The sequence below is a fragment of the Thamnophis elegans genome, chromosome 9 (genome assembly GCF_009769535.1).
Source record: "Thamnophis elegans isolate rThaEle1 chromosome 9, rThaEle1.pri, whole genome shotgun sequence".
Lineage (NCBI taxonomy): Eukaryota > Metazoa > Chordata > Lepidosauria > Squamata > Colubridae > Thamnophis > Thamnophis elegans.
Window position 1 is genome coordinate 47,843,211 of NC_045549.1, and position 287,788 is coordinate 48,130,998.

General features: G+C 38.9%; 4 protein-coding genes across 8 annotated transcripts; all 4 read right to left on the reverse strand.

The window, feature by feature from the left end:
- Positions 1-53,753: 53,753 nt before the first annotated feature.
- On the reverse strand, positions 53,754-83,919 carry KLKB1 (kallikrein B1). Of its 2 annotated transcripts, XM_032223703.1 has the most exons (15): positions 83,769-83,919; positions 82,960-83,018; positions 78,343-78,502; positions 77,976-78,079; positions 77,699-77,858; positions 75,460-75,569; positions 72,979-73,138; positions 70,337-70,446; positions 70,063-70,222; positions 69,853-69,968; positions 62,808-62,982; positions 62,164-62,339; positions 59,553-59,648; positions 56,148-56,287; positions 53,754-54,373 (listed from the first exon to the last, which is right to left on the reverse strand). In XM_032223703.1, the coding sequence occupies exons 2-15, from the start codon at positions 83,015-83,017 to the stop codon at positions 54,212-54,214; spliced, it is 1,887 nt and encodes a 628-aa protein (XP_032079594.1). In that variant the 5' UTR covers position 83,018; positions 83,769-83,919; the 3' UTR covers positions 53,754-54,211. The 2 variants fall into 2 exon arrangements, with proteins under 2 accessions (XP_032079594.1, XP_032079595.1); XM_032223704.1 differs by lacking the exon at positions 59,553-59,648.
- Positions 83,920-96,105: 12,186 nt separating this feature from the next.
- LOC116513410 (cytochrome P450 4V2) lies at positions 96,106-129,946 on the reverse strand. Its single transcript, XM_032224475.1, has 11 exons — positions 129,307-129,946; positions 123,790-123,902; positions 114,727-114,812; positions 113,103-113,293; positions 112,451-112,520; positions 111,804-111,930; positions 110,035-110,226; positions 105,013-105,115; positions 101,897-102,031; positions 101,388-101,567; positions 96,106-97,330 (listed from the first exon to the last, which is right to left on the reverse strand). The coding sequence occupies exons 1-11, from the start codon at positions 129,500-129,502 to the stop codon at positions 97,158-97,160; spliced, it is 1,566 nt and encodes a 521-aa protein (XP_032080366.1). The 5' UTR covers positions 129,503-129,946; the 3' UTR covers positions 96,106-97,157.
- Positions 129,947-141,801: 11,855 nt separating this feature from the next.
- On the reverse strand, positions 141,802-180,519 carry FAM149A (family with sequence similarity 149 member A). Of its 2 annotated transcripts, XM_032224701.1 has the most exons (14): positions 180,316-180,519; positions 177,844-177,954; positions 175,517-175,649; positions 172,572-172,714; positions 172,212-172,337; positions 170,637-170,801; positions 169,247-169,437; positions 167,495-167,643; positions 164,767-164,864; positions 163,737-163,961; positions 162,689-162,809; positions 151,057-151,185; positions 146,493-146,571; positions 141,802-142,368 (listed from the first exon to the last, which is right to left on the reverse strand). In XM_032224701.1, exons 1-14 carry the CDS (start codon positions 180,408-180,410, stop codon positions 142,298-142,300), a joined length of 1,836 nt encoding a protein of 611 aa, XP_032080592.1. In that variant the 5' UTR covers positions 180,411-180,519; the 3' UTR covers positions 141,802-142,297. The 2 variants fall into 2 exon arrangements, with proteins under 2 accessions (XP_032080592.1, XP_032080591.1); XM_032224700.1 differs by lacking the exon at positions 141,802-142,368 and having other exon boundaries at positions 144,930-146,571.
- Positions 180,520-207,504: 26,985 nt separating this feature from the next.
- On the reverse strand, positions 207,505-228,178 carry TLR3 (toll like receptor 3). Of its 3 annotated transcripts, none has more exons than XM_032223844.1 (5): positions 228,061-228,178; positions 217,642-218,086; positions 214,477-214,668; positions 211,468-213,278; positions 207,505-208,005 (listed from the first exon to the last, which is right to left on the reverse strand). In XM_032223844.1, exons 2-5 carry the CDS (start codon positions 218,080-218,082, stop codon positions 207,777-207,779), a joined length of 2,673 nt encoding a protein of 890 aa, XP_032079735.1. In that variant the 5' UTR covers positions 218,083-218,086; positions 228,061-228,178; the 3' UTR covers positions 207,505-207,776. The 3 variants fall into 3 exon arrangements, with proteins under 3 accessions (XP_032079735.1, XP_032079733.1, XP_032079734.1); XM_032223842.1 differs by lacking the exon at positions 228,061-228,178 and adding an exon at positions 227,847-228,054; XM_032223843.1 differs by lacking the exon at positions 228,061-228,178 and adding an exon at positions 227,373-228,054.
- Between the last annotated feature and the right edge of the window lie 59,610 nt (positions 228,179-287,788).

The window sequence follows — 287,788 nt, forward strand, 5'->3', positions numbered from 1 at the left end:
TAGATCTATACTAGTCTCCCTTTATTTATTTATCAGCACAAATTAAAAAAAACACACACAAATATAACAAAGGCAACAGTAAAAATATTGGGTTTCTGTTGTGATGGACTCTTGTGACGAGCCGATTGACAGATGATGGAAACAGTTAGCTTCCTCCCATAATTGGGGCTTACCAGGGGTTGTGACTATATATATATACACACACACACACACACATATACATACATACATACATACATACATATATATATATATACACATATACATACATACATACATACATATATATACACACATACATACATACATACATATATATAGATATACACACACACATACATATATACATACACACACACACACACACATATCCAAATATCCAATTTCTCCTATCCTAGAGTTGTACTTCCTTAATTACTAAACCACGCAAACTGGGACATGGTGGCTCAGGCTAAGATATTAAGCTTGTCGATCATAAAGCAATTCCCTAGAGCTGCATAACAGAGTGAGCAGAAAAATAGGAACCACCTTTGGTGGGAAGGTAACAGAATTCCATGTGTCTTCAGCATTTAGTCATGCTGGCCCTATGATTAAATGTTCCGAGATGACTTCGGACAGTATTAGCTCTTTGGATTTGAAACAGAGATGAGCACCGCCCCGTAGGGTCCGGAACGACTAGCATATATGTACAAAGGGAACTTTTACCTTACATTAGCTGTCTTCTATTTATTACTCATGTAATGTGCAATATATGTAAAAATGAATGGTACTTCAATCTCAATATCAAAGCCCATCATTATGTTTTTGATCCTATCTTTGAGACACCCCTGTAGTTATCTACACCCATTCCCTTGTATCCCCATTTACTAAGAACAGCACATTCCCCCCTGATTTATGCTCCCAAAGATAATAGTATAATTTGAGAAAAGAAAGTCATTAAACTTTACTACAGAAGTTGAGGTCACCGCTCATCCTAAACTTTTGGTTCTTTCAAGACCCTCAAGAAGATGTAAAACTTCCGGGGAGGGGCCTGCCGCCGCCGGCAGCTTATCTGAGCTGCCTCCAGAGTTCTGGTTCGTTATCTATTTAATACCTTAGATATCTCTTTTTTCAGGCTAGAAAAAAGCAGAGAGTAGTGGACTCAGTCGGTGAGAATCTTCTTTGAAGTTTGCAGTTGTTTTTTTTTGGCTGTGAACGGAGGAAGAGATTCTGCCAAGGCTGAGTCATTTAACTCCGGTCAGATCTTCTCAGCTGTATTTCACAGCTCAAGGCAAGTGACACCCCCCCCCCTCAGGACATTCTTTTGGAAACTAGGCTATTGAAAATTAATACGAGCAAAGACCTAACCTGGGAACTTTATTTGTTTTTTTTATCAAAAATACCAGCTTCAATGTTATAAAAAACTCCTTTGTTTAATGGTTTTCAAAATGGCGATTTTATAGCTTCCGCATTTGTTATAATGATATATCTCCAACTTCTTGGCACAGAATTATATCTCCAACTTCCTGGCACAGAATTAAAGGAATAACCTCATATAAATTAATTAGCTTCACTCCCTCGAAGATCCTTTCTTATCAACTTCTAAAAATTTACTGAAATTATTTTATTTGAAATAAGTGACCAGACTTGAAAACCTTGTTTGCTTTCTTTCTATAATGGCACCGAAATCAAGGTCTGGGAGACGTACTTTTAGCAATATATCTCAAGCATTTGTTACAAAGCCGCAGTCCTTACCTTCTACGCCCCCTACTGGAGATTTGTTAACGAAAGAATTTCTTTTTGAGACTCTTAAAGAATTCAGAGAGGCGATGAAGCAACTTATTTCAGATTTATGTGATAAGCTTGATGCCAGGATTGCTCAAACAAAGGATGATATGATTGGATTTGTAACAGTATTGACAGATTATGTTGGTGGAATGGAAGATAAACTGGAGTTTCTGGAGGAAGCCAACGCTAACCTGACATCCAAAATTGAAGTGCTGCAACAGAAAGTTGAAAACGCAGAAAAACAACTTGTTATGACAAATTATAAAAAAACAGAGCTTGCGTTAAGAGTTAGGGGATTGCGTGAAAACGATCAGGAGAACTTGAAACAGATTTTTTCAGAGGCTTTCAGTCGTTCGGTGGGAAATCCGGGAGAAAAGAAAGTTGGAGGGGGGAGAAAGAAAGGGTGTATGGAGGGTTGAAGCGCTATGTTGGTTTTGTATTTTGGAATATAAGAAGAGTTGTGTTTATTGCTTAATGTTATATGGCCTTAATCATGCACAGTATATATGTGATTGTATAAAATGAAAATGAAAATGAAATAAAACTTTTTAACACCAAAAAAAGAAGATGTAAAACATACAAAATGCGGCAAGCTGAAGAATATTCAATAACCTGGCATGTAGTATTGAATGCAAGTGTTTTGCTTTGTTTGGTTCAGGAACATGAAAAAAATAGCAATAAAAAGAATATATTATCAAAAGCAATGAAGAATGCCTTTTCAGATCTTTAGTCAAAGGATCTTTAATCCAAGAAGAAAAATAGAAACTTCTGTAAAAAGACAAATAACAGATGTCTCTGAGCCTACATTCATTTACACTGAATTTAAGCATTATTTATCATTTTGATACATTATTTGGGACTTTATTCTTTCATTCTTCCAGCAAACTTACAGAGATAATTACGGTACTACATGTGCTTCTACCAAAAGGCATTTTAAACCACTCTTTTAGGGTGGAGAAAAACCAGATGGCTGAGGGAGAAAAGGTATATCTCATCAAAGCTCTATCAGCACCTATCAGATAGGGCACTACAGACGTGGGCTCCTTCCGGTTTGCACCGGTTAGGTCGAGTAGGTAGTAACTCAGCCAGTCACACCCCCGAACTGGTTCTATCTTGTTTTTTGCTTCTGCACATGTACAGAACCAATTTTTTGACTACTGCACATGTGCATGTGCACATCAAGTGTGCATCCCCCAAACACGTCCCTGAGCGAACCGGCAGTAACCAAAGCCAGAAACCACCCCTGGGGCACTACCACAAAGTGATAATGTTTTTGTTCATTCATAACAATTCTCTTTACGTATGGAAGTCACTGACTAACATGGGGATCTACATTATTGAAATACCAGGAGGGGTGCCATTATAGATAATGATCATAATTGGGTCCCACAACTTGGTGATTAAGTCAAAAGATCACTAAATAAATCTAAAATGGTGGTTATTATCTTACTTCACCTTTCTTTTGCTTTACAGGTGGGGGGAATTGTAAATGCAAGGATTGGACAGAAAGTTATTTTTCATCATTGTTGTAACTGAGAACTGAACAAACTAAATGAGGACTACCTGAAGTGGCTTAATATCTACATTTTTATGTTTATTCCATGCTATCCTGTGCAAATGCTTGAGAAATGAGAAATAATAAATTATGTTTTTCCTCATTTCTGGGCATGTAAATATTTAAGGATCTAGAGTGGGTTGTTACTATCTGGACAGCTCTTGTATTGTAGGAAAGAAGAAACTGCTTCTACACGGACCTCTCCCTTCTTGGACAAGAAAAGAGAGCTATCACAATTTTTTACTGGAAACAGTTGCAGATTTTTTCACCTTTTTTTAAAAACTATACAAATAATGTAATGATGCAGAAAATTCCTTAACTACTAAAATGAAGAAATAATATGATATATTACTATATATATTACAGAAAAGCTATCAGCATTTCCTAGCAAAAGCATTTCCTACTAAAATATAAACCATCTTGTCAAAAAAGGGCACCAATGCCTTCTCTATTCAAACCTATTTTATCCACATCAGGCAGAAAAGCTAAACTTCCATTAACTTCCTTTGAAAATGCTGTCTTGACTAGAAGTTTCTATTCTATTTCAATTTTCATTTTTGGCAAAATGTAATGGCAATTTTTTATCTGCCAGCTTGAGATAATTATCTATAATTTAAATAAATTGCCAAAGGGGATTTTGCAATTAATTAATGGAATGGAATTAATGGAATGGTAGCTCAATTCTAAAAACAAATCTAATTCTGAAGTAAAAGGCTTAAATGAACAGATGGACATTTTTTTAAAAAAAATATATCCTGAAGTAAATGAACAAATAGGTAAAGTGAAAGTTTCTTTGTGCAGGCTTATTCCTTGAAGAGAGGACCAAAGATATATTGGATTTCTGGTCATGTCTTGTGATTTGTAATAATTTCCAAACGTAATTTTGCTGAAATAACAATAATACAGACACGATTTATATCACTTCAATGATAGCTGTGATGATGGTATAAGTCACTAATATGGAAATGGCAATTGACTCATGCTGATATATGTACATCAAATTATATGTGCATTGATTATGAACATTGATTTTACCATTTATGAGATCAGGTAAATTGACAATTTATGTTCCAAAAGATCCATTTTGTCAGTCCTCAAAGAAAACCAATCATTATTTACTTAATGAATCTCATGCAGGAATATCTTTCCATGTAATTTATGTAAGCATTTTCTATTAGAAGTTGAATTTATTGCAGAGTTTCAACATACTTTGATCATTTTAGAGCAGAGCTCTACAAAATTTTCAGCTTTGCAGACTGGAAGGTGTGGAGGGGATGGGTTGTGCAAGCTGCAAATGTAGTGTGTGCACACATGCTTGCTCACTACTCATGCAAGTGAAGATATGCATGTACTCACATACACTCGCCAGCCATTCCCACAGCCCAGTTGCAAACCCCTCAAAACCCACTAGTGGGCCACAGCTCACAGGTTTGGGATTCCTGATTTAGAGGTAATCTAATTATCCTTTTGAAGTTAAGCCTTCTATATACTCTGAAATTGTACTCCTACAATTTCTAATATTTTGTCTTTGTTTTTCATAATATATGAAAAGAACTATAGGGATGCTACCTGTAGTTTTCTCATCTGCTGCAGAATCCTTGTGCCAGTGGTAAAATATTTCAGAGGTCATGGCATAATATTGAGTTAAAAAGGTTAAGAGAAATTGAGAACAAGTATAAACATATCCTATATGTATAAAGGGGAAGCAGTGACAAAATAATTTTTAATTACAGAAGATACCTGGCTTTCATTCTAATGATTGCAGACATGTACCTCTAATTTGTTAGTGGACATATCTCAGGCAGGAACATCCTAGTTTATCTCACATGCTCAGATTACTTTGATATCAAATGCTGGCAGAATTAAAGCAGGAAAAAATGCTTGGGAAAATGTTCTTATTTATTTATCTGTCATATATTTATAGCATCTCAGTTGTCCATCAGATGTAGTGACTTTGTAAAGTTCATAAGAAAAGGGAATGCATTTATATGAGTTTTTGAGCTGGTTTAAGTATGTTCACATGTTTAAACATTTTCAATAGTAATTTATTAAAAATTAAAATTTCAAAGATAAAAACTAATACAAACTTTAAAAAAGAACAAAAAGATTAAGAACAAATGAAAAGTGCAGAAAAGAAAATCACAGACAAATTGAAAAAAGAAAAGGTAATAAAGCAATAAACAAGTTTAATAATTTATCACCTTCTTTTAAAATACAACACATGCCCTGTTCTTCCCATATCTCATTCTTAACTATACCAAAATCCAAAAGCCTTTTGATTCATTCCTTATCAGCAATAGTCTAATGCCTCTTTTAATATTGATCAAATAAATTGACTTTATATTGTTTCTATTTATTTTTAATAAATTTGATATCTAATCTATTTAAATAATGTCCTAGACTTGATATATTTTAATTTCTTTCCTTGTCTCTTCTCACAAAATTGTTCAAAGTTTAACAATTCTCTTTTGTAAATCCTTGAAAGTTATCCTGATCACTCACTTTGTATATCCCTTTAAATGATTATAGTGTTGGTGGGTTTATTTTGCATATCATAGCACCTTTTTCCATATCATTCTGAAGCATGTAATTTTTCAATCCACTTTCAGATCAATCTCAATATGGTCAGGTAAAATGTATTCCTTTTCATAACATCTTTTAAACACTGTGCATTAACAGAGCTAGACACTCTTAAAATTAACTTCTATTGCTCAAAGTATCCTTCAATATCCCAAAATTAAAATATTTTGCTTCATTCTGTGTTAGCAAGTCAAATGTAAGTATTCTTGTCCTTTAATTGTAATATTTAGTTCCTTGTTGTTCAACCTTCAAAGTTTCCTCTGATAATTTTTTTTAAGAATTCAAAACAAAAGCATTTTCTCATAGGAAGTATTGTAATACTTAATAATTAATTCTAATAATTAATTCCAAAATCTTACTCTCTACTATTCAGACTATTTGTAACTTTACAAATTCTTTAAAATGTTCTAATCACCTTTTACTGTTTCTTCAAAAAAATAAATATCATTCAATTGCTATTTAAAATTTCTACAAAAAATTGAAGGAAGCTCACTTGGTATTTTCAGACTTGTCAATCCAAAAGTTTGGATACAATAATAAAAAGAAGTTAGCAAGCAATTTATGAAAATGATGAGAAAATGAAGCATGCAAACTCTTTTTAAAAGTGCTGGCCTTGGTTTGAGCAAGAGGGCTATCCCCTCGTCTCCCCAAATGCTAAGCCCACCAGAGGTCACTGTCTTGCAGTCACTTCAACTTTCTGGAGCACTTGTGGATGTTCTCCCATCCTGTCTATGTCTGGAGAGGAATTACAAAGAGCTGGTCTAATTAGCAGCTCTTCATTCCACTGCAGTTGGCAGCAGCTCCACTTTTAGCAGAGCTGTTTTCAGTTCACCATTTCTTCAGCTGGTTTAAATGTTCAAAATGTTTCAGGGTAAGATGACTGCTGAGAATCCTTTAGATCCTTTCTGCCTATCATTCTTTCCTTTTCCACTCCCATGCAATCCTGAGCCATGCAATCCTGGGAGATTTTGTGTGAGAGACAAATATATATTGAAGAATCCTATAAGCCTTCTGATGTTATCATAGGAAGTGCAGGCTTTTTTTATAATCTGCAATGAAACTTCATATTTCTTTCTCTAGCTAGTTTTTTCTTCTAAAACTGACTATAAAGCTTGGATATTTTCATCTTTACCTTTACGTTGGTCTAAGTCTACCTTTACAAATTATATCTATCAAACTGATAGTCTTTCAGGGTCCAGTTTTGATTGATTAATTGAACAGAAAGTGAACAACCATTTTCCAGTCGTGGGTTTCCATTTTTTTTACTACTGGTTCATTTGTGTGTGTGCACGTGTGCATGCGTGACACTTCTGAACATGCACAGAAGCATCCGGGCGGGTGGACGGAGTGTCCCGTTGCCACCATTACCGGTTCACCTGATCCGGGCCGAACCGGGAGCAACCCACCTCTGCCCTCTTTCTCATAGAAACCATGCCTATAGAATTGCCTCTAGATCAGATGGGAGGGCATATAAATCTAATAAATAAAATAAATAGATACAAAAAATGTCTTTTATTGATACCTAATTCGCATAGTTATTTCTAGGTTGCATATTTATTTCCAGCACAAAAGATTGTAGGGTTTTTTCTCATATTCAGAAGAGAAACTTGGGGACAGTGCAATCAATTTGCCAGCTGTGATCCAGTATGTTCCACAATAAGAAATTAATTATATTAATCAAATGCAAATGAAATACTAATGTTGCTGCCCTCTAATTTATGATAATGATTCCAAGTGCCAGCTTCCGTATTGAAGATTCCAAGGAAAGCATCAGACTGCTAATTGAAATATGAACTTATTTTCTTCCACTATCACCAGTCTCCCTTTAAAAAAAAGATGCTATAGCTCAAGGCACCCTCCCCTTCACTCTGACTCCTGTCAGGCTTGGAAACCATCTTTTGCATTTGGCCCTTCAGGCCTGCCGCATTTATTGCTGTGGGGAAACGGGAAGGGGGATTATATGGAGTATGGGAGATATATAGTCATAATAACATTCCTTTCTCACAGAGTCAAGGGCATGCACCTAGGGGTGTGTGACTGGGAGGCATCTCCAGTTGGGATGGTGTCTGATTTAGCCATGTGATGGACATATAGGTGCTGGGTAGGGACTTGGACTTTCATTTGGGTGGGGAAAACCTGGAAGCTTTCAGATTTGGATTTTCCAGATGTGCCAATATGACATCTCTAATAAAGTGGAATTTTGAGCCTTGGAGTCTTATTTCATTGTTGGTGTTACTTGGAACCCTGACACATTCCTTGTTTCTAAGTAGTGGGATCAGTCTACAATTGCTCAAAATTGGGAGGAATGCACTTTGCCATGTTGCTTTTCAATTCACAATGTTGTTGAAATTTGTATTAACTATGAAAGCATAGTAATAATATTTAATAATTTTCAGGTCTAACTGCATCTTACAATGCAAGCCTTTGTAATTCTTAAGTGGTATTGTATTAAATAGTACTTAATCTCAGCAAAACCCAATCAAATTCACCTTCAACAAACCAATCATACTAATAATATCATGCAATAATTGAAACAACTCAGTATATATTCATCTTCCTTTTGAAAGGAAAGTCCAGTTTCATGAGATGTATTCTTACTGGTGAAGATCTACAATCTTTATCAATAACTTGAAATTATTTGCCATCCATTGTGACCTGTGTACTTTTTATTTACTTTTTTTTATCAAGAAAAATGTATGCCTCTTCCTCAAAATCAATAAGACACATATATTTGTTGGTTTTTTAATTACAAATCCTATTGCATTGAAATGTCTAATTTGATCCTCCACCAGATTAAAAACTATATTCTCTTTGTATACAAGGGTGCTAATTTGAATTCATCTTTGAAATCTTGATGTATCAAATGCTAGAAACATACTGTATATACTCAAGTATAAGCCTAGTTTTTCAGCCCACTTTTTGAGCTGAAAAAAGCCGCCTCGGCTTATACTCGAGTCAGTGAAAAATTTGCCTGAAATGCAGGAGAAAAAGGGGCGGGGCCATGCTGCTGGGTGACGCTCGTGAATGGCCCAGCGCCCCTGAGTTTCCCCTCCCTCTGTGTCAGTTTGCCGCGCAGCGTGCACCGCACCATCCCCCCTCCTCACGTTCTAATGTAATGCAGGGCTATCTTACGATTCCCCTTCCTCCCCCTCCTGCCGCTCTGCAACGATGTCCCACCTCCTCCTTGTTATGGCAAGCAGCCACATAGCGATGTCCCACCTCCTCTGGTACAGTGATCCAAAGATAGGAATCACTGTGCCGTGTGTCATAGGAGGCGGGACATCATCATCACAGCGGGACATCAGCATCATGAGGTGAGTGAAATATTTCATTGAATACACCAGTATTGTGTGATAATAATTTGTTATGCAGAGCAAATTTTTACAATGGCTACTGTATATTTAATGGGCACAGGCAGGCTGTATATGTTATTCAATGGGCAATGGCATTATTGGTATCTATTTTTATTTTTTAAATTTACCGGTAGCTGCTGCATTTCCCACCCTAGGCTTATACTCGAGTCAATAACTTTTCCAGTTTTTTGTGGTAAAATTAGGTGCCTCGGCTTATATTCGGGTCGGCCTATACTCGAGTATATACGGTATGGAAAATAAAAGGTTTTTTTCTAGTATCATGGCAGAGGAGGGGTTGGGAATGCATATTTATTGTTAAAAAAAACTGTAAATATATATGTGTTGTGTTTTTTTTTAATTAAAATAAAAAAGAAATGTGTTGTCTTTCAATTATTATACCAATACTCAGAGAAACTCACAATATAAAATCTATCAACAGTGGAACTGTACAATGTCTTAAAACAGATTAATATGGAATTGAGTTCTATGACAAATTGATTGTCTGTCAAGAGATCATCCAGTTGGTTAGTGATTTTCAATAAATTGAATGACCTGCAGAAAGAATTGTAACTAGCTATCAGAAAGGGGCAAAAATAATTTTCTATAGAAAATGCTATTAAACTTGGTGGGACCAAGAGAAAAACCCCTTGTCAATTCTTTGGAGTTTGGGCACTGTAACCTATGAGAGAATCAGGAACATGATGAATAATACTAGGGATGTACAATAGTTATCACAAATAATAAAACATGTTTTAGATTTAAAATTCAGTTACTTTCGAGGCAATTACAACACAAATCACTGGGAAATAGCACTAGAAATGTGTTTTAGGGGTCTGGGGCAATAATTATGCCTAGGGAAAAGCACGGACACAGAAATGAAAGTTTCAGTTTAGATTAAGATAGAAGATCTCTTCTTCTTTTGAAGATGAGGGAACAAATGCCCACCTCCTCTTAAAGCAAATTAGGCAAAGCAGAGTGGATCAAAAGTCAAATTCCATGTAATTTGTGATTAGTCAGGGTAGATTCTTGTGTCCTTTGTGGTAGAGAGGGTGGATGTAAACCACTGCATTCAGAACCCTCTACCAATGTTCAGCCCAAATTTGTCATTCTGAAGCTATTTGTGTACAGTCAGTGCTACAGCAGCTGGATCAATAAAGAACTTCTGTGTATGTATGTGTGTGTAGGAGGAGAGAGGGAGAGATAAATAAAGATAGACAGAGTGTGCATTAAAGCCTTGGTAAAGAAGAGAATTGTTTTTAATTTTTCTCTCAAATTTAAAGTCAGTTTGACCTTTCCTCTCCTTGAGTGCTTTTTCAGGTCAATCTCAGCAGGATAATATTTCTTTTATTAACTAAGCTGAGCTAGCTAATCCAATGGAAGTGTCTTTTGAGGGCTGAATGATTCTTCTAAATAAGCTAAAGTCCTTTTTATAACTTTTATAATTAGCTGTTGAGAGAGAGTGTGCGTGTGTGAGAGAGAGGAGCTATATTTAGAAAGTCCCTTTTGCTATGTTTTTTGACTTGCAAGCTTGTTTTTTCATAGATTTCATAGCTATTGGTACACGCTAAGCTCACCATTTCAGTTCTTTGTTACCTAATTAGAAACATTCTGGTTCTGACATTATAAGGTGGACCCTTCCCCAGCTTGACCAGCCAACTAGATATTGAACTTGAATCTTGCCTAGCAAGGAGTTAGTTTAGCCTCATTCTTCCCAACTCCAACCATACTAGACATATTTTTAAAATCCACAGAATAAAAAAAGGTATAAAATGGATAACAATGGTTTATGTAAGTTCTGTGGAGATGCCCGGGAGCAGACTTATCCAGTTATCTGGGAACAGTTTGATTCTTTGGGCCTAAAGAAGGGACAAGATCCTAAAGAATGCAAACACCACCACCTGTGCATTAGATCCATGCCCCTTCTGGCTGATTAATAGCAATAGCACATGCATAAATACTGCTTACAGTGCTTCACAGCTTTCTCTAAACAGTTTACAGTTTAAGGGATCAGCATATTGCTCCAGCAATCTGTGTCCCCATTTTACCTTGGAAGGATGGAAGCCTGAGTCCACCTTGAGCCGGTGATATTCGAACTGCCAAACTGCAGTCAGCTGGCAGTCAGCAGATGTAGCTTGCAGTACTGCATTCTAATCACTGTGCCACCATGGTTCTTAAGGTTGTCTAGCAGGTGTCATATGGATTAATTCAAGCGATGGTGAATATATCATTGTTGGAATAGTGTTTCCAGCTCCTTTTAAGAGGCATTGGTGTACTGCTACTCAAGAAGCTATTGTTGGATCCTACCATTCTGGACAACTTTCATCCAATCTCCCACCTCCCCTTTTGGGGAAAGGTGGTTGAGCAAGTTTTCTGCTCAGTCACCCATGCCTATTTAGACTATTGCAACATGCTCTACCTGGGATTACCCTTAAAAAGTATTCAGAATCTTCCTCTGGTACAGAATGCAGCCACATAAGCTACATTGGGTGAGCAAAGAAGGGCACATGTAATACCTCTGCTCCATGATCTGCATTGGATGCTAGTTTGCTTCTATGTTTAATTCAAGGTGTTAGTTGTGAACCAGACTATCTATGGAAGGACCTCCATCCCATTATATCAGTCAATTCCACCCAGTCAAGTATGGAAGGTATGCTGTGGACCCCATCAGTTAAAAAATTCTAACTGGTGGGGTTTCTCTACCATTGTCCCTACTCTGTGGAATATTCTCCCCAATGAGGTGAGAGAGGCCCTCACTCTCCTGGCCCTCCTAAAAGGATTCAAAACATGGTTCTAGATGTGGAGCCCATGCAAGCATGGAGTTGGTTGATGCCCTTAGGCCCTCACTTCACATTTTTAATTGATATTTAACAGGCTTTAATTATTCTTGCCTTCTTCTAAAAACTTTAAATTTTTAATCCTAACATTTTAATTTTATACACTGATTTTATATTCTGACATTTTATTGTACAGAGTAACTACCCATAGGGAGATGGCTGATTCAGAAATCATAAAAATAAACAAAGAAATAAATAAGCATATACACATGATAGGACAGTTTTTTTGTCATTTGAATACTGGTATTTAATTGTGGGAAAGGTGAAGGAAACCTCTATCTTGGGGTCCCTCAAATTATGACCAGTGGGCCACATACCGCCCACTGAAGCCTTAATCCAGCCCACATGGGGCCATGAGGTTGCCCCGCCCACATCACCCCACCTACCCATCAACCCCCACCTGCCTTTTGGAAGCCAGAGAAGTCAAAAATGGGATGCGCGGAGGCCTCTGGAGTCCAAAACCAGGCTCGGTTTTTTGCCTCTCTGGCTTCCAGACAGAGAGGGGCCAGGGAGGTAGGGGACACACATGCACAAACAAACAAATTGAAGTCCCTCATAGATACCCCAAGGCAGCCACATCCTTTCACTAACCTGCTTCCCACCTCCAGGAATATAACAAATTAAAGTTTAATTTGTATGTATTGTTTGGACTGCTAAATTGGCCATGCCCACCCAGTCACATGACCACTTAGCAATGCCCACCCAGCTTGTCCAGCCCCCCAACAGTCTGAGGGACTGTGAATTGGCCCTCTGTTTAAAAAGTTTGAGGATCCCTGCTCTATCTGATGCTCGTCTATTTATTAGATAGCATTCTGATATTTATATAGCTAATAAATGATTGATCCTCTATTTATATACTGCCAAAAGATAAGGAACATTGAAATGTAAGTAAGCAAAGTGACCTTTGCTTAGTTCATTCTTTAACAATAAATCCCTGACAAGAAGGATGACTGAAACTAAGTTTGAATTATCAATCTTGGAGATATGATTATAGTGTGGTCAGAATACTAGAATGACAGAGTTGGAAGGGACCTTTGAGATCTTCTAGTCCAACCCCTTGATCAAGCAGGAGACCCTATTTCAGATAAATGGTAGTCCAAATAGTTCAAGTGCAAGAGGACCTCAGGTTATGCACAAGATCTGTCTGGGGTACTGCAACCCTGTATATCTTATACAAATAAATAAACAGTGTGAGAGAAGATATGTTTTACAATTTTCTATCTTTCTGTGAGCTGGTGACTAGAAAAAAGACTTCCTGTTAAGACCTCTAAATAATTCTAGGTGAGCCTACTAAATGCCAGCCATTACGTTTTATTTTTATCCTGTGTCAGTCTTCCAAATTTTACTGCTGAGATATTTTAGATCAATAAAGTATCCAATAATAAAGTGGGCACATTTTCAAAAATTTTCAATCTATAAAATTTGCTTTTCTTTTCCATTGATTATTTATTTAATGGGGAATTGAATGGTGTCATCGTAGAGACTACCATTTATTTTTAATCATCTTCTTATGTCAAGAAAGTTCGCTGAAGCAGTTTTCTTCAATTTGATTATCTCCAGATGTTTTGGATTTCTATTCTCAAGAACCCCAACCAAATTAGAGCAAATTGAAGAATGACAGCAGGTATAAAAATCATAGATTTCCTTTAGGAGGAACATCCAAACCTTTGAGGAAGGAAAAATATGAAGGAAGAAGGGAGCAGAAAGGGGGGGGGGGAGAATCAAGCAGCTTCACAAAGTTAGAGTAAATTGAATTTAATGATCCAATAACCCAGTCAATGTTTTCTTTGTGATTTAATACTAATTGACTTTCTGAAAATGTATCCATCCCTCTCTTAATGAAAAAGTTTCTCACAAGGAACTTCTTGTGGAACAATAGATTCTTTATTCAATATGTTTTAGCACTTGACTTCAGAAACATAAGCTTTTATCTGTAAAGCCTGATAAATATTTTATAGAAGAAAACTGTAGATGTCTGCAGTTTTGCTTCACAACATCCAGCCAAGGAAGTAGTATAGGTCTGTTTTTACAGTGCATTCACAATAGCTTTTTTGGCCCAAATATATTCAACACTTAAATGAATACAAACAGATTCAGGTTCCTAATTTTGAATCTTCTTGATTTGAAGGGGTCCTGGATTAAATCTCCTTTAGTAGCTGTTTTCCAAATTACGAGCATAGTAATGTTAAGAAGTTTGTTGTTAGGTGCGAAGTCGTGTCTGACCTATCGTGCTCCAATGGACAACATTCCTCCAGACCTTCCTGTCGTCTACCATCTTCTGGAGTCCATTTAATCTCACACTGACTGCTTCAGTGAGTCCATCTAGCCACCTAGTTTTCATACAACACAAAAATATTATTGTAATATTTTTTTATTTCAACGTAACTACAATTTATATTTGTAACTGTTGCCAAACATCAAAATTTTGATCACGTGACCATGAGGATGCTGCAATGGTCGCTAAGTGTGAAAATGGTCGCTAAGTGTGAAAATGGTCATCAGTCACTTTTTTCAATGCCATTGTAACTTTGGTCACTAAGCCCATTATACCACCTTTCTTGCCACAGTTCTTAAGTGAATAACTGCAGCTGATAAGTTAGTAACATAAGTGAATCTGGTTTCCCCATTTGACTTTGTCAAAAAGTGATTATATGACCCCAGGACACTGAAACCATCATAAATACGAATCTGTTGCCAAACATCAAAATTTTGATCACGTGACCATGAGGATGCTGCAATGGTTGCTAAGTGTGAAAATGGTCGCTAAGTGTGAAAAATGGTCATCAGTCACTTTTTTCAATGCCATTGTAACTTTGGTCACTAAGCCCATTATACCACCTTTCTTGCCACAGTTCTTAAGTGAATAACTGCAGCTGGTATTTTGTATTTTGGATAGAATCTTTTTTTAAATAGCCTAAGACAATTTAAAAAAAGAATCCACACAGAATAAATTGAAGTAAAACATTTCAAACTATTCTTTCTATGCACAATATATTTCAAAGTATTGTGCATAGAATTTTTAAACATGGTTTCACTTCAATTTATTTTGGATACAATCTTTTTTTAAATAGTCTAAGACAATTTAGAAAAAGAATCCACACAGAATTTTAAAAAATCCTATGCACAATAAATAAAATATTATTTTAAAATACATTAAAAAAAATAAAAGAAAAAAACCCAGCTCACTTACCAGCAGGCTTGCATTCCAAGTCAACCCAGAATGATGTAGATGTTAATACAAAGAATTGAGCAAATTGAAATGGTGAAATTAGTCAAGGAAATATTTTTCAAAGAAACTTTGCCACCATTTTTTGTACACGAGGAGAACTCCAATCTCTGTGCCCCTCCCCTCCGGAAAATCCAGGAAGTAACACTGGCGATCTCTCTAGCAAATGTGTTTCCTGCAGCTCTATGGTACTTGGTCATTTTTTCTTATAAAATGAGGTAAAAGGGGCGCAGGGGGGGCGTTTTGTTGCTTTAACGTTTTAATATCTTCAATGAAAGTATTGAGACAGAGAGAGGGATTAGACAGGGTGTCTTTTGTTTTGCCCCGGTTAGGATTTCTTAACCAAATCCACTGGGCTTTCAACATGAAGCCAGAAAATTGGGACTTTTTTAAAATGGCCCGGGACACGGGACAAATTGTTATAAAGCGTGACTGTCCCGCTGAAATCGGGAGTCTGGTCACCTTAACATACATATACATTTTTCTGCCTATTTTTATGTTTGAGAGACACTTTTTGGGGGGAATTATTTTCTCTCTCAGAATAATTTAATATTTCAGAGAATGATTTTTTGTTACAACTTTATTAAGGAAAGTAAATTTGAAGTTTAAAAAAACAGAAAAAGAAATCTGATCTTTGAATCTGTGTTGCCAAGACTGATAAATTGTGCAATTGGAGAAAGCAGCTTCTGAAGGATTGCAATAATGGAGCACACTCCCACAATGGCATGAGATCACCTTGATAAGGAGCCCTGGCACAGGCAGCCAGGAACAAATAGGAGCAATCTTAAATAGGCTCTTGGGCCTATCAACAGTTGTAGAACAATTACTGAAAGTGAGTGTTATGTGGCAGATCCTGGAGAGAACTCGACAGTGGAGCCAATTGTGGCTGGGAAGAATGGTGCTGGAATGGCTTGCTGTGGTCTGAGGAGTTTCTGAATTCCAACAGTGATGCTAGGAATAAAGTTGAGGGGTGGAAGTGGTAGCAGGTGGCTCCCTCTGGAACGAGCTCCCTGTGGAGATTCGAACCCTCACCACCCTCCAGGCCTTCCGCAAAGCCCTTAAAACCTGGCTGTTCCGACAGGCCTGGGGCTAATGAGCTTTTGTTCCCCCTCGAATGGTATGGTTGTTGTGTGTTTTTAAATTGTGGTATTGTTTTGTTCGTGTTTTTTTCCTTATTTGTAACCCCCCCCCCCCCCCCGACTTGGGTTGTGAGCCGCCCTGAGTCCCCTTCGGGGAAAAGGGCGGCATAGAAATATAATAAATTCAATTCAATTCAATTTACTAAAAAACCTGGGCCTCTATTTCAGCCCCAGGCCAGGCATTCCTGCCACTTCAGTGTGCTGCTTTACAAGGTGGCCAAAAAAGCATAGCTATAAGGAAGTTGGTTGGTGGGCAGTCTCCCTGTGGTCATACATGTGGGCAGGTTGCTCAGGTTGCTTTTCATCTGGTCATCACCGTCTAATCACTGAATAAATGCTCGTAAGTCAAGGATTCTTTCTTGTCTTTTTTCTTCTTTCTTTCTTTTCCCTTTTTCCATTCTTTTTCTCTAAGTTTAGTTTGCATTAGCTTTTGTACTACTGCAACTCCCAGTAAACATTTTTGTAAAAATTATATTTTAAAAATCTTATTTCACAAAAGGGAGAAAAGGATTCGATAAGCTTAGAATCAAAATCAAAAGATATTTTGTTTAAGCATTCTGAAGGCTTATTCGTGGATTATTATTCTTATATAATATCACATTATTCTGCTAGCAGAGAACAGTTGGCATGCTTCAAAAAACATTGAGGTTTATAAAATAGAGAAGTAAAATCTACAACTTTCCTTTTCACAACTGAAATGTCAAAATAAGCCTTCTTTCTAACCCATGGCCTTTTAAAATATTGAGAAGCCAGAGAGCAGAATCTATGGTTGAATTTTTCCCTTCATACAAAATATTGTATATATTTTCTTCATTATTTTTGCCTATTGAATGTGGGGGGAACTGGTTCATTGAAATAACTGTTGCTATTATATTTCAATTGATTAGCTTTCCTGCCATAAATTTTAAAAAAATAATCCATCCACAAATTGAAAATTCAGTGAATTATTCCTGGAAGGGGGGGGGATTGCCTATTACTCTTCAATTTTTCACAAATTATACCATTCATCACAATTTATGTAATTTGAATCATCCAAATTATACAAGCTAGATCATTTTCATAAAATTTCAACCTTTCATTATTACGCAAACTATGCTGTTGTGCATATAAATTGCTCTATATGACCTAAAACCAATGCAAATTTAACTGCTATCATTGAATGAACTTGTTGTTACATTGGGCTTTCAGGACAGAAATGTCACTTACATTCGACATCTGTTAAATGTTAGTTTGTTAATTGTGCTACATTTTTCTGTGGATAGAGCAATTCCACGTTTTAAGCTGTGGCCTATTTTATTCTTTGTCCCATCTTTTAAAAAGCTTTGCAAGAGTCATAGAAATTGCAATGAATCTTTAATGGTGAGTTATAACACCATCTCACTTTTTTGTTGTTTTAAGTTGTTTTAAGATGGGCAGCCATACTTTTAAAATAAAATAAAAGTAAATATGTATTATGCATATTATTATGTAGTAGTAATTCAGATGTACCATATGTTGCTGGATAATTCCCACATAATTTCCCTGCACAAATTCACATATTTTGTTGTTTAGAGCCCTATTCCTTGACATTAAGGGAACTGTAATTCTCAAAATAGTGTGACAGCGTTTACGCAGAAGAGTGTTATCTTAAAGTTTTATTTGGGACAGAAGTATAACAGGCTCCAAGGAGACTTCACTTAAATGCCCCATAAAATACAAATGTCCTTATTACTTTAATGGAGCCTGACCATCACAACTTAGGATGGTCATAAAGTGACTCAGTCAAGTGACTGACCAGACTTTATTATCTTTTTTGCAGTGGTTGTTAAGTAAATCACTGCATTCATTAAGAAAACCAAAAGTTTCCTATGAGTGTAGTTTTGCTAAAAAGAACAGAAGTAAATGCCAAAGTTTGGCAGAAACCATGATAAAATGCAGTCACATGACCGTGGGGGAAATGACCATCAGAATTTCAAATCCCGGTTGTAAAGACCCCCAAGGTACGTCTGTCAGAACATTAAACAGTTGCTAAATGACTGGTCATAAGTTGAAGACTATCTGTACAGTTTGCTCTCTTCTTAGTAAAATTATATCAGAGCCTAGAACAAAGATACCATTTAAAGAAATCTTTCTACCGTATACATCCAACATTCCGAGACAGGACTAGTTACACTTACACTATATGAATAATTTCATTACATATTTAATCACATGTACTAATGTCCTTTTTTCGGCTTCAAGTAAGGCACAAAATAGAACTCAAGCAATTGTAACTGAAAGCTAAAAAGATAACTCTTCCTTAAGAGAGAAAAATTGTTTTGAAAATCTCATATTAGTGTTTTCTGATACTAGGTGCGCTTGGCATAGTTTTCATTGTCAAGATCATCCTACTGTTCTCTGGACCTGAGCAAATAGGAAAGAAAAACCAAGGAGAATGCAATATTTGACATATATCTAAGGAGAAATAGATCAAATACCCATTTAGAACAGTGTCATATACTATGTTTAAAATAAAAAACCTACACCCCCTTGAAATGTGACCTCTAGCTACAAAAAGGCTGATTACTTTTAGTCCAGCATGAAAAGGACACATTGAGTGTACTGAGAATTTGTTCATTCAAAATGACTCCAAGTTTATTTTACTGAAAACTATACTGCTAGATATATAAGCTTCATGAAACTTGGCTCTAAAAATTCCTAGTTTAAAAAGTCATAGTTGATATTAGTCAACCCATGTTGGGTCATTATTTCAGATGTATTTCCTTATCTAAAGAAATAAACAGAGTCAACATGACTGGGCAAAAAAAAAACAGTCAGAGTGGGAGTAACATCTGACTTTCTGCGGCTTTCCCATTGATTTTGCTTATTGGAAGCTGGCAGGGAGCATGGGAAATAATGATCATGTGACTGCAGATAACCACAAAAGCATGGCATTGCTGCAGCAGCTACAACTTTGCCAATACAACAGGCCTGAAGATCCCTGAATTCAATCCCACAGGAAGAATGGATCTCAGATTTTGGTTGCATTATTTAAGTTAGCCCATTTGAGATAGCCTGATTCAAGAATTGTTGCCCTGCAATGCCTTATTTTGTCCAATTGAAGATTATAAAAAAACTGGATAGTTTTAATAGTATATAGATTTTCTGACATTATTCCTTCCTTACTGTTACATAAATTCATGTAATTTGGAAAGAGTGGCATTCTTTTCATTTAATAAGAATGGCTTTTTTTAAAGCCCCCACTTTTTCTGGAACATGAGAAGACCGAGTGGCTGTTGTGTTTTCCTCCCAATAATTCGGCTAATGTTCCATCACTCAGGCTGGGGGGTCAAACTCTATACCCCTCAGACAGGGTTCGCAACTTGGGAGTCCTCCTGGACCCACAGCTGACCTTTGACCATCATTTGACGGCTGTGACCAGGGGGGCATTTGCCCAGGTTCACCTGGTGCGCCAGTTGCGACCCTACCTGAACCGGGAGGCCCTCACAACAGTCACTCGGGTCCTTGTGACCTCTAGGCTGGAATACTGCAATGTGCTCTACATGGGGCTGCCCTTGAAGAGCATCCGACGACTTCAGCTAGTCCAGAATGCAGCCGCGCGAGTGATTGTGGGCGCACCTCGGTTCGCCCACATAACACCTATCCTCCGCGAGCTGCGCTGGCTACCTGTTGATCTCCGGGTGCGCTTCAAGGTGCTACTTACCACCTTTAAAGCCCTCCATGGTAGTGGATCTGGGTACTTGAGAGACCGCCTCCTGCCAATTACCTCCCTGCGACCTATCAGATCGCATAGATTAGGCCTCCTCCGAATTCCATCCGCCAGTCAGTGTCGACTGGCAACTACACGGAGGAGAGCCTTTTCAGTAGCAGCTCCGACCCTTTGGAACGATCTCCCCATGGAGATTCGTACCCTCACCACCGTCCAGACCTTCCGCACAGCCCTTAAGACCTGGCTATCCCGTCAGGCCTGGGGATGAAGATCGTAATCTGTCCCCACCCGAATGATGAATGAATGGTGTGTACTATTTTATACTCATGTAATGTTTATGTTCATCGTTCTTGTGTCCCCCCCCCCCTAATACTTTGTAAGCCGCCCTGAGTCCCCTCAGGGAAAAGGGCGGCCTATAAATATTAATAAAAAATTCAAAAATTCAAAATTCAAAAATTCTTTAGAAAATATTTTTGAGCGAGATGCTTAACCAACAACTGAGGTTCAACCAAAGTTTGACTATCTATCCATATATTTTACAATTATAGACAAATATATTGTTTATTTCATAATTAACTTGATAAAGCACACACACACACACACACACACACACACACAATGTGTTTGCATTGCATTCAAAACCAATTTTTTTTGTTTAGAATTACATATCATACTTTGTCTATTTAAAAATAAACTGTAGGATCATCTTTTGAAAAGAGTGAATCAGGCTAAAAGTTCTGGCACAGAAGGCACTACTACCTGCAGTGTTTGTCCTTATAGGAATTGTCTATAATGGGTGGATGGATGGATAGATAGATGGATGCATAAATGAGGAGGGAGAAATGGTACTTTCTTTTCAATATGGCAATTCCACCTTGATAGTTAAACATTTGCACAATCAAGAAGATTATCTCTGATCATTTTTCCCTGCTCAGATTGCATTGAAATGGATTCCATTATAGTACCATCGTTATAGGGTATATTTTCTATAGGCTTGGGATTGGCATGCCAAGAGACTGTGAAAGCTGTGGATCCTATGAATTTCATAGGTTCCTATTATGATCTATGCTTTTATATCTATGATGGCACTTAAGTTCATAACACAAGCATTCTACTGAACTTGTGAGGAGTAATCAAAACAAAATTGCCCCTCTGACACCAGAACATTCCCTTTTGGGACTAACAATTGCAGTGAGGTAAAGCCTGGGTGGGAACCTGCATACACATTTCTTTGTAGGCATAAGTTGTGTATGAATAGATGTGATAGATAAATCTCTGTATTTTTTCCTCCAATTTTGCCAGACCATTAAAAATGTGTTGTAAAACTTACCTTGATATCTGAAATGCATCCATTGACATAATCACTATTGAGGGCTCCTTGGTAATCTTTAACCCTGTTTGTTTTCTTGCAGACTAGCACTGATGACATTACCTAGTTTGGCTAATGAAACATCTGCAAGAAAACAACCAAGCTCAGAAAGACCCCACATTTCAATCATGTACTATTCTCCTTTATCAATAATCTCTATTCCTGACCATAAAACCCTGAATATTTCCTAAGGTTTTGAACCTTGTTTCATTTCAATCCACTGAAACGTGCCTAGATTGCTGACTTTCCAATACTTCCTTCAGTTCACTTCCGTCTCCATGGCTTTGTTGTTGCCTTTGAAGTTATTTTTATCTCAAAGACTTCCAGCTCTTACTCCTGTTACTTTATCTTTCACTCCAATGCATATACATCAAAAAAAAGCTTTCATATCCTCAGTTCAACTAATGCTATTCCATCTGCTGGGCATGTAATTGGAGAAAATCAGAGCTGCACAAAAAGTTTTGTCTTTCTGAGCCTATACACTGTCTAAGAGGAGGAGGGATCTGTGGCTCATAAGCCACATACATTTCCTTTGCTCCTTCTCTCCCTCCCCTTAGCTTTGTGTTGCTGAAATTGTGTAGTAAACATCATCATTCTTAGCGCTTACGAAAAGCTGATTTTAAAAATCTGGCTTTTCCAGAAAAGGGCAAACTGTGAACCCATTGATGTCTATATTTACTAGTTATGATTAATCTAATTATTCTTTTTATTATGTATTTTTTATTATCTGTCAACTGCCTAGGGTTGAAGAAGTAGATCAAACTGTATGTATAAACACATAAAATTACAACAATATTTTATTCTAAAATATAAAGTTTCCACCAGGCTTCCTGTATTTATTTATGACCCTAGTGGTTTTAAATTTTTTTTTATAAAATGCCAGCTTTTCGCGGGGATGGCAGTGTATTATAAGAAATGTTGACAGGGCAGCCACAACATTGCAAACAAAACTTTGTCCATTTTATATCTGCACTGATGGCCTAAAAAAATAGGCCAGAGCATTGATCATATTGTGGGTGCCTCTGATTCCAGCTTTACCTCCTTCAGTGATGTTATCTCACCAGCACCATATTTCCAGGACCTGCAACAAAATCAGGTTTGTTTTCTACCCTTATGTACAGATCAGAGGGGGCACAACAGCTCAGCCATTAAAGATGCTGAACATGTCAGTTGACAGCCCGGCTTTGAAACCTTAGTGCCATGTGATGGGTTATCCCTCATTACTTATTGTAGCTTCTACCAACTTAGCAGTTCGATAGCTTGCAAATGCGAGTAGATAAATAGATGATCACTTCAGTGGGAAGGTAACAGCATTACCTCAGAACATACTCATGCCGGCCCCATGACTATACTGGTAGAAGTTTCTTTGGACAATGCTGGTTCCCTCAGATAAGAGATGAGTAATAGTAATAGCACTTTACTTTATACTGCTCCACAGTGTTTTACAGAACTCTTTGGGCAGTTTACAACATCAGCATATTATCCCCAACAATCCGGGACCTCATTTTACTGACTTTGGAAAGATGGAAGGCTAAGTCAACTTTGAGCCAGTCAGGATTGAACTCCTGGAGTGGGCAGAGTTACTGAATTTTAACCACTACACCATCATGGCTCCTAAAGACAGACATGATTGGAAAAGGAAACTTTTACCTTATTTTTATGTACAAATTTAAATAGAATTATAGGACAATGTTAAGAGAGACCCTTAAAAGACAAATGGTCCATCATCACAGTTTTGGTACTCACTCCCCAAGTGAGTACCAAGTATAGGCAGCACTGAATCATCTGACATTTTGCATTGGAGATGATAGGAGGCAAAAGCACACCATTTTGTCTCTACTACAAAAAAAAATCCTCCCTAAATGGTACAATTTCACTTTTGCTTTCAAGCAGCAAACAGTATTTTCCATCAAAAATCTTCTGTCATTACTAATAGATAAGTAATACTGTAAGTATCTTTAGTATCACTATTTTGTTTCTCTGTTCCTTTTCTACTTGCTCTTCTGTCTATCAGAAGAGAGAGTTGATTGCAGGATTTCATCCTTATCTGTGAAGAGAGCAGTAACACTGGGACCAAAAGTGTCCATGTCATTCTGTTCTCTACTGTTAATGGAAAATTGGTGGTTAGTTTTTGAAAAGGGAGATTTTGTTGCTATCAACATCCACACCAGGAACGTGCAGGGGGAGCAAGGGGAGGCAAAGCCTTACTAATGTCATCATGAAAAGAAAAAAAATGTAAAAGGAAAAAGGCTGAGCTAGTTGTTGCCAGAGTCACAGTGGATGACTCTGCTTAGTTCTTAACTGTTTAAAAAGTGCCCTCTACAGGAAGAAGCAGAAGAATCACGTGCCTCATCTAGTATGACTTTATGATTACTCGAGCAGAGCTAAGCAAGGGTTAAAAGCCGAAAAATTCCTGAAGTAGATGAGGCACGTGGTTCTCTTGCCTCCTCCTGTAAAGGGTGTTTTTTTTAGAGTCTTTTTTAAACAGTTAATCAGAGTCATCCATGGCGACTCTGGCAGCAACTAGCCCAACCTGACCTCAGCTCTTGCCTTTTTCCTTTTGCATTTTTACATTTTCATGATGGCAGGCAAGAGCAGAGTTGAAATCCTCTGTGAAACAGCTGGAAAAGAAAAGGTACGTGTACGTGCGGGTTGGAGGGAGGGGGAGGAATTCAAACTTAATCCTCCTGGTGCAACTTTGTGTGTGTGTGTGTGTTTGTTTGTTTGTTTGAGATGAGTAAAGAGAGGGAAGGGGGTAGGAGAGGCAGGGAGGGCAGCCCGCCAGTTCAGGCGGGTGAAAGAGACTTTCTTTCACCCACCTCTGTGTCCTGCCGCTTTCTTTCTCCCGCCTGCCAGAGCTCAGGCAGCCAAAAGAAAGAAAATGCTTTAGACAGTGGGATGTCGGGGGAGAGGACTGCCTCACCAGCCATAAACCTCACCGCATGTCACTGATGCACACAAAAGTAATCAAATAAATGTTGAAATAAATTAAATTAAAAAACAAAATACAATTAAAATAAATACTAAAATGCAACTTGGAAATAAAAAATTAAAGCTTCTTTTTATTTTCAAACCATCAGAATATTTTATGAGCTGATGTAAATGATGCATGAGGGTCAACCTGAATATGGCATTATTCAAACTTGTGAGTTGAGTTGAGTTTCTACTAAAATATTTTGTTTCCAAAGCAATTCCTTCTGGCTTACTGAATGTTTAAATAGCAGCATGTTAGGTGATTTCCACCAGAAAATTAATCTGTGACCTCAGTCCCACTTGGGACTGGGTTCTGGATCATGAGTATTTTTTTTTTCTTACAAAATCAGTTTTATTAGGCACTTAAGAAGCAAGAATAAATATCATATCACTATGGTTTCACATAAATACATTAAGTAAAGTACATATATAAGATAAAATGTGTCTTCTTTACAATCACAGAAGAAAAAAATATATAACAGCTTCTCACCTATACAAAGGAATAACTATGGAAGAAAGAAGAATAATTGGTAAGATTGATCAGATTTAGAGATGCAATTGGGAAATTATATCTTTGAATTTTTGGTAATTTTAATCTGTTCTTGATATTTATATATTTCATCATATTGTAAACTGCTCAAAGTTGCCTTGAACTGCAATATGAGCGGAAAATAAATTTAACAATAATAATAAGGCTTACTGAGTATTGGAGAGACAAACTGGCCTACTAGAAAAAACAAATGAAGAACAGAAAAAAAAGACATAGGAAGACAAAGCATTACATGGCCAGTGCATTAAAAAAAATAGCAGACAAAGCAGATAACAATAAGATATGGCAATAGTTATGAAGAAAAAAGTTGAAGAAAGAGAGAGCAGGTCTAATTCTGGCTTCACAAGACCAAAACTTCAAGAACAAATGTATACAACACCACAATTGAGAAGATAGCAACACACAGCAGTTGCCACCTCTACAAAAAAAGCTGAAGATGCAGTGCCCCCCACCCCATCCTGGTTAGCTGCTGCAAGAAGATCGCACAAACTGACTGCAAATAATGGCATGACAAAATAGCAAGAATGGTACATTGAAGATCTTCGAGAAATACCATTTGCCTGCAAGCAAAAATTGGTGGAACCATAAATTAGAAGAAGCTAAAATGCTTTGGGGCTTTAGAATTCAGACAGATGGGCACTTGCTATATAACAACCCAGACTTAACAATTGTCAATAAAAAAGATAAAAAAAGTCTGGATAGTCAATATGGCAGTATCTAGTGAAAGCTGAATAGAAGAAAAGAAAATAGAGAAGATAACAAAATACAAAGATCTGCAAATAGAATGACTGTGGCAAAACAAAGCAGAGATAGTACCAACCATAATAATGCTTAATTAATATTTAATTTATGTCTATATGTAATTCTGGAGAAATTTTTTTCCTTCCCTTCTGTTCCCTTAGCTTGCTACCTGAACAAAAGAAAAAGATTATGTCTCATCTAGCCCATACACAATATTTAATAGTTCTTCAATGAACAATGGAATAGTATAACCTGCATTCGGAAGAAAGAGGCCAATTACAGAACTGCACAGCACAACTTTCCGCCCTACTACCTACTGCCATTTCCCATTTTCACCAGACTTTGCTTAATGGAACAAAGCCCAGATGTTTTGTGGCTTGATTTTCACTAGCTGTTCTCAATGAAACAAAATTCATATTTTCAAATCTTGTTTTTTTCCAATCTAGGTCTTCCCCTCTGCATCCCAAGTTCCCTGAGTCACCCAAAATGCTTTAGTAAAACAACATGGTTGGTCACACCAATCTCTCAGGGAGATCTTGTAGGATCAGAGGGGAAAAGTAGAAAGCTATTAATCAGAGTGAACAGAAGTCACGGGACAAGTTGAACTTTTCAGATCATTTTGCTAGCCGGAAAACAGTGAATAGCCTTTAAAAACCAACAAATATATAAATGAGATTGCCACTTCTCAATTTGTCATCTTCTATAAGGAATCAGCTAACTCTCTCAGAAACACATGTAATAGCTAAAAGTAGCAGCTTGAAAAGTCTGGTTCTTTAATGTGCATTAGTTGGTTAGATCAGAAAGGACCTCAACACAGATGGACCAGAAGTAAAAATACATGAAAATTAACTATGTAAAACCAGTCTTACCAAATGAAACAAATGCTATGCCATCAATCAGGGGAATGAAAAAACTTGGCATATCCATAAACCTTAAAGAGGAAATAGAGAACAACCTGTTCAAATAAAATTATTTTGGGGGGAAATATCAAGAACAAAAATAGGGCAGTTGTTGTGCAAAAATTATAAGGTGTAAATTAAACTTCTATATAAATCCTATTTCCAAACAAACTTTTCTATATAACTTTTAGAAGTTATAAAAAATACAGGAAAAATTAATATATCTTACAATAACAAAAATATTCAAACAGGAAGAAAAATTATACACATCACCATTTTAAATTTGTTTTTCTATACTTCTTGAGCTATTCATTGAGTCATTACCGTATTTTTCAGAGTATAAAACGCACCTTTTAGAGGCTGAAAATCTGAATGCGTCTTATACACTGAATACAGCATTTTCTGCCTCCTGAAACTCAGCCCCCTTCACCAAAATGGCCATGCATAGCCTTTAGGAGCTTGCAGAGTGCTTCTGGGGGCTGTGGAGGACAGAAATGAGTGAAAAACAGGCCGTTTTTTGCTCAATTTTGCCCTCCAGCCACCAGGAGCACTCTATAAGCCTCCTAAACTAAACACTATGCACACCCCTTTTTTGACACAAAAGGCCTCATTTTTGCAAAAAAAAAAAAAACAGGCCGTTTTTGGGAGGTCTGCAGAGTGCAAAAACTTTTTTTTTTAAATTTGCTTCTTCAAAACTTTGGTGCATCTTATACTCTGGTGCATTTTATGTTCCAAAAAATATGGTAATATTACTTTCACTGGAATTTAATTGGAAAAAAATGTTGTCTATAGAAAATTGGCAAGTATCCACATTTCACCCTGTTCATCATGAAGATGAAGATACATAAGCTGAAGGAAGGCCACCAATAGAAACAGGGAGTGACTGTGGTGGGCTGATTAAAAAGGTGAATAGAGACAGGTACAATATATATATCCCTAACTTCTGAAACAAAGTATACTTTTTTCACTCTGACAATAGATAATGGCAAATACTCCAAGCCAGCATAAATATTATAACTATTTCTTTGCCTGTTTAATCTTTCTATGCAATTGTTACCAAAGGTGTAATATTATAATGCATTTGAAAACTTATTATCTTTGCATCACATTACTCTTAAAACCAATCATTTTCACCAGAGGTGGTATTCAGCAGGTTCTGATCAGTTCTGGAGAACCAGTAGCAGAAATTTTGAGTAGTTCGAAGAACCGGTAAATACCACCTCTGACTGGCCCCATCCCCATCTATTCTTTGCCTCCTGAATCCCAGCTGATCGGGAGGGAATGGAGATTTTACAGCATGTCCATTTTACAGTATCTTGGATACTGGAGTGGGGTGGGAATAGCGATTTTACAGTATCCTTCCCCTGCCATGCCCACCAAGCCATGCCCACCAAGCCATGCCATGCCCACCAAGCCAGTAATAAAAACCAATAATAAAAAAATTGAATCCCACCACTAATTTTTCACCACCTAGTAGATGTACATTCTAAGACCTATTAAGCAAGGAATTATTCATTGTATTTTTCATTTGACATATATTGGAAAAGAATCTCAAAACTATTAGCCGTAACTGTAGAGCCAATCTTTGGGTCAGATACTCAAGATTGATCTACTGGGTTTTTAAGTGGTTTTTTCCTCTCCCTCTTTTTATTTTATTCTCTGAGCCATTGGGCTAATATATGCACTGACATGTCTTAATAAATCTTTTGTGGCAGGCACTGATGTTCTCTTAATGCAAGAACTAGCACTGCCCTTGGGAGTCCTCACATAGAGTTGACTTTAATAAATCCTGTCCCTTCCCCCATACCCCTCTTGTTTTCTCAGAGCATCAGATCTCACTTGATAATCAAATTAGTGGCTATATTTGCACTAGATATTGCACTAGCTCAGAATACTGATTACTCCTACTGACCTTTTCAGCTTTAAGTTATTTGAATACCAGAAAAGTTAAAAGGCAGAACAGCTGTGATGTAAATATGAGTGGGTAGTTTTAATAATGCTGTGCTCAAGATTGCTTTCGAAAGGGAAAATAAATTCCTGAAGAGGAGAATAAGGGAATGGTTTTTATAAAACTTGTTTTTCCCCTCAAACATTAAGACTAGTCCGTGATATGCATGGTTGTTCTGTGTGAAGTGTCATCATACATACATACATACATACATACATACATACATACATACATATGACTATTTTAATTGCATTTTATAATATTTTTCAAGTTGGGTTTTTTATTCTTGTTAGCTACCTAGAGCTACTCATTTAAGATGGTAGGCACATTTATTTTCTAAATAAATATGCAAGAAAAATTTTAGGGAGAATATTTCAGTGATGAATGGCTGGAGGAAAAATCTGATACTAAATTCTCTAAAAGCTGTGCTATTTATAGCACAATTCTACACATTCTATTCAGAAATTCACCCCATTGAATTTACTAGAGTTTATATTCAAGAAAATATCCCAACCCGATACTGCCCTCCCTCCCATCATCCCCATAATACATCTGAAGCAAAATAAGAAATTCAATTCTGCATTTTTAGTGAACAAACCATAAGTCTAAATATGACCTAACTGAAATTTGTGGACTCCCAGAAATATGTGAACAATTGAACAAAGGAACCCAATTTAAAATTACAGTTTCAGTAATCTCAGTTATTTTTCTTATGAGGTAGAGTCACTGTTCCCAAGAACAGGGAGTTTGCTAGCATATTGTTTCCAAGTTGTTAACATAGTCTTTCCTAAAGCTGCATTCTAAGGATCTAAGCCTACAGTGCCTACTTCTCATGCTCCAGCACTCTGGAGGTCACATAAACCTATTTATATAAACTGTCTCTGACAACTTCACACAATTTAATGGAGAAGCCAGCAGGAATTCTGGACTGTTATGAGGTAACAAGGGCAATGTACAACATTGTGGTTGTTTTTTTTAAAAAAAGAATAAATTAAATTAGATTAAAATATTGCCAACGTAATTATGCTTTGTGGAAAAAGGGGGGGGGACATACCATGGTCAAGAGATGACACTAAATGTTGGGATATGGCAAGGGAGAGGAGAGATAAAAGAACAGAGGATGAAAGGGCTGTGCATCTCCAGATTGACAAGTAAAGAACAGAATGGGAAGACAAGAAAAGCTGCAGAAGGAAAGGAAAATCAACTTGAGAATATGTGACAAACACTAATTATTGAGAGAGTTCCTCAACATGACAATACCTGATTTCAGCAGAAAAAAACAACCTTCACAGAGAAAGATTGAAACAAAATCCATAACTTGCACAATCTAATATTTCTGCTAATGTTGGTCCCACAGCCAGTCTAGTCTCACTGTCATACATTCCTATTTGCTGAGGAAATTTCAAACAGTTTGTGCTGTATAGGATAGGCAAGCTGCAACCTTTAGCTAAAGTACTCCTCAATTTCTGTAGCAATGATGAATCTACTGCAAATGACATCAAGAAGAACATCAGACAGTACAATTGCATCTTCCATAACCTTTGATGCCAAAGAAATCCTTCCAACAAGAAATGGATAATTTCTGATAATTATTCAAAGATAAATTCATCATTATGTTGGACACAACCAACAAGTCAAATTTATACAAGTTTACTTCATGGATCCTCAAGACAGTGTAGAATTAAGAATGGGTATACTCCACAATGATGAAATTTAATGTGAGACTGTTCAATTATTGTAAATATTGCTATAACAACAAAACCCCTACATTGCAGCCCTTCAACTTACAAAAGAACAAATTCAAAGTAGGCCAAAAGTTTTCATTGTCATTTGGTCCTGACCAGAGACCAGCATTTAAACATGAGATAAGATTTAGCGCATAAATGTCAATGATGTTGCCATAATTACACCAAACAACACCAAAATTGAACCAACATCATGGCACATTATGTTGAAAGAACAAGGAGGTGGTTTGCAAATTATTTCAGAGATCCATAGTTTCTATGAAAGATTTCAATATACCTAGATCTTGACTTACAACCATTTGTTAGTGACTGTCTGAAGTTACAACTGAAAAAGTGACCTATGACTGTTTTTCATATTTACAACTATTGCAATTTACCTTGCATTCAAAACAGGCTGCATGGAGACTCCTGGGAGGGGAGGGGACAGGTGGGAGGGGCCAGCAAGGGGTGGGATTTGAGGTTCTCCAAACCAGCCATAACGTTAGCTACAAATCTGGGCAAACCTGTAGCAGTCCACCTGTGTTCTGTATGTGTATCTGTGTCTGTGTGTCAGTGTGTGTGTGTGTGTGTATGTGTTTTTCACATTTCTGAACACAATCAAATTTTGGTCACATGATCAAAATTCAGACGCTTGGCAACTGGTTCATATTTATGATGGTTGCAGTGTTCTAACCCTAACCCTAACCTTCTCACCTGCAAAGTCAATCGGGAAAACAGATTCACTTTATACCTGTATTACTAACATAACAACTGCAGTGTGTCACTTAACAACTATGGCAATAAAAGTCAAAAAGTGGAGAAAAGTCACTTATCAATTGTCTGGTTAGCAACAGAAATTTTGAGATGAATTGTGTCATAAATCGAAGACTGTCTGCACATATTTTTCTTTTCTATTGGAGGGGATAGTTAGTATGATCAGCTCCAAATGACAAACAAGAAACTAATGGCAATGTGTTACTATGTATATTGCATAATGAACCATGAGAATTTAATAACCTTATAAGAGGAACAATATGTAGTTGACACGGCTGGCAAGATTGAAGTAAAGAAGCTATGTTTCACCCAAATGAATCAAGCAACCTTGAGAACAGCAGCATACAGAGACCTGACATTGAAGGTGCACATATGTACTATTGCAGATGAGCTGTCCATTGGTGTGTAGACAATTTCTTTCTTGCTCTGCAGGAAAAAGTAGTCTGAAAATTGGCAATTGGTTGAGGAGGCAGACGAAAAGAATTCATACCTTTCTGATTTACTTGAACAAATCTGGAAGGTAAATCACACAAAGATAAAGAAAAAGCTTGGTTCCTTTGAACACTTTTTATGAGTATATCCATGCATAGACTGCTGCAAAATTGTAGATTTAGAGCTCTTCGACAGATCATTATTTCTGAATGTGTCATCATATAATTTCCCCAATGATAAGTCTTACAGGGATGACAGCATGCATCAATGGCATAAAAATAGCTCGCTGGGAGGCAGAATCATTGAATATCTATCACACGGAAAGAAGCTGCAAAGAATTCTAGAAAGAAGCTGTTTAGCAATGAATAGACCAGGTGATTGTAACAAACAAAATATTACAGAAGCAAATTAAACACCTCCTGAAGACTTCAAGCTGGAAGTAATAAGATTCCAATAGTAAAACCATTTTAGTTGAGATGTACGTTGAGATAACAGAATGCACTGATTGAAAACATTTTTAAAATAAAATATATTTTCAAATAATGTTGTTAGAATGAGCCTGAAATAACTATATGCTGTGCAAAATGGATAAGTGGAGAAGGAGTGTCACAGTTCTCAAACGGCTGACGGGATTAGCTTGGAACGGCCACGGAAAACTCCACCTCTGGAGACTGGCTATCAGCTGGAGCCGGCGAGAACGATTCGGGCTGTGGAGTAGGCATAGTTGGTGACATTGGAGTGTGTGGCTGGTAGGCAGCGTCTAGAGGCGGGTCGGCATTCTCTCGGAGCAGTAATTCGTGGTCGTCCTTGGGAATTCGCCAGCATAATTGGTTTATATGGTGCCACTATTGTCTCCCATCCTCGTCGCCAATGCTTTGTTTGCAAGCTGAGGTAAAACAGATGCCAGGTTGCTATAGAACCATTTATTAACAAGTCAACGTTTGAAAGAACAAGCAACAAGCAACAATAGCTATTTATATGACAACTGTCAGATGGGTAGCCAATCCGAAAGCAGCAGTTTCCACACCCGCTGACAGGCGTGCTGGAACCAATCAGGGAAGACCGGGCTGGTTCGGCCCGATTCCGGTCGTACGTCCGAGGACTTAACAACACCCACCATGGTCACACCCACACAGCAACCGGGCAGAAAATCCGTTGCTGAAATTTTTGAAGCCCACCTCTGCATACATAAATAGAAGCAGTCGCTATCAGAGACAATAAATTAGACTGAAAAAGGTACAAATTATAAATAATCTGGTATTTTTTCTAGTTCAATTCTTTTTTTACCCATGCTTATAAACAAGGCTGTCTCTTATGAAACAGGTTTCCCTCACTTTAAATTCCTTCTTCCTCCCAGATTCCTGGAGTTCAAGTTGAGCTTCTGGAGAGATGGAAGATGTCCTATTTCTTTTCTTAGCCTGGCTTCCGACTTGTCCCTTTGTTTGAAAGATGTTATTTTTACTTTCACAGTAAGGGCAATATGGATAGTTTTGTATATGACACAAGGCCTGTAACATCCTACAATTGTGGGCTCTCTGTAGGAATTGAGTGAATATACAGTGAAACATGAGCACTTCTACTGTATCTGTCAATGAATGCTCATTTACTATAGGTGGGAACAGGGAATTATATCCTCCTGAACAGCAGCACAGGAGATCAATAGAAGGCAGTTAAAAGGCAAATCCCCACTGGCAAAAACATTGCAGCTTCTTTTCATCTCTCTTTTATTGTGTTTTCCTTTTTATTAAATGAAATGTGAATCTCACCTTATCAGTTCCGTAGGAATTTCAGGCAGAGGACACAAGCTCAGATTGTTCCTTGCTTGAACCATAAATGCACTATCACTTTAGAAATACCCCCTTTTTCCCCACCTCAAGGCTGCCTGATAATTCTACAGACAGAGGGATTAATTAAAATAATTATAGACTTCATTCTTTCTGTAACTTCAATACACACTGTCCTTCATTCTAGGATTCTAAATTTGGTTGAAAGCTGTTAGAAATTAATAATGCTCTCATTTACATTTCAATAAGTTTTTTATCATTTCAGTTTATGCTAGTTTGTAGTTCACACCACGGTTTTGTCGGCGCGCTTTTGTCGTTCGTGCATTTGTCAGGTCACGCTTCTTTCCATCTGGCTTGGGGCATGTGGAAACATTCATTCAATAAGTCTAACTTATTTCAGGCAAAAAACTGATCAGAATTTTCAATGGTTATAAGAAATTTTTTTTTCCAAAGCTTGTTTAAAAGAAAAAGGCTATTAATAGTCAATTAAAAGAAATTCATTATTATGTTTTGTGAGGCTAGATTTTTTTTGTGAAGCTAGATTATTTTTTGTGAGGCTAGATTATTATTCAGCAATGAATGAAGTCTTCTCCAGTAAAAAAAAATGCACACGGAAACAGCATTTCTTACATTCTGAAGAGGGGAAAAAATACCTTCTGTCTGTTCATTTTATGCACTTGGCTGTTTATAATTTGCTAGCTGGGGAATGACTGGGTAATTCTGAGTTGAAGTCCACATATCTTAAAGCTTTCAAGATTGAAAAACATTATAATATGCACAGCAAGAATTTCTTTTCGGCTTGCTGCTTGCCTTAGATACAAGTAGCATATCTTATATAACCTCAATACTTTGTATGTGTGAGTGCCTCCAAATCCATATTACCGTATATACTCGAGTATAAGCCGACCCGAATATAAGCCGAGGCACCTAATTTTACCCCAAAAAGCTGGAAAAGTTATTGACTCGAGTATAAGCCTAGGGTGGGAAATGCAGCAGCTACGGTAAATTTCAAAAATAAAAAATCAGTGTTATTTGAAACTCAAAGTTATGTTTATTCAAGGGACCCGCTTAATTAAAGTGTTCTATAATATCAGTATGACTTATAATACTGCAAGTCTGCAATATTAAAATACTTGTATAGGGGATCCCCGGGATCCCACGAAGAGATCAAATCACAACCAGTATGCCACCTTCTTGGTATATTGTTTTTATTTTCACTGAGTTTTTAAAAATGAGCATTATTTCACCCTTTTTTTCTTTATGTTTGATTGGTATCTGCAATTTGTGTTAATTCTGTTCATACATATAATATAAATGAAAAACCCAGCTCTCTTAAAAAATATTTTAAGTTCTTTCTGGTGCTCCCTTTTAGAATTGGCCAACTAATATTTCTGTTCGCCCAACTAATGTCAGGCAGAGTTAACTGAAAAAGTAATTTTTCATGAAAGGACATTTTCCTAGGATTTTAATTGTTCTTACAGATTTCTCCTTATTTCCAGCTTGAGTCTCCTTCTGACAAGTTTCCATTGCTTCTTGTCCTGTCCTCAGGTGCTATTGCTGCCGCCGCCTCCTCCTCCTCCTCCAACAGCACCAGCACATTTGCTGCCCAGCGCTGCGGCTGAGGTGAAGCCGCCAAAGCTCCCGCTGGCGCCCCCGCAGCGTTGGGCGGATATCCGGCAGTGCTGTTGGAGGAGGAGGAGGCGAACCAGCCTGCCATCGCCGGCCACCGCTAGCCCTGCCGCTCTTCCCACCCCCTTCCAAGCCCCACAGGTCGTCCCATTCAAGTTATTGGGCGTCAACACCGCCACGTTTCCCCCAAGCCATCGCATTCGAATTAATGGACTTCTAATCCCCTCTCTGGGAGTCGCTTTCCCCGGGTTTACCCTATTTCGACTACCGAGGAGTCTTGCGGCCGCTGAGCCTCCCATTTCCTCTGCCCCGCCATTTCCCCTTCGCTCAAGAAGGCGCTAAGCAGAGACGCCCGCGACGGCGAGAACAGCTTGTTTATTTCCAGCCGCTGAGAAGACTTGCTTGCACTCAAACGCGCCTTTAAGCCGCGTCCATAAATACAAGCCGAGCCTTCTCGCTGCGTTCCCAGCTTCGGGCCGACCCGAGAGAAAAACAAAGCAACCGAAGTACATTTTCTCTTAGCAGAGGCTTCCCCTCAAGGGGCGGCGCGGGAAAAGCCTTCCTAAGCGCCCCAAGAATTCTCGGAGGGGGGAAGGTTGGGAGGAATGGAAGCGCCCCAATGGCGGGGTGACTGAGGAAAAAGCCGCCTCTCCACTCCTCTCCCCCTTGCCCCTCTTCTTAGTTCTCACCGGAGAGGCGGCTTTATTTCTCCCCAAACTCCCCCACCCACATGAAAGCCCCCATCTCCACTAATGCCTTGAAAATTCAGCCGCGTAGGGAAAGCACATTCCATCGCATGCTTTCTCCGCGGCGCACCCCGCAGTCGCCAATCCAGCGGAACCACCGCTCGCCTGCTGCCTCCCCACAATTATCAGCGAGGCGTCGCTGGAATTCACACACACACACAAACACCAGAAAAGCCTCGAGAAAAGGGGGGGGTACAACCTCCCCTTTTCGCTCCCGTTAAAACAGCCGGGTTAGGCTGGCGGAGGGGCACGAAGATGGGGGTGTGGTGGAGGCGCCCGTCCTCCTGCCGTGAAGCAGCCGTAGACAGGCTCGCGCCGGCTGCGCAATCTTAACAACCTTTCCCTGGAAAACCAGCTGTTTCCCCCGACCTGATTCCTGCGTGCGTTGCATCAAACTAAGGCTAGGGATCCGACGGATTCCCACCTTGGACAAACAACAGCAATTGTTATTGTTGTTGTTATTATTATTATCATTATTTATCTCGAATGTCATCTTTCCTTGATCCCAACGACCAGGTGTCTCGTTTTAGCCGTCCGCTCATACCCCACCCCACCCCGCCTTCCCAAGCCGCTTGATGCTGGTAAGCACAGGAAGAATGGGGAGAAAACTTAAAACTAGCTACCGTATGGCGATGGCAGGCTGGAATCCCCTCTCCAAGGGATCCCTGTGCAGAAAATGCGGGGAGCAGCAGCGAAGCCCCGGGGCTTCGCTGCTCCATCCGCTGGACTGTGGGGCTTGGAAGGGGGTGGGAAGAGCGGCAGGGCTAGCGGTGGCCGGCGATGGCAGGCTGGTTCGCCTACTCCTCCTCCAACAGGCAACAGCACTGCCGGATCCAGTTGTAGACTCGAGTATAAGCCGAGGCGGCTTTTTTCAGCCCAAAAAGTGGGCTGAAAAACTCTGCTTATACTCGAGTATATACGGTAATATGTTTTTGTAGTTTTCCTGGCAAGATTTCAGAAGTTGTTTGCCATACTTATACTCCCAGTTTCTAGACAGGTACCAACCACTAGACTAGACCAAATACTGTAGGTTCTAACATCTCAATGCACAAGAAGCTTGATATGGAAACAATATTTTTAGTTATCTGACAACTCCACATCAGTTCATTGGAGGTTATCGTAGTTGCCACTAGTAGTAATTGTAACTAAGCTCCTTTGTTTAGTTTAAACATGTCACCCTAATTGAAGGAAAGATGTTCATTTTCACAGATTAGTTGGACCTCAATTGATAAAGCTGGATCTAAATAGCAACCAGTCTATAAATAGAGGTGGCGCAGTGGTTAGTGTGCAGTTCTGCAGGCCACTTCAGCTGACTGTTATCTGTAGTTCAGCGGTTGACTCAGCCTTCCATCCTTCCAAGGTGGGTGAAATGAGGACCCAGACTGTGGGGGCAATATGCTGACTCTGTAAACCGCTTAGAGAGGGCTGAAAGCCCTATGAAGCGGTATATAAGTCTAACTGCTATTGCTATTGCTAAATATATTTTATGGATAGTATTTATATCTAAACTCATACCTTAAAAATATTTTATAGTTTGGGCCCTGAAAGACCCCATCTTTTTTTAAAAAAACTACTGCCATTCTCGAAATGAATTTCTATTATTTCTATTATTAATGATTCAGTAATGGTACCACTATTGCCTTCTTAAATGTATGATAAGAAAGAGCATATCACTAACTTCTCCTTTATTCAAAACAACAGGGTATGTGTAAAAGATTGAAGGATGAACAAGACGTGAGGCGGCTGATGTGAGTTGAACAGCAATTTATTGTAAACAGAACTAATAACTATGTACAGGCAGAATTCAGCATCTCGCCCTGCTTGACAGCTATTTATACGGGAGCTGTCAAGCAGGGCGGCCAATGGGAGTGCTTCTGATAGCCTGCGCTCAGCCAGCCATGCTTTAGCCAATCAGACACGGCTAGGCTGTTGCCGGCTGTCAGTCGTAAGTCGAGGACTTGCAGCCGGTCATAAGTCAAAGACTTTAGGACCGATCACAAGTTGAGGACTTAGCACTCCTTCCCCCCTAGTGAGGGTGCATGCGTGAAGGTTGCACATGCATAATCGCTTAAGTAGGCGGGCCAGTGGCGGACCTGCCCAGAACGTGTCAGTTCCAGTGGCGTCGTCGATGGGGTAAGATGTCCCTGTAGAAGCTCCTCCCTGAAGGGAGTGTAGCTCTGGGCAACATCATCTGGGCCTACTCTGAAAGGCGGATCCAACGGCACAAGTAGGACGGGGCAAGGGGGCACATCCGATGGAGGCGGCTCAGAGCATGTCTGCTGGTAGGGGGTGGCCAGGTAGGCAAGGCCTGACTGGGGAAAGGCCTCAGGTTGGGGAAACCCAGGAGGAACATGTATGGAAGGAGTTGGCACTTGGAATGGCTGCAGGAAGGCGGTAGCAGGGCAGGAGAGGCCTGACTGGGGGAAGGCCTCAAATGGAGCCGCAATTGAAGGGATAATTGCAGGCCGTGGCGGTATGGAGGCCGGATGCTGGGCGACGGTGGCCAGGCTCAATGGGCCAGATTGAGAGTAGGCCTCAGGTGGAAGGCGGAGCCTCAATTGATCCACATGGCGCCTCCACTTGCTGCCATCTGGGAGGGCGACCCTGTAAGAACAGGGACCAGTTACTGCAGTGATGGTGACAGGCACCACTTCGGAGCCCCAGAAAAGCTCCTAGCCCAGACAAGATCCCCATCCCTGAAAGTGCGGGGAGGGGCCCCCAGGTTGCCAAGCTGTTTCCCAGAGTAGAGCGGATGCAATCTATCCAAGGTAGTTCGCAGTCAAGACCCACACCACGACTTGGGACAGGATAGGGTCAGCTCTGGTGTGGACAGCCACATCAGTGGCTGTCAGTGGTAGGTCGAGGGAAGCTATAGACAGAATCGGCAAGCAAGGTACCAGCTGTGGGTCAGTAATGGGGAGGGGGCAGTGGCTGAGGGATCAGCATGCCCCAGCTGCTTGCCTGGACTGTACCTCAGTGTATACGAATACGCTGCCAGGAACTCCATCCTGCGGGTCATCCCAAGAGAGAGAATGGGAGGGGTAGGACAGTCACCGGTCAGAAGTCCAAGGAGAGGCTTGTGGTCAATGAGGAGGTGAAATGCCGTCTGTATGTCACTATATTGCAGTAAGACAGCTGCTGACGTGAGCATGGTTTTGACAGCCGCGAATGCATGCGTTTTGTGGCTGCCCCAGCACCAGGCTGCGGATTGGTCGAGCAACCAATGCAGTGGGTCAGCTAGCGGTTGCCGGCTGTCAGTCGTAAGTCGAAGACTTGCGGCCGGTCATAAGTCGAGGACTTTAGGACCGGTCGCAAGTTGAGGACTTAGCAGGGTGCTTCAAATGTACTAGTGGAGGTGGTGGAAGAAGTGTTCATTTCCTTACTGTGTGCATTTATTTCACAATTACTCTTTCTGTCCCAGTGGATTTGCTCCTTTCAGATTGTACAGCCTGGAGTGATGCAGCAATTTATTCACTAAACTAACATTTGATCCACCACCTTCTAGTTCCCTTCACCAACCAAGTTAAATAATCAGGTGGAAATGACACCAAAAAAGGACTTTCTGCTGAGAAATACAGGACTCCAGCATCTTAGGGCTTGCCCTGCAAAAATCTGGACAAACACTCACTGACAGCAAACAGAACAGAGAAAACTTTACTTTTCCTGGCATTAATGGTTGCCTGCATTTTTACAGCCCGAATATCTTGAGAAGTCTCTTGGCCAGTGATGGATGGCAGACTTTTTCAGTGATGGCAAAATGAGTGTGCGCACATGCCAGGGACGCAACCCGGAAGAGGAGCGGCCCAGGGGGAATGTGCTTGCCGGGAATGAAATTCTGGTTTCCAGTGCATGTATGAGCACTGGCCAGCTGATCTTCCAGTTTCTGCCATGCATGAACATGTGATGATCAGCTGTCCAGCACACCAGAAAACAGAAGGCGAGATCTTCAAGTTTCTGGAACTGCTGCATGCACGAAGGCCAGCTGATCATTGTGCGTGCATGCACGCCAGAAATCCAGAAGAGGAACAGGCAACACCGTGCATGCCAGGTGACATGGCTCCATGTGCCACTTCGGGCACATGTGCTATAGGTTCGCCATCATGGTTCTAGGCCATTCAAGACATACTACTGTATTACTTCTCTAAGGTATATGTTTTCACAAAAATGATTAAAGCAATGTAATTACTGTATTTTTAGGACTATAAGACGCACTTCCTCCCCTCCCAAAAAAAGTGGGTGGAAATGTCTGTGATATCCCCACCACCTGTAATGGACCTAAACCAGAATGCGCAGAGGACAAAAATAGGGGGGGGGGGGAGACAGCAATAGGTGCCAGTGGTGATGGGCACTGCTGCCACTGATGGGCGTTGGAGATCCCTGCAACCTGGAACAGCTGATCGGTGGTATTCCAGGAGGAAGATCCAACCACCAATCAGCTGCTCATGCTAAATCAGGCTGTGCTGAAACTGACCGGGCTGTTTGCTGTTTGCTGCAAGGAGAAAAATTGCTGGGAGGCAGAGGCAGATTTTTTTTCTTGTTTTCCTCCCCAAAAACTAGGTATGTCTTATAGTCTGGAGTGTCTTTCTTATAGTCTGAAAAATACGGTATTATTATGGATTTATAACAGCAACCCAAAGTTGAGTGAGGCTTAGAGAAAAGGATTAGTAACCAGTCTTCTGCAGAACCACAAGGAGAGAAGGAAATAACTCCTATCTACTGTACTGTTCAGCAATACAACTTTCTAGGATTTTTTTGAGTCACAGGCAACAACATTCAATAGCTTTCTTGTGGTACTTCATTTTCCCTTCCTTCTACAAATATAACAGACAATGGCTAGATTGCCATTGCCATTTAGCACATTTAATATTATCAATATTTTTTTTAAAAAAATGAGGAGGCAATTTCAGGATCCTGTAGTTCTTCAAAGGTTTCCTTTCAATCTGTCTCTTTCAAAAATATAAATTTTCTCTGTGGGTATGGAATCTTAGTAGCCTGTTGACAAGAATAATCTTTTTATTATCTAGGTTCCTTTCATTGAAGATTTCCTGTTGGATTTCTCCCAAGTCTTGAAATAGTGCTAGATTATCTCTGTCCAAAGGAATACAAGGAGAACTATGAACAGTGAATCAGCTGCCTTTGTATATTTCCATTCTGTGGTTTCCAGCAGTAATGCTTTATTCAAATTATTTTGTTCATTCTTGTTAACTAGATGATAGGATTTGATGTTATGGTACAGTATTTCATTCTAGAAAGCATTCATTCAGTATGGTTGTCTGGCTCCCTCTAGTGTTGAGAAATCTATATAAGCCCTAGGAAACTACTGTAGTATCAAAAGTGAATAAATAAATCAACCCTTAAAATTAAATGTTTGCTTAGTTCCTAAGAATACGCCTCATTGCTTTGCAAAATTTACTTCAATTAACTCTGGTGTTATGTGAAAGGTTCTCAAAGGTTTTTCAGTTAGTAAGTTAGTAATGAATTTGGTAATGCTTTTTTATGAATTTCCTCTCTTCTAGGGGTGAAATTCAACAGGTTCTGACAGGATCTGAATAACTAGTAGCAGAAATTATGAGTAATTTGGAGAACCAGCAAATACTCTGGTCTGGCTCCAGAGTGGGATGGGAATGGAGATGTTGCAGTATCCTTCCCCTGGAATGAGGAGGGAATGGAGATTTTGCAGTATCCTTCCCCTGGAGTGGGGACGGAATGGAGATTTTTGCAGTATCCTTCCCCTACCATACACACCAAGCCACGCCCACAGAACTGGTAGTAAAAAAAATGAATTTCACCACTGCTCTCTTCCACCATGCAAATAATTGGAAGTTTCAACTGTGTTCCAGGTATAAGAATGAAACTTAGGTTTTGCAAGAAATCTGAAACTAATTGCTGAGGTTAATGCTCAGTTATCTGATTAACATTCTTCATTTGACAAATAGAATAAAGAATCAGACAAAACACAGGGAATATGTCTTTTGAAATCTGCAGTTTCTTAAAATGCTTAGCAAGTAACGTTGACCAATCATTATTATTCTGTCCAATCTCCCTTTCTTTCTTTGATCACAAATTTTGTACTGGAAAAGCCACATTAATCTTTCTTCCAGCTAAAATATTGGGGATAAATATCCAAAATCAATTTGCATAATATAATAGGGTTACAAAAAATCAGGACAATCCTCTAACATTTTGTCCTCTGAGTAAATGGGCTTTATAAAACATCTTCTTACCAAAAGAATGCAGTGTGGGAGCCAAACCCTTTCCAGTCTCCTGTCATTAATACATTTTTTAAAAAGATGTTGATGGAAGATCTAATGCACGCATAAATGCACAGTGAACCACTGATTTAAAGCAGGGAAAAACCATGGAAAATATCTGGAGGGTTTGGTTGGGGAGGGGGTTGTGTTCTGACCTAGGCTTCGTTAAAAAGCATAAAGTAGAGTCTTGGTCCCGGAAAAATCTCTTTTATTTACACGACTGTGAATGCCTTTCCTTCACAGTCAGCAAGGCTTGGTAAACAATTTTTCAGAGGAATATTTATCAGCACAAACCTTATCTCACTTGGAGAGCTGTCAGATAACTAGTTTCCAAATGCAGAGCAAGGCAACACTTGGCAGAGAGTCTCTTATAGTCACAAACAGAACTTTCTATTCTTGAAACGACCAAAGAAACAAATTGTTTCCTGCAAAAGCCCACTCCCTGTTCACTCCTCTTTTGTTTCCTATGGAAGGGGACAATCACCTCCAAGGTGTGGCTTTACTCCCAAGTCGATCCTGCTGTCTTAGTTGTTCTTGTCTTAGCAAGACTTGGCAGCTCTGCACACGTGCACATTGGGAACAGGCTCCAGCTATTCATCTGCTTCATTGCTGTCTAGCTCCCTCTCTGCCTCTGACACAGAGCCCTCATTTGAGCCCCCTAGGACTGGCCCATGTTCTTCCCCAACCTCCTCACTGTCTGACGCTGCTGCCAGGTCCACTGCTGCTGGAGAGCCACAAGAGATTTTTTGTTTGGTTTTCATTTTCTACTTTGTTTTAAAACTATTTTTTTCTCCCTTTAAACATGTTCTTATATATCTTTTAGAATGTGCACTATTTGAATTGATCTTATTAAACATTTTTTTTTAAAAAACCTTGCATATAAAACAATATAGTGATGAAAGTGAAATTGAGAAAATTACTCCATCATTTATGTGTTATCACTGCTGAAGAGACAGCACAGGCAAAAAAAAAACCCTTAATAAGGCACAAAGAAAGCCAACTGGCAGATGATTTTTTTAACCAATTGTGGTATTGTTTTTTTAAGCATGGCCACAACTTTGCTGCTAGTCAAGCACATTGGTTAGATAGAATCACTGAAATGAGAAAAAGGCGCTTGTTTCCTTTCAGCAGTTCTCCTGGTAGTTTTGAAATTCAGAGCATTAAAAAAGTGAAATGAAAGCACTGACTTCCGATTCACTCTGTTACAGTAAAATAAGGCATTCACATCAAATCACAACTTTTTGTTTTTTCATAATAATACAAACTAACCATTTCTATAAGGATCTATCAGTCTAATCCAGGGGTTTTAAACTCAAGACTTAGGGGCCGGACCAGGACCGTGGGATTTGGCCCATGGGACGCCCTGGAAACAGCGAAGGACCAGCCCACAGTGCCTCTGCCAGCAAAAACGGAGCTCTGGAAGACTGGCAGAGAGTTGCAGGAGGCCATCGCAGAGAGTTTCACTGGCAGAGAGTTGCAGGAGGCCATCGCAGCTGAAAACAGAGGTTGGGAGCCATTTTTACTGTCAGAGTGCTTGGGCCGCCACATGCACCCCTGACACAAGTGATGTTGAGCTGGCCATGCCCACCTGGCCCTCAATAGTCAAACACAACCCAATGCGGCCTTCAATGAAATCGAGCTTGACACCCCTGGTGTAATCAATAAAATCCAAAATCAAAATTTCATTCTTTTCCACTTCAAGCACAAAGTTTATATGTAACTTTCAGTTTCCATGTGGAAACAAAAATATTTACCATATTTTTCGCACTATAAGATGCATTCCCCCGCCCAAAGTGGGTGGAAATATCTGTGCACCTTATAGAGTGAGTATTGCAGTGGAGGGGAAGGGGATTGGTTCCCCGCCACCAAGGAATGCTGGAACCTTCGCTGCTGAGCAACTGATTGGCAGTTGGTTTGGCCTCCCAGAATACTGCCAATCAGCTGTTCTAGGCGGCAGGGATCGATGCCACTTATCGCCGCCATTGCCATTCACTGCCACCACCAAGAATACTGAACTTCATAATTTTACTTTTCTGTTTGAATTAGTCATAGTTCTTTCCATTCATGAACAAAATGGATATTTATGTGACTTCTAAGCCTAAAATATAAATTATTTCCCTTTTTGATCTAGAATGATAGAGGGGATACATATTCATATGTGGACTGTGATCAGGATATCCTGTACATTACTATATCAAGCATAAAGAGCCAAAGTGGCGCAGTGGTTAAATGCAGCACTGCAGGCTACTTCAGCTGACTGCAGTTCTGCAGTTTGGCTGTTCAAATCTCACCAGCTCAGGGTTGACTCAGCCTTCCATCCTTCCGAAGTGGGTAAAATGAGGACCCGGATTGTTGTTGGGGGCAATATGCTGACTCTGTAAACTGCTTAGAGAGGGCTGAAAGCCCTATGAAGTGGTATATAAGTCTAACTGCTATTGCTATTGCTATAAAGTGTGTGAAGTTCCTGGTCCGCACACAGAAACCTGCTCTAATGTATTCATTATGTTCACTGCTGGATCCATTTGAAATCCAGTGGATATTTTTAAGCATTTCTGAGAATTTTTTAAAGGATTTTCATTCCAGTGAACTCATTCATAACAGCCTTATATGGCACATCAATAATTCTTATGTCAAAATCCTAATTCTATTTCATCTGACTTGGTTAGACGCTTAATTAATGGAAGTCCCGAGAGTTGCTATTTGTGCACTGAAGAACTGTTTTTCCAACATTCATTCATTCATTCATCTATCTGCTGTTTATAAAAGGTTTGACATCTGCTATTATACTGAAATTACATACTTCATTTGGGAGTCAGTGAACTGTTTTTCTCCTTTCATTGCCTGCTATAGTTCTGATTCATTGCCTCGTTTGCTTCCACAGGCACAGCGCACGAGGGAGATTTTTGTTAATCAAGGAGAAAGAAAGCACCTGATGAAACACGGCAGATGAGTGGCAATTCTTGAGGCCACATGTATAATTCATATAATTTCATCCTTGGTCCTTGAGTGCTAGCAACATTGGACTAATTTGAAGTTTTCAGATGAGGCGCATAGACGCATTCTGTATCACAGAGGCAGTTGAAATTAAGCACTTTGAAAGACTCAAGATATCTATGGCATCTTTGACAAATTTACAATTTCCATTTACACTATGGATTTTAGTTATTGGGGCATTGTATTTTTGTTTCTCAATTTATTTTGTACCATTTATTTCTGCAAATGGATAAATGGATAGATATGGAAATAGCAAATAAGAGATCAATTCAACTCTGCCAAAAAAAGCAGAGATGTTTTCTGGAGGACTCCAGCTTAGACAGTACGTATAAAATTGGCCACAACAAAGGTTTCTAAGAAGGATGGTCTCAAAACAGGAAATTGTTTTCACAACAAAAGATGGTCCCAAAAACTGCCTGGTCAAAAATAAGCTTGTCAAGATGGGACAATCAACTTGGTGCCCCTGTTGTTTGGATCTTGAGTTTCCACATGGCAGGTGGGCCTGGTGAGATTAAAACTACAAGATCTGAAAACTTTAGATTTCTAAGGACAGGATGGCTAGTAGGAGGAATGAAACTAATTGTTGAGCTATAACTCTCAGCAACCCTAGCCAGCAATAAGGATTGAGCTGCGGTGGCGCAATGGTTAGAGTGCAGTACTGCAGGCTACTTCTGCTGCTTGCCAGCTGCCAGCAGTTTGGCAGATTGAATCTCACCAAGCTCAAGGTTGACTCAGCCTTCTATCTTTCCGAGATCAGTAAAATGAGCATCCAGATTGTTGGGGAAAATATGCTGACTCTGTAAACTGCTTAGAGAAGGCTGTAAAGCACTATGAAGTGGTATATAAGTCTAAGTGCTATTGCTATTTCTATTGCTAAATATAGTTCAATAATATCTAAGTCTCCACAATTTGTCTTTTAGAAGATGGTGCTTTCCCAGTGCAGATTGTTGAATGTCTCAGCACTAATTTCTTTCGTGGCATGACAAAACCGCGCTCGACTAAAGCGTGCCCGATTAAACCGCGTCGCTGACATCATCAGCAGGGCAACAACAGCGAGCACGGAGAAAGAAGGGCGCTTTAAATAGCGCTTTGAAAGCAAGCCGATTCAAGTTAAGGTAAGGGTTAGGTTTAGGGTTAGGTTTAGGGTTAGGTTTAGGGTTAGGTTAAGGGTTAGGGTTAGGGTTAGGGTTAGGGTTAGGGTTAGGGTTAGGGTTAGGGTTAGGGTTAGGGTTAGGGTTAGGTTAAGGGTTAAGGTTAGGTTTAGGGTTAGGGTTAGGGTTAGGGTTAGGTTAAGGGTTAGGATTAGGTTTAGGGTTAGGTTAAGGGTTAGGGTTAGGGTTAGGTTTAGGGTTAGGTTTAGGTTTAGGGGTTAATTTTAGGTTTAGCGTTTACAGCATGCTTTTTTCTCCGCACTGTTGTCGCGCTGTGATGACATCAGCTACGCGGTTTCGTCGAGCGCGCTTTAGTCGAACGCGGTTTTGTGGTGGAACCATTTCTTTTGCACATAATAAACAAATGTGAATATTCTTGGCTTTGAACCAGAAAATTTGAGGCTAGATAGTTTCATTGCTTAGTAAATCAAACTATTGCCAGAATGTCATATTCTGAATGGACATTTTGCCAGTTTTTTTCAATAAAGAGGACACTCTAGAATCGATTTTCTGAAGCTTCAAAGCTATTTTACCTACTAAAGGATATGAGTTATAAAGGATTGGGGAAATTATGTGTATCTGCATTCAGCCACACAAGGAATAACTCAACTGAGATAATCCTTCTTAAAATATAGCATATACCATCTTTCTTAAACTAGGTTTGTTCCATTATTCATCACATTCATTCAACTGACTGGCAGCTTAAAATCTATCTTTAAATAGATTCCCATTAAATTCATCTCAAAGAGAAAAACAGCTCCGCTTATTTCTACAGTACTTATATACCATATTCATATTCATAATAAACTTTTGCTAAATATATACACATTGTAACAATGAATTATATTACCATGAAATTAAGCATACAAAATTAAATGTCTTTAATTTATGGCTGTATCTTCAACAGTGAAGAAATTAAATTATTGATAGTTCTTTAGTTTTCCAAAATGGACCTTTTTCTAACCAAACATTTTTTGGTTCAAAGCCAAGAATATTCACATTTGTTTATTATGTGCAAAAGTAATGAATGCCGAGACATTCAACAATCTGACCTGGGAAAGCACTATCTTCTAAGTAATCATTGAGGAAGACTATAACCACCTTCTCTTCCTCATTTCATTTTTTTCTTTGTCGCAACACTCTCCTGCCTAATCCTTTACTCAGTCTTTCTTGTAGGCCAGTTTCCAGTTATTGAAGTTTCGTTTTCTTATTAAGTCATTTTTCATTACTTCTCTTTGTATCTTTGTCCCAGTGGATACAATCACCATAGAAAACAATTGTGTACATTTATTGAATCACAGTTTGAGTACAGTTGTCCTTTCAGTATCTTTTCAGTCAACTAATTAGAGGAGCATGTTCATGGCCAATATTCTTAAAGTAGTAGTCAAATAGTTGTTTCAAAAGTTGCCGTGTAGCCCCTTGATTCCAGAAAAATGTCCATGCGTGGAAAACAATAATGAGAAAAATATCAAACAGAATAACAGAGTTGGAAGGGACCTTGAAGGTCTTTTAGTCCTACCCACTGCTCAAGCAGGAGATCCTATATCATTTCAGACAAAGGGCTGTCAAGTCTCTTTTTAAAAGCCTCCAGTGATAGAACAACCACAATTTCTGAAGACAAGCTGGACTGGAAACCGGAAGAGCAGCCATCTGGTGCACATGCATGTGCTGGGAAGATGACCTTCTGGTTTCAGGCACATGCATGTGCACCGGCCAGTTGGTCTTCACCACATACCGGTAGACCAGGTGGCCGATGTGCACGCACACCAAAAACGAGAAGATCATCTTCCTGGTGCACGGATGTGCACTGGGCAGCTGTTCTTCCAGTTTCCAGCATTCCCACACTCGTGAAGACCAGCTGACCAGTGTGTCAGAACCTGGAAGAGCAATGGGCACTGGTTTGTGTGCCCAGAGAGATGGCTCTGCATGCCAAAGGTTCACCATCATGGTTATAGCCTGTCTCTCTGTGATTCAGCTGGCTCTTGGTTTCTGTATGAACAAATAATTCTTCTAACATCACCTAGATTGCCTTCCAAAGAATGCATGTGCTTTCTTAATATATGGTCAGGTTAACCAAGTGGCATCCAATGCTGAATCTGGGCCAATGCATTTTAGTACATCTATGTCCACTTCTGAACAAGGTAATTTTATATTAGAGCAGAATTTTGGGATCCCAGCTAACATTGTTAATAAAAAGGGGCAATGCCCAACAATCCTAGCTTTGTACGTTAAATGTAGTGCATCTGTGCTTAAGGAACAAGCTCTGTGTAAGACTATCAGACACAGAATCTAAAATTATCAAATCATATTATTACTCCTTTAAGGAGAAAATGAGTTAAAGGGAACAGATAAAATAAGATCATACAGAAAATACAACCTGGAGGGCATCCAAGAGAGAATAATTACAGTGGTGGGGAATATTAATGTCTGGCACTGCAGGCATGCCTGTCTAGCGGGTGACGAGTAGATATCACGAATACTTTGTAGGAATATACCATCTTCTCACAATGGCAAGTTCCCTAAAATTCCCTTCTCAATTGAAAGAGCTAAAAGCACTTTTTTTTTCATCCAACTGAATAAGAACCATTAGAAGAAAAAAGAGGAGAAGTTTTCTGCATGCCATTATCCTAGACTAAGTTTATTATAAAAGCAATCAATCATATTAAAGAGAATATCTATGCTTTAAGATCACATCTGCCATATGCTTTCATAGTGTAAGGTTTCCTCTGTAATTTATTTGTTCTTTTCAAGCACGGCATGCATGAGGAATTTATTAATAGCCCTTTAAGCAGATGAAAATATGTGGACTAAATGCTTCATCTAACAGCATTTTTCTATCACAAATGCACTGTGAATAGAACTACTTTTGCTGCAGCTGTGAGCAAAATCTTAAGCAATTAACATTAATCACAGCTCTGAAGAAAAAAGTTACTTCTTTCATGTGTGCTTGATTCTTAACGATATGCAGGTCCTAGTTTCAATTGTTTCTGAAAAAAATGTTGTATATTACCTTGAAAAAAAAACTATTCAGCCTAAAACATTACCCGTCTAGCATCCTATTAAACTTTGTATTTATTTATTTATTTATTTATTTATTTATTTATTTATTTATTTATTTATTTATTTATTTATTTATTTATTTATTTATTTGTCTTATATGCCGCCCACTCCCGGAGGACTCTGGGCGGCTCACAAAAGACAAGGGAAAGGGGGGAACGAGACAAAGACAACATATTAAAAACAAAACCAACATTCACAATTTCCGTGGAGGTAGATGCTTCTCAGCTCCCCCCAGCCTGCTGGAACAGCCAGGACTTGGTGGCTTTGCGGAAGGCCGGGAGGGTAGTAAGGGTCCAGATCTCAACAGGGAGCCCGTTCCAGAGGGCCGGAGCTGCAACAGAGAAGGCCCTCCCCCGGGGAGTCGCCAGCCGACATTGGCTGGCAGATGGAATCCGGAGGAAACCCAACCTGTGCGATCTAATTGGTCTGAGAGAGGTAATCGGCAGGAGGCGGTCTCTCAGATACCCAGGTCCGATGCCATGTAGGGCTTTATAGGTAACGACCAGCACCTTGAAGCAGATTCAGAGACTAATAGGTATCCAGTGCAGCTCGCGGACGATAGGTGTAACATGGGTGTACCTTGGTGCACCCACAATCACTCGTGCGGCTGCATTCTGGACTAATTGGAGTCTTCAAACACTCTTCAAGGGCAGCCCCATGTAGAGCGCATTACAATAATCCAGTCTTCAGGTCACAAGGGCGTGAGTGACTGTCTGAAGGGCCTCCCGATCCAGGTAGGGTCGCAATTGGTGCACCAGGCGGACCTGGGCAAAGGTCCCCCTGGTCACAGCCGACAGATGGTGTTCTAGAGTCAGCTGTGGGTCCAGGAGGACTCCCAAATTGCGAACCCTCTCTGAGGGGCGTATAATTTTGCCCCCCAGCCTGAGAGATGGAACAGTTGGACAATCTTTGGGAGGGAACATCAGAAGCCACTCGGTCTTGTCTGGATTGAGTGCCAACTTGTTTGCTCCCATCCAGACTCTAACAGCCTCCAGGCACTGGCACATCACTTCTAATGCTTCGCTGAGTTGGCACAGGGCAGACAGATACAGCTGCGTATCGTCTGCATATTGGTGATACTTAATCCCGTGCTGGCGTATGATCTCACCCAGCAGCTTCATGTAGATGTTAAATAGGAAGGGGGACAGAACCGAACCCTGCGGCACCCCATACTTGAGGGGCCTTGGGGTCGATCTCTGCCCTCCGACCAACACCGACTGCGACCTGTCCAAGAGGTAGGAGGAGAACCACCACAAAACGGTGCCTCCCACCCCCACTTCTCGCAACCATCGCAGAAGGATACCATGGTCGATGGTATCGAAGGCCGCTGAGAGGTCAAGAAGCACAAGGATAGAGGGGTGACCCCTATCCCTGGCACACCAGAGATCATCGATCAGCGCGACCAAAGCAGTTTCCATGCTGTAACCAGGCCTGAAACCCGACTGAAAAGAGTCTAGATAATCGGCTTCATCCAAGGACCGTCGGAGTTGCGAGGCCACCACTTTCTCAACAACCTTCCTTACAAAGGGAAGGTTGGAGACTGGCCAATAGTTGCTCAAAATGGCTGGGTCCAGAGACGATTTCTTCAGGAGGGGTCTCACCACCGCATCCTTTAGGAGGGGTGGGAAGATTCCCTCCTGGAGAGAGGTGTTCACAATCATCTGGATCCAGCCGCGTGTCACTTCCCTGCTGGTCGAGACCAGCCAGGAGGGACACGGGTCCAGTATACAAGTGGAGGCACTCACCGCTCCCATGGCCTTGTCCACTTCATCAGGAGAAGCCCATTGAAACTCAATCCATAAAGCATGCTCAACACCCTCCCCCAGTACCTCGGCTGGTATCGTGCAATTGGAGTCCAGCTCTGTCCGAATCTGAGCGACATTATCCGTCAAATACTGAACAAATTCCTCAGCTCTACCCTGTAGAGGGTCACCCGCATCCCTCCCTTTCAAGAGGGAGCGGGTTATTCTAAACAAGGCGTCTGGGCGCGATTCGGTGGATGCAATAAGGGCGGCAAAATGCGAACATTTCGCCGCCCGTATTGCCACGAGATAGGCTCTAATAAAGGCTCTCATCAGTGCTCAGTCTGACTCAGATTTACTGGCCCTCCAGCGGTGCTCTAGGCATCTCTTGTAATCAGTTCAACCTCAGATACAGAGAAAATTAAAATTGCACAGTTCTGTGATGACTTGCAATGCATTGTTAATTCAATACCCCTCCTCCTGATAAGTCATCAAATTCAGAAACAACTGAAATGCTATATTAGAAATAAGATATTATCTTGAATGATACCAAAAAAATGGTCTTATGGTATAAAATGAAGCAGAGACAGATTACCAGGATTTTGCCAAGAAAACTCAATGTCTACAGAAAATATATCTTTCCAACAAATTGAAGATGACTGGACACACAGACTTCACTGACATTTCGAATGCTAGCCAGACAACAAAAGAAGCAAATCGACTATATGTTGCACAAGCAGACTGAGATGTTCTATGCATTCATTAACATATATTGATGGGGCTCATTGTATGGGTTAATGACCACAATAAACACTTCATTTCACTTCACTGAGGCTTATTTATATGCAGATCAGTGTTGACATACTTTGTGGATGAAACTACAATCTTAAAGTATCCAGAAGTATTGGATACCCTCCGAAATGGAGCGTTGGAGGCCAGGCTGGTCCTGGCCACTTGCTCGCCACTTTCCCAGCTGGCTGCCCACCTGATCAGGCGGGGCCTGCAGCTGGCAGGGACAGGGATGAAACACACAGGAGGCTCCCTGCAGTTTCTCGGCTTATCCAGGCTGCAGCTGAGCCCACTACCCTCTCCTCCTGCTGTCCTCTCCTCCCACCACAGCCTTCTACAGCATGCGAAACTTGCCGGGCTGCGACGGCGGCAGCTTCAAGAGATGCTGTTGGTGGGGACGTGGCCTAGGCTAGCGCGAATGTTGCTTACCTGTGTGTAGGCAGGAGAAGGTAGTAGTGGGGATGTACATGATGAAGGTGAGGCAGGGGGAGTGTCCAAAGCGAGCCAGTTCGGGGACGTGGCCAGCCAGCTGTCACTACCGGTTCGACGACCCATGCCCAATTACCACTACTAGTTCTCCCGTACTGGTCCAAACCGAGAGCAACCCACCTCTGATCTCTCTCCACTCCATATGTTCACCTGCACCAGGACCAAGTGTTTAATGATGTTTCCAGTATCTTTCTCCCCACTTGGAACTGATCCCAGATGGACATTTCTTCCAACATCACCTTATGACCACAATTGAATCCAAAATTTATCTTGCTAAGTGAGAAAGTGGTTAAGTGAGTTTTGCCCCATTTTTCAACCTTCAACCATTCAATACATGAATGTATTTTTGCATACTAAAACGCAAACAAAATAATTGTATACAATCTCATCCATAGTTCAAGTGATAATTTGGTAAAAATCAGAAATATATTTCATGGATTTTATTTGACAAATGTAGTGCCTGAGGACTTCCAGACTTGCACAATTCTGTCATCATAACATTGCATATAGGTAGTATTAATACTCATGGTTGGTGTTTCTTCTCATAGGACTAACATCCTCTTCCTTACTTTTATTCTCCCCAAAACTGGAAGGGTAACCCTTCCAGTGGGATTCAAATTTTTGACTACCGGTTCTGTGGGTGTGGCTTTGTGGGCATGGCAAGGGAGGGATACTGCAAAATCCCCATTCCCTCCCCACCCCACTAACCTGCTTTCCAGCTCCATTCTCCTGTTCAGGGCAACAAAAGAAGATCAGCTGGGAGGCAGGGAGGCAGTGGGGGCGAGGCCAACCTATTAGCTGGTTCTCTGAACTACCCAAAATTTCTGCTACCGGTTCTCCAAAACCTGTCAGAACTGGCTGAATACCACCTCTGGTCCCTTCTGAGATGCTTTACACACACACACACACACACACACACACACACACCACTCTTCCTTCAGGCTCAGATTTTATCAGATCATTGTCTAGGATGCTACTCTTCCTCTTGTTTCCCAAACTTATTCCCATTCATATAATTCAGTTAAAGCCATCTCCCTTTGAGGCAGTGGTTGGATTCAATTTTTTTTACTACTGGTTCTGCGGGTGTGGCTTTGTGGGAGTGGCAGGGGAAGGATGCTGTAAAATCTCCATTCCCACCCCACTCCAGGGGAAGCTTACTACAAAATCCCCATTTCCTTCTGATCAGCTGGGACTCGGGAGAAAGAGAATAGATGGGAGCAGGGCCAGTCAGAGGTGGTATTTACCAATTCTCTGAATTACTCAAAATTTCCATTACCAGTTCTCTAGAACTGGTCAGAACCTGCTGAATACCATATCTGCTTTCAGGGCTGATTTCAAAATGTTGTTCCAGATGTTTACTCACAAAAATATCTATATGCATTTAGGGGAACAAATGCATAACTCTACTCTGGATCAATATGGGCATATAACTATAACCAGATGTATAGCATTCAGGTGTCACCAACTACTGTGATTTAAACATACTTTCTTTCTATTAGGCCTACAATTAATACAGTCATTGATCAGATAAAATATATTCACATTAAAGAAAAATACATTTGTGAGTTCAAAAAATATAATACATTATTTTTATTGTGTCATTGGATAAGTATGTGAGACTCTTCAAAATTAATATATTGACTACATTTCTAAGATTTTTCTTTAAGAACTTTATATCTGTTGGTCAAAAATAGTCTGTGTGTGTGTGTGTGCGTGCGTGCGTGCGTGCACACACACACACATCATACAAACCAAAACCCTTTTTTTAAACCATCTTTGTAAACTCCACTGTGAATTAACGTATTCCATACACTCAGAAATAAAAACTGAAATAGAATCTCAAATTCATCTTAATTTCTATGGTATGAAATGGTCGGATAAAGGTAATTTTAAAATTACACATTTAAATATGATTTTCGTGCAGTTTTTCCTAAAATTTTAAAATGATGCAGAAACAGAATAAAATGGGCATTTGAATAAACCCACATGAAAGTAGTAGCACGCAGGATTAATTTAACCCTGTTTTAATCTTCTAAAGTTTGTTCCAGAATCCAGTCTACAAACTTAGCTACATTGGTGTAAACACCTGGTTGTCCTGGACGAGCGCATCCTTCACCCCAACTGGTGATGCCAACCATATACCATCTGTTCTCAAATTTACATGAAAAGGGACCCCCTGAGTCTCCCTGCAAAGAAAGAAAAATCCACATAAGCTTAATAAGAGAAGATTGGTGAAAAAAGATACCCAGGTAAATAAAAACCCAAACAAATTCTTAAAATAAATCATTATTATTCAAAAGTATATTCCTTAACCAAAAAGGCTTTCACAAATGCCAAGGTGATCAATATTCCAACTATACCAGTGAGTTCCAGCTTAAAACAAGACACACAAACAAAATAACAAAAGACAAAGAGTGAGTAGAGAGAGAAAAAAACAGTTTTAGGAACTTGTTCTTGAGGTGTCAATTCTTATCCTAACCTGTTCTCAGTGGGCCCCAAAATAAACATTTTTCCCATGTACAGGAAGCCCACTTCTTCTGCTTGCTTCTGATGGGGCAGGAGAACACACCAGTACTGCTGCTATGAGGCAGGGGGGTGTAATTGCCCCATGTGCCCCACACCAGCTTACCTCAGGCCCCCAACACCTGCCTCACCTCATGGCCGCAGTACTGGCACACTGCTCGGTCTCCTACTCTGTTGCAGCTGCAAGCAAGCAGAAAAAGTGGATTGGCAGCCACATGGATTCCTACTGCACATGACTGCAAATGGCCTGCTGAAGCTGCTTCTGTGAGGCAAGTGTAGGTTGGGAATGGCCTAGCTGTGGGGGCCCTGAGGTAACCTGGTGTGAGGCATGTGGGGCAGCTCCACCACCACCCTGCCTCGCTTCATGGCTGCAGCACCATGAGCAACCAGATGGGATGGGTGGATGGCCAGCTGTTCAGGTGCTTAAGTAGGGTTTATTTTGGGGATTAGACCTTATATTAGGTGCACACGTAAAATGTGCTAGCGCTTATTTTTGGGATAGGTCTTATTTTTGGGGTAAACTCAAGCTATTGTTTTTATTGCCTGTATTGAGTGCTGTGTGTACTTGTTCTCATCTGGAGATAGGGGTTGCCTGATACTTTATTTATTTATCCCATCTTTTATTATTTTTATAAATAACTCAAGATGGCAAACATACCTAATGCACTTTATTCTTCCTATTTTCCTCACAATAACACTGTGATGTGCATTGCACTGAGACAGAATAAATGGCACAAAGTCATGCAGCTTTCTTGCCTAAAGTGGGATTAGAACTCACATTATCCTGGTTTCTAGCCTCTAGACCAAACTGCCTATTTATTTTTCCAGGTACAATTTAACCTGGAAATTTTTACACAAATTTTCCAGCACTAATTCCACTTCCATGCATCCACTTGTCCCACCAATTGATTTCCATTGCAATTTTCACCTCCCCCAAATTATTAAGTAGGACCATTGTCCATCTGGTAGCAGGGTTCTCCCCCCCCTCCCTTTTATCTATCACTTGACAAATGTCAATGGAACGTAATTACAGGGCTTAAAAGGACAAAAGCGAAAAAAGAAATGATATCAGTAGAAGTTGTGTTTTACACCTTTAAAAAAAGGTATAAAACAGGAATGGGCAGTATATACTTTTACTAGCAGCAACATCAAAAGGTCATCTGCATGTTATATGATGAGCATTTTGTATAATTTAATATTTATATTGCTACTTGAAAAGTAAAAATAAAAAAAGAGGTTCTTTTATAAACCAACCAAACCCATCAATAACCTCTTATTTATTCTCAGGGAATCTTGGGTTTAATAGCGTCGGAAGGAAATACCATACAGTTTTTAATTAAAGTCATGTTGTCTGCATCAAACTCAGGTTTTTCAGATCTCTCGGAGAGGGTGATATTACAAAGAGTCCAAATGAAATACAAGATACTATTAATTTACCTGGCAAGCATCTTTGCCTCCTCCTGAGTAGCCAGCGCACAACATCTTATCAATTATTCTGTGCTCTGGATATTGAGACTGACATTCTGAATTTGGTATCATGGGAAGTTTGACTTTTTGTAGCATATCTTCAATTGAGCCTAAAATTACAAAGGAGAGAAATGGAGAGAAGGTTGCTAGTGCATTGAAAGGTCAAGAATAATGCAAGCTTCAGGCATCACCAACTGTATGTGAATGTGACCTAAGAATCAATTAGAGTCTCCTGGACATCATCCCAGCCCTGAATTAACTATGAAGTCAAATAAACATCTGATTAGGGCAACAAACAAAAGGGGGGAAACCATATTTCCCTCCCTAGCTATCATGTCTTTCACTCCACTGCCACACTTGACTAAATGTCAAGGCTGACTTGTAACATACTGCTACTTGCAACCTGACAACAGAGACTAAGAGAGGGGAAAGGGGGGATGATTGGAATGTATGAGGAGCTGGGAGGGAAGTAAGGAATTTATGTGAGCCGTTTGCAGCCTGAGAAAGTTCCGATACTTCAAGGTCACCTGATAGGAATCTTAGAGCAGTGCAAACTGTTTCCCAAAACATTATGATTGAACGGGATTGGTGGACAATGAGTAGCCTGGGGAAGAAAAATGTTTTTTTTTTAAGTATTCTATCTTTCACACCAAAACTTCAGAACCAGTTTTGCTTCTTCTGTACCTATATGGAACTATCAGTAAAGTTATATTCCTGGTTGGAAAAAAAAATGTTACAGGAGTTTCTTTTGCTGCATTTGGATCTAACAGAGCAACATACAAAATGTCTCAGAAAGATAGAAACCGCTTATCTGTAGACTTCAGAAAAAATATAATACCTGTGCAAATATGTACTATGAGGATGTCTGCATAACACTGGAAGTCACTTTATTTAGTTATTGAGCATATCCTCATGCCACCTAACTTCCACTTCCATTATGTCATCCCCATGGTTTATCTAAGTTTAACCTGTTACCTGCGTTTTTCTCTTAGCAAGGGCCTTTGGCTGACAAAGCTAATTTTGAGCAAGCCCAATGTGATTGTTAAAAAGCTGCATGAATAAAGGGGTGATAAAATGGCAGTCCAATTTACTGAATGGTCCTGCTTGTTGGTTGTTTTCAGGTATAATGCTAAATTATAGTTTCAAATTAACTGTTCTAGCCAGAAACATCCACATTCCCTTCTCTTCCACTGTTTCATTCATAAGAAAATTGTGTATCTATTTCTTCATTAAACTAACCAGAATTGTCCAAAACATTTCAGTTCAGGAAACAGCGTAAGTTTAAATGAGGATTTAGTTCAAACCAGAATCAAACATAATCATGAAACTTGTTTGTTCTTTAGCCATTACTTAACAATTCATAGAAGGTTTTTTTTTTCAAGATAGTACTGTGTAGGCAATGGCACAATTTCACTGACATTTTCTCCTGCAATCCCCTGATTTATTTTGTATTGTGCTTATTCACTTCAATTAACATCTCAGTTGATGCATTTGATCAACTATAAGTTTAAGGGACAGAAGATTATGATCAGCTTCCATTATTATTTTTGTTTGTGGGACAATGGAAGCTGCATAAGTCATTCAAACGCAAAGTCATTCAAACTTTTCTTCTTGATTTGGTATCTATAATAGAAGGAAATAAAGGATATAGAATATGCTCTAGAAGTAATAAATACATCAAAGATAGCAAAGCAGCTGAAAACTGACAAGACAATCTTGGCCAAAGATCAAGTGAATTATCAAAGTTCGTTCTTATAATAGCTTCAAAGTGCTGGCCTGCTGTAGACACACTCCATATGGCAGACATCCAATTTTGTCTGTCTCAATTTCTTCTGTCTGATAAACCAGAACAGCTTTTCATTTTCCCTTCAAAAATCTGAGTGATAGGAAGTCAGAAGAAGCATCAATCCCCCAGGGCATTTCAGTTGAAAATACAGGGCTGAGAAATGATTACTGACAATCCCAACTGTAACACTGTTTTTGAAAAATTGAAAGCATCAAGTAAAATAGTCTATGCATTGAAAAGATTATTTGCCTCCTTCCTTACATTTTACCTGGACAAGTTAAACTATGTAAATAATGCCATCACTTACATGCCACAGGAGTTGGAGGAGGTAGCCCAAATGGTAAACAGATTATCATAATTTGTGCTACTAAAATGATATATAACTTAACATTGTAGCCCACAGATATTCTAATTCTGTGGGCTACAATGTTAAGTTATATGAAATGACTAAAGGAAGGTGGTCTTCTAAGAAAGGTTGTAAGCAAACTGCAATGGGCTTAAATCTACAGAAGATTATGTGGATATTTAAGGAGATGGCTTCATTTTTCAATGGTCTTATAATGTCCTTTAGTTAAATAAGAAAACATTTGTCTACATTCCCATTTTTAAAAAACAATTTTATTGCTTTTGAGATGAGATCTATTTATTTTCATTTAAAGATTCTATCATATCAGATAGGGAGAACATAGGGAGATGGTAAGAACAGCCAGGATCAACAAATAACACAACTAAAACCTCACTACGTAGCACCAGAAATTAATGCTCTGTCCTCAATATTCTTACTTTTAATGGGGATAATCAGCAGATAATGGCTAACTCATCTAATACTTTGCTAAAGAGTACAACTAGAAATGTTATGTAGACTGAAAAAAATTAAAATGTTCTCTCTTCTGTTTAGTTCAAGATCCACTGAATATCATTTTGCAACTAATTGTTAGGAATTACTGTGCTGATTCTGATCCTGATTACACCAATTTTTTAAAAGATAAAGTCTTTGAAAATTGACAAGCCATCCTATACAAATGCAAATAGCAGATCCTTTCTATAGGCAGTCCTTGACAAATGTGGCTAAAATGTCTGTTATTAGGCAATGTTGTTAAGTGAATCATCCCCAATTTTGTTACTTTTTGCTGCCCTCATTAATCAAATTTGGCTTCCCCCCATCGACTTTGCGTGTCAGGAACCCTTACTAAGGTTGCAAATGGTGAGAGACAATGCAGGCAACTCAATTTTGATCACCTGACTTTGGGACATGATGGTTCTAAGTGCTGTCATAACTTTAAATGGTCACTAAATGGACAGTTTTAAGATTAGGACTTCCTGCATAATATTGTCAGATGTGCATATATGACACATGGTTCTCAGGAACACGGGACAATTTTAAGGCATCTTTACTTGTATTGCTCCTTGATAATAAGTGCATTACTCTAGTATGAAATCTAGAAAGGCTTTCAGTTATATAATTCAACTTATTAATGAAACCCTTTCCTAGGGTTCCCATGTAAGTAGCAATAATAATAACAACCTAACATCACGTCATATTCTGTCAAGAAAAGTATTCAGTGTTTCTTAAAGTTATTGTTCAGTACCTCTCTCTTTTGTGTAACCCCATCCAGTTACCCAGCATTCAGTGTATTCCGTATTAATTTTTTCCTGGGAGGGCAGGCATGCTGGTTGCTGTAAAGCTAAATATCAGATAAATAGAATGCTGAAAGCTTTGGTTGAAAAATAAATGGCATCTTTAAGAATAGAGGAGCAGCTTTGTTCCTAACCCAGTAACTCAGTCCTAACCCACTTAGCCCAGTATTTTGTTTCTCACAACAGCCAAAAAGATGCTAAAGGATAGTTGTAGTTCAAAGTTGGAGTCACCATTATGCTACCATTGTTACCCCTGAACTGGTATTTGAAAACTGGCACTCCTCAGTCCAGAGTCTAGTGGCTGAGGCACCAAGATAGAAAGCAAGAGACCATGAGTGCAAGTCTTGCCTTAGCCATGAAAGCCAGCTGGGTGACTTTGGGCAGGTCACACTCTCTCTCAACCCAACACACCTCACAGGGGTGTTGTTGTGGAGAAACTAGGAGCAGGAAATTTTGCTGGATATGTTTCTCATCTTGAATTATTTGTAAACATAGTTCTCCATGACGTTTTTCATTGGATGCAACTTGGTTGGTTCTAATACTTTTAAAGATGGAGAAAAATCCTTCCCAACCTACTTTGTCCATGCTGTGCAGAATTCCATATGCCTTAATCACCTTCTGCTTTTCTTCCTGAAGATAGAGCTTGAACATTTCTAGCTGTGTGAACATCTTGTTTTTATTTCCCTTTTGTACATTTTTTCCATCCCTTTTCAGAACTGTACACAGTATTTAAGATGCAGGAGTACAATAGATTGATGTTGGGACAGAATTTCTGACTTTGCAGATTGGCGGGGGAGGGTGAGAGAGGGGATGGTTCTACGCGACATCCAGAAAGCACACATACACACACGCAGCTTCACTTGTGTGAATGCTGTGCACACACGCCTGTCACTTACGCAAATGGAGCACACATGCAAGCTTGCCCATCATTTTCACAACCCGGTTGTCAACAGCTCACAGCCCACTAGTGGAATATGACTCAGAGATTGGGGAACCCTGTTGTAGGACATTACAATGTTAGTTACTTCATTTTCAGTCCTTTTCCTAATGAACCCTGAATGAAATTTCCCTTTTTTGCTGCTGTAAAGTGAATACACTGAGCCTATCTATAATATGGATCCCAAAATCTTTAGTTCGGTATAGAGACTCAGTGTTCTTCTGAAGTTATTGTAGCAGATTTTCCCTAACTGCATTACTTTAAATTAATACAATTTAAAGAAATATTTTTTTGTAAATCTTGCAAAACACTATCACATTGAATATCTTGGGTACTTGGTCATCTCACTGTATTCAAATCAAGATCATTTATGAATAAGATGAAAAACTCCCATCTTTGTACAAACTCTTGAGGATTCCACTTGTCACTTCACTCGTCTGAGAAGATTGCCTAAAATTGCTTCAGTTTTTCATCTAGTTAACCATTCATAAAAAATAGGCTCCTCTTACCCTATGATTGCTAAGCTTCTTCGAGAGCTTTTATCAAAGACCTTTTTACAAATTTAAGTCATCCTTGTAGAAACCATTTTGATTTTTGCTTAATTTTGCCATAGGTTTATTTTTAATCTAATTACTTTTCTACCAATTTGCCCAAGTAAATTTTAAGCTGACCAGCTGTTCCCAGTTTCTTTTAAAATGCCACTTTCATATTGATCACCTTTCTGTCTGCTATAATTGAGTTGATTTGTAAGATAGGTTGTTTGTTGAATTTCTTTTTGTTCTCAGTGTGATAGGCCTCTTTTTCTGAAACAAAATCTTCTTAGCATGCTACTAGAGTGCCAATGCTACTTGTGTTTTCCTGATTTTGGTTCACATTTTCTTACATTGTGGAATGTGTTTTAAGTTTCAATTACTATGGCTTAAAGGGGACATGGTGGCTCAGTAGCTAAGATGCTGAGCTTGTCGATCAGAGAGTCGGCAGTTCAGTGGTTCAAATCCCTAGTACCGTGTAATGGAATGAACTCCCATTACTAGTCCCAGTTTCTGCTAACCTAGCAGTTGAAAGCATGTAAAAATTCAAGTAGAAAAATAGGGATCACCTTTGATGGGAAGGTAACAGCGGTCTATTAGCCTTTGGCGTTTAGCCATGCCAGCTACATGGCCATGAAAAAGTCTTTGGACAGTGCTGGCTCTTCAGCTTTGAAAAGGAGATGAGCACTGTCCCCTAGAGTCAGGAACGACTAGCACGCATGTGCAGGGGAACTTTACTTTTACTATGGCTTATCTAAACAAATTTGACCTTCTTGCTTTGTTCTTTCAATCTTTTTTGTCATCTTATTTTTAAGATGTTTCCACTTTTCTTATTCTTATATAAAATTAACTGTCTCTTCTTGGATTTTTTTCCCCTTCTTGGACCATATTTCATATAATATAGTCACTTTATTTAGACTTGGAGAACATCATCTTATTTAGGTTCATTTTTCATGGTAATTTATTAGACTTGGATTTAATACAATGATTCCAATGATGGCATATTCAACTGACCATTATTAAACAAACTAGGACACTGCAATGTATGAAATACTAAGATAATATTAAAGGTTTTGTAAATAAATGTATACATACCACTGAAATTCAAAGGTCTGTCAAGCTTTACTAAAGCAATGTCATATCCTGACTCTGAAAATTCATATCTGGGATGAACAATCATTTTTTGGATTTTGAAGAAAGTAGTTTCATTTGTTATTTCAGACTGTCTCAAAATGCTACTGTAAACACGCCAAAGTTCAGTTAATGGAAAGCTAAAGGGAAAATAAAAACAAGGAAAATTAAGATTAAATATGTAGAAATAAGACTGTTTTTCATGCCTTTGGAGGATAGCCAAAATGCTGATCTAGCTTTCAATAAATTGAGTTTGGCACCCCTGGATCAAAGGATTATTTTATCCACATTTTTAATCCAAATGCCGTCCAAATGTGTGACTGCGGTTCCCATCATTTTGAATCTGTGAAAGGGCTATGAGAACCTCCCAGATATTTTGAACTTTCATTTTATATGATGCCCAATCAGCGAAGCTAATTGCATGATATAAAACATGGGAACAATACATTTCATGATATAGTACACCACATAATTATTTCATGCAATTGTTTCAATCATATACTTTAAATCATATATAGACAATACTTGTATATATCAGTTCTGGATAGTAACAAAAGCTATCCTATTACATGATTTCTCTGTTTCTACTGTGAACACAATTTACTCACATGTCGAAGCAATGGGCAGCTGTCAAAATCCATTGGTCACTGATGATTGAACCACCACACTGATGGGTCTGAACAGGGAGTATTGTGTGTAAACTGACATGCCAAGGCCATTCACCAACAGAAGAGTTTGATCCTCCAACAACTCTTGACCGTTTCTCTGGTTTCTGCACACAGACTAAAACAACTTTTAATCACCACATCAGGTTTCATTCAGTGCTTTTGATACGAGATCATAAGAATTCAAATCCAACATACTGGATGGTACACAAAAGGAAAAGCTGATTTGGAACTCCATTAACATTGATAACTTTGCTAATATAGAGACATTCAAAACAGAGGTGAATATGCTGAACTGTTTCGTTACAATACTTATTTTTTGAAACCTTCTGCAAACCTTCTGCAAAGTCCTACGAAGTTTATAAAAAAAAAAAAGTACCTCATTCCACAACTGTATAGCGGGCCAGTAGAGTTTTCCTAATTGCTTGAAGATAAAGTTTGGAATGGCATCAAAATCAAATCCTAATCTGAAACCGCCCTCTTCCTCAGCCCCCAGAAGCACATCGCCAATACTTGGTACAAAGTCACAGCCACCGCCCTCTATGCTCCCTACTGAAGAGTTACTAACGACAGAACTCTTTCTGAGAGAACTGAGCGAAGCTCATAACAAGCTGACTAACAAACTGACAAACAAAGTGGAAAACAAACTGAAAGAGTTCAAAGAGGAAATAAAAGGGGAGATAAAAGACGAGATAAAAGAACTTAAGGCTGACTTGTATGAAAAAATTGATACCAGGGTTGCTAAAATGAAAGATGATATGCTGGGACTTGTAACTGTACTGACAGAACATGTTTCTGGAATCGAAGATAGTCTAGAGGATCTTAATGAAGCTAATACCAATTTGACATCCAAAACTGAGGTGGTGCAACAAAAAGTTGAAAACGCTGAAAAAGAAATTATTATGATACAGTACAGGCAGATGGAGCTGGCATTAAGAGTAAGGGGGTTGCATGAGGATAAACAGGAGAACTTGAAACAGATTTTTTCAGAAGCTTTTGATTGTCTGGCGGGAAGACCAGGTAGCCACTAGTTTATTATATGCAGAACACAATACTTTCTGTAACGCAAACAAACCTGGCAGATGGTTAGTATATCAGATTAGGAAAAAAAGGAAAACTCGAAATATAACCAAACTGATTTATAGAGGGAAGGAGGTGTTTCAACAGGAGGAGATTCAAAAGGCATTTCGGGAATTTTTTACAGAATTGTATAAAGGGGATAAAATTAATGGTGTAGATATAGACAAATACTTAGATAAAGAGAAAATACCCTCAGTTAGAGAAGAGCACAGGCAAAAATTGAACCAACCAATAACCTCGGGGAAAATTTTGCAAGGTAATTAAGCAACTAAAGTTAGGGAAAGCACCAGGTACAGATGGTTTGACAGCGGTTTACTATAAAAATTTACAGTTAGAAATGGTAGAACCTCTTAGAGAATTATTTAATAAGATTCAAATGGAAGGTAAGGTGCCTCCATCTTGGAAGACAACGTTTATATCTTTGATACCCAAAAAAGATCAAGATACTACCCAACCAAAAGATTATAAACCTATCTCATTACATAATGTAGATTATAAAAATTTTACTAAAATACTAGCAAATAGGTTAATGCTGGTTATTCAGCAATTGATACACATTGACCAAACAGGTTTTATACAGGGGAGACAGATGAAAAGTAATGTTAGATTAATTATTAATGCATTAGAATATTTGGGAAAGAACAATCAAATTCCTGCTGCGTTCATATTTTTGGATGCTGAGAAGGCCTTTGATCGAGTTAACTGGCAATTTCTGTTGAAGATATTGCAAAAAATGCAGACAGGAGATAGCTTTTTACAGTCAATTAAAGCAATATACCAACAGCAAACAGCACAAATCATAGTTAATGGAAGTTTAACGGACTCTTTTCAAATTGGAAAAGGTACAAGACAGGGCTATCCTTTGTCCCCACTATTGTTTATTATAACTTTGGAAGTATTGTTGAATAAAATACGGGGCTTGGATGGCCTAAAAGGGATCAAGATTAGGCAGCAAGAATACAGAGTCCGCGCTTTTGTGGATGACTGGGTCATAATATTGGAACAACCGCAGGAATCCAGTATGGTTTTAATGAATATGATTAATCAATATGGTCAAGTGTCTGGTTTTAAAATAAATTTAGGAAAAACAAAAATATTAGCTATAAATATGAATACTAAACAAAAGGAAGAACTTGGAGGGATGCTAGGATGTGAGGTAGTCAAAAAAGTCAAATATCTTGGGATTAATATTTTAACCTCAAATGTGAAATTATACAAGCATAATTATGAACCACTTTGGCATAGTATACAGAAAGAGATGAAAAAATGGGAGAAATTGCACTTATCTTTGTTGGGTAGGATACTGGCAGTGAAAATGAACATCCTACCAAAATTTTTATTTCTCTTCCAAATGTTACCTATACTTAAAAAAGATGCGAATCTTTTAGAATGGCAGAAGGGTATCAACAAATTTGTATGGGCAGGAAAGAAGCCGAGGGTAAAGATGAAAATAATGCAAGATGTATGCGAGAGAGGAGGCTTGAAATTACCTAATCTAAAACTATATTATGATGCACTAATCTGTAATTAGTGATTGGACTCATTTAACTAATGATAGAATACTGAATATCGAGGGACACGATCTGGTATATGGTTGGCATGCTTATCTGTTATTCAACAAAAAATTGGACAAGAATTTTAAAAGTCATATTTTAAGAAATGCTTTACTGCGGGTCTGGAAAAAATACCAATATAAATTAAATGACAAGATACCCATGTGGGCAATTCCTAGACATGCGATTGAAAATATGAATATAGCACAAAAACAGAATAGAACTACCTATAGACAGCTTCTCATTTTGGAAAGGGGGGTTCTACAACTAAAATCTTTAGAGGTATTAAAAGAGGAGAAGATAGTTCAAACATGGTTCCAGTATGGGCAATTACAGGCCAGGTGGAAAATAGATCAAAAAATTGGTTTTATCCAAGTTAAGGATAATTTGTTTAAACAAATAAGAGATCAAAGCTTAATGCATATAAAGAGGATATATAATGTACTAATACAGATGGATTCGGAAACAGAATTAGTCAAAGATTGTATGATAAAGTGGGCTCAAAATATTGAAGAACCAATAATGTTGGATACATGGGAAAGAATATGGGTAAGAAATGTGAAATTTACACAAGCTCAAAACCTGAGAGAAAATTTTTATAAGATGTTCTATAGATGGCATTTAGATCCTAAAAAGCTGGCTTCTATGTATCCGAATGTACAGCCTAAATGTTGGAGGTGTGGTTCTCTCGATGCTACCTATTTTCATATATGGTGGACCTGTCAAAAGGTTAAGGCATTTTGGATAAAAATATGGTGGATTATGCAAAATATCTTTAAAAGAAGGATAAAGTTTACTCCTCAGTTATTTTTACTAGGTATATGTACTGACTTTACAGTGGTAGAGACTAACTTGGTTCTGCACCTAATAATGGCAGCAAGACTGTTGGTGGCGCAATACTGGAAGAAGGAAGACTTGCCTACAACTCAAGAATGGACATTGAAAGTTACAAACTTAGCCGAGATGGCTAAAATATCGGCATATCTTAAAGATCATTCAAATGAGAGATATAAACGAGACTGGAAAAAATGGATTGACTATATACAAAACAAATACGGGACTAAGAAATTCCAGATAGTCTACGTTTAGGATCAGGAATGAGTTAAACTGTTCAAAGTTAGTGTAACAGGAAGAAGCTAAGATCAATGTAGAGATGTTATTAACCTCTTTTTTTTATTTCTTTTGCCTCAATATATTTTAGACTGTGTTTGTTAAAAATCTATACCATGTACGGGCTCTGGGAAGTCGGGGGGAGGGAGGTGGGGTGTTAGGGGGGAGGGGAGGGGGGACATATACTATGAGTTAGATTTCAACGTAATGCGATTTCACATGTATACTGTTTCTCTTTAATTTCTCCATAAAAATAGGACAAGCTGAATACATTGACATATAGTAGAAATACACCAAGGGGTGGAGGAGTGGGATAGAAGAAAGAGGGGTAGAGAGGGCAGGAGAGAGGATGGGAGGGAGGGTGAGAAGGGAGGGAGGGAGTGGACTGGGAGAGAGGAGTGGTAGAGGGGGGGAAGTAGGGTAGAGGGGAATGATGGAGGGAAGATAGTAAGTTGGAGGGGGGCGGAAGAAAGAGGTGTATGGAGAGCGGAAGAGGTATATTGGGTTTCTATTTGAGTTTGAGTTTTACCGTATATACTCGAGTATAGGCCGACCCGAATATAAGCCGAGGCACCTAATTTTACCACAAAAAACTGGAAAAGTTATTGACTCGAGTATAAGCCTAGGGTGGGAAATGCAGCAGCTACCGGTAAATTTCAAAAATAAAAATAGATAGATACCAATAATGTTTTTGAATATTTATTTCAAAGAAAAACAGTAAACTAGCGGTGTATTCAATGAAATACTTCACTCACCTCATGATGCTGATGTCCCGCTGTGATGATGATGTCCTGTGCAGCCGCGGGAGCGATGTCCCGCCTCCTATGACACACGGCACAGTGATTCCTATCATTGGATCACTGTACCAGAGGAGGTGGGACATCGCTATGTGGCTGCTTGCCATAACAAGGAGGAGGTGGGACATCGTTGCAGAGCGGCAGGAAAGGGAGGAAGGGGAATCGTAAGACAGCCCTGCATTACATTAGAACGTGAGGAGGGGGGATGGTGCGGTGCGCGCTGCGCGGCAAACTGACACAGAGGGAGGGGAAACTCACAGGGGCACTGGGCCATTCACGAGCCTCACCCAGCGGCATGGCCCCGCCCCTTTTTCTCCTCCATTTCGGGCAAATTTTTCACTGACTCGAGTATAAGCCGAGGCGGCTTTTTTCAGCCCAAAAAGTGGGCTGAAAAACTAGGCTTATACTCGAGTATATACAGTATTTTATTTATATTTCTGGGGGTATTGCTGACAAGAGGAACTGCTGTGATTATTGTTTAATGTTGTATGGCCCCGGTTATGCACAGTATATATGTGACTGTATGAAAATGAAAAATGGAAAATAAAAACATTTTAACAATGAAAAAAAAATATTGATACTAAAAGTTACATTGATGGGTTAGTCAAGTTTATTAGTAAGTATCAGACACAAAGAGTCCAATCCTTTTCATTGGGGTTCAAAGCCTCTACCAGGAAGTGAATTCATGGAATTCATTTGGAGGACTGTATAGAGTGCATTTGCTTTAGGAGCTATACAAGGTCTAATGATCAACAGTGTTCCAGAAAAGGATATATACAGGGGTGGGTTCCACTTGCTGCTACTTCTGGTTCACTCAGGGACATGCTACAGGCATGCACACGTTATGCGCACATGCACAGTACTATAAAAAAACAAGATGGTGGCGACTACAGTGCCGGCAATAGAACCAGTTCAGGAGCATGACCAGCTGAGTTACTACTACTCAGCCGAACTGGTCCGAACCGGTAGGCACCCATATCTGGATATATAGAACTTTTGATGCTTGGTTGTTTGCTTGCACATGTTTCATTATCCAATTAAGTAACATCAATGCTACTATAATCATGTTATTTAGTGATATAATGAAATGTCTGCAAGCAAATAACCAAGCTCAGAGATCAACAAGAACTCTAGCTCTCCCTCTCTCTCCCACTCTCTCTCTCCCTCTCTCTCTCTTTCTCTCTCTCTTTCTCTCTCTCTCTCTCTCACACACACACAAATTCAAAGTATATGTCAATAGTCTAAATCAGAGATTTATCTTAACATTTGAGATTGATTAGGAGCCCGAGTCCTCAAAAGTTTCAACCTAAATCAAGTTCAAAGAAGTTGCTTCATGTCAAATGTATTAAGAGGAACAAAAACCTACCAGTAAATAGCAGTGTGATGTGCCAATCAATAGGTACTTTGACCTACTGATATAACTATTTGCTCAGATTTATTTGCTGTAAGTTTAGGAACAGGAATAAGAATTTTAAACAGCTAGATTCTAGTTTATAAAATACTGGCATTAACAAAGGTAGAAAAAATATCAAGAAACCAAAAGCTAGCATATTTAAGATTAAATGCATTTTTCTTCCTTTTTGAAATGCTGCATAAATGAAAAGAATCAAAATCCAGCCACACTAATGTGCAGCAGAAAAGGGCAAGACAAAGTCATTGACACTGAAGGCAGATGGCATGTGTTTTATCATGAGACAGAGAGCTGATCTCTCTATCTTGCAGAAGACCTCCACAATTTATTCCTTCTCATTTTCAGCTAAAACCTGAACAAAAAACAGGTCTTGAGAAAAACTGGAGATTTATTGTCAGCTGAAGTTAACAAATGCCTTCATATACTATTCATATAAACAGGCAACACAGAATGTTTAAAAAAAAACAGGTTGAATTCTGCCTTAATGGCCATGAATCTATTGCAGAAGAATCTGCTGGGTGCTGTCATCTCTACATTATCTTAGATATCAACAATGAACATATAGTTTCTATGTATAGAATCCACAATTTGTGTAACTTTCCTTGATCCTGGAATTCTGAATAAACATGGATTTGGCAACTGTTCTGATTAAATTTCCTTCCCCAAGAGCCCCACACTAAACCAGTGTTGGGTTCCTACTGGTTCGGACCAGTTCATCCGAACTGGTAGTAGCTTGATGGGAATAATTTTCTTTAGTCTCTTGTGGTGTCACTAAATATTTTAAATTAAACAGTTATGAAACATTGATAAAATGATAATTTCCATCCTTGAGTACAATTTTTCAAGTTGGAGGATTGCATTTCCCCATAATCCCAACTGCGGGGCTCAGGGACATGCTAGTAAAGGACTGGGAAAATATTACTCCAACATTTCTGGAAATTATCGGGTTAGGGATGATACAAGTCTTACCAAAGTGAATGAACATCTCCTGTTCTACCCTATAAAGGCAACAGAAGAGGAAGGAATTGGATACTCACCAGGGCTTTTGCTAGTTTGGCACAGTCTTAAAGAATAGCCTGAAACTGTTTCATTCTCAGCCTCGATATTATCTGGGGACCCATTGGCTGACATTTTTAAGTAGCATTTACATTTGCTATACAGGAAATAAAAGAAGCAATATCATTCTAAAAGGGAGCATGGAAAAAATCACATTATGGTTATTTTGTAAATGAAACAAAAGCACGTACCCTTGATGGTTGCATTGCATTTTACGGAAAACATAAGTAAAAAATTGACAACGGAGGGTCATTGTACAAAGTTCCTGGCAAGCTATGTGCCCATTGACATATTCCACATTCAGTTCTGTCCCACGGAAGATTAATTCAGGATAGGTCTGGGAATGGCATGCTGCAATCATTTTGGAAATATTGTGAAAGTATATGTCAAAGGCAGATTACAGGTCAAAAACTAGTCATGCAATTTTATTTTAATTAGGAGCATTTTGAATCATATTTTCATTACCAGGTTCGGCTCTACGGCAGTTCAAGAGACTGAATCCTGATATAACATTTGCTCTTTCTGTAAATTTCTCTGGTTTTTGACTTCTTGAAGTCATCATCAGACAGATATATCTAAAGCAAAAACACCAAATAATCATGGCTAATATTTGACTGTTTCAAGTCCCACACAGCTGAACAAGAACAAGGAAGCAAAAACTACTAACAGCCTGACTAGGTGGCTCAGTGGCTAAGACACTGAGCTTGTTGATCAGAAAAGTCAGAAGTTTGGTGGTTCGAATCCCTAGTACAGGTCTCCTGGTTGAGCAGGGGATTAGACTATATGACCTCCAAGGTCCCTTCCAACTCTGTTACTGTTACTATTCTGACCCAGCCTTAGCAGAAATAAGAAACAGACTCCTGGTCACAAAAAAACCCCTCTTTATTTATCTCCTGTGAATTAATGGCATTCGCACACCGAAAAGTCCAGGAAATAGTCCTTCAAAGAGTTAACTTCAGTAGGAGACCTAATCAGTTCCTTGTGATAATTGCCAGGCCTTGAGTTCCCAGCCACAAAACTACAATTTTTTCTGGCAAGCAGTCTCTGAGGCACAAAACACAATGAGCCAAATTTTCAGAAATCTGAACTGTTGTCTCCTACGACCACCACTCCCCTTTCTTTCTATTTATTCTCCAGTCAGGGAGGGGCCATTCAGCATTCATGTGTGCCTTGCTTCTCAAGTCGACTCCTTGTCCTCAGTTGTTCTCCTCTCCTAACAGCTCTGTGCAGACGCACATCTGGAACAGGCCCCAGCTGTTCTTCCTCCCCACTTATCTCAGCCTCCAAAGGCAGCTGCCTCTCCAGTGACTGGGAAATGTCAGAGGGCCCTGGCTCTATCTCTGCATCTGATGCAGAGCTTCTATCAGAGCCTTCCCCAGAGTTGAGAGGTGGGCCACGTTCCTCCCCAACCTCCTCATTGTCCATGTCTGGCGGGCCACAACAACTACACAGATTTCAGGGAGGTGTCTTTAATGGAAATTTGATATAAATACAGAATCTTGGAAAGTGTAATAGACATTTTTTGGCCTCATCTATTATAAGTCAATGAAAGTGAGTTTTATCGAGTTATATAAAATGCTTCTTCCCAGATCTCTCTCCATCTAAGCTTACATGCCATTTATGAGTTAACCTGCCAATTGACTTGGCTGCTATTACGTTGTTTTTTTTTTTTACTGTTTAAGTCTATGTTCTCTTCCATTCCTTTCTTATCTCTCCACAACTTTTCATAGATTGCTAATGTCTCTGAGTCTCTTTGTATTCATTTTTCCCCCTAATCCTACAAGTCAGGGTTTGGACTGGATTCAGGAGAAATCCTGTTAAGAACAGAATAATAAACACAGTATTTAAGTTCTGTATCTTTTACCTATATACTTATTATTAGCAAGGATGAATCTGTCACCAGCAGATAACATTCCTGCAGGCCTAACTGAATACGAACCAGCAGAACTGAATCCTATTTGGGTAAACTGTTTTGGCGCTGAATGCAGTACCTCTAAACAAAGTTCTGGAATTGCACTTAATGGGTTAGGGTGAATGTCGAAGTCTGTTCATATTGGGTGTACCGAGATACACCCATATTACACCTATCCTCTGCGAGCTGCACTGGCTGCCAATTGGTCTCTGAACATAATTCAAGGTGTTGGTCATTACCTTTAAAGCCCTATATGGCTCAGGACCAGCGTATTTGCAAGACCGCCTACTGCCACATACGGCCGATAAGATCCCACAGGGTGGGCCTCCTTAGGACGCCGTCAGCCGGACAGTGTCAGCTGGCGGGGCCTCGGAGGAGGGCCTTCTCTGTGGCTGCTCCGACCCTGTGGAATCAGCTGCCCCCAGAGGTCCGAACCTCACCCACCCTCATGGCCTTCAGAAAAGCTGTTAAAACCTGGCTGTTCCGGCAGGCCTGGGGCTGTTGACCTTATTATGTAGGGTCCAGCCCCAATCTGAACGTATGCGTGTTGGAGAATTTTTTAAATTTTTTATTTTTATTTTTTGTTTGTTTTTCTTTTCTTGTTCTGTGTAAGCCGCCCAGAGTCCTCCGGGATTGGGCGGCCTATAAATCTAATAAATTAAATTAAATTAATTCATGACTTTTTCCAGATGTTGCAATTGACTTAAGCTGCTAAAAAGTTGAGGACATGGCTACAGGGGGAACCATCTATTTTCCTTCAGCTTACCCTGCCCTCATGTCCTCAAAGAACTGTCCTCTTACCAGCCTGTTGATATTCATATAATTCTATAGGAAGACTTTTTGTTATGACACCACCAAAATGGGTGCTGTTTTCCCCGGATTTCTTTAATTTTCCTTTTTTTTTCATTTTCATATGTGTTTGTGTATATATGGGTACATTCGTTTTTTTTCCCAAGTGAACATCTTAATTTTTTTCTTGTATATTTAGCTATATATAATGTAAGTTGAGAGCCAGACAGCTTTGCAATATTCATTTCTGCAAAAAGAAATCTGTGTGACGTGGACAAATGTTGATCAGATGGGCAGAAATACCTGCTTCAAGGTATCTCCTGTCTCAAAACCATGGAAAGTAATGGAATGAATACTGAATCTTCTAAAAATTGTTATGACATCAGTTTATCGAACTTATACTCACCTTTGGCTTTTTACTTCCCATTCACTGCTGAAAAATGTAAAGAATAAGCAGTTTGGACGATAGGTACAAACTGTTCTACATATAAATTTGTCAGGGGTCAAAACCTTCGCAACAGTAATTCCAGAAAATTCAAAATGTTGAAAAAAGTCCATTTGACAATCTGCACCGAAAATAAATTGGCAAAGTTATAGTAGTCCATGTGGTCATCATATTATCAAAAAAAACATATGGATTGAGAGAGAAAAAGTCTACATTTCAGATTCTGACAGAATGTATGACATTCATGACAGAAAATGTTTGAATGCATAGAATAGTCTATTCCAACTTGGTGTCCCCAGATGTGTGGAGACTTTGGAAGAGCTACAGTCCTAGTACTGTATATACTCGAGTATAAGCCTAGTTTTTCAGCCCACTTTTTGGGCTGAAAAAAGCCGCCTCGGCTTATACTCGAGTCAGTGAAAAATTTGCCCGAAATGGAGGAGAAAAAGGGGCGGGGCCATGCCGCTGGGTGAGGCTCGTGAATGGCCCAGTGCCCCTGTGAGTTTCCCCTCCCTCTGTGTCAGTTTGCCGCGCAGCGCGCACCGCACCATCCCCCCTCCTCACGTTCTAATGTAATGCAGGGCTGTCTTACGATTCCCCTTCCTCCCTTTCCTGCCGCTCTGCAACGATGTCCCACCTCCTCCTTGTTATGGCAAGCAGCCACATAGCGATGTCCCACCTCCTCTGGTACAGTGATCCAATGATAGGAATCACTGTGCCGTGTGTCATAGGAGGCGGGACATCGCTCCCGCGGCTGCACAGGACATCATCATCACAGCGGGACATCAGCATCATGAGGTGAGTGAAGTATTTCATTGAATACACCGCTAGTTTACTGTTTTTCTTTGAAATAAATATTCAAAAACATTATTGGTATCTATCTATTTTTATTTTTGAAATTTACCGGTAGCTGCTGCATTTCCCACCCTAGGCTTATACTCGAGTCAATAACTTTTCCAGTTTTTTGTGGTAAAATTAGGTGCCTCGGCTTATATTCGGGTCGGCCTATACTCGAGTATATACGGTATATCTAAGGGATGCCATACTAGGAAAGCTACAATCTAGTGTTTCTCTACTGGATTAATATCACCATAAATGAATAACCTATGTAAAATGGTGACATTTATAAAATGCTCTATCCCTTCTCCTGCTTCCCAGAAAAGAGGCATGTGGGTTAGTACAATCTTCACTCAGAAGATCTATCTTAGATGACAGTCTGATGGAGGAGAAGCATAGGGCCATACAGATGGCCTTTGAAAATATATGTTAGACAGGGACTGAAGGAAAGGCATTAGGATGGGTTAGGAATGATTTTTGCTTGACTCAAATCTTAAGTGTAAATATTAGATTGCATAGCCTATATTACGAAAATAATTTAGAAGAATGTGCTTAAATATGCCAAGAACATTATGAATCCAGATAGATTATAATATTATTCATAATAAAATTTGAAACAAGGACAATTGGAATTCTATAGAATTATCTTGTAATTGCCTATAGCAGTGAACCTTTTGTGGCTCGCATGCCAAAAGCGGGGGGAGCGCAGGGGGTCGTGCACAGGCATGCCACATCCATAATGCTATGTGCATAACCCCAGCATGCGTGTGCTGATGACCAGTGCTGCCACCCATTTTTGGTGTGCTTTTTTCACCCTCCCCAGGCTCCAGAGGCTTTATGGGAGCTGGAAAGGGCGAAAACAGCCTCCTCCCCTCGTAGGCCCTCCAGAAGCTTCATGAGCTTCCCTGAAACCTCCGGATGGCAAAGAACAACCCTATAAGCAAACCAGTTTGTCTGTAGGGCTGTTTTTCATCCTCCAGAGCCTTCAGGGGTCTTCAGGAGGCTTCCCTGAAGGCTCTGGAGGGCAAAAAATGACCCTATAAGTTGCTCATAGAGTCATTTTTTGCCCTCCAGAGCCTTCAGGGAAGCCTACTGAAGGCCCCTGAAGACTCCAGAGGGCTAAAACTGGCCCTACAAGCAAACCAGAAGTACATTCCTGAACTTCCAGTTTGCCCTTAGGGCTGGTTTTTCGCGTTCTGGAGGCTTCAGGGAAGCTCCTGAAGCCTCCGGAGGGCAAAAAAGAAGGCTGAACTCAGCTAGCCAGTGAGCACATGCGGGCTGGCCAGCTGTCAGGGCAACACTTTGCATGCCTTGACAAATGGCTCTGCATGCCACCTGTGGCACATGTGCCATAGGTTCACCATCACGGGCCTATGAGGTCTTGCTATAGACCTTTTAGGGTTGGGAACTCGCTCTATAAGGCAAGTTCCCAATATGGTCCCATAGACATCCTGGAATTGCAACTGCTAAAATGTTCAGCCAGTTCCAACAATCTGGAGGATGCCAAATTGGAAAAGTGTCTGGTATGACACATATTTACATACCATGTCTTAAAACAGGCTATGATAATATCCATACTATTTTCTTTAAGATAAAGGAACTTACCTGTTTGGGCAAGTTGGCATGGTTTCAATGAAAATCCAGAGACAACATCCCTAATCTGCTTTATATTAGTTGGGGTTCCTGTGTTGCTATATTTCAGGTAGCATTTATTACTGGATAAGAAAAGAAAACAGATACTATTTAATGCAAACTTCAGCTCAATTATTTCAAGCTTAGCTTGAAGACTCATGTGTTTTATTATAAGCATATCATGACCTGCATACTATATGACACACAATTTGCTTGAATTTGCTTAGTGTCTGTGTGAATTCTAGCCATGTGATTTATAGCTCAGTGCAATGGGTAACCACAGTCATTGTGGCTTATATCAATGCGGTTAAAGCTAAACCACAGTTTTTGGTAAAATATGACTCCAATATCCAATGTCTTTCTTAATCTTTCATGGTGCTACACATTAGAAAGTACTATGCTATAACCTATTGTTAAAATTTATAAGTTATATATTATAATTTAGAACAAAGTATGACAATTAGAAGAGTTTAAAAGAGTTTCTATATAGAACTATACATAGACAATTACCTAAAGCAATAGTGCTTAAATTCTAGATGTATATTGTAACGGCAGATTCTGGTAGAAAAAAAATGGGATGGAGTGAAAAAATAGGGATGACGAGTAGAAGACAACAAATAAAGTTTCTATGTTTCTTTGCTGCCACAGAATATTTACTCAAGTTTTTTCAACCTAAATCAGTGGTTCCCAAGTGCTTTTTTGGCCCACCTAAGCATCTCTAAAATCCTGCTCCCCCCTCCGTCACATATAAATCTTACTTTACTCAAAAAGTGAACTCTACTCATGCGGAGGAAGCCTAAAAGGCCATTAGCTTAATAAAAAAAGATTCAAATTGCCCCCACTAAAAATCAATTTCCCCCCCTTTGGGGTGTGGGCCCCAAGTTGGGAACTATTGACCCAGATGTAGTTGTTACGGTCCATTGAGTTAATTCTAACTTCTGGTGATTACAGGACAGTATTCCTGGAAATATTTCCATAATGTTTTGCTGTATTTTCTTCTTACGGCAGAGAAAGGTTGACTGGCTCAAACCTATCCAGCTAGCTTCCATTCTAAGGGCAAAACTAGAATTCATGGTCTCCTAATTTCTAGTTCAGCAACTTAACTATTATAACCTAGATCAGAGTTCTCCAATCTTTCCAGCTTTGTGAACCATTGATGGTGGGAAGGGATGGTTGCCTGCACAAGCATCAGGCAAGTGTGTGCATGTGCACACAGCTCCATTTGTGTGAGAAGAGGGAATACTCGCCTACCGCTTGCGTAAATGGAGTGTGCATGTACTTCCCCACTGCTTGCGTAACTGGGAATGCACCATCTAAAATTGTCCACAATTTCTGCAGGCTGGTTCTGAACAGTTCAAGGCCCAGTAGTGGGTAACGGTCCAGGGGTTGGGTCCCCTGACCTACATATAATCACCCTGCATTTATTCCAGTATTGTGTTCAACAATAATATGATACATTTAAGTATTTGATTAACTCGTGGCTCCTAGAATGAAAGATTTTTGGTGCACCATAGGGGCAACCAATGAGCAGTGGATCACAAGTGCATCTGAACCTGCCATTTTATGAACTTAATCTCAACTCCAGTTCTGAACATGCAACTGAAATGGGGGCACAGTTTGCATTTGATAGCTAGAAAACCTTGCATGTCCCTGCCTTTCTTGATGAAGAATGCTTTAGATCCAGGTTTCACAAGTTCATTTTCCTAGGGTGTACATTGTGTTGATGCCCGCAAGCAGGTAGTACAGGTAGTCCTTGACTTATAACAGTTTATTCAGTGACCATTTGAAGTTACAATGGCTTTGGAAAGTGACTTATGACCATAATAACTTACAATTATTACAGCATTCCCATGGTCATGTGATCAAATTTCAGATCTTGGCAACTGACTCATATTTATGACAGTTGCAGTGTCCTGGGGTCATAAGCTTTTGTGATCTTCTGACAAACAAAGTCAATGGGGAAACCAGATTCACTTAACAACCATTTACTAACTTAACAACTGCAATGATTCACTTAACAACTATGGTCAGATATGAAATGGGGCAAAATTCACTTAATAAATGTCTCGCTTAGCAACAGAATTTTTTGGCTCAATTGTGGTCATAAGTCAAGGACTGCCTGCATATCAAAGTACTTCTTTAGTATTAAGCTATCTGTACTCTTTCTTTAGTCCAATGACACAAATCCTGAATATTATTTATTATTATTTACCGTAGTGGTGCACTGTGAAATGATTCTAAGGTATATGTAAAGAAGTAGCAGTGCTTATCATTGGTGCATCTCTGTTGGCAGTGATTATAATTGTCAGCAGTAGTTATATTGTAATTTTCCCCTTGCATATCCAGTCCTTCATACACTTTTTTACTGCAAGCTAGAAAAAAGACAGGAAGAAATAAATGACCAATTATTAGATTTGCTATAAGGTCATTTTTAGCACCATATGATCTTTTCATTGCTTTGTAAAGTCTCATAAACAATTAGATCTTACCAGTAATTTGAGTGCATTGCTTCCGAGAATGACCAGAGATTATTCCTTCCCTGTGAATCTTTGGCAATTCTTGAGTATCAATTTCTTTCAGGAAGCAAGAAAACCTGATAGTTGGAAGTGGGATACATTATTCATATAACAGATATTTCTTACATTCACTTGTTTTCTTACTTACTGGATTTATATGACCGCCCAACTCAAAAGATGTAACTTCCATTGCCACCCACTCTTGTCTTCTTCTTGTCATAATTTATTTAGAAGTACCTTCCATTTCCTTATTTTCTCTTTTGTCTTAGAAAGGCCTTTTCACACCACTGTCATGCCCGCAGGAATGTACACATAATCCATCAAATAATCTTAGCATTACCTGGCAGTAGTTTTTACCCAGCTTCCTGGTATATAGGAGAACACAAGACATCTTGGGTGATAAGTGCATACCATCTGACAATAATCTGCTGTTGGAGTATAAATCCTAGATATGTCTCCTCCTTCGATATATGTGTTTCTGTATATCTCAGACATACATTCTGAGGTTTAAAAAAAGATGCCAGAGTTTTAGCTGTGCTGCAAAGTCAGAAGATCTAAATTTAGACAACACTGAAAGGCACTAGAATGCTATGCAGGAATTTAAATATCTTGTCCATGAAAGGAAACAGAGTACATTTTCTACTTATAACTCATATTGTTGTATGTCAGCCAGAGTCACTTTCTGTGAGACGGGTGGCCATATAAATTTGATTAGTTAATGAATACAATAAAAATATTGATGAGTGTCTTGGCTTAACTGTAGACTTAAAGGAAGCTGGCTATGGATGTGCTTGCCCCACATTAATTTAACCATGGTTTTGCTTAAACCAAATCATTTGAGCTTCCACAATTTAGAGAACCATAAACTAACCTTATCACAAACCATGTAAGCTAAAATGTGGTTAACAAGTTTGTGATTCAGTATGTAATACAAGAACTGTCACCAAAGGGCATGGACAGATTTAGAGATTATCCATATTTTCAAATAGAAATAATTCAAGTTATTTGAAGACTTAATATGTTATTCATACCCAGGTTTTGAAAAAAAATTCAATGTCCCAAAATTCTATGCCAGGATTCTATGCTAATTCAGAATGTGAGAACAATTCTTCTTTACTTTTTAAAAGCTCTTCCCCCTATATTAAACAAAATTTCTTGTTTCTTGCTTGCAAAATTTTACTGGAAAATGATACAATCATGGTTGGAACAGAGGGTGGGAGATTTTGTTTAAACCAGAAAATTTTCTCCTAGGCATAATACCGGAGGAGTATAAGAAAGATGTCCTTTACCTAATTATATATGTACTAACTGTGGCACGTATAACTTATGTGCAATATTGGAAAAAAGAAAAGACACCATCAGAGTTAGATATACTTAGAAAATTTTTGGCCTATGCGGAAGCAGATATGCTCACTCTTGAACTAAAAAATAAAGGGGAATTGGAATATTTTGAAGTCTAGAACAGATTTTATTATTGGTATAAGACAAGGTGACAAGTCTGGAACAAACTGTAAATAATGTGATTGGATGGAAGGATAGATGATGTATTAAGTAGGCTAACAGTTACTGGAATAAACTAGTTGTATATAATGTGATTGTATGGTCACTTCGACTTCACGGTGCTACACTGTTTTAAATGTAAAAACAATAAAAATATATATTAAAAATTAAAAAAACGATCCTGTCTCTAAGGATATTTTCACTTGAATAAAATAGAAATGCTAATGAAAGATGCCCCTGGCCCCAGTCCTTGGTCCGGTCTTGTATGTAGCCGGTACCCTTATTATTTCTAGTATATTATAGATAAATTTAAGGCAAACCAAGAATGAAATAATAAGCAAGTGTTAATTTTCTCCCCTATAGAGGGAAAGATTTTGCAATCTATGAGTAAGATTATCAATAAAATAATGTGGAATGCTACAATTTAGGATTAAAATCAGTCAATCATGCCTTTTTATGGTAGGTCTTTTGTTACCCTTCAACTCTCATTCTATTTGTTTAAAAAAATCTCTAATGGAATAAGGTATTGAAAAGGTGATAGGGAGACATGGCAAAGGCCATTTGGTTCTTTGCAGGACTCTGAATTCAGAATGTCCCCCCCTCCCTCCGTGACATAAAATTCTTACTTTACTCAAAAAGTGAATCTACTCATGCGGAAGGAGCCTAAAAGGACATTAACTTGATTTAAACAAGGTTCAAATTGCCCTCATTAAAAATTAAATTGCCCCCCTGTGTAAGGTGACCAGATTTTCAGATTGGTAAAGAGGGACACCGGGGGGGGGGGGGGGGCTTGATTAAAAATTTTATTTTTTGTCAAAAGGTCACCCCAGGACACTGAACCCAGCATAAATACGAATCTGTTGCCAAACAAAATTTTGATCACGTGACCATGAGGATGCTGCAACGGTCGCTAAGTGTGAAAAATGGTCATCAGTCACTTTTTTCAATGCCATTGTAACTTTGGTCACTAAATGTTTTCCCCCTCCTCGAGACTCCTCACTTCTTCCTTCATTCCTCTTGCTTATCTACCTTCACCTTATCCGTCTTCTGCTCTTTCCCTCTCTTCCTTCCTTTCTCCTTCCATCCTCTCTTCTTTCCTCACTCACTCCCTTCCTCCTTTTCTCTTCCTTCCTCCTTCCATTCTTTCAGCTTCATTTCTTTTGCCTATCTACCTTCTCTGTCTTTCTGCTCTTTCCATTTCTCTCTTCCTCTTCGCTTCTGTTCCTTCCTCCTTCCCTCCTTTCCTATTTCTTCCTTCTTCCTTCCTTCTGCCTATCTACCTTCACCTTCTCTGTCTTTCTGCTCTTTCCCTGTCTTCCCCTTTCCTCCCTCCCTCCCTTCTTTCCTTTCTAGTTCCATCTTTTCTTCTTTCCTCTCTCCCTCCCTTTTTCTTTTTTCCTTCCTTCCTCCTTCCTCTTGCCCATCAACTTCATCCTCATTGTCTTTCTGCTCTTTCCCTCTCTTCCCCTTTTCTTCCAACCTCCTTCCCTCTTTTCTCCCTCCCTTCTTCTTTTTCTTCCTTTCTTCTTCCATCTTCCTCCTTCTCCTTCCATTATTTCTCCTTCCATCCATCTTTTCTCCTTCCATCTTCTCCCCCCCTCCCTTCTTCTTTTCCTTCCCCCCTACCTCCTTCCTTCCCTTTCTCGCACACAGGAAGGGGAGGGGGGCTTTCTAGTCGCTTTCACAGCATAATTTCTTTATCTAACTTTTAAAAAACAGTGTGCAAATCAAACTTGAGATTTTCGTAACCTGCGAAGCACCAAGTTATTATCTTCTGTTGTTGTTACAAATTCGCAGCTACTCCATTCTTTCCGATAGGGAACTGCATTTCCCAAGATGCCTCAGGTCCTCAAAGTGCTGAACGCGGTTTTGCAATTGACTCCAGCGAGGCCCGGTAGCTGCTAACTGGGGTGGCTGTCAGGGCACTGAAGGCGGAGCGGACGCGCCATTTGTTACTGCTTCCAGCAATCGAGACGGACGAGGGAAGTGACTGAAACGGATGCTGCTGCAGGAGAGCGAGGCGGCGGCCAGCCGTTTCACCTTGCGCAGAGAACTTCCACTCGGTTCTGGGGCTTCTGCCGGGTGGCGGCAGCCCCGGAACTGAGTGGAAGTTCTCTGCGCGACTGAAACGGATGCCGCTGCAGGAGAGCAAGGCGGCAGCCAGCCGTTTCAGTCGCGCAGAGAACTTCCACTCGGTTCCGGGGCTTCTGCCGGGCGGCGGCAGCACCGGAACCAAGTGGAAGTTCTCTGCGTGACTGAAATGGCCGCCGCCGCAGGAGAGCCGCAGGGGAGGGCGGCGGGACGCGACCATGCCTCGCGGACTCACGCCGTGGTCGCTGGGAACCGCGCAGCACAGACGCCGCCACACCGGCAGAAGCTCCGTGAGTCCGTGACCGAGTGGAAGTTCTCTGCGCGAGCGGTGGCAGCTGTTTCACTCGCGCAGAGAACTTCCACTTGGTTCCGGAGCTTCTGCCGCCTGTGGCGGCGCAGCACAGGGGCTGGCTATGACGCGAGGAGGTGAAATAAACTCCGCAAAGGGGGAGAAGGAGGAGAGGAGGGCTGTCTCCTCCCCCCAGCGCCTCCCGATTCCCACCGGTACCAATCCATTCCATGATTACTCACCAGTGAGTAAGCGCAGCTGCAACCAAAACAAAAGACGAAATGAAATGGAGACTCGCGCAGGCGTGCTAAGCTAAGTGGAGTCCAGCCAATCAGTGAGCTGGCTGGGATGGAAAATTTTCAGCACACGGCGTGCTGAAAATTTTCCATCCCAGCCAGCTCACTGATTGGCTGGAGTCCAGGCCAATCCAATCAGTGAGCGGCAGCCTGGGCTGGCTTAAATTTGTAGGATAGAACAGAATGATGAGCCAGCCCAGCAAGCTAGCAACTGATGGGCGGGGGAGCAAGGGAGCTGCGAGCGCCAAAAAAAGCATGTTTCTTTAAGAACGGCGCGGGACGCGGGAAAATTTATGAAAAGGCGTGCCTGTCCCACCAAATGCGGGACGTCTGGTCACCCTACCCCTGTGGGGCATGGGCCCACATTGGAAACCACTGGTCTGCACGCTCAGTAATTCATCTACATAGAAACTATCTACCATAGATGCATCTGAAGTGAGCTTCATGTTACAAAAACTTATGCCTTTTCATAAAAAAATTTAATGGAAAATGATGCTACTTCTGAAAATTCCTTCTGAAGACAAAACTCTGTATACATTTAAGATACAGTTCTTTGAAGTATCCTATTCTTTATGGTAACTTATATCAGCGGTCCCCAACCTTTACAGTTTGGTGGCCTGGGAGAGGGGGGAGAGGGGAACTGGCCTACATGTGTGCTGGCCAGCCTCTCATGTGGTCCATTTCCAAACAGGCCATGGACCAGTATTGGCCTGGGTCTTGGGGTCCCCTGACTTATAATTATAAATAAGTGCATATTGATGGTCCTGTGTATGGTACTTACCACTATGTACAGAAGAAAACAGTGCGATGAAATAAAAAGTTTGAAAGATCCAAAACATCCTAAAAGAAAAAAAATGCAACAATATATTTTAATTCCATTTTTTTGTGTATCTGTCAATTTTTGAATGATTTTACATCTTTTTAGTTTTACGTGTACTCCATTTGGTTTCATTTATCCTGCAGCCACTTATTTTAAATAACCCTTTCTAAATATTATACAGTACATGTCTATGAATTATAATATACATGAACCAAGAACTGCATTGTATTATAATCTATGGGAATGTTGTATATCAAGAAGTTACTACTCAAATTAACAAACATTTAATTTCTCAAGAGGCCCTATTTGCTACAGTTTATAAGGCATTTGTTTTTAGTAAAAAAAAAAGAGTGTTTTATTGTCATTTGAAAAAAGGTTTTGCCATTGTTTTTAATTCTGTAAGATCTATACTAAACCTACAATTTTCAGAGTTGTTTATATTTAGGAACTTGTACATAAGATTATTAGAAACATTTTCTATAAGAGAAAAAAGATGATTTTCTGCATCTTTTTAAAAAATGTTTTCTAATTATTCCAGATCATCTTTGCAATAATTTAGAAAAAAATTAACTTATTAATATGTTAGAATAATGATGTTAAAGATGCAGATATTTTTAAACAATTCTGATGTTTTTAATTATTATTACATTGCTAAAAGATATTATTGTTAAATGGTTGGCTGCAAACAATCTCAAATTTAGCTCCTGCCGTAGAATCAGTTTTCTCTAATATTAGAAAGCCATCCCTTTTGAATAGAAGAATTCCATTACCTGGAGCAGTGGCTCTACTGGTTGTAACTTTTCTCTGTAAACAAGTGGTTATATTCTTTGCCAAAAAATATATATATAAGCAAAACAAGGGGGGAACTGTATTGAAAAGAAAGGAGAAGAAACAGACTGGTTTGAATTGTGCACCGTAACACCAGCCCCTCTGTCAATGTTTAGCCTAATACGTTTACTTTAAAAAAAACCTTGCACAGTAAACATTGTTTCACCTTTTGAGAAAAAAAAAGTATATACAGTATAGTTAGATCCAATAAATGCCAGCACTGACAGAGATTTGCTGCATGAGAATTGTGGAAAGGGAGAGAGGGCAATCGGCATTGAGACTGCATCATAGAAGCTATGCATCACAATGCATATTAAAAAAAATGGGGCTTTGCATAGCTATGGGCACCATCTTTGTTTGTTTGACCCTCTGGACACTCATGAATGGTTGGCAGAAAAGAGAAAAGGAGAACAGAAAGGCAAATAGATAGTTTGCTTTCTAATTATATATGTATATGCCAATATATTTCTTTCCACTAATCACAGGTCTGCAAAACAATTTTTTTTTTTGAGAGCTGTTTTGGGTATTCCATGTAATCTTTATCTTTTTTGGTGCACAGAATCCGAAAATGACCTCCATTTTGTCATAGGACATCACATTTCCTGACAATTTAGATAACTATGTTAAATAAGGCAATACCTCAAAATAAATGGAAATAGACTTATAAAATTAAAGTTTTATTATAATATTTTCATGAAAATCCTTTTTTGAACTGAAATGAGCTCACCTACACACACTAAACTCAATTCTTCTTCCTTGTGAGGCTCCTCTTGGTGCATTTAAGCTTGTGAGTAGCATCTGGAATGTCTCTCTGAAGCATCCAACATTAGTCTGCCATCATTGTAAATGCTCCATTTTCCCTGGTATCTTCTTTTCATCTCTTTAATGTCTTGGTGGAATCGTTCACCTTGTTCCTCACTCACAGCTCCCAAATTTTCAGGAAAGTAGTCAAGGTGGGACTGGAGGAAATGCACTTTCAAACTCATCAGGCAACCTAAAGCTTGAAATGCTTTCAGTATTCTTCCAACAATCTTTTTGTAGTGAGGATCTTTGTTATTGCCTAAAAATTTCTGTATGACTTCTTTAAATGCAATCCACCCTTCTTTTTGAGGATCTGTCATGGTATTGACAAATTCTTAATCAACTATAATCCTTCTAATGTCTGGTCTGATGAACACACCTTCTTTCAATTTTGTCTCTGACAGGCATGGAAACTTAGTGACCAAGTATTTGAAGCATTCTCCATTTCTTGGAAGTGATTTTACGAATTGCTTCATCAATTCCAATTTTATGTGGAAAGGGGGTAGAAGAACTTTATGGGAAGATACCAAAGTTTCTCGGAGGACTTTTTTTTTTCATTGACTGTTAGCACCCTCGGCTGCCAATTCTTCTTGGTCCAATGATTTTGTCGGTCTTGACTGTCCCATAGACACAGAAAACAAGGGTATTTGGTATACCCAGCTTGTTGCCCAAGCAGCATGCACAAGACCTTCAAGTCCCCACACACTTGCCAACCATGGTGTTCATATTGAAGTTTACAAAGAACCAATTCCAAGTTCTCGTAGGTTTCCTTCAAGTGTACAGAATGACCTACAGGTATGTAAGTGTAAAAAACATTGTGGAGTAAAACTGCTTTGAGACTTCTTTTTAAAGAATCTATAAAAAGACGCCATTGCTCTGAATCATATTGGAATTTAAATTGACCCATCAGACCTTCGACATCGATGTAATAAACCAACTTGTCTTCCTGGGTGAAGTAAGGAATGACTCCTTTTCATGATGTCTGAACCATGAAGATGACACTCCTGGCAACAATAAATTCCTGCTTTTCAGCCTTGATCCGAGTAACTCAGCTGTATCTTTGGGAAGATTCAAGTTTCTTACCAAATCACTCATCTCCTCCTAAGAAAATTTTTTTGCTCTTGTATCATCTTCAAAGTCAGAACTTGATTCGTCATCTGGTTCAGGTATGACTTCACCTTCATCAGAGCTAGGTATTTCTTCCAAGGTAGCAGGGGGCTTGGGTACTGGTATATCTGTGCCATGGGGGATGGGACGAATTGTTGAGTGAAGATTGGGGTATGAAATGGAATGCTTCCATTTGGAATTAAACCCTTTCACATCGCATGAACAAATGTAATAGTCATCACTATGGTTCTTTTCCTCTGGACATACCATAGGAATCCCATAACGGAAAGATTTTTTCTTACCCTTGAACACTGTATATTCACCACAAACAGAAACTTTCAGGTGAATTAATATACTTTTGCGGAGCCATAACATAATGGTCTAAGAATGACAAGCTAACATGAATTGTGATGAAAAAGTGTGAACAGCCTAGAACCAAGAACCTGATGATGATTTGTGCACAAGTGTGACATGCAGGAGACAGCAGCTCTGTGTCTGTACACGAGACCTCACAGTGCTGGCCATGCCCCCTGCACTGGCCGGAGGTGCTGCTATCTGCCCTGTGTCTCCCTCCCACTGGATTCTTCAGGAAAGATTAACCGCTTCTACCATTAAAAGCACAGACTTAAAACTTGTTTAGCTTATGTATATATTGCTGACCATCAAATTTACAGTGCTATATTTTTTTTTGCATAATTCGCACAAACCCTTTAAGGTTGTTTGGCATTTTATATCTTAAATGCACATGTGAATTAATTAATAGTAATTTGGACTTTAAATTTGGTTAAAAACCCATAATATAAAAAAATACAATTTTTTTAAAAAAATGATAAATTTGAAGACAACTTTGCATGTTGTGGCAAATCATGATGTCGAGGAGTTTTTTTCAATATTTTATTTATTTTCAGCACAACAAAATACATGGAAATTAGATGAAAATAATCAAACAGCTTTTTAGTCGCAGACCCGTTGTCAGCTTCTGCCTTGCTGTTGCTTCAGCTGTCATGAAACGGGGAGGGAGGGTTGGTATTTGGGAGGGGTTATTCGATGTGCTGGAGGAATGTTCTAGTATTTACCAGATGGTTGGATTACGCATGCGTGAGTGCTTCCCGCCTGGACCAATGGCTTCGACATTCCATCTTCGTGATGTCTTTTGAAGTTATCTCACACCTGACACTTGAAGGACTTATGATTGGCCTGAGGCTATGATCCCAAGGGTTGGGGAATGGACTATTCTATATATCAATTGCTTTCGCGCCTAATTAAACAGACTTCGCTTCGCAACTGCTCGCTAACCATTTGTAATTAGTAAAAGTACTTTTGATTTCCAATACATGGAATCTCTTGGTCTTTCTTTCCTAATTATATAATGGAGGGATGCTGGCAAGAAGCGAAGTCTGTTTAAAACCCTTTCCAGGAGACCTACGTCTACCGTGAAGGGAGGAAATGTCTTCACCGGTCAGGGAAGAAGAGGAGGCCACTTGTGATGTGGATACCAGCGGGGCCGGCCCTCCCGAACTTTCGCTTCATGAGGCCGGACCTCCTGACCTCTCGCTTCATGAAGATTTGTTTCAACTACAAATATCAAGCCAGCCTGATCCACCACCACCCCACGATGGTCCACTTCGGTAGGACAAAGAGAGGAAGAGGCAAGCTGGGATGCAGGGGTCACCCAAAGGCAACCCCGACAATGAACGCTGGAGACGGGAGACGTAAGAAAACCCCAGAGGAGTGATTTACCTGATTACTGGGGACAAAGGTATTTTGGGGAAAGAGGTGGGGAAGATGAGAAAGACTGAAGGGGCTGGGAGCGACAGTACCCACGTGCGGCTTCACCCCCCTCGACCTGCTTCACCCCCTGCGGCTAGGAGTTTTGCCGGACCGGGGGCCCCACCTCCCCGAAGACACAGGATGGCCAAAATCCCTCCCCTGCCTGTGAGATACAATGGAGATTCTGCCAGCCTGGCCTCTTTTATTATGCAAGTTTTCAATTACATGGAGATTTATGGCCGTGATTTTGAGACGGGTAGTATGAGGGTGAGAATGGTTCTCCTATCCTTAGACGGCGAAGCGGCTACCTGGTCCACAGCTTTACATATGTCTGCCTCCCCCCTCCTGGGGGATTTCAATTGATTTATGGAGGCTTTCCGACGACGCTTTGATGACCCCTTGACTGAGAAGCGAAGCAAATTGAAATTTATAACCCTCGAGCAGGATGATAGGCCTGTAGCCCAATATATCCAGGACTTTCAGTGCCTATCCCAATTCATGAGAGGGTGGGGCGAGGACGCCCTTTTGGACAAATTTGCTTTGGGCTTATATGAAGACATTTATCAGCAGTGTGTCAATCGCAATCTGCCCAGATGTTTGACCACTTGGTTTGAACACGCAGCTGACGCTGAACTCGACTTAAACAGACTCCATTGTGCCAAAGAGGAAAGAAAGAAGAAGAAGGAGAAAGCTTCAAAGAGCACCCCCCCTCCAGGCGGCAAATCGCAGTTCAGACGGAGGGGCGAGGGGAGAGGGGCCCCTTCAGTGATCTCCAGACCCATAACATGCTTCCGTTGCGGGAAATTGGGGCACACCGCCCACGACTGTCGTGCTAAATTACCCATCACCGCCCAACCCCCGCCCAAGCGGGAAGAGAAGTCTGGCAGACCCTCCGACAAAAGGAAGAAAGAAGCTGCCTTCGCTGTGCACTCCACGCCCCCCTGTTTCAGCCAGGCTTTGGAGGGAGACGCAGCCGCCCACTCCTCCTCTTCTGAGGACTCCGATGACGAAACTTCGCCTCACTGGGTGAGTTCAAATAAAGGGCCCCTGCTAATCCCCATAGAGTTAAAAGTTCCCCCTGAGGGGCAACCAGCAACCTTTCACGCCTTGCTCGATTCAGGTTGCTCCCGATCCATGATCAATCCGGCTATGGTGGAAAAATTGGGTCTCAAATTGCGTACTTTGAAAACCCCCATTGTATTTTGCCAAATAGATGGATCCATTGCGGGGGGGCGCCCATTTTTTTACGGAGCCCTTGGAGATGAAGATGGGTTCCCACACTGAACTAATTTCTTTTGTCGTTGCACCTGGCATGGACAGGCCACTGATTCTAGGCCTCCCTTGGCTCCGGAAGTGGAACCCTCACATAAATTGGCGAACAGGCCGTTTGCGCATTCGCACAAAGGAGCCTCCGGAGGGGGAGGGCACTACTGACCAAACTGTGACTCACACTCCTGAAGTGGCCGCTAGAGGGCAGGAGAGGATTGATGGAGAGGAAAAAATTCCTAAAGAGTATTGGGACCTTAAGGAGGTTTTCAGCGAGAAATCTTCCGATAAACTGCCACCCCACAGGCCTACTGACTGCTCCATAGACATCTTACCCGGGGTTAAATTACCAAAACCCCAAATTTATTCCATGTCACCCAGGGAGATGGAGGAAATGCAGAATTTCATTGATAAAAATTTGAAACGCGGATTCATTGAACCGGCTCGCCCCAAAGTGGCTGCCCCTGTACTTTTCCGTGAAAAGAAAGATGGCTCTCTTAGATTATGTTGTAATTTTAAAAACTTGAACGCGATATCAACTCAGAATGTCTACCCACTCACGTTGATGAAGGACATGTTGGCCCAGCTGGGGAAGGGCCGCATTTTTACTAAATTGGACCTCAGGGAAGCTTATTATAGAGTCCGCATAAAAGAAGGAGACGAATGGAAGACTGCTTTCAACTGCCCTCTTGGTTGTTTCCAGTTCCGGGTCATGCCTTTTGGCCTGCAGGGGGCCCCTGCAGTCTTCATGCAATTAATCAATGAGATCTTGCATGACCATCTCTACAAAGGAGTTATCGTATATTTGGACGATATCCTTATCTATACTCGCACTTATGACCAACATGTCGCTCTTGTGCGCACTGTTTTGAAAAAACTCCGAGCCACTGATCTTTATGCCAAATTATCTAAGTGTGAATTTCACCAAACTAAAATTGACTACCTTGGATATCGCATCTCCCCTGCCGGCATTGAGATGGACCCTGAGAAGGTGAGGGCGGTCACTGAATGGGACGCGCCCAAAACTCGTAAACAGTTACAAAAATTTTTGGGTTTTGCTAACTTCTACCGTCAGTTCATTCCTTCTTTTGCTAAAATTGCGCTTCCTATAACTAATTTGCTCAAATCCAAAGGGGAGCCTCAACCTAAGCCTAACAAGCCTCTGGACTGGACCATGGAATGCCAGGCGGCTTTCGAAAAGCTTAAACATCTTTTTGCCGCTGAGCCAGTGCTAAAGCATCCTGACCTGGACAGGCCTTTCGTCGTCCAGGCTGACGCCAGTGCCGTCACTGTTGGGGCCATCTTGTTGCAAGCCAACGACCAAGGTAACCTACAACCTTGCGCGTGCACCTCCCGGAAGCTCACAGACACAGAGAGACGTTGGGCGGTTTGGGAGAAAGAGGCTTTCGCGGTCCGTTGGGCCCTGACCACATGGCGGCATTTCCTGGAGGGCGCTAAGCACCCGTTTGAGGTGTGGACTGACCACAAGAACTTAGAAGCTTTAAGAACGCCACACCGTCTCTCCCCCAAACAAATGCGGTGGGCCCAATATTTCAACCGTTTCAATTTCACACTTAAGTATATCCCGGGGGGAAAAAATTTCATGGCAGATGCCTTGTCCAGACTGCCTCAATATAATTGTTCTAAACTGAGCATTGTCCAATCACTCCTAGCGGCTCCGGTGGTCACGCGCCAACAGGCCCGCGGGGAAAAGGATGTTCCTCACGATCTTCTTTCTGACCTCAAGCTAGCGCTTCCTCACGACGACTGGTTTCTGAACCATCGAGACGAGTGTACTATGAGGGATGATCTGCCGTGGATCGGCGCCAAATTGTACATCCCCGCCTCCCTACGCCTCGTGGTCCTTCGTCGCGCACATGACTTCAGATTGGCGGGTCATTTTGGATTCGTGAAAACTTTGCATCTAGTGAAGAGGCAATTCTGGTGGCCCTCTTTAAAGAAGGACATTGAACTTTATGTGGCCAGTTGCCCAGTTTGTGCAACCGCTAAAAGACCGCCGGGGAAACCACAAGGGCTGCTCCAGTCTGTCGCTCGCCCGGTTGCCCCTTGGAAGGAGATTTCTATGGACTTTATTGTTGAGCTCCCCGAAAGCCAGGGGCATATGGTCATATGGGTGGTCACCGACTTGTTTTCCAAGCAAGTTCATTTCGTGCCTTGCCACAAAATTCCTTCCGCTAAGGCGCTGGCTAAACTCTTCATTTCCCACATTTACCGCTTGCATGGAGTGCCCGATCGCATCATCTCCAATCGTGGTGTCCAATTCACATCTAATTTCTGGAAGGAATTTCTCAAACGTATTGGCTCCGCCCAGGGCCTTAGCTCCGCCTACCATCCTCAGACTAATGGCGGCTGTGAACGAACTAATTCCGTTCTTGAGCAATATTTACGTTGTTTCATCAATTATCAACAGGATGATTGGGTGGACTTGTTACCACATGCTGAGGTGGCCTACAACAATTCTGTTCATTCCAGCACGGGTTTCACCCCTTTCCGTGTCGTCTACGGTCAGGATTTTGTTCCTATTCCTGAATTACCTCAGGACCAACCGCAGGTTCCCTCAGTTGCGGACTGGAGTGAGCGTCTCAGTCGTGTTTGGCCATTGACCCTCTCCACTTTGGACGCTGCACATAGGGCCCATAAGAAACAGGCGGATAAGAAACACTCTCAGCCCTATGAATATCGGACTGGTGATTTGGTTTATTTGTCAACAAAGTTCCTGCACACTACGCAGAAATCAAAGAAGTTGGGGCCCAAATATGTGGGGCCGTTCCCCATTGTAAAGGTCATCAATCCTGTCTCTGTTCGTTTACAATTACCCAAACACCTCAACCGGATCCACCCGGTGTTCCACATTAACCTCATCAAGCCTGTTTGTGTTTCCCACTTGCGTCCCCCTGATGACCCTCCGCCTGCTCCGTTGCTAGTCGATGGGGAACGTCACTTCGAAGTTCGTGAAATTCTTGATTCCCGCAAGCACCATAATCGCATCCAATACCTGGTGGCTTGGAAGCATTTTCCTCCCTCCCACACGGAATGGGTTGATAAATCCCATGTTCGTGCTCCCCGACTGCTTCGGAAATTTTATGATGCATACCCTGACAAGCCTTAATTTTCTTTCCCCCCCCCCTTCTTCTTTTTCTGTTTTGTTGTTTGTCTGTTCGTTTGTTTTTTTTTCTAGGCCTGACAGCCTTTTTCCGGGGGACGGCCGGATGTCAGCTTCTGCCTTGCTGTTGCTTCAGCTGTCCTGAAACGGGGAGGGAGGGTTGGTATTTGGGAGGGGTTATTCGATGTGCTGGAGGAATGTTCTAGTATTTACCAGATGGTTGGATTACGCATGCGTGAGTGCTTCCCGCCTGGACCAATGGCCTCGACATTCCATCTTCGTGATGTCTTTTGAAGTTATCTCACACCTGACACTTGAAGGACTTATGATTGGCCTGAGGCTATGATCCCAAGGGGTGGGGAATGGACTATTCTATATATCAATTGCTTTCGCGCCTAATTAAACAGACTTCGCTTCGCAACTGCTCGCTAACCATTTGTAATTAGTAAAAGTACTTTTGATTTCCAATACATGGAATCTCTTGGTCTTTCTTTCCTAATTATATAATGGAGGGATGCTGACACCCGTGTTATATATGTATATGCCAATATACTTCTTTTCACTGTGCTTAAAAAACTCAGATACTTGTGTGTGTGTGTGTGTGTGTGAGTGTGTGTGCGTGTGTGTGTGTGTTTAATTTTTCACATTTTGAACTGCTCATCTCCCTAGGGAAGGCACTCTGGGTGGTGGAATGGGACAACTCTCCATGGCTACCTTGCCATGGCCAAGTTGTCAGTCAACTTGCCACAGCCAACTCACTGTGTCCAATTCACCAAGGGACAATTCAACAAACACAAAACTTAAATTCATTTTGATGGAACCATGGCCAATAATAAACTAAAGAAAGTCAAACCTGAAATACAAGAGTTAACAATAATTTTGATGAAAATGTGGTCACCAATAAAAGTATATAAATGAAATGATTAATACAGTATTGAAGTGTCCTGTGGTGAGTTGTCCTGTGAATAGTTGGTTGTCCCATGACAAGTTGGCTGTGGTAAGTTGGCTGCAGCGAGTTGTCCTAGACCCCATTAACTGTCCCTTTAGTACATTTCTCAATTCCACTACAACTAATTAGAGATATACATCACAGATCCACATGCTATTCCCAACTAAGTGTAAGTGAAGAGTTTCTCTAACTTACTTAGCTATCAAAGTTTTCTTGTAATATCTTGATTTCAAAAAAAATTCCAGGTATAGAAAAAATAGTGAGAGAAGTTGTAGATGAAAAACATCAATTACAAACATGTCCATGTTTTTTGCCTGTTTAATTTTATCATCTAAAGCTCTTTTTCATAAATCTTGTAAAATATTGATACAAATGTTGAAAATAATTTGGAGAAGTATGTAACTCTTCTTGGGCAGTTTTTAATCATTAATGTTTATGTATTGACTCTTGTTTCTTTTATCCATCCACCGTGCTCTAATTTTCTCTTGGTCTTTGGTACATCATAATTGCTTTGGTCTACCTTAGGTGTTGTTGCATGTCAATGTTCTTGTGTACTCAGATGGACTTATATACAGTAGTTTGTAAGACCGAATATTCATCCTGTAGTTCATTAAGCTAATAACCCATTATGATCACTAGAAAATTTGCTGGGCAAGCCTGATAGAAGATTACATCCACTCAAACCTGACTTCTACCCAGTTCAACTAGTCCATGGTTTCTTATTTGTAAAATACCTTCCAATACTAAGGCTGAATTTTATATGGACAACACAGCCATAACATTTGACAAATTGCACTAATTGGTCTCATTACGATCTTTGTCAAGGCCCTTCCCTTGTAATTCTGCCAAATGCAGTCGGGGAAGGGAAGGAGACTTTTTCCACAGTGCTACTAAGGCTATAAAATGAGGATTCCTTTGAAGGCTCACTTACCATCCAAATTATATATATAATTTCCCCAGAAAATATAGAATGAAACAATATGGTGTCAACCAATATAGCTGAATACGTCAACAAAACAGCTGAAAAATAGTTAAGACTATATAATTCATTGTCCCTTGGTCTGCTGATGTCCATCAACCTAGGTGGTTTTAAAGATTAGATAAGTAGACAGCAAGGTAAGACTGATCAGAAACGTTCCATGTGGTCTGAGGAACTGTGTGCGTAGTAGTCAGAACTGAAAGTTGCAAGTGATGTGTCCATTGTCAGTAAATGAGTGACTATCACTTCCTGAGTCAGCGCTGATTAAAAAGCAAATAAAAATGCATACTGATATCAGGAAGCATCACTCATGAGTGAGTCAATTAAATTAGCAGGGATTTGCCTGACAAATTTAGAAGGATGTTTAAGGAAAATGTAAAATTAATATCCCTTTGAGTTAAGAGTTTATACTTGTTTAGCCTGAAATTGTGAAAAAGGGACAAGAAAAAATAAAGCTATCCTACAACTCTTGCTCTAAGAACAAAAATTAATCAAACGGATGGGTGGGGTTTTTTTTATTGCAGAGTTGCAATATGTTTATCTTTGATTGCAAGGTTGAAATATGTTTGTCTTTCTGCCTGAAAAGAATCTGGCATATTTTAACAGCAAATGCATGTTCACAGTATTTCTAGAAGGAAAAGGCAAGAATTGCAACAATGACTACAATTGATGAGAAAGGACAGGATCTATCAGTTTGGGAACTACCCAAAGGAAGGTGCAATGAACGGGATAATCTCACCAATTGAGTTTCTTTTGGAAGTGGAACTTAACAAGCAGTGTTGGTTAATTGAATAAAAGTATATGTTGAATTCTAGACTAAAGACTTCAGTAATACTAATGTCAGGGTTCCAAGTAACACTCCCAGGATCTTCAGGGCTGCCAATTATACAGAAAGGTGGTCTTTTCAGCCTTCCAGCCCAAACCCTTTTGAATAGGAAAATGTTTATTTTGTATAGAAAGTAACAATTAAGGCTGTTAGATAGATGTGTTCAGGATTGAGGCACATAATAATAAAGAATTCAAAACTACCTTAAAAAAAACAAATGACTTTATTGCAGCACTTTTATTAGTTTTTCTAGAGCACAATTATATTTTTGGGTTGGAAACTGTTTTGCATAATTGTTTATGAATCAGATGCTATACATTAGTCCTGTAATATAGTATACAACTTTTCCAAAGGCTCTATCAAAGCAGTGCATAAATTTTACTATATGAAGACAAGGTTCCTACAGTGCTTAATATATCCAAATTCACTAAAAGTAGAAAATAAAGACATACTGTACACCAGCAGCCCCTACCTTTGCGGCTTGGTGGCCCAGCTGGAGGCGGATGAAGAGGAGAAGTGGGCTGCACAAGTGGTGGGTCAGCATGTGCATACACATGCAGCCCTTACACGAGTGGCAAGTCAGCATACATCTGTGTAGCTCAACTTACACAAATGGTGGGCCAGCATATGAGTGTCTGCCAGCCCACCAGTCATGCAAGTTGAGATGCACACACTCCAGCTTGACACTCACATGGCCCAATTCCAAATAGGCCATGACCCGGCAGTGGGCTGTGTCCCAGGTTGGGGACTCCTGCTGTACACTGTTCCTTTGCAAATGGTATCTAGAGCATGCTGTCCCACAATCAAGAGAAAATATTGAGACTCAATATTCTTTGGTAGATCTGTTTTCAAATATTATACAATAAATTGCTTTTAATGTCATCCAGATTAGTGATCATGTTTTATGACTGGTGGTGCAGTGGTTAGAATGCAGTGTTGCAGGCTGACTCTACCCTTAGTCTGGAATTCAATCCTGAGGGACTCACAGTTGACTGAAGAACTCAATTGTTGGGGGCAATATGCTCACTTTGTAGACTGCGCAGAGTGGTATAAAGCAGGGGGTCTCCACTCCCAGTCCATGAACCAGCACTGGTCTGTGGCATGCCATCAACTAGGCTATACAAACAAGTGGAGCCCCATCCACAGGATGCAGGCAGCATGCAAAACCACCCAGTCCATAGAAAAACTTTTCTCCATGGAACCAGTCCCTGATGTCCAAAAGATTGGCAGCCACTGCTGTAAAGCACTGTGGACCAGTATATAAGTCTAAGTGCTGTTGCTATTGCAACAATGAAATCTGCAGATATATTACTTCTTGTGCAAACAAGGGGTTTTCTAACTCCTCTAAATATCAGTTTCATTAAATTACTTGTGGTCCTTGTGTGCTGACAGAAGGAGAAAAACCTTTTCCTGATTTTTAAAAATATTTCAGGTCCTTCAGTTGCCATTTTTGCATACAGGTTCCAAAAAATTCTCACCTTTTCTTGATCCAAAATATTTTTGAACTATGATCCAAAATATTTTTTCTCTCTAGTTCCAGACAGTGCAGACCCAATCAGCACACAAAATTAAAGTTTTTTAAAAAAGAAATTAAATCCAAGTTAATAACTTTATACTTAGACTTTAGTTACTGGCCACCAGGGCGCGCTACATTATTGTATTCACCCTTATTTATCCTTATTTGGAAATTGAGATTTGGAAAGCCAAATTTTCTGTATGGATACCAAATTTATGCACTTTTGCATAAATCACTATATACATTGCTTTAGTTTTATGAGTCATTCAGGTCCTGAAGCTTTTTTTTTGTTATTTCACTGAATTTAATGAGTTTAAAGACTTCAGGAACTCTTCAGAACTGATTTTGAATAATAGTATTATGCATATACTATTACTATTGATATATCTACTACATATATAGACTTACAACATATATTAGTTACTATCCGTGTGTATCTATGTGTGTACATACATAATGCTCAAATATATATTATTTGATTAACAGTATTTGATCAATAGTATTATTCTTTATTGGTAGTATTATACAGTTTGTAGATGATTAGCTCTTATCTCTAAGTCAAGATTACTTATTAACAATTAAAAAAAACATTGATTACAGCAGAAATCCTTGAGGAACTCCATTTCTTATTTCACAATGAAATTTCCATTTATTACTGCTCTTTGCTTTCTTCAGGACTCCTAACTTTCATCATGAACCTTTAATGAGAAACTTCATGACTGGAACCAATGACCTAACATAGCAGTAGCAGGTTTAACATATTATCCTTGACAATTGGTATATTACTATATTGTCATATAGCCCTACGTATATAGGGATGTATAGTGATTGATGTATTTTATTTTGTTTTGGTATAGTTAATTATTTGAGCATTGGTCCGCAACCATACAACTCTTTGATTGTAATTGTTATTCATCCTTATTGTCCATCCATCAAAATGCATAGTTTTTATTGATGAAATGATTGAATGTACTACTCCAGTAGCTTCTCATACTAAGAGCTGGGAGTTGGTCTCTTTTTTAGCTGAATCCAGATGCCTTTGCTTGGACGAAGAATCAGTTCTGCAACCATACCAAGTTCCTCATGTTTCTGCTTAGTTTCCAACCAAAAATGTCGCAATATGGTTGCTAGAATTGTCTTTCCTTCTAGCAGGGCAAAGCGTTGACCTATATATGAGTTTCAAAAGTAAAGGCATTAACTGAACTGTCATACTCAATATTTATTCTTTAGTGATAATAATTATCCAATGTAAGTCAACAACAGTCATTGACTAAGGCTGCACAGCACATGAAACTCCAATAATGACTCAGCCAAAACATCATTGAGTGATATTAGGATATGTATTCTAGACTTACTAAGCAGCTAGCATTATTATACAGATGTCAAATCAAAGCCACTCTATTGGTAAAACAGCGTAATAGGAAGTGGACTGTACTGTAGTCCACATTATAGTAAACACATTGAAAATAAATTTTATATCCTTCTAACATTCTCTTCATCTGCCAATATCTTGACTGTGGGACTTCTCAGAACATTAATATTCCATCATTTTACTGAGTCTGTGAATCTTTGGGGTTACGCTATCCATTGCTTTCCAACATAATTTTTTGTAATCACCAAACAGGTAAAACCTTTAATGAGAATAGTCCATGCACTTGGTTGTTCTCATTAACCATGGTTAAATTATAAGATTACCCATTTGTTAACATGATGGGCAATAAAATTTGTTTGATGATAAAGGCCTCTGCTCCATTTAAAGGTACAAAAAAGAAGAGCCTTTTTCAGCCTTTTTTGGCGCATTTTTGAGCCTTTTATTGGCCCATTTTCTAGGCTTTTTTCAGCTCATTTTTAAAGGGAAAAAAGCCCCCAAAATGAGCCAAAAAAGCTTCAAAAATGGCCATTTCATTGGCCGCTATTAGACAATCTACGGCAGGGAGGCCTAAGGGTGGTCTAGCTTGTTTGGTCTCTACTTCTTTGAAAGTGGAGACAGTGGAACCACCCCCGTGGCTCTTTAGCTATGGCGCTTTTAATTAAGAAAGGATGCAGCAAACTGTTAGTGTTCAATGTTTATCTTTCCCCGACGAGGAGGCAAGCCGATATCAAGGCTCAATGGGGCATGCTGGAGAACTATATTACTTGTATGGAAACTAATTCCCAGCGTTGTACATTCTTATAGGGGGCGAACTTTAACACCCATCTGGGAGCTCAAGTTCCCCCAGCGATAGAGGCACTCTACCCCCAAGAAACCCTCCAGGCCATAGGTCATCTGACTTCAGCCAGACATTCTAAGGACAAATTAACAAATTTTGCTGGCATTCAGTTAGCCCTTCTAGCAGCCCAACACAACAAGATAATTCTTAATGGGAGTGCCCTAGGTGATCTGGCTGGCAAATTTACTTTTAGTTCCTTACGTGGGAGTAGTGTTATTGATTTTGTGCTGGTATCTCAATCTTTAAGAGAGGCAGTCCGTGCTTTTTATGTGGACTGCCTTACAGAGAGCGACCACTACCCCCTGGTTACAATCATTGAGCTTTTTTCAAATATACATCTCCCTAGGGGCCCTCAGATATTAAATCTCTATGTGGTCTCGTACACAAGGAGGATCAAATGGTCTCCCAATACTGAAAGAAAGTTTCACTCCTTTTTATCATCTCCGGAGTGTCTCAACTTGTATAATCAGGTACCAGCAAGTAGTGGCTCGGAAATAGTCTTGGCCTTTGAATCACTAATTAACAGTGTCCAAAGGGAGCAATAGCAATAGCAATAGCAGTTAGACTTATATACTGTTTCATAGGGCTTTCAGTCCTCTCTAAGCGGTTTTACAGAATCAGCATATTGCCCCAAACAACAATCCGGGTCCTCATTTTACCCACCTCGGAAGGATGGAAGGCTGAGTCAACCTTTGAGCCGGTGAGATTTGAACAGCCTAACTGCAGAACTGCAGTCAGCTGAAGTAGCTTGCAGTGCTGCATTTAACCACTGAGCCACCTCGGCTCTTAAGCTTGGAGCCGTCTGTGGGCCAAGTGGTCTATATCAATCATGAAGTAATTCTTGGTTTGACAAAGATTGCCTGATGCTTAAGAACCAGATTAAATGGGTGTACTGCAAGCAAGGGGACAAATGTCCACCAGAGGACTACTACCGCCTGAAGCGGGAGTACAAAGGATTAATTGCTAAGAAAAAGAAAGCTAAAGAGAGAGAGAAGTGGGATCTACTTCTCCTCTCCATCCAGCAGATGGACACCCGATTATTTTGGCAAATTGCTGCCAGCTCTTTGCCAGGCCATCAGGAACTCCTTCTCTGCTCCATCTCTAACAGAGACTGGGAAAACCATTTCCTGGCAATTTACCAGGCGTCAGCAAGTTCGACTGTGCCTGACCCACAGCTGTCTCCTGTAGCCCCTGACTGGCAACCTGGGACCCATACTGAGATCACCAAGATTATCTCCAAACTCAAGTCAGGCAAAGCTCCTGGTCCTGAGGCTCTTCCCCCTGATCTGCTAAAATCCAATCCTGAATGATGGATTCTACTTTTGGCAAGACTCTTTATGTATATTAATTCCACTGGCAGGCTACCTATCTCCTGGAGCTTAGCAATTATTGCGCCAGTTTTTACACGAGGAAATAGAAACAACCCAGCTGACTATCGCCCCATAAGCCTGCTCTCCATTATTGGGAAATTGTATGCTAAATATCTCCATCGCAGATTCCTCACTTTGGTTGAGGAATCCAATATTATTGGTGTCAAACAAATTGGGTTTAAAGTGGGTTGTGTCACACTGGATCACTGCTTTGTCCTAGCGCACCTGGTCGACAAATATACTACTATACCAGGTGGCAAACTCTTCACTGCTTTCATCAACCTAAAGTCAGCATTTGACTCAGTCCCTAGGGGTGTTTTGTGGCCAAAACTGCTTAAAAGTTCCATTGACAGACGTTTGTTGTCCTTAATTAGGTCCTTGTACAATCAGACCTCCAGCCAGGTCAGGTGTGGTCTGCAGGGAGAACTCTCTAATCCTATCCCGATTAAGAATGGAGTAAGGTAGGGATGTGTTCTGGCTCCTCTTCTGTTTAATATGTTTATCTGACCTGGCTGGTTATATCGGACATATTGAGTCCCACGCCCCGAAGCTGACAAAGATCCCGTTTCTTCTTTATACTGATTATGCGGTTCTCCTTTCATTGTCAAGGCCAGGACTGAAAAGATTACTTTCTGCATTTGGGTCTCACTGTGCTGAAAACCATTTGGCTATTAATTATGATAAATCAAAAGTATTAGTGTTTACTAGAGCCCAGAAATTGTATAACTGGGATATCAGTGGCAATGCTGTTAAGCAGGTTTTCCATTTTAAGTCTTTAGGTGTTCAGTTTCAGAACACTGGTGCCTGGATTAGACACCAAACCCAGGTGCTGAACTTGGCCTCCTGTAGGGGTGGGCATGGCCAGTGAGTGATGCATCTGGCCTGTGGCTCACCAGTTTGACACCCCTGACCTAAACTAACTCTAGCTTAATTGTTTTAAAGTGTGATGCCTTGAGAGATCCTTCTTGATACTTTCTTCCAAGAAAGCAAGCAAGAATTGTGACACTTCTAGGAGTTACTCCAAATGTTTATACTGTCTGGTGAGACCGCATTTGGAATACTGCATCAATCCTGACCACCACAATAAAAAAAGATCTTGAGATCTCAGAAAAACTGCAGAAAAGTGAAATAAGATGATAAACAGTATGGAAGCTAATCATACCATGAATGATTGAGGAAACTAGATATATGTAATCTAACAAAGAGAAAGACTAGTGATAATGTGATAGCAACCTTCCAGTACTTGAACGAATGTCACAGAGAAGAAGGGGTGAATATATTCTTCAAAACACCTAAGGGGAGGAAAAGAACTACTGGGTGGAAAATCATTAAGGAGAGATCCAACCTAGAAGGAGAAATTTATTGACAGTAAGAACAATTAATCAGTAAGAACAATCAATACCTTTGAAGTTTTGAGTGTTCCAACACTTCCAAGAAGAGATTGGACAGGCATTTGTCTAGAATTATATAGGGACTCCTAATTGAGAAGTGGTTGGACTACTAGAGGACCTCCAAGCTCCCTTCCAACCCTATTATTCTATGTTATAATGTTTACCTCTTCTTTGAGAAAAAAATGTCATCATTACAAGACATATAATTCTTCAGAAAGCCAAGGGATATACTACTTTGTTCTGTGTACATACCAATGCAATTCCTGAGCCCAGCAGAAAAAGGGATATAAGAATAAGGGTGTCGTTCAGCGGAGTTCTCAGGAAAAAAACGCTCTGGTTTGAATTCCTGTGGCTCTGGGAAATTGTCAGGGTCTCTATGCAATGCATATGGCACAATTATGACATCAGTCCCTTTTGGTATCTTATACCCTCCTGCCAAAGAAGAACAAATGTTTGTCATTACAAAATAACAATAGCAATAGCACTTAGACTTATATACCACTTCCCAGCATTATAGACCACTCTCTAAGTGAATTACAGAGTCACCCTATTGCCCCCAACAATCTGGATCCCCATTTTACCAACTTTGGAAGGATGGAAGGCTGAATCAACCTTGATCTGGTGAGAATCAAACTACTGAAATGTTGACAATCAGCAGTCAGCACAATTAGCCTGCAATAGTGCATTCTAACCACTGCGCTTAAAGTAGATAAAGTCCAATAGCACAAAACTTCTCCTTACAACCTGTTTGGACTACCTACTGATATAGCATTCCTGATTCAGAATACGGGCAAAAAATGGAACAGAAGGGAAAAGACGAAGTGCTTCTTTAATGACACATTCCAGGTATCGCAGTTTTTTCAGATCTTCCATTGTGATGTGATGGTCAGAATCATCTGACAAAAGAGCAAAAGTAGGTTAGCTCAATAAGGTAATCACAACAGAAGAGTTATTAATTCAGATACAAAAACATTTGCATGGTTGTAGCAGAGCAGCTTTATTTACCAAAATGTGTTAGAACTGATTGGTAATGTCCTTCCCAGATAACACTATTTATGGCACAAGACTAATTTAGATATACTCTATATCTAATTTAAAAGAGATAAATTAAAGCCTTGTTTAACCAGAACTAGTTAAAGACTGATTGCTGAATATGACAAATCTATAAGGGTAAAAGCATGCAAGGAAATAAATATTATGTTTAATGAATGATTCAGCATTAATCAGAGAGTAATACAAGGATATATAATGTTCCAGTGACTGTTCAGTGTATTTATGACAAATAAATAATGAATGTGATGATATGGGAGATGTATTTGAAGTTGGGGATATGAATATTTGTGCATTTTTGTTGCAGATAATGCTACGTCGCTGGCCAATGTTTTGCAGCAAATTTTATATAGATTATGTGTTTTGACAAGGAATTTGTGTCTGAAAAATAGTGTATCAAAAGCCAAAGTGATTGTGTTTGATACAGAAAGTAGATGATTGAAACTTAGACCTAGAAAGTGGAAAAAAAATGGAAAATAATTTCTAAAGGTAGAGAAATGCGATCTGAAGAAAACGGTCTGTCAAAAAAATTTAAATGACTTCATACAAGTGTGTCCTTCCTCCTTCTTTAAAGAAGTTTAAAGAACAAAAGACAATATAGACGTGACATAGAAGTGGTTGAAGCAAGGATAATGTGCAAAGCTAGAAAGATATATAAAGGTGTTAGGTAATTAGCTATATTTCTTTTTCATCTTTTAAAATGTCTTACTATTTCTCACTCTTTTTCTATGCTTTATAATGCTGCTCATCCCAAAAACAAACACATGATACATGCACAGTGTTTTGGAGTATTCTTGATGTGGCCAGGTATAGAAATTTTGATTCCATATCTCAAAATATTTTCCAAACAAATGTTGACGGAAGTGTACCTTCAGATATCAGAACATGCTTAATAACATTTCTACCTGCATAAAAACCTAATAATAATAATAATAATAATTTACTATAATATAATATACTATACTATAATAATATTTACTATATATGGATGATTTGAAACTCTATGGAAAGTCAGAAATAGAAATCCAATCATTGGCAAACACAGTCCGAGTATTCAGCACCGATATTTCAATGCAGTTTGGCATGGAAAAATGTGCCACTGTATCCATAAAAAGGGGCAAAATCACTGCATGTGAGGGAATTGAAATGCCCAATGGCCAATTAATTAAATGCAAAGAAAATGAAGCCTACAAATACTTAGGCATTCTGCAGTTGGATAACATCAAGCATGGAGAAGTAAAAACTATTGTCAGGCGAGAGTACACCAACAGAGTTAGGAAAATTTTGAAATCTAAATTGAATGGTGGAAATACAATCAAGGCCATAAATACCTGGGCAATACCAGTTATAAGATACACAGCTGGTATAGTTAACTGGACACAAGCTGATTTGGACATTTTGGACCGAAAAACCAGGAAACTAATGACAATGCACTACAGTTTACATCCACGTGGTGATACTGATAGACTATATCTGCCCCGAAAATTAGGTGGCAGAGGATTATTACAAGTGAAGCAAACAGTTGAAGAAGAAAAACATGCACTGGCTGATTATTTAAAAGAAAGTCAAGAACATCTATTAATCGAAGTAAAGAACAAAAAACTACTGAAGGCCCAACAGACGAAACAAGAATACAGAAAAGATGTGATAAAATCAAGAATGGAGAGTTGGCAGAACAAAGCACTGCATGGCCAATTTCTGGAAAAAATAAAAGATAAAGTGGACAGTGAACAAACTTGGTTATGGTTAACAACAGGTACATTAAAGAAAGAAACAGAGTCACTAATCCTAGCTGCGCAAGAACAAGCTATCCGCACAAATGCCATTAAGGCCAAAATCGAAAACTCCTCTGATGATGCCAAATGCAGACTTTGCAAAGAAGCTGATGAAACTGTTGATCACATACTCAGCTGCTGTAAAAAAATCATGCAGACTGATTATAAATTGCGGCACAATTCAGTAGCACAAATGATCCATTGGAATTTGTGCAAAAATTTTAATATTAAAACAGCAACAAACTGGTGGGAACATCAGCCTGAAAAAGTCACCGAAAATCAGATGGTCAAGATCTTGTGGGATTTCCGTATACAAACCGACAAAATACTGGCGCATAATATACCAGACATCACACTGGTTGAGAAAAATAAGGTCACAATCATAGACATCGCAATACCAGGTAATAACAGGGTCAGCGAGAAGGAACATGAAAAAATTGCAAAATACCAGGACTTAAAAATCGAAATTCAACGACTATGGCACAAACCAGCAGTGATAATTCCAGTGGTAATTGGCACACTGGGTGCTATTCCAAAAGCACTGGAATTACATTTAAAACAGTTAAAAATTGACAAAATCACCATCAGTCAAATGCAAAAAGCCACACTGCTTGGATCTGCACGCATATTACGAAAATACGTTACGATGTCCTAGGCCCCTGGGTGGGGCCCGACTAGTAACCAATGCCAAATCCGGTGAAACAACTGGCCGCTGTGATACAATTGTATAATAATAATAAAGCCTCTGATTCTTCTGGCATTTTCTAAGGCCTCATGGGCTAGTAAATTGATATTTGGGTTTTTATCGTTATTGTTAATAAAGAAACTGGCTAACTTTCTACAGATGCTCTTCTTAAAGAAAAACACTGGAACTCACCATGATGGGGGAAATGCATAATATTTATGAATGATCAAGATTATTTCTCAAATGTCAGATTTCAGAATTTCTTATTCTTCTGGATATAACATTTCTGACTGTTTACACAGAATCTATGTGAATTCTGATCTACCCCAGAATTACACTAAAATGCTTAAGAGAAAGAAACACTTACCAAAAACCTCATCCAGTTCATTGTGAACTTTTCTTTGGATTTCTGGATGCCTTGCAAGTAAGTAAATAGCCCAATTCAAGGCAGCAGCAGTGGTATCATGACCCTAGGAGGAAAATTTCAATCAATAAAACTTTATTATATGTTTCTTAACTTGGCATCTTGTCAATGAGTTATGATACAATTGCCAACTGCAAACACTAACAGCCATGCTGCTTGGGAACTAAGGAAGTTGTCACCCTGATACATCTCAATATCATTAGGCATTTTGTTTTTAACCATTACGTGGGGATTGCTTGTGTGAGTGAATGAATATGTGTGACTCGGAGGGCCCGCTGGGGAAGGCGGGGGTCACCGGGGTGGTTGGGGGGACTACTGCCGCGGGAGTGGGTCGGAGCATTGCGGTCATAACAGGGAGGGGCAGACACGGCGGGGACTTTAGGGCTGGCCATTACCAGGGAAGGAGGGTTCGCTACATCACAGAGATCCCTCCTTCCGGCCCTATGAGTCCCACTCCAAGACCAGATGGCGCGAGTAGTCAGGACCCTGGTCTCAGGCTGCTGTTGCTAAATGCCAGGTCTGTTGTTCACAAAGCTCCCCTCGTCCGGGACTTAATTGTTGACGAGAGGGCAGACCTGGCATGTATTACTGAAACCTGGCTGGGCACAGAAGGAGGAGTCCCCCTTGTAGAGATGTGCCCAGAGGGATTTCAGGTGCTTCATCAGCCGAGAGCCCAGGGAAGGGGTGGCGGTGTGGCTATTATTATCCGGGAGTCTCTGTTACCTCGTAGGGTCCCTGCTCCGGAGCTTGCCGGGTGTGAGTCCCTGCTGATAAAGTTGGACCTCAAGGGTCAAGTGGGTTTGCTGCTAACGTACCTGCCTCCCAACTGCGTTGCAGCATCCCTCCCCTCGCTCCTCGAGTCAGTAGCCGAGCTGGCAGTTGAGCTTCCCAGGCTTATAGTTCTGGGGGACTTTAACTTGCCATCGCTCGGTGAACGCTCTGACGGGGCGCAGGAGTTCATGGCTTCCATGACAGCCATGGGCTTGACCCAGGTAATCCGGGGCCCAACTCATACAGCGGGTCACATGCTCGACCTCGTATTCCTCTCGGAGCAGTGGATGCGTGATCTTGGTCTGAGGGGTATTGAGATCATACCCCTGTCGTGGTCAGACCACTGCCTACTGAGGCTTGACTTCTGGAGGCCAAACCCCCACCGTAGGAAGGAGGAACCAACCAGGTGGTTCCGCCCCAGGCGACTTATGGATTCTTTGAGGTTCCAGACGGAGCTTGGGGTAATTCCCGACACTCTCGCCCACAGTTCGGCGGAGATTCTGGTTGCCGCCTGGCATTCGGCGGCATCGGAGTCTCTTGACCGGATTGCGCCACTACGGCCCCTCCGGGCCAGTGGATCCCAGAGACCTCCTTGGTTCACCGAGGAACTCCGGGAGAAGAAGCGCCGGAGGAGACGCCTAGAGCACCTGTGGAGGTCCAATAAGTCCGAGGCGAACCGAGCACTTCTGACCACCTGCACCAAGGATTACATCCGGGCACTAAGAGCTGCCAAAAGAACGCATATCTCCGCCTTGGTTGCGTCCGCCGAGTCATGCCCAGCCGCCCTGTTTAGGATCACCCGCTCCCTCCTTAATAAGAGGGATGTGGGAGATCCCTTGCAGGGTAGGGCTGAGGACTATGCCCAGTTCCTGGCGGACAAAGTTGCTCGGTTTCGGTCGGACTTGGACTCCACTGCAGTAGATCCAGCCGAGACACAGGGGGATTACTTGGCAAACCATCTCTGGGTTGAGTTCCAGGATGTTGCCTCCGGGGATGTGGACAAGGCCATTCGAGCTGTAAGTGCCTCCACCTGTATTCTGGACCCGTGTCCCTCCTGGCTGGTTGCCAACAGCAGGGAGGTGACACATGGCTGGATCCAGGCGGTCGTGACCGCCTCCCTTCGGGAGGGGCACTTCCCCGCCGCACTTAAAACGGCGGTGGTGAGACCCCTCCTGAAGAAACCATCCTTGGATCCAGCCATTTTAAACAACTATCGTCCTGTCTCCAACCTCCCCTTTATTGGGAAGGTTGTTGAGAAGGTGGTGGCCTTCCAGCTTCAACGGGCCTTGGAGGAAGCTAGTTATCTTAACCCCTTCCAGTCCGGCTTCAGACCTGGTTACAGCACAGAAACCGCTTTGGTCGCATTGACCGATGATCTCTGGAGGGCCAGAGATGGAGGCCATGCGTCCATCCTGGTTCTCCTTGACCTCTCAGCGGCTTTCGATACCATCGACCATGGTATCCTTCTGCGACGACTGCGGGAGGTGGGGGTGGGAGGCACTGTTTTGCAGTGGTTCTCCTCTTACCTCTCGGACAGGTCGCAGTCGGTGTTGGTCGTGGGGCAGAGATCGTCCCTGAGGCCCCTAACATATGGGGTGCCGCAGGGTTCGGTCTTATCCCCCCTACTATTTAACATATACATGAAACCGCTGGGCGAGATCATTCGGAGGCACGGGATAAAATACCACCAATACGCGGACGATACACAATTGTATCTGTCCGCCCCGTGCCAACTCAATGAAGCGGTGGACGTGATGAACCAGGGCCTTGAGGCCGTTAAGAGCTGGATGAGCGCTAACAAACTGGTACTCAACCCGGACAAGACCGAGTGGCTGTTGTGCTTCCCTCCCAATAATTTGGCCGACACTCCAACACTCAGGCTGGGGGGTCAAATTTTATACCCCTCAGACAGGGTCCGTAACTTAGGAGTCCTCCTGGATTCACAGCTGACTTTCGACCATCAGCTGTCGGCTGTGACCAGGGGGGCATTTGCCCAGGTTCGCCTGGTCCGTCAGTTGCGGCCCTACCTGAACCGGGAGGCTCTCGCAACAGTCACTCGAGCCCTTGTGATCTCTAGGCTGGAATACTGCAATGGGCTCTACATGGGGTTGCCCTTGAAGAGCATCCGGCGACTGCAGTTAGTCCAGAATGCAGCCGCGCGAGTGATAGTGGGCGCACCGTGGTTCGCCCACATTACACCCATCCTCCGCGAGCTGCACTGGCTACCTGTCGATCTCCAGGTGCGCTTCAGGGTACTGATGACCACCTTTAAAGCACTCCATGGTAGTGGATCTGGATACTTGAGAGACCGCCTTCTGCCGATTACCTCCCTCCGACCGATTAGATCGCACAGGCTGGGCCTCCTCCGGATTCCATCCGCCAGTCAATGTCGACTGGCGACTACACGGAGGAGAGCCTTTTCTGTTGCAGCTCCGACCCTGTGGAACGATCTCCCCGTTGAGATTCGTACCCTCACCACCATCCAGACCTTCCGCACAGCCCTCAAGACCTGGCTCTCCCAGCAGGCCTGGGGATAGGTTTCCAATTTACCCGCCCGAGTGTTGACTGTTGAATGCATGTTGTGGTTTACCATTTTATTTTTGGTCACTTATTGTTTGTCTCTTGTTACTGCACACCCTTCCCTTACGATTGTAAGCCGCCCTGAGTCCCCTAGGGAGAAGGCGGCCTATAAGTCTTAATAAAATGTCTCAAAAAAAAAAAAAAGGCTAAGGGAGTCTGCATAATTGTATGCCAGTTGATGCAGTTCAGCCAAAATCAGATACACAATTATCTCCCTGAAATCAATGGGTACCACAGTACTTAACTTTGGCAGGTTTACAGCAATACTTTTGCCTTTAAATAGCAATGTTGGAAGGTCAACATGAAATTACAATGCAAAAAGCAATCATGAAAGAACCCTTCATCAGTAGCCAAGTACCAAAATTTAAAAGGGGCAAGGAAAGGGCAGAGATCTTGCTTGAATTAAGTATTTTGACTGTGTAATATATATTTTCCCATTAATGGATAACTGAACATTAAGGCCAATCTTCTGAAAGACTTGCAGATAGCTGTTACATTTGCTTCCCAAGTTGCTGAAAGCATCCATCTACAATAGGGCTGTCAAACTCTTGGCTCACGTGCCAGATGCGTCACATGCGAGCCACACCCACGCCCAGTTTAGCAAAGGGGAAAAATACATCACATGATGCTGCTGTGACAACATGAGTTTGACACCCTTTATCTATAATATAATGTGAAACATTGCACAGCTCTATTAGGTATGGTGCAGCCTGGAACAAGACCTTGTTTTATTTTATTTTTATTTATTTTATTTTTGAAGTTTCTACTGGAAGGAGAAAGAAGGAAGCATGGGGGAGTTCCTGTGTTTGCATGTATCTGTCAAACACAGGAGCTCCTACATGCTTCATAAAATAACCAAACATCCAAAGAAGGAACAAACTTAAATGAAGGCACTGTTAAATTTAAAATTTTTGGAGAGATTGAAAGTGACGTTAAAAAAAAATAAAGAAGTGATTCTGAGTCTATTCTCAACAGGGATTCTGGAGTTTTGCCTGACATGGAAGAAATTAATCTTTGCTTTTTTTCAACTAAATAAAAAGACATGGGGGCATGGTATACTGACAATGGTACTAATTGCTGTTGGAAGAAATCTGGGACTGACAAAGTAGAAACTTGAGGTGGGGGTGAGGCACAGACACAACTCTAGGGCTCAAATTTTCACCTTTAAAATTATTTCTTCTCAGTCTTTATTATTGTCTTCAAAGCCCTCAATCATAATGGGTGTGCCAAGTGGTTATGATGGAAATAAGTGCCATATAATGAGTCTCCCTTCTGGGGGACTTCTTTTCTAAGAGAGCATAGTTAAAAGCCTAGTTAAAGCCTTATTCTTCCAGGGGATGTATAATCTGATACTTATTAATCTTAGTCACATAATATTATGTGGATTAAAAAAAACTTGGGTCTCTAAAACATTAGCTGCCATAAGGATGTTTGCCAATATGTCAGAACATAAAATAAACATAGTTAAGTGTTAGCATTTTACAACTGGTAGCCAAGAAAAAATAATTTATTATGATTTATAGTCTTACAGAGGAAAGACTATAGTGGCATTCAAAAGAGAAATGATCGGATTTCCAGTGGCCTCTTTGAAGTTATGTTCTGATCACGCTATACCTCAAACATAAATGTATCCACTTCCTCTCGTATACCGGAGTAACTCAACTTCCTCCCATCTTCATCTCTGGCATTCAGAAGCATATCGAGGAAAGCTTTCCTCTCTTTATTCTTTCTTAGGTGATTGCTGCTGGCAGCGCCATTTTGATATTGCTCTTGTTGCTTTATTTTGCGCACTTTTTCTTCAATAATCTTAGAGTATGGCGAGAAAATACCATTTATTATATATAATTCAAGATATACTATATGCAACACCATGCAAAAGTACAGGTAATCCTCAACTTACCACAACATTTATGTTGCCAAATGAGACAGTTGTTAAGTGAGTTTTGCTTCATTTTTATGACCTTTCCTGCCATTGTTAAATAAATTCACTTCAGTGAATCTAGCTTGCCCACTGACTTTGCTTCTGAAAAGTTTGCAAAAGGTTAACATATGACTCTGAGGCACTACAACCACCATAAACATGAATAAGTTGTCAAGCATCTGAATTTTGATCATGTAACAATGGAGTTGCTGCAACAGTCATAAGTTTGAAAAATTGTCATAAGTTACTTTTCTCAGTGCCACTGTAACTTTAAACCAGTCACTAAATGAACTGTTCTAAGTCAAGGACTACCTGTAATGAACAGTATCTCTTAAGAGAAGAATTATGTATTCTGATGGTAAATAAAGGGAAAATGCAGCCACCAGTATTAGACAGACCTAGTTGGGCATTTCCTTGTTCCCAAACATGTAGGATCGGGATCAAGCTACAAATCAAACAATTGTTCTGTGAAATCAATCTGAATAGAACAACACAGTGGAAACCGGATCTCAAAGAACAGAACCCCTTGTTCCATTCATCAGTATATTGAAAAACTCATCAAGTTGCTACTGTAAGTTTAAAAAGTTTAAAAGGATTGGGGAAAACCTTTGAAGTGCTCACCAACCTCAAGTTTGTATTCTATCTACCTAACTACCTAAAAAAATTACAGAGATATCTAAATCTCTGAAGATAGTTTGGAAATTTAGAGATTCCCCGAAATCTTACATCTGCTCGGGATTCAGACAAAATCAACACAAACATTGACCCTAAAATACTTAGTTGTAAATGGAAGGGTAGGCAAAGGGTTTTATGAGTACTAGGAAAATATCCCAAATCCTTATACAGAGACTTCTCTGGTGGTGTCAGAGCAGTAATAGTAGGTTTAGCTAGGATAAACTATTGGTCCAAGAAGTTCTAGATTCAAACAGACATTTGACGATTTGGTCAATATTTCTCAATCCTTTAGCCTCTATAAGTAGGAAATACATTTTAAAAAGCTGTTTTACTGAAGTAACTGGAAAAAATACAATGAATCAGATGAAAGGTTTTAAATACCGATCGGAGTTTCATTGATAAAGGTTCATACAAGGCATTCCTTCAAAGCTGTTCTCTCAAGCCAAACTCCTCATTCACTCATTGTTTTCTAAAGCAAATGTGCTGCTTTGCTTCGCTTTGCACAGCTGTTGGGATTTCTCTCAGTTACCTCAGAGAGCTGTTGGCATTGTTATTGGTGGAGCAGCAAGAGAAATCCCAGAAGTAACACAAATTAGGCTGCTGCCTCTCTCAGGGAGAAGAATCATATAAACTCCATCAAGCGTCTCATCAAGATGAAATGAGGCCACCTCCCACAGGCCTAATACTCAGATGAATGTCAAATACAAATCTAAAAGAGGCATGACTGCAAAAGTTGGATAGAAATAAGCCCACAAGCTGTGACAGGAAGAGTCATTCTGCAACTCACTTTATCTGTAAAGCTATGAAGTATCTTCAGGTTCATGTAATGTTGCCTTCCTTCTCCAAAAACATAGTACAAAAGGTTGGGCCAAAACCATGGTGATTTCTGTCTATGATGAATTAGATCACTCATACTAGAGTAACAAAGAACAAAGTTATAATACTTTTGTAGCATTTGCTGGCTATTTATATGCATTTTTGATATTACCCATTTCTGGTAATGAGACATCTTTAGAAGAGAAACAAAGTTGGGGAACACCAAAAACTTAGCATGTAGTAAGCATGCATAGTGCATGCATAGTGTACTTTTTAGCTAAATGTTAAAAGACTAGATAATTGACTTATTGACAGCTGTCTTGGTCTTCTGTCATAACATTGTTTTGTAACCACCAAATGTGCAATAAGTCATTTTACATATAGCTTGCTTATGATGTTCAACAGGCTACAAAATGCTGAAGCAGTTTGGTCTCATTTTTGCATAGTGTTGGAATAGGAATTGTGCAATCTATATATGTAAAACTAATTTGTCAGTTCTGGGACTCACTAACTGAACTTCATTAATTTCTAACTGTAGATTGGAATGTATGTATGTATGTATGTATGTATGTATGTATGTATGTATGTATGTATGTATGTCACCATCTATATACTCACTTTTGGACAGCTTTGACATAATCTGAATTTTTATTCTTTTGTGCACCAATATTTTTGCCCATAGCTGTTTCTACAAAGAAAAAAAAAAGGAAGATTGTGACCTGGTTCACATTGCACACAAACTCATAATACAGATTGTCTAGTTTTGACTTTGTATCTCTTGTGAGTTCAGGCAATGAGTTCATAATCCTTAGAATTTTGATTTAGCAAGTTTATGGACTCAAGAAATTGTGATTCATTCAGTAAGCCATGGTTAAGTAACCTGGATTTGGAGTAATGTATGGATCTGTTAATTAAATTCATGACATTCACAAGATTAGAGGATTGAGTTAATTTATTTCCAAACAAAGAATGCAATGTGAAACAGAATATTTGAGTTTGTTTTGCTGGTTTCTTTGAGGCATTGGAATTCTGCAAAGCTCCATTCAGAAGGAATTATTGCCCCAGTCTTCCTCCTGGTTTCTGAGATTAAGACCCTATAAAAGAAATACTAGATAGTATTTCTCTCTTAGGGTCAATAGATAAAGTTGCTATCTTGTTGTCATATATCACAATACATTTCTTTGTGTAATATAAACAGATGGATTTTTAGACTTCAATTATTTCAGCTTTTTATATACAGTACTGTTACTAGACAGTAATCAAAGCTTACCACAGATTACGTCAAGGGTGCATAATGCAATGTATAAACTGCAGTTGAATGGATCTTTGTCCAGATGTTTTTCAAGATTTTGAACAAGGATATTGGCTTGTTCAATCATCACTTCAAGGAAATCTACTAAGATTGTAAAATGGAAAGTTGGAGTTAACATTTTTCTTCTGGAATGCCATTTTTTCCCAGTGCTGCAAAACAAAGAATTAAAGAATTAAAAATAATAAGGCTGTCCCAACCAAATATTTATTCTACACTGCTAAGACAGATGGGGGGGAGCTACTGTAGATAGAGAAAGACATAAGATAACTATATATCTGGGATATCATCAGATGTGTTAATTTTAGGTCCCAGATTTCCTAGCAATGGCAATGTAACCTATGGACTTTTACACATCTGGGAGGGCTTCCAGATTGGAGAAAGCCGGTTTCAGGAGTCTTACAATATAGCAGCTTTCAGAACTCTGGTCTTATATTTGTATTCTTAAAGCTTCAACAAGGCGTTTAGAAAAGACTCACTTCCACTGTAGATTAACTGCAGTGCTGTGCTATGTAATCTCAACAAGTAGTAGTTATTAGCAACTAAAAGAGAAATCCACTTGGGTTCTGGTTAAAGTCCACCCATTCAATGAATCTTGATTCTGCTGTCATCTCCCCTTCAACATTTAATATCTTCAACTCTATTCTGATAACAATGATTTAATGCAATGTATAACATCAGCAGCAAATCACGATTTAGGACAATACATGAACCCCTCCACTTTATCCCTCTATCTTTTTTCTATTTAATTTTAAATTACCAATTTGAGGTCTTTCTCCCAGAAGAACAGAACTAGAACCATAAATTCAGTATATTAAAGTCTTATTTAGGACTCATAAAACCTAGGACTTCTATAAACAAAACTGTATCAAAATATTGATTTCTTTCATAAAACTCAACTGCACCAGATATTGAGTAAATGTAAAAAGGACTTGGTACCTGCCCACTGTCCCATACATTAAGACCACATATCTAGATAGCATCACATGCAACATGCCAAAAAAATAACTGTTCCACTAGCAATGGTTGCGGGGGAGGGGCATTTTGATACATTTGTATGGAGACTTGAGGTATAATTTCAGATATGGCAATCTCTTCTCCTCCTTTTGCTAGTGCAGGGCTTTCAAACTCAAGGGGTGCTTAGATCTAGCTGGTGTGGGCACTCTGATAACAGCAAAGGACTGGCCTGCAGTGCCTCTGCAAGCAAAAACGGAGCCTCCCGAGCTCTGTTTTCGCTGGCAGAAGGTTGCAGGAGGCTGTCCCAGTGAAAACGGAGGTTGGGAGCTTGTTTTCTCTGGCAGAACACTCAAGCGCCACAGGCACCCAACACGAGTGACGTCAAGGTGACCATGCACACTTAGGCCATACCCACCTCAGTCCCCTAAGGTCAAACACAACCCTGATACAGCCCTCAATGAAATCGGGTTGACATTCCTATGCTAGTGTATTCACATTTTCAGGAAGATTTAAGGAAAAGAGATAACAGCTCAGTCGGGTCTTAAGATTTCCACAAGAGTGGTCCACCATATGATTCAACAACATGCTTTAATTAACTGCAAAATAGTTGAGTTACATTTTGTCTCACCTTGTTAGAAGTCCTGTTCCTAGCCAAGGTTGAAGAAATTGATAGAGATAGGACTTGTCAATAAATGTTGAGCTACGTAAGATAACCTGGAAAACAAACTACAGTATTGTAATTTCAAAATAAACAGGAATGGATATTTTCTTTATCACTTTATATTTTGATGAAATGGAAGCAAAAATCAGAATTCTGCATTGATAGCCCAAAATCAGACAATTTCTAATCTGCATTCATTAGGCAAATCAAATAAATTTCATGTTGATTGTTTTAAGGTTAATCTCATACCAGAGCATTAGCATTAATCAGAGCATTAGTTACTCCACTTAATGTTGTGTTATAGGCAAATGTGAGATGCATTTCTTATTCCTACTCCACAAAACCATTAACAAAAATGTTGAACAATACAAGTAAGAATGAGTCTGCAATTTGATCAGAATTTTTTGAAGCATTATGTATTCATTAAGTTGTAATCAACTGCCTCATCACATCATTAAAAAGTATTTTGACAATTTCTCTGCTCATTAAAAGTATTTTCATAAACCTACTAAAGATTTAATCAAAAATTAAATAAGATTAGTCTGACAAGAATTCACACATTAACTTTATCATTATTAATCATTTATTTGACTATAGCTGTTATTACATTGTGCATTACACTCAAAATTTAACTATATTTAACTAAATTTATTGTGACACCATTCTATTATTTTACCATTGATAATATTATCTAGTAATTTTCAATTCCATGTTTTTCTCCCATTATTAGTATCATTGATCTAATATATTTGTATACATTGATATAATTATTAAACATCCATTAAGCCTAACTATTATTACATCCTTTCAACTTAAAGCATATTAAATTTAAAGTACATTTTATTACCCCTCAAATCATCCGATATTACATCTTTATATTCTATTCTATATAAAATTGTTTAACATTTATAAAAAGGCTTTTCAACATCATCTCCATATCTCACTTACAGTTTGTATAAGATTTTATATTATCAATCTAGTATATATAAATGCTTTGTTATCATTATTAATCATTTATTTGTCTATAGTTATTATTGTGTTGTACATAGCACTCAAAATTTAACTACATTTAACTAAAATTTATTGTGACATTTCATTTCATCATCCTGTATCCTTCCAAAGATAGTGTAGTCCAATATCTCTTGCCATTTGTAAAGTCTGTATTCTAAATGTTTTCTTGATAAGTCTTATGTGGACTTCTCTTAAGAACTTCTTGTTCATTATAAGAACTTGAAACCCTTTATCTGCTCTGTTTATCATTAGTGCTTTTGCCGAGATTACTCCCATTATTTCTGCCAAATTTTCTCTCCTTTCTTCATCTATTTTCTGATATCCGAAATGAAGATCCGGTTCATCAATTTCTCCTTTCTGTATTTCACACCTGTCATTTCCCTCCACTCTCAGTTTTCTGTCAGTGTCAACAATTTTCTTATCACTTTCATATGTCTCTGTTATTTTTTCAGCTCTGTCCTCAAACTTCATTTGTCCCCATACTTTTTGTATTTTGATCTATAATTTCAAATCTATTTTCAATTCTCTCTGTAATTATTAAACTTTTTGAATGTCTAAGAAAATTCTTTGCAAAGTTAGTGCCTTTTCTTCTTCATGTTGTGTCATTTTCCAGGTTATAAACAGTGCCAAAACATCCGAGACTTTTTAGGTCAAACAAATTCAGTGGAGTTTTTCAAATCAAAGCTTTCTCTTTCCTTCAAAAGAACACCTGTATCAACAAAACGTTTTCCACTGTGCCTTTCAGTAAACAAAGCTTATAGCTTTATCAGGTATTGCGAAGCCTCTAGCCACTAGTTGGCAGTGTTACCTCTTTTCCATCTGTTTCTGCCTGTCTGTCTGAGACAAAAAAAACCTGTAAAAATTACACTGCATCCCAGCCTTATGAGAGAAGAAGCTTTTAATCCACGAATACCAAATATGGAGAAAGTATAGAGGAAGAAGAAAGAAAAAGAGACCAGTCCAGTTTAAAAGTAAGAGGCATTTGAAAGAATCCATCCATAGAAAACAAATAATGTTAAAATAGAAAAGATAACATGATCATCTTAGACCAGAATTGATTAACCACTTGTTTTCATTCTGTCTTCAATTTTATTTTAAATTCCAATTCTTTTGGGTTTTCCCTTCTCCAATAATAAAAAATTTTCTCACCAATTTGACACACTCCTGCACAGCGTCTGTTTCAGAGGCTTATCCCAACCTTTGGCAACCATTTTGGTTGCTTCTCTTGTAGCTGGCAAAAACAGCTTTCTCCTGGATCAATCAGGGGCTTTGCAATGCCCCTGAGATTAGCAGGGCATGCTCTTCTCTATCACTGTTCCTTCAGAACAGCTTAGGTCCAAAAGGACCGTCCAGAAACAGAGATATCAACAGCAATCCTGAAGACCCAAAATTTCATGTCATGTCATTGCAATGTTAAGCCCCGCCCCTAAATTCTATTTCTTGTTGTAACATTTTCTCTAGCCATACTCTTATTTTAGTCCAAAATTTCCTTGCTTCTGCACATGTCCACCATATATGATAATAAGAACCTGTTGCTTGTTGACATTTCCAACATTTCATTGACTTGTCTTTAAACATCTTTGCTAATTTTTCTGGTGGCATGTATCATCTATGAAACATTTTGTATAAGTTTTCCTTGTAAGCTGTTGACATGGTTAATTTATAGTTCCTTTCCCATAATTGCTGCCACTTTTCTGGCTCAATCGTATAGCCAAAGTTCTTTGCCCAAGTTAACATTGTATCTTTAACCACTTCTTCTTCTAGTCTAGTTCTTACTAGGTGGCTATATAGTTTCTTTATTATTATTATTATTATTATTATTATTATTATTATTATTATTATTATTATTATTATTATTATACAATTGTATCACAGCGGCCAGTTGTTTTGCCGGATTTGGCATTGGTTACTAGTCGGGCCCCACCCAGGGGCCTAGGACGTTGTAACGTATTTTCGTAATATGTGTGTAGATCCAAGCAGTGCGGCTTTTTGCATTTGACTGATGGTGATTTTGTAAATTTTTAACTGTTTTAAATGTAATTCCAGTGCTTTTGGAATAGCACCCAGTGTGCCAATTACCACTGGAATTACCACTGCTGGTTTGTGCCATAGTCGTTGAATTTCGATTTTTAAGTCCTGGTATCTTGTGATTTTTTCATGTTCCTTCTCGGTGACCCTGCTATCACCTGGTATTGCGATGTCTATGATTGTGACATCATCATCATCATTATTATTATTATTATTATTATTATTATTATTATTATTATTATTATTGTACAATTGTATCACAGCGGCCAGTTGTTTCGCCGGATTTGGCATTGGTTACTAGTCGGGCCCCAGCCAGGGGCCTAGGACGTCGTAACATATTTTCGTAATATGCGTGCAGATCCAAGCAGTGCGGCTTTTTGCATTTGACTGATGGTGATTTTGTCAATTTTTAACTGTTTTAAATGTAATTCCAGTGCTTTTGGAATAGCACCCAGTGTGCCAATTACCACTGGAATTACCACTGCTGGTTTGTGCCATAGTCGTTGAATTTCGATTTTTAAGTCCTGGTATCTTGCGATTTTTTCATGTTCCTTCTCGGCGACCCTGCTATCACCTGGTATTGCGATGTCTATGATTGTGATCTTATTTTTCTCAACCAGTGTGATGTCTGGTATATTATGCGCCAGTATTTTGTCGGTTTGTATACGGAAATCCCACAAGATCTTGACCATCTGATTTTCGGTGACTTTTTCAGGCTGATGTTCCCACCAGTTTGTTGCTGTTTTAATATTAAAATTTTTGCACAAATTCCAATGGATCATTTGTGCTACTGAATTGTGCCGCAATTTATAATCAGTCTGCATGATTTTTTTACAGCAGCTGAGAATGTGATCAACAGTTTCGTCAGCTTCTTTGCAAAGTCTGCATTTGGCATCATCAGAGGATTTTTCGATTTTGGCCTTAATGGCATTTGTGCGGATAGCTTGTTCTTGCACAGCCAGGATTAGTGACTCTGTTTCTTTCTTTAATGTACCTGTTTTTAACCATAACCAAGTTTGTTCAGTGTCCACTTTATCTTTTATTTTTTCCAGAAATTGACCATGCAGTGCTTTGTTCTGCCAACTCTCCATTCTTGATTTTATCACATCTTTTCTGTATTCTTGTTTTGTCTGTTGGGCCTTCAGTAGATTTTTGTTCTTTACTTCGATTAATAGATGTTCTTGACTTTCTTTTAAATAATCAGCCAGTGCATGTTTTTCTTCTTCAACTGTTTGCTTCACTTGTAATAATCCTCTGCCACCTGATTTTCGGGGCAGATATAGTCTATCAGTATCACCACGTGGATGTAAACTGTAGTGCATTGTCATTAGTTTCCTGGTTTTTCGGTCCAAAAGGTCCAAATCAGTTTGTGTCCAGTTAACTATGCCAGCTGTGTATCTTATAACTGGTATTGCCCAGGTATTTATGGCCTTGATTGTATTTCCACCATTCAATTTAGATTTCAAAATTTTCCTAACTCTGTTGGTGTACTCTCGTCTGACAATAGTTTTTACTTCTCCATGCTTGATGTTATCCAACTGCAGAATGCCTAAGTATTTGTAGGCTTCATTTTCTTTGCATTTAATTAGTTGGCCATTGGGCATTTCAATTCCCTCAGATGCAGTGATTTTGCCCCTTTTTATGGATACAGTGGCGCATTTTTCCATGCCAAACTGCATTGAAATATCGGTGCTGAATACTCGGACTGTATTTGTCAATGATTGGATTTCTATTTCTGACTTTCCATAGAGTTTCAAATCATCCATATATAGTAAATGCGAAATTTTTTCAGCTTCTTTGGCTGTTTGGTAGCCTAATTTCATTTTTTTTTAAGATTACTGATAGTGGGATCATTGCGATGATGAAGAGAAGAGGTGAAAGTGAATCACCCTGGAAAATTCCTCGCTTGATATTAACCATTCCGTAGCTCTCATTCCCTACTGCCAACTCAGTTCTCCATTGTTTCATTGCCTTTTCAGTAAAGGATGTAATATTTTTGCTAATGCCAGTTGTTTCTAAGCATTTTATGATCCAACTATGTGGCAGTGAGTCAAATGCCTTTTTGTAATCAATCCAGACCATATTCAAGTTCGTTTTTCTGTTCTTACAATTTTCTAATATCATTTTATCAATTAGAAGCTGATCTTTTGTGCCCCTGCTCCTTCTTTTGTTGCCTTTTTGCTCTACTGGCAAGATGTTGTTTGTTTCCAAATAATCCATCATGTTATCTGCAATAATGCCTGTGAGTAATTTGAAGGTTGTTGGCAAGCATGTTATTGGTCTATAGTTTTCTGGTGTTGTTCCTTTAGTTGGATCTTTCTGAATCAAGTATGTTTTTCCAGTTGTCAACCATTCATCAATTTGGCCCTTTTGTAAAATTTCATTCAGTTGCCTGGCCAATATTGCATGTAAACTGGTCAGATATTTGAGCCAGAAACCATGTAATTGGTCACTTCCAGGTGATGTCCAATTCTTTACCTTTTTAACTCGATTTTTGACCATCTCAGTTGTTATTTCTAATACTTGCATTTGTTTGTTGCCAATGCTTTTCTCAAAGTCATGTATCCACTTTGCTTCCTTGTTGTAGTCCTTTGCATTTTCCCACAATTCTTTCCAGAATTCAACTGTGGCCTGTTTTTCTGGTTTTTCACTTTTGGTGTCACCATTTACATTAAGACTTTGATAAAAACGCCGTTGATCTGATCGAAATTGCTGATTTTGTTTATATTGGATGATTCGTGCCTCATATCTTTCAATTTTTCTAGCTGTTGCTGTTATCTGCTGTTTTACAATCTCTACAGCTTCATTGATGTTTCTTGTATCCAATCTATATCTCCTGATTAGCCGATCTATGATTTTGTTGTTTTTAAGCCGTTGCTCATGCATGTTCTTTAAGTTACTAGCATCTGCCCTTAATTTTTTTATTTTTTGTTCTAAACGGATTTTCCACTTTGGCTTTGATGCTTTTTCTGTTGTATGACTAGGTACTTTAATTTTAATGCCTAGTTCATTAGTGACTATTACAGCTGCGCTGTACATTAACTGGTTTGTTTCCAAGATGGATCCCGGTTCAATTGTTGAAAACACTGCATTAACCATTTTCATGATAGGGGCCAAAATTTTCTTAGGCACAGTTTTTAGTGATGGTAAACGTTGCATTTCCTCATTAAGCAGAAAATGCTCCATGATCTTATCCTTCAATTCTTTTTGTTTTTGAGTTAGTTCATCAGTTGGTTCAGTGATAACTGGTTCTAGTGGTGGTGGTGTTATTTCCTCCCCAAGAGCTTCTTCTGGGAGTTCTACTATAATGTCTTTAGTTGTGTCTTGAATATCAGTTATTTCCGCTTGTGATATTGTTTTTTGGGTTTTGCAATTTGCCTGAATTTCCTCATGTTCAACTTCACTAAACACTTTATTCCGTATAATAAATCGCCTTTGATCTGCTAGTCGTTGTTCACTAACATTTGAATCTGGATATTGTTGTTTCCATAATTCATACATTCGCTTTAAATAGCCTCTTTTTTCTGGCTCTGAGTTGTAGTAACAGGCCATTATGGCACGGTTTTCATCTGCACTATATTTTTGTCGTTTTGTTGGCTGGTCCACTTGTAGCCCACTTGTCGACGGATGTCCAGGGACCCCAACATCCGCCGCGGCCCTTGTTAACCCGCGCGACGACCGATGCGGTATGGAATTCTTATTTGTTTTTTTCACCATATTGTATGGGTTGGCGGGTTTTTTTTTACAGGACCAGATGCCATCCTGACCCCAACCCTCCTCCTTTCTCATCCGGGCTTGGGACCGGCAACGGCGGAGTAGTAGTAGTAGTAGTAGTAGTAGTAGTAGTAGTAGTAGTAGTAGTTGTTGTTATTATTATTATTATTATTATTTCTTCTGTTTCCATATGTATCTTATCCAACTCTGAAATTCCCAAGTTAAAACCGTACTCCCTTTTATCTTCTTTATATCTTGATTGTATTTGCAATTGTGAAAACCATTCTATATCAATCCCTTGTTCTTTTAATTCTTGTTTTTGTTTAAGTTCTCCCATTTCTGTTAAGATATCTTTGTATCTAATAATATTTTTCATACTACTAATATTTGGATGTGTCAATGCTTTCTTTGTTGAAAGCCGTGTTGGTATTTCTAAATGTTTCCCATTTACTCTTTCCCATATTGTTAATAATCCATTCCTTACATAATGTCTTTGAAAATAGCCATATGCCTTGCTTTTACCATACCACAAAAACATGCCAACCTAGTTGCAAACAATGACCCTCTAATGTTAATAATCTTGTATTTATCAATAAAATCCATTCTTTCATCCAAGTTAGTCCCACTGCTTGATAATACAATTCCCAGTTTGGTAATCCAAATCCACCTCGTAGTCTTGAATCTTGCAACATTTTTATATTAATTCTTGCTTTTTTCCCTTGCCATATGTATTTCCCTACTATTTTATTCATACTTTTAAAGTATTTTTTCTCTAATTTTATTGGTACTGCTTGGAATAGGTATAGCAATCTTGATAATATATTAATCTTTACTATTTTTTATATGTAGAGTCAGGTTGCTTTTAATAATGGAAATTATGAATGCAAAAAATATGCCTACTGTATCATGAGACTGAGTACTCTCAAGCATTTAGTCATGGTGATGTAATAGTCCCGCCATCATAACCATAATCTCCACCACACTTTACTGGCAATCACATATATGCATTCCTGCCAACTTTACGTTTAGTGTATATAAAAAATGTGATGGAGCCAATAATGGCACCAGACTAAAAACCTGAAACATGATTTCTAGTCCAGCCTTAAACCCAAAGCCATCTGGGTGATTTGGGCCAGTCACTTTCTCTCAGCCAGAGGAAGAAGGAAATGGCAAATTATTTCTGAAACATCTTGCCAAAACAGCTGTGTGGACTAGGGAACACTGACTTAGAGGAACAACCACAACAACAAAAGTGAAGAATCAGAGCATCTCACTTCTGTCATGTTGACAATCACCCCAGGCTTTATGACTTGGAGAATTGTATTATTACCATATTTTTCAGATTACAAGACACACCAGACTATAAGACACACCTAAATTTACAGGAGGAAAACATGAAAAAAATAGTTTTTGGCCTCCATGCATAGCATTTTTGCTCTTCCCGGCCCCCAGAAGCACTTTTCACTCTCGCATGGCCTGTTTCACCCAAATAGGCCTGATTTTGGGTTTCCAAGCCCTCCGTGTATCGCATTATCACCCTCCCCGACCCCTATAAGCACTCTGCAGGCCAAAAATGGGTGCATTTTGGCAAAAACAGGCTGTGCGGAGCATTGCAGAGTGATTTTGGGGGCTGCGGAGGGTCAAAATGCAACATATGGAGGGTTCTGAAGGCCAAAAAAGCCCATATTCAGTCTATAAGACACATATAAATTTTCACCCACTTTTTTGGGGGGAGTGCATCTTATACTCCGAAAAATACAGTAAATGATGTCATTTATAATTTGTAATATAAAACAAGATATTTAGTTTTGCTATTATGTAATAACATTTTTTTAAAAAACCTATGTGGTTTATTTTATGTCAGTGGAAAATGACATTGGCCATTTAACCTGAGGTCATCCAGTGTGTGTGTGTGTGTGTGTGTGTGTGTGCACTCACATGCACATTTATTTCAGAATTGTTAAACTATTCTTTTTGGACTAATATCCCAAATTTTAAAAGAACCTAAGTTGCATTGTAGTAATGTCCACACAGTTTCATGCTACTTCAGAGTTCTTTGCACTATTAAAGAGGTAACCCCTTCTATACTTACCCATTTGCCTATTAAATACATTTTTTCTAGAAAAGGGCAAATAGGATTCCACCAATAATATTCTAAACAGAGACTTGGCAGGGTATTTCTATCAGGAGGTTTTCAAGAGAGTCAAAATACTGGGCATCATCCTCACCTATAAGATTTCCCTGAGACATATCCATTGAGAATGAAAAGGGACTCACCTCTACAGTGTCTTGGTGATATAAGATCAAATGAGGGTATGGTCCTACCCAAAGTTTTAGCAGTGGTACATAGCGAAATTCTTCTGTATAATTAATTACCTGCTTCCAAAAACCTGAAAAATATACATTCAATTTACAAATGACAAGTTTATTGGTCACTATTATTTTAAATAAAACATTTATATCTGTACTGAAGGTTTTTTGATCGTCACAAGGCAAAACAACAAGGTTTGTCAGTCAGTATGATACAATTTTTAAGAAACACAATTTTTTTAAAGAAAAACAAGGTTAGGGGTTTTTCTTAAAAATTGTATCGTGCTGACTTAGCAAATTCAGACAAAACAACCCTTTTTTCCTATTCTCCAAATGCAGCCCTTGATCTTAACAGAGTTTGTTTTGTGAGATGTTCACTTTCAAATTACTGTAATATTTACTTCATAAAAACTATGTTTTAATGGCATTCTTAAGTGTGGTTAATTTAGTCATGGTATAGGTCCATGGTGGCTCTCTGTGGGCACGTGCGCCATCGCCCCAGCTCAGCTCTCCATGGCGTTTCTTTTGTGAGTTTATGTTTCCCTGCAAACAATGAAACAGAAGCTCATGAAAGAAAAAGATCTCACCTCTGGCAGAGCTGCCAATGCCCTGGCCAGCTGGTCTTTGGGTCTCTGCTACATATGTGCACATGTGCTAGCGCATGTGCACACAGTTTGGGCACTCAGTGAAGGTTTGCCATCACTGGTATATATGCTATACTGAGCCTCAATTAGTAAAGTATTTACAATGTTGTAGTGCTGTAGTAACAGGGTGGGTTCCTGCCAGTTCTAACCTCTTCTATAGAAGAGGTTCCAGAAATCTACCATGCCATTTAGAACAGGTTCCAGCTCCCTCCCTCCGCCCGTCCACACCACTCTTGCCCCGCCCGTCACTAACTGATTGGCTGGCTCACCAATCGCCGCACCCATCTCCAAGAGTCCTATCTAAACCTTAAAGTCTTAAAGCTGTCAAGTTTCAACATCCCTTGGGGTTTTTTTCCTAAAGGGTTATGGGTGCAAGGGTTTTGTAATGTGACCAAGCTTTAAGACTTGCGTGCTTCAATGCCAGAGTTCCTGAGCCAATATGATTGGAGGAGGAATTCTGGGAGTTGAAGTCCACAAGTCTTTAAGCTGTCAAGTTTGAACACCCCTGGAGGTTTTTTTTCTAAAGGGTTAGGGGTGCAAGGGTCTTGTAACTTGACAGCTTTAAGACTTGCGTGCTTCAAATCCCAGAGTTTCTGAACCAACATTTTGGTTGCTAAGCAAGAGCGTTATTAAGTGAGTTTCACCACATTTTACAAGTTGGCCACGTCCACCTAGTCACATGACTGCCAAGCCACTCCCACTCAGTCACATGGCTGGCAAGCCACTCCCACAAAGCAGGCCACACCCACAGAAGAGGTTCTAAGAAAACTTGAAACCCACCACTGTGTAGTAAGTACTTTGAGTAAAGTCCAATAGAATATACAGGAATTGTCTCAAACTGAGAGAACTGCTAACCTTGCAATTTTTACTTTGTTTTGCAGATCATGTTCAAAGAGAAGCATATTAGAAACATTCACTCTGGTTCCCAGTTAAACTGTTTCTTTAGTTCTCAAAATAACTGTTCTGAAATGTAGTCTGTTATTAATATTACCAATCAGAATTAAACATGGATTGGACTTCAAACCAAAATAAATTTTCATGAAGTTTTATTGAAAAACACAGCTACTGCTACAAAAGTATGAAACAGACACAAGGGTGTTTTGTGATCCCACCAAGTGAGCAAAAAGGTAGCTAAAAATGCTTCTTGGGAACTTCCATTCCAGTGCTTTACATTTTATTATTAATCTTTTTAAATTGAATTTTCAGTGTAAGATGCCTAGAGACTTGGCGATGACATAAGTTTAAGAAATAAGTAAATTTATCCAATCTAAAATTATTTATTTTGGTTGATAATTAATATTTTTAAGAAAAGGAAGGAGGAAGGGAGAGGGGGAGATAATCTGGGAAAATCATATCACGACTAAGAGCTACTTTCCTTTTTTTCTGGCAAACTGGCCCTTGCTCTGATTTGTTACTAGTTTAGTACATAAGTAAAGTTTAGATTCAGAAGAGAAACTGATAAGCAGGTCATGAAAAATTGGGGATATAAGGATTTCATCTAATAAAGCATTATTAAATTATACACTCATGAGAAATCTGAATATTTTATTCTACAAATTAAGCAAACTAGCTTCAAAAATATATGTTAAATTCTTAGTAGCTATTGCAGCACTGGTCTCAAAGTAGCACTAAACAATTTAGAGCCGTGATGGCAAACCTATGGCACGCGTGCCACAGGTGGCACATGAAGCCACTTCTGAGAGCATGGAGGTGTTGCCCTGTCAGCTCCAGTGTGCATGTGTGCGCTGGCCAGCTGATTTTGGGCCTTAATTTTCGGGCGTTTTTTGCCCTCCGAAGGCTTCCCTAAAGGCTCCAGAGGGTGAAAAACCATCCAGTGTGCAAACCAGAAGTTCAGGAAAGGACTTCCAGTTTGCACGTTGGGCTGTTTTTTGCCTCTGGAGGTTTCAGGAAAGCCTCCTGAAGCCTCCAGAGGGAGAAAAATGGCCCAATGGGAAACTCAGAATGCCTCTGGAGCCTGGGGAGGGGGAAAAAGGATCTATCAGGCCCACCAGGAGTCAGAAAACGGCCCGTTTCCAGTCTCCAGAGTACTTCTGGGAGATGGGGAGGCCATTTTTACCCTCCCCAGGGTCCAAGAAAGCCATGCGCATATGCACAGGGCAGCAGGGGTGTGTGTAACATACACATGTGTAAGGGGTACAGCGCGGAGGGGGCATTAAATTATGAGGGTGGGCATGCAAGCGCGCGCTAGTGTGTGCGTGCTTTTGGCACCCAAGACGAGAAAGGTTCGCCACCACTGATCTAGAGTCAAAGTGTTTACAAGTCAAACTGCAGGCCTGACTAGGGGGTGATAATATTTAAAGAGGAAAGAGCAATCACTTTAGATCAACACTTCTTGGAAAAAAGTTCCTATTGATTTTAAAACAACCTTTGAGTTCTTTTCTAGTTTCCTTGTGACATAATTTGAACAGCTCTGTTTATTTACATTTACCAGTGCTTATACAGAAGCTGTATAAGGCAGGTTTCACTCTCAGAAGTAATCTTTTAGCTCTATTAATGTCTCAGTAGAAACCCATAAATAGAGAAACAAAGCTGGCCTATTTAATTTTTATAAGAATAACAATTCATATAATTCTAGATGATTCTGTCTTCCACCTTCCTAAATTCTGAACATTCCCAATCTGTTACACCCTGAATACTCAGTACCATTGTTAAAAACTAAGTTTATGTGAAAGGTTTAAGTGCCCTGTCCTCCTCTTATAGCATGATTTTTTAAAATCTGTCAGTCCCACAAGATAGATCAGACCATAAAATCAATCTTTCAAGAATACTAGTATTACATTTGATTGAGATAGGTTATAACAATACAACCTTGAAGGTGTGATTGTACTTTCCTCCTTCTTATATCCCATTGAATCAGAGAGGCATTTGCCTGAGACACTTCTGATTATTATCTTGCTTCTCAGAACTGAAATAATGTTTCATTCCACTCTGCCTAGATAATGGTTCTTGCATGTTTCAAAGATCTGCCTTGCTCTCTACATTACCAATTAAAGTGAGACCAATATTGTGATGTCTTCAAAATACTATGTAAAGGTGACAAAATTAAACCAACAAACCAAGTATATTGTACATATAAACTAGCAGTTCTCTTGAAATGCCTTAGGTTTTTGAGATACTCACCTACACTGCTTAAAATGCACCCAGAACTATTTTTTTTTTAATTCCACCTTTATTGCTATAAACAACTGAGGACAGTGAACAAACTTGCCTCCAGACGTTGTGGGTACTCAAAGTTTTTAAAAATATATTGGACAGCGAATTGTCTGAAATGATATACTGGCTTCCAATTCTATTATTCTATTACTCCTTCCTCCTGTTTTTCACACAGCCCTGTGTGGTGTGTTGGCCAGAGAGAGAGAGAGAGAGAATGATCAACCCCAAATCACCTAGCCAGTTTTCATACCTAATACCTAAGGCTGGAAATATCTGTGTCTAGCCTGGTGTTTAACCACTAGGCCTCATTGGTTATCTATTTAATTACCTGCAGACATTTCTAGTCAGGAAGGAAAGTCTTCATCACAGCTACTATAGTATTCTCTGAGGCCAAAGCCTTTCCCAATTCTTTTACAAGATCCAGAATTCATCTTTCCATAGTTTTTGCTCAGCTGGTTAGAATTCAGTTCAATTTCTCACGAATACCCTTCTGAGTTGCAAGTTGTGTCGCAGTTTAATGTTCAGAACCCAGTCTGATTAAGGTAGAAGGACTAGGGCTTAATGCTTAAGGATTATGTTATGGTTGAACCCTTCATTCCTTTTCATATTATCTGAAATATTTATTTTTCATATCAATTCTAAAGTTCCATACAGCTTTCTGATTAATATGTCTCAATATATGTGCTACATCTGTGATAAGACATAAACGTATCTTTGTGGCTACAAAAAGGTGGAGATGCTATCACACTTTATCGGCCAATGGCTATGCCAGGATGCCGGAGTCTATATCATCATTCCTCTTATTATAAACAAGCTAGAAAATCAGATTTCTCTTCTGACTCCACTGCTAGAAACTAGATTTGATGCGAGACTGTGAAACTGAACTAAAATTAATACAGGAATATTATTATTTTATGTACTTTTGCTACACCAGTTCTGATTGATAGGGATACATGATTTTTGAAAATGGGAAATGTCATTGTTTAGTATTTAACTGCAAGCTTTTAAATACCTTCTCTCTATATCTATCTATCTATCTATCTATCTATCTATCTATCTATCTATCTATCTATCTATCTATCAGATTCTAGGACATCTAATGCACATTAAAAAGAAATCAATTTTATTTTATTTCCTGCCCTGAATTTGTTACTTTGTTTGGGTCACCAGCTTTTCCTTTTCAAGATGTACCCATCTAGCTGAACTGTTCTATCACCATGGGTAAATTAGTCTGATTTCCAATGTAGAGAATACAGTTGTCCTCACTTTCCTTCAGTGATAAATCATAACAGAATCTCAAGCTACTAGAATAGGGATATTGAATCTGAGATGCAGACACAGAATGGAGGGTATTTTTAATCCTAACTTTTAGGTTATCTTCTAATATGGAAAATAATTCATTACGAAAGGGATGCTTCGTTCAGATGATTCGTCCGCAACGTCTAATTTTATGACGTTGTTAACACCGCAGTTTCTCCCACGTCTTCCACCCTAACAACTTTCAAACTTTCGTTTTGGTCCCAAGCGCTCCCCCCCCCCACCGCTCCCCCTCCTCGCCGGCATTCACCAGCTGAATGGAATAAGCAGGTCGGAGAAGTTTATAGCCCGAACCGTCGCCGCGGCTCGCCCAAGACCCTTTGGAAGAAATGAGCGGAGAGTTATTTACCTTCGCCGTCGCTATCCAGGAGCATAGAGTTACCCAGGATGGGATACCAAGGTCTGATCTCCGGGATGGCCTTCATCTCTTTCCATTTCCAATAGTTGCGGAGCACCAAGAAGGAGATGGCGGCGGCCAACAGAATTAAAGTTGAGGCGGCCCCGACCGTCCACCCGAAGAAAAACGCGCCGCTGGTCAGAGCCATCCGGGACTCCCCTTGCTAACAGCTGGTTGTGCGCTAACGAGCAAGTTTGTTTTGGAGACGGGCGATCGGACATACAACCCGGAAGGCTTCGAAGAGCAAAAAGGAGAAATCCGGGAAGGGGCCGAGGAAAAGCCCAGCCAGCTCTCTAGATCAGTCGGGGAACTGTAGAACCTCCGGCGGGACTCTGCGATTTATGTAACCCGAAGACTGCTGCGAGAAACGGATAAAGGGGGAGAGGCAGGCGGGGTAGAGCCACGACTCCCGCCCTTTCCAGCTCCGAGACATACGCAAGTCTTAACTGTCGCTGCAGCATGTAAGTAAATACTCATCCACGTGCCTCTCTCCTTTCCGGACCTGCCTTTTCGGGGGGCCCATCACTAGAATGGGCCACTCGCCAACTCCAGAGGGCAGAAACTGGGAAGGGCGGCTCCTCCTGCTCCCAACTCTCGTTGCAAATCCCCCGAGGGGTTGGCTTTCCTGCTATGTTGCCCTTCGAACTGGAGCGTTTGAAGCTCTACAGAGGACTTCGTGGTGGTTGTTTTGTTCTACGACAGGGGTATCAAACATTATTTCATTGAGGGCCGCATCAGCGCTGTGTTTCATCTCGGGAGACGGGGTAGAAGTGGCCAGCTATACGTCACTCGTGTGGCCCTGCGGGTCAGATGTAAGCCCACTTTGGCCCGGATCTGTCCCCCCACTTGAATTTCACACCCCTGTTCCAGGAGTAGCCCAGCTCTGTCTTCCCCTGTGGTAGTTGCATTAGCACTAATCTGCCTGTTGGTTAGCAACAGCTACAGAAAGGTGTGTGTGTGTGTGTGCGCACGCACACACACAGAGACGTTGCATGCACACAAATGTTGCAATAAATGAAATGACTGTCCATTAAACCAATGAGCTCTTTCTATTGTAGAGCCCATACATCACCCAGTGGTAGTTTCTGCCATGCTTTCTCACCCCTTGCCCACGAACTCCACATCTTCCTTACTCCTTGTGTAGGAAGTCAGCAGACACCTCCACCCTGAGAATGAAATATTTGGGGGAATATTAAAAGAGGCAGGATAGAATATTTCCCCTAAAGTAGAAATGGAAACAATCTTAACAAAGGCAGAAAGCAGCCCCAGTCTCAAGCAAAAATGTGAAGAGGCCATTAGGAGATTTTGTAACAATTCAGAAAGATTGGGCCACTCTTCATAAGCAAAGAGCAAACAGACTCCTCATAAGCAACACAATTAGGCAAGCCAAAAGTTGAAAAGACAAACACCCAGGATTTGCATTTCTCTTTTGTCTATAGAGCCAGCCATGACCTCATAGGAATCTGACAATAGCCATTAGAATATTAGGAACAGGAATCCCAAATACAAAGCCCAAAGATGATATAAAAATTCACCTACTCTCCACTCCATATTGTCAGCCGTCACAGAACTTGCATGCTGTGTGTGTGTTGGTTTTGCTCATCAATAAACGGACCTTCTTTCTCAAGCAGCTTCCATTTTATTCCCGCCTTGGAGCTTGAGCTGGATTTTTCTTCTAACACTTCTTTCATTTTTTGTGTAATCTTTATGTCTACTTGGAAAGCTGAAAGTACTGTGTATGCTTTTTTTTTTACAAAGTTTCCATGAGCCTACAAAAGTAAGTCAAAATGAACAAACGGTCTGCTCTCTTTCCCTAATGCTTGGGTTCTTGTAGCATCAGAACAACTTCCTTATCTTTGAGAGAAAATAACTTTTGTTTTTCAGACATTTCATTCTAGGAAATTAAACACCAAGAACAAAGCATTAAATGGGGAGCATTTCTGCATTTTACTGAATCTCAATATTAAACATTTGAAGAATGGTTGCAGGAACTGGGTAAGTCTAGTATAATGAAGGACTAGGACTGATATCAGGGGCTGCCACAAAGAAGAGCGGTCAACCTATGCTCCAAAGCACCTGAAGGTAGAACATGAAGTAGTAGATGGAAATTTATCAATTTATCTAATCTAGAACTCAGGAGAAATTTCCTGACAGAATAATTAATCAGTGGAACACCTTGCCTCCAGAAACTGTGGGTGCTTCATCCCTGGAGGTTCTTAAAAAGAGATTGGATAGCCATTTGTCTGAAATGGTACAGGGCAGCAGTTCCCAACCTTTCTGCATTGGTGGCCATGCGGGGGGGGGGATGTGAATAGCGGGGTGCATGTGAGTGGCAGATGCACACATACACACAGCTCCATTTGTGCAAGCAGGGGGCACATGCATCCTCCACTCACACAAATGGAATTTCCCGCATCAGTGGAGGGTTCTTGCACTCATGAAGTTCCACTCATGTGAATGGCAAACCCTTGTGCCCATGTGCAAAGCTCCACTTGCATGTATATAGGGTGCTTGAACAGAGGGCGCTTGCGTTCACATGTGAAGCTCCGCTCACATGAGTGGAGTTTCACATGCAGGCATAAGTGCTCTCTATTCAAGCATCCTCCGCTTCCACAAATGGAGCTTTGTGTGTGACAAGGGCCCGCCACTCTCACGAGTGGTGTTTTGTGCTCGAGCATAAGGGCCTGCCACTCGCACCAGTGGAGTTTTGTGCATCACGTTTGACTGTCACTAACGCAGCCCTGTTTGAAACAGGCAGGGTCTCGTAGTGGCCCGCAACCTGGGGTTTGGGCACCCCTGGTATAGGGTCTCAGGCTTGAGCAGGGGATTGCCAAGGTGGCGCAGTGGTTAAATGCAGCACTGCAGGCTACTGCTAGATCAGCAGGTCAGCGGTTCAAATCTCACCGGCTCAGGGTTGACTCAGCCTTCCATCCTTCCGAGGTGGGTAAAATGAGGACCCAGATTGTTGGGGGCAATATGCTGACTCTCTGTAAACCGCTTAGAGAGGCCTGAAAGGCCTATGAAGCGGTATATAAGTCTACTGCTATATTGCTATTGCACCAGAAGAACTGCAAGGTCCCTGTTTTTCAATATGGACTTAAGTCCCACAAAATTCCCCTAGGTTATTTCTGACAAACATCTATGGTGCTTATTAGTACTATTTGAGAACAATTTCCTTTTAAAAAATACGTGGTGATTCAATTCATATGACCAGCACGCTCATCTAATGCTAGAAATCTTTACAACTAATACAAGTAGCACTTACTATGGTCACCAACCTTTTCGGGACCAGGGACTAATTCTGTGGAGAAAGGTTTTTCCATGAACCCGAGGGCATGGTTTCATGTGCTGGCTGTATCGCGTGGATGCAGCTTTGCTTGTTTGCATGGCACAGTTAAAAAACTAACTGACTCTCAATTTGATTCAGTTTGATTCCTGATAAAAACATGCTTTACTGGCAGCATGGTTAGTTAGCCACAGGCTAAGAGCAATTACTTTATCTTGCTTCCGTAGAGCATGAATTTGCATGTTGAACAAGTTCAGCCAGTAAAGGACTGTTACTTATAACCAGTAAAGCGTTTAGTTATATCAAGGGACTTATTTATCTTGATGTACAGAGCTGGCCCTTTGTAAGGGCATATAAAATGTTAACAGTCCTTCACTTGTTTAGATTAAGTCTGGCAATAGAATAATAAGCCTTGCTCCAAATCTTGACTTTTCTATATGTATCTTGTTGCGTACAAAGTGTATGTAGAGTTATGACACATAAAAGGTGGTTAAGGCACCAGGCTAGAAACCAGGATATGGTGAGTTTTGCCTTATGCAGGAAAGCTTGCTGGATGACCTTGACCTAATAGTTACTCCCTCTCAGCCCAACCCATCTCACGGGATTGTTATTGAGGGGAAAATAGGAGAAGAAAGGAATATTAGGCATGTTTGGCTCCTTCAGCTGTATATGAAAAAAAGCAAGATTATTTTTTTTTTTTAAAAAAAGAGCACTGGTCATATGAACACAACATCATGCATGTTTATCTTTAATATGCATACAATACTAATATGTATTGCAATTATTTAGAATATATTTAATCTTAATTTAGAGTAAAAATATGACAGTACACTTCAGAGCAGCGATTTAAAAATAGCAACAAAACGTACTGTAACTTATCTTGTCCCAAAGGTGCTTTTTCAAAAGGCAATTGCACATTCTTTGTCTTTCACTTCTCATGCAAGAAGCTTCTTCATTTCTGATGCTTTCTGAATGAGAAGCTTCTTGTATGAGAAGCAAAATGTCTTCAAGGAAAAACAAAGCACCTTTGCGACAACCATGACCTGAATGGCTGAGAATCTCAATAGGCTTTCTGAGATCTTGAGAAGCTTGCATTATGCAAGAGCTTTTGAAAAACTGAACACATGCAAACTTTTTGCAACTTGTTATAGGCCAGAAAAAGACATTGTGTGTGTGCGCGTGTGAGCGCTCGTGTGTGCGCATGTACGTACATACATACATACACATACACAAATACAGAAATGTGGTGATCCCAGTATCTGTTTAGAAACTAAGCTAAGAATATATTGTTCATTCTATACGTAATTTGGAATTATTTTAGCATTCTTGGTTTAGACTTTATTTGCTAATGCAATATAAGTATCCCCTAAGACCTAGGAACAAGTTAAGCAATGCTTTTAAGATCTACTTTTAAAAAGCAATTGAAAACATAATTTAATTTCTGCTTGCCAGTTCTTAGGGTCTGCATAATACATTTGTTTTAAATGTATGAAAATATTTTGTAGCCTACTTTAACAGCATATTATTGATAATGTGCAAATTTGTAATGTCCGATATTATTTGAAATGCTCTTGGGTACACATTTCATAAATATTGCTTGCTTCTTGATAAATAAGGGGGCAATTCTTTATCATAATCAGAGTTTATCTACCTCTTTATGGCAACTTCACATTATAAATATAATTTAAAACAAGAAAATAATAGGTAGAATTGAGTGGATCATTCCTGTTTTGCTGTATTAAGTTGCAAAAATATCACAAATTTATTGCAGAGGATTATGTACATAGAAGGAACACACTCTCTCTCTATTGATGGCTAACAATATATGAAAATAATCCAAGCACACTTGCCAGTTCAAAGCTATAAACAGACTGGAAACAAAAAAACAAACCAAAAGGACTATGTGTTGAATGGAAACAAGTATTGGGTAACAGTAGTCTCACTACTGTAAGTCCTCATCACTGTGTGGGCATACTGCAGAGGTGGTATTTAGCAGGTTCTGACCAGTTCTGGAGAACTGATAGCGGAAATTTTGAGTAGTTTGGAGAACCGGTAAATACCACCTCTGACTGGTCCCACCCCCATCTATTCTCTGCCTCTCAAGTCCTGGAGTGGGGAGGGAATGGAGATTTTATCCGTCCCCTGCTATGCGCACCAAGCCATGCCAATGCCCACAGAACGGGTAATAAAAATTTTTGAATCCCACAACTGGCACACTGCTGTACAATTCCTACTGGATGCTTCATTTCTCCATGGCATAAGAAGTCATTTCTAGAAATAAAAACTTATTATTCTTTGAAAGTATCCAAGATCTAAGTCACAAAAATGTACAGAATCATAATCACTAGTGGCACGCATAGAAAATAGGAGATTCTGACTCTGGTGACATCAAATGATTAACTGGATTTCTGTACCTGACATATGGACACATGTTCCATGGGACAGTTCACTCATGAGGCTTTCTATTTGCATTTTCTATTTTTCTACATCACCTCATCAGTGTGCCTGAAACTATCAAGTTTGTCCTGAAAGATCTGTAAGAATTAGAAAAAAATGTTAGGTATTATCAAGAAGCTTACTGTATATACTCGAGTATAAGCCTAGTTTTTCAGCCCACTTTTTGGGCTGAAAAAAGCCTCCTCGGCTTATACTCGAGTCAGTGAAAAATTTGCCCGAAATGGAGGAGAAAAAGGTGCGGGGCCATGCCACTGGGTGACACTCGTGAATGGCCCAGTGCCCCTGTGAGTTTCCCCTCCCTCTGTGTCAGTTTGCCGCGCAGCGCGCACCGCACCATCCCCCCTCCTCACGTTCTAATGTAATGCAGGGCTGTCTTACGATTCCCCTTCCTCCCCCTCCTGCCGCTCTGCAACGATGTCCCACCTCCTCCTTGTTATGGCAAGCAGCCACATAGCGATGTCCCACCTCCTCTGGTACAGTGATCCAATGATAGGAATCACTGTGCCGTGTGTCATAGGAGGCGGGACATCGCTCCCGCGGCTGCACGGGACATCATCATCACAGCGGGACATCAGCATCATGAGGTGAGTGAAGTATTTCATTGAATACACCGCTAGTTTACTGTTTTTCTTTGAAATAAATATTCAAAAACATTATTGGTATCTATTTTTATTTTTGAAATTTACCGGTAGCTGCTGCATTTCCCACCCTAGGCTTATACTCGAGTCAATAACTTTTCCAGTTTTTGTGGTAAAATTAGGTGCCTCGGCTTATATTCGGGTCGGCCTATACTCGAGTATATACGGTAGATCTTCCAGAAATGGCATTTTTCCTGGTCCCCATAGTTGTTCTCCTTGGATCCAGCCAACCTTATTTATTTCAGTTTGGCTGCAGCACAGGTGAAATCAGAGCACTTATATTTTGAAGCTTGTATACTGAAATTATGCAATGTTTTGAAACAGGATATTTAATACTGAAATTCTTGCCTCCACCCTTGAATTCAAAACAACTTACCTGTGAAATATTTCTCAATCCTTGTAGTCATTTTCACTGATCCAGTAAACAAAGTATGTCCAGGTTGAGATTCCCTGTTCACATAAGCTGCCCAATCTTCCAGATTCCAAAGAGCCAGTTCTCAGCACATTACCACATGCATTATCCACATAAACCTACATTTAAGCCTGCCTCTAAGATTGCAGATCATCAAGAAAGTTAAAAAAAATATAAATTGATACTGATTAATTTTAAAAGAGGGGAGCGCTGATTGGCACATAAAGTTTCCTGCCAACTCTAAGCATTCTGAGGTTGTTGAGAAAAAGAAAGTCACACAACTAATTTGCAAATGCTTTGCCATTGAGAGTAGAAAATGCTGCCATGATGGCCCCCAACTTTGTGGACACTAGAGTTCGGTTCCATAGAGAAAGGTTTTTTCATGGATGAGGGGGCGTGGTTTTGCATGCTGCCTGCATCCCGCAGATGGGACTTCACTTGCTTGCATGGCATGGTTGCTGGCATGCTGTAGATCAGAGCCAGTCCATGGACCTGGTGTTGGGTTCCCCTGTTTTACAAGTTATAATCTACAAAAACATAATAGTCATTTTCCCATGGTGCTATAATATGAACAGCAGCACAAAGAGCTTGTATTTGAACAAGTTGATTGTTAGTTTTTATGAACATCCACATTTATGAACAAGGATTTTCCTATTGCAAACAAAGTGGTAACTAAAAGGTTTAATCACTGAACTTAAAAAGTGTTTATTATTTCTCAGTAAACAAATATATTCTCTTTTCCTGTTCTCTTATTTTTTATCTTTTTTTTTTGTTATCTGGCACTGAAGCAACACATTCTTAAACATTCTATATAAAATCTTCCTATTTTATATCACGATTTTAGGATTAGTAAAGTTTTTACAACCACATCTACAGGTTCAAAAGAGACTTCTGGGATTGTTTATGGAAGGAAAGGTTAATCCTCCCAGTGCACTGTAATCCCAATGAAATTTCTGTCCAATTTAAATAAAAGCAACATGCTATTAATTGGTCCTCTGTGTTTATTAGATGTAACCAAAGACCTGTTTTTACCTTCCATTGTGCTGGTCTCCATTAATGGAGATTTGCATCCAATTGCTTTCTTAGACATAGTTCAAGGACATCCTTGTGTCACGTATCTCCTGAACTTACCCAACTCCATTTTCAAGCTGAAGTATTTTCCCTCCTACACTTCAGTGTCTGGGAATGTCAAGAGCTAGAGATACAAGCCGAGTGCACAGCTGATTGAGGGCAAATGTCTTGTGCTCATTTCTCTATACAGAAATGAAATTTCTTGCTATAATTGGCATGATCCAATCAACATCAGATATTGTCATTCATGGTGTGGTTGAATCACATTAATCCAAGACACTATTGGAGCATTTGAATTTCCATCACATGTAGAGCCTGCTCTTGCCAGCACTTGGATCCAAAGCGGGCGACTGGGCGCATTACCATTCTGTAAATCTTTGACTTGAAGCATAGAGGCATCCGACAATTACACAGGATTCCATTCACCTGGCGTCACTTCATCCAGCAGGCGTAGACACAGGCACGGGCATCTGGAAACCTATAACCATTGCTGCATATGAGGGAGCTGAACTACTTGAATCATTCCACTTTCTTCAGGTCTTCTCCATCAATGCTGATGTTCCAATGGTTTGGGGGCCACATTGCATAATTCCACTTTTTTGATGTTCAGTCAAAGTCCAAATTCATCAAAATGTTCACAGTAACAGCATGTGATATTATTATGCAGTGAGTGTGGACAGCTTGACTTCCATTTATGAGCAAATCAGGAGCATCAGAAGATGAAAGAAAAATGAATGATTCTGAAGGGTCTTTCTCCCCAGTAATCTAACCTGCAAATTAGTACACTCACTTGGTCATGGTGCTATAAGGGGAGAAATCTTGTTTTGCCCCTTTTTTCTTAAAACAAAGAAAAAAACATAGTGAAAGGTAGAGTTTTTGCAATCAGGCTGCTCCCTAAAATCAAGATGAAGCTATTTCAAATCCCCCCTCCCCCCCGGTTAATAAAACAGCTTTCACAGCTACATCCTGCTCTTTGTGCATCCATAGAACCGATTATATCCTTGAACATATTTTTCACACAGTCTCAAACTGCTCTCACTGAAATATTTTCAGATATTTGAAGAGGGCTGCAATTCTGGAGCTTCAAAAAGTCACAGAACAAATGTTAAAGGGTATGAGGCTGACCTTTTTTTTTCATCTAATTTTGGTGCCTCTGACGGATATGGGAGGCGATGAAAGGTAACCCAAACTGCTGTTTCCATTAACCTTGTTTTGGGGTGTTGATAATACAAATTGGGATACTGAAACCTCCAATTTTAAACTTGGAAAAAATCCCAAATAATAGTCTGAAGTTGACTTGCAAAAATGGCTGTAAATGGGTATCCGAAGCCAAGGTTAAAAATGGCAATAGGAGTGGAGCCTCTACTTTGTTTATGAATGCAAAGAGAATGAAAAATACACAAACACACATGAACAATTTGTCATTTTGGCACAGAAATTCAGCATACAATCTCATAGTGTGATAGAAGGTGCATGGCCTGGAGTTTTGGGTCATTGATACAGCAACAATTACCACAATATTTTTTATATAAATGCCTTAGGAAAGCATTTATTTGACAGACAATTTAAATCTTAGCTAAACGTTGTTAACTGCTGCAACTTCTATTTATTATTTATTTGATTTACATAGCTACTAATTTCACATATGTGACTTTAGACAGCTTATCATTACCGATATATTCTTTTTCATGCTTTTAATGATGTCATTTTGTATCACTTTTGATTGTTATAAAATTCTCTGAATATTGTATTAACAGCCAGTATTTTAAATCAATATTTCCAAAGAAACACATTTCTTGGGGGTGAATCCAGTCTGATTTAAAACTTTCTTAGTGCTGCAGTGAAGCTGCCTACATGATTCTTGATGAGGCAATGAGTTCATCTTAATTTCCAGGTTGCACATTTTACCACTGTATCTTATTTTACTCTCTTCCCACATTGATATGCAAATTTGCTTTTAAAAGTAACTGGGTAAAAGGTTTATGCATTTGTATATCCATTAAAGCCAACATACAGATTTTTAATAGTATTATACTCAGTTTTGGAAGTGCTTTTTTATTAATAGTTGTATGCATTCATCATGTTATAGCATTTAACATTTTTAAAAATCTATTTCAACATATAAATTATACATATATATTTGGAAAGGGTAAATTGGATAAGTTCTCATAAAAATACAAATTTAAAGTTTAGAAAGCAATTTCTAAACTTTAACATTCTATATACATTTTTACAGATTCATTTGATTTTGAAGGATATTATAAATTGGGCTGCTGAATGAGTAGACAAAAATATCTGATTTACATTTGACATTAACAATTTTAGAAAGCAAAAACCTGAAAATTCAGTAACAGGTTCAGTTCATGATGATGTGCCTAAGTTAATCTGCATGAATAAACTCATCTGCATTATTTTATAGCTCTTGACTTATAATTGGCAATAAATGAAATTGCTCTATAAATTATCCTTCAATAGTCACAAACTGAATAAACAGCAATAAGATGATTAGGGATTATATTTTTAAAAAGGCAAAGGAAAACTACCTACAATAGTATGTTGCTTGAAGATATTTTATATAACAAATAGATAGGCTAAAAATTATAGCAAGGGGACTATACAGCAGAAACAAGAGACAGGAAAATTTAAATTCTAATTTCTACATACTTAAAGATTTCTGCTTACAAATAGTACAACAAAATCTTTCTTAACTAAAAACACTGTTCAGGAAAGAATATTGATTTCTTCTGCACTGTCTTTTAATACTTAACTGATTAACAGAGTTAACATACTAATTAATTTGCAAGACAAGATGGCTGGTACAATGATTAGTGTGGTGGTTGGGGTTAGCATGTGCTCCCCCTAGGCATCTGGAAAGAATCTGGGACAAATTGGGCATTCCCAACTTATGATTATCAGGGCTCTGCACATAACACCTTATGAAACTCCCCAAATCAAATCTTTGGATTGCACTACAGTTGCCAAAGGGAGCTACACAATTCAGAACGTTAACAAGTGGCTGGCTGGTGCTATGTGGGTGTAAAAGGGCTGAAGCATTTTCAAATTTCCTTTCAAATCCAAAACTCACAACATCAATCCTCATAACCATAATTATTATTATTGAAAAATCACATAATAGATATTACAAAGGTATCAATCTGCTCATCTAAGAATATAAACCATGGAATTATATTAACATACTGAGTTCAGTTTTTATTCTGGTTGATGTATGCTTTCAGCATGTGTATACAGTATGCATAACCTTTTAAGTGCATATTTATTTATTTATTTGTTTGTTTATTAAATTTGTTGCCCATCTTGTTCCACAGGAATTCTGGGCGGCTTACACAGGGGTGGGTTGCTGCCGGCGTTACTGCCAGTTCGCAACCCGCGTGCAACATGCATGCGTGCGCTGGTTCGGGGACGTGGCAGGCCTGGGTTGGTGCCCGTTCTGTGCCACAGGCCTGAATTCCACTACCAGTTCAGCCGAACTGGACCGAACCAGTAGCAACCCATCTCTGGACTTACAGTATTAAAAGCACTGAATATTTCTAAAACAATAAAAATGGAATTTCAAAGATATAAAAGTAGTGTTAAAAGATAGGAAGTGGAGAACAGGATGAACAGAAGGAGGTGGGATTGCCTCTTAATTCATCAACTACTTCCATTGTGATGTTGCCTCATTGGGATCCCAAGCTATCTGCCAGAACCAGATCTTTAGGCTCTTGCGGAAGATCAAAAGGGTGAGAACCAATCAAACCTTGGGGATAGGAGGCACGGCAGAGAAGACCCTTCTCGTTGACCCCATCAGCCAAAATTCCTTGACTGAGGGGCTCCGCAGCATGCATGCTCTGCCAGCATGGGTGGGATGGGCCAATCCCAATGGGGTGAGACAGTTCTTCAAATAACCTGGACTCATGCTATGCAGGCATTTAAAGGTAATAACCCACACCTTGAATTGCATCTGAAAGCAAACCAGCAACCAGTGTAGTTCATGGAACAGTGGTGAAACATGAGCCACCCACAAGAACTCCCTGTACTGCCGCATTCTGCACAATGCTCTGAATGCTCTTCAAGCATAGCCCATATAGAGAACATTGCGTATTCCAAACATTGAAATGCCTTTCAAAATTTAGTTATATTTTCACTAATTTGTGAGTCTAAAAAAATATTTAAAAGGGCCCACAAGCATGTTTCAGGGGCTTTTGGAATAAGGAAGCTATGCAACTGCAAAGACCTTTTTCTGCAGGAAACAAACTAAATTTTAGGTAAGAATTGTTTGCATTAGGGCCATATTTTGTGGTGACACCAGGGGTGGGTTTCAACCGGTTCGTGGCGGTCCCTGTGAACCGGTTGGTCGCCGAACCTAGAAGTAAGTAACTTCCGGGAACGGTGAAGGGCACGCCCGCCCGCCCGCGGTCCTTACCGGGTTTTGACGAGTTCTGCGCTTCCACGCATGCGCAGGAAGCATACAGCACCTGCGCGATCATCCAGGAGCAGCTGGAGCATCACGCAGATGCTAGTACGCATGTGTGCACCGTGCGCGTGCACGAGGACACCGCCGGCCCCGTTCCAACCGAACCGGTTGGAACGGGGCAAGAAACCCACCCCTGGGTGGTGCTCATGTTTTATTTTATTCTTTGTTTTTAAACAAGGGTGCTGTTTTATATCAGAAGACTTTTAGAAACACACTGCATATGAATACAGAAATGTTCAACTCTTTCAGGAAAGGATAGTTGAAGACATTTAAAATGTAGAAGAAAGCAAAAACCATGACCAATTACTATTTTCAAAGGTCTTCTGAAAATCATAAAATGAAGACTGGGACCTATATATAATTCGGCTTAGCTCTAATTGTGAATTGGGTCCACATAAAAAAATAGGAACATAAAGGCCTCTTTCTTATTCAGTTTAGTAGAAATTTATACTTTTAGAAACCAAATGGCACTCTACATTCAGGCAATACGCACACATACTGAACACTCAGAGACAAAATTTCAGTATTCCTAGGGATTGTTGCATTATTGAGGATTTTGACTGTGTGGCAATAATATTTTCTTCTCTTCTTTCTCCTATATGTCATTAAGCAACTTGAAATCTTCTCCTAGAGAGAGAAGTATTTTTCTGGAATGACCTGGCATGGAACTGTGAACCTGTAAGAAAAAAAAAAGAATCGGGCAATAGATACTTAAGTAGATACAGTCCACTGCAACCAGAAGATATAACCCTGATTATTTTTCAGAAGCCTACTTTCTAGTGTTAGTTCTGTGCTGCAGAAGCGGCTAATTTAAACCAGGAAAGACACCCAGGTTCTGTAACTGTGTGCCCTTAATTCTGTCACCAAGAAGTATTTACCGATCACTCATTCAATGACTCTTCCACTACATTAAACAAGAAATTATGACTGGTCCTTGTACACATAGCTTGCCCAACAACGCCACAGTATTTACAACAATTGCAACATTTTGCAGTCACCTAATCACACTTAGCAACTTTTCCTCCCAGCTTCCCCTAAGCAAAGTCAATGGGAAAATCCACAAGGAAAGTTGCAGTCACTTCTCCACCTTCCTGCACACTGGATTGTGCCTTCCTTTCCATTGGCCTCTTTGTGCTGACATGCACCTGCATCCCCCTTCCTTCAGCTACTGCACAACAGAAGCCCCTGAACTCAAATCCAACCTGAGATGGGCCACCCGGGGCTTTTCCATCCCCTACAGACCCCCATATTGCAATGTGCTCTACATGGGGCAGCCCTTGAAGAGCATTCGGAGACTTCAGCTTGTCCAGAATGCAGCCGCGCGAGTGATCGTGGGTGCACCTCGGTTCACCCACGTAACACCTATCCTCCGCGAGCTGCACTGGCTGCCTATTGGTCTTCGGATACGCTTCAAGGCGCTAGTCGTCACTTATAAAGCCCTTCATGGTATTGGACCTGGGTACTTGAGAGACCGCCTGCTGCCAATCACCTCCAATAAACCGATCAGATCCCACAGATTAGGCCTCCTCCGAATTCCATCCACTGGCCAATGCCGACTGACGACTACCCGGAGGAGAGCCTTCTCTGTGGCTGCTCCGACCCTCTGGAACGAACTCCCCGTGGAGATTCGAACCCTCACCACCCTCCAGGCCTTCCGCAAAGCCCTTAAAACCTGGCTATTCCAGCAGGCCTGGGGCTAAAGAGCTTCTGCCCCCCCGCCTTCTCGAATGGTATGGTTGTTGTGTGTTTTAAATTCTGTATTGTTTGTTTGTCTTTTTTATCCCCTGTTTGTACCTCCTTTCCCTTGACTGAGTTGTGAGCCGCCCTGAGTCCCCTTTGGGGAAAAGGGCGGCATATAAATGAAATAAATCCTAATCCTAATCCATATCCCTTAACTGTGAATCCTACCACTTCCCACTTAAAGACCTGCACATTTGGGGATACAATAACAATAGGGACTGCCTGGACTGTCATTCCTAAAACATGCAGTCACATGACCCCAATCCCAGCTGCTGCTGTAATCCAGGGACCACCTGTACAGTTTTCTGCTGCTTTTGCCCTACTTTCCCTGTTTTTATTCCTAGGAAAAGGAAGGAGTATTTTTCCTGCTAGCATGGCTTCCTATAGCTGTTGCTGGCTCTATTGCAGTGCCTGCTGAGGACAATTTCTCATTACTGATTCCTCCTGCAGCCCTTCTCTATCTCCTATCTAGATGGATAGATCTCAGGTATGGAAATGTCAATGAGAAAACTCACAGGGATTTACTTTGCAGGTTGAAACAGATCAGAGTGCCCTATGTTTAGTATGAGCACCATCCAAAGTTTCTCTGGTTGGACCTAAGTGTTGTTAAATAAATTAATATAGAAATAGCTAGACCAAATAAACTGAAGAGAAATGTCATGCACATGGTCATATGTAAATAGTTACTTCAATATTACAAAACAATGGCATCTTTATGTCTTCTCATCTTTCAACACTTCATAAATCTATGGGAATTTTGCAGTTTACATTCTTTTATTTGGAAAATTGTTTTCACTTCATATGCATCTCACTTATTAGGAGGAATATATTTGGACTTGAAGGTATTCTGACATGGTACTAGTTATGTTGCACATATGGTCAGCTAAGTTTAGAAGATTTTAAAATAGTAATAATTAGTTTGGGTGCAGAAAGAGAAGGAAAAACATTGCTGGTTGTTGGTTTTCTTTGCATATAATCCCTAGAAGAATGATGTTTTGGTCAAAGAGTTGTAGTATAGAGAAAAACAGACTGCTTGGCCTCAGCAACCTACTTCAAGAAAGCCAACAGTTTTTTTCAGAATGCACATAGCACACTAGTTCCTCTGGGTAGGTGAAGTGGCTCTGCAAATACTTCAATAGGGTTAGATAGGTTAAATCCAATACCAAATTGCAGCTGGAAGCATATTAGCAACCAAGACAGTATATGTATCACAGATCTAATGTACTCCTGGCACATAGTGCCAGATAATAAGTAATAAGTTATTTAATTGCTGCATTTTACATCAATTGTACCTTCAAATGGGCTTTAAAGGTAGCTCCACATAGAGCACATTGTGGGTATTAAATCAGGATAGGAGATATAGCAATAGCACTTAGATTTATATACCACTCCATAGTGCTTTACAGCACTCTCTGAGCAGTTTATAAACGTTAGCATACTGCCCCCATCAATCTGAGTCCTCATTTTATGAACCTCAGAAGGATGGAAGGCTGAGTCAACCTTGAACCATCAGGATCAAACTCCTGGTTGTGGGTAAAGTTAGCCTTCAGTGTTCCATTCAAACCATTTCAGTAAATATGCTTTCTGCTATAATCTGAAGGGATATTGAGATGGTAAATTTATTAGCAGTTAATCATCACCCTGTATTCCTCAAACATGTATCTCTCAACCCTAAAGAAATCCATTACTGTCAGCTTTTTAAAGTGGAGTTGACAGGAATGGAATGTACGGTATTTCAATGAGGTTTCGGTATTGCAACAGACACTTGAAAACCTATCAACTTTCTTCTCTGTTTCTCATATCACAATCAAGGCAAATTGTTTTGAATTAATTTCTCATGTTTTCTACTTTCCCAACCCTCAGATATCTATTTTGTAACTGTTCAGCATTCTTTTTTCCTCTTCTCCGAGTCAAACCCCCATTTCATCACAATCATCAAAATATTTCCTTGACTTAGAACTCTCAAGTGCAACATTTTTGGCTACATTTATCAAGGAAGTAGAATCCCTGTAAGAGATTCTGAAACACATCTGAAAGAGGCTGACCATTTCACTCAGGCTTTTGGCCAGCATATGAAACCAGGATTGCTTTGACCAGTTTAGAAGATAATGTATACACAAGAACTAAATGTGGATTACAGAAAAATTATTTTACATTAGCAGAGCTGGGCCTTTCAACCCTATTCTATCTGCTATATTTACTGTCACAGGATTGTGGTGGGAGATGACTTTTGACATTGAAGTGCTTGGTCTTCTGTGTTCTCTTCTGCTGTTCAATATCTCCCTGAAATCATTGGTAGATGTTATATGGATGCCTTAAGAATGCAAATGGCAGGTAGTTCAGTTATTCTCAGAGATTTAAATCCAAGGAAACAACCAATTCTTAGCAGATTGTTAAGTTCAGTAATGCTGGACAAAGTAAACAAGCTGTAATTTAGTCCAGAAGCTATCGAGGAGTGTTCATTAACTCAGCTTCTGGATTAATTTCATCTTATTTTGGGTGAGATTGTTCTTCCTCTCAAAAATCAGGTTTCTAGGAGCACACCTTGACTCAGTGCTCTCTCTCCAAACAGACATTCCCAACACCAGTGGTGGCTATATAATTACATCTAGTGTGCCAACTGCAACCGAGCCAGATAGATGCCCACAGCAATTTATCTAAAGCAATGTATTCAATGAAGGACTATTATTGAAATGCATCCAAAAACTTTAGGTGCTGCCAGTCAGGTGGATAAGCAGTAAATAATAGCAGAAAACCATGTTGAAAGATTTGCATGGGTGAACACCATTTTTTCCAATTTAATAGTTTTGGCTTTGGCCTCTGGCCTTAATGATTTCTGAACTTAGCTTTCTAAGAGACCACCTATCTCAATATGAACCTATTCTAAGGTCAGTAGGGGAGGCTGTCTTAAACTTGCCTTGTTTTCTAAGGTCTCTTTGCTGGGCATATAGGAAAGGGCACTCAAATGCCAGCATGTTAAATATAATAATTTTGAAATCATTCCTATAATCCTAAAGCATGTTGTCTTTTTGAAAAATATACTTATGAAAAAGATCTTACCTGTTACTACCCCTTGGCCTGTCCACAACTGATTCGCAAGATCCATAGAAGTTAGTGACCTTTTCTGAGGTGTATCTGACTGAAAAAGATATATGGTGCTTTAAATTAGTAATATGCTTTGCTTCTTTTGATAATTAGATATTAGATTAGAAGCAAGGAAATCCAAGGTGTAGTCCTCGCTTAGTCACAAAGGAATTTGTCTGGGAAGAAATTGGAAGATTTACAGCATCTGGGAAGGTGCAAACGGAGGGGGCTGGAAAGGCTAATTCTACACACGGCTGGAGGGGACAAGATGATTAGAGCCTCCCAGACCAACTTGTGCAGCCAAACATGAGTGCATGCTCCCCTCCTTCCCCAACCAAGGCTCGCGAAAAAAAACTAGGGTGGAGATTTTGACTCCTTCCAAACAGCAATAAATGAAATGACCCATTGCCCTGCAACTGAGTTGAAGACAGATTCCATATCAACGTGGGGAATTCAAACCAGCCAGCAGAAAGGGGCTTGGGCCATATCTTCCCTTAGTCAGCCATCAATGTTGGAGCTGCAACCTATGAATGGGTTTTCTTCGCAGGTCATGGATGGGAGAGATGCCAGTGGGCACCTGCTCTCCCTCAGCAGATGGGAGCATGGCAGATAACTAGGCAGTGGCCATCCCAGGGATTGACACCCCACCCCCACCGAGTCCAGTCTCACCTGCAATGCCCCAACAGGTTCTTACCCCACCTTCCTACAGAGAAGAGTTCTCAACAATGGAAGAAGGGATGAATGAGGGGGAAGCTGCAGGATGGATAGTGGAACAATGTGATGAGGTGGTTCCTAAGTTTAGAGATGTAATTGGGTTCCTTCCTTGGGGGGGGGAATAAAATGACCGTTGCTGTCAACTTAGCCACAAAGCGTCAGAGTGCTTGGCTCCAGCCCCAATGCCACGAACGTGTGCACCAACTGCCACGGTGGTAAAGAGAAGGCCCAGATGCCACCAGAAAAGAGTCATCTGAGCCAACAACCTCAGAAAGAGGGTCCCCAACCTAAGGTGATGAAGAGTCCTCCCAATGGGGAGGCCTCGAGGAGGAAAATGCCGAGGATGACCCAATGGTGAGTGTACCCATCAGTCCCTTCGCCTTCCAAGCCAAGCTCCAAGTACCAAAACAGGGGTGGAAGGGAAAGTTGAAGCAGTTGTGGACACCGGCTGCACTCAATGCTTAATCAGCATGTCAATTGTAAAGCAACTAGGCATACGCACAAGACCTCTAGCCTGTCCCATTCGGGTTGAGCAGGAAGATGGAACGCTAATTGGAGGGACCCCAGCCATGCTAATGACCGAACTGGTAAAGTTACAAGTGGGCCACCACTATGAGCTTCTCAGATTCATTGAGGCTCCAGAGATACCAGAATATATTATCTTGGGGCTTGCATGGCTTGACTACAATAGCCTACGATAAAGTGGGAAGGCGGCGGTAGGAAATTGATGATCGCGTTTGGCCCACTACCATTGGTGGAGCCAAAGGGACAATTGAACCCAAGAGCCCAAAACCTGCCGCACCTGCAGCAGGGACAAAAACCCCAGGGGTCCAACAAGTACCAAAAAACTTGTTGGGGGATGTTTTGTGAAGAAAACCGCAGTACAATAGTAAGAAGGGAAAAATTGTTCACCCCATTCTTTCTTCCTTCCACCAAAAGGCAGCCCAAGTCCCTAACTGAAGCCAGGATAAGCTGATGACAGCTATGAAATTGGCACTCCCAACAGACCAGTGGCTCAACAATAACCAGGATATCCTAATGATGAAAATGGATTAGCCTGGAAGGGGTCCAAACTATACGTCCCTGTGGGGTTGAGGTTGGAAGTTCTACAGCAGAGCCATGAGGCGGAACTAGGAGGCCACTTTGGATTCCTAAAAACACTCCACCTCTCCAGGCATCAATTTATGGAATTGGAGGTGGAAGATTATGTAAAAAGCTGTGCTACTTGTGCAACGAAGAAAACACTGCCAGAGAAGCCCCATGGAATACTACAACATGTGGCTAGCCCTAACTGACCAGGGGAAGAGATCACAATGGACTTCATCGTCGAAATCCCAGCCAGCAGTTGGAGTAGAGTAATCTGGACAGATTGATTTGGTTTCCAAGCAGGCACACTTCATCGCTTGCTCAGGGTTGCTGTCCGCAAAGAAATTAGCAAAAATGTTTGTGAAACACATTTATCGCCTGAACAGGGTGCCCAAGAGGATCATTTCAGACTGTGGAGTCCAGTTCACAGGCAAGTTCTGGAGAGAGTTCCTGAGATCCATTGGGTCCACACAAGGACTGAGCTCAGAAGTTCATCTTAGCATGAACCACGCAGCAGAGAGGGCCAATGCAATGGTGGAACAATACATCTGGTGTTATGTGGACTATCAGCAAGACAACTGGTTGGACTTGTTACCCTTTGTCGAAGTGGCGTACAGCAATGAGGTCCACAGCAGACGGGATTAACAGCTTTCCAAATTACCAGTGGCCTGGAATTTGTTGCCATGCCTGAGCTGCCTAGAGAACCTCCCTCCTCCATGTTCTCTGAATGAATGGATGGACACTCTAAAGAAAGGATGGGAGAATATGAAGAAAGCTCTAGCAGATGCAGCAGAAGCCTACAAGAAGCAAGCTGATAAACACCACTAGCTCCAAATCCCCTTTTGTGTGGGGGGCAAAGTTTTTGTGTCTACCAAATACATAAGATTAAGAATGCCTAGCAAGAAATTGGGCCCAAAATGTCTAGGTCCATTCCCAATAGAGAAGATAATTAACCCAGTTACAGTTCAACTCAGTCTACCCAGAAGTCTAGGGAAAATTGACCCAGAATTTCATTGCAGCTTGTTGAAGCCAGTAATTGGGTCCAGCATAAGACCATCCACCCAACGTTTCCCTTCTTCTGTAGTGGTAGAAGGGGAAACACGTTATGAGGTAGAAAAAAATCATAGACTCCAGGCTCTAGTATTTAGTGAATTGGAAGGGTTACCCTTTGTCCAAAGCTACTTGGGTGAAAAGCTGGAACCTAAAAGTGGAGAAGTTAGTAAAACTGAGAAAGTTAGTAAAAATGAGAAGGTTTCCAAGAAGCCAAATGGTCCCCCCGGGGGGAGGGGGAAGAGAAGTGATTGATTTAATTATGTTAACTTTTTTGTTATTCTCTTTTCAGGGAATGTTTTTCTTCTGAGGAGAGGCCACCTGTCAGGCCTGCAGTCATATTCCTTTTAGGATCTTTGGCCTGCCACACTCTCTATTGTTTTTCTATGCTGTTTCATTAGTGGGGTAATTGGGAGGGGGAATAGTAAGGAGTAGACTGTGTTGTTGTCAAAATAAAACATTCCTTTCTAGAAGCCCAAGGTCATTCTTTGTCTCCGCACCTCTGCACCTGACCAGAACTAGATGGGTGGAAATGCCAGTGTGACAGTGGAAGATTGGACCATGTGATGGACTTGTGGGTGTGGGGACAAGATCATGAACTTTCAACAGGAAGCTTTCAGATTCGGGTTTTCCACAGATGTGCCAACATGTCTCTCTTATTAAATTGAGGAAAGCTCAGACAGGGCGCGCAACTTGGGAGTCCTCCTGGACCCACAGCTGACCTTAGAACATCACCTGTCAGCTGTGACCAGGGGGGCATTTGCCAGGTTCGCCTGGTGCACCAGTTGCGCCCCTACCTGAACCGGGAGGCACTCGCGACAGTCACTCATGCCCTCGTGACCTCAAGACTGGACTACTGCAATGCGCTCTACATGGGGCAGCCTTTGAAGAGTATTCGGAGACTACAACTCATCCAGAATGCAGCTGCGCGAGCGATTGTGGGTGCACCTCGGTACACCCACGTTACACCTATCCTCCGCGAGCTGCACTGGCTACCGATCGGTCTCCAGATATGCTTCAAAGTGCTAGTCGTAACTTATAAAGCCCTTCATGGTATTGGACCTAGGTACTTGAGAGACCGCCTGCTGCCAATTACCTCCCATAGACCTGTTAGATCGCACAGGGTCGGCCTCCTCCGGGTTCCGTCTACCAGCCAATGCCATCTGGCTACTACCCGGGGGAGGGCCTTCTATGTAGCAGCTCCGGCCCTTTGGAATGAACTCCCCGTGGAGATTCGGACCCTCACCTCTCTCCAGGCCCTCCGGAAAGCTGTCAAAACCTGGCTGTGCTGGCAGGCCTGGGGTTGATGAGTTCCCCTCCCCTCTCGACTTGTATGGCTGTATGACTCTTGTGTATTTTAATTACGTATATTGTGTTTGTATCCCCTTTTCCCCTTTTGAGTTGTTTGCCGCCCTGAGTCCCTCCCGGAGAAGGGCGGCATACAAATAAACTAAATCTTAATCTTAATCTTAATCTCTGCCTTGGACTCTGATTTAATTCTGGATGGTGTTTGGAACACTGACAATGCCATTGTCTGCTTCCCGGGACTATTAGAGAATGACTGGTCCAAGGTCATGAACCTGGCTTTATGCCTAAAATGAGGCCTGAACTCACAGTCTCCCAGTTTCCAACCTGATGCTTTAACTGCAAACTTGATTCTCATCCCATGTTTACAAGTTTTCAAACGTACCCGGAAGGTATGAGTTGTGTTGGGCCTTGAAAACTGATCTATTAAGACAGTTCTCTCTCTATGAGGTCGTCGTTCCAGACCATGAGGTACTGCACTGGATATTCTGCTGTGAAGTTGTTTTCCTCTATGCTGAAAATGGAAAGATGAAAGAAGCAACCAGTTAATGGGTAGATTTTTTTAAAATGTTATTATAGCAGTTGAAGTAAATACAATTATTGTACCTGAGGCTGTGACATTATATATCATCTGCACATCTCTTTCCTTGAAAGCTTAAGGAATAATATGTCTGTGTAGGTAGTCCTCGAAATGACCACAACTGGGAGCAGAATTTGCATTGCTAAGCAAGGTGATTTTTAAATGAGTTATGCCTGATTTTATCATTTCTGTGACAGTCGTTAAGTGAATCATACAGTTGTTAAGGAAACCAGCTCCTCCCATCGACTTTGCTTGTTGGAAGCCAGCTGGAAATTATTGCAAATGATTATCACATGACCCCAGGACACTGCAACACATTGTCAAGTATCTGAATTTGATTGTGGGGATGCTTCTACAGTTGTAAATGTGAGGATCAGTTGTTCCTTTTTTCAGTGCAGTTATAACTTTGATTGGTTGCTAAATGAATGATTGATAGATTCTATATATGGTATCCCTTCCTGCAATACTACCCTGCACCAGGGCTCAAGTAGTTCTGAAAGCTAATGCAGTGTATATAGTCACCTAAAACTGCTGATTGGTGAGCAAAATTCTCAAGAGACAATTTGAACTTCATAGAATAAAGTCTGGCTATGTATATTCTAATGAAGCTGGTTATATCCTTCTTCCTGGTAGTCAATTTAACTGCTTTTCAATTGACTTTTTATCGCCTCCTCACAAATGACTAATTTTAACCAGCTTCTGAAACACTTAGGCATGCAGTTCTAAAATTACCTACTTAAGACTTTTTCAAAGGCACTTCAGATGAAGATAACATGTTTTAGCAGGAACAGAGAAAACTTTAATTGCAAAGGGGCCCGCTGAAGACTAGAAAAGTTTACTATGTTTAAAGAATGGTATAAAGAATGGTATACACAAGGGCTGTGAAAGTGGAACATACTAAATTCCTGATAATTAAATATTTAGATATTCCATATCAAAAATATGGAATTGCTATGTATGGGAAGGACGTCTCACTGTTTTAATGGGAACATTAACATAGGGGTTTTTTGCCAACAGAATAGTGTTACAAATACAGTTAAAATGCAGCTATTTGGAGTTGAATAGTTTTACCACCTTTTGCTAACACAAAAATCTTCAATGTACTTTCAATTGCAGCCCCAAGTCTTGTCCTTTATACCTTCTCGATCAGCAAACCGGACTGGAAAGAGAACTTAGATCCCATAGTCTGCATTTTATCTGAATGTACAGTTCATGAGATTAAAATAACTTTAAATCTGATTAGACTACAATTAACCTTTTGGATTTCATAACTACCAGTACTTAGTTTAAAGTGCACTCCAATATTTTGTAATCATGTTTTAATACAAAATGTATTGGATTATTATGTAAATTTTCAAAGCAAGAAAATGAGTGTTAATGTAACAGAAATAATAAAACTAAGCAAGCTGGAAAAGCAAAATTCATGCTAATGTTCAGAATTTAAAACTTCTAAAAACAAACACAATCTGCTAAATTATATGTGACTTCACATAACTCATCCTTTTTTAATAAAGTTTTTTTTCCATTTTCATAACATATAACCACATGTATATTATTACATAGCCAACATCATATTATATTATTAAATGTTTATATCAATTTGTCTTACCACCAACTCCCCAAAACAATTAAACAATTATTGGTTCTATTCTCCATATACCACATTTGTACCTTATCCATCTCTTTCTTTTCCCTCTGTCCTCCTCTCCCTACCTCATTTCTTTCCTTTGTCATCCTTCTCTTATCTACTTCCCCTCCCTCTCTCCTTCTCCTCTCTCGCCCTCTTCCCCCCCTATCCTCTCTCCTATCCCTCTCTTCTTCCCTTACCTCTCTCCTATATTTCACACTCTTCATTTCATTTACTTGGTGTATTTAAGCTTCTGAGCAAGCTCCATTTGATGTTGATGGTATTTATAATTCCTTTTCAATATACATATTTAATTTAACATATATCTTCCTCCTCCTTTTTTTTAAAGAAAAAAGTATACATATATAATAATTGTGTTGTTTTTTTAAAACAGCCTATTTTTGGCCAAGATCTAGACCTGGTTACAATTCCCAGCTATTCTCATCATTGTATTTATATAATTATACATCCTTATATGCCCCCAATTTCTGATTCTGTCTTTAAATCTCAATAATTTCCCATTGTAAGTATATTTCATGTTCCCTCTCTATTTTTCCATATTTTGGAATAGGTTACCCTTAATTGTCTTTAAATAAAAATCCTTACTGTTCAATGTTCATTACAATTCCCTTAGTCTATTATATAGAATGACAAGCAGTACACATCTCACTTTGTTCATCTCACTTTGTTCTATGTTCATCTCACTTTGTCCATGTTTTGTATATTTTAACCCATTCTTAGTTGTCCTTCCACTATCATATTCAATAAATTAGCAACTCAATTTAATTATCACGTATAAAAGTGAATCACAGACCTCTGCTTTACAATTTCCCTATAATAGTTTCATATTTGTCCATATTCATATGTTTTAACCTTTATTTAATTATCTTTCCATTATCGTATTCAAATAGTTAGCAACTTGATTTTATTGTCATGTTTAGGAGTAAACCACATAACTCAGGTTTATATTTCCCCATAAAACAATTTCTAATCTGATCTAAATCGGATTTTTCCTAATAAGTCTTTTGTCCCACTTCTCTATTCCTGTCTTCTCTTTTTTCTTTGTTTTGACACCTCTTCAATTTTCCTTAAGCTACTGTCAAACCCAAAGAAATCTTTTATAGTTCCCGTTGTTGGGGCGTAATCCCCTTCTTCAGTTTTCCCTATGCCACTGTCAACCTCTGTAAGGTCTTTTGTCTGCTTTTTATTTCCTTTTGTTGGGACACATCCCTCCTTTTCAATTTTCCCTGTACCATTGTCGAACCCAATGACATTTTTTGTCTGCTTTTTATTTCCAACCTTTTCTACCCCTTCATTATCCCTCCCCCCTTCTTCCTTCACTTCATCCTTCGGTTGCTGCTTTTCTGAGTTCAGAATTCTATTTAGACTTGATTTTAATGATTTATGCATATTTTTTATAATTTCACATTCTTCAAATTCCCACCTTTCCATAATGTCCAGTTCCAAAGTTACAGTTAATTATACAGTTCTTATTTCAGAGTTCTGGTCTATCTTAAATTTAGCTAATTCAGCTAAAGTGAAATGGAAGAGAAGAGACCAACTTGATCTTTTACAGAGAAAAAAAAACTTCATATTTTCCCAATTCTTGATTTTATTATTTTTTTTCCCTTGTTACCTTCCACCTCTTGTTGGTATAGTTGCTCAAAATATATTAATTGGAACAAACCTGCATACAGCCAAACTTGGGTATGTTTCTCTTCGTCTCCTACTTTTCCAAGTTCTGATTTATGGCAGTTGATTAATTAAATCTTCCCACAGGCAAGATTTGGTTATCAGTGAGAAAATAGTGCTTTTTTCTTGATTTTTTTCCTTGTTACATTCCACCTCTCATTAATTGGAATTGCTTAAGATATATTAGTTAGAAGAGATTTGGACGGAGCAAACTTCCTCGGTATGTTTGGTTTCTATTTCAAATCCAAAACCAAATTTAGAGTTTGTATTTGAGTGGGTTTGTCAGTTTTCTACTTTCTCCTTTCAGTCCAAATTGTTTCAAGCAAATGGCTTTTTTGGGGAGCTAGTGATTCAACCCTCAATTTTTCTTTCTTTCTTTTTGCCAAAATCCACATCTGTACACTAATATTATTTATACTCTCAAGATTCTTTGCCTTTTCCAAGTTTGATTTATGACTGTGGATTAATTGGATCTTCTTACCAGTGTTTCATCTCATCCTGGACGCTCCTGTTCAGTTGCTTTGGCTAGAAGCCAGTTTCTTACGCAGCCATGTTGCCATGCTGCAACACAGTCTCCGATTCAGAGAGCAAATCTCCAACCTGTGAGGGACCTGTTGCCTCCTTCTGGATCTGATGAGATGCTATCACTCTTTGACCACCCCTCCAGGTGGGTTATGATCAAAAAAGGTTCTCGGAATTGGTTTGTCATTCAGGGTTCATGTGAGGCTCTTCAGAGCTCACTCCCCCTCCCCCATGTCTGTTCAGCTGGAGAACTTTCGGTCGAATCCATAACATCCTTTCTATTGGAAAACCATAAATGATGCAAAGAGTGACCAGAATTTCATTTTTTTAAAAAAAATGTCTTATTTTAACCTTGATCAAACGAACTAATTATATTCCTTTCTTTTTCTTCTAACATTTCTGATTTTTAATTCATATAGATGTTATTGTAGGATTTTTGTTTTTCCTATTGAAAAGGCTTACTTGAAGTTTTAGCAAATCTGTTATACATTCAGTTAAAAAAAACATTATTCAGTTCATTGTCTTGATTTGTCATTTGTGTTTTGATTTTCAAAGCTTTAACCAGCTTCTTTTATATATCTAACCTTTATTATGGCCATTCTCTTGGCTTGTCACTTGTGATTTGACTTCAACTGTCTTCTCTATATTGCAATCCAGACTTTTGCTTATCATTTGTAGTTTCAATTTAGATGCCTTGCTATTTTGTAATCCACACTTTTTAAAATATATGTAATATTTCTGATTCCACTATTTCTACTTCAAACAAAATTTGTTTTCCATGGGTCATGTGCATTAAATAAGTGTGCAGCAGCTGCCAAAAAAGGCAACACAGTTCCAGGCTGCATAAACAGAGAATAGAATCAAGATGACGTAAAGTGTTAATACCACTTTATAATGCCTTGGTAAGGTCACTCTTGGAATACTGCATCCAGTTTTGATCACTATGTTGTAAAAAACATGTTGAGACTCTAGAAAGAGTACAGAGAAGACCAAGAAAGATGATTAGGGGACCGGAGGCTAAAACATATGCAGAACGGTTGCAGGAACTGGGCATGTCTAGTTTAATGAAAAGAACCTACTTGCAAATCAAAACTAAAGACAATAATGATACTAAATATATGGCATCGAAATGGAACCACACAACTTAGATAAAATAATCCAAAGCTCAGAAAGAAAGATGACAGGGAGAATGTATAAATTTCTTCTGAAGTATGAAATGAAAGAAGAAATTCTGAAAGAACAAATGGTAAAATGGGCACAGAACTTTGGCTAAAATATTGAATTAGATTAATGGGAAAAATTTGGGGGGACAAATTTAAAAATGACAAATGGTTGCATACAAGGAAAACCAGTACAAAATGTTTTACAGGTGGCATTTGGCACCAGTAAGGTTAGCAAAAATCTCAGAAAATATCTTCCCAAAATGTTGGAAATGTGAATCAACACATGGAACATATTATCACTTATGGTGAACGTGTGAAGAGGCTAAAAAATATTGGAAAAGGATTAAAAATTGGCTAGAGGTAATAAAAGGTGTTAAAATAGAATGGAAACCAGAAGTTTTTCTACTAGGAATAATGACTGGGAAATATAAAAAAGAAATCCAGTATTTAATTTTATACATAATTACGGCAGTGAGGATTGCCTTCGTTCAGAAATGGAAAAATAAATTAATACCAAGTGAAGATGAAATAATAAGAAAGGTTATGGCCGAAATTGACAAATTAACAAAAGAAATCCAGGGAAAAGAAGAAAAGAATATTACCAGATTTGGGGAAAATGGTATAGATGAATGGAGGAAAGAAACAAGGATCAATGAAAGAAGTCAATAAAACTCAAAAATAGAAGTTAAGGAGAATTAAAACTCTCTTGAGTGTGTGTGTGTGTGTGTACATATATATATATATATATATATATATATATATATATATATATATATATATATATATATATATATATATATACACACACACACACACACATAGACATAGACATACACACATACATACACTCAAGAGAGTTTAAATTTAGAGGTAATCACTCAATATGGCAGATAGATGAGTAAAATAAGAGGGTAATAAACTCACAGGAGTAAAATAAACTCACAGGAGTAATTTATTTAGTCTAAACTAAAGGTAGGTTTTTATTTTCCCTTTTTCCTGGAATCTAGTTTTCTCCAATTTTTTAAAGATTTCTTTTTTACACTGAATTTTTATATGTAAATCAAGGTGGCAATATTTCTTCCTCCTCCTACTTACACCACAATAGCAATCCTATGAGCTGAGTTGGGTTGAGAGAGAGTGACTGATGATCCAGCTGGTTTTCATGCCTAAGGCAAACACAGTTTCGTGCTATAGACCAAGACTCAACAGGACTGGGTGGATTATACCCCAGGGTTCTGAAGGAACTGGCAGATGAGATCTCAGAACCACTGAACTATATCTTTCAGAGATCCTGGAGCACCGGGGAACTACCAGAGGACTGGAAAAGAGCTGAGGTGTTCCCATCTTCAAAAAAGGGAAAAAATAGATCCAGGAAACTATAGACCTATCAGCCTGACCTCAATACCAGGAAAGATTCTGGAAAAGATAATCAAGCAATGAATTCGCGAACACCTAGAGGCAAACAAAGTAATAGCCCAAAGCCAACATGGGTTTGTCAAAAACAGATCATGCCAGACTAATCTTATTGCATTCTTTGATAATGTGACAAAATTAGTGGACCAGAGGAATGCCGTCGATATAGTTTACTTGGACTTCAGTAAGGCATTTGATAAGGTAGACCATAACCTACTACTAGATAAAGTAGAAGAATGTGGGTTAGACAGCATCATCACCAGATGGATTTGTAACTGGCTGACCAACCACACTCAACATGTAGTCCTCAATGGAACTGGATCTTCATGGAAGGAAGTATGCAGTAGAGTACCCCAAGGCTCTGTTTTGGGCCCAGTACTCTTCAATATCACACTTGGAATACTGTATTCAGTTTTGGTCACCACGATGTAGAAAAGATGTGGAGACTCTAGAAAGAGTGCAGAGAAGAGCAATAAAGATGATTAGGGGACTGGAGGCTAAAACATATGAAGAATGGTTGCAGGAACTGGGTATGTCTAGTTTAATGAAAAGAAGGACTAGGGGAGAGATGATAGCAGTGTTCCAATATCTCAGGGGTTGCCACAAAGAAGAGGGAGTCAAACTATTTTCCAAGGCACCTGAGGGTAGAACAAGAAGCAGTGGGTGGAAACTAATCAAAGAGAGAAGCAACTTACAATTGAGGAGAAATTTCCTGACAGTTAGAACAATTAATCAGTGGAACAGCTTGCCTCCAGAAGTTGTGAATGCTCCAACACTGGAAGTCTTTAAGAAGATGTTGGATAGCCATTTGTCTGAAACGGTATAGGGTTTCCTGCCTAGGCAGGGTGTTGGACTAGAAGACCTCCAAGGTCCCTTCCAACTCTGCTATTGTAAGACCACAACTACACCAATTTAAATAATAGTTTCTTATCTCCATTATGCGTTACAGTAGTCAAAATAGCTTTGGTTCTCATGAAAGTGGTTATTTTATATTGTTAGCTCCAACATCTTTAAGTATAGTAAAAAGTCCAAATTGGTCTGGACCCTTAATTTGTTTATAACTTTCTTGATTCAAAATCTTGTTCAGCTTTTGTTTATTTCACATTCTTTAAGTTCTTAAACTTATGGTTAATTTTTTTTTTTTGTTCAGAAACAAAGATAGGTTCACCAGGTAACTTTTCAAACTTGTCATACCAAAGACTTCTAATATTTTGAAATATTTAAATAAGCAGTTTCCAAAGTGATTAGAAGTGTCATTAGCATACTTAGGATACTAAGTATCCTGCTGCAAATGTGAGTTTAATGATTGAACTCTTTGTCTCCTGGCACTCGCTGGAAAATGTTGTCTTGCTGTCTTGTAGTGATTTCCCATCATCTCCTTCACCAAACACTTTTCAAAGAACCAGTCTACTCACTGTTTTTTTAGTCTTTGCAGCAGTCAGGAATGGAGATGTGTTTAGGCAAAGCATACTTGCCTAAACATAGATCTATTTAGGTATATAAAATAGATCTAAATATAGATCTATTTTATATACCTGAATAATTGAGATTGAGATTGAGAAGTTTATTTATATGCCGCCCTTTTCCCTGGGGGGACTCAGGGCAGCTTACAACTCAAAAAGGGGGGGAAAACAAACATTTAACACGTAGGACAGTACATCATTAAAAAACACAATATTCATACCATTCGGGTGGGTTACAGTCTTTAGCCCCAGGCCTGACGGGATAGCCAGATTTTGAGGGCTGTGCGGAAGGTCTGGAGGGTGGTGAGGGTACGAATCTCCACGGGGAGATCGTTCCATAGGGTCGGAGCTGCCACTGAGAAGGCTCTCCTCCGCGTAGTTGCCAGTCGACATTGACCGGCAGAAGGGACTCGGAGGAGGCCTAATCGATGGGATCTAATAGGTCGAGTGGAGGTGATTGGCAGTAGGCGGTCTCTCAAGTACCCAGATCCACTACCATGAAGGGCTTTATGGGTGACAAGTAGCACCTTGAAGCGTACCTGGAGATCGACAGGTAGCCAGTGCAGCTCGCGGAGGATAGGTGTTATGTGGGTGAAGCGAGGTGCACCCACAATCACTCGCGCGGCCGCATTCTGGACTAGCTGAAGTCGCCGAATACTCTTCAAGGGCAGCCCCATGTAGAGCACATTGCAGTACTCCAGCCTAGAGGTCACAAGGGCACGAGTGACTGTTGTGAGGGCCTCCCGGTTCAGGTAGGGGCGCAACTGGTGCACCAGGCGAACCTGGGCAAATGCCCCCCTGGTCACAGCTGACAAATGGTGTTCAAAAGTCAGCTGTGGGTCCAGGAGGACTCCCAAGTTGCGGACCCTGTCTGAGGGGCGTAGTGTTTGACCCCCCAGCCTGAGAGATGGAATACTTGCCGAATTAGTGGGAGGGAAACACAACAGCCACTCGGTCTTATCTGGGTTGAGCACGAGTTTGTTAGCCCTCATCCAGTCCCTAACAGCTTCAAGGCCCTGGTTCATCACGTCCACCGCTTCATTGAATTGGCACAGGGCGGACAGATACAGCTGAGTATCGTCCGCATACTGGTGGTATTTTATCCCGTGCCGCCGAATGATCTCGCCCAGCGGTTTCATGTAGATGTTGAAAAGTAGAGGGGACAAGACCGAACCCTGCGGCACCCCATATGTTAGGGGCCTAGGGGTCGATCTCTGCCCTCCAACTAACACCGACTGCGACCTGTCCGAGAGGTAAGAGGAGAACCACCGCAAAACAGTGCCTCCCACCCCCACCTCCCGCAGTCGTCGCAGAAGGATGCCATGGTCGATGGTATCGAAAGCCGCTGAGAAGTCAAGGAGAACCAGGATGGAGGCGTAGCCTCCGTCCCTGGCTCTCCAGAGGTCATCGGCCAATGCGACCAAAGCGGTTTCTGTGCTGTAGCCAGGCCTGAAGCCGGACTGGAATGGGTCAAGGTAACTAGCTTCCTCCAAGGACCGTTGGAGCTGAAAGGCCACCACCTTCTCAACAACCTTCCCCACAAAGGGGAGGTTGGAGACTGGACGATAATTGTTAAGAACGGCTGGATCCAAAGATGGTTTCTTCAGGAGGGGTCTCACCACTGCCACTTTAAGTGTGGGGGGAAAGACCCCCTCCCGAAGGGAGGCGGTAACAACCACCTGGATTCAGCCCCGTGTCACCTCCCTGCTGTTAGCAACCAGCCAGGAGGGGCACGGGTCCAGTACACATGTGGAGGCACTCACAGCTCTCATGGCCTTGTCCACGTCCTCAGGGGCAACATCCTGAAACTCAACCCAGGGATGGTCTACCAGATTATCCCCTTGTGCCTCGGCTGGATCTGCGGAATCGGAGTCCAAGTCTGACCGAAACCGAGCAACTTTGTCCGCTAGAAACTGGACGTAATCCTCAGCCCTACCCTGCAGGGGATCCCCCGTATCCCTCCTATTTAGGAGGGAACGGGTTATCCTGAACAGGGCGGCTGGGCGCGATTCAGCGGAGGCAATCAAGGTGGCAATATAAGTTCTTTTCGCCGTCCTAATTGCTCTGATGTATTCCTTGATGCAAGATGTTAAAAGTGCTCGGTTCGATTCGGATTTATTGGATCTCCATAAGTGCTCTAGGCGTCTCTTCTGGCGCTTCCTCTCCTGGAGTTCCTCGGTGAACCAAGGGGGCCTCCTGGATCCACTGCCTCGGAGCGGCCGTAGTGGCACAATCCGATTAAGAGACTCCGTCGCTGCCGAGTTCCAGGCAGCAACCAGAGTCTCCACCGGACTGTGGGTGAGGGTATCAGGAATAACCCCAAGCTCCGTCTGGAACCTCAAGGGGTCCATAAGTCACCTGGGGCAGAACCATCTGGTCGGTTCCTCCTCCCTACAGTGGAGGTTTGGTCTCCGAAAGTCAAGCCTCAGTAGGCAGTGGTCTGACCACGACAGGGGTATGATCTCACTATTCCTCAGACCAAGATCACAAGTCCACTGCTCCGAGAGAAATACGAGGTCGAGCATATGACCCGCTGAGTGGGTTGGGCCCCAAATTACTTGGGTCAAGCCCATGGCTGTCATGGAAGCCATGAACTCCTGTGCCCCATCAGAGTGTTCACCGAGCGAAGGCAAATTGAAATCCCCCAGAACCATAAGCCTGGGGAACTCAATTGCCAACTCGGCTACCGACTCGAGGAGCGAGGGGAGGGCTGCTGCAACACTGTTGGGAGGCAGGAACATTAACAGCAAACCCACTTGACCCTTGAGGTCCAACTTCACCAGCAGGGACTCACACCCGACAAGCTCCGGAGCAGGGATCCTACGAAGTGCTAGAGACTCTCGGATAACAATAGCCACACCTCCACCCCTTCCCTGGGCTCTCGGCTGATGGAGCACCTGAAAACCTTCTGGGCACATCTCTACGAGGGGGACTCCTCCCTCCGGGCCCAGCCAGGTTTCAGTAATACATGCCAGGTCTGCCCTCTCATCTAAAATTAAGTCCCGGACGAGGGGAGCCTTATGAACTACAGACCTGGCATTTAGCGACAACAGCCTGAGACCAGGGTCCTGATTACCCGCACCATCTGGCCTTGGAGTGGGACTCATAGGGCCGGAAGGAGGGATCTCTGTGACGTAGCGAGCCCTCCTTCCCCGGTAATGGCCAGCCCTAAAGTCCCCGCCATATCTGCCCCTCCCTGTTACGACCGTGATGCTCCGGCCCACTCCCGTGTCCGTAGTTTTTTTATATAACAAATATAAGTTTTAGCTTCACATCAATTCTATTAGCAAAGAGGAAAAGTACATTGTATAAGACTACTCAAGGAAGTTTCCCAGCTGAAAGAAACTATGCATGTGTGGGTGGATGTATACATTTTGGGATTATGCAAAGACTTGATTAAAAGTTTTATTGGCAACTTCATCCAATACCCGATCACACTGTATTTTAATTAAGTTGAGGTTTTTCTTTAATTTGATGTGCACACCCTAAATTATAATAAGATAGATATAAAAACAAGTATTCAATCATTCCTGGCACAAATAACGTAGATGTCTTACAAAGCTTAAGCGTAGTCCAGGAACTGAAAGGTATTGATCAATGGTGTCTGAATTAATGGGTGGCAACTTGTTCCGGATAGCAGGTGTAAATGGAGATGGCAAACGATCTAAGGCAGTACATCTGTAGGAAAGCAGCATGGACATAGGAATTAACTCTTACAGTATTTCAGGTCCCTAAACTGCTACAATAATGCAATAGCAGTAGACTTATATACCGCTTCATAGGGCTTTCAGCCCTCTCTAAGCGGTTTACAGAGTCAGCATATTGCCCCCAACAATCTGGGTCCTCATTTTACCCACCTCGGAAGGATGGAAGGCTGAGTCAACCCTGAGCCGGTGAGATTTGAACCGCTGAACTGCTGATCTAGCAGTAGCCTGCAGTGCTGCATTTAACCACTGCGCCACCTTGGCTCTTGGCTTCTTAACCTAGTTCTCGATTAATAAATAACAGTTCTGTTGCATATATAGAAATATTAAGTCAATCTTAAAATTAAGTCAATCCAATATAGTGACTTTCAAAAACTGCACTTTTGGAAATTCTGGATATTATAGTCCTAGCACATCTGGAGAGGTGAAACTGGGAAGGCAGAATCTCTTTGAAGCACAAGACATCCACTGAAAATTACACAATCTTAATAATGCATATCTTCCCACTTAAAAATCTGGATCTTATTATTTTAGTTCCTCATACCTGCTTAGTTCCTCATACAGGATTATTTCATTATTCTTACTATTCTTCATATGTCTACCTTGTGCTATAAGTACAAAAAAAGAGAGATCTGCATGAGCCAAATTTACTGCAGGTGCTAAAAATGAGTAAATTTTGCAGGCTCGGTTACATTATTTAGATTAATTTGTTTCTAAGATCACAATGAGGCTTATTTTCATAGCTTGAAGGAGAAAATAACATTTTTAGTCTATATAGTTATCTTCCAAATGCAATGTTTGTGTCACACAAACATCAAATTATTTCTCAGTGCTGTCCAAATTCTATCATCTGAACTCAACATGATCCATACAGTAGGAAAGAACAGAAATAAAATCATACAATTTTGTTCCTCGCAGGACCTCATCACTGTAAACATTGGGAGTCTTCAAACGTAGTTGGTCTTGTGCTATTGATGGTAACCTACGATGGCCCACTGTTTTCTTAGAGGATCCAGGCAACACTCGAGGTAATGATGAGACATTGCTATCAGTCATTCGCCCCACTCGATTCTTTGCTGAATTAATCCTGGAACCCATACCTTGAGGCTTATCTTCTTGTTCATGCCTGAAAACAACAGTTTCAAACATCACTTCACTTATATAAAATTAAAGTCTTCAGCAACTTGAGGCTAAATAATAAGTGGATAAGTGGATAATAATTCCCCAATAAAGAAATGCACAAATTTCAAGTCTGATGAATGATTCTGTCAGCAGAGATAAGAAACTGACAAGTGCCTTTCTCTGAGAGTTAATAAAGAACAATGTGTTATCCTTTCATGATAACCAAAATTAAAATTTTGAAGCAACTGTATCCAGAGAAACAATCGGCTATCCATATTTTTAATCCCAAATTACTTTCTTCCAACTTCCCAAAATGTAACCAAATTGTACAATAAAAAAACTATTAACATGATTTTGAAGTTTGATTTAGCTGTTGGTTTTACCTATAAACTATGTTTCTGTATAGTAGATACATGTCAGGCTAAGTGGGTTGGGTAAACAGAAATTTATAAATTGTGTGTCTGCTTTCCAAAAGGGGAGGACATTAATTTGGAAGTATATTTATCAATGTTCAACTAGGGGGGATAATTTATATACATATGCATATTTCTATTTTATTTTTCATTTTATGCATTCTTTTTTGTGTAGTCTTATTTAATTGTGTTTTGTTTTTGTATTTTCTCTTTTTTAGGAGATTTTATTTAATATTTTGAATAAAAATAAAACTTCAATCAGGTATGTTATTCCTTTTATCATTTTATAAACCTGATGTATAATCATAATAAACATTAACTATGTAACTAAAGTAATTAAGGCCAGAAATAAATAGACAAATGTAGATTTTATAAGGAGATCTTTATAAAACATACTTTTCAATGAAGCTTGAATGTCTCTGTTGAAGTGGTTTAGCTTGAATTGTCATGACACCATTTAAATTGCTATGTGAACTGCTGGAGAAACGATGGGCCTAAAGAAAATGACAGAAAAAAACAGAGATATGTCATTCAATGTCAGAATATAATTATTCCCTTAAATAATCTTAATATCATAAAAAAGAAAGAAGAAGAAACAAACCTCGCCCTCCCCAGAACTGAGCATGGGAATATTATTGTCCAGTTTATTTTTAGTCTTATTTTCCCCCCAAATGTTAGAAACAACTATCAATCACTAGATAACTGCTGCCTTCGGCATTAAATTAACTATATGCAATGCAGCCTACTGAATTTTTTTTAATTTCTACAGAAAGCATGTAGGACCCTGTTCTGGACTGAGTCCACTGCATATAAAAATGGGAAATATAAAACTTCTTTAGCAGCATCTTTCTTTGTAAAAGCCTCATGCACTGTACATTGACTCAGGTGAATAAAATGTTTCATGTAACAGTTAAGAAATATTCAAGACTTTGGGAACAATTTTGTTTAGTATGATCTTTATTATCTCACCAGCTTATGCCAGACATGTTTTTTATTTATCTTTTAAATACGGTAATGTGAATTTTATCCCCTTGTTCAAAAAAACCCAAACCCAATTGAACTTTGAGTTCTTACAGTTTTAAAAACTTATTTTAGTATTTATTACTTTCTAAGTATGTCACAGAATGAATGTAATAATTAAATTAATTAAAACATAATTACTGTATATGTTGTGTTGCATACTTACAAAATGGTATCATGGAGCAGTTATGAAATTAAATTCAAGTTATGAATATGTATGTGTGTGTGTGTATTGCAATTGTGCTGATAAATAAATAAAGGGAGACTAGTATAGATCTATTTCAAGCTATTTAGCTCTCATCAGCTAGCCATATCCTTACTGGGAATCGAACCTATGTAACAAGGCATATATATGTATGCTGGTCTTGTATTCGGGTCTTTTCCTGTGTAAGATTGAGATTGTCTTGGTAACGTTTCGGCAAGGTCTCACTCGCCATCTTTAGGCTGATGTTTTCGGCTTAAAGCGTGATCGGAGCTGCCATCTTTCTATAAATCTTGGGGGGGGGGAGTGCTGGCTTTGTTTCAGTAAGTGGATTGATTGGCTGTGTGGTTGTATCATGATTGGTAGATTGGTGCTGATTGGTGCTGGCTGTGGCACCACAGATAAAATCCATAGATTGGTGCTGGCTGTGTCCATTGTTTGTGTTGTAACGGCCTGGGTGGTGGGTGGGGCTTGTTTGTTGACTAGGGCTGGTTTCCAGATGTCTGGTAGGCAGGAGGTATCGTCACGCTTATTCATGTTGTGGGGGTGTTTCTCTATTTCAATAGCTTCCATAATTATTCTCTTGTTGAAGTGTTCAGTTTTGGAGATTAATTTGATTCCTTCAAATGAATTTCATGTCCTGTAGCTTTAAGCTGCTGGAAAAGGGAGGAAGTTTTTTCTTCTTTTCTTGTTGCGTTCTTGTGTTCTCCGATGTGTGCATTTATTCTCTGTTCGTTTGTCCTATGTATGTTGCAGGGCAGATTTTTCAGGATATTTCATAGACTCATTGGTTTTCTAGCTGGATTTTGTCTTTGGGGTTTCTTAAGATGTTGGCTATTTTTTGGTCAGTGTTGAAGGCTGTCTTGATATTGTGTTTGTGAAGAATTTTGCTGATTTTATCTGTGGTGCCTTTAATGTAAGGGAGGAGGACATTGCCACTGTCCTGTTCTGTGTCTCAGTTCTGGGGGGGAGTCTCCCTTTGGATTAAGTTGGTAATTGTTTTTCTTTGAAATCTGTTGGAGATTAATATGTTTGTGAGAGTGTGTAATTCAGTTTTCAGGTGGTCTTTGTTGGCTAAACATTTGGTTCTGGAGATGAGGGTCCTGGCTACAGAGTTGATCTGTGCAGGGTGTTGATGGGATTGTGCATTTAAGTAGCTGTTGGTCTGTGTGTTTTCCGGTAGATGGTGTGTCCTATGAAGCCATTGTGTTTTTTGTAGATTAGGACATCCAGAAAGGGAAGTTGGCTGTTTGTTTCTATTTCCATAGTGAATTGTATTTTGGGGTGTAGGCTGTTGAGATGTGTGAGGAAGTTGTCCAGTTTTTCTTTCCCATGTGGCCAAATCACAAAATTTGAAGAAACCAAATTAATCTCCAAAACTGAACACTTCAACAAGAGAATAATTATGGAAGCTATCGAAATAGAGAAACACCCCAACAACATGAATAAACATGACGATACCTGAAGATGGCAAGTGAGACCTCACCAAAACGTTGCCAAGACAATCTCAATCTTACACAGGAAAAGACCCAAATCTTACACAGGAAAAGACCCGAATACAACAAGACCAGCATACCTACACCTGTGAAAATCACTAGCATGGCGTATTCATACATGCACATATTTTGAGTCTTAGACATGTTGCTACATTACCCTGGTTGAATATATTTTAATATTTTTCTTTTATTATAATATTGCAACCTACCATCTTTCTTAAAGGCCAAAAGAAAAAGAAAAAGAAAAAGAAAGAATGTTCAGAAAAATTGTCCCAGGCTTAAGCACCCAAGAACCATGGAGACAGAGGGAACAAAGAAAAAGAGGACATTCAACTGAATACATGAAGGATAAATTGTTCATTCTTAGCATGAAAAATTTTCCTATTTTGATGAAAAGATATTTTACCTGGGATTGTCCGAAATGCAGACCAAAAGATCGAACCTCTGACCCTCTGCTTGGAGGAACACTTGATGTATCTACCATAGCACGGGAGGGTGGAATATGTGACAACTTATTTCCAGTAACTTTTGATTTCTCCATATGCTTGTCATTTTCTAGATCATTATTACATAAAAATAGTAAATATACATACATAAATCAGACAATATCAGAACCCTCTTAGTTTGCTTCAACTTCAGAAGCAATGCATTATTAATAATTATTAATAGTAATCTGTCATTTTCTCTACTCAGCTGTCAGGATGATATAATGCTTCTTCCTAAGGTGGCAGGTAGGTGGTTTTTCTGCAGGAACAGGCAGGAAACTGAAGCTATTCTGTCAACAGCACACCAACATTCTATGACTTCCATGGCTCAAGACTGGGAAGGTTGTTTTGTTTTTGTTCAGATAGAGGTGTTATATGCATGAAGAGGTTCAGATTTAAAGGAAATCTTAATCTCCTAATGGTTTTGATGAGCTATTAGGATGATAACTTGTTTATTTGATTATTTATTTTATTTTAAACAATTATATAGTCACCCATTTAAAAACCAACTCTAGATGCCTCCTAATCAAATATAAAAACCTAAATACATTAAAACATTAAAACCAACTAAAATTTGGCACCAAGTCATATATCCTCACTGGGGGGGTGGAGAAATCAGGTCTTCAAAGTTTGATAGAAGGCCAGGAGAATCGAGACCTGCTCAAGTTCAAGGAGGAAGAGTGTTCCATAGGATAGGGGCTGTCACAGAAAAGGAATATTGTTGACTGCTTTGGAACAATTTATTTCCAGCTAAACTAGTATTTTTAACTCAGCCTAGTAGTTCCCAAGGGCAGAAATTAAAGACAGTTGACCCAATAGCAACTGAGGCATCTATCCTTTCTTTGGATTTCTTTCACGGAGTTTAAAGCAAGGATATGGCAAGATGACAGAGCCATCTGATAGGCTAAAGCCCACATTAAGGTTTATGCTGAGACTCTCAAAGTGACAGCAACTGTTTTTTGACATTGACATTGCCTCTTCTGCACACCCAGAAGAGCTATTTTAAGAGTTTTGTTATCAAGGACCTATTAAAATGGAAGGGGAAACTTCATTGCCTTCTGTGGCATGTCTGGTAGATACCTGCAAACAGGATTGTTCGCGTTTGTCTCAACTTTGGGTTTCTTGGTTATAACAGATCCTAGTTATCCATTAAATAGTAACTGCTATGGATAATTTTCATTCATCCAGCCTAAGGACATGGACAAAATTCTGGGTAAGATAAGACCAATCCAGTCATACGTGAATCTGGAATGGGACAATTTGGCATGGCCAACTTGCCACAGCCATTTCACCATAGCCATCTCACCACAGCCAACTCACTGTGGCCATTTCTCTCACCATTTCTCTCACCTCACCACAGCCAATTCACCCAACCAATTCGCCATGGGACAAAAATTGAAATAATGTCAAAGAAACAGTGGCAGATAAGTTATCCTGCATGGGATTGTCTGTGGCAAGTTGTCCCACAGTGAACTGGCCATGGTAAGATGGCCACAGCAGGTTGGCTGCAGCAAGGACAGAAGTTGGCCATGGTGAGTTGGCAACAACAACAAGTTGGCCATGGTGAGATGCCCATTGCAAGTTGTCCTAAACCCTCTTCACTCTTGTCCCTTCTGCCTGATTAAGTCAACCAGGTAGAATGGTTCAGCCTGTCTTTAAAATGTTCTACTTACCTATAATAGATGATTCCCAGTGTTTTCTTATTAATTCTTCCAGTATTTTAATTACATTTTTCCAGATTTGATCAAACACTTCAGCAGTCACAGCTTCTTGGATGCAGGAGTTGGGAGAAACAGGAGGAATGCCGTGTTTAATCTGTTTTTGGGTATATTGACCATTCTTTTGCTCTAAACCTTCATCATCACTAATAAAAGAAGGAAATTAAATTTTTATCACTAAGCATTATTAATTATTAATAACAACCTGATCAATTTAATCAAAGTCGCTTTTGATCAAAGTACTGTCCCACAGTATTATTTCAGAATTTGTCAGATTATAAATTATGATTTTACCACATTTAAATTCTACCAAGACTCAGTGGTAAATGCATGTGCACATAAAACCTGCATTTTATACACACAGGAAACATGATTCTCACAATTTGTACTGTACAAATTGGCCATCAGTATCCATCACATAATCACATACTAAAAATATAGACAATATTGCAAAATATTCTTCCCTCATTTGATTTTGGATTAAATAAATCCAGGAGAATATTTCTACTTCTTTTCAGAAGAACTGCTATATATACTGAAGAAGTAGTGAAATATTAATAACATAGTAGGATTAGCAGGCCTTTGAACTATGTTGCTGGAGAAGATTCCTGCAAGTCCCTTGGACTGCAAGGTGATCAAACCAGTCAGTCCTAGAGGAGATCAACCCTGACTGCTCTTTAGAAGGCCAGATCCTGAAGATGAAACTCAAATACTTTGGCCACCTAATGAGAAGGAAGGACTCACTGGAGAAGAGCCTAATGGCAGGAATGATTGAGGGCAAAAGAAGAAGGGGACAGCAGAGTATGAGGTGGCTGGATGGAATCACTGAAACAGCCAGCGTGATCTTAAATGGACTCTGGGGGATGGTAGAGGGCAGGAAGGCCTGGAGGAACGTTGTCCATGGGGTAGCGATGGGCCAGACATGCAACTAACAACAACAAAGGATTAGTATTTTATGTATTTCATATATTCTCAGCAATTTTCAAGATTTTATTGTAAAGGTTCATGTTCTTTTGCCTAATTGACCAATTCCAATAAAACTAAGACAAGTATGCATTATTGATATTAAAGTCTTAAACAGCTTAATTGCTTGGGCATCAAACACAAAAGTGATTGGTAGAGCTTTTTAACATTGCTTTGCTCATGCAAACAATCTATTGGAAAAATAAGCCTTTTAATTTCTTGACATTCACTGATTTAAAGACAAAATAATTTTGTCTGCAATTTTCTGCTACCAAAGATGCTGCTTAGAGATACAAGCAAAGATAAGTATATGTAGATGACTTCAAAGAAAGTCTGATTTTTCCTTAGTCATAATTATTTCTCAGGAAAGCTGAACATTTACATTTCTTTCTTGTCAAATGCAAGATATTCTTCCATTTTTCCTTCTGCATCATAAATTTCTTCCTCCAAGAATGAATATCCAGGTGCATCAGGTAAAGGAATCTCTGATAATTCAGAGCTGAATGATTTGTGCACTGGTACCAGTTTTGATCCCGAGATGCATAACCTAAATTATGGTACACAAACGAAAAAAAATAATGCTATTTTTTTAAGAGTAATACTATAAGCTATTAGGGTAACTTATTAAAATTTCCAAGCATAATACACAGAAAAAAACAATTTATATCAACAAAAAAATAAGAATAAAACTTCTCATAAGGTAAAATTCTAATGAAGAATTAGCCTCTTACAGCCTTTAATGTGCTTTAAATATCTTACAGAACTTGCCTCATCTGTACTCAGATGTTTTCCAATTATATTATTACAGATGCTAACTTACAATTTTGATAGGCATCTCTAACACATTTCTGATTATTCTTTGGTGCAGTGGTGGGTTGCAGGCGGTATGCCCCGGGCATACCGGTACCTGCTGGGAGCACCGGGTACCGTTCCAGTACGGTGCTCCAGAGGGCCCACTCGCTTGGCCAAGCTCCCTACCTGTATTTGAGCTCTTCAAATACAGGTAGGGAGCTGAGCAACTGGAGCGTTGTGGAGGTGTCGCAAAGGTAAGGACGTGTGTGTTGCACGCGTGCATGTGGGGGACATCGGGCCCTATTGCACCGTACTGGTTGCAACAGGATCCAGAACCCATCATTGCTTTGGTGGTAAGTATCATGACACACCTCATACTACTACTGTAGCTGGCAAAATGCGGCATCATGGGGCAACAATTTTGGAAACAAGGTACCTCAAAAGGGCTTGCTTACAGAATGTGTCCATATTCCGGAACCCGTGACTCCCATGGAATTGAAATTTGGCAAATTTGTAAAACTTTTTATGAAAGCTTTTTATGACATAATACAAAATGTTATAAACACTTTCTGATGTTTGACTATGCTGTACAGTTCAACATGGGGTATTTTAAAGGTAGAAGCATCTCTGAATGTTTTCCTAAATTTTCAAGAACCTTTCCAGTGAAGGAAGTACATTGCAAACTCTGCCATTGTTAAAAAGCATTGAAGAATCTGGTAAGAAAATTACCTCTACCCCAGGGCTCTGCTGAAGGTTGTAAAGGGAGATGAAACAGTATTTGGCTACGTTATATGTGAAAAGAAGAATGACCCAACGGATCATGGGTTGTCTAATTCTCCTGTTCAATCATATAACCCTGCCTTCAACAAAATATAAACCTAACAATATAATATGCATAACAATCAGTAGCAAGTTTCAACAGCTATTTCATTTCTTGCAAATTCTGTTACGTTGTCCCATGCAATATTTCTAAAATTTTATTACTGTTTAATCTATTTTAAAAGTACTTCCCCATTATTAAAAAATAACTGCATGAAATACCAATATGCTGCTTCTGTTCAGTTGAATATGGTTAATACATTGGGAGTACCAAATACATCATAATCTTAAAATGTCAATCATATATGTCAATGAATAAATATCTATTAAATTGATGACAACATACTCTCTCATACTGGTGTTGATTTCACTCAAACTAGGTACAGATTTCGAATACACAGAACTAGAACTTCTGCTCTGATAATGCTGAAAACCTTCATCTTTTGGAAAAAGAAGCTGTTTTCCCAAAATCCTGTAAAAAAAATGATAATGAAATAAGGAAATTGAATATAGGCAGAACAGTTCAATTCAACTTGATATAAGACCAGAAACATAGAACCAGCAGTCAGCGGCAGCTACTGTGATTCAAACAATAAGAGACTTGTAATTTAAGTGCAAAAAGGCAAGTTAATATTGAGTAAAAATATATGCAGAAAATAAAATATAATGCAGGGACTCAGATAAAATAAATTTTATATAGACTTGCCTTAGGTGAAGTGATCTATTTGTCCAGTCTTTGCATTCTGTCTTTAGAGTCTCAGTTTGGGAGCTCACTTTTCCTTCAAACAGCATTTCATCCACATCCCAAAACAACTGATGCACTCTCTGGGTGTTGGCTTTATCAAACTCCTGTAGATTTTAAAATCAAGATTCTCAAACACTGTTTCCACATAGCTTTGTAGCTAAATAAAATTGCAGTAGTGTATTGGCCAGTGATCAGCCTGATTCTAGCCTGAATCCATCAGCTTTAAGATGAAGATACAGTATTTGTTATCCTGAATTCATCTAAGGAGTGTTTTGTATTGCAACCCCTTTCATATCCACTCAATCCATCTGGGCATCACCCAGTGTAGGTAATGTAGATAGGGAAAGAAAAAAAACACACAAATACAGCAAACGGGAATAAAGAAACAGAAATAACAACAGGAAGGAAAGAAACTTAAGAGAAAATCCTTTTGGGACACAAGAAACCAAAGACTAGGCTAAATTAGAGAAAGAAACAGAACATTCCTTGAATTCATTCAAATTTCTTTAACAGAAATGACCATCGGTGGAATCTTCTGTATAGTGAAATACAGGTAGTCCTCTTTTAGTGGTCATAAGCAAACCATGACTGTGCATACAAACTTCAGCTTTCCTTTGCTTTACAAAACTGCTGTACATGTGAGGACTAGTTTTAAAGCCATTTTTTTCAGCACTGTCATAACTACAAACTTATACTAAATGAGGCAAGGACTTATACTATATAAACAAGGACTATTTATTACATGTTGTGTCAGTGTATGTGATTCTGTTTCTGCTCCCTTCCCTTTACACTGAGTTTGTTTCTTGTGCACTGGAAAACAAGCAGCATTTTCTCTGCTCTGAGTCAGATGACCTAACAGAAGCGTGAGCAGGGACTCAGCAGCCCTCTGAGCCAATGTCCCTATTGCGCCTCCTATAGAAATGCATTGGGGTGATTTCTTCTGTTTTTCGAATTACACCAAGACAGAACTCGCCTTTTTTTAAGCTTCCTCTCATCATATTAAATTTGGTCCCATTTTTCAAAGTTATTCTATTGACAGATAGGCAGATACTGGAAATAAATTACATAGGCTGCATTACTATTACTACTAGTATTCTCATCGTTCCTCCCACCCATCTCCTCCCACTTATGACTGCAGGACTGTAACTTGTTGTTTGCATCCTTACGATTTATTATTGATTGTTTCCTGATTGCTTATTTGTACCCTATGACTATCAAGTGTTGTACCTTATGATTCTTGACAAATGTATCTTGTCTTTTTATGTACATTGAGAGCAAAGACAAATTCCTTCTGTGTCCAATCACACTTGGCCAATAAAGAATTCTACTCTATTCTATAATTTATTTCCAGTAATCCATTGGGTTGGGAATTAAAGAGGTAAATAACAGAATGAAAGTTAGATTATGTAACACAGAATAGGAACAACAATCCATTTAGGAAATGAACAAGGCCTCAAATATGCAAATAGTTTTAGAAAAAGTATACCAAAACATCAGCAAAGAGAAAGAGGAAATGAAGGAAATGAGGAGAACAAAAAGCAAAACAAAAATCCTACTTAAAAGGACATTCATGGAAGAATTCAGTGGGTGGCATTCTTCTGTCAAAATTAGAAACAAACTGACTTCAAATATCAGTTGCTGAAATGAGAGCAGGAAAAAAATATTGCTTTTGTGTTCTGCATATAGGTTTCTACAAATTGGCCTTGCTGACAAAATGGTTTGGTTGGGTCTCAGCTATTATGAGCCTTTCCTTTCCTATAGAGCTAAAATAGGAAGGAAGGAAGGAAGGAAGGAAGGAAGGAAGGAAGGAAGGAAGGAAGGAAGGAAGGAGAAAAAATACCAAGAAAAAGGGTGACCAAAGGAAATGCATGCACAAGATTAGTGAGATTAACCAGAAGCAGAAAAAGATATATACAGTATTAAATGAGAAAAACTGGTGACATGAATCATATGAAAGAGAATGAGAAAAGTGCTTAGACAAAGACAAAAAGAATGGAATGAAGTTTGAGTAAATTCAGAAGGAACGCAGGACTTGTAAAGAACAGGAGTTATTTAACCAACATGTGCTGCAGAACAGAAGCTACATGGAAAGAGCTTTTCATCATTGACAATTATGTTTAAAAAAGCAGAATTAGGGCAACAAGCAACAGCATTATCTAAGAGGAATAATATCAGAAGAATTTATATTTACTAGCAATAATGATTAAAAACAAGGTAATCTTAAAATCAGAAATAATTAGAAAAAATAAAGAACAGCTGAGAAAAAGAATGTTTAAATTAATCCATAGTTTAGTCCAAGAAGCTCAAACAAGCATAGGACATGTGCACTCTTCTCAAAGTTTGCTTATCAGCCTGACTTTAATACAGATAGTCCTTGCTTAAGAATCCTAATTAGGACAGACAACTTTGTCACTAAGTGAAATGTCATTGTCATTGATTGCTTTCTAGGGTGATCATCCTGTTGTCTAAAGTGGGACTAGAACTCAGGGTCTCTTGGTTTCTAGCCTGGTGCCTTAACCACTATAGCAAATTGCCTCTCGTAATGTTGGTTAACAACCTAGATCTTTTATCTGGACAAATTGTGATTTCAAAACTACTGATAAATTAACCAATATTTAGCTACTCAGAGGTCTTCAAACTTGGCAGCTTTAAGACTTGTGGACTTCAACTGGTCCACATGTCTTAAAGTTGCCAAGTTTGGGGACCCTTGAGCTAGACTTTGTCAATTAAACTTCAAATGAACCAGAATTAATGTACCAAAATTGAAAGTAAGAAGAGATAAGACTGTGAATCTATCTAAAAAAAATTAAGTTTTATTCAAACAAATATTAAACTCCACTGTTACCAGAAATCACCATATTTTAAAACACATTTTATACCAATTTTACTAATGAAGATTGACCTACATCATCGCCCCAGGAGTAAACAGAGCTTCTTTCCGTAGATGGGCCAGTAGTGTAGCTTTGTATCCCTGACCAAGAGTTATTCAAATCTGTGGGTGTTGTTTGTCCGCTTGGTGAAAGTGAGGAAACAGAAGCCCTATTGATAGAAACAAAAATCAAATGCAATGTTGTGGATTAATGAAACATGACTGGGAGATCCCAAGGCAGTAAACTATTAATAATCAATCTGCATCTACTAACTAGTGTAGCAAATACAGATGTCACTGGCTTACATGGCAGGAAAGCAATGACTATTTCATTGGAGAGTGAAATATATATTTGCATATTCATTTCCATATGCAAACCTCACTGACAAATTTGTTGTAAAGGAACACATTTACATAAGTCTTACAATTAATTGCTCTCCCTGGAGCATCTCTCCAGGGCACCTATGGTGGAAGAAGAGCAGATTTCCGTTACACTACTTCTACTCCCTGAGACGTGCATTTTATAATTATGTAAACGATGCCATTGTTTTCCTCACCATGGATGCTTGGGAATTTTATAAGTTGTTATAATTTTATTTTATTTTCATATTTTAAAGCCATGTAGAGCCATGATTCTATAAAAGAAATAAAAAATTAAAAGTAAGTACTTTTTGTTCTTGTAACAGATTTTGATATTGTGTACTTGGATTTAAATTTAACAGTCTGTATGCTTATCTAAGTAGTTATGTGTTGCAGTCTTGGGAATACAATTAGCAAAATTAATGGAACTTCTAAGCAGTAGATAGAGAGGGAGGTATCTATTTATCCTTTTATCGGTTTAATAAAACATTTTCTGGTATCAATATCTTCCAAAGCAGCCTTTCATATGTAAATAAAGTTTTTCAGGTCTCTCTTGGATATACCTTGATTCTTGGTGAACAAGTTTGTATTACTTTCTTGGCAGTAATTTCAAAGTGTTTAGCCACCAGGATAGTTTTTTAACCTTTTAACTCAGTCTACAGGAAGTTTGGCTAGGGACTGCCATGTCTGTCAGCAACCACAGGTGTAGAATTTTGTGGCATGTTAAAAGCTACTAAATTCATTCAGGTGTAGGCACACATACATATTCAGGACAGAAAAGAAAACAAATAAAGGTAAGGTGATAAGTGCACAAGATGTTAATAAGCAATTGCTATTAAAGTAACAGAACCTGTTACAGGATTGTTACAGGAGGAAATCTGACATTATAATTGCATCTTTGTTTCCTTTTATCTAGTTGTGTCTGGAGGTGGAGGACACAGCATGAGCAGGATACTGAAAGTGGCTTTAAGATCCAAGCCCAGCCATTTGTACAGTACATCAAGTTCACATACATGTAGAAAATGACAAGTATCCACCACCTTGTTTATCCCCCCCCCCCATTCCTACATGCTAATGCTTGTCTTTACTGAAGAAATAAATATTAAGTGTGTTTCTTCAAATATCCATAGTAAAATGGTCTCTTGATTCCAAAACCAATTCCAGGCCTCCAAAATACACTGTTCATACTACTAAGGATATACTAGCAGGACCCTTTTGGGGGGAAGTTTCCTTTTAAGACCATTTAAGTGCTTAAATCATTTAATATGGTGTTTCAGGCAAACATTTTTCATGCACTAACCACTTGAATCTGGAACCATCTCATGCAAAGCACAGGCCAGTGATGGAGAACCTTTTCATCACCGAGCACCAAAAAGGTCATGCAAGAACATTGCACGCACAAGCTCATTGGGGCCATGCTCCGGAGCAGCCAAACTTCCAGGTTATGTCACAAATGCGCATCCGGGAATCAGCTGCCCGGCACGTGTGCGCACACCAGTTTTTGGCACTGGCAGGAATGCAAAGGACAGCTGATCATCATGCACCACATGTGCACCAGAAACATGGAAGATAAACAGGCAAGGCAGCACGTGCTGGGTGACATGGCTTTGCATGCCACTTTGAGCACATGTGCCATAGATTCGCCATCACAGGCAAAGGCTTTAACCCAGAACAACCATCTCTACTACATATCAAATCCAAGCAATATTTCAATACTGTATGTATTTCAAGTCACAGGAAGGAAATCATCCTTTTAGAGCTTGTGGCTTTTTAATTTCCAGATAAGCCAAACTATGAATTGCTTTAAAGATGTTACACTGTTGAAAATTGCCATGCTAGATAGAAAGTGGAATGGGGAAGCAGAGAATGTTGAAGTGTTGTGCTCTTTGAAATAAAGTCTGTCTTCTCATATCAACTTATTCTATGCATCTATTCACTTTTTAACAATAAAATAAGATAAATATTGAATAAATACTTATTGCAATTTCAGAAATTAATACATACAAGGAATAGCTGTCAATTGCTTCTTCTACACTTTTTGTAAAAGGCGCTGGAAGGCAATATTCATTCTTTGCTTGGAAATGATGGTCCACAAGTCCTTTTGACAGCCCTTTTCTGAAAGAATGAGAGGAAATTAATTCTAATTTAGGTCTTTTCATTCATAAGTTCACAATGTACATTTCCTTTTACAGTTGATGAACACTATTATCAACATATTGATGATATCTCACCCCACGGTGACAGATGATCTCACCCATTTTGTGTAGATGTTAAATAGGAGCAGAGAAAGCACTGATCCTTGAAGGACCCAGCATACCAGGGATCGAGGGTCAGATCTCTTGCTCCAGAGTTCATTCTTTGTCTTCCACCAGCAACATTCTAGACATCACTTGATTTGTTTCATCTCTCTCAGTTATTCTGTATATAATATAGGACTTGATGAGATCCATGGGTTGAGAGAGATTACTTATCTAATTATATCTAAAACTTCAGCCACACTCCTATTCCAGGTGAAACTAAGGTTTTAGCAGGTCTATGCACAGCAGATCTTATATATAGTTATAATCCTTAGCTCCCTCTTAAACCCATCGAGGTCCATCAGTCATTGAGGGCAGAACAATTAATAGGTCTCACCTCCCTGCAGAGGGGTACGGCCCTAGAGAAGTTCATAGCTATCAGATTGTGATAGGATTGTGCAAGGGGACCAGGGATAAGTCAACCAATTCCAGATCACAAAGGCACTGCTTTGACAAGAAGACCAAATCAGATGGGTGATCATTACTTCTAGTCTAGATGATTTAGGACAGGCCCATGGAAGTCATGGCTTCCATAAATCCATGAGTTACTATACCTCCCAAGTAAGGCAGAGTGAAGTCCCCTGAACCATTAATCAGGAGCTCCAACACCAACTCTGCAGGAAATGCTAGGTGCTCAGACAGAGAGGCTGTTGCACAGCAGGATGGCTGGTACAATAGCAGAAGTCCTGACTAGTCCCTTGGGTCTACCCTACCCTAAGGAAAAGGGGCTTATAATGGCTCACTTATGGATAACATTATGGCACATAACACATAACATTGCAGCATATAACATTAAAACAATAATAGTATGGATTGTTTTTTTAATTATGTAATATTTTGAGCATTCACAAACAGTATAGATATGCTAAATTATCAAAACCAAGTAAACTTACTGTTCATTATGCCATAATGCTTAGCCAACTTATTTTTGAAGGCGATAAAAGTAAATAATTACTGTATTACATACACCTTACCCCTGCCCCTCAAAATCATGGAATTGGGTTAGAGAAAGATATACAAAGTACCCACTTTGGGGATCTACTTTTCTTTTATAATTACAAGATGCACGAGTATAAAGAATGGGGTAGCAGCCAACATCACATCCTTAAAGACAAGCTATATAAATTTACCATGCACAATTTGTAGAATTAATTTCTCTCCAGAACCTATGGCATGGCAATTCTAATAAATCTGAGATTGGCCTTCATGCAGAAAGGCTATAATTCTAATTCTCCCAATATATCTAAATTTTTGTTCTGTAGCTCATCTACGTGAGTGCTATGCCTATATATAAATTAACAAATCTGGTAATATTCTTAAAGGGCAGTTATATTTAACATTTGGTACTGAATAATACACAAAAATAAAAAAATACGTTACCATTTAGATAAACATCTGTGAAGTACAAGTTGTATATTTACCATGGCCCACAAAATTGTTACTAAGTAACCTATTCTTCCAGAGGACACATTAAGGAAAAAAAAATATACTACTTCCTTATCAAATCACAGCATTAAATTCTTCTAAGGAATATGTTCTCTTGTATTAAAACTGTATATTGATTATCACAATACACAATACAGTATATAAAAAGTCTTAACATTTTTAACCAAACTCAAAGGTTTTTCCATTTTTTTTCTAGACAGATTGGCCTGTACACTGTTTACATCATAAGGTGTTTTCTTACAATTTGTTCTTAGAATATTTGGTCTGAATAAATGGTCAATGAGGCAATGAACCTGAGCCTTGTCCTTAAAAACTCTTCATGAAAAAATAAATGCAAAATGTCACCTAAAGCAAACTATTTTGTCTTTAGACTTTCCATGAGCATATTGAAATCCCTCTTGTTTGCAGTGTATTAACTTACACCTTCAGAATTGTGCTGTGATATTTAGCTCATTACAGCAAATGCACTGTTCACAAGCAAGCAGCCACCAACATAATATCTGAGCCACAACCTCAGAAAGTACCACATGATGTATCCGGAGAAGCTTGCTTGCTTAACCCTCCCTTCCCAAAAGGATGGAGCATACAGGAACTGAAACGAAATGCTGCAAATATATGCCGATAGGAGAACGATCAAACTGTAAAATATGCACAAATGAATTCACATACATGTATGCATGCATCCACACCCATCTTGAACTAACACACTGCATCCTCGCCCCTCCTGACTTACCCTATGACAATCAGTTCTGGCTCCGTCTCTTGCTGATGGGAGCTAGCAGCATCAGGCAGGCTGCAGGGGCATCGTACCCCACTAGCAAAGTGCATGAAAAACAAAGCTCAAGAAGCCCCTCCTCCTCCTTCCTTTGAACAAACTCGGCTCTCTCTGTCTCACTCTGGCTTATTCCCAAAGAATCCTTTCTTTTCTGCATGTGTTCATCTGTCTCCTTCCCAAAGAGAGACTAGCAAATATGCACGCATGCCAATGCCTTAAAGTGTGTGATGTGGGCGTGTAAATGAGAGGAGGAGAAAGAAGGAATGGCTGCAGTTTTAAGCTTTCCACAGTGTCTTCTACGGTTCTGCTTCTTCATATATTCTCCCCCAGAATTCTTTTCAAGACATGCTTACCAGATAAAAACACATCTTTGAAAGATTCCAAAACAGTCAAAATCAAAGGGAATGAGCAACGGAAAATAGATCTACACATTTCAACGTGGCATTTGAAATCTTACATTTCTGCACACACACAAAAAAAGATTGATTTCTATGTTTCTAAGAATATTATCTGCTCTTTTGCTATAATGGTCAGGTAGCTTATTTTGAAAATGAGGAAGGCTGTCTCATATTTCCAGTTTTCATTAAAATTCATGCCCCCCTTTCTCTACCACTCCCACAAAATGTTTTTATAGAACACACACACACACTTCTATATATTTATGATTAATTTGTGATTAGGTTAGCATGGGAGCTTTTATACCATATATCAAGAGAGGAAATAAATTAAATGGTCTGGGGATTATTTTATGTTCATTCTTATGTCCTGCTAAACTGAAGCCCAAAGTTGTCCTACTGATCATTTTTAGAGGAGATGACCTCACACGACAGCCCTTTTTTCATCCCCAGCCTACCTTGGAAACAGCTTCAATTCATCCTTAGCTGTTTCATTTTTAAATTAAATTGTTTTGACTTCTTTCAACATGGGTCTTAGCATATAAATATTCTATGATATATCCTTCCCACCTCCCCCCTGGTCATTGGAACTGTTAACCATCACTTGGGGCACAATAAACACTGGACATTTGGTTTGTGAGGAAGCCTCTGCCTATGTAATGTCTGAACCAGGAGTCACAAAGTGGCATATGGGCATTACAGCATTCCTTATAGAGAGCCAATTTGGTCTAGAGGTTAAGTCCAGGCTTAGGAACGGGAGATTCTGAATTCAAGTCTCATCTTACTCACAAAAGCCAGCTAGGGAAATTGAGACAGTCACTCACTCTCTCTCAGCCCAACCTACTTCACAGGGGTGTTGTTTCTGTGGGGAAATGAGTAGCTGGATATGTTTACTGCCTTGTGTTATAAGGGGGAGATACAAATAAATAAATAAAAATAACATTCTTTATATCCAGTGGCATACAGATTATTACATTTGTTATTAAATGTGTCCAGTCATTTTTCAAAAGGCTGATAGATCTGTCTGTTTAAAAAAAAATTAAAAGGCAGTAAGCTGATCGCTGATATAAGCTGGATAAGATCTGATTCTGTGCTAAATAAGGGCATTACAGATTTTCTGCTGACAAGACCTTCTGCATGGTTCTGCTTTCTATTCTTTTTATGACTTGGAAGGAAGGTCATGATACTCTAATGCTACGCTGCTTTGAGGTGCTGCCAATTGTGCATATTCCATGAGATGCTTTGAGGTTCTGCACTTAATTCATTTTAAAAAATTGGTGAGCTGGGGTGAAATTGGCAAGAATTCAGCCAGTTTCCCTTCTAGGATTAGTACATCTATATCATACACAGTTTCATTTGTTGGCATCCTGTTTAAGAAATAGGTTATAAAATATATGCAAAATATCTCAATGTCAGTTATGTGATCTGAATACATTCATGCTAGCAGATTGCAAATGTGAAATAATAATTTGGTGTTCTTTTTGGTACAACTGCACATATACTTCAGCACAATGGTGAAATGACAATTTTTCCATGCTGCATTTTGTACCCAATATGGACATTTTCCATGCTGCATTTTGTACCCAATATGGACATTTTCTTTTTTTTTAATATTTTTTTTTTATTTTTAATGTTCAAAACAAACACAACACATCCTTCTTTACATAATGTAGAGAGTGTATCAGTTGGTTACAAAAAGACTTTTGTGCATCTCTTCCACAGTCAACAAACATAATTCATATTAACTTAAGTATTTTAACTCAGATATTTATACATGTTACCATCATCATACCTCCATTTTCATTTGACTATAATTGTTTAAACGTCCTTCATCATAAAATATACCAAGATTTAATACATAACCATATACTGGCATTTCATTTACTATTTCTAAAATCCTTCATTAACACTGAATCCTTATGTCCTATTCTAGCTAAACATCCATAATATTTAATAACAAAATTTTCTAATCCTCCTTTCCAAATCAGTTTACAATTTACATAGTTTCCCCTATGTTGTACCCATACTTTTATATACGTTGCTATCCTTATCCCTCCTTTATTTAACTATATCCTGTATCATAACATTTTCCCCCTAATAATTAAGACTTTAACTGTATCTAACTTAGTTCTTTATATATAATCCAAAAGGATTTCTAATCTTCCTTTCATGGGTACCATTCAATATTTATATCCAATTATTACTTATCATAACACTACACATTGTATACATTAGTAACATTATCAATTATTTATTTAACTATATCTATCGTCACTAAATTTCACTGTTTAACTAGTTTTAAATTGTGCTCTTCCATCTACCAACCTGTATCTTTCCAGTAGCAAAACAGTTACATATCTTCTGCCATTTGTGGTGTCAGTCCTCTAATCATCTCCTTAATCAACTTTAAATGGATTCCTCTTAGCAACTCCTTGCTTATAAAATCTCTCATATAATTTTGATGCCCTTTTTTTGTTTCCTTAATCAGCTTATCTTTGATTGTCAGTAGTATTATCAATGATATTGCTAATAAAATTTCTCTCTTTAAATTCATAAATTCTTTTGTTTTTTCTTCTTCTGTATCTTGCCATCTGGGATAGATTCCCCCCCCCCCATTTAGTTCCTCTTTCAGTATTCCACTCTTTCCATTTTCAGAAACAAACCAATTACCATAAATATCAGCAAATTTAATTTCTTTATATTCATTTTCCTCTTTGATTGTTAGGGTTTTAACCAACACTTTTTCCACTTGATAAACATCCTCAACTTCTTCATCATATTTTGCTGTTAGAGACTCTAAGTCTTCCAGTTTCTTCTCTATCCTCTCATATGTATTTGATAATTTCTGTATTTCTGATAATATCTTTTGCAGACTTAAAGTTTCTTTCTGCTGTTGAAATTGTGCCATTATCTCCAGATAACAAACACTGCTGCTCTAGCTTGGAAGGTCAATAAGATTTCACAATAACATTTTATTTTCACTTTCCTCTGGTTAAAGATATACTTCAAAGGGACATCTGAATGCTTTTCTTCTTATCACTCTCTATAAACAAGCAGCAAGACCTTGGAGTGCCAAGCCAGGATAATCAGTGAGAAAAACAAGAGTGTTTCATTTCCAATACACAAACCTTCCAGCCTCCGAGTAGCAGTTATTGTTGCAATTTTCTTTGTTTCTTTTTGTATCTTTTTTGTATTTCAAGTTTAAAAAAAGTCAGATTCTTGAATGAGGTAGAAGAACACCCCCAGTAATGAAAGAGGAGAATTTTAGTCCATAGGTTACAAAGAATAATAAAAGAAAAAAAAAAAGAAAACTTAATCCATTCGTTTTAAAAGGCTTGCATAAATTCCATCCATGAAGATAGCATTTAAGAGCCGAGGTGGCGCAGTGGTTAAATGCAGCACTGCAGGCTACTGCTAGATCAGCAGTTCAGCGGTTCAAATCTCACCGGCTCAGGGTTGACTCAGCCTTCCATCCTTCCGAGGTGGGTAAAATGAGGACTCGGATTGTTGGGGGCAATATGGTGACTCTCTGTAAATCGCTTAGAGAGGGCTGAAAGCCCTATGAAGCGGTATATAAGTCTACTGCTATTGCTATTGCTATTTAAAAAGTAAGATAACCCACTGCCCAAAACCATTCCAAATTTAATTTTGCTGCATATTTCTTCTGTTCTCCAATTTAAATTAATTTTAAGTTTTTTTATAGGCAGTCTCTTTTTAAAACGATAAAAATTCCTCACCAGCTGGAAACACTTTCTCTTTCCGTATCCTTCCATTTTGGAGCCGCCCCAACTTCATCAGCCTTGGCTGGATTTTTTGTCACCGGCTTGAAGAACTTCTCTTGCATCGATCAAGGACTTTGCGATGTCCCTGAGATCAGCAAGACGTATTCTTCCTGTTCACCGTCTCTGCGGGACGGTTTAGGTCCGATTGGACCACCCAGTGGCAAAACTATCGGCTGCGGTCTCAGAACATTGAGACTGCACGTTCGTCAATACGGACATTTTCAATGTCGTTGTCAATGGAGCTGGCATGGATAGTCTGAATTCTAGGCAGAAGAGTCACTTGGTAAGAAACTCTCTATTTTAACATAACCAGCTGGACATGGGAAATACTCAATACTGCCATGTGCCATCACCATGTACATCCACAGGATAATAGATGCAGAGTATAGTTCCATAACACAGTAGATCTATAGTTAACCAATAGCCTCTTGTAAGTGATCAGGAGTTGCATCAATCCAGCCCAGCAGCCAAGAAGGCTGTATAATACAAAAGATCTCCCCTCTGCTTCTTCTAGAAATGGTGGATTCGGCTGCCACAGAGCTTTATTAAACCTACATAGTGTTTGACCTTTATTTGTCTTGCATTGCAGGCATTTCAATGACTTATATTTAAGCAGAAGAACCAGAAACTGGAAGATGATGAAAAGAAAAACCTCAGCTATATACTCACCTTTATAGTTCCTGAGTTGACCAAAGCCCAAATTATGTATTTATTATTTTATTTATTTGTTCATTTGTTCAATTTTTATGGCCACCCATTTCAGTCAATGACTCCAGACAGCTTACAATTCAAAAACTATACTGCAGTTAAAATATTAAAAACATTTTAAAACAATAAAAATAGTAAGACCAATAAAAACAGTAAGCATATCCAAATTAAATATGCATAGGATACCTGGCCAGTTAGCAATATAGCCAGGAAATAGGGTGCTTAACACATGCAGTGGTCAAGACTCAGGAACCTAGCCAGGTTTTTAGGACCCTATAAAAGGCTAACAGAGTTGAGGCCATTCTGGTCTCTGAAGGAAGGATGTTCCCCACAACAGGGCCCACAGCAGAAAATCTCATCTTCTAGGTTCCAGTAGGCAACATTCTTTGGCTGAAGAGATATGCAGCATCTGTAACTGAATGGGTAGAGGCTCTTGAAAAAGGTGATCCTTCAGGGACAGTCCTATGAAGAACATGTTACAATAATCTGAAGTGGAGGTTACAAGGCCGTGAGTTACTGTAAGCAGGGCTTCCTGATCCAAAGGTGTGCAAAGCCCTCCTAGCCGGTTTGAGCAGATGCAAGGAGCGCAGGAGGACCTCCAGATTGTGCCCTAAGTCTGTTTGGGGAAGTTCAACCCCATCCAGACCCAAAAATGGAGAATCCTTTTCTCCAGTGACTTCAAATACCCACAGCCATTTTGTCTTGCTAGGGTTGAATCAAACCAGTCCCCAATAGCCTCCTGAACCTAACTGTCAAGACCTCCTATCAACTAATAGGACAATACTGACTGTATTTATAGTGATTAGGAAGCAAATGTTCAAATTCCCTTTCTCTGCAAATCCCAAATAAACAGAATGTCTTTTTTCATTGCTGGAATGTCATTTGACTATTAAGCCAGGAAATATGTTACATCTCTGGTATCCATGCACTATAAAGGTCCAGTTCAAACCTGTCTTCCCAGTGGACCCCTAAATGATTAATGCACAGAAACCAGTCTTCCAATCTAGACCTGGTGCCAAACCTTTTATGCAGCTGTAATTGACTTTCGGTCAGATTTTGACACCGAATTGAGATCTGAAGTGCAGTATAAGTTAAAGAATAAACAATAAACAAACTACTTTTGCTGCTCATTAAAATATGTGAGAATGCAACACTGAAGGTCAGGTGCTGTAATCAAGGATATGCCATAAAGGAAATGCCAGCAAGGAGTGGACGTGCTAGTTTTTTTCAACTGTTATATAAATTCATTAGTAACTCACCCAAATAACTCTACCATTCATACACATTTATTACTGTATGCTGATGATGCAGTAACTCTGTCACTGACTCCTGCTGGCCTTAAAAGAGCCTTGAGATCACTTGTGCATTATTCTATAGAGGAGGAACTAATAATAAATTACTCCAAGACTAAGAATTGCATTTGCAATTCTTGATATTGGAGTAAAATGCCCAAAATGGACAAGCTAAAAACTTTGGTAGCTACAGTAGATCATTGAACAGACTAAGATTTTTAGACATTTAGGGATAGATTTGCAAGCTTCAGGAAGCAGAAATGTCCACCTCCATTATGTACCTCATAATGCATAAAGAGCTGCAAAGTTATATTTCTAGAGCAGCACAGTTTATTCCTGCTGCAATTAAGTTGTTTGCAGCTAAAACCAAGCACAATTACTACCTGGGGCACAATTAAGACCATGTAACAGCACAATTGACTTAGAAATAAATCAAACAATTTTTTTTGAGAACTATCTTCCAGGTTGACCACTGTGTTACAAAATCAGTACTTCATTAGGCAGCAGAAGTCAATAAATGCGAATTCAATCTCTGAATAAATATTTTTACTCACTGGCTAAAACTATACCACAGTCCTAATACATGGCCTCTCTAATACTGGCAGACAACTTCAAATCTTGAGCCACTACGGCTTTAGATAATACCATCTTAACTTTAGGGTCAGATCAAGCTAGAACACTATTAAGACAAAGTATCTTAAATATAGAAGGCCAAACAGAAATTGTTGGTTTTTCTAACAATGTAATTGTAAATAACCAAATTTTAGCACTTAAACCAGCTTTAAGTATATATCAATCATAGCTCCCAAATTCAGGAGAACCCTATCTTTAGGTCAGTTTAATTTTCTCCTCACACTCTTTAGAAGGAAAAAATAGGATTCCTTATATATTGCCCCTGTTACATGGGTGCCATAGAAACCACAGCCCACATACTTTTGTGTTGTCAGGGACAATCCTCGGCAGTTGATTACCCCCCCCTTTTATCTAAATTTCCAAGGTACTCTGATGATTTTAATTGCTTTATTTATTAGACAATCAGGATACATTTATCTCTCTAAAAATAGCATAATTCTGCTATTTTATAAGTAAGCTTTGCCTATAAATGGCTGCCAACAGTCTTTGATGTTAGGTGTTTTACTTTGCTTCATTTTATTGAGTATATATTTTATTGTTCAATGACAGAAATAAAGTTTCTGAATGTTTCTGACTTTCTGCCTGGCATAGATTTCAGCCCAATCAATATAGTACTAAAAAATCTGGTATCTGTTTGATTGTGTGCAACCTTCAATTGGATGGAACGGTGTATCCAAGGGCAACCATTTTTGAATCATTGTAGCTCAAGCAGACTAACTTAATAGCCGTGGGATTAAAATTTGGCAAAGTTGTGATTACTTCAGTGCTGCTACGCTGCCATGCTGCTCCATTGCCACACATGCCACACATGGTCACATGACTCATTCCAATGCCCTCTGCCAGCTTCCTACAAGTCAACGAGGAAGTCAACAACAGGAAGTTTAAAATCACTCCAGCTTCCATGTTTCTTTCCCTGTCTGTAATCATTCTATTTCTTTGTTTAGATAAGGAAATATCTCTGAAACAATAGCCTAATGGGTCATGGGTTGTCTGGTGGCATGCTAAAGTGCTCCCAATGCATGACAGCTTCCACAATTTCATAGAATTTAAGTTGTGTATAAGACTGAAAGACATCATTTGCAACTTGTATGTTGTTTGTTAACTGAAATGACACACGGAGCAGCAAACAGGAAAAAAGATTATTCAATTATATTCCCCATGCTGGTTTTTCAGCTAGTCCCTTTTCTCTCCTCTTCTTTTTCTCACTTAAAAGAAACACAGAGCTATTGCTATCTTGCCCATTTGTGGCAGCAGCAATAGGCAAAAGGCAACTTTTTTTAAACAAAATAGCACAAAGGGAGAAGAGTCTAAAGATCTCAGATCCAACATAAAATTCCTCACTGAAGCACATTTCAGTTTAATCACACTTCTGCTGCACTGCATATACGTAGGTAGCTGTTCTGACCCAACTCCCCAAACATGATAAACCTTCCGAGTTAACTTAAACATTCCTTTATCAGGAGCGCCAGCAGCCCCTGAAAAATTAACTCTCTCACTGCAGGTTAACAAGTCCGTCCGGCAGGGAGATGAATAGATGCCATATCTATTCATCTACGCCCCGTGCCTTTTATCCCCAGAGCTAGGGTGGGGCTTCGCTAGCAGTGGTGGCTCTTCCTTCCCAAGGATCCGCCCACAGATTTCTACTGCTCTCCTCTCTTCTGCCTTTTGTGCACCCACGCATCAGGCACTGCACCCAGCTGTTCCTCCTTTTCCTCATCAGACACCTCCAGACCTGGGGGCTTTTAACTCTCCATCTGAGGGCTGAGAGACAACCCAGGCTCTGCCTCTGTCTCTCTATTTCTGCCAACTCCATTCCTTCTTTTCCCTCGGAGCTCTCAAGTTGCCTTGATGTTCACCCAACTCCCACACCTCCTCCTCTGATTTGGCTGCTAGAAGGGCCAGTGGCCAATAGGCTACAACAGTAGCATTCATGATACCACATATAGTAAAAAAGAAATACATAGTTTTTTTCTTCAGATGCAGAACCTATAAATAATTCAAATAACAGTTTTCATCAATTCTCTGGATTTGTGCAGCTGAATTCTGTTTGTTTGGGGTAGATTCAACTTCTGAGACCATCCTTCAATAAAGAATTGAACTGAGAATTCAGATGACAGAAATTAGAAGAGGGTATGCATGAATGTACATCTTGTAAAGCATACAGGGCAGTGGTGGGTTTCAAAAAATTTTCGAACCTACTCTGTGGGTGTGGCCTCCTTTGTGGGAGTGGCTTGCCAGCCGTGTGACCTGGTGGGAGTGGCTTGCCGGCCATGTGTTCCCTCTCTCTTTCTCTCTCTCTCTCTCTCTCTCTCTCTCTCGCTCGCTCTCTCTCCTTCCTTTTGTCTCTCTGTCCCTTTTTCCTTTTTTTCTTTCATCTCTCTCTCACACTTTTTCTTGTTTTCTTTTTTTCTTTCTTTCTTCCCTTCTTCCTCTTTCTCTCTCTCTCTGTGAATGTGTGAGTGTGAGTGAGTGTGTGTGTGTCTGTGTGTGTGTGTGTGTGTGAGAGAGTGGTGGGTTTCAAAAATTTTTGGAACCTCTTCTGTAGGTGTGGCCTGCTTTCCAGGTCCATTGGTGGAACCTCTTCTAACCGGTTCGGTAGATTTGACGAACCGGTTCTACCGAACTGGTGTGAACTGGTAGGAACCCACCTCTGATACAGGGAAATATCCAAGTGTGTACACACACAATCTTAATATGTATTGAGCCCAAAGTTGGCCATAGATATTATTCTGGGTAAGGCAAAGAATAAAATGATATTTTTCCCATTCTGATATAAATTATGATGAATATTTCTTATGGTTGACCTTAATACAGGTGGTCCTCAACTTACAATCAACATTTGAGTCCAATATTTATGTTGCTAGGTAGGAAATTTGTTAAGTAAGTTTTGCTTCATTTTACAATTTTTTTGCCACATTTGTTAAGTGAATCACTGCAGTAGTTTATGTTAGCAACATGGTTGTTAAGTGAATCTGGCTTTCCCATTGACTTTGCTTGTCAGAAAGTTGCAAAATGTGATCACATGAGCCCAGGACACTTCAACCCTCATAATTATGAACCAGTTACCAAGCATCCGAATGTAAATCATGTGACCACAGGGATGGTGCAACTGTCATAAGTGTTACAAATGGTCGTAAGTCACTTTTTCAGTGTTGTTATAACTTTGAATGGTCGCTAAATGAATTCATGTAAGTTGAGGACTACCTGTACTTGCAGTTCAGATTTCTACATCCAAATCAACATATCACTGAAGCAAAGTAAGGATAACAGGAACATGTATTAAGATGTCCTGATGAGATAATGAAATACCACCACTAGATGTCAGTGTTTATATGCATATTAGGTTGCACCAAAATCTCCACAGAATAAGTATTGGAGTGCAGCCATTCTCATTTCACTCCTCTTTTTAGTTAAATTAGGCCTGACATCTCTCTTATGATAACTTTTGATAAGTTAATTTTTAAAGGCAATTTAAACAAGAATTGGATTAAGCATTATAAAATAAATGTCATCTAAGTATGCTTCTATTTTGTTAAAATGTTTCTTTTTTACAGTTGGGATTATATTTCACATGAAAAAGAAATAAATATTAAGGCTCAGTTTAACTATGCAATTTGCGGGTCTTCTTAAAAAGCAACTATGTAATTCACTCTGACAAATGTTTTGTGGTGAATTGACTCCTTGTCAATCTCAGATTTCAGTTGTGCAATAATTCTTAACTTTCATGGTTTTACCTAAAAAAACAAATTGTAGCTTTTTTTCTATATAAATGTCAAACATACATGCAAGAAAAATATTTTCTGTGCTGAATTTCTGTCTCATTTTTAACATATATTTGAGCTATATTATATTTTTAAACTTATTAAATAAAATATGTATTTATAATACTACACGGTTACACAAGTTTCAGGAATAAAATAATGTTCAGTGTCTATGTAATACAAATGAGAAATTAATAAAAAGGAAGAAAATACTATAATTGTGATAGTTGTCACCACTTAACTTCTAATCCTGCTTTTTTTTTAAATTTAGACAGGAGGAGGGGGATTTAATTCAACACCTGCAATCCAAAGATAATGGAACAGCATTTGCACTACAGTGTAATTGTGGAATAACATTATTTGTTCAAGCACTGTCAAATAAACTGTACAGCTATAAAATGGAATCCTAGTATCAATATATTCAGCTATTAATTTTCAAAATTAGTTTATATGCCTTTATTAAATAGTTTTGCTTGAAAGCCTATATTAAAACAAAATATTGATTGATATCTTAACTAAATACCTAAATACTGTACGTCTTACAAAAATGTAGTTAAACAGAGGTATAAAGAAAGGAATGAAAATTAAAGCAATTCGAACTATACAGATACCGTATTTTTCGGTCTATAAGACGCACCAGACTATAAGACACACCTAAATTTACAGGATGAAAAATGGGCCCATTATTTTTGGCAAAAATGAGCCATGTGGAGCACTGCAAAGTGCTTCTGGGGCCCTGGAAGAGCGATAATGAGACACACAGAGGGTTCGGGAGACCCAAAACACCCATATTCGGTCTATAAGATGCACCTAAATTTTCACTCACTTTTAGAGGGGGGAGTGTGTGTTATACTCAAAAAAATACAGTAGTTGTCAACTTGCAACCATTTGTTTAACAGCTGTTCAAAGTTACAAAGGCACTGAGAAAATGATTTACTATGTAGTCACATGTCTATGTGGTCCTTGCACTTAGGACTCTGACAGCATCCTGCAGTCACAGGATTAAATTTAGGTGTTTGGCAACCAGCATGTATTTATGATGGTTGCAGCATCCTGGGGTCATGTGATCTCCATTTGTGACCTTCCCAGGAGCTTCCAAAAAGCAAAGTCAATGGGGGAAGCCAGATTTGCTTAACAACCACATTATTCACTTAATTTACGTACCAAAAAAGGTCGTAAAATTGGACATTGTTCACTTAACAACTGCATTGCTTTGTGGTCATAGGTCGAGAACTACTTGAACATGAAAATGAAATAAGAACATCTGAGTATACATTTTTAAAAGAAACAAAGATAATATGATCACATGTTTTAATATTAATTTTAGTTATATTAATTATGTTTGTATTATGCTTATTTTTATTTATAATATTTATAGATAGTATTTATGGAAAGATGTCAATGGAAAATGATTGCTATATATTTCATATGTGAATAATTGATAAAACTCAAGGAAAATGCAATCAGCTTAATTAACTGTTACAAAAAGGAGACTAATTAGTATCTTGGTAGAGGTGTTTTATTTCTTTGGGATCAGATAGGAAGCATTTATTGCAACAAGATCAGGTATCCCTGAAAGAGAAGAGATAATGGGTTGAATAAAAATCTTGGAAAAGGTCCATGTGCATCTAATAATGTATGAGAATCCAGTCTTATGGAAGTTCCAAATATTAAGAGTCTCTTCTTCATTAAGTTGACCAATTGTAGGTGCTATTAAAGCCTGGGTCAGAACTGGACTTTGTTTGGGGCACCATGCTAGAGTGAGGGAAGATAGATTGGTAAGGTAAAGGTAAAGGTTCCCCTCACACATATGTGTTAGTCATTCCTGACTCTAGAGGGCGGTGCTAATCTTTGTTTCAAAGCCGAAGAGCCAACGCTGTCCGAAGATGTCTCTGTGGCCATGTGGCCAGCATGACTAAATGCCCAAGGCACACAATGGTTCCTATTTTTATACTTGCATTTTTTATGTACTTTTGAACTGCTAGGGTGGCAGAAGGTGGGAGAAGTAACAGGAACTCATTCCGTTATGCGGTGCTAAGTATTTGAACCGCTGAACTGCTGATCTTCTAATCGACAAGCTCAGCGTCTTAGCCACTGTGTCCCTCTAAGAGCCTACCTTCGGGCAATTAGGACGACAAAAAGATCACACATTGCCTCTCTGATAGCTTCCGCTGAGTCGCGCCCAGCCGCCTTGTTCAGGATAACCCGTTCCCTCCTAAACAGGAGGAATACGAGTGATCCTTTGCAAGGCAGAGCTGAGGACTATGTCCAATTCCTCACGGATCAAGTTGCTCGGCTTCGGACGGACCTGGACTCCAATTACGCAGCACCAGCCGAGGCACCAGGGGAGAATCTGGATGGACATCACAAGATTGATTTTCAAGCTGTTACCCCTGAGGAAGTGGACAAGGCCATGGGAGCTGTAAGTGCCTCCACATGTGTGCTGGACCCGTGCCCCTCCTGGCTAGTTGTTAACAGCAGGGAGGTGACACGGGGCTGGATCCAGACGGTTGTTACCGCCTCCCTTCGGGAGGGGTTCTTTCCCCCCGCTTTAAAGACGGCGGTGGTGAGACCCGTTCTGAAGAAGCCATCTTTGGATCCAGCCGTTTTAAACAACTACCGTCCAGTCTCCAATCTCCCCTTCATGGGGAAGGTTGTTGAGAAAGTGGTGGCCTTTCAGCTCCGGCGGTCCTTGGAGGAAACCGATTATCTAGATCCCTTTCAGTAGGGATTTAGGCCTGGCTACAGCACGGAAACCGCTCTGGTCGCGCTGACTGATGATCTCTGGAGAGCCAGGGATGGAGGTCATGCCTCCGTCCTAGTGCTCCTTGACCTCTCAGCGGCCTTCGATACCATCGACCATGGTATCCTTCTGCGACGACTGCGGGAGGTGGGGGTGGGAGGCACTGTCCTACGGTGGTTCTCCTCTTACCTCTCGGACAGGTCGCAGTCGGTGTTGGTCGGAGGGCAGAGATCGACCCCTAGGCCCCTGAATTATGGGGTGCCGCAGGGTTCGGTCCTGTCCCCCCTCCTGTTTAATATTTACACGAAGCCGCTGGGTGAGATCATTCGACGGCACGGGATAAAATACCATCAGTATGCGGACGATACACAGTTGTATCTGTCCGCCCCGTGCCAACTCAGTGAAGCGGTTGACGTGATGTGCCAGTGCCTTGAGGCTGTTAGGGTCTGGATGGGGGATAACAAGCTTGCACTCAATCCGGATAAGACCGAGTGGCTGGTGTGTTTCCCTCCCACTAATTGGCCAAGTTTTCCATCTCTCAGGCTGGGGGGTCAAACAGTACGCCCCTCAGGCAGGGTTCGCAATTTGGGAGTCCTCCTGGACCCACAGCTGACTTTCAAACACCACTTGTCAGCTGTGACCAGGGGGGCATTTGCCCAGGTTCGCCTGGTGCACCAGTTGCGTCCCTACCTGAACCGGGAGGCCCTCACAACAGTCACTCGTGCCCTTGTGACCTCTAGACTGGACTACTGCAACGTGCTCTACATGGGGCAGCCCTTGAAGAGCATTCGGAGACTTCAGCTTGTCCAGAATGCAGCCGCGCGGCGATTGTGGGTGCACCTCGGTTCACCCACGTAACACCTATCCTCCGCGAGCTGCACTGGCTGCCTATTGGTCTTCGGATACGCTTCAAGGCGCTAGTCGTCACTTATAAAGCCCTTCATGGTATTGGACCTGGGTACTTGAGAGACCGCCTGCTGCCAATTACCTCCAATAGACCGATCAGATCCCACAGATTAAGCCTCCTCCGAATTCCATCCGCCGGCCAATGCTGACTGGTGACTACCTGGAGGAGAGCCTTCTCTGTGGCTGCTCCGACCCTCTGGAACGAGCTCCCCATGGAGATTCGAACCCTCACCACCCTCCAGGCCTTCCACAAAGCCCTTAAAACCTGGCTGTTCCGACAGGCCTGGAGCTAAAGAGTTTTTGCCCCCCTTCTCGAATGGTATGGTTGTTGTGTGTTTTTAAATTTTGTATTGTTATGTCTCGTCTTTTTTATCCCCCTGTCTGTACCTCCTTTCCCTGATTGAATTGTGAGCCGCCCTGAGTCCCCTTTGGGGAAAAGGGCGGCATATAAATGTAATAAATCAATCAATCAATCAATCAAGATAGACCGGAACTTTAAGCTAGACTGGAACTGAGTACCAAATCCCTTTTTCACAACATTTATCACTTGAATGAACTAGGTTTCATACTTCTATGGAACCGGATGAACACTGATGGGTCTCATATCAACATTTTAAATGATGCTTCCCGCTGATCGAACAGAGTAAACTAGTAATTGCTGTTTCACACCCCCACACACCCCAAAAAAGACAGAGCCTCGTGCTCCTTTAAAACTATGTATTTACTACAGTGTAAAGCTTCTGTGAATCAAAATTCATTTCATTGGATATATAGGTTATAGTCTTCAATTAGTTAGGGATTTGTAGAAACATCATTGCTGCTGAAGTGGATAGCAAGATGAATTCAGGAATTCTGTACTTCAAAAAGTTAGAAATTACTGCCTTAAAAAAGCAAAGCAAAGTGATTGATTAAAGCAGGGCTGAAATTCAGCAGGTTCTGACAGGTTCTGAAGAACCAGTAGCGAACATTTTGAATAATTCAGAGAACTGGCAAATACCACCTCTGGCTGGCCCCAGAATGGGGTGGGAATGAAGATTTTGCACTATCCTTCCCCTGCCATGCCCAACAAGCCATGCCCACAGAACCAGTAGTAAAAAAAATGAATTTCACCACTGAATTAAAGGCATAATAAACATAAATATTTTTCACAGCGTTTTCCAATTCTATATAGAACTTTACAGCAGTAACATTTTCAAATTGTATTTTTAAATATGCCACAAAAACCTTTCATAAACAGATTACACTGAGTTGACAATGCCTTTATCTAGATTTTTTAAAACAAAAATGTAGATGTCTATTTCAGGTTTATAAGCTACTATGAAAGCAATAAGACTTGAATTATTCCTCACAGCAACTTTAAGATACAGATAAGGGAGGTATTCAATAGTAAATATCGAGATTCGGTACAGCCAATTTTGCTTGAGTCCATGAAAAAGTAATCATAATAACAGACCTTGCTGAGCTCAAACACATCTATTATTTCCTTTCAATGAAATCCAAGTTGCCCCTGCAAAACACTACAAGTATGCTTCTCTATTTCTCCTCTGTAATTATTAATAACAACACACAATTGAAATCTTGCTGAATAATCAAAGGAGGACGTCTTGGAATATTTTTCACGTTACAATGATCAATGTTTCACAATATGAGATGCCATTAATATACATAGTTTGTCACTCAGGGTTAATGCAATCCTGTATACTGGGGGTGGACTGTTTGTGGTTTAATTTCACAAGTCTTCTGGTCATTATTGGGTCATTCCTCTGATAAGAACTGTCTGTCCTTTCTCAGATTGACAAGAAAACTCTCAGGAAAACAGGATGGTAGAACTGGGGGTGGGGAAGTCACCTACAACAAGAAATTAGAAGAAAACTTTCCATTTCACACTGCAAAATTAACAAAGATAAAAATGTTTTTCCATCTTCTTTGGAGATCTCATTAAATATACATGTACATGAGTGCACAGTGCACAATTTATTTTATTTTCTAACTACTGTTTCTGCTCTATTAATATGCAGATAAACTGCGTTTTTTTCAATGATCACAACAGTTAAAGAGCATTAGAGAGACTAAAACCACTATAATTGGAAAACTGCCCTCGAGTCTCCAACCTTTTGTTTTGGAGGAATATAGTTGAAAAATGATAAGAGCTGTAATTACAGAATGCTGCCTGGTCCAATGGGCAGTCTGATTTGAAACCTGGATGTGGGATGAAAATCAAATTGATGACTGATATGATTGTTGAGAAAGTAGCTGGATTACAATTATAAACTACTGTGCCCCTATCTAGACCAGTGATGGCGAACCTTTTCAGCACCAAATGCACATGCTCATCTGAGTCAAGAGGAGCTGCCCAGGGTGGATGCTCATGCCGGAAAATGAACTTCCAGTTTCTGGCACGCATGCTATTCTTCCAGTTATTGGCGCGCATGTGCACCCGACAATCAGCTGGCCGGCATGCATGCATGTGCTGGAAAATGGAAGACACACTCTTCTTATTTCCTGCACTGCCACACCGCGTGAAGGCCAGCTGATCGCCGCATGTGCATGCAAGCCAAAAACCCGGATGAGAAATCTGCAACGTGCCAAGTGACATGGCTCCGTGTGCCACTTCTGGCATGTTTGCCATAGGTTCGCCATCGCGGATATAGACCTTTAGAAAATAATATTTATAGCTCAGGATTAAGCCGTAGGGTCCTTGGTGCTGTCCGAGCTGGATTATTTTCACACATTTCATTACCAAATCAGGTAACATCATCAGTGCTGTAAAGGGAATTGGGTTTACTGTTTTTTATATAGTAGTTGCTTGTCAGTATGGGTGGGCTTATTCTCAGTGGTTTCTTGATTAAACTGCTGCTTGCTGTTAGCTTATTTGTCTGAATTGGTAGTTCCGTGTTGATTAAATCATTGTTACATCTTGGTTGTTGGTATTTCATTAATCTTGATGTTAATCTCTGCTCACCTGGATGTTCACTGTTGGTGAGGAGGTGTATCTAGATCTTTCCCAGTTGGGCCTCACACCCAATGCAAGACCCAACTAGAAAATATAGAAATGGCACTGATTGTACTTGTAGCTGTCTTGTGGAGGAGCCAGGATGAAGAAAGTGATTTTCTTGATGTTTCAACAATTTTCAATATCATTGATCATGATATTATTTGGAACCGACTGTGGTAAGTAGCAGGTACAATGTTACTGTGATTCTCCACCTTTCTTCGTGGTTGGTACCAGTCAGTGTTGATAAGAGGGAGAGGTTGCATGAGATATCTTTGATCTGTAGGGCCACAGAGCACTACACATTCACTCCTACTGATGACCCAGGGCTTTTAGACCAGAGGAGCAGTGCAGTTCTAAGAGCAGCCACAGTTCAGGGAACTTGGTTCCAGGGAATCACAAAAAGAGTTCACTGGGCCTACAGCACAACCTGGAACAGAACTGTGTCACTGTAAACTTGCACATAGCCAGGCCAAGTAAGGCAAGCAGGGTAAGGAAAACAGAGCAAGGCACAGCAAAGTATTCAGATGTCTGTAACAGCATGTGAATCTGGAAACTCATTTGCTGGACAAGCGCCCCTCCCAACAGTGTCCCAACAGTATCTCTTTAAATCTCATTCCCCAGGTGAGCCTTGTGAAGAGAGGTGGGGCACCCTCCTCCCAAGTCATTGGGTACCCCATGCTAATCCCATTTCCGCTCCATTCTCCATGCTTTGGGATCGGGAGGGGGCAGGTATTGCTTGTTGCCGGAGCTCCATTGCTCCTCTGCTCTGCTGCCAGTTCTCTCCTCTCCCTCGCTTGGTCATCCTGCACCCCTCTCTTCTTCACTGGTGAACCTTCCCAGGCCTGAGGGACTGCCTCATTCTGTTCCTCTGGTCATTTCTCCAGGGCCAGAGAGGCCATGCCATCTTCCTCTGTCAGCCCTAGTTCCATCTGGTCCCCCTCCTTGGACACAGGTTCCGATGGACCTATGACACTCCTCCTATGTGATATCTATAAGAAGCTGTCCTCTCAGAGTTATATATCATCAGTAGGTTTATGGTACTCAGTTATGCTTTGCATAATTGGACGAGCCAAGTGATGTTATTGTGCCTGGATAACATGAATGGTGAATTCATTACAACTAAATCTGCTTCAAAATATGATGGATATTTGAAAGGTATTTTTAACAATATGAGAGAAATGAATAAATTTAAATTGTATCAATAAACTTGTTTATTCTGATTAATTTTTAAGGACTGTTACCATGACAGGCTTTCCCTTCTATGATTTCTTCATTAGAAATAAACAAAGATTTCATTTGTAACACACTGTAGAGGGAATGGCTTTGAAGAACAGAAGGAAGAGTGGTCACCAAAGCAACAGTCAGATAAAAGGGACCAGACCCAGATCAAATGAATAAGTAAAGAAAAATCAGACCATCCTTCCCTAGCTTACACTAAGATGAAGGGAGGAAGAGAGAAGGGAGGGAATGGGAGATGATTATATTTAGATTGGCAAGATTCTGTTACTTTAATCCTAAACTTTATTCATTGGTTTCCTAATTTGGTTTACTTTGAAGGGTTGGCACATTCCTTCTATGGAAATTCAGTCCAAACACAACCACTATGAATTAAATTAACACTAGTTAAAATTAAGAAAAAGAAACATCAGTTAAATTATCATATATCATATATGTAGTCCTAAATCTTTTTGCCATCACTATGCTAAACACATATACAGAACTGAATAATGCCTATGGATATCTACCCATGTTCCACGGCTGTGCCATTATTATTATTATTATTATTATTATTATTATTATTATTATTATTATATACTTTATTCATTAAACATGAAACTCAGCCAACTGAACATTCAAAAATGCATTACAAATACCTGGTGCTAATGGTTGATTCGGTTTGCTGCCAGTGTCCTAGGTATCAACCAATTACCTTATTAAAATATAAGATGTTCCGAGTTGCAAAGTTTTTTGCAACTCTGCTGGTGTTATTGCAGGAAGCTGTAATTTGTTGATGTAGCTTGTAAAATTCTTGGACATGGTGCCAAGTGCCCCGATGACAATGGGTATCACTGTTACATGCTTCATCCATAACCATGTAGTTTAGATGGCCAGGTCGCGATATTTCATTATTTTTTCTAGTTATTTTTCTTCGACTCTGGCATCTCCAGGAACAGCGATATCAATAAACTGGACACTTTGGCCCTCTAAAACTGTGATATCTGGCATGTTGTGCTCCAAATGATGATCTGTTTGTATTCAAAAGTCCCACAAGATCTTCACCTTCTCATTTTTGATAACTTTTTCCACTTTATGTTCCCATGACTTTCTGGATACAGGTAAATCATTTTTTTACATAATGACCAGTGGATTAATTTAGCAACTCGGCCATGTCTAGCTTTGTAATCAGTTTGTGCGATTTTGCTGCATTCACATATTAAATGTGAAACAGTTTCGACTTTGTTATTGCAAAGTCGGCAGTTGGGTTGTCAGTGGATTTTTGTATCTTTGCTTTCATGGCATTACTTTGTAGTGCTTGTTTTAAGCAGCCAGTATTAAACCTTCCGTTTCTTTCTTGATAGTTCCCATCTTAAGCCATATTCATGTCAAGTTGTCATCACATTTTCCTTCAATGTTTTTCAAGTCTGTCCATGCAAAGGTTTAGTTTTCCATCTATTTAATCTTTCATCCAGCTGTTGTTGTTGTTGTTATCTTTTTTAACTTCCTTGTTAACCCCTCTTATTGTGATTATTATCACTTGGTGGTTTTCATGTGCACTGAAAGCTTCTGCACCAGAAACAAATTCCTTGTGTGTCTAATCACTTGGCCAAATATTCTGCTCTGCTCTGCTCTATTTTATTCTATTCTATGCTACGCTATACTATGCTACATTACTCTATTCATTTTACCTTACAAGCATTTTGGTCAAATTTATGCTTCATCGTCCTTTGGATCATTTTCAGTCGCATAACAACAAATTTACTTTTACAAAGGAAATTAGTGTTAAATTTAATACATTGCCACAAGACTTTCTGAAGATCTTTTTAATCAGATAAACAGATGCCTAACACAGAGACATGGCTGCCAGGAGAACATAGACTGAAGTCTGTACAAATTTGACTTGGAACTTGGGCTAAGAAGAACTATGATGATAAATATTTCATTAGGACAATTCTTCTAAAGCTTAAGTGGGATTGTCTAATTAAAAAAATGCTAATGTGATAGTATAGCCTTTCTTTTTCTAAGAGGTGTATCTTATTTCTTCTTATATATCATTTTTTTTAAAAAAGACGTCAAGCATGATTCTTACACAGAATTTTAATAAGAATACTAATTTGCTTCTGTAAAATATAACCAACATAACCAAGTATTAAAAAAATAGTTATAGTGATAAAAGCAAAAGTATTTAGCAGAAAGTGTGGTTAAAAGACAAAACAGCAGTTAATATAAAAGAGGAACTCATCTGTATAAAATTGTTACATTTTAAAGGGATCCCATTTGATCATATTTAGATCCACTGATCTAAAATGAATTGCTATTAATTTAAGGGCAATACATGTTATTAGAGCAACTCTAAGTAAAAATTCAACTGAATGTGCTTGTTAATGGATTTAGAAATTAAAAGTTGGGAATAGTTCTAAAAATAAGGTATTTCATTAAAAGATCTTTCTATGTACTGTGTTATGGACCAAATGCAATGCAAATAAATTGAAATAAAAAAAATCAAATTGCCTAATAAATCTGCACTGATATTATATTGCATCTAGGATTTTTGACTTAAGCAATCAAATAACATAATTTCACGCTGAGAAACTGACCTGACCTGAAGAGCTGTGACAAACTGCAGTAGCTGGCCACATTAATATGTCCATTGATACTCTACTTGGAACCTATCAAACATCCTTATTTTTTCAGATTCTTTGAATTTTAAAAAATATATATTTTCCTGTTCAGAACATATAAATTTCATCTTAAGGCTGCCTCTGCACTATTCTGACAGACTTTCTTAGAAATTATAAATGGTGGCAAGACGCAGCAAAGCAGTGGTTTATTGGCAATGTGTCCAGCAATAGCCAAAGGTGAACTAGGTGGATAAAGAGAAGACATCTAGAAGGGTACAGAGAGATAAGGAACAAAGTCAGCAGCTTGCTTCCTAGTAAATGATTTTTTTTAAAAAAAAATTACAACCCTAATTTACTTGAGTATATAAAAGCAATCCCATAAATTACAATCCACTTTATTCTAAAAATCATCAGAATGAGATGTTCATAGAGATATGAAAAATATCAGACAAATGTATTCAAAATTAATTGAACCAGACCAATATTTCTCAACTTTGACACTTTTAAGATGCATTAACTTTAACTCTCAGATTTCTTTTTATAATCTTAAAAAACAGGTAACAACAATTTCTTTACAACAGATGTAAGAAGTTCCATCTCATTCTAAAATTATTAAGATCAATCATCACCACTTTTTTCAAAATTAAAAGACAAAATAGTGATTTTTTTAATCAGGAAAAAATCTGAAATTATTAGCATCAAATTAGACCTTCTAAAGTATTAATCTGAAATTGGTAGAGTTTGAAGTTCTTATGCTAGTATTAAATTTTAATCCAAATTGATAACAAAGTTCAGCAAATTAAAAAGGGCAAAATATTTTTTTTTTCGCTTTGAATCCTAAGTAAATAACTTATTTACAAATCTGGTGAAAATTCTTGATTGATTCAAATGTGTTAAGGATCTGTTTAGTGGGGTTCTGAACAACAGCTGAAAAATTATTATATCTGTCTGATGAAAACAAATCCTGGAAAAAAAATTGGCAATTCATTTTCAATTTCATTGACCTCAAATACTGAAAGAGAAATTTCCCTGTCTAATAATAATACACAGTGCTCATACACCAGCAGTTGCAATTCAACCAGTACAGTATTCAGAAACTTTTGGAAACAAAGAGTCTCTCTCTCCCACCCACCCCCACCCCAAGAGGAATGCATATCGACATGCATGTCTTCTGCCCTTAGCTTCTTTACTGATGGAAGAACCTGACTCACTACCAAGCCTCCTTTCTCTCAGCCTTCAATTTGTAATGACATAGAAGAGAGTTCACACTTATAGTTTCTATGGATATTCTGGCACTTCTAAAGGGTTGCAGCATTGTTGGGCTGTTATGAAACCGGAATACAGCTAGCCCTGTAGAACTTGTAGAGAGTTGCCTGTTTTATGTTTTGTCTGAAATGCCATTCCTTGAATTATGCAATATGACATTATAATGTGACCATTCAAATCCTACTTTGACGAACAACAGGAAAACTGTAAACCTTTACCCCACTAAACGATAATGGAAACACTGCATCCAGTTTTGTTTGCCATTATGTAAATAAGATGTTGAGACTCTAGAAAGAATGCAGAGAAGAGGACTGGAGGCTAAAACATATAAAGAACAGTTGCAGGAACTGCCTATATCTAGCTTAATGAAAAGAAGAACTAGGGGTGACATGATAGCATGTGGCAGCCCCTAAGATACCAATATCTTAGGGATTGCCACAAAGAAGAGGGAGTCAAGCTATTTTGCAAAGCAGAAGAATAAGGGTAAGAAAAGAAGCAATTGATGGAAACTAATCAAGGAAAGAAACAACTTAGAATTAAGGAGATATTTCCTAACAGTTAAAACAATCACTGGAACAACTTGCCCCCAGAGGTTGTGAATGCTCCAACACTGGAAATTGTTTAAGAAGATGTTGGATATCCATTTGTCTGAAGTGGTATAAGGTTTCCTGCCTAAGCAGGGGGTTGGATTAGACCTCCATGGTCCCTTCCAACTCTGTTACTCTATTCTAACATAAAATAAAATATAATTTGGAGCTTGAGGGGATAAATGCGGCTTTTCAGATTGGGAAATACTAGCAAGAAAAGACAAGGAAAACGAGGGCCATTATAGTATTTACCCAAGTTTACATCTCCCAACCAATAAAAGAAATATTGGGAATCTAAGAAGACCTGCCCATTATGATGTTGTTATTTTGATAGAGAAATTAACTTTCTATAAGTAAATACAAGTTCATCCATCAAGAAAGTAGCAGGCTAAGATCTACATCTGCACAGACAATTGAAGAAAGCTAACTAATGATCGATAACTAAACTGTATTTTATTCAATGAGACATGTTTAGTAATACATGTTTAGTTTACAGCATCGCCAGAACAGCACAATGCCAAATTTGCTTTATCTCCATGACAACCTTATCTGTTTTCCACACATAAAGAAACACAGCAAAGAGAATCAAGACAATGCATCATTGCACCCAACAGGTCTTCCTTGTTCACAGTAAGGGCCGGTTTCCACTAATTTTAGAATAAGAAACCAATTTGCAATCTACATCCATTATGATTTGATGAAGGGAGAAAGTTTTCACTAAACAGTCATTTCTTTCTACAGAAATTTAGTTCAAAGAAATCGAGATATATGCCTTTGCTGAGCCAATAATGATATATTCTCTTTTTAAACATTAAGGGATTTTAAAACAAAATTCGCTAATAATAATGTCAATGTGAAAGCTACCTAATATTGGTTCCTGCTCCACAAAGATGACTTAGAAGCCAACATGCATGTTCTGTATATGCAGTTTCAGTTTGATGTAACATGACAGATTGTTCTTCCATTTCCTGATTCTTTTTGAGGCCTGAATCTCAATACAGTAAATGGAACACCAGGACCAGCAAGACTACCACTTATCCAGTGATGCTCTTGTGGTCTTTTGGACCATTTAAGTAAAACTGTGCATCATTGTTACTGATTCCCAAACAGGTTGCTAAAATATCAGGGCTCATTTCTCCTGGCCTTAATCTGGCATCTTTGATTATCTACTATACCAAGTGAAGTAGTTTACATATACCTAAATTCCTCTGTCTTCTTTCTCAGCTGTAAAGGGAATGCTCTCCTTTCTGGGACTCATCAGAACCTTAGATAAATAGGAAAAGATTCTCCTCAGCACCTGATTGTAAATGAATGCCGACCAGTAAACCCACTATCCTGTCAGAGCTGAAGAAGCTTCTTAGATGAGAAGCGAAACGTCTTCAAAGAAAAAACAGGGAAGTCCAGATGCCTCCTGAAAAAGCACCTTTGGGACAGCCATGGATGACTGAGAATCTCTACAGACTAATGCCGACCAGCATTTCAGAAAGGAGTCAACCACTATAAAGTTCTCGCGCAGGGCCAGGAATTCGGGGGTCCCTCAACTTGCCTGGGCACAGCAGTTTCTTCCTGGGGATCCGCGTCCGGCGCGCCCTCTTCGCCGATGTCGGGCAAAGTGACGAAAAGCAGCGGTTTGCTCGCGGGCGCGGCCCAAGCCCCGGGCTCCCTAGCCGAGCGCGGAGAGCTGCTTCCACTAGCGCAGCTGCTGCCACTTGCCAAAGGTTTCGGCGCCGCGGCCCCGACCCCGCTGCCTCCGGGAAACGCTCGAGCCGCCGCCGCTACGCTTGTTAGAGAGGATCCCCCGGAGCTGGCCAGGGCAGCGTAGCGAACGGGCAAAGACAGGGCGCCCGACGGGGACGTCGAGGCAGTGAGGAGAGGCTGTGCTTTCGGCGGAGGGGCGCCGGGGGCGGGCGAGTAAGAGGGCGATGAGGAGGAAGAGGCGGTGGGCTTGAAGAGTTTTGCGAAGACGGTGGCCAGGTCGAGGACCGCCACCTTCATGGTGCCGCCGCTTCTCGGCGCCAAGACGGACTTCGGCAGGCGTGGCGGCCAGAAGAGAAGCGTCGCGGCTGGGGCGGCTTGGTGGCTTTCTCTTTGCCAACGCGGGGCTTCCCTTCTGGGGGTCTGCTGCACCGAAGACGGCTGGGGACAGAGCGCGAGAGAGAGCCAGCCTGCGACCCGGGTTACGAAGGCCTGCCTTTCTGCCTACCCAGGCGCCTGCCGCGAGGGAGGGAGCGGCGGTTGCTAAGCTAAACAAAAACCGAGCGGAGAGGTCGTCATTGGGCGCCGGGCAGCCCGCGCTCGCTGTCGGGAGCGAGGGGCGCGTGGCTGCGCTTCCAGGTTTAGAGGAAAAGATTAAGTGGGGGGAGAGAGAGAGCAGCCTTGTGGTGGTGTTCTTCTCCCCGCCCCTGAGACGCCACTTCTTGTGGACCGGCCTCTCCATCGTTGCGTCTCCGTCGGATGCTTTGAATGGGGAAGCCTTTGGAAATAACCGCCCAAACAAGCTAGCCTAGTTCGCAAGGGGGACCGAGGACGTAACGTTGTTTTTTTCCCTTACTCGCGGACGCATCTTTAAAAGAGCCGTCCCTTTGGAGCATTAGGAAACTATAAGCCGGAGTAGAATTTAACTCCACCTGCTTCGCCCTTGGCTCTTTCTACCCGAAAGAGAATGTTTCTGGGAGAAGGCTCTGCCTTGGGGTTGCGTTGGCAAACAGACAGCTTCTCTTTAGCAGTAATTTCCATTTTCGTGTGCAAGTAATATATGTGCATTTATTTATTTACTTGGTGCTTTTACGCAGCTCCACGGCTTCCTCCTTCCAGGGCTCACCTCACCTGAATGTGAAACCACTCCTGAAGAGAGTCGGTTAATTTCTCAGGAGGCCTAGAATATTGCTGAGGATGTCTGGGAGTAATTGATGAAATAGATGGCCATGACAGTATTCTTACGATTTTTAGACCCTGCTGTGGGCCCTCTCGCAAAATGGCGGTCACAGCGGGTCTCTGGTTTCTTTGCAAAATGCACCCTGCATCTCCCCATGGATATGTCCAATTTTTGTAGATAAACTGTTCAGAATGGATCCTGCCAATGATTTCTAATATCCCAGGTTTTTCTGTAGTTACACAATTTAACATTTAAAAAACATTTAAGAGGCTCTAGAATATTATTTCCTAACAGTAATTCTTCATCCTGTGCATAAATAAGGATGCTTGAAATTGGCACTTTACTTCACATCGTACCAGCTGATTTTATTTGTAATACTATAAATAATTTTTGTATTTAATAATCACAAAACAATAGGATATATTTCTATTATTGCTTATATGAAAACATATCTTGAATCAGAGTACAGAATCTGATCTAGTTCTGAATTAAATATCTTTAGTCTAAACCAGATTAATAAGAATGATAATACATTTTGTATTAAAAATATTATCAACATGAACAGAAGCTGAATATGTTCTAAATCAAGTCCTAAATCTTGTAAGTATATGTGCTGTTGATTAAAATACATTCAACAATCTTCTAATATGTGGAAAATAATAAAGTATTTTATTCTTAGTTCCTAGAAGAGGAAAAGAAACAAACTGGGAGAAGACTCTTATTGCTATGGATGTAGGATCTGAACATTTTACATGTAACAGTTATGGAGACTGGTTCATTTCATGAATGGAAAGAATCTTGTGTTTATAGAAGGATCAATTTGGGTCACCAGTTATATCTGAGAACATAAATTCAAATACAGTGATAAATGAACTGGAATCCGATGTCTTGTTAAGGTGTTTGGGGAGCTGGGTCAGAACACCCCCTTTTCTAGTGCATCAGATATTTGGATTCTACTCTTTACGTTTCTTTTTTCCAGTAATATTATGGAGCAAAGACAAGCTTAACTTACTTGCAGCTCCTATCTCTGGGTAAGAAAGTGGAGAGAGACCAAAGTATTGGGAATGTGCAAATTGTTCTATGCATGAACTGTGCTGTGTATAGACCAGCTAGTTTTGAACGGTCAGAAAAAGGCAAGATGGCAGCCTCCCACTGTGGCTACACAATAGGAAAATGTAGGTCATGTGAAGACCAGTGGGCAGGATGATTCCCAGGTGAGATTATGTGAGTAAGGCAAAGGTTGGCATAGAGTGAATACAAGAGTGGAGCAGCTATGAGTAAGCAATGAAAGGAAATTGCTGAAAAGATTGGTGGACAAGCTTCAATATGAAGCACATGAAGAGAAGGAGAGAGATTAGTCCGGGATTTAAAATCAACTACATTTTTATTTAGTACATGCCCTATTTTTTGGTCTCGCCTCCAAAATACTTTGTCTTTTGTAGCAAACATTTGATGTTCCCAAATGCTACTCATTCATTTTGTATGTTTGGATACAACTCTCATATTTTGGATAGAAGAAGAAAAAATCTTGGAAGAATAGTTTTATATTTACTTCTTTTTCAATATTGTATTTTTAGTGTGGTATTTTAACCACTGAGTGAATTACCCAGAAATGCATACAATATCCTTAAAACAAATTATATTATCCTACTATTGGACTGAAGTGCTGATTTCAGTTGCTGGTGAAAGGCATCCAAACGTTCTTTCTGCACAGGCCACTCCAAGATACAACAAGATTTGAACATTGCTCTTCGTAAACAAAGAGCATTCTTTAACTTGTAATCAGGAATATCATGTCGAAAAATTAGTATAATAGAATCCCGACTTTGTTCAATGGCTTGTTGTATAGCATGATAAACTTTGAACCTGAAGAAAACAAAGACATGTTTTGGCTTAGTAGGCTTATTTATAAGTTTCAGAGACATGTATCTTTATAATGCAATGACTCTCTTGAATCATTTAGAATCAGTAATACTTTTAAAAGACTTATATCATTTAGTGTCATAGAATCCCAGAATTCAAAGGAACTTCTTAAGCTACCTCGTCCAGTTATCTGTTTAGGGCAAAAATATTCAAACTAAGTGATCTTTCTCAATATCCAGGGAAAAAATGATTTAAAAAATATTGTAAATCCTGAAAAATGATAAGAGTGCATGTGTAGATACAGTGAAGGAATGCTAAAAATGGATATGGTTCAATTTTATACCGATTCTACAGTTGTTGAAATTCATTTTTCTCATGAATCTATACTCAATGCTCCATAATGACAAAGTTGAAAACAGGGTTTTAGAAATTTCTGTAAATCTATTAAAAAGAAAAAAAAAACCCATAATATAACTGGCATAAGACACTTTCCAACAATACTTGAAATTTAGTTCAGGTGCCTCCCATTTCTTTTGATAATTGCTGACATATTTCTATACCTTGATTGTAGTCAATCTGTGATATTCTACTACTGGATTGAAGTGCTGTGGTAAATTAAATTGATTGGACACAATTTGGAAAGGCACACATCTCTCTATAGAAGTCTTCACAGCTGACAATGTATACTGTAGCAGAGCAAAAGGCATGAGGTCAAAGGAACTGCCTGCAGAACTCAAAGATGGGATTCTTGCAAAGCCCAGATCTGGGGAAGGCTAAATAAAATAAAATTTCTGCTGCACTGAAGAGCATAGTGGCCTCCATAATTCTCAAATAGAAGAAGTTTGGAACAACCATGACTCTTCCAAGAACTGTTAAATTGAGCAATTGGGACAGAAGGGCATTAGTAAGGGAAGTGGCCATGAATGCAATGGTCGTGACTGAGCTCCAGAGATCCTGTGTGGAGATGGCACAAAGTTCCAGAAGGACAACCATCACTGCAGCCATCCACCGATCTGGGCTTTATGGCAGAGTGCTAGACAGTCACCCCTTCTCAGAGCAAAACACATGAAAACCCATTTGGTGTTTGCAAAAAATCACCTGAGGACTCTCAGACTGTGAAGAACAAGATTCTCTGGTCTGATGAAACCAAGATTTAACTGTTTGGTGTCAGTTATAAATCTTATGTCTGTAGGAAACTAGGTACCACTCATCACCTGCCCAATATCATCCCAACAGTTTTTCAATAGCAGGGACCGGAAGATTGGTCAGGGTTGAAGGAAAGTTAAATGGAGCAAAGTACAGGAATATCCTCAATGAAAATTCCACAGTGCTCAGGACCTCTGACTGGGATGAAGGTTCACTTTCCAACATGACAACAATCCTAAGCACTCAGTCAAGACAACACAGGAGTAGCTTGGGGACAACGCAGTGAATGATGATGACACAATGATGATGAACCTTTTCGACACTGAATGTGTCAAACTGGAATGTGTACATGTTTGAGTGCATGCTGGAGTGCTGAAAATCCGAAGACAAGCATGTGCATTGACCAGCTGATCTGGGTTTCCGTCACTCGAACGCACACAAACACCAGCTGGCCAGCACATATGCATACACCGGAAACCAGAAGAACAGCTGGTGATGGCACGCGTACCCACAATACAGGCTCTGCATGCCCCCTCTGGCACACATGTGATAGGTTCGCCATCACAGTCCTAGAGTGACTTGAACCCTATTGAACTTATCTAGAGGAACCTGGAAAATGTCTGTCCACTGACAGTCACCATCCAACCTGACTGAGCTTGAGAGGATTTGCAGGGAAAATCCCCCAAAGCTTGTTGCATCATACCAAAAAGACTTGAGGCTGTAATTGCTGCCAAAGGTGCTCATCGAAATAGTGTGCGAATGGTCAATGTGCCAATGTGATATTTCACTTTTTCTTTTTAATAAATTTACAGACATTTCTAAAATTCTTTTTTCACTTTGTCATTATGGGGTACTAAGTCTACAGTAATGAGAGGGAAAAATGAATTTCAACAACTGTAGAATCAGGCGGCAGCATAACAAAATTGACAAGTGAAAGGGGCCTGAATACTTTCTGAATGCACTGAGTGCCTGATGACTGGAAGAATTTATTTCTTGTGCTTTTATATAAATGGAAAGATAGCAGCACTATATGAGAAATGAGGTTGGGAGTTTTGCATAATTCTGATTGAAAATGTGGAAATCTATCATCATTTTTATAAGCATTTGTCCTAGGATTCATTTTAAATAGTTCTTCCCTTCTATGAAGTGCATTGGGTTATATTTCATTAATATATGTTTTATGTGCACACTGTTGAGTTGCGAACTTTATCCCAAAAGTTGTGAAAATGTAGATTTTAATACACAAGCATGTCCTAATTTACTTATAAAGATTTAAGAAATACAAACTGTGAACCTCACATACAGAAATGAACCAGACAGATATAGCAATAGCAATAGCAGTAGACTTATATACCGCTTCATAGGCCTTTCAGGCCTCTCTAAGCGGTTTACAGAGAGTCAGCATATTGCCCCCAACAATCTGGGTCCTCATTTTACCCACCTTGGAAGGATGGAAGGCTGAGTCAACCCTGAGCCGGTGAGATTTGAACCGCTGACCTGCTGATCTAGCAGTAGCCTGCAGTGCTGCATTTAACCACTGCGCCACCTTGGCTCTAACTTGAAATGCCAACTAACTTGCCTGCCAACTTGAAATGTTATGTATGTTACTTCCACTAGAAAACAAAGTATTGAGAGCTTTTTAAAGTGACACAAGTTCTTTGTTTCACGCTGATGGTTTTAGATTTGTAATTCTAGCCCCTGCAAAAACCTTGATAAAGCCTTGATAAAACAGGCTTTATCATTTCCCAAATAAATTTCAGGACCTTGGTGTAAGACTATAAAGAAGGCAGTCTTCTTTGTCTACTAGCAGACAAAGTTTATACTCCTGTAAATATTACTGTTTCAGAGAATTTACCCAGGACTGTTAATTTATGGCAACATTCCTGCTTAAATAGCTGTATCATTCATATTATAATTAAGCAATAGAAGTAATAAATAAAATACCTTAATAATGCATTTCATATACTTTTTGCCTTGTCAAACATAAATTCACTTAAATGCAATAGAGCAGCCTTGAAATTTAACAAAAATCAGCTCTATTTTTTGAAAGCCCAACCTGGTATTTTGTGAATAAGATGTGTGACATGAAAAATAAACACCTGTGCTGTTTAACTTGTACAATCTAAAATCTCAAAATTTGCACAGTAATACATAGAATTCATCTTTCAAGTTAAAGGATTACCACCACCTTCTTTTAAACATAAGAAAATACGATTCCTTAGCTGGAAATCCTGACAATTCACAGAAACAGCTTTAAAATTAAAGACATGTCCTAAAACCCCAAATAAAATGGCAATTATTTAAATATTTTCAACTTACCTTTTACACCAGGGATCTTCTAAGAGATGTTTAGTTACAATAAATATGATCTTTCTACTTCTCTGTATGCTATTGACGATGGCTTCAAATTCAGATATTCCAGCTTCAAAATCTCGTTCTTCTAAACAGAATCGAATGGCTGGTTGATTATTTTCAAGGGGAATAAAGTTATTGGATACCCAGTTCATATCCTTCTTGGCATGAATGATGTAGGCATCATATTCAAATTGCTGCTGTTGTCTATCTATTTCTTTGATGCCCAATACTCTGTTTACAGCCACAGTATACATAAATTTAATTCTCCATCCTTGAAAGTGAACAAGCATAGCTATAAAGATGAGCAATAATATAGTAGTAGTGCACAAAATGAATACCAGCTTAAAGGGGGCATTATCACATATAGAAGTATCAAACTGTGCTACTAAATTAGAGTGATATTTGGGTGGAGTGTTGCATTGATAATTGTTTAAATTTGAGATATATGTTTTATTGCTATTGAGCCAAGTAACAAACCAAGGTATACTGTCACAAGTACAGTCGAATGGATTTGAAGCCATATTTAATACTTTTAGATGTTTGAAAACGGCACCAAACACTTTTTCATCAACAGCTGTGACCATATTCTTCTGGAGGAAGAGAAAGCTCAGAGATGTCAGATCATCAAAAACAGACTTGGGAAGCAGATTTAAGAGATTGGAATCTAAATTCAAGCTTCTCAATAAAGATAATCCATAGAAAGCCTTGTGTGGAATCTCATCAAAGCCATTTGATTCTAAATCCAGTAGACGGAGGTTGTGAAGGTCTTTGAGAAAAAGGACAGGACCATCTGGGTTGGTGTGTTTCCAAAGTCGAGCCAGATTATTGTGCTGCAGGTCAAGAATTTCAAGCTGATGCAGTCCATCAAATATATCATCCTTTATGTTAGCAATATTGTTGTTACCCATATCCAGGATTGTCAAATTCTTTAATTTACGAAATGGTGAGGGGGTGATTGCAAGATTACTGCAACGCACCTTTCTCATTCTCAGCTTTCGAAGACTTGGAATAAGAGTGAATGATTCACTTGTCAAATTCAATTGATAGTTATATGAAAGATACAGTGTCTCAATATTACTAAGACCTTGAAATTCCTGACCTGTAAGGTTCTGTTTAATATTATTTAAACCTAAATCAAGCATTTTTAGTTGCCTTAGCCAAGAAAAAGCTTTGGGCTTGATAGAAATGATTCCAGCTTTTGTTAGATTGAGAAATTGCAGCGAAGAATTTGCAAGTGAAGCAAATGTCATATTTGTTATTGAATTTATATTGCACTGACATAAACTCAAGTTTTTCAAATTTTCTAAACCTTTAAACGTATGGGGAGTAATCTCTAGAAATTTATTACCATCCATAATAAGGTAATTCAAATGAGTTAGCCACTGGAATGCCGAATCAATTATTCTGACATGTGAATTTTCCAAGTTGAAATAGTTCAGATTTTGAAGTCCATAAAGAGTATGAGAAGACAGTTTTGTAATATTGTTATTCATTAGATTTAGTTCTTTTAAATTTGAAAAATATATAAATGAGGCATTTTCAATAACAGACAAATAATTATTTGATAGGTTTAAAATGGTAAGGTTTGTTTTACTCATTCCACTAAAGGTCACATTGGAAATCCGTGAAAGTTGCACTTTGCTCATTGAAAGGTTCTGTATTTTTGTGCCAGATAATTCCAAACAAAGTTTCTCTGTGCCATCAGGTCCCAATGGAACGTTGTTCAGATCAAGGCCATATATGTTTTCAATAGCTTGGAAGCAGCCTGGTTGAAACTAGAAATAATAATTAAAGTGTTTTAAAATTATTCCACATGACAGAAATGTTGAGTCTTCCCATAATCACACACACCCCCCAATTTTGAGCCAATTCAGAGCATGATTTGAGGATCCTCCTCAGTTCATGGCTCCTTCCCAGAGAGCAGGTGGCAGTTGTATAGTAGCTAGGAGGATCTTTGCTCAGCTGTGCCTTGTGTACCAGTTATGGCCTTTCCTGGAGAGGGAGTCACTGTGCCTGGTCATTCATGCTCTGGTCATCTTCTGCTTGGATTATTGCAATGCATTCTAGATGGGGCCACCCTTGAAAAGTACACAGAAAGTTCCGCTGGTATAGAATGCAGCCTTGTGCATATAACACATCTGCTGTGCAACCTGCATTGAGTGCCAGTTTCCTCCAGTGCAATTTAAAGTGTTAGTTATACTTCCTTCATGGCGTGGAACCAGTTTATCTACAGAAATGTCTCTGCCTATTACTTCAACCCATCCCTCCTGATTTGGCAGGGAAGGTATGTTGTCGACCCTGTCATTTCAAGAATTCCATTTGGGGGGGGGGGGGTCCAGGAAGAAACCCTTCTCTGCAATTGCCTTCACTGTTTAGAACATTCTTTCTCCTCCAGATGCAAGGTGGGCTCCCACTGTCCTGGCATTTCAAAAATATCTAAGAACCTGGCTCTCCCATCTCACGTGAGGCTCACAGAGGACCACACAGCTGCGGAGATGTTAGTGCCCTAAAGGTCATCCCCAAGCCTTTTAATTAACTTTTAATGTTGAATTTTAACTATGCTTGCCATATTTAAATCTTATGTACAGTTTTGTATTTTCATACTTTATTTGTACACCATCCAGAGTCCCTCAGTGAGGGTGATGGGCAGTTTCTAAATTTGATAAATTATTAAAAACTGCTCCCTCTCCAATTTTCACAGAAACTAGGGGTCCAAATTAGACAAATCTTAACTCAGGTTGCAATGCAATGAAGGCCATGGCTGGAGCTATGTGCAAAGGGGCTGGCAGAATGTGGATTTTTTTTAAAAAAAGAACAATGTTTAAGTGGCACAATGTATATGGATTTTCAAGTAAATAATGTGAGATTTGAGAGAGGGAGGGAGAGAGAGGGAGGGAAGGATGATCTTCTTTAAACCTAAGTATTCTAATTCTTTCAGGCCACCAAGACCCTAGGCATGATGATTTTATTTACCTCTTTTATTGGGTTTGATGAAAGGTCCAATCTTTTTAATGAAGAGTTACCAAGAAAGTATAGATCTTCTTTATTTAATTTTGTAATTTGGTTTTGAGACATCACAAGCTCTTGTAGATTCCCTAATTGCTGCTGAGACCCTAATTTTGTAGAACTTAGGTGATTATGAGAGACATCAAGGAAAGCCAAATTCTAGCAAAGAGAAAAAGAAAATAAAGAAAGCGAATTATCCATCTTATATTCCTCTTATACGTTGCAAGTCTTCTATTCTCTATTAGGTTTTCTGATTAAAGCTATCGTTGTGCAGGGCTTTTGATGTGATACAACATCACAGCCAGGGCGTGCATACAGCTCTTTCAGAAAACTTTACACCACATTCAGAAGCCAAAAGCACAATCTCAGGAAAAAGCAAGCTGCTTTAAGCAGTACCATCCATATGCTCTATATGGCATTTTTTTAAAAACTGCAAAGCACTGTACATCCCTAGTTCAACCATGTGCAACACTAGCTAGAAAAAATCTAGGTAGTCTCTTCCAGTTATAGCAAATTTGATACTTAAACAAAAAACATTAATTTGGCAATTATCCTCACGTTCTTGCACTGACACAGAAGACTAAACTCCACACATACACCTAAGGGAAACGAAGAAACAGTACATAAGAACAGGCAGTTTGTACACTTCATTTTTGGACCACAACTCTCATGCCAGGACCTTGAGAGTCTGATAATTACATTTTTTGCATTTCTGCTGTTATTATGTGATTTTAATTATTTCTACTACTTGGCATTATATTGATGTCCACATTGTGCCTACCACCAGGGGTTGCGTTGCAAAGTAGGCTATCTAAATCAAATAAAATAAATCATCAGTAATAAAACTGATCCTGATGTCTTCAACATATGATTATTCTGCGAGGTGTCTTTGATTTTAAGAAATTAATATGACTTCAGCAGAGACTGTGTTATGGACATCTCCTACGATAGAACAGCTGCTGTTGGCCCACATTCATTTTCATTAGAGATTTTCCAGAGAATTCAGATCTCTCCAAACTTTCTCTTTTTCATCTGTCTGTCTGTCTGTCTGTCTGTCTGTCTGTCTGTCTGTCTGTCTGTCTGTCTGTGTCCACATTTCTACCCTGGCATGTATGGCATGTCTGCGTGTTTTAGACATGCACATACAGCTTATTTTCTTAACAATATTAGTTCTATAATGATCCTATGTGGACAGTCATTGTGATTACAACTTTTCTTAGTATACTACAGTAGTATGGTAAACCAACTCCTCAAAATAAGGTACTAGGAAGCCCTGCATAGTAAGAAGTTTAAGAAGCCTATGTTGGCAATTATCATATGCTTAACATAGTGGCATATAAAACCCCTTTCCTTGGCAAAAACCAGTGTTACCTTAGTATCGCTTTCCTTTGCTGTGAACCTTTGATGTAAATTGCACTTATATCTTCTTACTGATTTACTGCTTTTTCATGAAATGACTAAGTTTGTGGAATGCCCTAATACCGTGATGTCGAACCTATGGCCATTTCTGAGGCACACAAGGCATTGCCTTGTCATCTCCAGCACACATGCACGCACTGGCCAGCTGATTTTTAGCCTTGATTTTCAGCCATTTTTCACCCTCTGGGAAGCCTCCTGAAGTGAAAAACCACCCAACACAGAAACCAGAAGTTTAGGAATGGACTTCCGGTTTGTGCGTTGGGCTGTTTTTCACCCTCCAGAGGCTTCAGGGAAGCCTTCTGAAGCCTCCGGAGGGCAAAAAACAGCCCAACGTGCAATCCGAAGTCTGTTCCTGAACTTCCAGTTTGCATGTTGGGCAATTTTTTGCATTCTCCAGGCTCCTAGAAAGCCTCTGGAGCCTGAGGAGGGTGAAAAATGGACCTACTGGTCCCACTGAAAGTCAGAAAACAGACTGGTTTTGGCTTGTGGGGGGAGGGGGAAGGCATTTTGGCCCTCCCCAGGCTCCAAGAAAGCCGTGCACACGTGTGTGGGGCAGCCAGGAGGTCATGTGTGCATGCGCAGGGGGCACAGTGCAGGGGGCTCATTAAATTATGGGGTGGGCACGCAAGCACATGTGATAGCATGTACAATAGCGTGAGTGTGTGTGATAGCGTGCGTGCTTTTGACACCCAAGGTGAAAAAGCTTTTCCATCACTGCCCTAATATGTTGCCAAGGAAAACAAAATCTAAGAGTATCACATATAATTTTAAACTTTCCAGTGTTTTGGAATTGTGAACTATAGACCCAGCAGACTGGTATGTACTAGATTGGAAAAAGGTGATATGAGGCCACAGGAAAATTCAACAAAGGCTTATTGTAAGGGAATTTATTTCATGCTATCGTTTTGGCATTGGTATCTTGTTTTTTGATTGCATCCTTAATGTTCAGTGTGTTTCTGTTCAGATTTTTGTTCTACAAAGATTATGGCTGAATTTGTTTGAAAACTAAATCACCAAAATCAAGGAGGAAAAACCTTTTAAGTCATTTATATAGAATAAAAATCCCTATGCAGTAAGAATGCAAGGAAGTGGTTTCCAGAATGACAATTAGTAACAGAAAAGCATCAATCTGTATCAATTTAGATGGCAAGTACAGAATTCCAGAGAAGCAATTCTGCAGAAATTTACATGCTCTTATGACAGGAATCCATATTATGCACCTTGCAGTATAAACTGCATAAAAAAGAAGGCCATATTCAATACATACACATCCCAGACATACTGTATATGTATGTTTATCTTCATTTATGTACCCAATTCTAATTCTGACTCAGAACAGGCAGCATATCTATATGCCAATCATGCAATTACATTTTAAAGCAGAATACGAAATAACAAGAAACATAAGACTAGGAAAAAAATGGATAAAATCACACATTTGAGTGCAATAATCTGAGTAGCAAAAAAAATCACAGTGTTTACAGAAGGAATTAAACCCATTTCTATTAAACAGATCTTCTCCTCTACTATGAAATGGCGTCATCAAAAAAGCTGGAGAATCAATACCAGTCAAAAGAATTATTATTTAGGGAAATGATGCTAGTATAACTCAGTCAAGTCATATCCACATACGGTCATGTCATGCTATCCTTAATGTAATAGAACCTTCAATCATATGAATTCAGAAAATAGCAGGTCAAAGCTCAGACTTACCTTCAGATTTTTGAAAGGATCATTTTTTGTATTCAGAATGTTGAATCCCACATTAAGCTCTCTGAGATTGGTACAGGAAGTAAAAACTTCTCCATATAATGTACGCAACTGATTGTGCTCCAGCCTCAATACCTCTAACAAAGGTAAACTGAGGCACAAGTGAATCCCTAGTTTGGATATGGAATTGAACCCCACATTTAAATAAACAAGCTGATTGTACTTTGTAAGGTTTTCAGGCAGCAGTGTTTTCAGCTGGTTATGTGAAATATCCAACGTTGTTATATCAGCTGGGAGATTGGAGGGAATTTGATAAAGCTTTAAATGACTACAGTCTGCCATTTTATCTGTGATTTTACAGATATTCTGAGTTGACCCACAATTAGTTGGGATAATGAAAAGGATGAAAGGCAAACATGTCCAGCACTTCAGAAGCTTCCTCATTTTCCTGAAAGGAAAAAATATTTATTTAAAATAAATGTTTCCTTTCTGAATGTACTGTGTACATAGATATATAGACAGATACAATTCCCTTTTGAAGTAAGTAGTGTCATGCAAACCCAAAAAATAAAGCATGAGATAAGGAAATTACAGCTAAACACTAATGCTATTTACTAAATCTTCCCATATTATATTTGCTTCTTTCTTTATACTGTACAGCTTTTGGTTCAAGTTTTATCCTTTCTCTTCTTCAGATTCACATCAACCTTATCAATTATACTTTTTTTAATTCTTCCTTTTCTCAACCTGTTTGCTTTTCCTTCACATATTTCCCCTGCAATTCCAACATTATGCCTTCATGATCAGTATGATTGTTTGATTCTCAATTTTGTATTCAATGTGTGTCTGTCTATCACTAAAACTCATCATGACCTTTAACCTGGTGAAAAACTGTATCATAGAGCAACCTTTTTTGAACCAGGGTAACTCAAATGGGCTAATGTACAAAATATACAACCTGGGACCCATGACTCCTGAGGACGTGAAATTTGGGCAAATTGTGGCTGCTTCAGTGCTACTGGCAGGTGCTGTGCTTTTTTTATAATTTTTTTTTTTTCAAAACAAACATACAAATCCTCCTTCTTTACATACTGTAGAAAGTGTATCAGTTGGTTACAAAAGGCTTTTGTGCATCTCTTCCACCGTCATGAAATATAATTCATATTAATTCTAATATCTTAACTCAGATATTTATTATATACCATCATCATACCTCCACTTTTATTTGACTATAATTATTTAAACGCCCTTCATCATAAAATATACCAAATTTAATACATAACCACATGCTGGCATTTCATTTACTTATTTATAAAATCCTCCATTAAAATTAAATCCTCATATCCTGTTTTAGCTAAACATCCATAATATTTAATACCAAAATTTTCTAATCCTCCATATATATAATTTATTATCACTATCCTTTCTTTATTTAAATATATCCTATATCATAACATTTTCCCCCATTAGTTAAAACTTAGCTGTGTCTAATTTTGTTCTTTTTATTGTTATTGTTATTAATAACATTTATATATAGTCCAAAAATATTTCTAACCTTTCCTTCCCGTGGTAACATTCAATATTAATATCCAATTATTACTTATCATAACAGTTCAACATTGTATACATTACTATCATCAATTTTTATTTAACTATACCTATTATCACTGAATTTAACTAAGTTTAGCTAGTTTTAAATTATACTCTTCCATCTATCAACCTGTATCTCTCCAATAGCAAAACAATCTTATGTCTTCTGCCATTTGTGGATCCAGTCCTCCAAACATCTTCTTAAACAAATCTATATGGACTCCTCTTAGCAACTCCTTGTTTATAGTATCTCTCATATAATATTGACGCCCTCCTTCTTGTTTCCTTTTTCAGCTTGTCTTTAATTATCAGCAGTGTTATCAAATATTTTGCAAATAGTATTTCATAGTTCAAATTCTTTAATGCTTTCTTCTTCTATGTTCTGTCCTTTGAAATAAATTTTCTTTCCATTTAATTCCTCTTCTAATATTCCACTCTTTCCTCCCTCAGAAATAAACCAATTGCCATGAATATCAACAGGCTCAATCTTTTTATATTCGTATTCCATTTCAATTTTTTGAATTTCAATCTTCTTATTTTGTGTTTGAAGAACATCCTCAGTTTTTTCATCACATTTCATTGCCAAATGCACCAAATAATCCAATTTTCTCTCAATTCTTTCCTCTGTATCCAACACCCTCTGTAGAGCTAAGAGAGAGAGACGCCATGTTCATACGCAGCTGTATTTTTTCTTAGAAGCTCAGCAAGATTGAAACACTCACTCGCAAACTCTCTGCAAGCGAAAACAAACTTCAAAGGGACAGCTGTAAAATCTTATCAGATCTTAAGCCAAACAGCCAAGCAATAAAAGCTTAGAATGTCGAAGTCAAAACAATCCATCTGTAGCTTACAGAGAGTCACAAAGAAATGTTAGAAGGATAATCCATCCATTTGAAAAGGTTTTGCTTAGAATCAATCCATGTAAATAGCATTTAAAAAGATAACCACTGTCCAGAACCATTGCAAAAATCAAATTCGCCACTAAGTTCTTCTATTCTTTGATTTAAATTAGTTTTTAGATTTTATAGGCAGTCCATTTTTTTAAAACAATGAAAGTTTCTCACCAGCTAGAAACACTTTCTATTCCAGATCGTTCCGTTCCTTTCTGAGGCTGCCCTGACTTTGTCAGTCTTGACAGACTGGAATTTTTATTACCAGAAGAAGACTTTCCCTTGCTTTTCTCAGAGATTTTGCGATATCCCCGAGATCAGCAAGATGTAATCTTCCTGTTCACCATTTCTTCGGGATGATTTAGGTCCGTTGGAACCCCCCAGCAATAAAAGTGTCGACTGTGATCTCAAAGCTTTGAGATCGCACGTCGTCTTGTCACGGCTTCGGCCCCTCCCCCCAGATGCTGTGCTTTTGATGTAGTCATGTGATCTTAATTTTCAATATTCCATCACAGTTCCCCAGATAGTTTTGCCTTCCTTCACTCCCTTCTCCTCCCAGCAGCAGCCACTTAGCTGCCTACTATGAAGGGAGGCATATTTCTGATGCCAGATTCCTGCCAGAAAACTCAATGGGGGAAGCCAGCAGGAAGTCAGAAATGCCTCTGACTCCCACAACTTTTTTGCCTGTCCTTGGTCATTCTCTTTCTTTGTTTAGGTAAGGAAATATCTCTGAAATGATGACCCAAAGGGGTCTGGGTTGTGCAGTTTATTCTAAACCTTATCTCTTATTTAACCATAAACCCTTAACTTCATGTTTCTTCTGAAATACCCAACTTTCATTTCCATATAATAAAGAAAGCCAATGCAAGCTCTTCTACACAGACATTTTCACTTTCAAAATTCATTCCTAATCATAGACCAGATTCTACTCATTTCCATTCCATCAGTATTTATACTTTCCCATTTTATAAATAATCTATATCTGAAGCCCTGAAGGACCAGGTTAGGGACAGATCATGCTGGAGAAATTCTACCTATGTGATTGCAAAGAGTAAACACTGATGTCATGTAATCAATAATTATTTATTTATTCATTCATTCATTCTATTGTTTGTTAGAGAATAATTTGCATCAGTCCATTTTATTTTATCTATCAAATCCAACTACAGAAAGTCCTTGGTTAACAACCAAGCAATTACAGGTAGTCCTTAAGTTACGACCACAATTAAACCCCAAATTTATATGGCTTAGTGAAACATTTGTTCAGTGAGTTTTGTCCCATTTTATCATCTCCCTTGCCACAGTTGTTAAGTGAGTCACATGGTTACTAAATGAATATGGCTTCCCCATTGACTTTGCTTGTCAGAAGGTTGCAAAAGGTGATCACAAGACTCCAGGAACCTGCAACTATCATAAACATGAACCAGTTGCCAAGAATCTGAATTTTGATCATGTGACCATAGGGATGCTGCAACGGTTGTAAGTGTGAGAAATAGTCATAAGTCACTTTTTCAGAGATATTGTAATTTTGAATGGGTAGTAAATGAACTTTTATAGGTTGAGGACTACCTGTATTCAAACTTATAATAGCACTGAGTGAGAGGCAGTGTGACCAGTCCTCAAAATTCCAGGTGTCACAGCGTCCTGGCAGTCACATAATCATGTTATGAGCAGTTGGTAACTGGCCTGGATTTCTTACAGTTTCAGTGCCTGCAATTTGCAGGCTTTGCTGTCAGCTTTGCACCAGCAGACATCAATAAGGAAAGTTGCAAGAAGTTGGAAGCCCTTGGCAACCTGTGTGGTCCTCATTTAACAACAGCAATGGGGGGAGCTTACCAAAATTGCACAGTCACGTAACATTGCACTTACGATCACTTCGCTTAGCAATAGAAATTATAGTCCTAATTACTGTTAAGCAAAGACTACATGTACCTTGTTATTTGAGACAATAAACCTCGACTCTTTCCTTATGCCCATGTTCCATTTAATCTATTAAGAGAGATTAAACTACCTTCTAATATTTATTAACGCAGGTCTTCTATTTTCCCTCTCTGTGTGGTTACAGTAATTTCATTCTATTTCTTGCATTTCTTTTCTTCCACAGATAAGTTCCCCCAAACCCACTCTTGACATTAGCAGCGTGATCTGCCCCATATTTCGAACCACTCATCATCTTTATATCCTTCACAAATTCTCTCAATATTTCATCATAAACAATCAAATCAATATATGTTTTTGGATTTATTAATTTTCCATGTTCACAAATACAGATTTATGCATCACTCCAGAGTGAAAGGTTTACTCCCATTCTTGTCTGATAATAATAATCTTTTATTATTTTAGTATTCTACTCGCCTCGGTCCCACCTGTTGTATACTGAAAGAAAGTCCTCGCAGTTACGAATGACAGCTCGGTAGCAGCCAGGCGCGTCTTAGCCAATCAGACGCGCCTGTCAGTTGCCGAGCTGTCAAGCGCGAGTCTGCTGGTATATAAAGGCAGGCTCTTCCAACTGTCAACTGATTCTTCAACTGGCAGCCGAACATACCAGTCTACCTGGAACTGCTTCGCTGCTTCTTCTCCACAGACTACAGGTCCAATCTTTGTTACAATTGTTTCTACCGGGCTCACAGCCGGTCTTCCTGAGATACTTTGTTAATAGTTACTGTTATATTAAATTGGTTACAGAGTTACCGAACCAGAGCCTCTGTCTTCATTCTTAAGTTACAATACCACCCATCAATTGATGTCACAAAACAGAATAATTTCCCCCGGGGTCATATTTATATACACATAATATTCCCCCAAACTTCTGTTTTTTACCCCTATTTTATTTTTCATTTTCAATAAGGTATTTATTTTAGCAACTACTATGCCATTAATCTAATAACTTTAATGTTATTAGAACCTAATATTGGTGGTATTTCTTGGGTATATTTTCTGATCCAGAAAAAAAGGAACTCCAGATCAAAATCCATTTCTGTGGAGGAATATGCAAACCTACAACTTCAGTAGCAGCTCATGAAAATGGGTTTATTGATTCTATTCTAGCACCTAGTGACTATTGTCCACAGCCCCAGATCCCAGTGACAAAAATGCAGGAACCCAGTGCATGCCAAAAACAAAGGCTTTCTGACCAGGAGTTCGCCACAGCTTTATCTCCATTCTTATAAATTACATTAATAGCTTTGCTAATACAATAGGAAGAAACTAATTATCAATATACAAATTCCATTTTTGTTCATCTTTGATTTTTAAAAATGCTTATAGGGTGGTAACTCAACTTTTTGTCCAGCTGTGACTTCAGATCATAGAAATTTCTGATATGCATCCTTTATATCTTTTATCTTGAAGATTTATATCTATGTTTTTGCTCTCTTTGATATCTGGGTTTCCTACTATTTTCTAATTAACTTTTTCTAAGTATTTTATTACTAGAGCAGAAAATACTCAGTGCTAATTAAACAATTGAGATAGGAAATAATTTTCCTGATTAGTATTTATATATCAAATGTACAAAGAAGCTAACTGTAATAGCTTCAAAGAACTTTGCACTTAAGCCCTTCATGGTATTGGACCTGGGTACTTGAGAGACCGCCTGCTGCCAATTACCTCCAATAGACCGATTAGATCCCACAGATTAGGCCTCCTCCGAATTCCATCCGCCGGCCAATGCCGACTACCCGGAGGAGAGCCTTCTCTGTGGCTGCTCTGACCCTCTGGAACGAGCTCCCCGTGGAGATTCGAACCCTCACCACCCTCCAGGCCTTCTGCAAAGCTCTTAAAACCTGGCTGTTCCGACAGGCCTGGGGCTAAAGAGCTGTTGCCCCCCCCCCCCCCGTCTCGAATGGTATGACTGCTGTGTGTTTTTAAATTACGTATTGTTATGTTCCGTCTTTTATTTTTTGTCTGTACCCCCCTCCCCTGATTTGAATTGTGAGCCGCCCTGAGTCCCCTTGGGGAAAAGGGCGGCATATAAATGTAATAAAATCAAATCAAAAAGTTGATAACATTGCTTGGTTCTTTCTAAAAATCAGTCATATTTTCTTTTGCATAGAAAAGAGAAAACCTAATAGAAACACATCATTTATATTCTTTATATCCCATGTTTCTCTTGGTATATTTGTCTATCATATTTCCCAGATAAATATATATAGGTGTATTTCTGCAAATTAGCTGAAAAGTAACTTAAGTGTAGATACTTAAGAGCAAATCTTTCATTCACCAAACTAATCAGAAGGAACCCAATTTTTTCTTTTGTCTTTTTATTAGTAAATTTCATTATAAAAGATGGATATAAAATGGTTTAAGCCTTAAGAGTGTTAAGTTCTCTTTTCAACCATATTATTTCCTCTCTTCTTGGTTTCAGTGTGCAGCTGCGGTGCTAAGGCAGAAATGCAGAGAAATAGAATGAAAATATCTTAAGCATTTTGAAAAATGTTTGCTGTTTCAAGCTGGGCCACCTGCTGCAATAGACCTGCAGTTAATTTGATTGCTCTGAGGACCTGGACCAAGTAGGGGCAAGTGCACAGAGCAGCTGTACTCAATTATGAAAATAAAATTTAAAAAAGCTACACTACCCATACAAAAGACTTTTGAATTGTTTGGCATTTGTTTTAAGTTTCTCTTTGTTTCACCAGAAGCTCCAACGTTTTCTATATAGATCCTGCTTGTGTAAATCAATAGGCAGGAATTTAAATATTTTCATCTTGCATTGTTTTGTTTGAATATTCCTACATAAACAATCTCATTTTCTGGTAGGCTAAATGGCTATTCTTAGCTGTTGTGAAGCTATGGAGATTGGCTTGTAGGATTTTGCCCTGGGCTACTCTATCGTATACCCTTGCCCTTTCTACTCCTACCTTTCAGTGCTGTTAACCATCAGTAGTATCTGGATTCTGTCCAATGCCATTTTCCCTGGGGATGATCTGTATGCAAATGAAGTGTTTCTGGCAAAAGCAATAAAAATCTACAAAATAACACTTCAAAAGGAGTGACAGTAAGAGACCCTCATTGCAAAAAGTTAGCTACTCCAATAACATTTTCAAGGGGACATGTCTAAGGTCACCAGATTTTCAGATTGGTAAAGAGGGACACCTTTGACCGGGGGGGGGGGGCTGGGGCTTGATTAAAAATTTTATACGGAGCAACAAAAATTTTCATACAACGCAAAAATAGTATTGTAATATATTTTTAAATTTCAACATAACTACAATTTACAAATATAAATTGTAACTGTTGCCAAACATCAAAATTTTAATCACGTGACCATGAGGATGCTGCAACGGTTGCTAAGTGTGAAAATGGTCGCTAAGTGTGAAAAATGGTCAGCAGTCACTTTTTTCAATGCCATTGTAATTTTGGTCACTATACCACCTTTCTTGCCACAGTTCTTAAGTGAATAACTGCAGCTGGTATTTTGTATTTTGGATAGAATCTTTTTTTAAATAGTCTAAGACAATTTAAAAAAAGAATCCACACAGAATAAATTGAAGTAAAACATTTCAAACTATTCCACAATAGTGCATAGAATTTTTAAAAATGGTTTCACTTCAATTTATTTTGGATAGAATCTTTTTTTATATAGTCTAAGACAATTTAAAAAAAGAATCCACACAGAATAAAACTATTTTAAAAAATCCTACGCACAATAAATAAAATATTATTTTAAAATACATTAAAAAAATAAAAGGAAAAAACCCAGCTCACTTACCAGCAGGCAGGCACTCCAAGTCAATCCAGAATTATGTAGATGTTAATACAAAGAACGGAGCAAATTAAAATGGTGAAATTAATCCCAGGGAAATATTTTTCAAAGAAATATTTCACCATTTTTTCCACACGAGCCGACCTCCAACCTCCGTGCCCCTCCCCTCCGGGAAATCCAGGAAGGAACACTCGCTACTTCTCTAGCCAAACTATTTCCTGGAGCTCTATGGTACTGGGTCATCTTTTCTTATAAAAGTAAATAAAATGGGCGGGGGGGGGTCCGTTTTCTTGCTTTAACGTTTTATCTTCAATGAAAGCACTGGGACATAGAGAGGGATTAGAGTGTCTTTTGTCTTGCCCCGGTTAGGATTTCTTAAGCAAATCCATTGGGCTTTCAACATGAAGCCAGAAAATTGGGACTTTTTTAAAACGCCCTGGGACATGGGACAAATTGTTATAAATCGTGACTGGCCTGCCAAAATTGGGACATCTGGTCACCTTAGACATGTCCCAAAAGGTAACTAAATATTCATTTAAATAAGTCTAATGTGAGCTGGAAGAGAGATGCCCCATTTCTTTCTTTCCTTACCCAGGTTTCTCCTGATTGGTTGGAATTAGAAGTTCCTAGCAAACTGAATGCCCTTCTGGCTTATAAAATGCTAGGAATTAGTGTTCCAATCCATTTTCCCTTTCAACATAACCTATTGTTCAACAGAACAGCTTCTATTTTCAGGCATTTATTATACATTACAGTATTATACCTGCCACACCCATTGAGAGGGATGGCCTTTTCTTTAAAAACAAGCATTAACTATTACATTAGTAAGCAGAATGTGAAATCAGAAAAAAAATGCTACCTGTTTATCAAGACACGCATCTTAAGTCAAGGTTAGCTACTAAAAGCATCTTGATTTATTAGCAACCTAAGCCCCAATCAAACCAGTTTACAAATACTAAAATCAAACATTTTGACAAAACATTTACTTTAATCAAACAGCAATGACCACCTTCATTCTTTTAATCTTAATCTGCTTTAGAGGCGGATGAGAACAATCTACTATGGACTGAATAAGGGTTAAAATGTGGTGTTGCCAAGGTTTCACCAAAACCCTTCAGCTAATAAATGTCTGATGCATATATGATATGAACCCATTGTGGGGAAATCACAACCCAGAATTAAGCAGCAAAAACCAGTGAACAAATGGGTATATGCTTCCTTTCAGTAACAAAAGGAAGTAGAATCTTACAGAAAAGTATCCAATGGTCCTTGAAAACAGACATGCCCACAACTTCAAGAGGAAGCCCAGCATTATAGGTTCGATCCCAGGCCTCACTTAAACCCTACACTGAACCACTTCTAGAACACCAAAGTACGCAGCTCTTTACTCATAGATGGACTATTCTTGGAACTAAATATTGATTTAATGGCACTAGTTCATTTTATAGCACTGTTTTTTTTTTCAAACTAGACTCCCAAGTTTGAAAGACACTGTTTTAAAGCAACATGTGGGACCACCAGTCTTTATCTTAAATTTCCTCTCAGTTTACCTTTTTAATAGACTGCGGTTTTCTTTCGAAAGGAGAGTAATTAAAAGGTATTTTCAATCTCTTAAGCCTCAATTCCTGAAACTAAAAGGTCTTTCGGACAGTCGCCAAAGAAAGCAGGGCTTTCCCTGCTGAAGAATCACCAAAGGCCGCGGGCTCCGGGCCTGCTGGAAATTGTGGCCACAACAAAGCTCTGAGAGCAGGAGTAATGCGTTATTTTCCCCACATTTCATCAAGCTCGCTTTTCCCGTCGCCTCGGGTAGGATGTGTAACAGCCAGCTATAAATTGCGCGCCTGTCCCTTCTCATGCAGCCGTACAATTTTATTTTTTTTAAGAGAAGGGCAAAAGGTTTTGATCTTTAACTAAGAACTTGCGCGGTGCAAAAAGAAAGACAAAATCCCGAGTAGAAAAATACTCAATAGCAATTTCCCCCTCCGCTCGTCTGCCCCGCGCCAAAATAAAAGTGTTAAAGTTACTCTTTTAAGTTTCCGGTTAGATCTTTCGTCTCTTTCTTCGGAGGCTGCAGGGAAAAGTCTTCAAACACTTTTGCTCTCTCTCGCTCTCTCTCGTAGACAATCCAGGTCACAAGAAACCGCGGAAGAGAACTTGAAGGCTGGGCGCTGAACGGGCAACTACGGACAACATAAAAAAAAAAGTGTCTGCAATTTCTATCTCGTAAAATCACCTTACCAGAAACGAAACCTAGCTTGTCTTGAACATTTCCCAGCCCTGCCCTCCTTCACTGCGCAGACACGCAGCCTGTGCAAATACCCGTGGGCATAAGTCAATCATATACTGAACCCGCAGAAAGAGCGGAGTATTTTCCCCCGAAGGAGGCAGATTTCATTTGTTTGCAGACTGTGGGAGGGGAAGTTGTTTCATTCTTAGAATCTCATGTCTCAAAAGTTTTTGCCCCTGCAAACACAATCAACTGGGGTGATATGTTCTTGTGATTACAGTGTGGATACATACATTGACAGAGGCAACAGTCAGCCATCAATGTCAGCTGTCAATCTAACCTATCCCAGAGTAGAAAGCATAAAACAGCCAAAATAAATGAACTGTTGAACAAAATAACTGATTGGTGCATGAAAGTGACCAATGTGTTTTTGATAGGCAAAAAAGGAAAGAGGATGAATGAAAATGCATCAAATAAATTGGCAGCTACACTTCATGATTGCCAAACAGTGGCCTATCTTAAATTATCCTTTACATACAATAGATACCATCCTAAATGTTGGCCTTTATCTTGCTCACTATTCAAGACTTAAGTAGATTCATGCCACATTTCCATTTTGGAAAATAACCGTATTTGTTCCTAATGAAGCTTCCCCAGGGCTAAGATGTGAAAAATATATTGCATTTCCACTGTCTACCACAGGGATCCCCAACCCCCAGTTCAGGGACTGGCACCAGTCTGTGGCATGCCAGCAACCAGGCCATGCAAACAAGCAAAGCCCCATCCATGGGATGCAGGCAGCATGTGAAACCATGGCCTCTCTGTGTCCTAGAAAAACCTCTCTCCATAGAACTGGTCTCTGGTGCCCAAAAGGTTGGGGACCACTGTTCTATCATCACCTATGAGGCAGATGACTACTTCAAGAGAGCAAGTAACTATAATCTTTGGCTGAGGAGCAACCAGCTGATTTCCTCAGAACATCCTTGAGGTTCCCAGGGTTAATACTGCAGAATTGGACAGGATACAAATGCAGTAAATGGTATATGGAGGATTCCATATAGGTCTGGAGTGCAACTAGGACGATTGTTTGGTAAGACAAGCCTGTTTATCTGAAGAAGCTATCAGTCAGAGCAAAGAGTGGAGAAACTGTCATGGGAGGATGACAACTTTTGAAAAACCTAAAGATTGTAGAAATGGGATTTGTTCTGCATCATCTTAGTCATATTTGGGGGAAGGTTAGAGGTAGAGAACTAGTGAACAGATGACAGGAGATTAGTTTTTAAAAAACTAAGACTGGGAGGAGATAATCTCCACCATTCCTTACTTAGTTTACTTTTCATTTACTTTATATAAAAGTCTAGAGAGAAAGGAGACAATGGTTTCATGCCTGTGTGTAACTTGGCACAGTTTCATCAAATAATGGGAAACAGTTATGGGAACTGAAATTGGGAGATCCTGCAGCATCTCTTGTATTTGCAGCACACAGCTTCAGTATAACTGAGGTAAAGAGTATACATGCCTCATTGTTTCTTTAGAGACAGCGTACTTCTTGGAAGCAAAATTAAATTGTTCAGCACAAAAAGACAAAACCCCAGTGTTAAAAGATATTTACTAATATTGAATAAAATATTGGTACAAATGTTATTAACACCAAGTTTATTATAGCATTGAGAAATTGGATCTACCCTTTGTTTTCTTTGCCTTCATCATCTAGACCACAATCCAAACATATGAGGAAGTGATTCTTTACCCCACAAAAAAACCCATGCTATTTAGTAGTGATATTATATCAATATTTCCTTCTAATATCATAAAAGCTTCCAGCTACTGCCTTGTTCAGCGATGACATTTTTAAAAGATTACCTAGACCCGTAATGGCGAACGTATGGCACACGTTCCAGAAGTGGCACACAAAGCCCTCTCTGTGGGCACATGCACCATTGCCAGCTACTCTTCTGGTTTCCAGTGTGCACATGTGTGTCGGGCAGCTGGTCTTCGCGGGTGCCAGTGCCAGAAAATGGCAAAAAAAATGGCCAAAAAACCAGGGCATTTTTCAGGCTGTTTCCGGGCCGTTTTGGGGACTTTTTCCAAGTCTTCTTGGCCCGAAAAATGGCCTCAAAACAGCCAAAAAACAAGTCCCGCAAAATGACCAAAAACCCGGCATGCCTGCACTGGCCAGCTTGTCTTTGGATTTTTGGTGCTCCAGCGTGCACAAAGACCAGCTGGCCGGCATGCATGTGCATGCTGGAAACCTGAAGACCAACTGGCTGTTCTTCAGATTTCCAGCACTCCTGTGCACACACATGCAAACACGTTCTGGTTTGGGCACTCAGTGCCAAAAAGGTTTGCCATCACTGACCTAGACAGTGAAATTATCTAGTGAAGTGCATTGAAATTGCACTTGTTGCATTATCCACCATTTTCTACAGACTCAAGGATGAGCAGAAGGCATTTCATCCTGCAACCAGAAAGAGCCTTGCCACTTGTTGTAGCCTAGCAACGCCTTGCCCAAAGCAAGGGCATTCTTGGAATACTAATGCTGGCCAGGTAATCTGCAACTCCCAAACAGTTGCTAAAGATATGCTTATAAAATTCTAATCAAATCTAATTTGCAGCCTCAAAATAGCAGTCTAATTTAGAAAGATTTCCCACCTCCTTTATTGACTTTCCTTCACAGATATAGAACCTCGAAAGATCAGAGACACACTCTTTTTCTCTTTCTCATACTTTTTTAAATCAACCATGTGTATTTTACAGAAGAGTAGAAATCCTATGAAACTGTAGGAGATCTAATACACTTCTACATGAAATTCCTGAGCTGGTTTGAAAATAGTTGTGTACTTTTGTGTTTTTCATGTTGAATTGATTTATTTCTAATTCCACAAAGGAATATCATCTATTGCCTCTGAGTATTTGAGAATAAAAGTGGTGATATAAGAAGGCAGGGGTTTCCTTATAAGTTACTGGTTTAAGTAAAGGAAGTATGAAAATCCATGTATTTTGGAACAAAAGATTTCCATAAGGAGAGAAAGGAGATTTCTCTCAACTTTTTCAGATTGATCCAGAAAAATAATTCAAGATTTTCTGATTTTAGAAAAGGAGGTAGAGATTATAAGGTAAATTCGGAAGACCATCCATGATTTCTGGAGAGTTATAGAAGCTTATCTCAAATTTATATAAGGCTTACTCTCAAACTGTCTGCCCCATATGCCATTTGGGTCTTAAGCCTCCTGCTTAGAAATTATGCCTAGCTTACTACATATGTGCATATGTGTACTAGCTTAGAAATGCCTTCATTTACCTTCCTTGAATTTCCTAAGCTAGCAACCTCTTCTGATTCTGGTATATGGAAAAGGTAATTCTTTCACAATCTATACTATATTTCTGACAACTAAAATGTAAAAATAAAAATAATTGAACTTTATAGTTGTATAACCTCAAGACATGTGCCTAAAAAAATTCAGCTCCATCCCCTCTCTTTTGGAAATAAAACCAATCTGAGAAGTGATAGACAAAATTAAACTTTATTTGGGGAAAAATTTTAATCTGGTCTGTTTTCTGTTTGTCCTAACTTGTAGCCACTTTCCTTCTTTCCTTCAATAGTTCTACAATAAAGTTTGTTTGTTTTGTCTTGCAAGGGGAAATTTGTCTGCCTATATCAGTGTTTCTCAACCTTGGTGACTTTAAATCCTGTGGACTTCAACTCCCAGAATCCCCCAGCCAGCATAGGTATGCTGGCTGGGGGATTCTGGGAGTTGAAGTCCACAGGACTTAAAGTCACCAAGGTTGAGAAACACTGGCCTATATGACCAGGAGATCAACTCACCTACCTCAAAATTTTGCATGAGACAGAGAAAGTTGAAATGCAGGCTGGAATTATTTATGACAATGTGACAGTCAAGTTGACATATGTAACACATTGTTTAAGTTCATTTCTTATTAGTAGTTTTAAAAAACAGCAACTTTTTTACTATGTTAAATTAACATGTAGTTGACTCTTTGGTCCTTTTTGTGGCTGATAGCAAGATGCATGGCTGTTTTCTTTGATTTTTTTTAAAAGTATTTTGTCTGGAAGTTGAGTCATGGCAACTGAACTTCTTTTCTTGGACACAAGAAACCTATTGTATATGACTGAGAATCTTAATTTACTTAAAAAGGATTTTATTGCAATTGATTTGTACTGTATTTTTCAGCAGGCAGGAAAGAAATCCAAATACTGTGGCTAAAAGCATCAGGTTTATAAAGAGTTTTATTTGTGGAGGTTTGAAAAGATTATGTTTATTCTCCACATTTATCCAAATAAAATGTGAAACATTCCATAATTGGGAGTGATGTAAATGATCTAAGCAGAATGGCAATTGAGGCACCACAACATGAAAAGTAAAGCCCACGAACGGAAAATAATTCAATAACTTAGTTTGCTAGCAACTTCAAATATAAATATTATAGTAATATTGTCAATTGACATATTGACAACTATTGTATTGTATTGTATTATTTGTATGCCGCCCTTCTCCGGGAGGACTCAGAGCGGCGAACAATTCAAGGGGGAAAAAAAGGGGGGAACATAAAAGACAAAATACAAGTAATAAAAGTAGACAACAGTCGCACAACCATACATGTCGAGAGGGGAGGGAACTCATCACCCCCAGGCCTGCCGGCAAAGCCAGGTTTTGACGGCTTTTCGGAAGGCCTGGAGAGAGGTGAGGGTCCGAATCCCTGTGGGGAGTTCATTCCAGAGGGCCGGAGCTGCCACAGAGAAGGCCCTCCCCCGGGTAATAGCCAGGTGGCATTGGCTGGTAGATGGCACCTGGAAGAGGCCAACCCTGTGAGATCTAATGGGTCTGTGGGAGGTAATTGAACTGAGATTCAACAGAAATTTCATAAGTTACAACTTACCGGTAGCTCTGTTGGGTGGAAATCTGGGGAGAACCCCTTCAAATCCCTTACTCATCTCACTATAAATAAGGATGGGAAATTCTTTTTATAGTTTCAAGTTTATGTATTTCATCTCAACTAATATTAAAGTTATTTTCTTGGCACGTTTGTAGTTTTTGCATTTGTTTTTTTATTTAGTTATTTACAACTTCTCACTCTTTCCCTCCAATTATCTATCTATCTAAATATTTTATTCCTTACCTACTTTATCCTAAGCCATGGTGTAGAAGAGCAGGCAGAGCTGCGGTGGGCCAAGTTAAATGTGTCATCAGTTTAGAGACCTTACATTGCCAGAAACCATCCAAGTCCACTTTGAATTTGAATTCCTTTGACCCTTATCTAGCAACCATTAGGTGACCAGATTCTTGTTTACATACTTGTATAAGACTTCTGTTCTGCAACTTAATATATGGTCCTGATTTTTTGCACCTGATACAGGATTATAAAAACATCAGGTAGTTGCATGAAATTAAGTTATTTATTCTTCACTCAAAAGCAATGAAAACAAGCTGTTAGGTACGCAGCTGCAAAGACTGCTTGACTTCATCAAGCATCAATTATTTATATTACAATCAGCTCCTCCTATAGAATACCAATCCTTTATCTACTCACATGATTCCATTCTCACATAATTCCATATAAAGAACCTTCTTCCTTCCATGCCAGGACCTCTAAGTTTTGTAAGTATATATTTGCTTAAGGAAAAACTATCCTTGGAATGGACACCTGATCTGGCAGAAATGGAAAGATCCATTAATGAGATCCATGAAGGAAGAATGAATGGAAAAAGTGATAGAGGTAGAAGAGATGGCAAAATTAACTGTTTTAATCAGAGAGGGAAAAAACTGCTTCTAGACTTTGTGCTCAAGCAAGAAAAATGAAATCTTGATTTTGTGTTTTGCAGATTAAATTAGTTGTTATAGAAATGGCTCATATTTATTAAGACGAGGCTACAATTATAATTTGTACTTTACTGAGCTGAAAAAAGTTGGAAATCAATCCTTCCTTCCTTCTTATCTCTCATTTTTCCCCTCTTTTCCTTTCCTCCTTTCCCTGTTATCTTTATTGCCACTTGTGTTTTATATAGGATAATCTTAATCAAAATATATAGTTTAAAAAAGAATGTACACTTATTTCACTTACCTGGGAAAGCTACTTTCAAGCCTGTAGTCAGTGAAAGGCCAACAATCTTAAAGAAAACAAAATGAGGCATGGTTTCTAGGGCAATAGAAGTGCAAATGCTTAAATAAAAAATTCTGTCATAGTTTAATTTTTGAGCTTTCCAGTGAACTTCCTTTCATGTTTTAGTTGCTTATGGACAATATTTCTTACATTTTTCTCGCAGGAACCTATTTCAGGATAACTGAAAATATTGTGTGTTGGGAAGGGGTTGTAACTATGAGAGAGAGAGAGAGAGAGAGAGAGAGAGAGAGAGAGAGAGAGAGAGAGAGAGAGAGAGAGAGAGAGAGGCAGGCAGGCAGACAGACAGACAGACAGACAGATAGACAGACAGACAAGTAAGTATGTTTTTCTCTGACATTGCAGCTATTAAAGTTCCTTTATTTCTGTTTAATGCCAAGCAGGGAGCCTGTTTACTTCACCAACAACTAAAAATAGATTGAGGCTAAATGGTTTTTGTTTCCTGAAAGATAAGAGGATCTACTGTTCTTTTCACTCACTTCCTTCTTATCAGCTAGCTGGACAGGAGGAGCCTGAATCATGGCCTAACACTATTCTTTCTTTTGTTCTGATAAAGGAGAATATTTGTAGCTCAGGGATGAAATGATGAGTCTTTGGCCTCTCTGTTGTTTTCCAAGATTAACATCAGACAAACAGTCAAGAAGTAAACAATACCCCAATCAAGCAACTGCCAAACAAAGTGACAGTAAACAGCCCAACCAAATAACCTCCAAGACCATTCTTGCCATTCTTCCTCTGTATGCATGTGTTTGTGTGTGTGTGTGTGTGCGTGCGTGCTCATGCGCGTGCGTGCGTGGTGAGAGCACTGCAGGGGAAGCAAGCAGGGGTGAAAACCGTTAATTAGGTTTTTTAAAAAGGGGATGTTATCTTCACAGCTGTCAGGTCTCTGGCCACCATAGCAATGAATCTCAACTCTCCAGACACTTGACACTGTAGTCAGCAACTTACAGTAGCAGAAGCTCACAAAGGTACATAAATTGTTTCAGTGCAGACAAGAATGAAGCCATATACCAGAGAAGATTTATACACAAAATGTGGCATACTTTTCACTATAATATTTTTGCGGCTATAATTGGGTCCCTATCTATCTGCTCTAAGTTCATATCATCTTCCTCTGGGCTCTTGGCCAACAAAAATGTAGCCATTCTCTTCAGAGGATTGGATGGGGAAGTATCTGATCATCATTTATGCTGGTTCTCTATCACCTGAGAACCAATGGTTTCAACCTTACCAACTTTCCTTTGTATCCCAGCATGCATGAGATGAGAAAAAGAAAAAGCCTTTGTTAGGAGACAAGCTGTCCTGAAATAGATTAGACTATCAGGCTATACCCCCACCATTCCCTATGCCTTCTTTTTACTTGCAAACACTTCCTGCTTGGATTTTGAAAATATCTTATTTTGAATGCAGAGATTATCTTGAAACAGAAATTTCCCATCCCTAGGATGTCTTTGAGATTTTGTACTCCTAATCATAACATTGAGACCCAGTCTGGTGTAGAAGTTAAGGAATCAGGCTTCAAACTGGGAAACCTGTCTCAGGTACAAAGCCAGATGGATGACCTTATGCCATCCCTCTCTCACAGCCCATGGAAGGAGACAATGGCAAACCACTTTGGAAAACCTTGCCAAGAAAGCTGCAGGTACTTATCCACGCAATCTCAGAATTGGATATGATTGAATGAAAGAAAAAAAACATAAATTTATTTGCTAAGATTATATTGTATGGTTTATTTTGTTTCAAAACCAAATTTTGGTATCCTCCATTTTCTTATATACATGTAGAACAGCTAATTTCCAAGACAGTATTTTCAGTTTAATTTTTGACCATAGCAGAATTGTTCTTCAAGAATTTGGAACCAACCTTCTACGCAATTAAATGTTAATCCCAATAGTCTTCATAAATACTTTCCACAATTAGAAATATTAGGACCCTATAGCTCTAAAACAAGCATTGGTACCATTGGCTATGCATGTCTCCAAAGATAAAAGGAAGAAAATACTTACAGTACTAGGATATTTCATCTTGCATATTACAAAGCAAAAAGATATGCTTAAACATTTTCACAAATTTGCAAAACTAATTTGCACAAAATCAAGAGGTGGGTGTCACATACTGTAACACCCAGCACCGGAAATGTGAGCGCGCGCACGCTAGCTTCACTTATGTGTCTGCCATCCACACATGCATGCGGTGTCAAAAAACATGGCAATTCACTCACATGCGCCTTCCGATATAGGATAGGATTGTGCCCCAGCAGGTGGATGGGACCACCTGCAGATTGCAACTACCAGTTTTCCTGAACCCGTCCAAACCAGCAGCAGCCCACCACTGATCAAAATCAAAATGTAAACATTGTAGTGGCTATATATGTGCCCTTAGCTCCATTTAGTTGAGCAATGATCAGATGTTAATATTAAAGGAGGGGGGGGGGTTATAGCCTGAGTCATAAAAAATTGACTGTTGCAGTTTATATGACCTGATGAAGCGTAAAGTAGGTGGTCTGAGTTTAACCAATTAAATACATCAAATCAGTATCAACTGGTTGTGACCACATAAATAGATTTTGCATAGGATGATCTATCTCCAGTTTGTTCCTTCAGCTCTTCTGGTAGTACAGCCATTGTTATTACAATTGAATCTATCCACCTTACTGCATGTTGCTTTCTCTTTCCCTTCTCTATCTTTATATTTTTATAAAGATAGAGAATTTTTATAAATTTCTCCAGAGATACTGTAAGTCTTGAGAAGTCTATAACAATGAGAAATGTGGAAAGAAAGAGAAGGACCAACAACAAGGCTGATGGACTCAGTTGCTGTGGTGGTCAGTGCACTGTTTGGAAGACCTGAAGGGCCATATTGTTCTGGAGAAGATCTATCTCTCCAATTCCTAAGAATGAATACCCCCTTGATAGCATGTAATCATAATAAATCATTTCTTTTTGAATGAGAACTCAATTTATGTGAAATCTTGGTCATGTTAAAGAATTATCTGTGAAGTTTAATTTATATTACTTAGTCAACTCAGTTTGTCTTTGTTGTGTCATTCATGAGTATAAAAATAGTGCTCCTTCTCTATTTTTTATAATCTGGGAGGATTTTGACAAACTTGAACATTTGGCACTATCCAATAAAATGAAATTCAATGGTGAAATTAGTAAGGATCTACATTTAGGCAACAAAAACGAAATGCACAGGTACAGTATAGGTTGTAACTTGCTCAACAGTAGTAACTGTGAGAGGGATCTTGGAGTCCTAGTGGACAACCATTTAAATATGAGCCAGCAGTGTGCAGCAGCTGCCAAAAAAGCCAACACAGTTCTAGGCTACATAAACAGAGGGATAGAATCAAGATCACATGAAGTGTTAATGCCACTTTATAATGCCATGGTAAGGCCACACTTAGAATACTGCATTCAGTTTTGGTCACCACGAATTAAAAAAGATGTGGAGAGTCTAAAAAAAGTGCAGAGAAGAGCAACAAAGATGATTAGGGGACTGGAGGCTAAAACATATGAGGAACAGTTGCAGGAACAATTTAATGAAAAGAAGGACTAGGGGAGACATGATAGCAGTGTTCCAATAGCTCAGGGGCTGCCACAAAGAACAAGGAGTCAAACTATTCTCCAAAGCACCTGAGGACAGAACAAGAAGCAATGGGTGGAAACTAATCAAGGAGTGAAGCAACTTAGAACTGAGGAAAAATTTCCTGACAGTTGGAACAATTAATTAGTGGAACAGCTTGCCTCCAGAAGTTGTGAATGCCCCAACACTGGAAGTCTTTAAGAAGATGTTGGATAGCCATTTGTCTGAAATGGTATAGGGTTTCCTGCCTAGGCAGGGGTTGGACTAGAAGACCTTCAAGGTTCCTTCCAACTCTGCTATTGTATTGTATTGTATTGTAATATTCTGACTGAAAATGTACTATATCAGTCCAGACAGAGACTCATATTAAATATTATCCATATCAGCTCTGGAGTAACTCCCAGACAGTGTAACTGGAATCTTGAAGCACATGATCAAAGAATATTGTTTTAACATAACAAGCAAAACATATTCATATATACATGCTTGATTAAGCAAGTTTTTTGATTATGTTTGTTTTAGAACAAAAATGTATTGGGTTTTAGTTTTCTAATCTCCAGCCACTAGATGGCAAACTTAGTTTCATATAGAATTTAAAACATGGTTGGAGTGAACTTTTGGAGGAAGTATTTTGTTAATACGGAAAGAATATCCTTAAAGCCAAATTAATTCTGCTACGGACAGAATTAATAGAACAAGGTTTATTCTTAAAAATTGCAAGCAAACCTGAAGAAAGCTATACATTCTATTAGGCTGGATGGCCCCACTCCAGGACTGCAAAGGATATAATGGGAAGACCTTCCATCTATAATTACCTGCACCTATTCCTATGGAAACCCTGTTCAGTACAGCTGCCATAATTTTAGTTTTACTCCATCTCTACTCTGTTAAGCAAGAGGGAGAAGTGAGGGAAAACAACTGCCTGCCCCAACTTTTTCTTGTCTGTTGTTTCCCTGGGCAGTTGGATAACGTGGTAGGCTAAAGTCCCTGTCAAAAGGAGAGTACTGAGTCTTAAAGAATGCGCGAATATTTTATTATGCAGATTACATTTAACAAGTAAATGAGAGTCAAAGACTTTGGGGTATCATGGTTCTTGCAGTGCCTCCTCTTTCATACACAAACACACAAAATACAGGTATAAATAAATAGTCCTCGACTTATTACCATTTGTTTAGTGACCATTCAAAGTTATGATTGCTCTGAAAAAAAAAGTAATAGCCAGTATTCATGCTTACGACTATTGCAACATCCCAGAGTCATATGATCTCCACTTGGGCACTTGGCAACCAGCCTGTATTTATGATAGTTCCAGCATTCAGGGGTCACAGTTGTGATTTGAGCCTTTCCCAACCAGCTTCCAACTAACAAGTAGGGGAAACCAAGTTTTCTTAGCAACTGTGCAAATTGCTTAACAACTGTGGTGATTCGCTTAACCATTGCAGTCAAAAAGGTTATAAAATTGGGTGCAGTTGCATGATGACTCTCTTAATGACTGCAACACTTTGCAATGGAGGTTCCAGTCCCAATTGTAGTTATAAATTGAGGACTACCTGTAGAACAAATATAGGTAGAACAAAGCAGAAGGTATGACTGAGATTATCCCTAAAATACAAGTGCAATAAAAATCTTAATTTCATCTAGTTCCATTTGACTATGCATAACAATTTTCTATTGATTCTCCAGCCCTTGTCTAGGTAAGGGGGGGGGGGGCTTCCTTACCTGACTGAAGTAGGTAGTTGAAGAGGTACCTTCCAATGAAAAGATTAAAAGCTTAGAGCAAAATGGAGCTGCCTACCTCTCAAACTGGGCTGATCTTTGATTATAATAAACTGAAACTGAAATCATTTCTAAAAGGTGATTTGGGAAAGAGGGAAACACCTGTTTTTGATTGATTGCCAGATTTCCTGGGCTAGGCTGGTCTCTACCTGCTGTCTGGATTATGGGGTATACTGTAAGTCCTTTAACATTCTTGTGCCTAAATGTTTCTGGGATGTATTTTTGTCCAATACCTTACCATATCATTTCTAAAACATGTTCAGAAAGATTAAATTCTGATAAAATTCTGTATGATTTCAAGGAAACCTTCAATCAATGTTGTGCCATGTAGCAGTAATTCTCTCTCTAGATACATATATACTGTATATTTAAATTAAAAGCAAATATTATCCAATTTGCATTTTTGATGCAAATATTTCAAGATTAAACATTCCCCCATCATTTGGAAAATATACACTGATGAGTGTGTATAGAAGAGCATATCTAAGGAATCTTGTCCATTTTGGCATGTTAGATACTAATAGTCTGATTTTGCCTCTGGCCAATCTACAGCTTCTCGGTGTGGCTTCAATACCTGCACCTACATTTGAGTTTGGAAATCAGAACATATTTATAGTGACTAAAACAAAGCACTTGGTAATTTTTCTCATAGACATTTTCAAAAATACCAATAATAATCCATGAGAAAAGAAAGTGTGCCAAACTAAAGATAGTTAATGGCCACATTTTTGTCCTGGAAATTTTTTTTGAATTGCAATTTTTTACAGACCAATAATGTTATTATTTCTAAGAACTGGATTAATTTTCAGGCAAATTTTTCTTGTACAAAAGGATCAAGTTTCTCACAGTGCATGCAAATAGGTTCAGGTTTGGGGGATATGTAAAACTAGCTTTTTTCGTTTCAAAAAAGAAACAAACACCTATACTACTCTGTTTTTAATTATCGAAGCAATATAAAAGTGCATGAACAGTAGAATTAAGAAAACTGAAATATTTTCAATTAATGCATTTTTGTGCAAAGCGTAGTTTGGTACATGATGGTCTTCGCTTTCCCTTTTCACATGTTACTATACTACAGATGTATTGAAAAGAAACCTCTACAATTTTATGAGCAGAAGAGCAGGGGCTAAGTTATTATGGTAAATGAAAAACATAACAAGTTTTATTGTGCTCTGTTCAACTGGCATCCAAAACATAAAGAAATATAGCATTCTGAGGGGAGATGTTGGATATAAGCCATCCAGTGACAAGAGCAGAATGATTTGAACTTATGTACGCAGCTACAATATTCTACTACACTTCAACGTCCTTGATCAAAATAATGTGATTAGAACATCCAGGTACAACCATCAACTATGATTTTTTAAAAATAAGCCATAAATCCTTCACATTGGCCAAGGTGCTTTTTGTGCCTCTTTGAAATTCTAAAACAATACACAAACAATGATTTGGGAAGATTTAAGTTTCAGATTAGGAAACTGTCTATGATTAAACCCGAATCTGACTAATCGGCCTATTTTGGTTCCTAACTCTGCTGATTTCTAGCACTGCTTTCTCTTTCTCTTGAAAAGCCATTTTCCCCAGAAATCAAATAGTGCAGCAGACATAAATCTTTAGCCCAGCCCTGTCCCACTATGGTCAAACCGTTTATTCTCCACCCCACCCTCTCTCCCTCCCTCCCTCCCTCCCTCTCTCCCTCCCCCCTCTGTCCCCTCTCTTTCTCCCTACCCACTTGCCCCTCTCCCTGTCCCTCTGCATATATATTATTATATTATGCGGAACTAGCTTTAGCTTCTCCTGAAAGTTACTGTAAAACCTTCTTTAATGTACACAAATTTTAAATTGATTACTGTACATGTGCTGTTATTTTAGTTGGTTTAGCTAATGTTGCCACTTTCACCTATTGAATATCAGTGATGTAAAATATCAAGAGTTGCTTCAAAGCATGTGGGAGAGCAAACAAAACACTTCTCTCCAAATCCTTAAAGCAGATGGATTCCAGGCTGCCTCTGCTGTTTCTTTATGCCTGTCTGTGTGTTCTGCTGCTTCACGTACTTCCTAGCAACACACAATGAATATCAGCGCATATATACACGTGGACAGTGCTAAGAGTGGTGTTTGAAATAGTGTAAGACTGAAAAAAATCACAGCCATTGGAAGTGTGACTAGTTGCACATATATTCAGCACCTCACAATATACCGGCTATAAGAATAGAAGGATGTAAATTGTTAGAAATTTCTTTTGAATCTCATCTTTATCTCTCTTTATTTCACTCTACCTATACTTTGCGAGATTTCCTGCCTTTGCCTTCCAAGTTACTCAGTTTCCAACTCTCAACCGTTAGAATGTAGCTACTTTAAGATAGGCTTTGCCTATCACTTTGTGTTTGCATGTGTCTGCTTTTAGGATTGTCTTCTGGCAAATGCCATTTTCCTGGCAATATTTTGCAAATGGTTTGCAATTGCTTCCTTCCTATGGCTGAGATAGAGACTGACTCAAAGTCATCCAGCTGGCTTTATGCCTAAAATGGGACAAGAATTCAAATCTGCTGGTTTCTAGCCAGCGGCTTAACCATTACATCAAGCTGGCTTTCATTTGTCTTGTTCCCATCTATTTGCTGTAACAAAACTTCTTTCTTTTAAGATTATAAGAAATTGCTTCACCAGTCAGGTTAGATCTTGCTGTCCAGAAATAGACTCAAATCATTTCCTCCAACAACAGCTGCCTTGACCAATTGAGGACAAGTGCATCATTTGCTTTTCTACATGTTCTTAAGCATTTGTTTTGAATGTTTTGCACAGCCCTATTGTCCCAAATCAATGGATGGACCACTGATTTAAAAGGAAGAGGCAGAAAAGACTGTCCAGAAAGAACTTTGGCCACCAATATGTCTTAGGGATCTTATAATGAAATTTGGCCCAAAGTAAGGTGACATGAAGAATTCTAGTAGCAGCAAATGGTATGCAAACCATCAATCTCTTCATGTAAAATAGACAAATTTTTACTCCCTACTTCATTTTATAGAATATTTCCAACAGATTAATAGGGAATAAGTTATATGTGTGCAAGAGAAAGAGAATCTGGGGCAGTATATAAGTTGATTCCTATCCATGCTGTAAGACTGTAAAATGAAATGTTGTCTTTTTTATGTGCTTTCAAATAAAATAGCTGTCAGAGCAAAATTGTTTAAGAGCTTCTAGCAAAAAACTCCTTTGACAGGGCAATTTTTTTGCTGACAGTTATGATTTTAATTCTCTCTCAGCCTTTCCCACAGCTGTTCCAACAATATTGTTTTCCCATGTCTAAAGTACTGAGTTCCACAACAAGAAGCCAAGGTTGACGCTTGGAACATTTAAATCAAAAATAATCATGATTCTATCCATGAAATGTTATCAAAAGCACAATTACATTCACTCATACTTTGCTCAGCAAACCTTCTTCTAATACTAACATCTAATACTGTACATAGATATTCATAAATAAGTCCTGCAACGTCCAGTGAAAATTGTGGCCATATTTAAATCATGAAAGAATTAGTACTACCACTTCTGTTTTCCAAACTTCTGCTCCATGAAGAAATTTGATACATAATTAGCAAAAGTACCTTGTCAATGTACAAAAGATTTCATGTGATATGCAGATGTCTCAAGTCTAGAGTCAAAAAACAAGGATGTTCTCCTCTACCATTCCATGTTTTGCATTCCACGTTACCTACCTCCAATCACTTATATTTATACAACCAATCATGAATATATCTACTCAACTGTGTGGTTTTCAAAAGCCAGAATTTTTTTACAAACTATTAAATGAATTTACTAATTTCTTTTAAAAAGAATGGCTGATTTTAACTTGTGCCAAAAGTCATATGGTAGTTGTTTATAGAAAAAAAAGACTAATCATTTCTTTTGTGTGTGTGTGTGTGTGTGTGTGTACACACATGTACATATACATACATACAGCTTGGTCATACTCAGAAATGAGTCACACTAAAAAAAAATCAGTTGGATTTATTCGGTGTAAATGTGCATCTTTGTAAACCAGATTTATACTCTTTTATACAGAAACAAATCCAGCGGAGACTCTTATTGTTGGGTAAACAGACATAAGGCTACAGAAATCTCAAAATATATATTTTTAAACCTCCCCCTTTAATATTTTTACCCCTCACAGGGTCGAAACATGATCACTGACCTTCATCTCCATGCAAAAATCAGTTATCCTTTTACAGATGAGCTGCAGAAGAGAAATTCAACTTATTCAATCAGAAAAAGTTAATGGAACGACTTTTCTTAGTGCCAATCATGCAACCTTATTTGCATGATAATAATTGCTTTGACATCCTCAGTTTTCTACATTGTACTACTTAGACAGAAAGGAGATGCTTGTTTTAATCAGGCCTACTTTCTCCTGCTTGTGTAGGCTGCTTCATATGCCTATGTAGAAAGGCATATCTTGTTACTACATGTCATTCAACTGACATGAAAATGAGAAATTCGAGGTTCTAAATAAAGGTTGATTAGGGGGATTTTCAGCCACTCAGGTTTCCGGGCAGAGTGCCTCTGAGCTGACTAAGAGTGGCAGTGTTGTGAATTTTTTGAACTAGTTGCTCCCTAATACCTTAAATAGGACCGGAAAGGGTTTTTCTCCCTTCTAATAAAAGCTTAGAATCATTGATAATTATTGTTTTTGCTTGTACCTTTCCTTTCAGCATGTCCCTAATCTTTGCAGTTGTACACATGATTTTATGGAGAACATGCAGCTGGGCATAAATTGGTCCTTTCTTTCTTTTAGGATGTGGGTAAATTCTTAAATGTTGAGGACTGCCAAGAATTAGTTACTGGACAGCATGTCCTGGCAACAAATCAGGTTTTTAAAAGGAATATTTGGGAATAACTCCAGAAACATATCTCTAAAAATCCCAAGTCAACTGACCCAATCTACAGATCAACACCCAGTGCTGTGAAAATTGCCCTTTCATGTCTCTAGATTGGAAGGCCACCTGACATATTCTGTTGACTGGAAAAACAATACTTCACCTAATTGGTGGATTATGCAATGCAAATTCATTTTACAGGCCAAACAAACTGCCCCAAAGCTTATTCTGAAATTAGGGTATTTGGAATACAATGAAAATAAAGGCATAGGACAATGTGCTACCTAAATATCTATATGCACTGCTATGTAATATCAGTATGTTCATAATAGAGGGGAAATTGACATTTTTTGCAAGAGATAAATATGATTTTTGGAGCATGACTTTCTATTGATTTCAATAGCACTTTCCTCTTTAAAGCAGGGGTGAGTAGGGATATGGTAACAGTGAGTGAAATTGGAATTAAAAAGCTACAGTGGTCCCCTCTTGCCCTTTTATTCTCATTTTCATGGCATATTGTCACTCATCCATCTATGGTTTTCTCTTATCTACAAGAGCTTCCTCCAGATCTCCAATGTCAGGAGGTGAGTAGAATAACATATAAGAAGATCTTTGTTCCTCTTAATCGGGGAACCAGTGCCTGTCTGGTTTGGTACAGCAGCCATACAGTACAAGTACAGACTTCAATAGATACTGAGGACTGCAGAAAAAACAATTGCAACCAACCTGCCTTACACCAAATAACATTCCTCTCAAAGGACATAGATTTATTCATCCACAGTCAACATTGTAGTTTGAGTTTGAGTTTAATTTTATTTATAGGCCGCCCAATCCCGGAGGACTCCGGGCGGCTTACAGCAAGGGGAAGAAAAACAATGAAAGGAAATAAGAATTTTTAAAAAAGACAGGTTAAAAACAACACAGATACATTCGTTTCAGTTAGGGCTGGACCTCAACAATGAGGTCAACAGCCCCAGGCCTGCCGGAATAGCCAAGTCTTAAGAGCTTTTCTGTCTGTAAGGAGGGACTGATTCATGATGGCAGTATAAGGGATGGACTTGATGGAGATCTTACTACAAGTCTTACAATTTGCCATCTTCTACAGTGGCTAGGAAGGAAAACAAGCATTTTCTTTAAAACCAACACAAAACCAGGTATCAGTAACAAAGGTTGAAGAAACTATACTCTGATCTAGATGGCATGGAGCTATTTTTGACCCACGGGGGGGGGGGAGGCAATCTTCGGATCTTCGTGAAAAATTCAATTTTTTTTAAAAAAAATCCAACCCCACATTAATCTGGTAGACAATTATCACATATATCTCCTCTTTTAGAAATTCTATTTTTATAAGGGTTCCTAACACAGCCCTTGTAAAAATAGAATATGTAAAAAAGAAAAAAATATTCCTTTGCCCTGGTTTATAAATAATGTTAAGTTGCTGGGCACGATCATCTTTATTCCTTGGTGATTCTGAATTGAATCTGCATGGTATGAACTCCCATCCTTGTTTTGCAGAAACTGAAGGCTTGTAAGCTGCTCTTCAGCGATGCAATCAAAATTCCTTCCTTTTGTTCCAGTGTGGAACACAACTGCAGTTGCATAATTAAGCTATTGAACTAAGATTCATGCAAAAAGAAAGGAATTTGGACACTGTGCCCATAACGTCTGGCTTTGAGGGGATTTGCATAGCCTCTTCTCTGGCATGGTAACCATGTAAATAATTCCCAGAAAAAGTTTCCCAGGACTCATTTTCATAGATATACCTTAATAGATTTTTGAGGAGAAGCATTTCAATATGGATCTTGCCACACCCCTTCTACTGTGATATCTGTCCTAAATTTATTTTCTATCAACCTCTTTCATTTTATTACATTAACTGCTTGTGCTTTACCATATTTCTCAAAATGCAACTTTTCCTAGAAATCTGTGATTCCCAGCATCACTTCAATCAACCCATGTATTTCTGAATACTCCATTTTGTACATATTTAGCAGATTATTTTCAATACAAGCAGTTCCAAAAAAAGCAGGCATATGGAATATATATGACTCCAGTATCATGTTTATTTTCCAGAATGCACACATGCACATTGTTAGAAACATGAAATAGCTTGTAAATGTGCTCAGAAAAAAATGTACAAAGGTCAGCTGATTAGTTGATGGGGAATATTCTGAATAATTAGAAAATGTAACTAGGAGTAATTTCACCAGTATGCCTTCTTATAACCAGTTTTGTAGCTGGCGTCACTTACTGTGGCTGTTTTGTAAATGGGCATGCCTCCGTGATTGGCTTGTAAAATTTCAATTAGGCTCAGAAAAGATGGCAACACAACACTGACACAGCCTTTTGCTTTATAACTAAGTAAAATTCCGTACAGTGTCCCTCTGTTCATTATATTTAAAACTATCATAAAACTATCATCTTTGGACAATGCTGGCTCCCTTGGCTAAAAAATGGAAATGAGCACCACTCCCTAGAGTTGGACACAATTGGACAAGGGAAACCTTTAGCTTTATAGAGAGCTGTAGTAATAGCTAAATTAATCAAATATTATTAGATTTTCATGTCCCCAAAAACAAATGGTTGCTGAGAAATGTCTTTAAGAAGGTATCTTGGAGACAGGAGTTGATGTCACGATGGCACAACGTGCAATCTCGGAGCTCCGAGATCACAGTCGATACTTTTGCCGCTGGGCGGTCGATTTGGACCTAAACTGTCCTGAAGAGACAGTGACAGGGAACAGTACGTCTTGCTGATCTCAGGAACACTGCAAAGTCCCTGATTGAACCAAGAGAATCTCTTCTTGCCGACGACATAAGCACAGCCCCAAGCTGCTGAAGTCGGGACAGCTCCGCAACGGGAGGAAAGCAGAAAGAGAAAGTGTGTCCATCTGGTGAGGAAATCTTATTTTTTATAAAAGACTGCCCAAAAAAGATTGAAGCTAAATTAAATTGGTTAAGAAAAGAAAATAAGTGGTGAAATTAAACATTATTGGACAGTGTGTTATTCTTTTTTATTTTTTTATGGATGGAAGTTTTCTAAACATTTTTTTTTACTTTTTAAAGTGAAAGTATGGGTTTTTCTTCTACTTCTTTTTTACCTATGATTTAAATCTTTTTCTTTATTTCTACAATACTGGTTGGGATGGATTTTTTCTTTTTATTTTGTTTCATTTAAGAATTTTGTTTCTTCTAAACCTGAAACATGAAGAAGATATAAAAGGAATATAAAGAGGGTAGTAACCTCAGAGGGAAAAGAAGTTACACTGCCACTTGGAGGTTGGAGGTTGAGTCTTGGAAACATTGCTTTTTCTTTCTTTTCTTTGATCATTTTGACCTTGCACTTCAAAGGCTTCAGCTTGTTTATAGAAGAGATAAGAAGAAGAGCATGGCTTGTTTATGCAGGTGCTCTTTGGATGCTCTTTGGTGGCTAGAAAGAAGTCAAAACAAAGCTTTGTTTTTAAACTAGAGAGGCAGTGTTTACTAACTGGAAGGATCGAGCAACACCAAGAAGAAACCATAACATTACAACAGATTATGTTTGAAATTCAAAAATTATTAGAAATAACAGAGAGAGTTGAGAAGAGATTGGAAAATATTGAAAATATAAATTGTAATGTGGTAAAACCTGATGGAAAAAGTGGAAGCTAGAGTCCTAAAAACCCAGGGGAAAAGTGAACAAAGAGGCAAGATAATTGTGGATATTGACAGTGAACTGAGTGTGGTTGGAGATGGAAAGAGTGGAACATTGAAAGGGAAGATAGATGGAAAGGTGCTATACTCCACATTTCAAGGTATAGAAGAAGAAGAAGAAGAAGAAGAAGAAGAAGAAGAAGAAGAAGAAGAAGAAGAAGAAGAAGAAGAAGAAGAAGAAAGAGAATAATTGATGGACTTAAGGAGAGAAACGTTGACAAAGCACTACTGATAACCAAAGATAAACTGATTAAAGATGTTGATGAAAGGTCTCGAGATTTTACAAGATATGTAACAAGCAACAAGTTGTGAAGAGAAGTCCACACAATTTTGATTAAGGGAATAACTAGAAGACTAATTCCACAAATGGCAAAAGAAATAGGACTACATTATTATTGGAAAGACACAGTTTGAGATATGGGAACTAATAACAAAATAGTAGTTAAATGTAGTTAAAATTAGAGCATTATGTTAAAAATGAAGTGATAATGGATAAAGCTAGATAAATAATTGATAGTGAAATACAATGTACACATATGTATTAGTTTGATAAGAGGAAATTTGGTATAAATTTTAAATGGTGACCATGAAAGGAAGTTTAAAAACTCTGTTATGTATGAAAGCCTATAATACAACAATGATAATAATGTAATAATTGTATTGACATGATAAAAGGGAAATTGGATATAAATTGTAAACAGTGATTAAGAAAAGAGGTTCAAAAATTTTGTTATCAAACATAATTAATTTTTATTTTGAATGTGTCATAAAGATATATGTTGCTGGATGATATTGAAAATAGATAATGGAATGCCATTATGTGGTTTTGTTTTAAATTCCGGAATATTTGTTATAAAGGGACGTTAAAACAACTATAGTCATATGAAGGATGAGGTATGATGATAGTAATCTATATAAATATATCAGATGTAAAATATATAATTTGATATGAATCATAGGTGATGACTGTGGAAGGGATGCACAAAGGTTCTTTGTAACCCAATTGACACACTTTTTACAATTTATAATGGAAGATGTTTTTATGATGTTTGTTGTGCTTTGTTTGTGTTTATTCAAATATAAAAAAAATTAATTTTAAAAAAGAAGGTATCTTAAATATTACCCATTAATGGGTAGAAGATTAAACAGAGATTAAACAGAGATGCACCTTAATTTTTTGATGTGATTCCCTGGACATGTATTGAATTGGACCATTATGTTAAGCAAAGGTTCTTTTTCATTTTTTTTTTCTGACGGTTGCAGAACTTTCTGCTGTGAAGAACATTCAAACAGGAATATGAAGATTCTCAGTCATTCAGGTCGTGGTTGTCCCAAAGATGCTTTTTCAAGAGTGTCTTGTTTTTTCTTTAAAGATGTTTCACTTCTCATCCAAGAAGTTTCTCCAGCTCTTCTTGGATGCTAAGTGAAATGTCTTCAAAGAAAAAAATAAGAAAGTCCAGTTGCCTCCTGAAAAAGCATCTTTGGGACTTTCAAACAAGTACTTAAATGTATTGTATGTATTATGTATAATTATATATAATTGAACTTATCTTTCAGTCAACATGGAAATACTAAAACAGGCCATACTGTATATGCATAGGAATTGGGGAATGGGGAAGTTGGTAAAGGTTAGGATTGGGTAGAAAAGTGAGAATCCAGAGTTAAATTATACCATGGAGGGGTTGGTAGAGAGAGAAAGAATGCAATAAATGGTTTAAAGAAGCATTTCTCAACCTCAGCAACTTTAAAATGAGTGGATTTAAGCTCCCAGAATTCCTAGCCAGTCTGTATCTTAAAGTTGCTCAGGTTGACACTGTTTTAAAAGGATTAAAATATGCAAGAATATGCTACAAAATTTTGTTTTTGAAGAGAAAATCAGGTGACTGGGATCATAGTTAGGCAAGACGAGATCCTGGAATAACATCAAAACACACCAAAACATGTGTCAGTATGACCTGGCTGCACAAGGCTGATTGATATATACAGTATGTACTCTTGCTTAGCTGTATTAACAGAATCTGAAAAGAGATCTCTTCCTTTGTTTTTTAGAAAAAACAAACTGTAAGGCAAAGTATTTATAAAACCTTAAACTGTGGCGAGTCAAGATGGACAAGTAATATTTACCATACACATTATTCAGATTCTAATCTAAATTTTAAAAGGTAGATGTCATTGAACACCCTAAATTTTCCAGCTAGGAATTACAATGAATTTTGAAAAATGACTCAAATAATCAAGTGAAAGTTGTTATCATGCATTGTAGCAATGTATCCCATTCTGCCTTTCCTGTATGCCTTGCTAATGCAGAGTAATAGCTATTCTAGATCAGTGTTTCATAACTCAACACATGTAAGTCGACTTCAACTTGCAGAATTCGTCAACTGATTTGGGGATTCTGAGAGTTGCTCCACATATATTAAAGTTACTGAGATTGGGAAACACTGTTCTTGAAGATTAGACAGCAAAAATTACTTATTATAGCTCACCTGGCATGTCAAAAATATATATTAATCTGTTTGTTCTTCAAAAATGCCAGAATAAAGATTGCCAAAATCATTTTATTCTCTGCTATAAGCTATAGATCATTTCAACAAAATTTCCCTTTCAGAAAACCACATGTGCATGTGTATTAAAAAGATATATTAGACTAGACAAATAAACTCTGAGAAGAAGGAGAAGAAAGATGTATAAGGAAATAACCTCATGTGGAAAGGAAATATGCATTAACATTCTAATAATTCCAATAAAAAGAAAATAAAGGGTAAAAACTACCTTTGAGAGAGTTTCCAAACTAGAAGAAATTAATTTTGGAACAGTAATCTTGTTCAGCATCAGAAGGAATTATTTCTTGATTTTTGTTACGCTTTGGCATACACAAATAAAACATGAAGGAAAAATAAATATTACAACTGGAGAGAATATTTGTATCTGAAGTAATTTCCAATTAATGCAATGCTACTTGGAAAACATGTCCTGTTTTTACTGTCAGAATAAATAAATTCAAGTATTATAATAAAATAAGTCTTGCATATATATTATCATTATCTAACCTGAAAAGACTTGAAAATTAATCCCACAAACCTAGTTGATAAATAAAAAGATAAGGTGCCTTTATGTGCTTATGCCAATTCCTTGTGGGGGAAACATTAATGGATCAAAAACCTAATAAATGAATGAATTTATAGATACTTTATTATCATTCATAATCATTTTGCTGAATTTTGACAATTTACCAATCAGCAGCCTTTTAACTCCTATCATCAAATGATACTATTAGTAGATGTCACATATATTGAAGAAATTTCTTTGATTCACATAATTATTATATGCCTGTTCTTAGCATTCTGTTTGTCACATGATATGTAAAGAATGCTTTCAACTGCAGTGAGCACTAAGCCATAAAAGTCCTGTAGATTAGTGATCTACTAAATGTTATTTTCACACATCATGTCAAGAAATGTATGGAATTCATTGCTACCACATGGATCTTAGACACTTTGCTGGACATGATAGAGCTAAACAGTTGTTCATGATAGCTATATGGAATTTTATTTAGTGAAGTTATTTAGTGAAATAACTAAATGTTACTTGCTGAAAACACACAACATATGGAAATTATGTTCATAGCCTTGTGGAAAGTGAAAACTATCATGAAAAATTTGATTATTTTCAATAAGATATACAAAGCATTATGCCATTAGATACCTTTTGTCCTTTATTATCATTAATATGCAGGTCATTGTCTGACTACTATGCCAGCTGGACTAATCTAAATTGGAATTCAATATCTGGAGTGTACACTGTAATATAACACACAGTAACATGAGCATTCTTCATATGTATCAGCAATCTGACATGGAGCAGAATACATTTCTGATGTATGAAAAGCTGTATAATATCAAAAAGATCTGTCCATCTGTAATTATTTCCACAAAGACCTTTCTTTATATATTCAGAAGTTATGGAGAAACAGTTCTTGGCTATGCAAAGTATATGCAAATAAATTTATACTCTATGCCCTGTCAGTTTGTTATTTTAACACTATGCAATGTGATTTCAGAGTTTTTGGTGGTTGAGGCAAAGGGCTAAGTGGTACCATCTCATTTCATTTACAAAAGCCAACTGGATTGGAGTTCATCTTAGTTTCAATAATAGATGACCATTTGCTCAATGCCCAGATAGGTTAATTTGTGTAGAGCAAGCTATATTTTATACACAGCTCAACAATTCACCATTTTTCCTATTCTTCACTCATTGTTGCATCTGGCATATGTCTACTAAAAAAGAAAATACTGCCATTGTGTATGTTGTCTGCTCACTGCAATCACAATGACAGTGTCAGGTAAGCAGCACAATGCTGTTTGCTGGAATATGTTAACAGGGTTGACTGCCTTTCCTCCTGCTCCTCCCAAAGGTGCTTTTCAAAAGACAACTGGACTTTCTTGGGAGTTTTTTTTCCTTTAAAGCATTTTGCTTCTCATCCAAGAAGCTTCTTCAGTTCTGGCTGAATGCTGGGGAATAGAAAGATTTATATTTTTGCAGTCATTTGGTCAGCCTTCTATTCCCCATCAGTTGCCTTTCAAAAAGCACCTTTGGGACAACCATCATCTGGATGATTGAGAATCTCCATAGGCATTCCTGCTCCCTTAAGCTACCACTTTCTGAAAAGAACTATTATGGCACATGGGAGCCAGATAAATGAGCAATAGTCTAGTTCAGACAACATAAACATCACTGGATGTTAAAATGACATTTGTGTGTTGACACATAAGCCTCCATGTCTAATGATAGGATCTACAAGGATTCTATATTTACAGATCCCAAATTGCCTTGCAGATTTGTTTCAGGAAACAAAGGAGGGACAAGAATGAGGATTGCCATCTTGAGCTTAAAAAGCAGGTCACAAATGGAAAAATAACTAAATAAGTCAACTTGCGTAGATATGATAAATAACTCTTACCAACGAACCTGAAGTGCTAAAATTCTAATAAGTCTGAAACTATGGTCCCATTGGAACTTTATAAAATTGGAAGAGTTTGCCAAGTGAAGACTAAGTAAGTTCCCTACTTCCAGCTTCACTTGATATATCTCAGATATGTTTCACTTATAGTATTCACAGGATCTTAGCTTGCGTACATGCTAACACATTAAAGTTGGATGCGCGAAGATTTTGGTTTCCAGTAACTTGAGCTGAACAAACATCTACAGCAGCAATGTTGATCAAGAAATAGGCTTAATCGTTGTGCCTGTGAAGCTTCTGTTATAACTAGAATTCTAAACAGCCATACCGAAGACAAGATCTAATCATGAGGTACCCCATACTGCCACCTTTTTAATGGATATGTATGTACTACCATTGAAAGATTATAGCAACAAAATGGTTACCAGTGTGATTTGATCAGAGGTGGCATAGCAAGAGAACTCTTCACTGTAGTATTAAAAGGTCAGTCTGAAAACGATACAGATCTATTTCAGGACATTCTTTTTAGTCACAATCATTAGATCGCTTGCTTGCCTTATGCAGTATAGACCCTTAAACACTCAATGGGCACTTTTCCCCACAGTGGTTTCCTGTTCATATTCAATGAAATAAATGGTTGTAGTCAAATGATCTACTTGCCTTGTGCTTTCTTGCTGTAGAAATGAGCAGATATAAGATTGTATTCCCAAGCTACCATGAATTTAAAAAAAATCCTCCAGAATAGCTGCTAACTATTTTCTACTTTGTTTCCCCAAAAATAAGACAGGGTCTTATTTTCTTTTGACACCCCCCCCAAAAAAAATAAGGGTTTGGCCTTGTTTTCAGGGAGGTCTTATTATTTTTGAGGTGCAGGAGGTGGCAGGCATGGTCACCTCATGGCTGCTGCTGTGTTGCAATATTTTTGGGCAGGGCTTATTTTCAAGGGAGGGCTTATTTTTGCACATGCGCTCATAAACCTGATTGGGCTTATTATCCATGGAGGTCTTATTTTCAGGGAAATGGTATCTTTGCCCAATAAGTGGTATTTTTAATATATTTAAATTTATATTTCATTCAAAAAGTTAAAATACTAATTCCAAAAATATTACAGTGTGATCTTTTTTCTGCCCCTTTTAATGCACATTTTTAAATGATTTATCTATTTTTATTTGTTGTTTCTTGTATTATTTTTTTAAAAATTGCATTTTAACTTTTTGAATAAAATATAAATTAAACTTAAATATATAAAAATGTAGTAATTCTTGAAACAGTGTTATTTGGGTCAATACAGCAGCATCTATTTGCCCGTCCTTGTAGTTCTCTTTAACCTAAAAGAACTGTAAAGATTTTTATTGTAAAGCATAACTGAAATTGGATTGTTTCCCAAAAAAAGCTGATCCCATAATGTATTTGCAGTATCTCAGGCTCCTTAATGCTTCAAGAATTGCTGGCATATCTCAAAAACATATCATATTGCAAACTATGACATATTCTTCCCTTTCTTGTCCCTTTGTTGTGATTTCATCCAGTAAAATGACAAAATGTAGCTGATTAGAATTCATTTTTATGGAGCGATCCCAGCAGTTCTGCATCTTAATAACCAGTACAAAGGTGGTGGAAGCAATGAGTCATTTCTTAATTTCCACCTCTGCGCTATGATTAGCACATCATTCATGAGCTAGATGTTCTGATAGGAACTGATCCTGAAGAAGTAAGCTTGCTTATCATATGTCAAGCAGTGCTTCATGTGCTTTGGCCCAGTTGCACTGTGCTTTCCTCTTTATCCTCTAATTGTCCCCCAAGACAGTCCTTCTCTATGCTGCTGGCCTTATTGGGCTCACATTTTGCACTGCTTTCCTTAAGCTCCTGAGCACTGAAATGTAGTGATAAGGCAGGCTACGTGGGAGATAGACTGGAAAGTTGCAATTTGCTTCATGCTGCATCTCTGCTAGGGTGTGTATGGTGGCTGCATTTGGCTTCATCAAAAAGATCAGAAGAAGCATCTGAGCATGTGCCTGATGAGATTTTGCATGGAAGCAACAGGGCCACTTGCCTTGGCTTTTAAAAGCAGGGAAACTGACTAGCTTCACATTGCAGCTTTGAAGGGGTTCTTTGCACACGCCTGCATTGAAGCAAACCATCCTTTTGAAACTAATCATAACTGAGCTATTTCATGAAGCTCCACCATGCTTACAATTTATTCTCCTCCAACATTGTCTTTGTTGTTCAGTTGCTAAGTTGCTAAGTTGTATCCGACTCTTCATAATCTCATGGATCATAGCCACCACCACCCCATGCTCTACTATCTCTCTGAGTTTGCTAAGACTCATGCCCACTGTGTTGATGACACTATTTCACCATCTCATCCTCTGCCATCCCCTTCTCCTTTGCCTTCAATCTTTCCCAACATTAGGGTCTTTTCCAATCACTATTTTCCATTGCCTACATCACTAATATTTCTGTAGTAGAACATTATATGCAAAAAGTAAGAAGAAAATATATGGCTTTGTTACAAATTATTCTTATTAAAACCTCTTGTTCTTAAAAGCATGCAGGCACGCATACATCCTCCCTCCCAAAACAGAAGAAAATGAATCTCACTCTCATCTCCAAATATGCACTCAACTAGAAACATCTGACATAATTTCAGACTCCACTAATGTCTTGGTTGTGTATCTGTTCATAGATAACTGGCCCACATGGGGGAGTCACCAGACAGTGCTCTTGGTGTCAAGCTCAGTGATCACAGTGGGATGAGTCACTAACAACACATGTGCATGTTTGTTCAGGGGAAAACATCACCAGCTTATTCTTAGGTGAATGAGCATTGGCCTGCACTTCAGGATGTAGCCTAGTTAAATTGAAATATATGAATTTGAGTATGTCAATATTGGGAAACTGGTTGGGGATTATATAGGCATATTTCCTTTTTCAGCCACTATTTGTTGACAAGCTTTGGGAAGGAAGGTTATATGAACAAAAACATTTGGGGAAAAAGAAGATTCCTGAAAAGAAGATTCAGTGTGTATTCATAGATATTTACTAGAATTACAAATCAGCTATGTAACTATGATCATTTGTGTGTCGATTCTATTTAACTTTGTAAAACAGTTCTATTTTAATAAAGTCAATGACTTTGATCCTTATTGACCAGTAAAAAGAATACATTAAAAGTATTTGGTAGTCACTCTACCTAATCCCCCCAATCCTCCCCCCACCCCCACCCCGATGCTTTCAAGTCAGTATTGATTCCTGGTGACTGCCTGGATACGTTCCTTCAGTATTCTTGGCAAGATTTTGGAAATGATTTGCCACTGCTTCCTTCTTAGGTATGAGAGAGTGTGCCTGGTCCAAGACTACCCAGCTAGCTTTGGGTCTAATGCAGTATTAGAATTCATGATCTCCCAGAAACTAGTTTATTGTCTTAAACACTCACAGAGATAAGACAATTGAAGAACTCTCCATTGACTAATAGAAGAAGCTGTCAAGGTGAATCAAAAACCTTCCAGTGAACTAAATTAAGTTCTTTTACTTATAACTAAGAAAAATTATGTTCCTGTGACTCAGGAGAGGTAGAGACAGTGGGTCGTATATTCCTTCAATGTTTCTTTTTACACAGAGATTCGGGGAAAAAATATTTTGCCAATAATTGCTGAGTATTTTGGCCATTCCGACACTGCTTATGTCCAGTGGCTGCTTAAGGATGAATAGTCCATAACTACAGTGCAGGTCCACCATAGTTATGTTTTATAACAAATGTGGCAAACTCTTTGCACTGCTTATTCCTTTCCATTTTAGTATTAAACTGAAAACAGTTTAATGTTTTTATAAATGTATTGAAGAGCACACATTTTATGGAATGTAATTTTAGTATATATAGACTATGTATAACTGACAGACTGGATTTTATCATAGATTTTAGTTATTTATTATTTTATACTAGAAATTTTAATTGTATATTACTGGGTGTTTTTGTTCTGGTCTCTGGTCTATGACTGTAATAAATTGAATTGAATTGAAAAGTTCTTCTTTAATAAAAACTTATTATACACAATGCCATTGTGATTAATCAAGTGAAACAGCTAAACTGAAATCTCCTTGTTCACTAGCACTGATGATGTTACCTAATTTGGTTAATGAAATGCTTGAAAGAAAACAACTGTGCTCAGAGAGGCCGAAGGACCCCTCATTTCAACCCTGAGTTATAAATATCGTTCTTTATACATATAAATTGATACCTGATATTTAAAATTGGTTTTCCTTATTTTGGTGACCTTATATATGCGTGAGACTTTACTTTCATAGTTCCAAACCGTTCACTCTCAATAGAGTTGAAGGTTATCAGGGATAAGTGCCCACTTACATTTGCGAACTTGTAGGGAAGGTAAGTGAATCCCACCGCTGAAGTAGACTATATCTCATTTCCTAAAACTGTGGAACTGTCTTAGCTTGCTTTTACAATTACTTTTCCCCAATCTTAATTTGCAGTGCCTCCAGCTTTTTCTTCCTTTTGACTTTATCATGCTGTTCTTTCCACATAGTGCATCTGTGTTGTGTAACTGATTTCATACACACATACTAGATGATCCATGACTCACTGGATCATTGTTTCAGATATATTTCCTTACCTCAACTGATAAACAGAATTGCCATGGGTGGGCTGAAAAGCAATGGGAGTAGGAGTGACTTCTGATTTCCTGCCAGATTCCTCACTGACTTTGCTTGAGAGAAATCAGGATCATATCACCACAGCTTCAAATCTTCAAACCATGTCAACCTTATTTAACAATCAATGTTAATATGTGCTACTGCTAGATATTATAAGCAAGGCATTTCAAATAATTTAAATCTCAGGCTTAGCCAAAAGTCTTAATTTTTGCTGAGTAACTGAATATGTTTGCCATTAATAATGTTGGTGCCAAGGCAGTTCTCACATTTTACTTTTAAGATCAATATTTTCAAAATGTCATAATCACTAAAAAAAGGAATTATGTTGGGAATTAAGAAACATGTACTTCATTATCAAAAGTACATCAGCTTAAAACAATTTGCAAGTTAACATATTAGGCTGCTAATGTATATTGAAAACTTGATTCTTATCTAAAATGAATGACTACAGGAAAGACAAAGAGAATTGGTCAATAATATATTTCTCAAATATAATATGCTTTTCAAAAAAAATATGTATGTGGTCAACAAGTAGTTCATTTCCTTACCTCTGCTGTCATTGGTTTTAGTAAAATCAAACATAATGTATGTATCAATTCGGAAAACTCTGATAATACTGGAAAATTAGTATCCATTGTCAATTTTTTCTAGAAGAAACACAAGGAACATACATATATGAAATATGGGTACTACAGAGAGAAGTACATTTAAATATAGCAGTTTTCAGTCTACAGAAGAGCATTTCACTGCACAGATGCTGATATTTACACTGTAGTTCTTGTTCTCTTAGCCAAATAAAATAGCTGAAAGCAGAATGATTATATGTTCCACTATGTTCCAGTAATTGCCACTAAGAACAATAATGGTAATGCTACACTGCATCTTAACTCTGTATCCTAATCAATGAAAGATGAGGTTGCTATTTCCTGTTTTTCAAATTTTGTCATCTTTTTGATGTATGAGAAGGCTATCATAGTAACCTAGGCATTCTAAACATATTTTGGAAGCTATACCTAGTGACAATTGTAATTTTCTTTTCATAAGAAATGGGTCTGATTAGCCAATTCATTGGTTATTGTTGGGAAAAGGAGAGGCTAATCTAAACCAGGGTGGCTAGACAATTCTAGAAATTGAAGTCCACAAGTCTTAAAGTTGCCAATGTTGGACATCCTTGAGTTAAACTGATCTTTAATGCAATGCAACCCCTGTGATCTGCTTAAAAGTTGGCTTCTGGTTGCATTATGTATTTTTTAAATTACAATTTCCCAGTTTATTTGCATTTATGAAAGGCTGATATTATCATCTGTCTTTTCTCTTTGAAATCATTACCCTGAACAATAATCTGGATTCTATCATTTGAGAGATTTTCATAAATAAAAACTATTAGTAGTTATTCATATGCTTATGGAATCATCTCTTTCAAGAGGGAAGCCTATAAAGCACTCTGTAACAGCTTTTGAACACATCTTGCCAATTTACCTGGTTAATAAAGCATTTGGACAGGGGAAGAAGCAGAAATAATTGATTTAAATCAAGGTAGAGGTTTTTGAGTGAAATCCATTGGGATTTAATCATACACATATATACAGTTTAACAAAATAATGCTAATTCTTGGAAAAGCAATCTTAATTTGTAGCATTTTTTGCTTTTTGTAATAAAATAGTAAAATTAAACAACAAATAAATAATGTGTGATCTTTTAATTAAAATCTATTACCCACCCTCATTAATCAAGACCTGATTTCCATGCTTCAGAAGGAAGCCCTACATTTCTCAAATCTAGTTCTATCAGATTTCTGTTGCTAACCAAAATATGCAAGTACTTTTTGCATAATAAATAAAATTAGTAGTAAAGATTTCATAATGAAGTGATAAGTTATTTTATATGTATTTATAATTATGATTTATTTGGCAGTTCGAATCTCACCAGGTTCAACGTTGACTCAGCCTTCCATCCTTCTGGGGTTGGTAAAGTGAGGACCCAGATTTTGGGGGGGCAATATGCTGAATCTGTAAACCACTTAGAGAGGGCTGTAAAGTGGTATATAAGTATATAAGTGGTATATAAGTATATAAGTGGTAAAGAGGGCTGTGAAGTGGTATATAAGTCTAAGTGCTATTGCTATTACTATTATGAGATTTTTAAAATAAAAATAGCACTTTGTTAAACATTACTTTGTTGAATTTCAAACAAATAAAAGACTTAATTATTTTTGCAATATTATGTTATGTAAGACATCTGCTGAAGTGGATTAGCTCATTGTTTAACAGTTTCATTAACATTTTTAAAATAACTTCCTTAATATCAAGGTTTTTTCTCCTGTTTTTCATTTAAGGAAGATTATGGTAACTCCTTAAAACACTTCACTTCAGCACTGCGGCTAATCCTGTTCACTTGACATTTTTCTCGCAGGCATATGCAAATGCTGCTTTATAAAGCTCTCTATTGTGAAACATCGATACTGTTATTTACCTTGTTCAGTTCACTCACAATCATGGAAAGTTAAATATTAGTCTTGTCCACTGAAGGCTGTTTTGAAGAGTAAGAAATGAAAGAAAATGATTTTTAACCATTGCTCTCTAATAGTGGTTTAAATACGGTGAAAGCAGGCAAGGCAATTGTCTTGAGCCTGAAGGCTTTATCTTCAGGGGTATCCATGTTTCATGACTTCAATGAACATGCTTACTCATGATAAAGCTGGGGAATAACTGGAGAATAAAAATCTAAAGAGTCAGGCTTATTTAACAGCCATCAGGATCGGAGAGGATCTGTTCAAGTAAATATGTCCCTAACTTCAGTTTAATAAGATTTACAAAGAAATCAATGAAAGTTACAACACAAAAATTCTATCTAATAGTTTTCTTTCAAACAAGAAATCTCTGTTTAGGTAAATTAACAGAGATTCTTGTTGTTTTGCATGCTCTTTTAATATAAAGAAAAATATTTTCTTTTGAGAAGAAGTGATTATCTGTACCTGAAGAGTGTTTGCAAAATCAGTGTGAGCATCAGCTGTCACACTCATGAGTTTTGTGATTCATGCATGGTAGCTCATGCACAGATTGGATACTAGAAGAACCACCATTAAAACTGCTAACACTGCCAATGTTCACTATGGCACCTAAACTGGCTTTTGGACTGGAGACTGGAGCAATGTGAGGAATTTTTCCCCAGAACAAATCAATCTTTATTTGGATTCAGTATAAGTTAAAGTATAGTAGGGCTTTGATAAAATTTCAATACCCTAACTAATGGTACTTTTCAAGTCTGGATCATGTGAGAAATTTGAGATTTTTCCTCAAAACAACTCAGTCTTTATTTGGATTAGGTATAAGTTAAGGTAGAGCAGAACTTTGACAAAATTTCAATACCCTAACTCAGTGCCCAAACCGGAATGCGTGTACATTGCGTGTGCCGGAGCTCTGGAAACCCAAAGAGCAGCTGGTCGGTGTGCATGCCCATTTTCAGGCTGTTTTCGGGGCCATTTTCAGGCCATTTTTCAGGCTGTTTTCAGAGTGTTTTTTGGGTCAGGTTTTTTGGGCTGTTTTCCGGCACTCCAGCACCTGTAAAGACGAGCTGGCCAGCATGCATGTGCACGCCAGAAACCAGAAGAGCAGCTGGTGACAGGGCGTGTGCCCACAGAGAGGGCTCTGCATGCCACCTCTGGCATGCGTGCCATAGATTCACCATCACGGCCCTAACTAATGGTACTTTTCAAGTTTCCTCATGACCTCTTTTTCTTAATCCTGTCTGCCTCAAGGGGAAGGCAAGTAAATACAATGCACTTTCATTGGCAGAAAACGTAGAAGAAATAACCAGTTAAGACAGTGGTTCCCAAACTTGGCAACTTTAAGACTTGTGACTTCAACAAAGTTTGGGAACCACTGAGTTAAGAGAATGATTTCACTGATATAATAGGAATCACTGCAGTATAATTGTCTGTATTAACTGAACTTTCCTCCCTACCACATCTGGTTTGGCTTAGTACATGCATTTTCTGGTGAAAAATGGAAACTATTAACTGATAATTAATAATTAAGCTGATCATATTGTTGTTTGGAAGACATTTCTTCTGCTGGAAAGCGTTCCGTGGTTTCTACTGCAGAATTTGAGAGCTCTGGAATACATGTCTTTCATGAAATGGGCATCGGCCTTATCTTTAATCAGTATTCATGTTACAGTATTTGTTACATTTATATCCTGCCATATCTTCTGGATCATAAGGCAACATCATAGCACTTTCTCTTCTAATTTTTCCCCCCATTAGCAGTCCTGTAAATTTGGTTGTAAGAGAGAGTAAAGCCACCAGTAAGTGTCCGTGATACCCTATGCAAGTAGCCCTCTACTTATGACCAGTATTGGGACCTGAGTATCCATTGCTAAGCAAAGTAGTTGTTGAATTAGACACACACATTTTTGTAACTTTTCTTGCTACAATTGTTAACTGTATCAACTTTGCTTGTTGGAAGTTGATTGGGAAGTCACAAATGGTGATCACATGACTCCTGGATGTTGCGACCATCATAAATATATGCCTGTTTCAAAGTGTCTGGATTTTCATCATGTGGCTGTAAGAGATGATGAGATGGACATACGTGTGAGCACTGGCAAGTCATTTTTTCCCAATGTAATTGTAACTTTAAATGGTTACTAAACAATTAGTTGTAATTCAAGGACTAACTGTAATTGTATATAAAATGACTGAATTTTAGAAAGTGGAAGAACATGAGTTCAAATCCTACCTTAGCCATGAAAGCCAGTGAGCCACTTTGGGCCAGTCACTGTCTTTCTCAGCCCAATCCACCTCACAGGTTTGTTGTTGTGGGGAAAAGAGGAGTAGGAAGGTGTGTTGGATATGTCCGCCACCTTATGTTATTCGTAAAAAATAATAAAGGTGGGATGAAAATAAATAAAAACACAGTATGACCATAGTTCTCGGGGTGGTAGTTCTGTAACATATGAAGGGTTTTAGAGAAAATGAGAACTTCTAGTTCCAAAGGCAGCATTTCAGTTTAAGACATACAGAAAAAAATAATTTAATTTAATTTAATAGGACAATGTTGAAAATGAATAAATGTAACTTGTTTCCTTATGTACTTTTGCAGAAGTAGGTCTCACCAGTTTGCCCTATTTTATGACAACCTATGTATGACTTGATATTCCTATTGAAGAAGAAACCTACGGAGCTGTAATAATTTGTTACAGTTTTCTTTTAATTCCTTTTCTTCATTTCAAAAGAGGAAAGATGGGGGAAGAACTGTTTACATCTGTAAATCTCTGTCTTAAAGTGCTGAATTGGGTGTTGGTTATATAAAACTGATTTCCACCCATTGACAGGGTATGAGTGTAACCATGGTAACACTTCCAGCCCTAGTTTCATACTGGGTACAGGAAAAATAACGCTATGTATAGATATAGATGTATGCAATTAAATGTCACTGAATTGAAAATGACAACTGGAAGTTTAACTAGTTCTCTTCTTTCTGGGCAGAATCTGATATCATCTGTCTTCAAGCTGAGATGGTACTAGCTACTGTATAGTGATTTCCTAAAGTTTCAGGTAAGTTCTAAATCTCATCTACTCAAATTGTACCATATGTCCCTCTGCATCAACTGACACTTGCTTCCTATCTAGGGCTTAAGTCATATGTGGACAATCTCTTTTGTTCTACAGCCTGCATTTTGGAATGATTTGGCTTTTGTAAGCTATGGGACAGGGGTGTCAAACGCAAGGCCTTCAGGCCAGATGTGGCCCATGGGGTGCATAGATCTGGCCCATGAGGCCACCCTGGAAACAGTGAAGGACCTCTGCCTCTGCCAGTGAAAACAGAACCATTTTTGCTGGCAGAGGATTGCAAGAGGTCGTTGCAGCTGAAAACAGAGCTCGCCCGAGCTCCAGATTTGAACCATTTTATGGGCTAGCCCTCAATTTTCAGATCCATGGTTTATTGAATTAATTTAATTTCATGGATTCACACAGCACAGTAACTCATAAACTAACTGAAGTTTCAGAGTGCAATTCTTAATAGTTGTTACTGCTAAACTTTAAGTACAGAAATATTTTTGTTCTTCAGTATAATCTCTGCCCCTTTTTCTTTCTGTGTTGTACTTTTTAGTATGTAAAGCTACAGGAAAGGAAAGATTTGGTTCTCTTTTAATCCTTTTAATTTATCTTGGAAGCCTTTTCAATTGAACTCTTGGTTAGGTTAGGTTAGGTTTATTGGATTTATATGCCGCCTTCTCCCAAGGATTCAGGGCGGCGTACAACATAAAAGAAAACACATATTACTAAAATTAAAAGGGACATTAAATAAAGTATCCAAAAAAAACCCAGTTGATATTTACAATAAAAATTTAAAAATTAAATTCAAATTAACAACCAAATCTTATATTTTATTCTATTCAGGCCAGGACAGCTTGCCAGAAAAGCCGGAAGGACCGGAGGTCGGGGATTATGCGAAGCTCTGGGGGCAGTTCATTCCAGAGGGAAGGCGCTCCCACAGAGAAGGCTCTCCCCCTGGGGGTCGCAAGCCGACACTGTCTGGCTGACAGCACCCTGAGGAGGTCAACTGTGGGATCGCACTGGAGAGTGAGAGGATACTGGTGGCAGTAGGTGGTCTCTCAGGTACCCTGAGCCTAAGCCATGGAGCGCTTTAAAGGTCATAATTAGTACCTTGAATCGCACCCGGAAGACAACCGGCAACCAGTGCAGGCCACCTAAAAGGGGTGTGACATGGGAGTGCCTAGGTACCCCCATGATAAACCGTGCGGCCGCATTCTGGACCAGTTGAAGCCTCCGGATGCTCTTCAAGGGCAGCCCCATGTAGAGAGTGTTACAGTAGTCCAGGCGAGAAAGGATGAGGGCATGAGTGACTGTGCACAGAGCATCCCGATCCAGAAAGGGGCGCAATTGATGTATCAGGTGAACCTGGTAAAATCCCCCCCTGGTCACAGCCGTCAGGTGTTCTTCTAAACTAAGCCATGTATCCAGGAGGGCTCCCAATTGCGGGCCCTCTCTGAGGGGGGGTAAAGTTTCTCCCCGTATCATCAAAGATGGAACAAGATGCACAAATCGGGTTGATGGAAACCACAGCCACTCAGTCTTGGAGGGATTGAGCTTGAGCCTGTTCCTCCCCATCCAGATCCGCACAGCCTCCAGGCATCGGACATCATGTCAAGGGCATCATTTGGGTGGTTTGGGGTAAAGATGAAAAATTGGGTATCATCAGCATATTGATGATACCGTACCCCAAAACCACGGATGATCTCGCCCAGTGGTTTCATATATATGTTGAACAGGAGGGGTGAGAGAACCAACCCCTGGGGCACCCCACAAATGACGCGCCTCAGGGCCTGCAACCGATCCGACAGGTAGGAGGAGAACCAAACCACCGCAAAATGGTAAAAGTGTGTGTGTGTGTGTGTTTGTTTGTTTGTTTGGAGAGTCAGTTTGGTGACCTTGAGCTAGTCACTGTTTCTCAACCCTGGGGAGGAAGCAATCACAAACCACTTCTGAAAAACTTTGCTAAGAAAACTGAAAGATGGTCTCTGAGAATTGGACATGATTGAACAGAGAAAATGCTAAAATCTGCAGGAGAGTCCCAAATATCCTCTTAATTTATTTAAAATGTAATACAAGCTTAAATCACGTTGAACAGCATATAATAGTAGCACACAAAATTATGTAGTGGTGCAACCACCAAGGGTAAATAAAAAATTTATTGACCTTGTAAAGACTTTGAACCTGCAATATTGTCTTTCATGAAAAATTCATATATACTCCACACATAGTTTCTGTTGATCTCTTATTGTTTATTACTTTTTCTATTTATAGTTTCCTGAATATATATAATAGTATTTGAAATTATGGGACTTTGGAAATTTATCAACATACATATGCTATTTCAAAATTATGTATTATTTATTTCTATATAATTCAGTGCCACCTGGCATGAGTCCAAAGCAAAACTGAGTGACTCAAAAAGGTCAGTTAATATATTCTGTAATACCCTAGGATTTTCCCCCATCCCTGTTACCCTTCAAATTGTAGACAGGAGTTACACGTTTCAGTGTTATGTTTGGGGAAAAAATACCTGCAGGAAGAAACTAAGTATATCAGCAATCAGTTTCCTTATAGTCTTAGCTCTGACATGCTGGTTTTCTATTATCAAGGAAGAGTTCAAATCTATTAAATCCTATCCACAGACATATAGGCTAAGAAGACATAGTGCCTATTGTGTATTATGCATTTGTATGGCAGTTATTGAGGGTTAACTTGGAAAAGGGTTAACTAAGGTTTATTATTATTTGTTCAAGATAACACTAAACACAGAAGCAAGCAATTTGAAAGAGAAGTGTGATGAAATAACAGGTACTTCAAGGACAAAATAATAGATGGAAATGACGAGTGTGCCCTTGAATATAACAAGAACGTTTGGCTTGCTTGATTCAGGATTTTATTTTCACAGTAACTAAATAGGTGATTATGAAAAATTTTCAAGGAAGAACATAAGAGCAATATGTCTGACACCCAAATGATAACCCAAGATAAATTTGTTCTAGCACTGACAGTAAGGTATAATTGTGATGGCAAAACAGCACAAGTAATCTTTACCCCCCAGAAATAGTCTACTTCTCTCTTATACCACCCAGATTGGTAGTCCTTTTAACATGCCCCACGATATAACATGAAGTAATCCCCTATTTTCTCCAGCAGAAATGATGCTGACCCTTTGGTTGCCATCTGCCTGCAATTTACCTCCAACTATGACACATTTTCCGACAAATGTCTCTGTTGTTTTCCCCAGGAGGCCTCTGAAGTTTATTCATTGCTTGTCTAGCAAATCCTAAATGCTTCCTTACTCTGCCAGTTCATGCTGGGCACAATGAATTCAGCCCAACTATCAATAAATCCTACCTTCAAAATCCATTTTTACTTTGTTAGGACTATGTTATAACTATGGTAATATTATGTTATTCCAAACACTTGGAATCTATTACAGTACTTGACATCTTGCCCTTGATTTTGTTTATTATTTATTTTGCTCCATTGGCTGAATTATTAACATCTTTTTTTAAAAAAAAAATCTTACTGGACTAAGTCTATTTCCAGTTTCTAACTAAATCACTTTGAGTCATGAAGTCATTTACATTTGAGTTTGAGATGGCTTCTTTCTTCCTGCATTTTAAGTGGCCACATCAGGCAATTGTCGTAGAAGAGGATGAGTCATCTTCTTATATTGTAAGACATTTATATTCCAGGATATTAGATAGCTAAACTGGCAACAGGGCCTGAGCAACAGGGCCCATGGAAATAAAATATATCTAGGTGGTTGCTAGGAGTCAAAAATTACTTGATGGCACTGAATTAATCAATCCTAGGCAACAGGGTCAGTTCTGCTATTGGATGGATTTAGACAACTGCTTCAAATGGCAGGTATTGGGATTAAAGAATAGCAGTGAAGCAGATAGAGCCATCCCTACTGTAGAACTTGGCCTGTATCCCTTAAAATAGTATGGCTAAGCTGATAAACTGTAGTGAAAGACATTGGTCTGTCAGAAGTTTTTAGGTAAGACTGAACTAAATCAAAACTGGCTGGATTCACATATCATGATATGCAAGATTTTGTGAGAAAAGCATTGTGCGTGACTTTTGAGAAGATTGATAGCGTTAAAAGCTCAGAAATGGTGGGTGAGGCCAGGACAAATACTTTGTCATTTAAATGTCATTAAAATGTTACATTATTCATCATATTCCCTTTTGACACACACAGAATTATTTTCCCCTTGATCATTTTACCATCTATCATGTTAAAACTCTCCAGATGATAGCAACTTTTAGGGATCTCTAGGGGTTTCTCCAAAGACTCTCATGAGCCACATATTATTCTGGGCCTGAAATTCTCCAGCTCTGCCATGAACTATGGCTCAGGAATTATGTTTGGATTCATAATTCACAGCTCACTAAGGCAAAATAAAAAGAAAGCACATTGTATCATAGTGTAATATAGCAGTCCAATAGTCATCTCCGAGGATTAGAGTCAACTGAAGCTTCAAACATCTGGTAGAATTTGGTCCTTAGTGCCCTTATGCCATACATATTTAGATCAAATAAGCAAACTGAGAAATAAGAGGAGGATATATGGAGAAGAAATAGAATTGAATTACACAGATTTATCTTTCTCAAAGACTAAGATGAAATTGGCTATATTTTCTTATAATATCTTATTTGCATTATGGTTATTTTCTTATGGTAATAAGCTTGAATTCACATGGCTCAGACACAGATGCACATTAGTTGTAAATGTATTAGACATTGCTGATGAGAGATAATGTTTTTTCTGATTATCATTGCCAGTTTTTAGTGGCAAACAGATGCCTTGTTACATAAAGGTGTTTTTCATTTTTAGAGTCTGCAGTAACAAGTCAGTGTGGGAATCTTTGCTAACACTTACAGTCAGAAAGAAAGAAGTAGCTCAGCTCATTGCATAAGCTTGTGGGAAGTGAAAGTTACAACATTTTAGGTATGTTTCAGATATCCATTGGGATATTTATTAATTATTTAAAAACACAGATCCCTAAAGAATCGCTCATTCCCTGTCACAGAATTCCAGCAAGTACTTTTACATATACATATACTGCATGTGTACATGTATGTGTGTATACATACATATATGTATACATATGTATGTATGCACTCATGTATGTGTACCTGCAGTTTAGGACACCAAAAACTCTTGTCCATTTCCTTGTACTTTACCAATGAAATGTGCTGGAAACTTGCCTCTTAATATGATGGAAAGGCAGTCTACATCTGTTCATTGTTTTGATAACTGTCATTCCTATCAGTGTGAGAAGTAACTTCACACATATCTTGAGTTTGTAGGGATGGGGAAAACATTCTTCACTAGAGACCAAGATAAAAGGTGACTCCCGTTTTGGGACAGAGGTCATGTCAACAAGTTCTCCCTGGGAACAAACAAATATCGCACAGAAGATCCTACAGTTTCTAATAGTTGATGCCTTTTTATTCACTTATTTAAAGAAATTATTGAACCAACTCATGTGACCAGCCATCCCAATGCAGTGACTCTGGGAAGTTACCAATAGCAAAGCAAAACATTAGCAGTCTAAATAATTAAAAACAATAACAATGATAATCAATAGGTGCACCAGAGGTCCAAAATCATATTTGCCATTTTATTTACAGACAGATAACAGAGGGCATTTCAGCCCTAAGTTCTGAGGGAACAAACAGATCTTTAATGCCTTGAGAAAAAAGGCCTTTAAAGGGTTGGGGCCATCAGAAACTCAGGTGGTGATGGATGTTGTTCCACAAGAAGATGCAGTGACAGAGTTAATGGACTTGAGGTTGCAGTATAAGTCATGTACTACACTTTTTGTGTGTAGAAATAAATGCATAACACTGAAAATATGTGACTCGTGGTGCATGGATAGTACTAGAATGCTTCAAAAGGCTTTTTAAAAAATGATTTATTAAAATAAAATAAATAGAACACTTATGACTTTTAAAATAGACCTCTTAAGAGTTCTAAACTATGAAATGCCAGATCAGGGTTGTTCTTTTGAAAGAAGGCTTTTCAAGAGCTAATGAATAAATATCAGTTTACATTGACCAAATCCCTGGCTTTGCTGCGTTGTCATCAAAACAAGGCCAAAACTAGACTTTCTCATTGTTTCCAATGAGAAATGAAAATGAGCCTTCCCATAATCAATGTTATCCAGTGGATTTTTTCTTTCTTTTTGGCATTTCAGGCCTTTGTGATAAAGGAATGAGAGTGTAGAATTGTTGTGAAGTTGGAGGAAATGGAGATGTAGTTACAGCTTAACGGAGAAGCAAGGACAAGTTTGGGTTGAGCAAGGTGACAAATTTGGAGCTTTCAGTTAGTCCTTGTTTATTGACCTCTTGTTCAGTGATAGTTTAAAGTTACAATACCACTGAATGAGGACACTCATTACCAGTCCTCCAAGTTATGGCCATGGCAGTATCATACGGTTACATGATTGCCATTTGTGACCTTTGCTGCTGGTTTCTAACAAACAAAGTTAATGAGGAAGATGACAAGAGATTCACTTAACAATTGCAGCCAGAACTGATGTGATTAGTTGGCATGGTCAACATGATGTTTCACCTTATGAGTTATAACCATTTCATTTAGCAGCAGAATTGCCGATACCAATTGCAGTTGGAGAAGACTACCGGTAATCATAACAGTGCAAAGAAATGTGCTTTTCCCAAAGTTTTTTTTAAACCTTGTAATGTGGTTTCTTTTCTTTTTTTCTATTGACTAAATCTCAGTCAGTTTTAGAATTTTCTTAGGTATGATTTTAAGTTATTTTCTTGCAAAGTGGTAGAAAAGGGGTGGCAAACTCGATTTAATTGAGGGCCGCATCAGGGTTGTATTTGACCTCAGGGGGCTAGAGTGGGCATAGCCAAGGTAGGCATGGCCAGATCAACATCACTCATATTGGTGTCCCGAGCGCACTGCCAGTGAATCAGGCTACCAAACTAAATTTTTTGCTGAGACAGACTCAACCCAAAAACGAAAACGGAGCTCGGGAGAGCCACCCTCACAAGCTCCATTATTGCTGGCAGAGGCTCTGCAGGCCGGTCCTTCATTGTTTCTAAGGCGGCCCCATGGGCCAGATCTAAGCACCCAGCAGGACAGATCCGGCCCCCGGGCCTTGAGTTTGACATCCCTGTGGAAGAAAATGTTCTTCCCTACTTGAAACTGGCTGTGACAGCAATTTAAATTCTACTTCCAAAGCCAGCCTTTGCACTTCTCCATGATTCACTGTGGGCCTCTATGATCCCACAATGTTGTTTCTGTTCCAGAGCTGAATCAATTTATTTCCAACTATTTGTGGAATACTTAGGGTTGTGCATGTGATTGTGTTTGTGTGGGTATGGGTGTAGGTGTGTGTTTGAAAGGCAGCCACTTTGTAGGCAACTTGTTTTCCCATTCCCTCATCCCACCTCTTGATTGACAGGCTGTGTCTCCTCTAACAGAAATTAAAACATCATAACTTCATGCTAACATTGCCGTTGTAATCAATTACACAGAGGAATAACATAATGGTGCTGCAATGCTGGGGGAACATCTCAGATAACTATCAATGTTATAAAAACCACACAATGACAAAGATGAAGCACTGGTTGGGTGGCTTTTTTTTAAAGCCCTCCTCTTGGTCTGATGGAAGATGCTCAGATTATTTTATGAAGCATTTTCTGTATTTTGAGAGTGATTGATAGACAGTTTTAAAGTATTTATAAAGATTGGAGAGCAGAAATGGTGGTAGAGTACAAGCCTATGAGGTCAAGTCAATTTCAGAAGTGTGCATCAGTGACCATTTCACTTTGAAATAAATAAGTCATGTAGCTTTGGATTATGGCTTTGAATCCACTTCTTGCCCAAATTTTTCTGTCTGCTTCTATGTATACCCCAAATAAAGTTCACCATAAACAACATCTTCAGGAGCAAATGTACAATTTTAGCAGAATGTCAACGTTCTAAATAATCTGGCTTGCACTGAACTATTTCTTTAAAATCCAACTTAAATATCATTCCTTCCTTCAAAAACAGTGTCATTTCATATTATATGTCAACTTCAAAATGGATCAGGCCTGCTGCAGCCATCTTTCTATTTCTCAGCTTCCAAGACAGTATGGGAGGGCGGAGAGGTCTGGAATGTCAGACCAGACAGCAGCAGCAGCAACAACAACAACAACAGATCATCCCATGGGAACCAAGGTCATTTCAACAGGTGCTGGCCAGAGACTAAGAGGAGTTGCCAAAGAGACACTAGAACACCTAATTGGACAATATGACCTAAGACAGCAAGGGAGGGAGTTATCTATTTTTTAATTAAACCACAGGAAATAGTTAGATCTGGTTTTGTTTTCATCTGTGCCAAAAAGATGCATTCAATAAACAGTTCTTTGAGAAAGTTGCAAGTCTCAGAGTGCTGAATTGGTTGGGTTCATTAATCAGAACCTTGACATTCTGGCTCAGCAGTGGGTTCCAGATCCCGCTGTAACAGGCCGGGTGTCCACCACCACCAAATGTTTGGCGGAGTGTCACACAGGCACTGTACGCTCCATGCGCGTGCACAAATGCCCCAGTCGGCTCAAATAGAGGTAAGGAGAGTGGGGAGGCACCCATATTGGGGTGTACCAGTCGTAACCCACCACTGTTCTGGCTACTTTTGGGAGTAATGCTGTCTAAGGTTTTTTTTGCTAATACACTTGTGGTTGGTCACCACATATTATAATGAGCATTGGTGCCCATCTCCATTATATCATTTCCATTTTTATGTGTATAAATATTTTCATAAACAATATATCTATATTGATTATGTTGCCTGGGAATGCTGTGAATTTTAATTACAATAGGTTTGAGATGATTTGGGAAAAGTTGTGTTAAGATTTCAAGGTTTGACACTGGACTCTAATCTTGTAAACTACAAAGGAATGTGCTTGGCATGTGGCTTGTTCAGTACAAAGGGGCTTGAGTTGTGTAATGTGTTCCTTTAGGGTTTACCAGATTAACTGTCAGGAAGCAGAAACTGTACTTCTTTAACATACCTATTCAACAGAGTAAGATTATATAGGCTTGCAACACGACTAAATGCACTTAATAGAAAACAAGGACTTTTAATAAAATTAAATTTTATTTAATAAGTGCCTACAGCCCCTGTCCTAATATTCCCCTTGTATTTGTATCCATTTCATGTATTCATAGTCATGTTTATACATACATCTGTTATCAAATTTATGCTTGACAAAATAAATAAAATAAAAATAAATAAAAATGTGAGGATATTGAAAATCTGAATTGTAAACTGGAATAAACTAAATGAAACTGAAAACTGTTTCCATGCTAAGCACAGCCAAAAGTAAGGGGGGGGGGAATCAAATAGGAAAAGCAAGAATCATTATAAGTTTCATTATTGTTGTTGCCTTTGGAATGATGTTCTGTTTTTAATTCCTGTATTACAGTAACTGTTATGAAAGCTCTAAGACAATAAGCCTGTAATTTCCTGGTCCATGGCATGGTGTTGATGGCATATAGGAAAGTTTGAATCATTGTATCTCCCACACTCCTTGATTCCCCTATAATGGACCTCCAATGTTAGGAAAAGCTAATGAAGTAAATCAGGGAGTTGTCATGAGCTGTTCAGGGGGACTGAAACCTTCAACTTGACATCTAAGAACTTTGGACTGAGACCAAAAAGCTTGATGACAGCCCTGAATCTGGCGTGTATAATGGCCCTTTTTATTTTAATGGGAGAAGTAGCTTTTAAAAATCCAAAGCAAACAAGGAAGGATATTGTACCCTTGTTCATTGAAATTAGGTAATTCTTACACACACAAATTAAATTTGCCTGATCCATTATGAAAAAAAAATCTTTTAAGAATCAACAGTAAGGAAACAGATTATAATATATTGATGTATACATGACACTTTAAAAAAAGAAACATCGCTTTGTGATAGCTTTCTTCCTAGTTGAAGTTATCCATTAGCAGAATAATATCTGTTCTATAGGACCTACAGTATGCTAGCTGCCAGTTGATGTCCGGGCCCAGTTGAAACTGCTATAAAACCCTTGTTACAGTTCAGATTACTTCCAGGACCATTTTCTTCATATAGAATCTGCTCACCATACAAGGCCTAGTAGGCAGAGAACACTTACTTTGCCTTTATTTAATGGGGTTCCAAAAATTATTGAAAGAGTTCCCTTTAAAAGAATGTTTGGTTTGGATAGCTTCTACTTACTAACAGTTTCAATTAGCATTTTTATTAATGGTATTTTTTAATTTTAATAATTAATTTACTTCTTATGGTGTAGCATATTTTATAATGTGTTATTATGATTCATGAAAGCCATCTAGAAGAATGACAACAGGCAGCATACAAGTTTTGACAATTGCCATGATATTTATGCCTCAAATCTATTTAACATAAAATTGTGTCATCCAAATTAAGAAGTAATAAAATCCCAAAATGAAATTTCAATCTTCAGACAAAACTAGGTACTTTCAAATCGGTGAAATGAATCAGAAATTATATTTTTGGCAAATGGGTAACAAAACTCTTACCTAGACAATTATTTATAGGTTTGTGTTAATTTATTATTACTTTTCATTTGTCTATGATCCAATTGCCATTTCATAAATGCTATTTGACTAAGTGAAAAAATTATTAATGAGTTAATTAATGAAACATTATAATGTGATTGTTCTACTTTCAGAAAGATATAATGTACCACTCAGAATATTAGAGTAAACTGCAGGAATAAATTATGACGATCAGATTTAAGTCTTACAAAATCAGATGGCAACATGTCAGGCATTTTTAATATTAGAGCAGCACTGTTGTGCTCACTGTGCAAATGAATACAAAAAATGTCCTGCCTGAATTCAGATGTTGGGTGGCTAAACTAAGCTTGTCATTTAAAGGCAGTAAATGGCTCATTCTTTACAATAGTGCTGTATATTTATTGGCAGCAATGTATTTCTGTATCTGCTGCCAAAATAACTTGACACTTTAATAAGGAAACCAAGCAAAACATTTCAAATGGGGCCCTTATATTGTCCTGAGGTTATTTGTCTAAGGATTGAGAATTGGTTGAAGCCAACCTTTGCCTTCCTCCAAACATTTGTACACTTGTTGGGATTAGTGTGATTGCTCCTTTTCTGGTTGCTGCCCAGATCCAGGCCAGCCTCCAGGTTCTGCTGCTAAGCATGTTGCTATCAAACTTTTAAACTGAGCTCCCCAAAAATGTTTCTGGAACATCTTTTATACCACAATGGACTGCTTAACACAGTTTGTGGCCCTGGGAGTTGACTGCTAGTCCTTGTTTGCCTATAATGACAGTAAATGCCCAGACATAACTTCCTGCTTCCTCTTCTGCTTGCTGTCTTCCTATTCTGAACATTTTTCAAGCATATTAAAGGTGATTTTTTTAAGAGGCAAAAAACCCCACCACCACAACCCAACCATGGCTGAGATAAAACAGATCCTCTAATTCACAATACTATCTGTTTCTCCTGGGTGCAATGGGATAGAAAAGAACTAGGTGGTGAACAAGAGTAGTATAAGCAGAGGGAAAGGAAAGGAGTTTATCCAGCGATGTTGCATTAAAGTGACAGTAAAAGCATTGTTAGAAAGGATGATGCACACAGTTTCCTTAATATCAGTTTCAACATAATTCCAAAAATGAAATTGATAACTTCACCCAATCTGCAAAGCACTGGCTTTATTATGCATTGATTACACATTGTTGTTAATTACATCACATTGTATAAAATACAGTAGGTATTATGCTGTCTGCTATTCATAGCATTATTTCTGATTATTGTACCAAGCCATCCACAGATCGCAATACATGTAAAAGGGTGTAGCGTTGATCACATGGTTGTGATTCCATCTTGACTTCTTAAAATCTCCCCTTTCGACACCTCTGAACATCTGTGATTACAGTAAATTGTGGAGGTGGGAGGCAGACAGACTTGAAACGTAAGCTACCAGAGACAGCATTGCAGAATGTTAAGATTCCAGAAAACTCCCCTATTGTCCTATGAATAACAGACAGCATAATATCTAGTGTATTTTATACGATGTGATGTAATTAAAAACATGTTTAATCAATGCTGAATAAAGGCAATGCTTTATAGATTGGGTGAAGTAAGACAGATATTGCCAATTTCATTTCCTCAAGATATTTGCAATAACTATATTTGTTCAAAATCATTCAGTGTACAGGTCTTGTGGTTCAGCAAAACACACAAAGCTGCATATGCCACTCACTATGGCATGGAAGGAGATCCACAGCTCATATATGAATCCTTCCATGCGCTTTTGAAGCATTCAGGGAGAGTGGAGAGTCCCAAATATTGTATCACTCCTTTCTTGAGTGTTTCCTTTCAGGGCACAGGGCACTTCATATCTGCTTTCCTTTGTTTTCTGACCATGCAATGCTTTTCCAAGGAAAAAACAGCAGTTTTTAAAAAACAAAACAGTACCTATTGAACAAAGTTGGATTGATTACAAAGCTCATTGACCAATATGGCACACTTCTTTTAGGCCAATTGTTCAGCATTGGACTCCAATTACATATTCATGATGTACAAGTTACAAGAAAATTATTCTCTTCATGAACTTACAGGGTTCAAAGATAGTAGAGCTTCTGTACTGCCGTAAATTGATCTTCCTTAGCTTCCCTGAATTCTATCTGTGAACAGACCTGGATTCTCCTTGCAAATGGTGAGAACTGGCTTGGTGACAGATTTTTATCTGACCTCTTTGTCTAAAACATGCTGACTAAAATGTAGGCTTTGGGTGATAGGAATAACTTGTTTTTTCCCCTTTCCATCTAAACACAAATCACATGTACTTAGCAAGGTTAAAAATAATTGTGATTCTGTGGTATAGATACATTAAAGGCATATTTGCATATGGGGATAAAGTCTTCCATTAGTTATCTATCTATCTATCTATCTATCTATCTATCTATCTATCTATCTATCTATCTATCTATCTATCTATCTATTTATTGCTTTTCTAGACAATGTGAGTATTAAAGGAGGCTAATAATCAAATGTAGACAACCCAAAATTAAACTTCAAGAATGTTGGCTTCTTTTAAAATAAAAAAAAGGGAGAAATCACATGGAATGCAGAAACCATGCTGTAGAAGGCCCTTTCCTGCCTTCTAGATCAGTGGTCACCAACCTTTCGGACCTCAAGGACCACTAAATTCATAATTTTAAATCCCACGGACCACTAATATAAATGTTTTTTAAAAGATACATAGTATTTAGTGCAATATAAAAATGCAAATAATTTTTCTGCAGACCACCAAAATTTTCTTGTGGACCACCAGTTGATGACCACTGTTCTAGATAGCCAAGCCTCTGGTGGTGGAAGGGGTGGGGAGAGTTATCTTTTGTGCTGGTTGCAAAAGAACATGGGATTCCTTAGAGAGTCAGGTATAGATCTGTAAACATTAAAATGTCTTGTAGTCAGAAAGGTGGAAAGTGGACTTTAGAATACCAGTAAACAAACACTGGATGCCAAAGATGAAGAAAACCTGTTGCAGTTCATTCTTCCCAGAGCCTTGAGCCTTTGGGATCAGGGTGTGAAAGTGGGGGTTGAAAACTTTTTAGAGTGTCGGTAATCCAAACCAAGCATCTGACCCTTCTCTACAGAAAGTTTATTCACAACTCTGAAGCCTATTGCTAGGTAGTCAAAAAGTCACTGAAAAGAATGATATAACTGACAAACATGGTTCTAGATTCATTGTTCCCATGGAATACAGATTTCTCATAATGAGAATCAGTTATATCATACCTTGGGCAGAATTGGGATCCTAGCAGTTTAACAAGCGGTTCGCTGAGCATGCGCTCAGAAAAAAATTGCAAAAGAATATGATAATGATATACTGCAAATTGAAGGGAAGGGAAGGCTTCTACAATTCAGTATTTGCCTACAGGAAATGTATTTTAAGAGAAATAAACTGGTACATTCTGACCAGCTCATCAGTAGCTTTGCTTGTTTCAGCAACTAATTCTAGCTCAGTGAGACCTTTCTAAATCTTCCTGTGTTTTGGCAAACCAGTCCCCTTTATTTTCTCTGCCTCACTATGTATGTACTAATCTTAAAGGTATGGTTCTTGGTTCAAATAATAACTGAAAGAAGGTGGTTATCTTGCCTTTAAATTATTTTTTATTTTTTTATTACAGATTAACAGAGTTGGAAGAGACCTTGTAGGTCATCTACTTCAATCCTTTGCCCAAGCAAGAGACCCTACCTATACCATTTCTGACAAATGGTAGTCCAATTTCTTCTTGAAAGTCTCAAGTGATGAAGCTCCCACAACTTCCGAAGGCAAGCTGTTCCACTGGTTGATTGTTCTGTCAGAAAATGTCTCCTTATTTCCAGGTTAAATCTCTCCTTGTTCCATTTCCATCCATTATTCCTTGTTTGGCCTAAATGGCTTACTGTTGAAAAAAGCCAATTACATATCCATGATGCAGATTCAGTTGGTGAATTATTTAAACAATATGTATTTTCCTATTCAAATTAAAGGGAAACATTGGATCCATTTATCTTTTAGCAGCTAGGTCAGAAAACCTTTCACATACAAGTCCCATATGCACAATCCGATGTGTGTATCAAGAGAGTTGTTTCAGAGAAGCATTCTACGTGATAGTGGTTACCTGCATTGAACATGTTGTTTTTCTTCAGAATTTTAGGATCCTTGTGTTGTTCTCTGTGTGGTTTAAACCAGGAGTTCTGTGGCTCAAGGGCTATATAAATTATTTGGAAATGAGGGTTGGAGAAGTTCCAGTGAGGGGAATCACCACATATCTCAGGCCTCCTACTGGCTGATTTGTTCTTCTTATCTGGGTAATTTGTCCCTGAAAAAAAATCACGTGGATTTAGCCTTGTTCCATGAGATCTCAAGTCTACCTCCAGCCTCCTTGCTTCGGTCCAGTAGATCAGATAGCTTGTCTTGAAGCTTGAGTGGATGGCAATTAAAATGCAGCTGAAGCAGAGAGAATTTAATTCTTCTTGAGACTCCAAGATTATGTGGCATGTATTAAATACTTGTTTTTTGCTCCACGCCATTATAATTTCTACTATTAAGAGTTCTTTAGCCAAGCCTGAGAAAAGCAGGCCCAGAGTATAGGACACCAGAAACAAATCAAGGTATATGCCCAAAGTTGATACAGATTGGATCACTGTATACCAGTTTTGCAGTTGATAGAAGCAGCATGTTGCCTCAGCTTCAGTCTGGAGCAATTTTAGCAGGGCTTTATAGTTAGACCTACAGGGTTAATATCAATGACATTCAGGCATACTTGACTTACAACCAGGGTTAATATCAATGACATAAAGGCAAGACATACTTGACTTACAACCATTTGTTTAGCGACTGAGGTTACGGCACTGAAAAAAGTAATCAGTGACCAATCCTTGTACTTACAATAGTCATAGCATGCATGCCCATAGTCATGTGATCAAAATTCATATAGTTGGTGTATATTTGACAGTTGCACCTTTCCAGGGTCACAGGTTCATAATTTTTGAACTTTGCAGCTAGCTTCTGACAAAGTCAATGGTGAAGTTTGATTTACTTAATAATCACTTAACAAAAATAGTTGTAAAACTCAATTAACTACCACCTTACTTAGCTATGAAAATTCCATTCCAAATTATGATTGTAAGTTGAAACTTACCTGTATTCTGAGTGCTCCATCTGTCCATGTACAAGATAACTATCTTTCACTGACTGCTTATTTATTCCATTTTATTGTGATCTCTTGCTATCGCTATCTAAAACTGAAGCTCTGTACTTCAAAATAACTGGTCCTGTTTCCAAACATTTAGTAGCTTGCATCAATATTCAAGATTTATTAGGAAAATACTGAGAAAAAATGACAATACTTCATTCTAGAGAAACAGATGACACATAATCAGTGTCAGTATATTTGTTATATATATATATATATATATATATATATATATATATATATATATATATATATATATATATATATATATATATGTGTGTGTGTGTGTATATGTATATGTATATGTATATGTATGTATATATATATATATATATATATATATATATATATATATATATATATATATATATATATATATATATATATTTTCAACAAATTCTACTTGGGCCTTGAAATAATTTACATATTTTAGATACTCATTAGGGACTTCTGATTCCTATCTGTTAATTTGCTGTTCAATAGAAAAGCAATCTGAATGTTTTCCTCCAGGGTCTGGAAAAAAAGGGTAAATTTTAGACAGACTCTAAATTGAATACCTTAAAAATATTATAAGCTCATACACAAGCCAGTCCAGCTTTATTCTGGTTGACAGCCTGGCTTTTTGAAAACCACACAACCACATTGCTCAATCTTGGAACAAATATAAATGCCTCCTAGAACAAAGGTAACCAGGCAACTGTTTTAATTATATAAAAGTATTGATATAATAAATATTGAAAACTATTACATCACTGATTTTACACTGCCTAGCAAAACAACAAACCCCAACACTAGATTTATCTTTCACATAAATCTAATCTGGACAGTAACTGAATGTCAGCATATGCATATGATTGTCATCCATTACAGCTAATTGATTGCAAAATAAAATATGTTCATGAAATATGAACTTTAAAAAATGCTAATCAAGAGAAGAATGTATCTGAGTTATGAACTAACATGTCTTACATAGCATTGGGATACTGGGACTTTGAGGATTGCATCTACAGATGTTTACTCAAAGATCTTAAATCTTCCAGATGCTCAAGATATTGGTAAAGAGAGAAAATGCTGTGAGTTTGGAAAAGGGCCTGTTTTCTATTAGCAGGAAGAAAATCAACAAGCCAAGGATTATTACTGGTTGGAAATTTTGATCCAAATAAATGTGAAGGCAAAAAGGGAGCTAGGAGATGAGCATTGATTTAATTAACTTGGCACAGACTAGCGTATCTCTGGTATGATCACTCTCTAAGGAATTGTGTAGTGCACAATTCCTTAGAGCACAATACTGTATAGATCCTGGAACAAATATAATAGAGAACTTAATCTATCAAGGCCAGGCTGAAATAGGCTACAAAAATCTGTATGACATTAAACAGTAGTGAAAAAATAGTTTTCTGTACCCATTTCTAGCTAACTAAGAATTATGCTGATTTTTGCAACCCCAATCGGCTAGTCCTTAGTTAAAACCAATTATTTTCCCACTAGTAACCTACAGCATCTTATAGAGCAGGACTGTCAAACTCGTGGCTCACAGACCACATGTGTCACGCCCTGTTTAGCCAAGGGGGGAAAGTCCCAATATGTCATATGACACTGCCATGACCATGTGAATTTGACAGCCCTGTTCTAGAATAATTCATCTTTATTGTGTCAAAATAACAGTAATGAAAACAAGCTTTTACTTCAACTAGGGCTGCATGGTGCAATGAAGATGATTTAAATCACTAGTAGGACAATGGTGGTCAACATACTGTATTAAGATAGCTTCAGATAGTTCTATGTCTAAGGCATGTTTATAACCTGAAGCTAAGTGGCCTGTGATATTTGACCATCCATAGGGCAGTGCGGTTGACTGCACTGCCTTCAATCCTAGTCAGGCTTGAGAATCAGTATACTCACTTACAAAATGATTAGGTTTGCCATGTAGCTGAAGATGTGCAGCCTCATTAACAATGCTTATTTTATTATTTATTTATTATTTAGAATGTTATAGCCATTTCCATTTGCTCAGTGTGATTCATCACAGCATAGGCAAAATGTGTACTTTGTGTTAAAATTGGTATCTCAGTAAATAGCTTCAGCTGAAAGCTTTCTTACTAAAACAGATGAATTTGTAGGGTTTTTTTCCCTGCAAACAAAAGCAGGGGTGCATAGATAATATTTTTCCAAATGTTTATTAGATAAGAGTCAGTTTGGCATAGTGGTTAAATCACTGGGATAGAAACCAGGAGCTTGTGACTTCTAGTTCTGTCTTAGGCACAAAGCTAGCCGTGTGATTTGGTCCCAATCTCTCTCAGCCCTGGGAAGGAGGCAATGGCAAACCACTTCTGAAATCTTGCATGAAAACTGCAGGAACTTCTCTTGGAAGTCACCAGAAGTCAACACTGCCTTGAAACACTTACACAAAAATATTTATTGTATACCAGCTCTGTACAGTTATTTTCCTGCTATTCACATGAAATTGGGTTAAACTGGAGAAAAAAATTGGGCACATCTGCAAGCAGTTCTTCACTGATCTCATCTAGGGCAGCTTCCAAAACGCTAGAATATTTGTGAAAAAAAATTCCTGAAAGGGTGTTTTAACATCTGTAATTTAAAAAAAACTCTGATAAGGCAGTTTTTCTGTTTTCAGGGTTGCTTGGGTCATAGTTATACATCTCATTCCAATCTTTGCAGTTATCCTGAGAAATTGTACCTTATCTTTATTAAACAATGCCAAAGACCTTCAAATACAGATTGGCAACCTCTGTCCTTAGAGAGCATGCAACCTTCATAATACTACAAGTTCATTGGCCTGATTTTAACCCTGGCATGCAAAACATTTCCAAGCTCTGGTGTCCCTTCTGTTTGCTGCTTGGCAAAAATGGATCCAGGATATTATCCCCATCCACTTTTTCATTTATGCTGTTTGTTCAACCTTTCCCACTCCAGCACCCCTTTAATAGATCCTACTCCTGAGGAATCAGTATCCATCCCAGCTATCAGAAAATGGACAGACCTTTTTGAGAAGGAGAGGGGAGAGAGAGAGAGAGAAAGAGGTTTATCGATCGATCTCCGGCAATCTTTGGAGTTTCCTGTAAGACTCAGAAAGATTACTGTCTGTAAAAAGAGAGGCACTGCTACCCACTATAAAGCAATTGGACTGTGTTTCCAATTTTCTTCACAGAAGTAAAATTCCCATGATCTTTGAACAGGGTGCTGGTTGTTAAATAATCCAAGTTGGTTATGATTAATCATACATTAATATATAACCCACCAATTGACAGTTAAATCATGTCATAGATTATAGTAAATCCACCTTCACTGTGACACAAAATACCATTTATTTTCATTATGTGGAAACTACAGTATTTCAGAGAAAAGGGATACATCCTGTCTTGAATGGATTTCTGCCAGCAGTATTTGCTTTGCCTATGAATAGAGCTACCTATCTCTTAAGTGCTAACATCTGCTCTGGTCTATTAAGAAAAGGTGTGGGCTGCTCTCTCCTTCTTAAAAACATGTTTCTCCATATCTCATTTGGGGAAATATAAAATTCTGCCTTTTTAATATTTCTCAAAGTATTTCATTATTCTAGGAGAGGGGTTGGTGCTAACTTTCTACACAGGGTAAGAATAGTAAAAGAGTGAAAAACACTTCTTAACTTACAGAAAGGAGACAGGATTTGTGCTCTGGTGCTTCCTATACTTGGCTTATTTTGTCCACATTGATGGGGCAGTTTGATTTGCATTAACAGGAATTGATTCATGCATTCTCGTGATTGGAAGTTAATTTTATTGGACTTTCCTAGACAATTAGCAGACCTGGGATCAAATCTCTAAATCTGCAGCTTTATTTTTGAGCACCACACATTTAAGATGGTTTGTACAGATTTAAAAGTACAGATTGACTTTCACAATGAAAAGGATTGAAGACTCCTCTCTCTGCTCAAAATAAAGAAATGCCCTTCACCTTGCAAGAGAACAAAGTTGTCTAGTTCTATTGTTAAATGAGTTAAGTTATATAGTCAGAAAGGATGAAATGACAAATTACCACCATCATCATGCAACTGTCTTTAAGGATGATTCAAGGTTCAGGCCAACTTCATTCTATCCTTGCTTTACTTCTTCTTTTTGCTTATTCATTCTAGTGGCTTTGTATAACATTATTGTACTAATGATAATGGTGGCAAACTGTTTAACTAAAGGATAAAAGAAGAGTTCCAATACTGATTCAATGAACCACATGAATGAATAGATTCAAGTCCCAGGGTGATGGGTCTTCTGTAATAGGTCACCATTATATCTTCCAAAGCCTGCGAATAACAATTAAACCAGTTGTTAAAACTTTAGCCCTGAAGATCAAGAGCAGGTTCAAATAATATATCATTACATAGGAACAGTCTTGAGGTCCAGAAACATTATCTGTACAAACATTCAGGCAGACAGGAACGTAATGGAAATAACAACACTACCGTGGCTGAAGAAACATTATTCTGTATTAATTGTTGCTTACCATATTTGTGACAGCTACTTTATACATTGCATACCTTAAAATGAACATATTCCTAGGAAAATGAAAAGTATGTGCACAATACAGAAATGTATTTAGTGCTGTTTTTACTGATTTCCCAGAATTAGAAAGTTCAGCAAAATATAAAGTAAATGCAGATTTTTTTTTAAAAAAAAAATTCTAGTTATGTGTAGCAGCTGCATAGAGTATTTTAAATCAGCATCTTAAGTTCATTTTTCATGCTAGAAGCATGGCTAACCCTAATGGAAAAATAAACATTCAACTCTGGAAAACTGAAAAAAGTAAACACACAAGATACATATTTAGTAATCTGGTAATAAAAAATATATAAAAGGAGGGCCATGTGGCTTTGAAGTAACTGAAATATTATAAAAAACATATGTTGCAAGAGAAGAATCTTGCTAAGAATAGCTGCTACAATGTAGACAAATAATTATTAATGGAAAGTATTGTTTGAATATGTGGAATGATCCATGCTATTTAACTTTTATTAGAAGGGAAAGTTGGTTGAAATTGCTTTGAGTTAGATTTTAAACAAATGCTAGTATAAATTTGATAGTGGTAAATATTAGACAAGTAAGGGATGAGGGTAAAATGCATGTGGAATGAACTACGTTATTTAAATCCTATCAGAAGAGAAAGTCGGTTGGAATTATCTTAAGATAGAAATTGATTTCTGTGTAAAGTAATATTTGATCTACGCTGCTTAATTTTACTAAGAAGGGGAAGCTTGGCTAGATTATTTTGAATTACTGTTTGAAAAGGAGGTTAAGAAAGATCACTTACGCTGTTTAAATTTTACTAGAAGGGAAAGTTTGATTACTCTTCTGTAAAGTCATATTTGAATATGTGGCATGAACCACGTTGCTTAAATCTTATCGGAAGGGATCATGAGGTTTAGGAAGAGGAACGGGAGAGTCTACAGAAGGTTGGGGTAAATAGCAAAGAAGTAAGAGACGAGAATAAAATATAGATAGAATGATTTATACTATTTAAGCATAGATAAAGATGGGGGGCTGAGATCAACACAAAGAGTGGTTTCTTTTTCTTTTTTTCTTCTTTTTTCTTTTCTCTTTTTTTTCTCTTTTCTTTTTTTTTCTGTTTTTCTTTCTTTTGACATATTACTTTTATTTTTTAATCCATATGTATACAAGATATTTTAGATAGAAGGTAGTGCCAGGTGTGGGCCCTGGGAAGTCGGGAGGATTGGGGATGGGGATTTGTGGGGGGGGTGGGGGGGTGTTAATATAGTCTTAATAAGAATAAGAATGTATTTATATACGGTGGTTTTTTCTTTCTTTTTTTTATTTTATTTTTTCCTTGGTTCATTTTACTTTTATCAGATCAAACAACACTCGAATAAAGGCATACACCAAGGAGGGAGGTAGAGGGAAAGAAGAGGGAGGAGTAAGGAAGGAGTAAGGGGAATGTAAGGAGGGTGTAAGGGGAGAAAGGTTTGTGGGGAAAGGGAAGTAGGAGGGGAGTGTTAGAGGGAGAAAGGAAAGTTGGAGGGGGTAGATGGGGTGTATGGAGGATGGAAGGGTTAGGTGGGGTTGTGAATGATGAGTTGTGTTTCCTTTTTATTTGTTCGTTTTATTCCCTTTTTCTTTTTTTCTTTTCTTATAGTAAATACCCTGTATATAAGTGATTGCAAATGGAATGTGAAAAATGAATAAAATATATTTTTTTAAAAAAATAATTATTAATGGACAAATATATAAAATAATGCATATGGTTCAGGATGATACAACCTAAGATGCTACAGCCCAAACATAATTACTTTTTCCTCCCAATATTTAAAATAAATAAAAGTATAGCACACTGGTGTAAAACTCATGGCATCACGTTACCGTCATGTGATATATCGCAACGTTTTCCCCCTCTGTGAAATTGGGATGGAAGTGGCTGGCACGTGACACATCCGGCCAGTGGACTGCCAGTTTGACATCCTTGGCATAACAGAACATTTCTGTCTAATCTAAAGACATGCCATAGAGTAAGATCATATTGTCACACATGTCACCAGCCGGGGTGCAAGGGATACATGTATATATATATCTTTCCCTCCCTCCCTTTCTCTCTCTCTATCTATCTACCTATCTATTTGTGTGTGTGTGTGTGTGTGTTTGTATGTGTGTGTGGGTACACACACACACATACACACACACATATATGAACCAATTTTCAATGCTGTGTTAATGGATTGCCGATATCAAGTAACATTTTGTTACATAATAAATATCAATTGTTACACAGTGTAGAATCAGAGTTTTATTCATTGCATTTATATTAAAAAGTCTGTTCATATTATATGCATTTTAATCAAAACAAATTATAGAACTTTAACATTTTAAAATGACTGTCGATTTAAATAGGTAAACTTGAAATGTTGCACAATAAATTGAAAGTATGAAAAAGTTATTTTTAAAATTATTATTTTATTTATTTATTTGTCTTGTATGCCGCCCACTCCCGGAGGACTCCGGGCGGCTCACGAAAGACAAGGGAATTACATTCTAAGACATAAATTATTATTTTAAAATATGGCATTATTTCTGTTTATATTTTTGTTGCAGAACTGCAATCAACTTGTAGCAATTTGACACCCCTGTTCTATGCCATCCATCTGCTAAACTCACAAGATTCGTTTTTCTCATCATATACATGTATACATCTGAACTAGACTGTGTTGTTCTCTGTGTCACATAATATTTGTGGGTATATGCACAATTTTGTATGTATGTATGTATTTATTTATTTTGTGGTGTTTATGTAGTGTATATTGGAGGTGGAGACTTTTTCAGAGCTGTATGCAATGAAATTTCATTTTAATGTCTGCTGATTAGTGTACATTCACAGTGACAATAAATTTATTCTAAGTCTAAAATACAGTAAGACTACCACAATATCAAGTCAGAAAAAAGCCAGTAAAGAAATTAGAGAAAACAGTTTCTTTTGCTCTGCAACTTTCAGAGAATTGACGGTTTATATATCAACTCTGACCAGACTATTTTGCACTCTGACTTTTTCCCATTTCCTTGAATCCCTTGGGTTAATGTGAGCTTGAAAGTACCTACATCTTTTTTCAGTCGAAAAGGAAGTCTGAAAAAAGACTAATGATTTTTAATGAATAACAAATAGTACCTTGCATGAGGTCCAAAGGACTTCTTCCAAATCATGTTCAAACTTTGCATAGTCAGCTTTTTAGGCATCTGATCTCACTGATAATGGAAAGGTTGCAACTATCATATTGTGATGAGAATTAGTTTCCTATTCCAGGGATAAATGTCTTTAACTCATTAACAGTGCAGCTGCCATTTCAAAAATCATAAGGGAGAAAACATGTGCAGCAGTTACATCTGTCTGAATGCAGTTGGTAAAAAGAAGAGATTAGTATGAGAACTCAGACTGCATGTGGTGAGATAGCAGAGAGGAGAGACAACCACTTTGGTTATCCTATGGTCCATAGGAGCATAGGATAATAGGAGCAGCATGAATGAAAGAAAGAGAGGGAAGGAAGGAAGAACCATTGCAATTCCTGGCTCACCTGTTTTTCTACTGTTGCTGCCAAGTCAGCTATTATGTCAGTTGACAGTGGCAGCACCACTACCACTGTCATCCTCTGTCTGCCCTTCCCTGCAGGGACAGGAGTTGAAGGGGCACTTTGTGAGGTGAATGCTCACCCCTGTGAAATAACAGGGGTAAAAAAAATGACTCGGTGAACTTCCTTCTTCTGCATGTCCTCAGTTGCATAAGTTGGGGAAATTGGCATTTAGTTTTTTGACATTGGGGAACCCCATCTGAAGGAGTAAAGAGCTTTATTTTTACTACTGGCTGCCCGTGTATTTCAGCTTCTAGCTTACATTTTTGTTCAGTTTAACAGCATTCTTTAAAACAAAGCAGTACTTGGCCAAGAAAAAATAATCTGATAACACTGTGTTATTTTACTTAAGTTTAACAAACTTGCTCCAGAGAAACATAAATATGGCAACAGTTTATAGAAACTAATAGAAATATTAGGTAAAAAGTAAACACTCTAGCATTTTTAAAGTAATGGATATGATTATGCCTTGACTTATTGTGTTTATGAAAGCTTAGTCTACCTCAATTCATTGTAAAACACTCTAAACTCAGTTCCAAAATTATTCTGTGGCCTAAAATAATGTATAAACATTTCTTAGTTTCTTTGCAATACAATTTAAGTAAAACACAAATC

Coding starts and splice junctions, on each gene's coding strand:
- KLKB1 (XM_032223703.1), bottom strand. CDS start 83,017: ATGTTTTGGATCTTTCAAACTTTTTATTTCATCGCACTGTTTTCTTCT. Junction 62,983..69,852: donor CCAAACTAGCAAAAGCCCTG/GTGAGTATCCAA, acceptor AAGTTGTTTTAG/TCTGTGTGCAGAAACCAGAG. Junction 54,374..56,147: donor GAGGCAAAGATGCTTGCCAG/GTAAATTAATAG, acceptor CTTTCTTTGCAG/GGAGACTCAGGGGGTCCCTT.
- LOC116513410 (XM_032224475.1), bottom strand. CDS start 129,502: ATGGCTCTGACCAGCGGCGCGTTTTTCTTCGGGTGGACGGTCGGGGCC. Junction 111,931..112,450: donor TATGTCAAAGCTGTCCAAAA/GTGAGTATATAG, acceptor TTGTTACTCTAG/TATGAGTGATCTAATTCATC. Junction 105,116..110,034: donor TGGATACATTTATGTTTGAG/GTATAGCGTGAT, acceptor TTTTCCTCCTAG/GGTCATGATACCACTGCTGC.
- FAM149A (XM_032224700.1), bottom strand. CDS start 180,410: ATGCACTTTGCTAGTGGGGTACGATGCCCCTGCAGCCTGCCTGATGCT. Junction 169,438..170,636: donor GCATTTGACAAGAAAGAAAT/GTAAATGTTCAG, acceptor TTCTTTTATTAG/TGATGATGAAGGTTTAGAGC. Junction 151,186..162,688: donor CTGGACTACGCTTAAGCTTT/GTAAGACATCTA, acceptor TTCCATTTTCAG/CATAGAGGAAAACAACTTCA.
- TLR3 (XM_032223844.1), bottom strand. CDS start 218,082: ATGAGGAAGCTTCTGAAGTGCTGGACATGTTTGCCTTTCATCCTTTTC. Junction 214,669..217,641: donor ATCCTTTCAAAAATCTGAAG/GTAAGTCTGAGC, acceptor TCTCTTTGCTAG/AATTTGGCTTTCCTTGATGT. Junction 213,279..214,476: donor CATCAAACCCAATAAAAGAG/GTAAATAAAATC, acceptor TATTATTTCTAG/TTTCAACCAGGCTGCTTCCA.